This window comes from Pan troglodytes, chromosome 19, assembly GCF_028858775.2.
Source record: "Pan troglodytes isolate AG18354 chromosome 19, NHGRI_mPanTro3-v2.0_pri, whole genome shotgun sequence".
NCBI lineage: Eukaryota > Metazoa > Chordata > Mammalia > Primates > Hominidae > Pan > Pan troglodytes.
Genome location: NC_072417.2, coordinates 88,574,923 through 88,850,488, shown reverse-complemented (window position 1 = coordinate 88,850,488; position 275,566 = coordinate 88,574,923). Strand labels below are relative to the sequence as shown.

At 53.6% G+C, this 275,566-nt stretch overlaps 12 protein-coding genes and 1 long non-coding RNA gene across 63 annotated transcripts in view; 6 read left to right on the top strand and 7 right to left on the bottom strand.

The window, feature by feature from the left end:
• Window positions 1-4,488, top strand: part of WBP2 (WW domain binding protein 2) — a 10,668-nt gene extending 6,180 nt beyond the window's left edge. For 2 of the 4 annotated variants that reach the window (XM_016930555.3, XM_016930554.3), the window contains exons 3-8: window positions 449-584; window positions 1,526-1,618; window positions 2,258-2,392; window positions 2,579-2,701; window positions 3,204-3,280; window positions 3,401-4,444. In XM_016930555.3, coding sequence (XP_016786044.1) covers window positions 449-584; window positions 1,526-1,618; window positions 2,258-2,392; window positions 2,579-2,701; window positions 3,204-3,280; window positions 3,401-3,454 — 618 coding nt within the window. In that variant the 3' untranslated portion in view covers window positions 3,455-4,444. 4 annotated transcript variants of the gene reach the window in all.
• Window positions 4,489-5,162: 674 nt separating this feature from the next.
• Window positions 5,163-22,853, top strand: UNC13D (unc-13 homolog D). 18 transcript variants are annotated; one of them, XM_063799294.1, is made up of 34 exons: window positions 5,163-5,432; window positions 5,817-5,967; window positions 6,669-6,704; window positions 6,922-7,029; window positions 7,115-7,174; window positions 7,265-7,331; window positions 7,575-7,755; window positions 9,179-9,223; window positions 9,350-9,418; window positions 9,604-9,673; window positions 9,851-9,955; window positions 10,070-10,162; window positions 10,238-10,341; window positions 13,293-13,410; window positions 13,515-13,639; window positions 13,782-13,872; window positions 13,955-14,011; window positions 14,102-14,199; window positions 14,305-14,356; window positions 14,433-14,563; window positions 14,681-14,801; window positions 15,145-15,288; window positions 15,492-15,590; window positions 15,677-15,883; window positions 16,065-16,133; window positions 17,161-17,240; window positions 18,742-18,847; window positions 18,921-18,992; window positions 19,429-19,512; window positions 19,608-19,728; window positions 19,940-20,063; window positions 21,113-21,309; window positions 22,009-22,138; window positions 22,633-22,853. In XM_063799294.1, the coding sequence occupies exons 2-33, from the start codon at window positions 5,851-5,853 to the stop codon at window positions 22,128-22,130; spliced, it is 3,273 nt and encodes a 1,090-aa protein (XP_063655364.1). In that variant the 5' UTR covers window positions 5,163-5,432; window positions 5,817-5,850; the 3' UTR covers window positions 22,131-22,138; window positions 22,633-22,853. The 18 variants fall into 18 exon arrangements, with proteins under 18 accessions (XP_063655364.1, XP_063655359.1, XP_063655362.1 ...); XM_063799289.1 differs by having other exon boundaries at window positions 5,183-5,454; window positions 13,518-13,639; window positions 22,009-22,853; XM_063799288.1 differs by having other exon boundaries at window positions 5,184-5,454; window positions 22,009-22,853.
• Window positions 22,854-25,535: 2,682 nt separating this feature from the next.
• UNK (unk zinc finger) lies at window positions 25,536-65,079 on the bottom strand. 5 transcript variants are annotated; one of them, XM_016930896.4, is made up of 16 exons: window positions 64,904-65,079; window positions 40,066-40,275; window positions 37,760-37,936; window positions 37,463-37,593; window positions 36,835-36,970; window positions 36,170-36,287; window positions 34,797-34,881; window positions 33,178-33,281; window positions 32,525-32,725; window positions 31,881-31,946; window positions 31,233-31,407; window positions 30,264-30,365; window positions 29,941-30,129; window positions 27,395-27,576; window positions 26,530-26,787; window positions 25,536-25,790 (listed from the first exon to the last, which is right to left on the bottom strand). In XM_016930896.4, the coding sequence occupies exons 1-16, from the start codon at window positions 65,005-65,007 to the stop codon at window positions 25,635-25,637; spliced, it is 2,394 nt and encodes a 797-aa protein (XP_016786385.1). In that variant the 5' UTR covers window positions 65,008-65,079; the 3' UTR covers window positions 25,536-25,634. The 5 variants fall into 5 exon arrangements, with proteins under 5 accessions (XP_016786385.1, XP_016786386.1, XP_063655375.1 ...); XM_016930897.4 differs by having other exon boundaries at window positions 33,139-33,281; window positions 64,904-65,078; XM_063799305.1 differs by lacking the exon at window positions 64,904-65,079 and adding an exon at window positions 52,485-52,747 and having other exon boundaries at window positions 32,561-32,725; window positions 33,139-33,281.
• Window positions 28,081-28,933, top strand: LOC101058073 (uncharacterized). Its single transcript, XM_003953189.6, has one exon. It carries the CDS (start codon window positions 28,180-28,182, stop codon window positions 28,807-28,809), a length of 630 nt encoding a protein of 209 aa, XP_003953238.1. The 5' UTR covers window positions 28,081-28,179; the 3' UTR covers window positions 28,810-28,933.
• On the bottom strand, window positions 55,689-64,858 carry LOC134808904 (uncharacterized). Its single transcript, XR_010153084.1, has 3 exons — window positions 62,979-64,858; window positions 57,866-58,125; window positions 55,689-56,439 (listed from the first exon to the last, which is right to left on the bottom strand). It is a non-coding gene; the product is annotated as an uncharacterized LOC134808904 (long non-coding RNA).
• A 5,032-nt stretch (window positions 65,080-70,111) lies between the features above and the next one.
• On the top strand, window positions 70,112-72,439 carry H3-3B (H3.3 histone B). Its single transcript, NM_001280448.1, is given in 4 exon segments — window positions 70,112-70,234; window positions 70,707-70,844; window positions 70,928-71,081; window positions 71,168-72,439. Coding segments are annotated over 3 exon segments (411 nt in total). The 5' UTR covers window positions 70,112-70,234; window positions 70,707-70,716; the 3' UTR covers window positions 71,297-72,439.
• A 12,201-nt stretch (window positions 72,440-84,640) lies between these two features.
• Window positions 84,641-91,962, top strand: GALK1 (galactokinase 1). Its single transcript, XM_001138227.6, has 8 exons — window positions 84,641-84,918; window positions 85,807-85,996; window positions 86,454-86,573; window positions 86,744-86,879; window positions 87,007-87,188; window positions 91,302-91,452; window positions 91,530-91,692; window positions 91,775-91,962. Exons 1-8 carry the CDS (start codon window positions 84,664-84,666, stop codon window positions 91,844-91,846), a joined length of 1,269 nt encoding a protein of 422 aa, XP_001138227.5. The 5' UTR covers window positions 84,641-84,663; the 3' UTR covers window positions 91,847-91,962.
• A 121-nt stretch (window positions 91,963-92,083) lies between these two features.
• On the bottom strand, window positions 92,084-128,594 carry ITGB4 (integrin subunit beta 4). Of its 5 annotated transcripts, none has more exons than XM_016930890.4 (41): window positions 128,261-128,594; window positions 125,092-125,180; window positions 122,598-122,680; window positions 122,370-122,471; window positions 122,020-122,224; window positions 121,402-121,498; window positions 120,444-120,615; window positions 119,376-119,639; window positions 118,924-119,013; window positions 118,520-118,642; window positions 117,915-118,076; window positions 117,649-117,725; window positions 116,197-116,399; window positions 113,736-113,839; window positions 113,504-113,602; window positions 113,196-113,325; window positions 112,446-112,568; window positions 112,246-112,352; window positions 110,187-110,220; window positions 109,821-110,012; window positions 109,431-109,534; window positions 109,041-109,099; window positions 108,887-108,910; window positions 107,402-107,550; window positions 107,130-107,309; window positions 106,030-106,178; window positions 100,828-101,032; window positions 99,609-99,766; window positions 99,007-99,187; window positions 98,756-98,893; window positions 97,514-97,696; window positions 97,293-97,424; window positions 95,894-96,103; window positions 95,053-95,292; window positions 94,689-94,847; window positions 94,052-94,201; window positions 93,285-93,473; window positions 93,043-93,198; window positions 92,795-92,959; window positions 92,592-92,702; window positions 92,084-92,486 (listed from the first exon to the last, which is right to left on the bottom strand). In XM_016930890.4, the coding sequence occupies exons 2-41, from the start codon at window positions 125,168-125,170 to the stop codon at window positions 92,347-92,349; spliced, it is 5,628 nt and encodes a 1,875-aa protein (XP_016786379.2). In that variant the 5' UTR covers window positions 125,171-125,180; window positions 128,261-128,594; the 3' UTR covers window positions 92,084-92,346. The 5 variants fall into 5 exon arrangements, with proteins under 5 accessions (XP_016786379.2, XP_016786383.2, XP_016786380.2 ...); XM_016930894.3 differs by having other exon boundaries at window positions 128,310-128,393; XM_016930891.4 differs by lacking the exon at window positions 94,689-94,847 and having other exon boundaries at window positions 128,261-128,593.
• Window positions 128,595-141,890: 13,296 nt separating this feature from the next.
• Window positions 141,891-182,502, bottom strand: SAP30BP (SAP30 binding protein). 14 transcript variants are annotated; one of them, XM_063799285.1, is made up of 15 exons: window positions 182,243-182,407; window positions 181,089-181,198; window positions 180,044-180,136; window positions 177,853-177,900; window positions 158,977-159,078; window positions 158,214-158,355; window positions 156,268-156,310; window positions 150,037-150,125; window positions 147,334-147,425; window positions 146,534-146,594; window positions 146,046-146,097; window positions 145,091-145,149; window positions 144,214-144,294; window positions 143,813-143,897; window positions 143,148-143,565 (listed from the first exon to the last, which is right to left on the bottom strand). In XM_063799285.1, the coding sequence occupies exons 5-15, from the start codon at window positions 159,030-159,032 to the stop codon at window positions 143,384-143,386; spliced, it is 942 nt and encodes a 313-aa protein (XP_063655355.1). In that variant the 5' UTR covers window positions 159,033-159,078; window positions 177,853-177,900; window positions 180,044-180,136; window positions 181,089-181,198; window positions 182,243-182,407; the 3' UTR covers window positions 143,148-143,383. The 14 variants fall into 14 exon arrangements, with proteins under 14 accessions (XP_063655357.1, XP_054526657.1, XP_063655356.1 ...); XM_063799287.1 differs by lacking the exon at window positions 144,214-144,294 and having other exon boundaries at window positions 141,891-143,565; XM_063799284.1 differs by lacking the exon at window positions 180,044-180,136.
• A 3-nt stretch (window positions 182,503-182,505) lies between these two features.
• On the top strand, window positions 182,506-223,062 carry RECQL5 (RecQ like helicase 5). Of its 8 annotated transcripts, none has more exons than XM_063799281.1 (20): window positions 182,506-182,672; window positions 183,143-183,286; window positions 184,547-184,668; window positions 186,717-187,235; window positions 188,014-188,116; window positions 188,656-188,767; window positions 191,262-191,424; window positions 198,467-198,546; window positions 218,034-218,252; window positions 218,454-218,553; window positions 218,693-218,729; window positions 218,870-218,928; window positions 219,015-219,088; window positions 219,430-219,523; window positions 219,865-219,999; window positions 220,236-220,777; window positions 220,949-221,039; window positions 221,269-221,493; window positions 222,019-222,088; window positions 222,189-222,848. In XM_063799281.1, exons 2-20 carry the CDS (start codon window positions 183,157-183,159, stop codon window positions 222,287-222,289), a joined length of 2,976 nt encoding a protein of 991 aa, XP_063655351.1. In that variant the 5' UTR covers window positions 182,506-182,672; window positions 183,143-183,156; the 3' UTR covers window positions 222,290-222,848. The 8 variants fall into 8 exon arrangements, with proteins under 8 accessions (XP_063655351.1, XP_063655350.1, XP_063655353.1 ...); XM_063799280.1 differs by having other exon boundaries at window positions 220,886-221,039; XM_009433296.4 differs by having other exon boundaries at window positions 182,531-183,286; window positions 222,189-222,270; window positions 222,507-223,062.
• Window positions 201,757-203,033, bottom strand: SMIM6 (small integral membrane protein 6). The gene is made up of 2 exons (XM_016930888.3): window positions 202,944-203,033; window positions 201,757-202,359 (listed from the first exon to the last, which is right to left on the bottom strand). The coding sequence occupies exon 2, from the start codon at window positions 202,351-202,353 to the stop codon at window positions 202,165-202,167; it is 189 nt and encodes a 62-aa protein (XP_016786377.1). The 5' UTR covers window positions 202,354-202,359; window positions 202,944-203,033; the 3' UTR covers window positions 201,757-202,164.
• On the bottom strand, window positions 208,283-216,273 carry SMIM5 (small integral membrane protein 5). Of its 3 annotated transcripts, none has more exons than XM_003953188.4 (3): window positions 215,504-216,273; window positions 209,359-209,521; window positions 208,283-208,896 (listed from the first exon to the last, which is right to left on the bottom strand). In XM_003953188.4, exons 2-3 carry the CDS (start codon window positions 209,483-209,485, stop codon window positions 208,790-208,792), a joined length of 234 nt encoding a protein of 77 aa, XP_003953237.1. In that variant the 5' UTR covers window positions 209,486-209,521; window positions 215,504-216,273; the 3' UTR covers window positions 208,283-208,789. The 3 variants fall into 3 exon arrangements, with proteins under 3 accessions (XP_003953237.1, XP_009431574.2, XP_009431577.1); XM_009433299.5 differs by having other exon boundaries at window positions 212,562-216,262; XM_009433302.5 differs by lacking the exon at window positions 215,504-216,273 and adding an exon at window positions 212,871-213,114.
• On the bottom strand, window positions 222,853-265,604 carry MYO15B (myosin XVB). The gene is given in 64 exon segments (XM_054670679.2): window positions 222,853-223,292; window positions 223,471-223,611; window positions 223,722-223,855; window positions 224,039-224,172; window positions 224,461-224,576; window positions 224,783-224,928; window positions 225,060-225,156; window positions 225,252-225,329; window positions 225,429-225,523; window positions 225,634-225,749; window positions 225,841-225,914; window positions 227,619-227,695; window positions 228,129-228,198; window positions 228,291-228,354; window positions 228,523-228,668; window positions 229,062-229,231; window positions 229,341-229,452; window positions 229,678-229,819; window positions 229,899-230,017; window positions 230,245-230,363; window positions 230,503-230,578; window positions 231,536-231,595; window positions 231,799-231,911; window positions 232,417-232,636; window positions 232,760-232,847; window positions 232,936-233,197; window positions 233,275-233,400; window positions 233,565-233,643; window positions 233,828-234,019; window positions 234,112-234,209; window positions 234,374-234,472; window positions 234,670-234,751; window positions 234,863-234,939; window positions 235,029-235,129; window positions 235,352-235,513; window positions 235,936-236,008; window positions 236,242-236,420; window positions 236,504-236,739; window positions 236,820-236,915; window positions 237,694-237,824; window positions 238,052-238,109; window positions 238,749-238,808; window positions 239,449-239,542; window positions 243,733-243,890; window positions 244,133-244,250; window positions 246,453-246,577; window positions 246,688-246,733; window positions 246,820-246,935; window positions 247,171-247,248; window positions 248,203-248,328; window positions 252,875-253,006; window positions 253,219-253,314; window positions 254,821-254,953; window positions 255,034-255,092; window positions 255,205-255,318; window positions 256,948-257,109; window positions 257,250-257,363; window positions 257,490-257,553; window positions 257,711-257,814; window positions 258,079-258,190; window positions 258,545-258,619; window positions 258,775-258,884; window positions 259,102-259,165; window positions 259,548-265,604. Coding segments are annotated over 64 exon segments (9,282 nt in total). The 5' UTR covers window positions 261,734-265,604; the 3' UTR covers window positions 222,853-223,214.
• Between the last annotated feature and the right edge of the window lie 9,962 nt (window positions 265,605-275,566).

Sequence of the window (275,566 nt, the reverse complement as noted above, 5' to 3'; positions counted from 1 at the left end):
TTGCTGTTTATAGCCCCCCTCAATGGGAGCTAGCGACCTACTGCACCATCATTCTCAGTTCTGGAGAGTTCAGGCTGGAGACCCCCCTCTTTCAGGAACCCATCCCTGCCTTGCCTCTGCCTGTCCTTCCCTAGCTTCGTAGGCCCCTTCACTTAGGCAACACCGCCACCACCCCACCACGTCAGTGACAAAGCAGTCTGCCCTGCTCATAGATACTATCTGTGACCAGCACGTTTTTCTCCCGTGTGCGTGAGCTTGGCCTCTCCAGGCTGCGGTGAGCCCTTTCCCTTTCCAAAGCTCTCTCCAGGAGTGTCTGGCACAGAGAGAGCCGTGGGGCTGCTGGACCCTGGCACTGGGAGAGGACTCATCACTCCCAGGAAGCAGGCGGGAAGCATGGCAGCGTGGGCTGTGCTTCTAGTACTGATGGCCTCACCCTCTCTCCCTGCAGGTCATCTTTCTGTCCAAGGGCAAGGATGCCATGCAGTCCTTCATGATGCCATTTTATCTCATGAAAGACTGTGAGATCAAGCAGCCCGTATTTGGTGCAAACTACATCAAGGGAACAGTGAAGGCGGAAGCGGGAGGTAGGTGATGGGAACTCAGGGACACGCATGGGGCCTGCAGGGAGGTGTCCTGGGAACCTCTGACTGCCGCCGTGGGGGCGTCCCCTTCAGACCCTTATCGCCCTAGCCATGACCTCTTCCCAGCTCTGGGCTGCCAGCTGGTGGGGTTTGATTGCCAAGAGGTGGGGAAAATGCTGGCATGAAAGACAGCAGCTCAGATCAGCTTTTCAGAGCGTGAAGTCTGCAGAAGCCTGCAGACTGAGTCAAGATGCTTAGTGCAACTTGGCAAGCGCATACAAATTTTAGACTCAGGAAGGAGCTGCATCAGGTTCTTGAGAGGGGCCTTTTCATGAGAGCCAGGAAGAGGCAGCTGCCTCTGGGAAGCCAGAGTCACCCTGCTTTGGGGCTGGCTTTTTGGCAGGCCCCAGAGACCTCTGCATTGAACTTGCCTTCCCCTTGACACCCAGCCAGGCCCGCCCTTGCTATTGAGACACTCTTGGTCCCCCTTTGGGCAGAAGCCAGGCTAGAGGGGCCGGAGTCTGTCCTTGGGCCCCCTTAGGACGAGAGGTCTGCTCTGAATTTTAAGGTCGGCTGTTGCTGAGTGGGCTTGTTCCTGTGAAGCTGCCGAGTGCTTGACTGGGGGCGGAGAGAAACCTTGATGTGGCCTTGGCACCCGTGTACATATTGGGCCAAGGGTGGGAGGACAGGCTTGTTCCAGGAAGGAGAGGCCATTGTTCCAAAGGGGGAAGCGAGTACAGCAGGGCCAGGCCAGGCTGCAGTGCTGGCTCCTATGCAGGCAGCAGGCTGGAAACCATGGCACCAGGAAGTCCCCATCACAGTGCAGGCCCAGCCCCCGCAGGCCTCCCGGGCGTTGGATGAAGTCCTGGAGAGGAAAACAGCCATCTCTTTGGGCATAAGTTTTCTTTTCCTGTGCTGTTTATTCACTGTCCTTCCCCTCTCAGGTGGCTGGGAAGGCTCTGCTTCCTACAAGTTGACTTTCACGGCAGGGGGCGCCATTGAGTTCGGACAGCGGATGCTCCAGGTGGCATCTCAAGGTATCCAGGCTCCGAAGATTAGGGGCTAAAGACACACTAAACATGTAGGGGTTTGGTATGAGTTTGCTTCCTTTTCGTTTTGCTTTTTCAAGAACTCAAGAGGTAAGTGTCTGGGCACCAGGCTGACCAGGCCTAGGAGTTGGGAAGGAAAGCTGTCATTGGCATCAGCTCTGTCCTGTACCTCAGAGACTGCATTTCCCTGCCTGGGGCAGGTGGATGACGTTTTGACAAAGCTGTTTGGACTCAAGGACACTTTACCATGGCCTCATAAAACAAACACTAAACCAACCATTCGACTGCGGTTCCGCAGCCATTGAAAATGACCGAGGGATGGGCCAGCAGACATCCTCCGCCAGCTCACTCCTACCCCAGCCCTGAGCCTCCCTCCGGGCCTCTGTCCACCCTCCAGCCTTGTCCTTGACCTCCCTTGCCTTCCCCTGGCTCTGACCTCTCCCGTCCTCTCTCATCCCTGACCAAGGTGGCCCCCCGAGTATGGGTGGAGAGTGGAGTGGGATGGACAGAGCATGTCTGCGGGGCACATTCCTGAGACCCAGTAGCTCCCATCTGCAGGCAGCGGGGCTGCCCTCTCCCCGCCCCAAGGCAGGCCACGCTCATTTCTCTTTCCCCTTGTGCTCGTAGCCTCCAGAGGTGAAGTCCCCAGTGGAGCCTATGGCTACTCTTACATGCCCAGCGGGGCCTATGTCTATCCCCCGCCAGTCGCCAATGGAATGTACCCCTGCCCTCCTGGCTACCCCTATCCACCGCCCCCGCCTGGTGAGTGTGTCCTTTGCTGCCCTCCCTCCCCTCATGAGCCCACCTACCCAGGCTCCCCCCAGGCCAGGGAGACTTTATTCCTTGAGCTGCTTCAGGACTAACAAAGGAGCTGGAGAGGCCCCCCCCACCCGGGAGGGGGCCGCAGCCGGGTGCTCACCATGTCCTTGTTACTCTCTCACCGAGCAGAGTTCTATCCAGGACCCCCCATGATGGACGGGGCCATGGGATACGTGCAGCCCCCACCACCGCCCTACCCTGGGCCCATGGAACCTCCGGTCAGCGGCCCCGATGTCCCCTCCACTCCTGCAGGTGAGGGCCCTTGGGTGCTGGCAGCCCTTCGGGACCAGCCCTCTCCTCCCCGATGTCGCACAGAGAGCCTCAGAATGGCCAGAGACTGCTGAGAGCCGCAGATGGTGGATGACCCCTGGACTACCCCAGGGGCCCAGCAGGGCTGTGGCCTGGTGGAGCAGAGCTAGATTCTGGCCCCACCCCCATCCGTTAGCTATCCATGTGCCCTGGGCAGGGAAGGTCACCCTGTGTGCCTCTCGATCCTCTCATCTACACTCAGCTGGTCGGTCACAGTGGCACCTGGGGCATTGGCTCAAGGATTAGATGAGGTGAGACATGCGATGGGCCTGGAAAGGACCGTGCCAGCGCGTGGCATGTGCTCAGGAAACCTCACCTGCTGCTCTCATTGGTGGAACTGGACCCCCAGCACCAGCTGCCCCGAGCCATGGGGGCCCGGGGTCTCTTGGCTGAGCTCAGGGGGAGGAGAACTTGTCACCGACACCAGGTGTGTTTGCTCTCACAGCCGAAGCCAAGGCCGCAGAAGCAGCCGCCAGCGCCTATTACAACCCGGGCAATCCTCACAACGTCTACATGCCCACGGTGAGAGGGCTTGGCAGTGCCGGTGCAGCCCCACAGCCGCAGATGCTGGGAGCCGCAGGGGGATGACCGCACCATGTTTTAAACCTTCTAATGCAAATCTCTCCTTTCTCCCTTCTTTAGAGCCAGCCGCCGCCACCTCCCTACTACCCACCGGAAGATAAGAAGACCCAGTAGGCCCTCCTGCCTCCCTGCCTCCCACCCTCATCTCTCTACCCTACCCCTCCCATCGGGGCTGTGCTGGGGCTTGGGGAGGGGAGGGGGCGCCTTGTTCTCCCTCCAGGTCTGATCATAAACAATTACCAGGAACTAGCATTGTGGGACATTAGGGCCCCCGGCCTCGGGAGAGGTGCCGCCCAGCTTCCCATGCCAGCCCGGAGCCCACAGTGCTGCCCAGCGTACCTCCCTCACCGTCTGGGGCTCTTCTGGGAGCACGGAGCATCCCCTGTTCCTGTTTCACTCTCAGCTTCTCCCCTCGAAGGGACTCTCTGGCCACCTCCTCCACCGCAGTCCAGCTCCCTCAGTCTGGCACCCACTGCTACACTCAGCCTCATGAGCCACTTCAGACCAGCCAGGTGTCTTCCCGGGCCCTGCCAGACCCTGCTCACATTCCCTCTGCTGGTCTGTGCTGGTCTCAGAAGGCCACCGCGCCCGCATTCCACTCAGCCAGGGTCCAGCTGCAGCCCCCGCCACCCTTCCTTCCCTTCCCTGTCCTGGGTCATGTTGTTGCCACCCTGTGTGACTTTTGAAGCTGTAAAATGAGCTTCCAGGGCTTGGGTGGCGTCGGGGCAGGGCCGCCGAGGCTGGGAGGAAGCCCTTCTGCCTTTTGCTGGTGTTTCTGGAATTTGCTTTCCCTCACCTCTCACTTCCTTCTAGAAGGAGCTTCCTGACTGGAACCAGAGAATGCATGTCTGTCCACTTGGTGGCTGCTGGGTGGGGCCGGGAACAAGGGCCCCTGACCCTGTGTGCTGGCCGGGACCTGCCACCAGCCCCCCAGCCTGCTTCTTCCCCTTAAGCTTTGTGCCCCTGGATGCGCTAACATTCACTCTTGTTTGTTCCTGGACTGGCCATGAAGTGAGGAGATGGTTATTTAAAGAGAATTCCCTATTTATTTGACAAAAAATCCAGTTAATATATTAATGTGAAATAAACCCTGTTTGCACCTCAGTTTGTTTGCTGAAAATGTGAAATAGTAAAAATGAAATAACTGGACCCTTTCTGGCTCTGCGTGTGGTGACCCGGGGGTCTCTTCCGGAAGGAGAGCCGTCTGGCCGCTGAGGGCCTTGGAGGCTTCTGGGACGGTTCCCTCCCATGGGAGGATCCCCATTCTCACGGCCCAGCCAGCCTGTCTGGTCCCCAAGACAGCTCTGGCCTCTGGAGCTGGTTCTTAACAGTTGTCGCTCAGCAGCTGTGTCCCTCCCCCACTGAGTCCCCAGGGCCTGGCTGGGACAGAGGTGGATGTGGCCCAGAGTTGGCCTTGAAGGGAGGGGTTGGGGCTGCCACCTTGTCCCCTGCTGGCTCCTCGAGGAATGGCAGCCCTGGCCTAAGTCCTGGTTGCTGGAGGGAGGAGGCCGAGTCAGCCCTGGAGCACGTCAGGACCTGTGACAGGGACACTGAGGTAGCCAAGCCGGCTTGCCACCACCCACGTCACGTGCCCTGCTGTGAACTTGAAGGGACAGGAGGGTGGGAAATGGCCAAAGGCCGTGGCCAGGCCCACACGCCCGCAAGTCCCCCAGCCCAGCACTGGGCACAGGGTGGGCAGGCCACAGAGCTCTAGGAAAGCCCCATGCTGAGGCGCATTTTCCTGTCCCCTGGGAGCCAAGTCTGTCCTCAGGAGAGATCGGGCAGCAGCCCCTCTGCCTCCTCCTCCTGGCCAGCCTGGCCCAGAGCTCTCTGGGACTTGGCTAAGCCTCCTTCAAGGGCGTCTGAAGGGAGCACTGTCCTGACTGCCAAGGTGGGGGCAGGGGCACAGGGCTGTCCCTGCCCAGCACAGCTTGGCCCCGTCATCTCCATGGAATGTCACCTGTGGGGCCAGGCAGGCTGAGCAACTGGCTGTCCTCCAGGGAGACGCCTCTTGGGAGCCCCCACCCTGGGCGCCACCCCACCCCACCCTGCCCCGCCCCACCCCACGTCTGGACGCACTCGAGGAAGTGGGGTGAGAACCCCCCCGGGCCCAGGTCAGCTTCCCTCAGGGTCCAGCCCAGCCTGGGCACAGCACATGGATGGGGCAGGATGCTGCCCGCCTGTTCTGGGCCCCCCCGCCCCCTGCTGAGAGCGTTGTCCCCTTCCCAGGGCCTCTGTAGGAGGGTGGGGCGGGGCCAGGCCTGCCCACGGGGTCCACCTTCTGCTCCAGCCAGAGGAGGGTCCTGTAGGGATCCCAGCTGGGGAAGGTGCAGGGGGCCTGGGAGACTGCCTCTCCGAAGCGGTGAAACCCTCACCCTTCCGTCCCTCCCAGCCACCCTCCCTAAAACTTCCCCTGACAGAGGGTGGCAGCCCCAGGCTCTTTGCATAATCCTGTGGCTTCGCTGTCTTCACCCAGCACCAGCGGACAGGGAAGGGCAGAGAAGGCCACCATGGCGACACTCCTCTCCCATCCGCAGCAGCGCCCTCCCTTCTTGCGCCAGGCCATCAAGATAAGGCGCCGCAGAGTCAGAGATCTACAGGATCCCCCGCCCCAAATGGCCCCGGAGGTAGGAGTGACCTCACTGGGGAGAGAGCTGGCCTTGGGGAGCACTGTGGTCTCGGGTACGGGTGCCCTGCTGTCTGGCCCCACCTCTCGAAGGCTGGGACTGGGGACCAGCGACCCTCCCCTGCCTACTCCACCCTGGGGAGAGCCCCCTGGGCCAGCAGAGCAGGGGCTGCCAGATGGACTCTGGGCCACTGTGGGCCTCAGGCCCTGTGGTCTGAGGCTCTCAGAACCCCTCCCTCCCGGTTGGCCTGACCCCATCCCCTACTCCTCCAGCTTCAGAGGAGCCGACTCCATTAGGTGGGGGTGTCCCTGCTGTGGGGTGAGCTGTTTAGGGAGCAGCAGACCCCCAGGCCGACGTGGCACCCCCCTCACCTCCGCTGCCGAGCCTCACTTCCGCTGCTGGGTGAGGAGCAGCTGCCACTGATAAGCAGAGCTGTTTCCTCTGGGGAAGGGAGGGAGGTGGGGTGCGGGTGTGGAGGGCTCGCGCTGCTGGGCGCCCATGGACCTCAGCCACGGCGGGCCCAGGGACGGACCTCCAGGAGGCCTGCTGGGGGAACAGGTGCGGGGCATCACTGGGGCTGGAGGCCGGGGTGCTGGGGCCCCCATACCCTTGGCCTGGTTCAGGCCTCAGAGGAGCCATTCCTGTCCATCTGAGCCTGCTCTGGGCCTCCCGGGACACTGCCTTTCCACCTTGCTCTGCAGATCCAGCCTCCATCCCACCACTTCTCCCCCGAGCAGGTAAGAGTCAGAGTGCTGGGGTGCAGAGAGGTGGGGAGGGCGGCTGTGTGTCCTCCTGCCGGCCAACGCTGATGGCAGCAAGCAACTTGCGGTGGGGAGGGGACTCCTGGGTCCCAACTCCCTCCGCTGCACAAGCCGCCCTTGTCCTGCCCATGGCGAGAGGTGTTGGTGCCAGGGGTGGCTGGTGGGGTCCCCAAGGTGACCCCGTGTGTCTCAGCGGGCCCTGCTCTACGAGGACGCACTCTACACTGTCTTGCACCGCCTGGGTCAGCCTGAGCCCAACCATGTGACGGAGGCCTCTGAGCTGCTGCGATACCTGCAGGAGGTGAGCCCGGCTCCCACCCCACCCCCCTTCCTGCAGCTGCCCTGTCCGGTGCCCCCAGCCACCCACCCGCCTGCTTCCCCACCAGGCCTTCCACGTGGAGCCCAAGGAGCACCAGCAGACACTGCAGCGGGTCAGGGAGCTTGAGGTAACCTGGGGCCAGGGTCCCCCTGGGCAAGGAGGGGCCTGGGAAGCCCAGCCCCCTCAGGGACTCAGGCCATCCCTCCTGTTCCTCCAGAAGCCAATATTTTGTCTGAAGGCAACAGTGAAACAGGCCAAGGGCATTCTGGGCAAAGATGTCAGTGGTGAGCATGGGGTGGGGTCCCCAAGGGGCTTCTTCCTGGCTCCTTCCTCTCCCATCACAGCCTGGCCCAGGACTCTTGGCGGGAGCACCCACCTCCAAGAAGCCCTGTAGCGCTGGCCCCCCATGCTGCTGGTCCCCTTCCCTCTCCCCCGGAGGAGGCTCAGCCCCGGGCGGGGGTGACGAGGGCCTCTCCCAGGGACCCAGCCGACTCCCTGGCTGCCTCATCTTCCCCACTCCTCCACAGGGTTCAGCGACCCCTACTGCCTGCTGGGCATTGAGCAGGGGGTAGGTGTGCCGGGGGGCAGTCCCGGGTCCCGGCAGCGGCAGAAGGCTGTGGTGAGGCACACCATACCCGAGGAGGAGACCCACCGCACGCAGGTCATCACCCAGACACTCAACCCCGTCTGGGACGAGACCTTCATCCTGTACGTGGCCGTGCTCCGGCCCCCACTCTATCCAGGTCTTTCCTGGGTAGCAGGGTCTGCCCCAGACAATGAGATGAGTAGGTGGTCCTGGCTCAGGGGAGGGGGTTTGGCCCTGGGCAAAGACTAGAGGAGAAGCCCATCTCCAGGCACGTTAGGTGGATAGTAGGTCAGATGGGACAGAACAACATCAATGCCACACGTGCTGATGGGGCAAGGAGGGTCAGGCCCTTGTGGGTGAGTCTGGGGGTGCCTGAAGCTGTACCTGAAAGGAGGCAGGGATGGGTGCAGTGGTTCCCACCTGTAATCCCAGCACTTTGGGAGGCCAGGAGACCGAGACCAGCCTGGCCAACATGGCAAAACCCCATCTCTACTAAAAATACAAAAAAGGCCGGGCGTGGTGGCTCACGCCTATAATCCCAGCACTTTGGGAGGCTGAGGAGGGCAGATCATGAGGTCAGGAGATTGAGACCATCCTGGCTAACACGGTGAAACCCCCTCTCTACTAAAATACAAAAAATTAGCCGGGCGTGGTGGCAGGCGCCTGTAGTCCCAGCTACTCGGAAGGCTGAGGCAGGGGAATCGCTTGAACCTGGGAGGCGGAGGTTGCAGTGAGCCGAGATAGCACCACTGCACTCCAGCCTGGTGACAGAGCGACACTCTGTCTCAAAAAAAAAAAAAAAATTAGTGGGGGCCAGGCGCAGGGACTCATGCCTGTAATCCCAGCACTTTTGGGAGGCCGAGGCAGGTGGATCACCTGAGGTCAGGAGTTTGAGACCAGCCTGGCCAACACAATGAAGGCCCACCTCTCCTAAAAGTACAAAAATTAGCCGGGCGTGGTGGTGCATGCCTGTAATCCCAGCTACTTAGGAGGCTGAGGCAGGAGAATCACTTGAACCCGGGAGGCGGAGGTTGCAGTGAGCCGAGATCACGCCACTGCACTCCAGCCTGGGTGACAGAGTGAGACTCTGTCTCAAAAAAAAAAAAAAAAGGCTGGGCGCGGTGGCTCACGCTTGTAATCCCAGCACTTTGGGAGGCCAAGGCGGGCGGATCACGAGGTCAGAAGCTCAAGACCAGTGTGGCCAACACAGTGAAACCCCGTCTCTACTAAAAATACAAAAATTAGCCAGGTGTGGTGTCGGGCACCTGTAATCCCAGCTACTTGGAAGGCTGAGGCAGGAAAATTGCTTGAACCCAGGAGGCGGAGGTTGCAGTGAGCTAGATCCTGCCACTGCACTCCTCCAGCCTGGGGGACAGAACTAGACTCCATCTCAAAAAAAAAAAAAAAAAAAGGGATGCGGCTGGGAGGAGGGAAGTTTGGCAGGGATAGGCTACAACTCCATGGCTCTGGGCTGTGGTCACTTATGGCTTCGTCTGGGGGCATCCACCCTCCAGGACCCTCAACCACGCCCTTTTCTCCATACAGGGAGTTTGAGGACATCACCAATGCGAGCTTTCATCTGGACATGTGGTGAGTGACCTGGCCTGCCCCTAGGGATGGGAAGGGAAGGGATCTGGGGTGAGAGAGGCGGAACCCCCTCCTGGAAGGGGTCGTAGGCACTCTCTCTGCTTCCTTCTCAAACCTCTGTCCTGCCAGGGACCTGGACACTGTGGAGTCTGTCCGACAGAAGCTTGGGGAGCTCACGGATCTGCATGGGCTTCGCAGGTTCGTGTTGCAGGGCTCACAGGGAAGGGGTTGGGGCTCCTTTTGCCCTCCATCCCCCAACATGCACACTGGATGCTGGGGTGCAGGCTCCTTTGGGGTCCAGGTGGCTGCGGCCGGGGGTGGATTCCAGCCTAATCCCTTCCGACCCTTGCTGCGTCCCCCTTATGGGACCCTGCCTGACGCAGGATCTTTAAAGAGGCCCGGAAGGACAAAGGCCAGGACGACTTTCTGGGGAACGTGGTTCTGAGGCTGCAGGTGAGGAGGATGAGGAAAGGGGCCCAGGAGCGAGGCAGAGGGAGGGGGTTGGGAGGGGTTCTGGGGAGAGGCTCTGTGTCCTCACAAAGCTGAGCCTGGGGTCCACCTCCTGTCGCCTCCGCTGCCCCGACTCTATGAGGTTCTGACGCTCACGGGCTGGGCATCCCCGCCTGTCAGGACCTGCGCTGCCGAGAGGACCAGTGGTACCCCCTGGAACCCCGCACTGAGACCTACCCAGACCGAGGCCAGTGCCACCTCCAGTTCCAACTCATCCATAAGCGGGTAGGTCGGGTACTGGGCCAGTGGCCGTGCCCAGCTCTTGCGGTGGTCTGCTGGGTTGCGGGGCTGGCTGCACCCAGTGTGAGGCCCTGTCTGCTCACAGAGGCCTCATTGCAGAGAGCCACTTCGGCCAGCCGCTCGCAGCCCAGCTACACCGTGCACCTCCACCTCCTGCAGCAGCTTGTGTCCCACGAGGTCACCCAGCACGAGGTATTGCCCTCCTGGGGCTGGGCGCAGCCGGGGCTGCCCTTCAGGTCCTGACACTCCTCCACCTGCTCCCCTCAGGCGGGAAGCACCTCCTGGGACGGGTCGCTGAGTCCCCAGGCTGCCACCGTCCTCTTTCTGCACGCCACACAGAAGGACCTGTCCGACTTCCACCAGTCCATGGCGTGAGTACACAGCCCTGGGCAGAACCCCTGAGCCACCAGCCCCCCATGCCCCCTGCCCTCCTCCAAGCCGGTAGCCCAAAGTGTAATTCTCAGCAGAGTTCCCTTTGGCCCAAAATGTGTGTTTTAAGTTTTGAATCAGTTGCCAATTTAAAAAAGTCTAGAGATTCGGCTGATGTGGTGGCTCACTCCTGTAATCCCAGGACTTTGGGAGGCTGAGGCAGGAGGATCACTTGAGCCCAGGATTTCAAGGCTGCAGTGAGCTATGATCACACCAACACTCCTGCCCGGATCACAGAGTGAGACCTCATTTCCAAAAAATATTAGAAAAAGCTATCTGGAGATTTGACATACCATCCAGATCTCCAGCTTCTCATGAAACACAAGTGCTGGAACTGCAGGGTCATCATTTTGCTGCTTTTTTTTTTTTTTTTGAAACGGAGTTTCACCCTTGTTGCCCAGGCTGGAGTGGAATGGTGCAATCTTGACTCACTGCATGCAACCTCTGCCTTCCAGGTTCAAGTGATTCTCCTGCCTCAGCCTCCCGAGTAGCTGGGATTACAGGCATGCGCCACCACGCCCAGCTAACTTTGTATTTTTAGTAGAGACGGGGTTTCTCCATGTTGGTCAAGCTGGTCTCGAACTCCCGACCTCAGGTGATCTACCTGCCTTGGCCTCTCAAAGTACTGAGATTATAGGCATGAGCCACTGCACCGAGCCATTTTGCTGCTTTTTTTTTTTTGAGACGGAGTCTTGCTCTTTCGCCCAGGCCGGAGTGCAGTGGCACCATCTTGGCTCACTGCAGGCTCCGCCTCCTGGGTTCACGCCATTCTCCTGCCTCAGCCTCCCGAGTAGCTGAGACTACAGGCGCCAGCCACCGCGCCCGGCTAATTTTTTGTATTTTTAGTAGAGAGGGGGTTTCACCGTGTTAGCCAGGATGGTCTCGATCTCCTGACCTCGTGATCCGCCCGCCTTGGCCTCCCAAAGTGCTGGGATTATAGGCGCGTGCCACCACGCCCAGCCTTTGCTGCTTTTTTGAGTGGACAGAGCAGAGCGATGTGTGTGCCTCTGCCCCTCATGGCTGCCATTGGGCCCACTTCAGTTGCTTTCGTCTCCTGAGTCCTGGGCATTTGAATTTGGACCCGGTCCCTAACCCCAGCCCCGCTTCCCAATGCCATAGCCTTCAACTCAGCAAAACTACGCGCCGATAAGGACAAATCTATGTTGAGGGCCACTCACGTCAAGTCCTAGGAATGCCGGGGAGGGCACAGGGGGTCACAGCCATTCCAGTGCATGTGAGTAGGGCAGAGATGGGACACAGCCGGCCGGGCACGGTGGCTCGCGCCTGGAATCCCAGCACTTTGGGAGGCTGAGACAGGCAGATCACTTGAAGTCAGGAGTTTGAGACAAGCCTGGCCAACATGGTGAAATCCCGTCTCTACAAAATATAGAAAAATTAGTCAGGTATGGGGGCGCATGTCTGTAATCCCAGCTACTCAGGAGGGTGAGGCATGAGAATCACTTGAACCCGGGAGGTGGAGGTTGCAGTGAGCTGAGATCGCACCACTGCACTCCAGCCTGGGCGACACAGCGAGGCTCTGTCTCAAAAAAAAAAAAAAAGAGATGGGACACAGCCAAGTGCTGGCCAGGGGAGGAACAGGAGCAGGATGCTGACTCAGGCCTGGGCTGTGACTTGGAGTCTGAGTGGGAGCGGAGGGAGCCCAGGGGAGTGCATTTCTGGGCTGGGGTCAGCTTGTATACTGCTAGGACCTCAGGCAGGTGGGTGATTCGGAGACAAGGGTGGAATGGTGGTGCGGCTGGAGACTGGAGCAGGCACCAGATGGGGAGGGGCCTGGTTTGCCTGCAGGGCCCAAGCACAGTAATGCAGGTGGCTGCAGTGTCCAATAGGGACTTCGGCCTGTCCCCAGGCTGCTCCTCTCCCCCATCCTCTGCCCTCCCACTGGACCTCGTTTGTGTGACATCCCCCCAAACCATCTGAAAGGAAGTTCTCGCTGATGCTTGCCACATGTGCACGAAGGCTCAGGTCCATAGATCCTATTTTTCTTTTCTTTTCTTTTTTTTTTTTTTTTTTGAGCTGGAGTTTCCCTCTTGTCACCCAGGCTGGAGTGCCATGGCACAATCTCAGCTCACTGCAACTTCTGCCTCCCAGGTTCAAGTGATTCTCTTGTCTCAGCCTCCCAAGTAGCTGGGACTACAGGTGCCTGCCATCACACCTGGCTAAATTTTGTATTTTTGGTAGAGATGGGGTTTCACCATGTTGGCCAGGCTGGTCTCAAACTCCTGACCTCAGGTGATCCACCCGCCTCGGCCTCCAAAAGTCCTGGGATTACAGGTGTGAGCCACCGTGCCCAGCTAATCCAATTTTTCAAAAACAGCAAGAAATCCTGAAGTTTTAAAATCACAAAGATCTCAATCTGGGCAATTTGAAAAGCATCTATGGAAACAAAGAAAAAAAATCCTGGCTGGTCACAGTGACTCATGTCTGTAATCCCAGCACTTTGGGAGGCCGAGGCGGGTGGATCACTTGAGGTCAGGTGTTCGAGACCAGCCTGGCCAACATGGTGAAACCCCATCTCTACTAAAAATAAAAAATTTAGCTGGGCATGGTGGTACATGCCTGTAGTCCCAGCTACTTGGGAGGCTGAGGCTGGAGAATCGCTTGAACCCAGGAGGCGCAGGTTGCAGTGAGCCGAGATCACGCCACTGCACTTCAGCCTGGGTGACGGAGTGAGACTACATCTCAAAAAAAACAAAACAAAACAAAAACAATCCTGCATGTCCTGTTGAGCCACTAGTTTTCAGCCTGTACTGGTGGATGGTTCTCCACCAGGGGCCCTGGAGGAGGGAGGTGATTCCCCCCACCTGAGGCCGGGTGAACAGGGGAAGGCAATTTCCTCCTCCCTGTCCAGCTGAGGGCTTCCTGTCCCCTGCAGGCAGTGGCTGGCCTACAGCCGCCTCTACCAGAGCCTGGAGTTCCCCAGCAGCTGCCTCCTGCACCCCATCACCAGCATCGAGTACCAGTGGATCCAGGGTCGGCTCAAGGCAGAACAGGTAGGCATGCAGTGGCAAGGGGCACGGGGCAGGCAGGGCTCAGGGAAGAGGCAGGGGAGCAGCAGCAGCTGTCTAGGCCCCTAAAGCATCTCCTGGCTCTTCAGCAGGAGGAGCTGGCCGCCTCATTCAGCTCCCTGCTGACCTACGGCCTCTCCCTCATCCGGAGGTTCCGCTCTGTCTTCCCCCTCTCTGTCTCGGACTCCCCAGCCCGGCTGCAGTCTCTTCTCAGGTCAGTGGCTGCCTTCCTCTTCCTCGGTGGGGTCAGGGATGAGGGAGCAGCTGGGGTGCCTGCAGGAGTGGGAGAATTGTCGGAGGAGTGAGTGCAGTGTGGGGCAGCAGGCACTTTCGACACAGCTCTTTCCGTCTTGCAGGGTCCTGGTACAGATGTGCAAGATGAAGGCCTTTGGAGAACTGTGCCCCAACACCGCCCCATTGCCCCAGCTGGTGACTGAGGCCCTGCAGGTATGGTACTCGCGCTGGGGATGGGGGAGACCAGCGCCTGGGCCTGGCAGTCCCTCCCTGCTCACTGCCTCTTTGTCGACAGACTGGCACCACTGAATGGTTCCACCTGAAGCAGCAGCACCATCAACCCATGGTGCAGGTGAGGGGCTGGGCAAGGGGGAGGGCAGGGGGGCACGGGGGGTGGTGCCTGCCTCTGGCAGCCCTGCCCAACCCACCTCTGTCTCTGCAGGGCATCCCGGAGGCAGGCAAGGCCTTGCTGGGCCTGGTACAGGATGTCATTGGCGACCTGCACCAGTGCCAGCGCACATGGGACAAGATCTTCCACAAGTGAGCAGATAGCCAGGTCGGGAGGTAGTGGGGCATTGCCTCAGAGCCGGAACCATGGGGACCCTGGTGTATGCCACTGGGTGACACCTGCTGCCTTTCCTCCAGTACCCTCAAGATCCACCTCTTCTCCATGGCTTTCCGGGAGCTGCAGTGGCTAGTGAGTCCCTCCACCGTCTCTAGGGCATGCCCTCCGACAAAGCTGTGGGCCCCGCCCTCACACCTTTCCTTTGCAGGTGGCCAAGCGGGTGCAGGACCACACGACGGCTGTGGGTGATGCAGTGTCCCCAGAGATGGGCGAGAGTCTGTTCCAGCTCTACATCAGCCTCAAGGAGCTCTACCAGCTGCGCATGAGCTCCTCAGAGAGGTGGGCAGCAGGCCAATTGTGGGCGGCTGCAGGGGCACAGGGGAGGGGAGGGTGGACGAGGCCCCAGGGCCCATGGTGGCCCCAGCCTTCCCGACGCTGAGCCCCGGCAATCCCCAGGGATGGAGTTCTGGCCCTGGATAATTTCCACCGCTGGTTCCAGCCGGCCATCCCCTCCTGGCTGCAGAAGACGTACAACGAGGCCCTGGCGCGGGTGCAGCGCGCTGTGCAGATGGATGAGGTGGGGGCGTGGCCAGGGCGGGGGGCGGGGCCCCGGTTTGGGGGTGAGGCTTGGGTTCTGCCTGGACCTCCAAAGCGTAGTAAAAGCCAGTAACCCGCTCTGAACATCCCTTTTGGGTGCACTTGAGTCCAGTTTTGTGCAAAACGCTGCCTCGATATCCTTGGGGCTGTGGCTTCACTTTGCCTGAGATCCTGCAGCCTGGGGGTCTGGGCGGAGCCGTGCTTGTCTCTTGTGAAGCTCCCTGCCCAGCTCTGTGCCTGGTGATGGTAGCTGCTCTATGAATGAAGGAAGGAGGGAAGGGGGTGGATTTGGCAGTATCCTGAGTCCTCCTTTCTTCCCCCAGCTGGTGCCCCTGGGTGAACTGACCAAGCACAGCACATCAGCGGTGGATCTATCCACCTGCTTTGCCCAGATCAGCCACACTGCCCGGCAGCTGGACTGGCCAGACCCAGAGGAGGCCTTCATGATTACCGTCAAGTTTGTGGAGGTGCGGCATCTTCCACGTGTCCTTCCCCCTCTTTCTAGAACAGCCACACTACCACCCACCGTTTCTCCCGTGCTCTCACCCAGGCAGCCTCCCAAGGCCTATATTCTAAATCCCCCAAGTCGCTGAAATTCCCATGCCCTCCCACCTGCCCTTCCTGGATGCCCCACCCATGGATCAGTTCCGTCTGTCCAACCCCACCCTAGGACACCTGTCGCCTGGCCCTGGTGTACTGCAGCCTTATAAAGGCCCGGGCCCGCGAGCTCTCTTCAGGCCAGAAGGACCAAGGCCAGGCAGCCAACATGGTAAGGCCAGAGCTGGGGCTGGGAGTCTAGCTGGGTGTGGGGACCAGCCTGGGCACAGTTCAGGAAGCTCTGCATCTCTGTCTCAGCTGTGTGTGGTGGTGAATGACATGGAGCAGCTGCGGCTGGTGATCGGCAAGTTGCCTGCCCAGCTGGCATGGGAGGCCCTGGAGCAGCGGGTAGGGGCCGTGCTGGAGCAGGGGCAGCTGCAGAACACGCTGCATGCCCAGCTGCAGAGTGCGCTGGCCGGGCTGGGCCATGAGATCCGCACTGGCGTCCGCACCCTGGCCGAGCAGGTACCTTGTCCGACCGCACAGTCACCCCATCCCATCCCGTCTTCAGCCTACCTGGCTCCAGCAGCACCTGGGCCAAGGTCCAACCCTGACCCCTTCGTGCGTCTAAACTCAGGCCCTAAGGAACTCTCCCATCCCCAACTCATGCCCTGACCTCCCTCCTTCTTCCGTTTTGTGTCTCCAGTTGGAGGTGGGCATCGCCAAGCACATCCAGAAACTGGTGGGCGTCAGGGAGTCCGTCCTGCCTGAGGATGTAAGTGGCCCTTCTGCCTGCTGGCCTTCACCACCCTGCCAGCTCTGTAGATCTGGGGTCATTGAAGGCCTTGGTGTCAAAGATAAGTCCCCCAGACCAGGCAAAGCATGTTCTCTCCCTGGGCCTCAGTTTCCTCCTGGGATGCTCATAGGAACGGGTTGGGTCACTCCACCGGCTGTCCCAGCACTGACAGTCAATGAGGGGGCTGCAGTTGGGGAGGGCTTAGACTTTGCAGCCAAACAGGCCAGGGTGCACATCCTTCTCAGCTGCCTCCTAGCTTTGCCGTCCTGTTCACACAAGCCAGCTGACCTGTAAGTGGGGGCATATCATGATGCACACCTTCGACTGGCGGGTAGAAGGATATTCATTCATTCACCAACTATTTATTAGGTCCCCACTTTGTCCTATGCATTGATTTAAGCACTGGGGATAGGTCAGTGAACAATATGACAAAATACCTGCTTTCCTGGAGCTCACTTTCTAGTAGTGGAGGTGAAAAAAGAGCTACATAGTGAGTATCCATAACTATAGTGATAGTTATAGCTATTAACTCTGCACAGGCGTGTATGCGCGTGCACACACATGCAGTGTGCTAGATAATGATAAGTCTACAGAGAAAATTTAAAACAGAGAAGCGGCTGAGAAGTGTCAGAGGGTTGTATTTTTAGATGGTGGCCAGGGAAGGCAGTGACAACTGAGTGAAGACCTACAGGAAGCAAGGGGAGGAGGCATGAGAAGTTCTAGGGGAGGAGCATTCCGGGCAGAGGGAACGGCAAGGGCAGAGACCCTGAAGCAGGACCATGCCTGGAAGGTTCCAGGGCTGTAGAGGAGGCCAGTGTGGCTGGGACAGGCTGAGCAACGGAGAGGGGAAGGCAGAGAGGTGGGCAGGCCGGCCTCTTACAGACACTACAAACTGCTCTCACAGAACGGTTCCCAGCCCTGTTTCCTCCCTCCAGGTCAGGGGAAGGGGATGGGGGTGGGGCCAACATGGGCCGGAACCACACCTGCTCCCCATCTCCCTCCCCAGGCCATTCTGCCCCTGATGAAGTTCCTGGAGGTGGAGCTTTGCTACATGAACACCAACTTGGTGCAGGAGAACTTCAGCAGGTCTGTAGCAGCCCCTGCCCTGGGCGCGCTCGCCACCTCACCTTCTCCTCCCACGGCCCCTCCTTCCTGGGCCCCAGCATCCGTTCTGAGGAGTGGAGGTGAATCCCTTTGGTGACCTCCCTTATGGGGTGCAACAGGCTCTGCTAAGGCTCGCTGCAGGGACGGGGAGCTTGCCACTTCTCAGGCCTCCCCATTTCCTGCTGCCTAGCTCTGAGTGCTTTGAGTTCTTCCTTAGGCTGAGCCAAAATCTACCTGTCCTTTCTCCTTTAGTCCCAGGCCTGTCTTCAGGGCCTCCCTGACTGCTCCTCTGCCCCCATTAGGTTACAGGTGGTCCCTGCCCACGGTGCAGGGAGAACTTCTAGCTAGGGTGTCTTATAGCAGGGACCCAGCATGCCAGGCAACAGGCGGTGGAGTCCAGCACATGGGCTCTGGACCACCTGGGTTCAGACTCCGGCTTCATCACTGCTTAGCAGCCTTGGGCAAGTTCCTGGTGCAGATGAGAGTAGTTCTGGCTTCTGTTGAGGATTAAATGGGTCATGTGAGGTGCTGAGCGTGGTGTCGGTACAAAGGAAGTGGTCAGTGACTATTAGCGGTAGTGACGATGACGATGACAGCACCCCACCTCCCTGTGGAATCTGGGCCCTGAAGAGGCCGCAGCCCTCCTAGAGTTCTGTTCCACCCCCAGAGGTATAAGCCAGGGCCCCTTGGAGCCCGGCTGTTTTTATTTCTTAAACCATGTATATATATTTTTTATTTTTTTGAGACGGAGTCTCGCTCTGTCGCCCAGGCTGGAGTGCAGTGGCACGATCTCAGCTCACTGCAACCTCCGCCTCCGGGTTCAAGTGATTCCCTGCCTCAGCCTGCTGAGTAGCTGGGACTACAGGTGCATGCCATTATGTCTGGCTAATTGTTTTTTTGAGATGGAGTCTTGCTCTGTTGCCAGGCCAGAATGCAGTGGTGCAATCTTGGCTTACTGCAACCTCCGCCTCCTGGGTTCAAGCGATTCTCCTGCCTCAGCCTCCCAAGTAGCTGGGACTACAGGCACGCGCCACAATGCCTGGCTAATTTTTGTATTTTTAGTAGAGACGGGGTTTCACCATGTTGGCCAGGATGGTCTCAATCTCTTGACCTCCTGATCCACCCACCTCGACCTCCCAAAGTGCTGGGATTACAGGCATGAGCCACCGCGCCCGGCCTGGTTCTGTCTTAAATCATGGTTGTCACTGGGGGCCTGACCTCCTCCGTCTCCAGCCTTGTTTGTGGGTTCCGTTAGTCTGCTGGGGAGGATTCTTCACTGAGGTTGAGAGGTGTGTTGGATAGGACTGACCCCACCTGCCCCTTGCTGGTCCTGTACCCACCCTCTCCCCAGCCTCACCTGGGGTGGGAGGAGCTGGGGTGGGGCTGGGTCACTGAGGCCTCCCCTTTCTCAAGAGCATCTTTGCTTCCTCCTCCGCCACCGCCCTGCCGTGCTGTGTCCGCATCCCTCCGGCCCCCGCGCCAGCCTCCTGACCCTGCTCTGGACCCACACGCTCACAGTGCTGGTGGAGGCGGCCGCCTCCCAGCGCAGCTCATCCCTGGCTTCCAACAGGCTGAAGATTGCCCTGCAGGTAACAGAACCGGTCACAGCAATGATAACCCTGGTGGGAGGGTGCCTGGGGTCACCTCTGATATCTCCCCCAGAACCTGGAGATCTGCTTCCACGCTGAGGGCTGTGGCCTGCCACCCGAGGCCCTGCACACTGCCACCTTCCAGGTAGGGGCTTTGGGTGAGCTTCCCCGTAGGAGGTCCGGGGAGCCTGTCTTTTGGCACTCACCTATGTCCAAGGTCGGCTACATAATTTATGGGGCCCAGTACAAAATGAAAAACTGGGCCCCTTATTCAAAAGTTATTACAAATTTTAGAACGGTGACGACAGAACCTGAAACCAAGCCTGGGTCCTCCTAAGCACAGGGGCCCTGTGTGCCCACATGCGGGGTGGGGTCGGGGAAGCATGCCTGTGAAGCCAGCCCTGTCTGTGCCTCTCCTGCTGTCTGTCTGGCCTGAGGGTGACCCCAGCCCGTTGTCCCATGACCCAATACTTTCCATTTCAAACGGACATGTTACCCTTGACGGTGAGCTCCTGGAGGGCAGGCCTGGGCTGTGGTTGGGCGTGCAGTCCAGGTGGATCCTTAGCTGTATGTGTTCCCAGGCTCTGCAGAGGGACCTGGAGCTGCAGGCGGCCTCCAGCCGGGAACTCATCCGGAAGTACTTCTGCAGCCGAATCCAGCAGCAGGTGAGGCCTCTCCCTCGAGCTGTGCCCTCTGCAGGCCCTGCAGCACCTCGCTCCCGCTGTGACCCTGCTAACCCTGCCCCTGCTCCCCACCCCAGGCAGAAACCACCTCTGAGGAGCTGGGGGCTGTGACAGTCAAGGCCTCCTACCGCGCCTCTGAGCAGAAGCTGCGTGTGGAGCTGCTCAGCGCCTCCAGCCTGCTGCCCCTGGACTCCAATGGTGAGTGGAGGCTGCCCTTTGGCCACTCTCCATGGTCCCGTCCTGGCCCTACTGTCTCAGCGACCCTGGGGGCTTTGCTCACCCTGCAGGAGCTCTGGGTGCATTTCCTCCAGTTACCAGGAGGGGTCAGTGCCGCTGAGCAGAGCATAGCTGCTGGGGTGGGGTGCCTGAGAGACCCTCAGCTGACGCACACTCCCCGGCCACTTACCAGGCTCCAGCGACCCCTTTGTCCAGCTGACCTTGGAGCCCAGGCATGAGTTCCCTGAGCTGGCGGCCCGGGAGACCCAGAAGCACAAGAAGGACCTTCACCCATTGTTTGATGAGACCTTTGAATTGTGAGTGGGTCCCGTTCTTCTCCTAGTCCCTCCCCTCATCTCCCCCCACTGGGCTCCCTCAGGCCTGCTCCTCCTGGCTGGGGCCAAGGGGCTCCCCTGAGATGGCCACATTTGGGCCCAAGGGATGGGGCACCTGGGACAAGAGTTTGCAGCTGGATGTGGTGGCTCACACCTGTCATCACAGCACTTTGGGAGGCCGAGGCAGGTGGATCACTTGAGGTCAGGAGTTCAAGACCAGCCTGGCCAACAGTCTCTACTAAAAATACAAAATTAGCCAGGCATGATGGTGGGCACCTGTAATCCCAGCTACTTGGGAGGCTGAGGCAGGAGAATTGCTTAACCCAGGAGGCAGAGGCTGCTGAGATGGTGCCACTGCACTCCAGCCTGGGTGACAGAGTGAGACTCCATCTCAAAAAAAAAAAAAAAAAAAAAAGAAAGAGGGCCAGGCGCGGTGGCTAACGCCTGTAATCCCAACACTTTGGGAGGCCAAGGCGGGCGGATCACGAGGTCAGGAGATCGAGACCATCCTGGCTAACATGGTGAAACCCCGTCTCTACTAAAAACAAAAAATTAGCTGGGTGTGGTGGGACACGCCTGCAATCCCAGCTACTCGGGAGGCTGAGGCAGGAGAACCACTTGAACCCGGGAGGCGGAGGTTGTAGTGAGCCAAGATGGCGCCACTGCACTCCAGCCTGGGTGACAGAGCAAGACTCCATCTCAGAAAAAAAAGTTTGCTTCCCTTGGGGGAAGGGGTGGACTCCCAGGTGTTTAACTTAGGGACTTCCAGGGAAGGGTCCTGTCTCTGAGGTTCTCAGTAACCTGCTCCTAGTTCCTCAGCACAGGTGAACAGGGAACACAGGACCGCTGGTTTAAAGCATCAGCCCACGGTCAGAGCAGGCATTGCACCACATGGCTGAGAGGTGCCAGGCTGAGAGCTGGCTTTGCAGTCCAAACCCTGGCTGGTTCCCAACACCAAGTGGGTGAACCCATGTGCCGAGGCTGGGGTGGCTGTGCTGGGGCTGGCAGCAGAGCCCTGACTCTCCCCGCAGCCTGGTGCCTGCTGAGCCGTGCCGCAAGGCTGGGGCATGCCTCCTGCTCACCGTGCTGGACTACGACACGCTGGGGGCTGACGACCTGGAAGGCGAGGCTTTCCTGCCGCTGCGTGAGGTGCCCGGGCTGAGTGGCTCTGAGGAGCCTGGTGAGGTGCCTCAGACCCGCCTGCCCCTCACGTACCCCGCACCCAACGGTAGGCCTGAGCCCGGGGCAGGGTGGTGCGGGGACGGGAGCCTGTAAAGCTCAGGCAGGGGCCCCAGAGAGGTGATGCCAGGGTCGGAGAACAGCTTCCCTGGAGACGGGAGCCAGTGGGACAGCCACGGCCCATCTCTCGGTCTAATCAAGAGACCAGTGAACTTTAAGCTAAGTGTAACGTGACTCTCCTTGCATGGGGAAGTCACCAAGAAGTTTAACTGGGGAGAAGGGCCTGGATCTCACTCGGCGGGGCCACATCCCTGCAGAGCATTTTTGATACCAGCGACGGTCTGATGCTTGTGCACTTATTATGAGCAAGTGCTAAGCACTTTATGCATTCCAGCCAACGAAGCAGATATTATTAGCACTCTTTTACAGATGAGTAAACCGAGGCATGAAAAGGTTAACTTGCTAGCTTTAGGTTCTCGTATAAAAAGGTAATAGTCAAACCTCAGGCACATCTCAGCCCCTCGCTGCAGTCAGGACAGTGTCCCAGCAGCACTCTGTCTGTTACGCGACCGGATGCGTCTGTCAGACCACCTCCTGGGCTGGGCTGGCACGGATCTGTCACTTCTTTCCTTCCAGGTTGTTGGGGAGATGGAGCAGTGTTGTGTACCCCCCCCACACACTCTTCTCTGCCACCACCAGGCACTGCCCTCTCCCCTGGCATCTGACCCCCAAACCCCTCTCTCCGCAGGGGACCCAATCCTGCAGCTGCTGGAGGGCCGGAAGGGTGACCGAGAGGCCCAGGTCTTTGTGAGGCTGCGGCGGCACCGGACCAAGCAGGCCTCCCAGCATGCCTTGCGGCCGGCACCGTAGCCGTAGAGGTTTGCGGTGGGGACTTGCAAGGGCTTTCCTGTAGGGTCTGGGGCTTCCCCGCCACATCGCGGCCCTCCAGCCTGGCCTAACACTTGGGGAGCCCCAGCATGCAGAGTGCCCAGAGTGCAGACCTCCCCTGCCTCCCATGGTGATGGGGGCTCAGCAGCGACATCTCTACTCCTGCCTCCCTGCCTCCAGCCCTGGCTGCAATGTCTCTACCACATCCCAGCACCAGGGGGAGCAAACCCTGCCCCTGCCCGCCTCTCAGAAAAGCTGCTGTGGTGGGCAGGGGATTGGGCCATCTGTCTCCTGGCCCTGGCCCATCTGCCTCCTGGCCTTCCTGTTCCAGCCACTGGGGTGGGGGCCAGGTTCACTGGGACCAGGGCTACAGGCACAGAGTCTCCTGGGAAAGGGAGAGGGGACCCTGCCAAAGATGAGGCTCCAGCTGCCCTAGGGGGAGGGTGGTGGCCATTACTAGAGGGAGCCTGGGTCCTCTCCCCAGGGGCTGCCAGCATCCAGGCCAGGAAGCCTGGAGCCAAGAACCTTCTGGCTCTGAGGGAGCAAGAGCTGGCAGGCAGCGGGGCTGGCACAGACAGACGGAAGCAGAAAGGACAGTTTGGCCGCTGTGTCTGCTGCGCACGCCCCCTCCCCGGACAGCACCTGCCACCTAGAAACTTTCTTAGCAAAAAAATTAATAAAAACAAATCCATTGTCCTCTTAAAATATGCCTTTGGCCTACAGTGGGGCCCGGAATGCGAGCCAGGCCGGGTAGCTTCCTCCCCAGCCCTCAGGGGACTTTGAGCTACCGCCACCTTGGGGTAGCTACAAAGCAGGGGAGTAGGTGTGGAAATAACTGAGGCAGAGGCAGGGCTAGGGTGATTTTTGGCTGTGGGCTTTGAATAAATTGCTTTACCAGGCATACCAGTTCCTGTGGTGACACCCAGGACAGGGACCCGTTCCTCGGGGGAGCACAGTGAGCAGGGGCCTCCCAGGGGTGCAGGTTGAGGCTGAGGGGCTGCTCTTGAGACAGTAGGGCGTAGAGGAGCTGGGTCCCTCCCCTGCCTGGGGGGGTGTCAGAACCTGAGGCCTGGTCATCACGTCATCCTAGCTGTGTGACCCTGGTTCCATGTCGGAACCTCTGAGTCTGCATAAAATGAGGACAGGAGTCGAGGTTAGCTGAGATGACATCCAAGGCCCGAGACCATGCAAAGAGGATCCCACCAGGGTGTTTTCTCACCCCCACCGCACAGCCTAGTTGAGGAGGTGGGAGGGAGGACATACCTCTTAGGCCTCAGCCCCTCATCCCTCAGGGGCAGGGTGGGGTGAAGAAGGCAGAAGGCAGGACTTCCTCTGGGTCCTACCAGCAAATCATCCCAATGGGAAGGCACTGGGTTTTTTGTTTTCGTGATGGAGTCTCACTCTGTCGCCCAGGCTGGAGTGCAATGGGGCAATCTCAGCTCACTGCAACCTCTGCGTCCCGGGTTCAAAGGATCCTCCTGCCTCAGCCTCCTGAGTAGCTGGAACTACAGGCATGTGCCACCACACCTGGCTAATTTTTGTATTTTTTTTTTTTAGTAGAGACGGGGTTTCACCATTTTGGCCAGGCTGGTCTCGAACTCCTGACCTCAAGTGATCTGCCCGCCTCAGCCTGTTTTTGTTTTTGAGATGGGATCTCACTCTGTCACCCAAGCTGGAGGCAGCTGTGCAATCATGGCTCACTGCAGCCTCGACCTCCTGGGCTCAAGTGATCCTCCCACCTCAGCCTCCCTAGTAGCTGGGACCACAGGCATGCGCCACCATGCCCAGTTGGGAAGACACTGTTCCTCTGAGAAACAGTTACGGGCCCTATTGCCAGTCACCGCTAACCACACAGCCCTAAAGAGTCCTAGGGCCTGGGAGGCCTCTATGTCCAAGGCTAAGGGTCCCTGTGTCATCAACCCCTAGGCCTAGGTGGGAGAGCACTTGAACTGTCTTGGGGCCTGATGGGTCCAGGAAGTTTCCGGCCCTCTCCAGCTGCCTTACCACAGCTCAGGGGTGTGGGCACCAGCCGTTTCCATGGCTGAGGCAAGGCTCCTGGCCCACCTCATAGTTCAGAGGCCCTCTTTTGGGACCCACTCCCCCTCACCCCCATGTAAACAAGCTACCACTGCAAGTTCATATTTTATTTCCAATAGGTTTGGAGCTTTGTTGATTTTTGCATTTTTGTAAAAAAGGAAAAAGTTTTCACTTAATTCATTGAAAGCCCTTTCGTGCTGAGCCCAAGTGGGAGCCTGGGCCAGGACCAGACCCTCTCAGCCCTCTTGTTCCTACCCCAGACACCCGGTGCTGGGGGTGCGGCTGCTCCCCTCCGCCCACTCTGCCCTCCCGCCCCTGCTGCATCTCTCTCTGTACAGAACAATTTTTAAAATGGAAGCTAAGACACAATATACACTGGACAGGCACACACACACGCACACAGGCGTCCGCCCAGAACAGGGCGGGACACCAGCTGCACTCAGAGAGCACCAAGGAATGCATACGGAGCCCCTCCGGGTAGGAGGGCAGGGCCTGGGCCCCCTTGGTCCTCAGTCCGCACTCCTCCCCGCCAATTGCCCTGCTAGCTGCCAGAGAGGGGAGGGGGCAGGGAGAGCTGGGGGCAGCTGGTTGGGGGCGGTGGTCATAGAATGAGTACCAGCCTGGTAGGCGGCCCTGGGGCCAGGGAGGCTCTTGTGGGGAGTCCGGGGAGGGGCGGGTGGGGGAAGGACTGAGGGTGGACCCTCAGGAACCTGAGGGCTGGAACTCCTGGGCCTTGCCCCTCAAGGAGCTTCAAGGGCCCAGGTGTCGGGAGTGGGGCTGGCCCTGCAGCACTGGCCTCCAGCCCTTGCTGTTCTCCCCAAGACTAAATTAACATTTGGTAAACTTAGGAGCTAAGCCAGCTGAGACCCCCAGCACTCCCCCTCGGGCCTCCCTGAGGCCCTCGCAGCTGGGGGCCAGGCCTGCTCTGGGGGACCCACGTCTTCCACACTCCACCCTTGCCCTGGCAAGGAGGTAGGGGGAGCAGGGCCTGCCCTGAGGGCTTCTCCCCTCCCCTTAGTGCCTTCCAGTCCCACCCTTCCCTGCTCAGGCCCCAGGAAGAAGTTAAAAATAGTTAGTTCCTACATTAAAAAAGAGACAGAACCAGATTCTCTGCCAAAAGGCCAGTGGGAGAAGAGGGGATGTCATCTCTGCAGTGGGAAGGGCAGGGAGTGGGTAGGGGAGGACTGCAAAATAGTTTCTTCTTTTAAAAAGTGCTTGGTAAGTCTTTTAAAGTGTGTGTCTATATCTATGTACAGATATACACACAGACACTGTCCACACCACCACGCATACCTGCACACATACGGAAATGTATACATATACATAATCATATACATATACATACATACATACACATATATATATATATATTCATATATATATATATATATATACTTTAAAAAGTCCTAGGTGAGAAGATCTGGGCCAGGCTGGGCCAGGCCTGCAGGGTCACGACTGGAGGGTGTGGGCCCGGCCAGGCTGGCAGATGGGGCACTCACTGCCCTCGGCGCAGAGCTCACACAGCGCAGCGTGTTGGCACGGCAGCACTGCCCGCTTCTGTTCCTGACACTTAAGGCATTTCACCGACTGCATGTGGAACACGGCCTGCAGGGAAAGGGGCATCATGGTCACCATCCATGGGTCTGGCCCCAAGTTGAGCGAGGAGTTCCCTTGATCCTCACTGCAGCCCCTTGGGATGGGAAAACTGAGGTACCGAGCTCAACAGTGTGCTCCCAGACCCCTGTTGGCAGGTGAGAGAGCAGGCTGAGTCCACCTCTGCATGGGGCATGGCCAGGCTGCCACAAGACCCACCCCTCAGAGAGGCTTCGCCCAGTCTCATTTGACCTTGTAATCCCCAGATGGGGAAAATGAGGCCCAGAAAGGGCTGGGACATGCCCAGGGCCACACCTGGGGGCTTGGCTGCCCGAGAACAGAGGAAAGACAGCTCTTCCCACCATGCCACGTTGGCCCCTGGGACCCAGCAGGAGATCTGGGAAGGCAGGGGTAGCCCTGGGGTCCTGGGCCTCACTGGAAGGCCCACTGCTCCATGGAGGGTGTACAGGAGGACGCATTTGGGGCCCAGGCATTTGTGAGAAGCTTGGTCAGGGCCGCCCTCAGGGGTGCTGGGGGTGGCACCGACACCCCTCACCCCCAGCCTTTTCACCTTCCCCAGTGCACTCTCCTCACCCACTCCCAGCAGGCCGGCCTTTTGAGTGCCGGCCCAGTGCTGGGCAGAGGCTCTCAGGAGGGTGGCCATCCCTGGAGCAGCCTGGACCAGGTCAGAGTCCAAGAGCTGGCTGAGGCCACCGTGCATCCCACCCAGTGCTCCCCGACCTGGGCTGACCTTGTCCACTTGTTCCAGGTGGGCCCGCAGTTGTTTCTGGAGGGAGTAGAGGGTGGAGAGTGAGAGCGCCTCCAGGTCGGAGAAGGCGGGCAGGGCCTGGGGCTCAGGCCCTGCGTGTAGCCGCTCCAGCTCCTCCTGGAGCTTCTTCACCTGCACCTCCAGTGCATCCCGCTGCTCCCGGGCCAGCTCGCACTCGGCGCCCGCCGCACTGGCCCGCTCACCAGCCTCCTCCGCCTCTTTCTTCCAGGCATCACAAGCCTGTGGGGCCAGCATACAGTCTCATCACAATGGCCCTGCCCTGCCCCTGTCCCCAGAGAGCATCATCTTTTGGGGGCCACTCTGGCTGCGAGGCCTGGTGGGAAGCTGGGTTGGCTCTCTGGGAGGAGGGCAAGGAGGAGGCTGATGCTGTCTGCACAGAGGTTTCAGAACCTGCAGGAGACTCTCCCCTCTGTGGCCAGGGAAAGGGGCCTGGGCCTAGCACAGCAGGGGGCACAGGGTAGAGCTGGGATTCTGGCCAGCACCCATAGGGTAGCCGGCTGCAGCTGGACAGGGGGCCCATTTCAGAACCCAGAACCTTGGACTTGAAACCCTGGAGAGGCGAGGCTACTGGGAGGAGGCAGGTGGTCCTGGGACAGACTACAAGCAGCTCACAGAGAGAATTTGAAGCCTGCAACAACAGTAACCACCCAGGGTCCTGACTGGCAAAGCAAGTCCTCCCAGGGGGAGAGCGAGCGAACAAAACTGAGTTTCTGCTCTGTTCTTCAAGCCCCCGCTTTCCCCCACCCCACGCCCGCTCTGTGAAGGAAGGTCTTGGGCTGGATGCCACCTGGCACTGGGGAAGGCCGGCAGGCACGGGGCCTGGTACCTGCTTGGCCTGCTTCCAGGACTCCTCCCACTGCTTGATGGTGCTGTTGGCTTCATCCAGCTCTTGCCGAAGTCGGGCCAGCTCGGCAGCCCCTGGCCCTGATAGGAAAGCGGGGGAAGTGCCCGGGGAGAAGCTTCCAGAGGCAAAATGCTCCCAGATGCTGCTGTTCATCCCGTTCAGACCTGCCCCAAGGAGGGGAAGAACATCAGCTCTGGAGGGCTTTGGGCCCAGGCCCTGGCCAGCCCTGCCTCAGGGGTTCCAGGGACTGGCTGTCCACTGGATGGGTGTGCAAGGCTCCAGCTAGTGTCAGGCCAGAGAATTTTGCAGGGACAGGAAGGCTGTGAAGGTGCAGGTGGCATGGGCGGAGTCGGACCTAACCTTGAGTGCCACCTGCTAGTTGGTGCCACTCAACTTCCGAGGCTCAGCACCCTCATGTGGGAAACGGGACTCCCACACTGGCCTCACCGGGTAACTCAGGGGACTCAGGAAGTACTGCATGTGAGAGCAGTCCCAGGCCCCCGATAGTGGCAATTTATGATTGTGGCTTCACTTTTAGGCTAGGGCCTTTTTGCAGCCTGATGTGAGGCCCAGGAAGAGATAAAGAGGAAAAGACAGGCCAGAGCCTCATCGGATGGCAGAGCTGGGGCAGGAAGAGCTCAGGGAGCCTTGGGGCCATCCCCCTTGTTTTACAGACGAGGACCCTGGATAAAATGTTTTACCAAGAATCACACAAATTGTAAGTGGTAGGGCCAGGACACAGACAGGGAGTGTGGTTCCAAAGGCCTATGCTTTCCAGTCAACTATGCCGCGTGCACAGCCTCCCACCCACCGCCAACCCAGCTGCCCTCTGCTCACTCGCTCAACAGATGTTTACTAACATCAGGTCCCCCTGCTCTGGCCCCCAGGGCAGCCCCGGGCTTCCGAGAAGGACCCATATCCACCTCTGGCCTCACTCTGCCCATATGTACTTTCTGGTGACTTCTTCCTTGCTCCCTTTCCCACTAATCCAACCAGGATGTTCCAGAACCAGATTTAAGACGCTTTGCTCTCTGAGACACACAAGTGCACCCACAGAGGAGGGACATGGTCCTGTGCGGAGACCCTGTGGCATACACTGTCTGAGCCATCTGTCCCATCCCAGAGGAAGACCTCAGGGTCACCCCACCCACATGAGACCAGCCCTGCAGCAAGCTCTCCTGTCCCACCCATCTCTCCTCCTCCCTTGGAGAAGCTCTCCTGACTCTGCTGTCCAGGTAGGCCCCTCTATGATTCTCAGGAGGATCCCAATGGCTGGGCACCTCTGCTTCCCACACCGGCCACAGCTGCTGGACAGCAGGGACTGTTGCACTTACACCTGTATCAATACACCTGTGCTCAACAGTCACATGGTACAGGAAGGAGTGTGTGGCCAGTAAGTGGAGCTAAGTCTAGACGCCACCAGAAGCTGGGCATGGTGGTGCACGCCTGTGGTCCCAGCTACTCAGGAGGCTGATGTGGAAGGATTACCTGAGCTCAGGAGTTCCAGGCTGCAGTGAGCTAGGATCATGCCACTGCACTGCACTCCAGCCTGGGTGACAGACTGAGACCCTACTCGAAAAAAAAAAAAGATCCTATCCGAATATGGGGCAAGTCCGAAAAATGCAACACCAAGTACCTAAAGCTGACAGAATCAACGTAACAGAACAGCCTCTTCAAACTGGAAGGCGCTGAGAAATCCATGTGCTGTTCTGGGATCAGGAATGAGATAAGGGAAGCCACCAAACCCAATCAGAACTCTGAAGGGCCCATTCCCTGGGCCTGAGCAAAATGCTGGCACTCTCGGGGAGGGAGCTCCTGGTGTCTGCAGCTGCTGGGGGAGAGTGAGAGTGGTGGTGCCATGTGCTTCCCATCCCGCCCTCAGGAACATCCCCTGACACACACAAGAGGAGATGCACAGCCGGCCCGCAGTGGCACAGGCCTCTGTGCCATTCTTCTAGCCACTAAACCTTGAAGTGCCCTCAGAAACCCCCATTCCATACCATTCTAATTCTGTGGGCAAACAGCCTTCTGGGCCAGCCCTGGGCCTCCCTGGAGCCTCTGCCCGGCAGGAAGGGCACCTGAAGCCAGGGGTTAACCTGTCTGGCTTCTCCCTTGGTCCCCTGTGAACCCGGCTGGTGCGAGCCAGCCTCTCGGAGCCTGGGGTGACTGGGCAGAACAGAACCATGCTGTGAAAGAGACCAGGCCCAGCCCTGGCGACTGAGACCCCTGCTCTCACCTGCACTGGCCTCGTGCCTAGCACTTCAGCCCCATTACTCCATTCAATGCTCACAACATTAGGAGGTGGATGCTGCCGTTATACCCATTTCACAGCAGAGGAAACTAAGGCAGAGAGGCTCAATCACTTGTCCAGGGTCACACAGACAGGAATCTGACTCTGCCTCCTCGCCCAAGGCCTCTGCCCTAACCCCCAGCCTAGCTGATATGCCGTAGATGGGGTGGCCAGAGGCACCTCCTAAAGGCGCAGGTTCCTACCCCAGTTCTCCGGAGTGAACCACTCCCTCTCTTACCCAAAGATCCATGTGATGCTGAGGTTCCCAAAAATGTGTTTTCCGACTGGCTCAGGTGGCCCTGGGGCTGCTGCAGGAAATGCGAGGAGAGGCTGACGGGAGGGGACGGGGATGCTGAGTGGAAGGAGGCAGAGCTGCCCAAGGAGCCGGGGATGTTCACGGGCGCAGAGCTCTGCAGCAAGCTGCCGCCTGCAAGAGAGGCCCGGGGAGGACGGGCTGGGTGAGGGCAGCGGAAGCCAGGCGGGCCACACAGAGCAAGGGGCCTGGGCCAGGCAGGAACCCGAGGAGTCCTCCAGGCTGCCCTGCCCACCCACACCCAGTACCGATGGTGATGCTTCCTGGGTGGGGCACTGTGCTGTTATCGAAAGTCTTCTCCAGGGCGGCCACGCCAAACTCATTCAGGTCCAGGTCATCCAAAGCAGACTCTAGGGACAGAGAAGAGTGGGATGTGACCTCCCGAGGGCCCATCTGACCCTGACCACCTCGTCTACTGCCCACGCTGCATCTTCACGCCCATGCTACGCTGGGTCTGTATTCTCCCAAGCCCCTGTGCCCTTCCTTCAGCTGCTTCCTATGCCAATCCTGACTCCTGACTTCTGACACCGTCTGCCAGTCATGTCCAACCCAAATGCCTCTCCTTTCTGAATCTTCTTTGCTACTTCCAGGAGAAATCACATCCCCATCCAGGGTCCCTGCCTCGGACAAGGGTCTTGTCCCCTGATGTTACAACTCGAGGGTCTCAGCCCCGGGATCAGTGGGGGTGGGCGGGTCTCTGGGCACTCAGTGGCTGGTGTATAGCAGGTGCTTGACAAATGTCCACTGGGTGGGAAGTTTCCCTCTAGAGGGCAGGAGCAGCATGTTGTCATCTGTCTCCTCAGTGCCTGCCACAGGACCTGGCACAAAGCGGGCACCTAGAAATGAGTACTGAAAGAAAGGAGCACCAACTTCTAGCACCAGGAATTCTGAGAACGTCGTGCTGGCCATTCACTACACAAGGACACCAGTGAGATGAGTGGGGACTGAACGACACGTCTTGGGGTGAGACTGTACTCACCAAGGGGAAAAGGCACCTCTTTCTAATTTGCACAAAGGAGCTCAAAGGGTCAGTCCTGGCCCTACACCTTGGGGTCATTTCCCCTTTAGCTCAAAGGACTCAGAGTGCCCATCCCCTGATTTTCCCAAGACAGATGTCTAAGGGGTCTGGTGTGCTGATTTGAGACTCGCTTCAGAGACTGGGGGGTCTCTGACCCCAGACCCAGTCCTGGGCTTTCAAACAGAAATGGCCTAGTTACCTATGACTGACTCTACCGTGTCGCTGGTGGGGTAGAAGGGCAGAGCGTTTGCATTCATGCCGGGGACGCTGCTGGTGCCCACTGGGCTAGGGGGGGTAGCTGCCAGGCTGGAGGTGATACTAGAAGAGATGCTTGAGGTCAGGGGGCTGCCTGCGGGGAGGATGCCCAGCATGTCCTGCAACGAGAGAGGGAAGAGGAGAAGCAATGGTAGGCCTGCATACGGAGGCCAGGACGAGAGGCTGGAGAGGGGCTGGGGGCAAGGGAAATGGCCCGTGCCAGCTCTAGTCCGGGTGCCCCCATGCCCACATGGGCCCCGGCACACCCGACACCTTGTTGAGAGCATGGAGCTGGAGGTGCGGAGGCTGCCAGGCCCATTCGCCCCTACAGTCCTGTAGCAGGGAAGAGAGAAGCGAGTACAGGGCCTGGCAGAGTGCAGAGGTTCCAGGAACACTTTCTCCACCGAGTCTAGGAGGTGAGGGGCTCCAGGGCCTGACCCCCTACCCTCTCTGGATTTGTGGCTGGGACCCCACTTTAGTCCTGCCCTCAGCTTTTGGGAAAAGTGGTGCCTCCCACTCCCCGAAGCCTCCTGGGGTTCTGGGCCACTCCTGTCCACAGCAGAGGGGAGGAAGGGGGCTGAGAGCTCTATACCTGTTTGGGCTGAAGCAGAGGCTGCTCTTGACTCCTGGGCTCTAATGAGTGGGGTTTTAATTTGGCCTGAGGGAGAAAATTCAGGGAGTGGATGAATGTGGTGCTGGGGGGTCCCTGAGTCCATCTGACCCTGAGGCTGCAGGTACCAGGGGGCAGGTGGTGGCAGACATGCAACCCCTCTTCACATGCATGCACATACCCCCTTCTTCCTCCCCACCCCCTACTCCCTTCCCCTGCCCTAAGCAGGGAGCTGCCCTTCTCCTCCCGGTGACACTAGGCCTCATGTAAGCCCAGAAGGTATCTCTCTCCAGGCCCAGTTAGGGACCCCTGTGTCCTGCTTCCCCAGGCCCTGCCTTTCCATGAAGGCAGTTCAGGGCAGCAGAAGGACCACACCCAGGCGGGATCTGGCTCCTCTCCTAACCAGCTCTGCGGCCCAGGGGAGGCTGTGCAGCCTCCCCAGCCTTCCTGTCTTCAGCTGCAAATGGGCTGACACTGCTCCCTCTGTTCAGTCCTGAAGAGGCCGAGGACAGTGGAGTCCTAGCTCCCAGTCATCCTCCCCGTAGCTGGACCAAGACACTCCTCCAAGATTCTCTTGCCCCACGCAGGAGAAGGCTAACCTCACTGCTGCCTCCCTCATCCCTTACCTGGCATTTGAAATTTTTCAGGTACTCGGCTCCCACCTGGTCTTCCCTCTCGAAGCCGGGAGCCTTCTTATAGCTGCCAGGGGCCAGGCCAGACTCCCCAGGGAAGACGATGCCCTCCAGGTTTGGGGGCTTCCTGATGGAGCCCGGTGGGGAGCCGCAGAGGTTAGACGGGCTGCCTAGGCTGCTGTTTCTACAGAGGAGCTGCGGAGAAGGAGGGAAGGGAGTGGGCCCGTGGGCACAGCGCAGGCTGGTGCGTGGCCCGTCCTCCACCCTCCCCAGAGGGAGTCTTCAAGGGGCTCAATTCCACTTTCATCTGCCAACGAGCAGCAGTGACCACTCGGGGAGCCCGAAGCTCACGAAGGAAAGGGGAGTGACCTCAGGCTTTGTCCCTGCCACCAGTCCTACAGGCTCATCAGCACAGGCTCTGGGGACTGCCCTACCCCACCCCCGGGCCTGGGCTTTTGACGAAGAATGCTGAGATGGAAAAGACAGATCCCCCTGGCCTGAGGACAAATACCAGGATGGTCTCCCAAGCCCAGGCTGAAAGGGCCTAGGAGGCAAGTGTTGGCTCTGTCAGGCATGGTGCCCACCCACTCCCCAGGATGGACACGTACGGCACTGAGGTCAGGGGCATGCGGGCTGGAGGGGCTCACAGGCACCGAGTCTCCGGCGGCGGACGGCATGTACAGGACAGGACCCGGCTGGGTGGGGCTGGACACAGCTGAGGAAGGCTGCAGGTCGTCACTCAGGGGTGGCTCTGCAAGAGTCAGGGGCAGGGGTCAGCAGGCCCGAGCCAGCTCTGTCCCTCCAAAAATGCTCCTGGGTCCCTTCCAAAGGAGACCACAAATCCCCCTGCACATAAAGGGAAGGTTCCTACGACATCTCTAGTAACACCATGTCTGTGCATTTACTGTGTGCCAGGCACTGTGCCAGCACTTTGCAGTAATTGTGAATCTTCATGGTGACCAGAAGATACCAGTAATATGGTCTCCATTTTATAAATAACAAAACTGAGGCTCAGAGAGGTAAGGTAAACCCACCAAAGTGACAGAGCTAAAACACAGAAGAGCTGGGACTTGAACGCTGATCTGTACAACTCCAAAGCCTGAATCACTTCCTTATGCCGTCTCAGCCAGGCGGTCCCAATGCCCATGGCTGGGGACCACCTCTGCATCAAGAATATGCTTCTCCCACCCAGGGCCCTCGATTTATTTTCCATTCTTATCTCAGAGATAGGGCCTGAGCCTGGAAAGAGGTTAAGGAGACCCAGGGCAGTATCTTGGGGTGGAAAGAGGTGTTAACAGGTACAAACTGGAGCTCTGTCTCTGAGACTGGTGGCGGCCTACAGTATCATGCTGAGGATCCAGACCCACACTGTCCCACAAGGCAGCCAAAAGCCACATGTGGCTACTGAGCCCCTGAAACAGGCTGGTCTGAATGGAAATATCCCGTAGGCATTAAAATGCATATCAGATCTCATAGACTTAGTACAAAAAAAGGTAAAATGTCGATATTTTTGTATATTGATTATTAAAATAACCTTTTATGTTGGGCTAAATACAAATATGTTATTAAAATTAATTTAACAACATATTTTCCAATGTTTAATTCTTTTTTAATTTTTTTTTTCTTCTTTTTTTAAGACAGAGTCTCGCCCTGTTGCCCAGGCTGGAGTGCGGCGGCATGATCTCGGCTCACTGCAACCTCTGCTTCCTGGGTTCAAGTGATTCTCATGCCTCAGCCTCCCGAGTAGTTGGGATTACAGGCATGTGCCACCATGCCCAGCTTATTTTCATATTTTGCTATTTTTGTTAACATGCTTAAATATTTTAACTTTAAAATGACGTATGGGGGTTGCACTATATTCTGACTGGCTAGCTCTGCTCTAGAGGCCTGAGCAGGATTCAGCAGAGAAGAGCTCCATGTTCCATTAGTGATGTCTGTCATGGGTATGACATGGGGTGGCTGGTGGGATTTGCCAAGTCAGCCATGGGAGGCACAGTGCCTCAACCCTCCCTGGAACCATGAGTGCTCAACCAGGCGGACAATCCCTGCAGTCTCTATCTCACTACTTTGGAAGCTCTAGGCCTTCAAGGCTACTTCCAGAAAGGTGGGGGAATGGAGCTTCCAGTGGGGACAAGGCCTGCTGCTGGCAGGCCAGAACTCCTGTGCAGGGCATACTGCCAGGGGCCATCCCTGGCCTAAGCCTGAGCTAGCCAGGCGAGGGAGGGGTGGGAGAGGGCCCTGCCCCGGGGCAATGGGAACAGCATACGTTCTACGTGGGCAAAGGCGCAGAAGGGTCCTCGGGGACAGCTGCCCGACTGCTGCATGTCGTTGCACTTGGTGGACTTGTAGATCTGGAGGGCAGAGCACAGGCAAGTCAGGCTCAGGCCCTGAGGGAAGGCCGGGCAGGCTCCCCTTCCTCCAGCATGAGTGCGCTGGCTTAGTCATCTCTTGCCCTGTGTTCCCGGCCCCTCCCCTCCCCTCTACTATGTCTCTCCCTACCAGCTTCTTACTCAAACTCCTGAGGCAGCCCACCACCACTCCCCATTGTCACTGACAGCCTCCGTTCTGGGGCCACAGGTCCCACCAGCCCTCCCAAAGGGATCCCCCAGTGACTCTCCACTCACGGGCATGGCCAGGTCTGTGCCTCCAAGCGTGCCTCCTGGGCATTAAGGGAGCCACAATCTCAGGCAACTACCCCTGCCAATGTGAACCCTGTCAGGATACCCTGGGTTGTGACCTATACTAAGTAACCTTCCACTCTGCTGTCTGCAGCTACATAAGGTAGTTTCTGTCCGCGTGTCTACCTCAGGGTGTCCTGGCTTCCATGGAACACCAAGGGCAGGGACTGCAGGTGCCTCTCTGAACCCCAGACAAGACCTAGGCACACAGATATGGCCCAGGCTACCTCTTGGGGCCAGAGGGCAAGGGAACTGTGTTAGGGAGGTTGCTGATAATCTAGGCCCTGATAGGAGACAGGGCAACAGGAAGGAGCTTATTTTTTTTCAATCCTTTTTTTTTTTTTTTTTTTGATGGAGTCTCGCTCTGTCACCCAGGCTGGAGTGCAGTGGTGCGATCTTGGCTCACTGCAACTTCCGCCTCCCGGGTTCAAGCGATCCTCCCACCTCAGCCTCCCGAGTAGCTGGGGTTACAGGCGCTCACCACCAAATCTGGCTAATTTTTGTATATTTAGTAGAGATAGCATGTTGCAGGGTAGTCTCAAACTCCTGACCTCAAGTGATGCACCCACCTCGGCCTCCCAGAGTGCTGGAATTATAGGCATAAGCCACCGTGCCTGGCCCTATTTTTTCAATCCTGATGTCACTGGATTACAAGCACCATGAGTGGTGGAAAGCCCAGAGTGGCCAGGTCGCCACACTCCATCTACACCTGCCCTGTCAGGAGGCCTGGGGGACACAGAACTGGAAGCAGAAGGCTGCTTGGTGAGCGTGGGCTCAGAATAGGAGAAGATGCCAAATTCAGCGTGCAGGGATCCTCTAGGCACTGCCAGGGGAGAGCTGGTGGCCACAAGTCCCTCTTCCAGGATGGCATCAGGATGGGTTCTGCCAACATCTCCACTGATCCTGCCTGCCTCTCTCCTTACTTCCCAAAGCCACCCCCCCACCCTGCTGTGGGGCCCACCTCGGGGTGGAACTGCTGCTCGGTGCGGGTGTGGCAGTACTGGCAGGCGTCTCCGTTCTCACACTTGCCAGGGTCTCCCCACTCATCCCCGTGCTTGACGTTTGGACATGGAGACGACCTGGCCAACAAGAGGGTGGGGTCAGATGGAGAAAGGAGAAGGTGAGATCGGAGCCTAGCAAGTGCCACCTGGACCCAGCCTCATAGGCATGAGCACAGAAATGGAAAAGACCAGCTGCAGAGTCAGGGCCTTGCTGGTGCCACAAGCCAAGCTTTTTCTCTGACCCAGCCTGGCCGAATCACCACAAAGGATACTGTTTGATTCCCCTCAGCCAGGCCCTCCCACTAGCCCAAGTAGGGTCAGGCTGGAGCTACAACCACACTGTCCACGCTGTGGCCTGGTCCTCATTCAACACATTCCCCTCAGGATCAGGAGCGGTGGAGCCTCAGAGACGGTCTGACCAGGGTCCTCATTCATGCAGGAGGTGAAGCTGGGCTCCTACTGTCCAGCTATCCTCACTATGCCCTCCCCTGGGCCCTGGGCTTGCGATCCTGTCATCCCCAGGACCAGCCTCCCCTCCTCCCGGAGAGCCAGTGGGAGCAGCCTCTGCCTGACCCCTTCCCTGCCACTCCTCCCTCCCGTGGCTGGCCTCCTGGGGCCTAAGGACCTGTATTTGTGCTTCCGGGGGCTCCGCCGCCGGTCCTTGCTGTTGTGGTAGTAGGGACAGGCATAGCCTTGGCGGCACAGCCGCGGGGGCTTCTTGCAAGGCTCCGTCTTATAGTTCCCCAGCACATAAGCAGTCTCTGCACAGGGGGCCAGAGGGCAGGGGTCAGGTGAGAGGAGCTGGAGCACCCCAAGACTAGCAGGACTGGAGTGGAGGGAAGGAGAAGCCACTGGGAAGGAGTCCAAGACAGGAGGCCCCTGCCAGATGTGAGTAGGGCCCCTCCTCCCAGGCCATGGCACAGCCCCAGGTGCAGCAAGGACAACAGATGCTGTCCATCAGAGAGACACTCACAGCTCACAGGGTGAAAGGGCACTCTTGCAGGGCGGAAAACATTTGCATGTGCACTTATGTACGTGCCTGTGCACATGTGAAAGCCTGGAGGGATCTTGGGAACATGATGTGTCAGGGAAAACGCCCCTAGAGGCGCCTTTTGAATGGTGGGTGTAGGGTGGGATGCGGGCCAGGTCGGGGCCTCGGCTAGAGCAGGCAGTAGGGGGTGGTGAGCCAAATCCCCAGGGCAGCTATGAGCAGGATTATAGGGAGGGCGCGGCCGAGGCGTGGATGCCTGTACCTTGCCACCGAGGCTCCTCACTGAGGATCTTTTCTATCATGGCATGGCTCGCAGCCCCAGCCGACTGGCCCTCTATGCTCCCCTCTACCGTGGTCTGGCCATTCTGCAAGGCCTCCATGGCCTGAAGCTCCCTGGGAGGAGAGGAAAGAACAGAGAGGGTGGAGAGGGGGCATGAGGGGGCAAGAACCAGAGTGCCAGCCCTCCACTGCAGTCTGAGGTACTCACCATCATTAGCCGCCAGGCCCCTGCCCTGGACCCCAGCCTACTGCCATCAGCCCAGCCCAGCACCCAGCCCACCTGATGTCGTAGACAGGGGAGCGGAGGTCATGGGGCCCGTGGGCAAAAGCGCAGTGCAGGCCGTTTTTGGTGCAGTTGCCTTTCGAGTCTGTCTCGTGGATGCAGATTCCAGTTTTGTAGTAACGAAGGTGGTACCTGCGCTCAGTGTCCCCTGTGGTTCTGTGCAGGAATGGGCACCTGGAACACGGTAGTGGGGGTCACTCAACTTTGCTGCCTGCAGCCTAGGCTTCCCTGCCTACCCCCTGCCCTTACCCCAACTGTTTTTGTTGTTGTTGTTTGTTTGTTTTGTTTTGTTTTTGAGACGGAGTCTTGCTCTGTCGCCAGGCTGGAGTGCAGTGGCACGATCTTGGCTCATTGCAACTCTGACTCCCTGGTTCAAGTGATTCTCCTGCCTCAGCCTCCCGAGTAGCTGGGACTACAGGCACACACCACTATGCCCAGCTAATTTTTGTATTTTTAGTAGAGACGGGGTTTCACCATGTTGGCCAGGATGGTCTCGATCTCCTGACCTCATGATCTGCCCACCGCAACCTCCCAAAGTGCTAGGATTACAAGCATGAGCCACTGCGCCTGGCCTTTCCCCAACCATTGAACAGCTTTCACTATGGCCTGGAAGGTGCACTAGGAAGAAGGCAATGATGAGCCCTGCTGCGAGGTAACAGAACTGCCCTGCTGCTGCCTGCAGCCTAAATGGGGCCCAACAGGGCCTGGCATTCCAGGGCAGGACAGACATCGGAGAACAAATGCTGCCCAGGCTTGGGGGCCGTCAGAGAAGCAAATGATCTACTCAAAACTCAGGTATAGCCTTCATCCCCTGAGTGCTTCGTTAGGCTAGGGGTAGGGTCAGCAATCCTTGGGCCTCCGTGAGAAAGAGGTGCTAGGCTGGGCCAGTAGCTCACACCTACAATCTCAGCACTTTGGGAGGCAAGGCAAGAGGATCATTTGAGGCCCGGAATTTGAGACCAGCCTGGGCAACACAATGAAGACATCCCCTCACCCATCTCTACAAATTAAAAATGTTTTAAATCATGGCCAGGCGTGGTGGCTCACCCCTGTAAATCCCAACACTTGTGGGAGGCCGAGGCGGGTGGATCACCTGAGGTCAGGAGTTTGAGACCAGCTTGGACAACATGGCAAAACCCCGTCTCTACTAAAAATACAAAAAATTAGCAGGGCATGGTGGCCTGCGCCTGTAATCCCAGCTACTTGGGAGGCTGAGGTAGAATTGCTTGAACCCGAGAGGTGGAGGTTGCAGTGAGCCGACATGGAAGTGCCAGTGGAAGCAGGTGCCCATTCCAGCCTCGGCAACAGAGCGGACTCCATCTCAAAAAAAAAGAAATCAACTGAAGCCAGGCATAGTGGCTCATGACTGTAATTCCAGCACTTTGGGAGGCCAAGGAGGGCGGATCACCTGAGGTCAGGAGGTCGAGACTAGCCTGGTCAGCATGGTAAAACCCTGTCTCTACTAAAAATGCAAAATTAGCTGGGTATTGTGGTGCACGCCTGCAGTCCCAGCTACTTGGGAGGCTGAGGCAGGAAAATCACTTGCACCCAGGAGGCGGAGGTTGCAGTGAGCCAAGATCGCACCCCTGCACTCCAGCCTGGGCAACAGAGTAGAGTTTGAGGGTGCAGCGAGGATGCTGCCACTGCACTCCAGCCTGGGGGAAAGAGGGAGACCCTGTCTAAATAAATAAATAAAATTATAAAAATTTTAAAAAAGAAAGAGGGCTGACGAAGGGAAGGCTCTATGAGACAAGCAGGGTCAGTGAATGTTCCGTCGGTGACACTCCCAGGTGTGGCACCTCCCTATGTCTGTCATTAGTGCGACACTCCCAGGTGTGGCACCTCCCTATGTCAGTGCAACACTCCCAGGTGTGGCACCTCCCTGTGTCTGTCAGTGCTGTGCCCTATTTCTCTACAGAGATTTGCAGTAAGATATTTAGGGTCAGCAAACCTGGGCACCGGTGAGGCGCTCTCTCTAAACAGCCAGCTTTGGTGGGAACTGCATGGGATGTGATCCCCAGGAGAGGATGAAAAAAGGCCAGGGAGCCTCCTGGGTTCAGATGTGGGCCCTTAGGCTTAGTGAAAGAAAGGCCTGTCTTAGGTTTCCTAAAAGTGGGAAAGGGAAATGGTACCTCCCCGCAGCCTACCGCCAGGGATGGTGGGGTCTGAGTCCAGGCTCGGGCCATGGGCTGGGCTGCAACCAGTCCTCTGGATGGCTTCCCAGAATCTGCCCAGCCTACCCTGAGGGCATCTGACCCAGAAGGAGACACGGGGCTCCTCTGAGGACAGGCTGGGTCACTCACTCGTCGCCCTCCGGGCAGAGGCCTGTAGCCTCGTCGTACTTGGTGCAGTAGACGTCAGGGCTGTAATTGAAGGTGCCGTCCCGACGGCGGATGGACCGGCGGCGCCGCTGGTTCACGAAGTGCCAGTGGAAGCAGGTGTAGGGCCGATGCTGCGTGCATTTGTGTTGCACAAAGAGTGGGCACTGCTCTGTGCGGAATTCTTTCAGGTACCTGCAGAGAGAGCCCCGCATGGGGCAGGCCGGGAGCAGAGAATGAAGTCTCTTGCTTCCCAGCAAGAAGTTAGCCGCCAAGTCCCCTGAGGGCCCTGCTCTGGGGTGCTAGTTCCACTGGAACACCAGGAGAGACCCAGAGCCGTAAGGCTACACCTCAGCTCTAGGATCCAAACCAACACCCCAGTCCCACACCAGCCTGAAAGGCAGGAACCACAGACCACAGGGGCCTCGGCGGTCAGCTGTCCGCTGTGTTGACCAGCTGTGGCGTTAATCAGCAGCTTGGTTCTCTGAGCCCTTTCCAAGGTTTCCCAAGCCAAACCACTAATCACAGGCAAAGGGCTGCAAATAAGAGCATGAGGCGCCTCTGCCAAACTCTACAGGCCTCTGCTACCCAGGTCCACCTGCCTGTTGTTGCAGGCCTCGCCTGTACCATGAGCTGGGGCTGTGGGCTGAGAGGAGATATCTACAGATAAGCACTTAGGCTTTTCAGCTCTGAAGCTGAAAGCCCAGGTCACAAGGCATCCCTCGGGACTACTGACTCAGTAATTACCGTCCTGTCTGCCCGCCTCCGCCCAGAGACATTTCCTAGCACTGCCTAGATCTGTGCTTGGGGAAAATCTTATACCGAAGTTCTGAAGATACCCGCCCCCCACCCCCGCCCCTGCTGCTCCAGCCTGTTCTGTCCCCAGTCGTGTCACCTCATGTGAGTACCTGCAGCAGCCGGGCTATTTATGTCCTGGGGGCATGAAGCTGTCTCCTTTTGGCCGCCTCCTCCCAACCTTCACTGGTCTCTCTCCTCTGCCCTGCATGTGTAACAGCCAAGACACTCCCAAATCTCTTCTCCCACATTCCACCCAGTGGAAGGCCCCAGACCCACTTACCCCCTTACATCTGGGTTTTTGTTCGCTACATGTGTCCAGGTTGGAGGGTCTCCTAGACTGGGCTCCCCTGCCCCCGGCCCCAGGAAGGACAGGCAGTTAGTATAGTTCTCTTTAGTCTCTCGAGCCTAACAATGCAAGCAACAAATGGCTTGGGATAGGACATCTAACGTCATCGAGAAGGATGGTGCCAGAGGCTTGGAGACTGCAGAAAGAAGCATGAAGGGAACAGAAGTCGATCCAAAAAAGGGATCCTCGACCCAGGCTGGGATGCGGGAAGGAGGAAGGGGGAAGAGGGGAGGAGAGGTACTAGTGGATGAAGAATTTGAAGGTGTTTTTGGAACAGAAACAGTATGAGCTTAGAAACAGAGTGTGTCTGGTTCTAAGAGCTCCCAGTACCTTCGTGGATGTGCGTGGAATAGGAAGGGAACTGGAAAAGAGAAAAGGAGGATGAGGTGAGGTGCAGGAGGCAAATTGCAAATTTCAAGGGTCTCATCTCTGGGCTCTAGGTACATCCTGAAGACCCCAGGCAGAAATCTGGAAGCCTCCCTATGGCCTGATGCTCTCCTGGTCCCTTTGGCATTTGAAGCAAAGGTTCTTCTCCTTTACTGTCTGGTTAGACAAAAAGCTGTGCCCTCCTGCTACACAAAGGTACCACGCCTGGCACTGAGCTGGGATACCCATTCCTCAAACTGGTAGGACCATCCCTCTCCTGGGAGGTACATCCTCTTCCTGACTTTTTGGACCCACAAAGAAACTACCTCAGGAGGTAACAGAAAATGGGAGAGAAGGAACTTTCCTGAAAGAGGGAAGCTGGGCCCCGAGCCAGGAGCACAGAAGAGTGAGGCATGGTTAGAATGGGCAGATTAAGGATGGAACATCCAGTTAAACTGGAATCTCATATAAGCAATGAATAATATTTTAGCCTAATTAAGTCTCAAATATTGCATGGGACATACTTATCCTAAAGAAATTATCTGCTTCTGGTCAGGCACGGTGGCTCATGCCTGTAATCCTAGCACTTTGGGAAGCTGGGGCGGGCGGATCACCTGAGGTCTGGAGTTCGAGACCAGACTGGCCAAACTGCTGAAACTCGGTCTCTACTAAAAATATTTAAAAAACGGCTGGGCACGGTGGCTCATGCCTGTAATCCCAGCACTTTGGGAGGCTAAGGCGGGCGGATCACAAGGTCAACAGATCGAGACCATCTTGGCCAACCTGGTGAAACCATGTCTCCACTAAAAAAATACAAAAATTAGCTGGGCGTGGTGGCGTGTGCCTGTAGTCCCAGCTACTCAGGAGGCTGAGGTAGGAGAAGTACCTGAACCCAGGAGGCGGAGGTTGCAGTGAGCCAAGATCGCGCCATTGCACTCCAGCCAGGGCAATAAGAAGAAAACTCCGTCTCAAAAATAAATAAATAAATACATAAATACATAAATTATCTGTTTCCAACGTAACTGGCATCCTGTTTTGTTTTTAAGAGACAGGGTCTTGTTATGTTGCCCAGGCTGGAGTGCAGTGGCTGTTCACAGGCTCAATCATGGCATACCACAGCCTCAAACTCTCAGCCTCAAGCAATCCTCCTGCCCCAGTCTCCAGAGTAGCTGGGATTGCAGGTATACGCCACTATTCCCAGCTGGCATCCTTCATTTTTATTTGCTAAACCTGGTAGTTCTAAGAGTGACACATGCCTGCCTGGTGTCAGTGCCTCATGAAAGCACAGGGAGGCAGGAGGAGAAACCTAGGATATGTTCAGCCTGCCTCTGGGCACAGTCTGTCCTGGAGAAGGAAAGGTCCCCGAGGACAGGAGCTAGACCTGGTGAGCCTGCTGACTTGGGGCAGACATGTCCACAGTGCCACGTGCAGATGAGACTCCACAGAGGCTCTGGCTGGCAGGGCTCTCACAAATCAGGACAGATAGTGAGCTACAGATTCCATGTTAAGCCTCTTCACTTCCATTCCCACTGCCCTGGGTCAGGGACTTAAGACCTTTTCCTAAACTGACTTCCCTCTTTCTGGCCTTTCTCTGTCCAGATGACACTGCATAGTGCTCAACCCTCTTCCTAGAGCCCGAATTTAACTCTTACTATTATTATTATTTTTTTGAGACGGAGTCTCGCACTGTTGCCTAGGCTAGAGTGCAGTGGCGCAATCTCAGCTCACTGCAATCTCTGCCTCCCAGGTTCAAGCGAGTCTCCTACCTCAGCCTCCCTAGTAGCTGGGATTACAGGCACCCGCCACCACGCCCAGCTAATGTTTTCTATTTTTAGTAAAGACAGGGTTTCACCATGTTGGCCAGGCTGGTCTCGAACTCCTGACCTTGTGATTCGCCCGCCTTGGCCTCCCAAAGTGCTGGGATTACAGGCGTGAGCCACCGCGCCCAGCCCAAAATTTAACTCTTGCTTTTTTTTTTTGAGACAGTCTCCCTCTGTCGCCCAGGCTAGAGTGCAGTGGTGCGATCTTGGCTCACTCACCGCAACCTCTGCCTCCCAGGTTCAAGCAATTCTCCTGCCTCAGCCTCCCGAGTAGCTGAGACTACAGGTGCATGCTACCACGCCTGGCTAATTTTTTTTTTTGTATTTTTAGTAGAGACGGGGTTTCACCATGTTAGCCAGATGGTCTTGATCCCCTGACCTTGCGATCCGCCCACCTTGGCCTCCCAAAGTGCCGGGATTACAGGCATGAGCCCCTGTGCCCGGCCAGCAAACTCTTCTTGTAAAGGACCAGATGGTAAATATTTTAGACTTTAGATTTCTTTTTTTTTTTTTTTTTTTGAGACGGAGTCTCGCTTTTTTGCCCAGGATAGAGTGAAGTGGTGTGATCTCAGCTCACTGCAATCTCTGCCCCTGGGGTTCAAGCGCCTCAGTCTCCCAAAGTGCTAGGATTACAGGCGTGAGCCACCACGCCCAGCGGACTTTAGATTTCTTTTTGAGGGGATAACAATTTGCAAAGTTGGGGGATCCCTTTCATCAAAATGGATTACAAATGTTCATCGTTAATTCTGATTCTACAATACATACATATATATTATATATATATACACACACACACACACACACACACATATAAATTTTTCTTTTTATAAGGCAGGGGCTCGCTCTGTTGCCCAGGCTGGAGTGCAGCGGCTCAAGCAGGGCTCACTGCAGCCTTAACCTCCTGAGCTCAAGTGATCCTCCCACCTCAGCCTCTGGAGTAGCTGGACTATAGGCGCGTGCCCCCATGCCCAGCTAAATTTTTTTGATTTTTAGTACAGATAAGATCTCGCTATGTTACCCAGGCTGGTCATGAACTCCTGAGCTCAAGTAATCCTCCCCTGCTTTGACCTCTCGAAGTGCTGGGATTACAGGTGTGAGCCACCACACCTGGCCTGTAATGAGATTTTTATGTATTTCATCTTTGAAAATGTCTTTTCACATACATAGGTATTGCTAAATGTTGATAACATTCCACAAGCATGTGGGCTTGTTTTTTTTTTTTTTTTCCTTTTTGAGACAGTCTCACTCTGTCACCCAGGCTGGAGTGCAGTGGCGCAATAGCTCACTGCAGCCTCAACCTCCTGGGCTCAGGCAATCCTCCCACCTCAGCCTCCCAGGTAGCTGGGACCACAGCCACCATGCCCAGCTAATTTTTGTATTTTTTGTAGAGATGGGGTTTCACTGTGTTGCCAAGGCTCAAGCATATAATTATTATTATTATTTTTTGAGATGGAGTCTTGCTCTATGCCCAGGCTGGAGTGCAGTGGCGCAATCTCGGCTCACTGCAAGCTCTGCCTCCTGAGTTCACGCCATTCTCCTGCCTCAGCCTCCCGAGTAGCTGGGATTACAGGCGCCTGCCACCATGCCCGGCTAATTTTTTGTATTGTTAGTAGAGACGGGGTTTCACTGTGGTCTCGATCTCCTGACCTCGTGATCCACCTGCCTTAGCCTCCCAAAGTGCTGGGATTACAGGCGTGAGCCACTGCGCCCGGCCAAGCATATAGTTTTTATTTAGGATATCCATCTCTTAGACGACAATTGTAGAATTCTACTAATTTTTTTTTTTTTTTTTTTTTTTGAGACAGAGTCTCGCTCTGTTGACCAGGCTGGAGTGCAGTGGCGCAATCTCGGCTCACTGCAACCTCTGCTTCCCAGGTTCAAGCGATTCTTCCTGCCTCAGCCTCCAGAGTAGCTGGGATTACAGGTGCCTGTGACCACACCTGGCTAATTTTTGTATTTTTTAGTAGAGACAGTGTTTCACCATATTTGCCCACGCTGGTCTTGAACTCCTGACCTCAGGTGATCCGCCTGCCTCAACCTCCCAATGTGCTGGGATTACAGGCATGAGCCACCACGCCTGGCCAGAATTCTATTAATCTTAATACTTCTCTTTTAATCTCTTCCAGTTGAAGATTTGGCGTAAACTCAGTTGCGCAGATTAATGGATTTTTTATTTTTATTTTTTAGATGGAGTCTCACTCTGTCGCCCAGGCAGGAGTGCAGCAGCGTGATCTCAGCTCACTGCAACCTCTGTCTCCCACACTCAAGCGATTCTCCTGCCTCAGCCTCCTGAGTAGCTGGGATTACAGGCATGCACTACCACACCCGGCTAATTTTTGTACTTTTTGGTAGAGATAGGGTTTCCCCATCTTGGCCAGGCTGGTCTTGAACTCCTGACCTCAAGTGATCTACCTACCTTGGCCTCCCAAAGTGCTGGGATTATAGGCATAAGCCACCACGCCCACCCAGTGGATTTCAAATTAGAGAAATGTCCTTTGTGTTCACATTGAGATGCAAAATCCCTGATAGAACTATAGCCTGCATTTGGAACATGTGTGTAGGAATGGAGAGCTTGCCTTTGTTTTCACTTTTGCCAGCACAGGAAGTATACAAGGCAGTTTAACAGGACATAATGATTTAAACATTTGCTGTCATCAACATGACTTCCCTGAAGCATAGGGTTTGCATAAGCACTGTTTTACTTTGGAGTTTTAGGTTGAATTCATTAACAAACATTACCTAGTCTGCAGCAAAAGCTAATTTCCAAAGCCATTCAGCATTCAATAGTGGTTGGGAGCGATTCTCCTCATTCAGAAAATTTTCAATCTCAGCCCTGAGCTCAAAAAGTTGAAAGAAAACTACCACTGCTAAGCCATCAAACTACTGCACAGCAGGGCACATCAGAATATTCAGCTTCTATTTCTGACAAAAACTTATGGAATTGATGATGATTCACAAAACCAAGTAAAATTACTGATGCTAAGAGTTCAATAACACATGATAAATTAAGATATTTTCTGCAAAGTACCTGCTGATGAATAACACAATGAATAAACCACCTTACATTTTCACAAGTTTTGTAAATTTGTCCAATTATTCTTCTGCTGTACACATATTTTTACCACCACCAGCTGTAAAAGATACTAGCAGATTACACTTTAGGTTGTACTGAATTAGTGTTTTCTTAGCTGTGGACTCACCAACAGCCAGGAAAAACCACATGAAATCGGCCTTCCTTTTGATGGTGTCTGGCTCTGTCACCAGGCTGAAATGCAGTGGCGTGATCTAGGCTCACTGCAACCTCCACCTCCCGGGTTCAAGTGATTCTCCTGCCTCAGGCTCCCAAGTAGCTGGGACTACAGGTGCCTGTCACCATGCCCAGCTAAATTTTTTTGTATTTTTTAGTAGAGACGGGGTTTCACCGTGTTAGGAGATCGATGGTCTTGATCTCCTGACCTCATGATGTGCCCGCCTTGGCCTCCCAAAGTGCTGGGATTACAGGTGTGAGCCACCGCGTCCGGCCTGTAATTTTTGTATTTTTAGTAGAGACGAGGTTTCACCATGTTGGCCAGGGTGGTCTTAATCTCCTGACCTCGTGATCCGCCCACCTTGGCCTCTCAAAGTGCTGGGATTACAGGTGTGGGCCATGGTGCCCGGCCTTCTTTTTTAATTGACTACTGACATTGCTCCTAATGTCCTCAACATTTTGAGACACTGTTCCTGCTGAAAAGCTAACACTCTCAAACAAAAATGTGTTTTCTCTGGACACACTTCTCCAGCTGCTGCAATCAAACACAATTTAATTAACTCAACATCAGTAAATGGCTTTCCTTGCCTAGCTAACAAATGAGCCACTCAGAAACCTGCTTCAGTTGTAGCCTGCAACTGAAACTACAAAAATGTGTTTTAATTCTTGTGAAGAAATTCTGCTGTAAGGAAATATTCCTAGCTGCATGCAGTGGCTCATCCCCGTAATCCCAGCAACACAGGAGGCGGAGGTGGGAGGATCAATTGAGCCTAGGAGTTTGAGGGCAACATAGCAAGACCCCATCACTAAAACAGTTTTAAAACATTTTTTTAAAAAACTAAGCCAGGCATGCACCTGTAGTCCCAGCTACTTGGGAGGCTGAAGTGAAAGGATCACTAAACCCAAGAGTTTGAGGTTGCAGTGAGCTACGGTTGCACCACTGCATGCCAGCCTGGGTGACAGAACGAGACCCTGTCTCAAAAAAAAAAAAAAAAGACATCTGTGCTGAAAAAATCCATCAGCATTATCAGACCAAGCACTTATCACAAGATTCCCAGAAAAGCAAGCAATGGTCAGAAAAAAATTTTTAGGTCAGGCGCAGTGGCTCACTCCTGTAATCCCAGCCCTTTGGGAGGCCAAGGCGGGCAAATCACTTAGGGTCAGGAGTTTGACGCCAGCCTGGCCAACATGGAGAATCCCATCTCTACTAAAAATACAAAAAATTACCCAGGCGTGGTGGGTCACACCTATAATCCCAACTACTTGGGTGGCTGAGGCACGAGAATTACTTGAACCAGGGAAGTTGAGGTTGCAATGAGCTGAGCGCACCACTGTACTCCAGCCTGGGCAACAGAGCAAGACTCTGTCTCCAAAAAAAAAACAGGCTGGGGGGAGCCGGGTGCAGTGGCTCACGCCTGTAATCCCAACACTTTGCGAGGCTGAGACGGGTGGATCACAAGGTCAGGAGTTCAAGACCAACCTGGCCAATATGGTGAAACCCCGTCTCTACTAAAAATACAAATTAGCCAGGTGTGGTGGCGGGCGCCTGTAGTCCCAGCTACTCAGGAGGCTGAGGCAGGAGAATCGCTTGAGCCCGGGAGGTGGAGGCTGCAATGAGCAGAGATCATGCCACTTCACTCCAGCCTGGGCGACAGAGTGATCTCAAAAAAAAAAAGGAAAAATAAATTTTAAAGGAATATTTCCTTCTTTATTTAAATAAAGAGACAGGGTCTCACTCTGTCACCAGGCTGGAGTACAGTAGTGTAATCACAGCTCATTGCAATCTTGACTCCTGGGCTCAAGGTGTCCTCCTGCCCCGGTCTCCCAAAGTGCTGGGATTACAAGCATAAGCCACCATGCCCAGTCACAGCTATCTTTATTGTTGGGTGCTTTGCCACCAAATGTGTTAACAAATAATCCACATGCCACTGAGCCTTAAAATACTTGAAGTGCATTTTTCTCTTCCTCTCTTCTTTTGACATAAGAGGTATGCACTGGTGATGAAGAACATATAAAACATGGTATGCTGGCTGGGTGCAGTGGCTCACACCTGTAATCCCAGCACTTTGGGAGGTCGAGGTGGGCGGATCATGAGGTCAGGAGATCGAGACCATCCTGGCTAACATGGTGAAACCCCGTCTCTACTAAAAATACAAAAAATTAGCCGGGCGTGGTGGCTGGCACCTGTAGTCCCAGCTACTCAGGAGGCTGAGGCAGGAGAATGGTATGAACCCGGGAGACGGAGCTTGCAGTGAGCCCAGATCACACCACTGCACTCCAGCCTGGGCAACAGAGCGACACTCCGTCTCAAAAAAACCAAAAAATGTGGTATGCTGATACGTGCAGCAATGAGAAGCAATGAGCATCACATATAGTCAGTCTCCTGTTGTAACTACTTGAGTCTGTAGTTGAAGTGCACAAGCAGCCAAGACAACAGAGAAACGAATGAGTGCAGGTTCAAAGGAAGCGTTATTTAATTTATTTTTTATTTTTTGAGACAGAGTCTCGCTCTGTCACCCAGGCTGGAGTGCAGTGGCGTGATCTCGGCTCACTGCAAGCTCTGCCTCCTGGGTTCATGCCATTCTCCTGTCTCAGCCTCCCGAGTAGCTGGGATTACAGGCGCCCGCCACCATGCCCGGCTAATTTTTTTATTTTTAGTAGAGGCGGGGTTTCACTTTATTAGCCAGGATGGTCTCAATCTCCTGACCTCATGATCCGCCCGCCTCGGCCTCCCAAAGTGCTGGGATTACAGGCATGAGCCACCGCGCCCAGCCCAAAGGAAGCTTTATTTAGGGACTCTTTGAAATTCATATAATCGTCACATCAAGAAATATCTTTTCAACCATTGAAAAAATGTGAAGGGAGGGCACAGTGGCTCATGCCTGTAATCCCAGCACTCTGAGAGGCCAAGGCGGGTGGATCGCTTGAGCTCAGGAGTTGGAGACCAGCCTGGGCAATATGGCAAAACGCTGTCTCTACCAAAAAAATACAAGAATTAGCCGGGTGTGGTGGTGCACACCTATAGTCCCAGCTACTCAGGAGGCTGAGGCAGGAGGATTCTTTGAGCCTGGGAGGTCGAGGCTGCAGTGAGCCAAGATCGTGCCACTGCACTCCAGCCAGGAGGATAGACTGAGACCTGTCTCAAAAGAAAGTGAAAACAATTCTTACCTTGTGGGCCTTAAAAAAGCAGGCAGCAGGCTGGATTTGGCATGCAAGCCGGTTTGCTGACCTCTGCTCTACACTTGGGTTTTTTTGTCTTTTTTTTCCCCTTTTTGTGGAGAAAGGGGGCTCGCTGTATTGCCTGAGCAGGTCTCGAACTCCTGGGCTCTAGTTATCCTCTGGCCTCTGCTCCCTAAGTGCTGGGATTACAGGTGACCTCTGCGCTAAACAGTTGGTATGCCCCATCACATCACACCCTCACATCTCCATACTTTTGATCATGTTGTCCCCTGGGTCTAGATCACCCTGAGGGTTCCCTGGCCCTGCCTGCCCCCGCTTCTATGTTCCTACTGCACTATGTGAATACTGCTGGTCAGCCACCACAGTGGATTCTGACTGTTTTGTACACTGCCACATCGATCATCTTTGTACCCCTGCACAGAGCTGACCCACAGCAGGTGCTTGAGATGTGGGAAGTGAAAAGAAAAGCAAAAAGCACCCCAAGTGGTAGAAGCCTGGTACAAAAGCAGCTCTGCACGAACCCAGCAAAACACAGAGGAGCAACTCCAACCTCCGACTTAGATACATCTCCTGGCAATTAACTCAGTAAGCTCTCTCTTCCACATCACGTCTGCTCAGCTTTGTTCCTCACCTGAACACTAAAATTGAGATCTTCCGCCTCACACAAAGAGTCGGTTGCTGGCATCTGGCTCTTTTGTCATTGGTGCTGGGAATGTGCAGAGACCATTACAGATTAACTTTTTTGATAAAGGGTCTTATTCTGTCACCCAGGCTGGAGTGCAGTGGTGCAATTACAGGTCACTGCAGCCTCCCAGGCTCAAGCAATCCTCCCACCTCAGCCTCCCGAGTAGCTGGGACTACAGGCACCTGCCACCCCACCCAGCTAATTTTTGTATTTTTTTGTAGAGATGAGGTTTCGCCATGTTGCCCAGGCTGCTCTCAAACTCCTGACCTCCAGCAACCCTCTTTTTTTCGTTGTTTTTGAGATGGAGTCTCGCACTGTCGCCCAGGCTGGAGTCCAGTGGCCCGATCTCGGCTCACTGCCAGCTCCGCCTCCTGGGTTTGCACCATTCTCCTGCCTCAGCCTCTGAGTAGCTGGGACTACAGGCGCCCGCCACCACGCCTGGCTAATTTTTTTGTATTTTTAGTAGAGACAGGGTTTCACTGTGTTAGCCAGGATGGTCTCGTTCTCCTGACCTCATGATCCGCCTGCCTCAGCCTCCCAAAGTGCTGGGATTACGGGCGTGAGCCACCGTGCCCAGCAAGCAACCCTCTTTACTCTCTCAAAGTGCTGGAATTACAGGTATGAGCCACCATGCACAGCCACTACAGATTAATTCCTGTTTCTATTTCCTCCAACAACCAATGGGTATCATGATGACTACTGGCAAAAGCTGGGTATCGGCCAGGCATGGTGGCTCATGCCTGTAATCCCAGCACTTTCAGAGGCCAAGGCAGGTGGATCACCTGAGGCCAGGAGTTCGAGATCAGCCTGGTCAACATGGCAAAACCCCATCTCTACTAAAAATACAAAAATTAACCGTGGTTTGGTGTAGTGGCGCATGCCTATAATCCCAGCACTTTGGGAGGCCAAGGTGGGTAGATCACCTGAGGTCAGAAGTTCAAGACCAGCCTGGCCAACAGGGCAAAACCTCGTCTCTATTAAAAATACAAAAATTAGGCCAGGCGTGGTGGCTCATGCCTGTAATCCCAACACTTTGGGAGGCTGAGGTGGGGGGATCACCTGAGGTCAGTTCGAGACCACCCTGGCCAACATGGCGAAACCCCGTCTCTACTAAAAAATACAAAAATTAGCTGGGTGTGGTGGCACACACCTGTAATCCCAGCTACTCAGGAGGCTGAGGCAGGAGAATCGCTTGAACCCAGGAGGCGGAGATTGCAGTGAGCCGAGATCGCGCCATTGCACTCCAGCCTGGGTGACAAGAGCAAGACTCTGTCTTAAAAAAAAAAAAAAAAAGAGCTGTGGTCAATCTTTTTGTGGAGTGCATGTCTGCATGAATGTCCACCCTGTATGTTTTGTTTGTTTATAATCTGATTTGGACAAACCTACAGATTTGAGTACAGAGACATATAGGCAAGACAATGATGGCCTCTAGACAACTAAGACAAGCCAACAGAAAGAGATGGCGCTGCAACACCAGATTTGCTCAGGACTTCATGAATCCCAGAACATGCAGTGAACAGCAAGATGTAAGCCCAACAAAAGGGACAAGAGATTGAGCCGGTGGAATAACTCACTCTGGATGCCCCTCAGCCTTGGGTAATGGGCCATGAGTTTTCAAGATGGAGCGGCCAGTGAGGAAACACCTGTTCCTGCAGCTCCTGCTGCTCTCCTGGCCACTTAGTGTCACTACTCATGACCCTCACACAGCAGCTGGCAAAGACAGGGCAATCTGACAGATCTGCCCATATCCCTAATAAGCTACTAATGCTCATTTTATTACAGCCAGTCTTATAAAAATTGAATTTCATCTTTTTCAACAAGTATAGGCCAGGTGTGGTAGCTCATGCCTGTAATCCCAGCACTTCGGACAGCCAAGGCGGGCGGATCGCCTGAGGTCAGGAGTTCGAGACCAGCCTAGCCAACATGGCGAAACCCCGTCTCTACTAAAAATACAAAAATTACCTGGGTATGGTGGCACATGCCTGTAGTCCCAGCTGCTTGGGAGGCTGAGGCAGACAACTGCTTGAGCCTGGGAGGCAGAGGTTGTAGTGAGCCGAGATTGCGCCACCGCACTCCAGCCTGGGGGACAGAGTGAAACTCCATCTCAAAAACAAAAACAAAAACAAAAAACAAATATATACAAGCTTTAACATGAATATAGGATCTTTTTAAAAAGCAAGACATAGTCCTAATCTTAAACATTCTTTATTGAAATCTAACCACAATATGATAGGATTCTGCAACTAGCACTAAAGGAAAAGAAAAACAAAAAGCCAAAAAACCTGTCATTTTTGAAGATTATTTGTAGTATCCAAAGGCTCAAATGATGCTTGTCTATAATCTCCTGCTTTCCATGTTAACCCTGCTAGCTACTTCTTTCCTTCCCCCACATATAACTCCTAAAAAGAAATGTAGTCACTGAGATCATAATTCACGGCTTATCAAAGGTTCTTTAAGTTTAAGAATAAAGTATGTTTTACCCTCAAAGAGAATATTGTAAGAGCATATGAGCCATAGGTTAAAATTCTAAATTATTTATCCAAGTATGTATATGTTTGTTACAAGCTGCTAAAAATCTTTCCTTATTTTTGCAAATCTGATAGGTAAACTATTATCAGTTCTACATTCCATATTTATAAGGATATACATACACATTCTGATACCAAACATGACCCAGAAACCATACAACTTTGTAACAGTAACCACATTGGTGGGAGTTACTGAAAATGGCTTTTAGTTTAGGCTGGGTGTGGTGTCTCAGGCCCAGCAATTTGGGGAGCAGAGGCAGGACGACTGCTTGAGGCCAGAAGTTCCAGACCAGCCTGGCAACACTGTATGACCCTGACTTCACAAAACAAATTTAAAAATAAAAAATTAGTCGGGTGTGGTGGTAAACACCTGCAGTCCCAGCTACTCAGGAGGCTGAAGTGAGAGGATCATTTGAGCCCAGGAGTTCAAGGCTGCAGTGAGCTATGATTACGTCACTGCACTCTAGCCTGGGTGACACAGTAAGACCGTATCTCAAAAAAAAAAAAAAAAGCTTTAAATATTTGGATGGATCTGACACACTACACAGCTATAGAGATGTGGCTTCCAAATCTTCTAAAGTGATCCTGATTTAGAATATTCTCTCTGGCAGAAAAAGCAAGCTCAGGGAGTATTATTCAGGCAAATAAAATAAGTGTCTAGTGAATTTATAAGTGTGACTGAACCTTTAAGGGAGTCTTTGATCCCACACTGGCCTTTAGTCAGAGTAAATACAATATGATCTTATGGCCACTATGAAGCTCCTAGATGCGATGAAACTCCCTACCGCACCTGGGCACACACGCCCGTGCACACACACACAGCAACCCACAGTTCAAGTGCTATGGGCACTCAAGCAAGTCAGTGTTTTACAGTGGGGGAGCCAATCACTGGCAATTATTTCAGCCCACTTTTCACTGGGGCTCACTGGAACTTTCTGACACCTGTGAGCTGTCCTGGCCCCAAGAACTAACAAGAGCCAGGAAGGGTGTGCAATTAGTCCTGTATGTCCATGGTCCCTTCTTTCTATAACTGTCCCCTTGCCCTGTGGGGCCTAGAGCTGGTGAAACTGAGGAAGATTCATATAAGGGTCACTCACGTCACTGATGTTAGAGAATATTCGAGAGTACTAAAAACCCCCGTTCATCCTCCCCCAAATTATATAATACCTTGACTTTATTCAAAGTTTTTCTGGCCAGGCATGGTGGCTCACACCTGTAATCTCAGCACTTTTGAGAGGTCAAGACGGGCAGATCACTTGAGGTCAGGAGTATGAGACCAGCCTGGCCAACATAGTGAAACCTCGTCTCTACTAAAAATACAAAAATTAGCCAGGTGTGGTGGCGCGTGCCTGTAATCTCAGCTACTCAGGAGGCTGAGGCACTACAATTGCTTGAACCCGGGAGGCGGAGGTTGCAGTGAGCAGAGACCACACCACTGCACTCCAGCCTGGACAACAGAGCGAGAACCTGTCTCGAAAACCAAAAACAACAACAACAATAACAACAACAAAAAACCCACAAAGTTTTTCTGTACATAGCTAACCTGAAAAAGCTAGCCTGGAAAACCTCCAGTTTTATGACCCTTTAGTAATATGTTTAAACTAACATGTTCTTTGTACATTGTTTTCTGTACAACAACCTATTTGGCCCTAAACTGCATGGGTCAGTTTAGAACACACATCCATCATGTAAGATACAAGCAGTATGATGGAGGCGCTACAAAGACTGGAGAATGAAATAAGAATTCAAGTGGACGTGGAAGAGAGAACTGTTCTCTGAAGATGCTGCTGCCCCGTGCGTGCCCTAGGAACTGAAGGATCTATTTTAGTGTGGATGCAACTAAAGAAGGCATTCAATCAGGGCTGTTGAAGCAAGGAGCAATGCAACTGAAAGCAGTGACTAGGGCCCTGTTCAAATAATGGCGGAGAACAGTACCTACGCTGTGCTAAGTGCCAAGCACTGTTTTAAGTGCTTTACATGTATGAACTCATTTATTTCACCCTTATAACAACCCCATGAGACAGGTAATATTCCTATTCTCAGGAAACTGATACACAAAGAGGTAAGTCACTTGCCCAAGATCTCACAGCTAGAAACTGACAGAGCTGGGCCTCAAATCCAGGGGGTGTGACCCTGGAGTCAGTACTCTTAACTACCATGCTGACTATTAACTAAGCTTTTTTTTTTTTTTTTGAGACGGAGTTTCACTCTTGTTGCCCAGGTTGGAGTGCAATGGAGTGATCTCGGCTCACTGCAACCTCCGCCTCCTGGGTCCTAGTGATTCTCCTGCCTCAGCCTCCCTAGTAGCTGGGATTACAGGTGCCCGCCACCACACCCAGCTAGTTTTTTGTATTTTTAGTAGAGACGGGGTTTCACTATGTTGGCCAGGCTGGTCTCGAACTCCTGACCTCAGGCAATCCACCCGCCTCAGCCTCCCAAAATGCTGGGATTACAGGCGTGAGCCACCATGCCTGGCTAACTAAACATTTCTTAACTGAGCTAAAGGAAAAACAAGAGTAGTAGCAAATAAGCCTCAGTGACTCTCTGAAAGCTGTTTAGAATATGTCGGAGAGTTTCGGACAGGCCATAACTACAATACCATAAAATAAGTTGCTGAAATAAAAACAGAAATGTTCACTTTAGCATGCTCTACTGGATATTTAATATACATTTTTGTATTCATTATAAAGCACTCTTACTTCAATAGTAAAACAGAGGTTACTTTGTTTTTAATCAGGAAATACAAGTACCAGTCTCTAATTTATATTATATTTAGATGGTCTGATTCACACAAATCCTGAAGTGACAGGTCACCAGATGCCTGGCACCTCTTAACAGTAAAAGTGACATCAGAAACATGTAGTAATGTTCTTACCAAAATTAATAAATGCTTAGATATAAGAATGACTACTTAAAACTTCTAAGTCACAAAACACCATGCTAAAGGTTTTTATCAACCTCTTCTTTACAGAACATAACTACTTCTCTTATGTGGGGGTAGACCTGTGAATAGGCCAAAATTTCATAGGAAGGTGGGACATGGACCTTCCCCCTCCTTATTAAAAGTCATTTTGTCAGGACTTATGGTGGCTATATGGTGTTTCAAATGCTAACAGGAAACAAATGAGTCAACTTATGCACATGAAAAGCAAACTGTGAATAAAGAATAAGGAAGGGGAGGAAACAGTTCAATAAGTTCAGATACGACTTGATGATACTGTCACAGGCTGTCACAGGCCTCAGTATCTTCTTTATGTCCTAAAGAAATTGAGCCACCAACAGGAAAAAAGGTCACCTCACAGAGAATGCTGTGAGATTTTTAAGTTGCTAGACTCCTTTCCATCTTCTCCTTCTCCTCAGCTCTTGATACTGCTGTCAAATTCTACACACTGGCAAAGAAAAAAGGGGTGAAAGTTGAGGGATTTTATAGAGAAATAATAAAAAGTTTGTTGTGATTACTTGAACTAATATAGTATAGCCACTGATATCATTTTAAATGCCTAAAACACATGGCCTGTCCTTAAAGAAATGCCCATGTAAACCTTAAAACACTCACGATACCTGAAGAATGGACTCTATTACATTTTAGCAAGACAGCAAACTTCTCTTCCACCTCCCACCCACCCCAGGAAGTAGACATGATTCATCTTATGAAGGCATTGGTAAAAGTCTGCTTGTTCCCTGGAATGGCTATCAAGTTGGAGACAAGGTAAAGTATAATTACCAGCACCTAAGAGTCTCAAACTTGTTTTCTGAATACGTATTTCTTATCTCAAAACATCTCCACAGACTTATAACATGGCGGCATTCAACTAGAATAGATACACAGGGCCTAAGCCACTGAGAAAGCTGGGAAAAGGGCACCAAGGAGCTCTGTGCAAACCACAGGCTTTCCCACACTGAACCACTGCTGCTGAGCCTTGGCAATAGGCCATGCGCTTGAAGCCCTCTCTATGGTCAGAGGGACTCATATACACTGATTTTTAAATTAACTTTTTAACAATTTGAGATATAATTCAGAGAGCACTCAAACTCACCACTTGTACATTTCAGTGGTTTTTAGTGTATTCACCCACATTATGTAACCTTCACCATATCTAATTCCAGAACATTTTCATCACTCCCAAAATCACCCTGTACCTATTATCCCATGCACTTTCTCCACAGATACCTCTGCTGCCTATGCAGGTATTTTAAGATGACTGGCTGGGGTGAATCTATAGAGTTATCTATATGGTAAGAAAACAAGAAGCTACATTGTCCAGAGGGATACTAAACCTAAATTCTTGGCATTGTTAGCAATTAGGCTAATGTAATTTTTATATATTGGCTAAGAATGGCAGAGAAACTTACATTCAACATCCATCTTCACATAACAATTAGTGTGACCCAAATTCATCCAAGATGTTAAAAGAAGGGAAGACAATCTACTAGGATTAGCCATAACTGTCCATAGTTGCAATCTCAAAACAGAGAAGATGCATACGGATAGTGGGAAAACCTCCTTTAGTATCAACCATAGCTGGATTAAAAAAAACAAAAACAAAAACAAAAAAACTTAATCATTAAGCAAATATTGCCCAGTGTGGGAAAATAATCACTAGACCAGTCCACTATTTAATGTAATGCAGCTTTAAATGCAACCTTACTGTCATCACTCTCGACCTGGAGTCTCTCCTAATGAGAAAAATTACCTTTAGGTAAAGGTCTGGCAGGAAAGCCTGCAGATGTGTGCTGTGCTGCTCAGGCTGTGGCAGGGCTCTAGTTACCTAAGCGTGCTCATGGCTTCTAAGACACACAGGAAAGAGACCTCACCTTCAGGCATCAGGGTGTTGAAAAGCGGGAGGACGTGTAGGTCCACGAGGGTATCTTGCTTTTGTGCACTTATCTGGGGTGCTATTTGCAGAGAAGGAGCTCCTTTATAGAGTGTGCCCAAGATGGATTTCTCTAAGTTGCTCTCAGAGTTGTCCAGCTGCCCTCACCAATAAGTCACAGTCTTTGTAGGATGATAGAAACCACCAGTCAAAGCAGATGCATATGGGTTGTGGGGAAGCCTTCTTTAGTATCTAACATAGCTGGATTAAAACAAAAAAACTTAACCATTAAGCAAATCTTGACTTTAATAATTTAGATAATAGCAAATATCAACTAGGTGTTAAGTTTAAGAATCTACCCTTAGCAAGGGCACTTAACACTTAACGGGGATTTTGTGGGATTAAATGAAGGCTACAATGAGCTCCTAATTTCTGTCCTCCAAGAAATTAGTTCTACTTGATAAACAAGTAAATAAGATCCAGAAATGTTTATTGGTAATGTAGCTCGTTCTCACTGAGGTTGCCCAGCAACACTTCCAATGACTTCTGTTGTACAACAAGTAGTACTCTACTAATGCATGCATGATTTTATTGTAATTTGCAATAATGACTTAAATACATGTTCATGTCCAGGATTTTCCAAAATATAATCAGATGCAATCAAGTGAAGTTAATGACATTTATGTAATACATAAACTGACAAAACTGCCTGAAAAGAGTTATCTATGGAAGTATTGCTACATTATCTTTGTTTAATTCGATGCCCAGGAAACCAGTCCTAAATTTAAATGATGCCTAGATAGATGAGGCTATAAAGTATTTATTCTCTGTCAACCTATAAGAAATCACCAAGTGGCCAGAAAACTCCTGCAAACCTTCACTAAACTAGAATTTCATTTTCCTTTAACATGAGGGCATTAAGAAGTCTGAGAACCGACTGCAGTCACTGCAGTTGAAGGCATGAAGACATGATGAGTCTTTGAGGTATACTTCCTCTCATGGGGTCAAAACAATGAGGTCAGAAACTTGGAGAGTTTAATATTTATTTATTTATTTTTATTTTATTATTTTTTTCAAGCCAGAGTCTCGCTCTGTTGCCCAGGCTGGAGTGTAGTAGCGTGATCTCGGCTCACTGCAACCTCCGCAACCTCCGCCTCCTGGGTTCAAGCGATTCTCCTGTCTCAGCCTCCCGAGTAGCTGGGATTACAGGCATGCACCACCACGCCCGGCTAATTTTTGTATTTTTAGTAGAGATGGAGTCTTGCCGTGATGGCCAGGCTGGTCCCGAACTCCTGACCTCAAGTGATCCGCTCGCCTCGGCCTCCCAAAGTGTCAAGATTAGTGTCAAGATTACAGGCGTGAGCCACCACGCCCAGCCAATTATTTATTTATTTTTCAGATAGGGTCTTGCTCTGTCACCCAGGCTGGAGTGCAGTAACACAATCTTGGCTCACTGTAGCCTCAATCTCCTGGGCTCAGGGATCCTCCCACCTCGGCCTCCTGAGTATCCAGGACCACAGACGCACACCACCACACCAGGCTCGTTTTTTTAATTTTTAGTAGAGAGGAGGTCTTGCTATGTTGCCCATGCTGGTCTGGAACTCCTGGGCTCAAGTGATCCTCCTGCCTCAGCTTCCCAACGAGTTGGGACTATAGCTAGCATACCCAGCTGGATATTTCAGATGGTAGTTTTTCTGTGACCTTTCAAGAATAAACTTTTTTTCCCCTTGAGATGGAGTCTGGCTCTGTTGTCCAGGCTGGAGGGCAGTGGCGAGATCTCGGCTCACTGCAACCCCCGCCTCCCGGGTTCAAGCAATTCTCCTGCCTCAGTGTGTGCCACCACACCCAGCTAATTTTTGTATTTTCTTTTTTTGTTTTTGTTTGAGACGGAGTCTAGTCCTGTCACCCAGGCTGGAGTGCAATGGCGCGATCTCGGCTCACTGCAACCTCCGCCTCCCAGGTTCAAATGATTCTCCTGCCTCAGCCTCCTCAGTAGCTGGGATTACAGGCGCCCGCCACCATGCCCAGCTATTTTTTGTATTTTTAGTAGAGACGGGGGTTTTACCACGTTGGCCAGGCTGGTCTCGAACTCCTGACCTCATGATCCGCCCACCTCAGCCTCCCAAAGTGCTGGGATTACAGATGTGAGCTACTACGCCCTGCTCAGCTATACACTTTCAATAGTATAACTGTTAATACAGCAAAAAGCCAAAAGGTAGCTAAACTTGTAGATACATTTTGAGACGTGATTGCTACAAAAGTTCTCCTCATTCTTAAACGTTTTTATAAAACTCTTCCAATATACAAGACAGTATGTTATAAATAAAGCTGAATTAAATTCATTATTTGTCAAATTAAAAGACAAACTGTCTAGTAAAAGGAGGTCACAGGCCAGGCGCAGTGGTTCATGCCTGTAATCCCAGCACTTTGGGAGGCCGAGACGGGCAGATCACGAGGTCAGGAGATCGAGACCATCCTGGCTAACACAGTGAAACCCCATCTCTACTAAAAATACAAAGAATTAGCTGGGCATGGTGGCGGGCGCCTGTACTCCCAGCTACTGGGGAGGCTGAGGCAGAAGAATGCCGTGAACCCAGGAGGCGGAGCTTGCAGTGAGCCGAGATCGCGCCACTGCACTCCAGCCAAGGGCAACAGAGCGAGACTCGGTCTCAGAAAAAAAAAAGAGGTCATGTGGTTCTTGTATTGGAAGAATAATAATACATATACATTATCGTTTTACTAAGTGCTAAGCAAATACTTGGAGCTGTACAATAAAGGAACTTCTGACATAACTGTTTTCTAAAAGGACTGGATTCCTAAGTCCAGCACAAGTGCCTGCTACACCAATTTGCTGAAAGGATTATTCCAAAGTTTCCCTTAAAGCAAGATTATTCAAGAGTTTAGAAAAAAAAAAAAATCAACAAAATTATCCTTCAAACTATGTTATGAATAATCCTCTTGGTTTAGGAAAAGGAGGGCTCAAACTCTAAGAACTTTAATTTCAGCACAAGAATGAAGGGCAAGAAAGGGAAACCAATGGCAACATAATTTTTTGCTTTTAGTGTATTCAACTGTGTTTGCCAAGATTACTGTTATGGTGAGTGAGACTCAATTATCACACAAGTGTCTCTGGATTATTGCAAAGACTACAGCATGTTACCTAATTTCAAATAACATCAGGTATAAAACTATACAAAATTAATTAATGTATAAGAAAGTCCAGGTGAGGTGGCTCACACCTTCTCAGGCTCACGCCTTCCCATGCCACTGTACACCAGCCTGGGTGACAGAGCAAGATCCTGTCTCTTGCTCTGTCCAACCAACCTGGGTGACAAAAATAAATTTAAAAAAAAAAATTAAAAATAAAAATAAAAGTGGCTGGGCGCGGTGGCTCACACCTGTAATCCCAGCACTTTGGGAGGCCGAGGCGGGCAGATCACGAGGTCAGGAGTTCAAGACCAGCCTGACCAACATGGTGAAACCCCATCTCTACTAAAAATACAACTAAATAAATAAATAAAAGTTTAAAAAGGTAAAAAATTTGACAGGCAGAAGGGAACAGTGGCTCACGCCTGTAATCCCAGCAGTTTGGGAGGCCAAGGTGGGCGGATCACGAGGTTAGGAGTTCGAGATCAGCCTGGCCAACACAGTGAAACCCTGTCTCTACTAAAAATACAAAAATTAGCCAGCCATGGTGGCGTGTGCCTGCAGTCCCAGCTACTTAGGAAGCTGAAGCAGGAGAATTGCTTAAACCCGGGAGGTGGAGGTTGCAGTAAACTGAGATCACGCCACTGCACTCCAGCTTGGGCAACAGAGTGAGACTTTGTCTCCAAAAAAAAAAAAGAAAAAATTGACAGGCAAAAACACACAAATATTCAAAAGGGGTCTATCTCTGTATTCAAAATGGGATCAATTATTATCAATGATCAATTATTATTCCACTCTGTATGTCCATGTGTACCCACTGTTTACCTCCCAAGCAGCTCAAATTTTCATTTAAAATCAAAATCAAAATGCTCCCGCCCCCTAACTCCCAAGGGCAATAAATGAATTCACCTTATGGGGGTGGAGGGAAGCAGGTATGGTGGTATGTGCCTGTAGTCCCAGCTACTCAGGAGGCTAAGGCAGGACTGCTTGAGCCCAGGAATTCAAGTCCACCTGGTTAACACAGAGAGATCACGTCTCTTTTTTTTTTTTGGACCGAGTCTCACTCTGTCACCCAGGTTGGAGTGCAGTGGCACAATCTCTGCTCACTGCAACCTCTGCCTCCTGGGTTCAAGCAATTCTCCTGCCTCAGCCTCCTGAGTAGCTGGGACTGCAGGTGTGTGCCACCAGGCCTGACTAATTTTTTGTATTTTTAGTAGAGACGGGGTTTCCATGTTGGCCAGGTTGGTCTCGAACTCCTGACCTCAAGTGATCCACCCACCTCAGGCTCCTAAAGTGCTGGGATTACAGGCATGAGCAACCGCACCCTGCCCATGTCTCTTTTAAGAAGAGAAAAAAAAAAAAAAAAAAGCTGGGTGTGGTGGTCTCCCAGCACTTTGGGAGGCCAAGGCCCAACAGTAGATTGCTTGCGCCTGCTTGATCACAGGAGTTCGAGACTAGGCTGGGCAACATGGCAAAATCACGTCTCTACAAAAAATACCAAAAAAATGTATCCAGGTGTGCCTGTAGTCCCAGCTACTCAGGAGACTGAGGTGGGAGGATCACTTGAGCCAGGGAGGTCGAGGCTACAGTGAGCTGAGATGGTGACACTGCACTATAGCCTGGATGACAGAGACCCTATCTTAAAAAAAAGAAAAAGAAAAATCAGAGCCAGCAAGTGTGCTGGTTCCATCATATGTGTCCTCATGCTCCCTGCACCTCAGCCCTAGGAGGACTAGGGGATGAAGTTTTCCAGGTCATCACAGCTTCTGAATGCTAGTAAGTCTAGCAAGAAAGACCACTGATTTCTATCTCTGATTTTTGGAAATACAAATGTAAAAACACACATACATATGAACAGACAAAGAGATAAGAACACCTACAACCTCCCATCAAGCTTGGCTATTTCACCTACTCCTGTTGATTTCCTAAGACACCTCAAGAGCCAGGTCCCATTACTCTATACTTACCCACAAGGAATGGAAAGGCAGGCTTTTTTTGTTTGTTTTTGTTTCTGTTTTTTGAGACGGAGTTGTGCTCTTGTCGCTCAGGCTGGAGTGCAGTGGCACGATCTCGGCTCACTGCCACCTCCGCCTCCCGGGTTCAAGCGATTCTCCTGCCTCAGCCTCCTGAGTAGCTGGGATTACAGGTCCCCGCCAGCACACCCAGCTAATTTTTTGTATTTTTAGTAGAGACGCGGTTTTGCCATATTGGGCAGGCTGGTCTCTTCACTCCTGACCTCATGCGATCCGCCTCGGCCTCCCAAAATGCTGTGATTACAGGCGTGAGAGCTACCACGCCCGGCAGGAAAGACAGGTTTTAAACAAATGAGCATCAAGAGGACAAAGACTCAGATACTGACATTTAATCAGCTGTTCACTTGTTTCACCTGTCAATTCCAAAATAAGAAAGCCTTTCTATTACAGATTCCATAGTATGCTCAATGACAACACAACACAGAAACACAAGTTGCTGAAGCCAAGACTCTCATGACTCAAAATGTGTTTATTTTGCTAAAAACAGTGATCTGAGCAACCAGAGATTATAAAGAAGTTCCAATTACGTGAAGTTTCCAGATTCGAAAATCAAGACTACACCATTCAACTCATCAGTAGTCTCTGAGCTAAGAACATCTCACCAAAATCAATGGAAAGACTGCGAAAGATCTCCAGTAAGAAAGGACCAGGAAAGCAATGTCCATATCAGAAAAGGAGTGGTTAACGTGAGTCAGACTGTAGTCAAGAAGCTTAAATGATTTCAGCCAACAACAGAGAATCCCACAAAGAAACCATACACTTCCTATAACCAATGTTCCCCAACCCCAGAACAGTTTCCCAAGGTCTTCTATAACAAGCGTTCCTCCTGACTGGTTTGAGTTCTCTCTACTCCAACAGATGATTCTGTTCTTCGTTCACTGAACAACTTAAGAGCTGTTCAACCCCCCAGGTTCCAAAACCTCTCGCAGCTGGGGATCCTTTTAAACATGCACATCACTCAGGAGCCCATGGGGATGAGAGGCATTCACAGAGCATCAGGGAAAATGGAAAGCAACATTTTGCTTAACAGGAGAAACCGCCCCTTATTCATCTTTCTCCCACATCACCTAACTCTAGGGAATGCTTAACGTGGCTTGAAGGAAATGAAGACAGTGACCTAAAAGCACACAGATGCAAGACTTCCAGGAAGAGGTTTTCCCATCCTGCTGGACTCCTGTAGTGTCAGTATTTGGGGCTCCCTCTAATGCTACATTTCTGCTGAGCCTGCAGACATACTTGGAACCCATCACCTTCGGGCTCCCAGACTCAGGCTCCGCACAGCCCGCGAGGGAAACGGTCATGGGCACGCACGGACACGTTTCCATCTTTGCATGTTTATCTACGTCGACTGTGAATTCAAGCAAGGGTGGCCCTCGTGGACAACCTACGAGCCTTAGGGACACAAAAGGCTTCCTGTGCAAACTGCACGGAATCTCCTGACAGGACTTCACGTTAATCATCATTCATAGGTGGGTTCTGGGGCTGGACCCCACGGAACTCGTCTTGGTTGTGTCTTGGACTTCTCACTGCCCCAAAGGAGCCTACTACTGTGGTTTTACGGTCTGAGGAACAGTTAGGCCTCGAAGGCCTGGCCTAGGGAGAGTGCACTCTGCATCCCGAGCTCCCGCCTTCCCCACTCGGCGGCCGGGACCGAGTTTCCCGCCCCACAGCCCGACCAGAGGTTGGTGGCAGTTGGAGGCAGTTGGGACCGGCCCCAGCAGGTTGGAACCGGTCTGGGCCGGGCCGGAGGAGGAAGGGGGGGAGGAAGAGGCCGCCTCGCGCTCTCCCTGCGCGCGTGACTCACGCTGGCCGCTGACGTCAGGCGTGCGCGCGCGGCGGGGGGGGGGGGCTCTACGTACGTGTAGTGCTGCGGTTTCTCGGGCTGTGCCTGCAGCACCTGAGCGGTAGCGGCCGGGGGCGCCGAGGAAGCTGCGGAGCCGCCGGGCCCGGGGCCCTTCGACATGGTCTTGTCTTCCTGCCTCTTCGCCGCTCCCCTTTTATTATTCAGTCTGCGCGGTCCGCGCCGAGGACCCAGTGCGCCTGCGCCGCGCCACGAGAACGTGAAGACCCCCCACACGGCAGCAGGGGTTGCTGGGAGTTGTGGTTCTATGTCCGGCTGGAATTTTACCGTCGGCAGAGGGTTGCTGGCAAAGCACAGGACCACAATACCCAGGGATCCTTGCTGCTAGTGTCCCGGATGCTGAGGGCCTGCGACGGCTTCTGGGAATTGCAGTCCGGTCGCATTTCTCCTTCCTACCAGCGCGTTTTCAGTTTCATAGGGAAGCCTTTCCATGAAACTGGAGCGCCTGGAGGAGAAGGGGCCCAGAGCTAGGGAGGCCCTAGCGATTTCTGCGAAAGAGTTCCAAGTATAATTTCACTGCCAACAGTGTCATAACTACTTTGCCTTTATACTTAGTACAGCTAGGTTCGGTTCTAATGCCAGCTCAGAGCAGTGCTCCAAGCAGGGCTTAAGAATCTCTTGTCGGTTCTTAGTTCTGGGCCCTGTGCTGCAGGCACCTGCAATCCGCCAGCAACCCCTTCATCCCTGCGGCGGGTCTAACCTAAGAGGCATTGAGAAAGCTTTGCTAAGGAGGAGGTACACCGCACGCTACAGTTCCCGCGCCTTTGCCGAGGCGCTTCATTTACCTTTGCCAAATTCGACACCTGGAACTCCACGACTTGTGTGCTTTCTCAGCCTGACACCTGGCCTGACCAACTTGTTTCCAGTACATTAAGGGCCAAGAACGAATTTAATCTCCGCCTAGAATAGTCTCTGAGGTACACTGACAAGTTGCCAGTGTTGAGAAGCATCACAGGGTCCAGAGGAAAGGCCTGCGTTTCAGTAGGGCGTGCCCGTATTTATCCACTCTAGTTTTCTTGTCTGGACGTCAGCCTTTTTACTTGGGACATTATCTTTCCCCTCTCTGCTTCCCACCAGTCAAGCAAAGTTCTTCACTTTATAAAATAAGCCAGATGCCCCAGACCTAGGCATTTGTTTCTGTGAGTTTTAGAATGTTCTCCGTAGATATTTTAACCGTTGTCATTTAATTTGGTTTTTCATATTGAATCTATTTCAAATCCACTGGTTTTGATTTATATTTTCTTAGATGGGATTACATTAACAAATGATTATCTCATTAAAGAAACACATTCCAAATAACCTTAGGGGTGAAGGGTGGTGGGGCTAATGGAAAATCGTTAATGTTTGAGTGACACATACTTATTTTATTTAGCTCCAAGTTCCCTCACATCAGAAGCCACATTACAGAGTTGAGAAACTGGTTTTTCCTAAACAGGCTAAATCGTTTAGCCACTAGGGGCGTTTGAAAATGAAAAATTCCAAAAGGACAAATAAAAGTTGTAGTATATTGCTTTAATCCTATGATTAAACGCAAGTTACTTGGTTTATGTTAGCCTCACAATACTCAAGTGTGATCTGACTGAAGAAATAGAGTTCACAGCACTGGATTTTAAATAATAGATGTATATCATGAGCTTCAGAATAAGTGTGTACTGGTGGAGTTGGGAGATGATATCATCCAAACTGCTTAATTTACAAAAGAGGAAACCGAAACCCAGAGAAGCTAAGTAACTTGCACAAAGTTACACAGCAAGTTGGTAACAAGAGGAACTAGGACAGTAGCCTACAAGACTACATCACATTCACTGTTGGGTTTTGTTTGTTTTGTTTTCTTCTGCTTTTTTTCATTGTATAAACATTTTTGATTCTTCCTCATTTCCTGTGTTGCTTTTCCTCCATTGTACCAATCTGGAAAAAGTGAAACATACCTGCATGACTACGAAGTAAGAGAGACAGCCTTTTTTTTTTTTTTTTTTTTTTTTTTTTTTTTTTTTTGAGACAGAGTCTTGCTCTGTTGCCCAGGCTGGAGTGCAGTGGTGTGATTTCGGCTCACTGCAACCTCCGCCTCCCAGGTTCAAGCAATTCTCCTGCCTCAGCCTCCTGAGTAGCTGGGATTACAGGTGTGTGCCACCACGCCCACCTAATTTTTGTAGTTTTAGTAGAGACGGGGTTTCACCATGTTGGTCAGGCTGGTCTCGAACTCCTGACCTCACGATCCACCCTCCTCAGCCTCCCAAGAGCTGGGATTACAGGCGTGAGCCACTGCGCCCAGACTCCTGTTTCCACGAATCATACTTAAATGGATAAATGTATATCCATACCTTTTTTCTCTGGGTGGCTTTAGTTTCTAATAATCAGCAAAGCTGGAAAGAAAATGACTGTCCATCCACACAAAGGCATGGAAATGACAGGATTCTGTATAACCCAGAAAAGTCGTGAAACACAGCAGGGAGCGGTGGCTCAAGCCTGTAATCCCAGCACTTTGGGAGGCCAAGGCGGGCGGATCACAAAGTCAGGAGATCGAGACCATCTTGGCTAACACGGTGAAACCCTGTCTCTACTAAAAATACAAAAAAATTAGCCAGGCATGGTGGCGGGCGCCTGTAGTCCCAGCTACTCAGGAGGCTGAGGCAGGAGAATGGTGTGAACCTGGGAGGCGGAGCTTGCAGTGAGCCGAGATGGCGCCACTGCACTCCAGTCTAGGCGACAGAGCAAGACTCCATCTCAAAAAAAAAAAAAAATCGTGGAACACAAAGGGGGACCAATTTAGAAAGCCTATTCCTCTTCTAGGCCAAAGTCAAAAAAAAAAAAAAAAAAAGATGACAAGTTATTTTTATGTTTGCATCCCAGAGAATTTGACAGCCTCATATGTGTGTCTAAACAGTCCCCTGTTTCTTAACTTGACACAGGTTTGAGAATAAAGCATGAGAATCCACCTAGGTTTCTCTTCTCAGCATGGCATTAATAAAATCATGTAATTTTTCCCTACCTCAAATTTTGAGTCAAAGGCAGAAATCAAAGTTGGTTATCACAGTAAATTTAGGTATATGATGATTAAATACATAATGTGCACGTTAAGAAGGCTGGCTGAGCGCGGTGGCTCACGCCTGTAATCCCAGCAATTTGGGAGGCGAGAGGCAGGCGGACCACGAGGTCCAGAGATCGAGACCATCTTGGCCAACATGGGAAACTCTGTCTCTACTAAAATACAAAAAATTAGCCGGGCATGGTGGCGCATGCCTATAATCCCAGCTACTTGGGAGGCTGAGGCAGGGGAATCGCTTGAACCCAGGAAGCGGAGGTTGCATGGAGCTGAGATCGCGCCACTGCACTCCAGCCTGGCAGCAGAGCAAGAGTCCGTCTCAAAAAAAAAAAAAAAAAAAAAAATTAAGAAGGCTGAAATAATAACAGGAATTTGATACCAGAGATTGAGATGAAGCTGAGCTAGTTTTTCAAAGTGTGCATTTTTTTCTCATTGTTTGATACTTGACCACTGGTGTGACAAGTCAATATTGAGGTATTTGTACTTACGTACTGTAATTCTCTGAAGGTCAGGCATGGTGGCTCATGCCTGTAATCCTAGCACTTTGGGAGGCTGGGGCAGAAGGATTGCTTGAGTCCAGGAGGTCAAAACTGCAGTGAGCCGTGGTCACTGCACCACTGCACTCTAGCATGGGTGACTGGGCAAGACCCCACTTCAAAAAAAAAAAAAAAAAATTACCGGCCAGGGGCGGTGGCCCATGCCTGTAATCCCAGCACTTTGGGAGGCCAAGGCGGCTGGATGACAAGGTCAGGAGATCAAGACCATCTTGGCTAACACGGTGAAACCCCGTCTCTACTAAAAATACAAAAAAATTAGCCGGGCGTGGTGGCAGGCGCCTGTAGTCCCAGCTACTCGGAGGCTGAGTCAGGAGAATGGTGTGAACCCAGGAGGCAGAGCTTGCAGTGAGCTGAGATCGTGCCACTGCACATCAGCCTGGGCGACAGAGTCAGACTCCGTCTCAAAAAAAAAAAAAAAATTATTTTAGTTGAAACCTATGCATACCTGTATCTGCTACTTTTTCTTTTAATAGTTTAGAATATTTGCTGGACCAGCATCAGAACTATAGAGTAGAATGCCCAAGGCTCTATTTCAATTTTCTGGGCTTTGCTTGGCTAATCTTAACCTTAAGCCTGCTATGGTATTTTATATACTTGAGGCAACTGAAGAACTGACTATTACAATCTACCCAAGACATTTACTTAGGCAAAGGTAGGGATTAGCATATTTACACATTTGTCATGTTTCTTCAGAAGTAATACCTGCCAGGATATGCTATTAAACAAAAGGGCACATATCTAGTTTAGTTATCTTTTGTTTATTCTTTATGGACATGCAAATACTATAGTAGGACTATTTACTTTCTGGCTGTAGTCATTTCATTCAGTTGAAGTACATAATTCAAGTAACATGTTGCTTAGTAAGTTACCTCTTGTTTAAGCATATGGAAATCAAAAAATATTTTGTGACACCTTAAAAACATACAAAACAGTTCCTCTAAAATAATTTATTAACATGTTTATTTGTATTTATTATTTACCCCTTCCCACCCCACCAAGAGACCTGCTTTTTTGTTAAAAATGTATGTGCATGATATATGAAATACTTGATAATATAACATGATTTACTGAATTCTAATTCTCACACTACGCACTTAACTATCAAAATATTATGAAAGGTAAATAATCCAGGGAACACATTTTATTTTACATCGGAAAATATTTACAAAAATTTTGTTAAAGTAGCCTCTCTGCGTGCATAGCATTCGCTTGATGCCTGTAAGTTTAGACTCCTGCTCATTCTGATAGAGACCAATGCAATTCATTTGCATTGACTTTCTATTGCAGAGCTTTGGAACCAAGGGAAGGATCCAAACATAGCTCCATTTTATCCAATCAGAAGGGCCGCTTAGTGCTAAACTCTGATTCGTCCATTCCTCTTTGCATCCATCCAATCATTAGGCCACTTTAACAGCCAATCAGCGGCCTAAATATGCACCAATCATGGAACAGTGCCGAAGCACGGCCTTTGTGTCGGGGGATGTCAGCGCGTCGGCGAAAGCGCCCACCAATAGAAAAAGTCGTTGGTGTATGCAAATAAGGGTTCTATGACGCAGAGACGCAGCGTGAAGCGTGCCTATAAAAACGGAGGCGACGCGGGGGCTTGGAGCGCAGAGCGGTTTGGTCGTTCGTTGGGCAGTGCGGGTTTTTCGCTCGTCGACTGCGGCTCTTCCTCGGGCGGCGGAAGCGGCGCGGCAGTCGGAGAAGTGGTCTAAAACTTCGGCGTTGGGTAGGCGTTCGTGGGTTTACCCGCGGCTTCAGGTTCTGCCAACCGTTGGCGCCGCGCGCCGCGGCCGTTGGGAGCCGAGCGGCGGGGGCTGCTCGGGCCGCTGGCGTCGGGTCGGGTATGGGGCCGGGAGGTTTCCCCTCGGGGCTTTGTTCCGGAACTGTGTCCCCGCCTTTTCCCGGCGGTGATTCAGAGGTCCCGACGCCGGGTTCCGGGCAGTCGGGCCTCCGCCCGTCGAGGAAGGGAAGTGACTCCTCCCCGCGCTCCCCCTCCCGGGGGAGGCTGCCGCTCCTCGCAGCCTGAGTCATTAGGGGAGGGGGAGGAGGTTGGCGGCCCTCGGCCATCTGCTGCTGCGAGGTGGGGCGCGGGGAGGCGGGAGGCCCGGCGGTGGGGCCAGGGTCTGTTCCTCCCCCCGCAGCCCCGGGGGGCGGCCCGGGTGAGCGCGGCGGCCTTATCTTCGGGGCGTCTTTCTTAGGTGAAAGAAAATGGCCCGAACTAAGCAGACTGCTCGTAAATCCACCGGTGGGAAAGCCCCCCGCAAACAGCTGGCCACGAAAGCCGCCAGGAAAAGCGCTCCCTCTACCGGCGGGGTGAAGAAGCCTCATCGCTACAGGTAGGTCGGGCGGGGGAACAATGGCCCGGCGGTGGCCGGCTTTGTGCGGCAGCGTCCGCTCACCCCTCCCCTGCTCGCTGTAGGCCCGGGACCGTGGCGCTTCGAGAGATTCGTCGTTATCAGAAGTCGACCGAGCTGCTCATCCGGAAGCTGCCCTTCCAGAGATTGGTGAGGGAGATCGCGCAGGATTTCAAAACCGACCTGAGGTTTCAGAGCGCAGCCATCGGTGCGCTGCAGGTAAGACAAAGGCCTGGAGCTGGGGGAGGGCTGGGCGGTTTCCGCTCCCCGAGTGGGATTAATAGTGCGGCTCTTGTCCTCAACAGGAGGCTAGCGAAGCGTACCTGGTGGGTCTGTTCGAAGATACCAACCTGTGTGCCATCCACGCTAAGAGAGTCACCATCATGCCCAAAGACATCCAGTTGGCTCGCCGGATACGGGGGGAGAGAGCTTAAGTGAAGGCAGTTTTTATGGCGTTTTGTAGTAAATTCTGTAAAATACTTTGGTTTAATTTGTGACTTTTTTTGTAAGAAATTGTTTATAATATGTTGCATTTGTACTTAAGTCATTCCATCTTTCACTCAGGATGAATGCGAAAAGTGACTGTTCACAGACCTCAGTGATGTGAGCACTGTTGCTCAGGAGTGACAAGTTGCTAATATGCAGAAGGGATGGGTGATATTTCTTGCTTCTCATGATGCATGTTTCTGTATGTTAATGACTTGTTGGGTAGCTATTAAGGTACTAGAGTTGATAAATGTGTACAGGGTCCTTTTGCAATAAAACTGGTTATGACTTGATCCAAGTGTTTAACAATTGGGGCTGTTAAGTCTGACCATACATCACTGTGATAGAATGTGGGCTTTTTCAAGGGTGAAGATACAAGTCTTAACCACAGTGTAACTTACAGTTTCCTTTAAAAAAAAAAAAATAAATAAACCTGGCAGCTATAGAATACACTATGTGCATTTATAATAGCTATTTTATATATTGTAGTGTCAACATTTTTAAATTAAATGTTTTACATTCACAAGTGGTGGGGAGTCTTGTCATTAAGGTGTGTGTAATTTAGAGTCCAGTTGGTTTTCTTCTGACTGCACTTGTTCTCATAGTAGTAAAATGCTATGCGCATTTATACCTTGCATAAGTCCTCATTCTACCACATGTTAACCCTCTAGCTGATAATGCAAACACTAACTGGGGGATTTTATTTATAAGGGCTCTAGAAAAAACGAGTTATTCACACCAGCATCATCTTAACTAACATTCTGAACTAGTTAGTGCAGCTTTTCATTGTGTTGTGTGGTTGGTCTCATAACTAGGTTGAGTTTTTCTCCTCTGCTGAGGAAACAGTACCGAAGTTCTTTTTCTTGTGGCATTTGTATTATAAAAACTTGGTGTGGGGGAGGAGCACAAAACTCCAGCCCACTGAACCTCTGCCAATTAAGATGGTGTTGGGTTAGGTTACATCTGGTTACTGTCCTGGGAAAATCATTTTTATAGAGATGGCCTTCCAAGTGGTTTTAAAATTTACTGAAGTTTTTAGGTCAATTATGTATGTTGACTAAATTTACAAATAAACTTGTTTATCCAACTAAGTGTCCAAAACCTAAATTGAATGTACTAAGTTTTCACATGTTCCATTATCCTTGTATTGAACTTATGTTTTGAACTTAGATCATTTCAGGTGTTGCTTGGTGGACAAAGGAACCTTTTATTTATAAAGATACTGTAGAAAGCATGTGAACAGCTCTCTGCTTGATTAAGATGCCATAATACTGCTGTATTTGCAGTGTGGGCTAAGACAAAGTATATTAATAAGCTTTTCCCCCTACTCCCGTTCCGTAGTGTAGAAGCCCACAGATGTAGAACTCAGTCTTAAACTTCAGTATGAAACCAGTTTCCTTGTGCAATGATGGCCACTAAAGCGTAGTACGTGGATGTCAGACAGCATGAGAGCCAGCAGTCATCAAAGCATTCCACGTTTGAAGTTAGCAACTGCTTAAAGTTATGCCCCATTAAAATTGCTTTCTCAAAAGTTTGGGTTAGTTTCGAATGTGAGATTTTGGAGGGAAGGTAAAATAGGTATCTTTCAGGTCGTGATAATGAGCTCCTATGAAAGAATGCAATATAATGACCCGCTTTTCTAGAAAGTTCATAATCAGCTCTGGAACAAGCACACTTAATGATTCCTCACTGTGCTTCAGAATGAGATTAAGATCAGATGTTGGAATGTGCTATGCTCTAGCGTGTCTGGAAACAAGTACAGAAACCTGGCTACGGTGATGAGTTAGCTTCTGTTTACTACCTGTGACAACCCAAGTGAGTGACACTAGTGAACCTTCTCCAGTCTGCAGGCTGGCATAGAAGGCTCTTAGATTATATTGGGCAGCTTGCAATCTGCCGAAGCAGTGACTTGATTTCCACACTTGGCTTGAGCACTCAACCCAGAAGGCGAAGATAGCTTTTGGTTGTAGGCAGCTTCCTGTATGGGATATCCCTCGGTAAGGGTAAAGGAGCAGAGGCAAAGGAGAAAAGCGGAAGTTGCAGCTGATGCACGTATCCTATGCCCTTGATGGATGAGACTAAAATAAAATTTTTGAAGTTAAGATTTTCTCATTTCTCAATGGTTTTCATTCAAATGATAATGTCTTTCAAAAAGTTTGGGGCAATGTCCAAAAAGCACTGACTTCTGATTCATCTGGGGCTGGGACGTGCGCATTCAATAATAAGGACGCTCCCTATTGAGGTGATCTCAGTGACAGTTGGCCCAGGACAGTGCCAGTCTGTGCCTGTTGAAGTGGTGTATTTATTTATTTTGAGACGGAGTCTTGCTCTGTCACCAGGCTGGAGTACAGTGGCGCGATCTTGGCTCACTGCAACCCCGCCTCTCAGGTTCAAGTGATTCTCCTGCCTCAGCCTCCCGAGTTGCTGGGACTACAGGCAAACACCACCATGCCCAGCTAATTTTTGTATTTTTAGTAGAGACGGGGTTTCACCATGTTGGCCAGGATGGTCTCCATCTCGACCTCGTGATCTGCCCACCTCGGCCTCCCAAAGTGCTGGGATTACAGGTGTGAGCCACTGCGCCCAGCTGGTGTATTTACTTTTTAGAGACGGGGTCTCCCTATGTTGCCCAGGTTGGTCTCAAACTCGAGCTCCCAAAGTGCTAGGATTACAGGCGTGAAGTGTATTTAATAGTGCCTGTGTTTACTGTCCTCTGTCCCAATTTGGCAAATTATGCGGTCGTTCTACCTACCCATACCATGGTGATGTGAGGTGGGGACCCAGTGACTTATTTGTATAGAGACATGTCTCAGGAAAATAAAGTCAAATTGCTTAACCACCAATATTCTAATTATACCACCTTCAATCTGAAAACGGGACATAATTTGTCCCTTAAACTTCAATCATCTGATCCACATAGCAGTCAGTTTTGAGATGAAGCAGGGCTGTTTTACCCAGAACCAGGGGTCCACAGTGTAACTGCAGAATAGGGAAAAGGAGGGGTGAAGAGGAAGACGGGAGAAATGAAGGGCAACGGGTGTTCCCTCACTAAGTGGACCCAGCTCCTGACCTGCAACTTCATCATGAACAAGTGGTCTTCCAGCCACCTTCTTGAGGACACAGGCTAAGGGCTTTAGGACAAGTGGAGTGGCTTGGGTTTCAGAATTTCTGGGAGCCAGAGTCCTGTCAGGACCTTGGATACTTTTAGCACCTGGCCCACTGGTCCTGGCCTAGGGACCATCAGCCAAAGGGAAGGAGAAGAGGCCCTGAGCTGACTGCCTGGACTGGAAATTAACAGTTTCCAACTCATCGATTCACTGGATGATTCCCCAACAGTGGTATCTGCTGCTCAGCTCCCCCTGCCTGGCTCCTTGCAAGCACTGTCTGGTGTCAGGTGTCAGGGTGGGGTCTTGCAGCCCTGGGAAAGCAGTCCCTTTCTCCTGAATCACCTTCAGGTAGGTCAGTAGAGGGAGGAACACTGCGGAACACAGTCAGCTGTCTGCAATTCAATCAGCAGGAAACAAGGGCTTGCCCTATGGTTTCTGCAAGATGGCCCCAGCCTGTGTTCAGATTCAGAGACTGAGGCCTATGGCCAGTCTTGCCCACCATAGAGAAGTGCCAGGTGGGTAGTTTTCACCCCTTCTGCAGTTGTCTTACAGGGGGTGCTGTGGTCCACTGGGCACGAGTTCTTTGAGCCCCTATCCTGGACATTCTCTCCTCATCCCTTGGAGCAGGAGCATTTTAATCATCTTGCCAAAGGAATCGCAGTCCACCTCTCTCAGCCCCACCCCAGGCACTGATCAGTCCCATTGAGGCTAAGCTGGCTGCACCTTGCCCGGGCCCTCACAGCCTCTTCCTTCCCTCACCCCTATGGTGCTCCTGCCTGCCCCTGTGGGCATTTCTCAGGGAGATGCCCTGATCACAAGGATGTCACCAGCCTGGACCACTCTATCAAGCTGGGCCTGCTTCTGACCAGCAACTGCTGCATGAAAGCTGGCCTTCCAGCATCCTCCTCCAAGGTAAGGCTAGAAGAAGGGGAGAAGGGGTAGGCCCCTGTTGGGTTGCCAACCCAAATTCTACAGTACCCTCAGAAGACTAAGGATGCCCTCTTCTTGGGCCGGGTGGCTGGCCTTTTCCCTCCCTGATCCCTTTGTCAGCAGGTCTGGGGAATGAGGGAGGCTGCAGGCCGAGGTGGGTGCAGCTGAGACAGCCCTGTGTTTACGCACAGAGGAGTTTGCACAAGGCCTCTATTGCGAGGGGCTGTGGTGTGAGAAGGGGCTGGAGAATATTATCCTCCCCTTGGGGACTCCTACTCCCTGTGGTCCTGCTGACGGCCCAGCAATCCCTGGCTATCAGTGATCCCACCAGACACTGTCTCCCTCCAAGCAGAGTCACAGGATTTCTCTGGGATGCGCCCCAGCATGTTCTGGTGTCTTCACCTGAGCACTATGCCCGGTGGCCAGCAGGGGCCAATCTTGCAGGTCAAGCACACCTGGGAGCAGCGCTTCTTAGCCGTCTCCCGAGCAGAGGTCTCTCCACTCGAGCCCAGCCCACCTCCTACCTCATGACCCCTCCCCCATGGAGAAAGCTAAGAGGCCCTACAGTCACCCCCTACTGGGAAAGCAAGAAGTGGGGGCTTCAGTGAGGCTGTAGCTCCTGGAGGGGCGGTAAGGCCATCCATGATCTGGAAAAGGGTGCGGAGAGAGGGACGTGGTGAGGCAGCCAGGGTCTGGGGCCTTCTTGCTGGCAGCTGCTAGCTCTCATCAGGAAGCTGCAGTTCTGGGGATACACACAGTGGGATGGAGGGTGGGCAGAAAGGGAGAAGTTCATCTCAGACATCACCAGTACCAAGGACAAGAGGGCTCCAGGGAAGGAGAGGGAGATGGGCTGCAGGCTTAGGGCAGGTGGCCTTTGCTGAGGGGTGTGTGAGGGATTGTGCCTGTCCTCATGGAGGTGGAACCTGGGCTCTGTTAAATCCCTATTCACGTACCACCTCCTACGTTGGCCACATTTTTCCCCCATAAGCTCCTCTCTGCCAGGCACTGAGCCAGGGGGCCAAGCAGAGGGGTCAGGAGGGGCTTGGGTCCACAGCCCAGGCATCACGGCCCTCACAGGGCTCTCCCTCCCCAGCTCCGCACCTGCAGCTAGTCTCAATCCATCTGCCCACCACCAGCGGTCTGAGGCCTGGGCAGCTGCAGTGCCAGCAGCTTTCCAGCCAGTGTGAGGCGCAAGATGAGACAGCCTCGGCCCTGAGCTGTCAGCTGCATCTTGTAGGTCTGGACATGCTCCTTGGCCAGCAGCAGGGTGGTTGTCAACCTAGAGGGCAGGAACTTCAGGGACAGAGTAGGGGCAGCAAATAAAGACAAGACTTGCAGCTGGGTTATCTGAGCAGGGGCATCTGAGACCGCAGGGAGATGAGAAGCTCCTGGCGCTCCGAAGGCAGGGAATGAGTGTGTCTGCCCCTGGAATCACACCTGACACATAGCAGAAGTTCCAGGAGTGACTGCTGACCAAACCAAATGGCCCCAGCAGCCCCCAAGCACAGCTGGCTGGATCTGCTCCCAGCATGGGTGGCAAAGAATCAGTCTGGTTCCCAAAAGCTTTGGTTACTGGCCTGGCTTCCAAACCGAGAGTGTTTCACATAGGAACTGAGTCTGAGAGAGCAGCTGCCCCTCCTGTCCATCACCAAGAGGCTGAGCTTTAACTCTTGACACTTTCGTAAGCAGAGGCCAGTAGAGCAGAGGCTGCAGCAGTCCAGGAAACAGTAGTGGCTGAGAAAATGGGCTCAGGGGCCAGGAGAGGTGGCGCATGCCTGTAATCCCAACATTTTGGGAGGCTGAGGCGGGTGGATCACTTGAGGCCAGGAGTTTGAGACCAGGCTGGCCAGCATGGCAAAACCCCATCTCTACTAAAAACACAAAAATTAGCCAGGTGTGGTGGTGCATGCCTGTTATCCCAGCTACTCGGGAGGCTGAGAGAGGAGAATCGCTTGAACCCGGGAGGCGGAGGTTGAAGTGAGCCGAGATCACGCCACTGCACTCCAGCCTGGGCAACAGAGTGAGACTCCATTTCAAAAAAAAAAAAAAAAAAAAGACGCTGGTAGTAAACAAGCCGTGCTGCCCCGCAGGTGCATCTTGGTGAGATATCAGCCCTGAGGTCTGGGCTGACCATGGGCTCAATATTATTATCAATATTCCAGACACTGTTATCATGAATATTATAGAAGGGCAAAGGGAGCCCAGATCAGGAAATAGGTTAACCCTCTAGAAGAAACAATAAAAGGAATCTCCCAGAATGGGTAAGGTAGTGAGCCATCTGCTGGGAGCAAGATGTCAGTCTCTGAAAACACTGGGAGCCACGGACCTAAGTCCATCAGGGAATCAGGCTGTGACTGCAACACAGAAGCCAGGGCTGCGTCAAGTGTATCGTCCCGTGAAACATAAACAAAGGCCAAGTTGAGCAAGGAGGGCCCAAGGATTTGGCTTTTGTGTAGAAGACAGACACGGACTCCCGTGGAGAAGAGGCATTTTGGAGTGCCTGTCCTCAGTGGTAGGTCACGTCTTTCCGCGGCCTAGACAAACATTGTTAGAGCCAGGTGCAGTGGCTTTCCCGTGTAATCTCAGCAACTTGGGAGGCTGAGATGGGAGGATTGCTTCAGCTCAGGAGTTGAAGGCTTCAGTGGGTTGTGATGGTGACACTGCACGCCAGCCTGGGTGACACAGCAAGACCCTGACTGAAAAAAAACAAAAAACAAAAAAACCCACCTCTAAGCCTGTCTAGGTCACCAGACACCTGGCTGGCACGCATGGTATTCCCACCACTGGCTAGTATGTCCCAGTGGTGGATATAACCCAGAATTCTATCTAGACGCCTCAGCCCTACGTGATAATCAGCAAGATACAAGCAAGTTTCTCAGCCAGCATAGCAGAGGACAAAGCTCAGGGTGAAGTGTTTCCATTACCATGCCACCTCCTCGCTAATCCTGAGACATCTGGCCAGGAAATGGGGGGAGGGTCAAAGGTCAAAGGAGACTTCACTCTGAACAAATTTCAGTAACACACTAGATGGGATTCAAAAAAGACAGTAAACACATTTCCCAAATAAAATCAATGTTTCAGAGTCCATCTTGAACAAACGGACATGCTTCGCCTTATGCCAAATTTTTTTTCTTTTTTGAGACGAAGTTTCACTCTGCAGCCCAGGCTGGAGTGCAGTGGTGCCATCTCGGTTCACTGCAACCTCTGCCTCCCAGATTCAAGTGATTGTTCTGCCTCATTCTCCTGAGTAGCTGAGATTACAGGCGCACGCCACCATGCCTGGCCTATTTTTTGTATTTTTAGTAGAGATGGAGTTTCACCATGTTGGTCAGGCTGGTCTCGAACTCCTGACCTCAGGTGATCCACCTGCCTTGGCCTCCCAAAATGCTGGCATTACAAGTGTGAGCCACTGCGCCCAGACTAATTTTGTATTTTTATTTATTTATTTATTTTGAGGTGGAGTCTCCCTGTTGCCCAGGTTGGAGTGCAGCGGCACAGTCTCAGCTCACTGCAACCTCTGCCTCCTGGGTTCAAGCGATTCTCCTGCCTCAGCCTCCCGAGTAGCTGGGATTACAGGCGTGTGCCACCACACCAGGCTAATTTTGTACTTTTAGTAGAGATGGGGTTTCACCATGTTAACCAGGCTGGTCTCAAATTCCTGACCTCAGGTGATCCGCCCATCTCAGCCTCTGAAAGTGCTGGGATTACAGGCATGAGCCACCTCGCCCAGCCTAAATCGAGGTTCTCCAAGAAAAACTAAAACAGGCTGGGTGTGGTAGCTCACGCCTGTAAGCCCAGCACTTTGGGAGGCCGAGGTGGGTGGATCACTTGATGTCAGGAGTTTGAGACCTGCCTGGCCAACAGAGCAAAACCCGTCTCTACTAAAAATACAAAAAAAATTAGCTGGGCGTGGTGGCTCATACCTGTAGTCCTAGCTACTTGGGAGGCTGAGGCAGGAGATTCGCTTAAGCCCAGAAGGTGGAGGTTGCAGTGAGCTGAGATCACGCCATTGCACTCCAGCCTGGGTGACTGAGAGAGACTCTGTCTCGCAAAAAAAAAAAAAAGAAAAAAAAAAGAAAAACTAAAAAAACACAAAGGATGAAGATGGGTCAAATGGTCATGTTGGCCAGCTGAGGTGGCTCACGCCTATAATCCTAGCACTTTGGGAGGCCAAGGCAGACGGATCACCTGAGGTCAGGAGTGTGAGACCAGCCTGGCCAACACGGCGAAACCCTGTCCCTACTAATAATTCAAAAAATTAGCTGGGCATAGTGGCACGTGCCTGTAATCCCAGCTACTTGGGAGGCTGAAGCAGGAGAATTGCTTGAACCCGGTAGGCAGAGGTTGCAGTGAGCTGAGATTGTGCCACTACACTCCAGCCTGGTGACAGAGTGAAACTCCATCTCAAAAAAAAAAAAAAAAAAAAAAAAAAAGTCATGTTGTCAATTAAAATGAATCAATGGAAATAAAGATAAGGGTGTGGACTTCTAACCGGTCAGAATCCCTGCTCTCTCTTCTCCTATTCAGAAAGCTCTACTCAACATTTATCGCAGACAGAGGGGGTCAGATTTGTGACTGTCTGCCTCCCAATCAGACCGTGAGAGCCTGAGGCATTTATCTTTCTGGCCAATTGCATACAGGAGAGTACCATAATGCCTGTTGAATTAATGGACAACTGATAAGAATAGCAAACATTTATTCTGTGCGTACCAAGTGCCAGCTGCTGGGCTGGGCACTTTATGAAGATGATCTCATTCAGTTCCTTTTACAACAGCATGTCTGGGAGCAATCTCTAGCCCCATTTTACACATAAGAAACTGAGGCCCAGAAAGGTCACTTCATTTACCTGAGATCATATAATAGGAAGAGTGGAGATGAGGGCTCAGCACTGTTGGATGTCAGACGTGAGGTGAGTAAAAGGCATGCAGAGAAGGGGCTGCTTCGCTCACCTCTGCCCTGATAGAATGGGCCCTTGTAGGGAGGTATGGTTTGTGAGTTTCATTCCATTTCAACCAGCCCAAGGGCCACTCATGGTATGATTTGTTTGGTGTTGGCTGTGCCAAAAAATGCTTTACTGAAGTGTGCTCAAAAGGAGCAGGTCATCCGATGACATCTGGAATTGCTTGGGCTGGAGTGCAGTGGTGTGATCTCGGCTCACTGCACCTTCAACCTCTGGGCTCAGGTGATCCTCCTGCCTCAGCCTCCCAAGTAGCCGGGACCACAGGCACACACCACCAAGCCTGACTAATTTTTGATTTTTTTTTTTTTTTTTTTGAGACGGAGTCTCAGTCTGTTGTCCAGGCTGGAATGCAGTGGTGTGATCTCGGCTCACCGCAACCTCCGCCCCCTGGGTTCAAGCGATTCTCCTGCCTCAGTCTCCTGAGTAGCTGGGATTACAGGCTTGTACCACCACACCGGGCTAATTTTTCTATTTTTTAGTAAAGATGGGGTTTCACTATGTTGGCAGGGCTGGTCTTAAACTCCTGACCTCAAGTGATCCACCCGTCTTGGCCTCCCAAAGTGCTGGGATTACATGCATGAGCCACCGTGCCTGGCTAATTTTTGATTTTTTTGGAGCGATGAGGTCTCCCTTTGTTGCCCAGGCTGGTCTTGAACTCCTGGGCTCAAGCGATTTGCCCACCTCAGCCTCCCAGTGTTGGGATTACAGGCGTGAGCCACCACACCTGGGCCCCATTGTTTTCTTAACAGCTTTATTGAGATATAATACATATACCATATAATTCACCCATTTAAAACATAAAATTCAACAGTTTAGGATATTCACAGGCATGTGCAACCATCACCACAGTCCATTTTAGAACATTTTCCTTACCACAGAGAAACCTGCCATCCTTTGGCTCTGACCCTGCTATTCCCTCAGGCCTAAGCAACGGCTAATTAACTTTCCATCTGTAGAGATTTGCCGATTCTGGATATACAACAGGTGGTCTTGTGTGACCGGCTTCCTTCACTCACCATAATATTTTCAAAGTTCATTCTTTTTTTTTTTTTGAGACAGAGTTTTGCGCTGTCGCCTGGGCTGGAGTGCAGTGGCACGATCTCCGCTCACTGCAAGCTCCGCCTCCCAGGTTCACGCCATTCTCCTGCCTCAGCCTCCCGAGTAGCTGGGACTACAGGTGCCCACCACCACGCCCAGCTAATTTTTTTCTTGAAGCCTTCATCCATGTTGTTACACATATCAGTACTTCATTTCTTTTTATGGATTAATATTTCTATTGTATAGATACATCACTTGTTTTTTTTTCCCGAGACCAAGTCTCGCTCTGTCACCTAGGCTGGAGTGCAGTGACGAGATCTCAGTTCACTGCAAACTCCACCCCCCGGGTTCAAGTGATTCTTGTGTCTCAGCCTCCCGAGTAGCTGGCATTACACATGTGCGCCACCATGCCTGGCTGATTTTTGTGTTTTTAGTAGAGATGGGGTTTCACCATGTTGGCCAGGCTGGTCTGGTCTTGAACTCCTGCCCTCAAGTGATCCGCCTACCTCGGTCTCCCAAAGTCTGGGATCACAGGCATGAACCACCACATCTGACCTTTGAGCATCTTTTCATGTGCTTATTGGCCATTTGTATTTATATTATTTGGAAAAATGTCTCTTGAAATCTTTTGCTTTTTTTTTTTTCTTTGACACAGGGTCTCTCACCTTCTGAGTAGCTGGGACCACAGGTGTGTGCCACCCAACCTGGCTAATTTTTTTTTTTTTTTGTAGCAGTGAGGTCTTCCCACGTTGCCCAAGTTGGTCTCAAACTCCAAGCCCCTGAGATATACATGATTTGCAAGTACTTTCTTCCATTCTGTGAGTTGTCTTTTCACTTTCTTGACAGTGTTCTTGTCAGGCCTCTGAGCCCAGGCTAAGCCATCATATCCCCTGTGACCTGCACGTATACATCCAGATGGCCTGAAGCAACTGAATATCCACAAAAGAAGTGAAAATAGCCTTAACTGATGACATTCCACCACTGTGATTTGTTCCTGCCCCAACCTAACTGATCAATGTACTTTGTAATCTCCCCCACCCTTAAGAAGGTTCTTTGTAATTCTCCCCACCCTTGAGAATGTACTTTGTGAGATCCACCCCTTGCCCGGAAAACATTGCTCCTAACTCCACCACCTATCCCAAAACCTATAAGAACTAATGATAATCCCACCACCCTTTGCTGACTCTTTTCAGACTCAGCCCGCCTGCACCCAGGTGAAATAAACAGCCTTGTTGCTCACACAAAGCCTGTTTGGTAGTCTCTTCACACGGACACATGTGACAGTTCTTTGTTGCAGAAAAATATTTCACTCTGATGAAGTACAGTTTATTTTTCTGTTGTCACTTGTGCTTTTGATGTCATATCTAAAAAACCATTGCCTGGCCGCATTGGCTCACACCTGTATCCCAGCACTTTGGGAGACTGAGGCAGGCAAATCACCTGAGGTCAGGAGTTCAAGAGCAGCCTGGCCAACATGGTGAAACCCTGCCTTTACAAAAATTATCCAGGCATGGTGGAGGGTGCCTGTAATCCCAGTTACTGGAGAGGCTGAGGCAGGAGAATCGCTTGAACCTGGGAGGCGGAGGTTGCAGTGAGCCAAGATCGCGCCACTGCACTCCAGCCTGGGCAACAGAGCAAGATCTGTCTAAAATAAATAAATACGTAAATAAATAAAAATAAAAAAACATGACTGGGTGTGGTGGCTAACGCCTGTAATCCCAGCACTTTGGGAGGCCAAGGTGGGTGGATCACCTGATGTCAGGAGTTTGAGACCAGCCTGGCTAACCTGGTGAAACCCCAGTCTCTACTAAAAATACAAAAAATTAGCCGGGCATGGTGGCACGTGCCTGTAATCCCAGCTACTCGGGAGGCTGAGGCAGGAGAATCGCTTGAACCCGGGAGGCAGAGGTTGCAGTAAGCTGAGATCGCGCCATTGCACTGCAGCTTGGACAACGAGAGCGAAACTCCGTCTCAAAAACAGAAACCAAACAAACAAAAACATTGCCTAACCAATGTCACAAAACTGTACCCCTATGTTTTCTTCTAAGAGTTTTCAGAATTGCCCTTGGAATGCAGTTCCCCACTCTTTGGGCACACCCCTGAGCAGGCCCCAAGCTACATCCCTGGCCATAACTCCCCACACAACTCCCACCCTAACCCCAAGCAAGCTGCTTACATTTCAGTCTTTCAGTTTCAAGGTTCCATGTAGGGTGGGCAGCTGTGGGCAGGTATCAAGGCAGCAGTTGGGGCCGGCCTGCAGGTTTAGGATGCAGGCTAGCAAGAGAAGAGTGCCTGACTGGGAACAAGGCCACGCCTCTGAGACAAGGGCTTCTGGGCTGAAGAAGCGCCTGCTGGGGCCAACAGCACAACCTACCTGGACAGCTGTGGCAGGTCCTTAAGGGAGGGGCTGGGCCCACTGCTGGCCACCGCCACCCTAGTCCAGTTCTCCATTGCTAGGAGCTGTTGCGTATTACCTAGAAAAGGAGCTTGTAAAATTGGCTCTCTGGTCACCACCAAACTTGTCTTTTTTTTTTTGAGACAGAGTTTTGCTCTTGTTGCCCAGGCTGGAGTGCAATGGTGTGATCTCAGCTCACCGAAACCTCCGCCTCCCAGGTTCAAGTGATTCTCCTGCCTCAGCCTCCCGAGTAGCTGGGATTACAGGCATGAGCCACCATGCCCAGCTAATTTTTTATTTTTTAGTAGAGATGGGGTTTCTCCATGTTGGTCAGGCTGGTCTCCAACTCCCGACCTCAGGTGATCTGCACACCTCGGCCTCCCAAAGTGCTGGGATTACAGGCGTGAGCCACTGCGCCCGGCCCAAACTTGTCTGTCTTTATCGCTACTTACAGTGAGTGTCAGGTCACCCTCTTGGAGACCGGTGATCAGAGGCTGATGACCTCTCACAGCTGCTGGCCCTGGGGACCTAGGAGATCCCTTTGGGAATCCCAGGTCAACCGGGTGCCAGCTCCATTGCTCTGGCTGTGTGGGTGGTGGTGGGTGGTGAGGCACATAGAAAGTCACCAGCACCAGGGAAGGGCAGCTCAGAAATCCTGGTCATGCCAAGTGCCACTCAGGGCTATTCTCACTCTAGTGAGTGCCCATTGGTTCTTCCCGAAGTCCAGAGGGAAGGACACCATCGGGGGCGCTGTATCCCACCCGGCACCATTAGCCCCTGCCACCCACCACCCAGCAGCTGGATTCCCACCGGAGTTGCGGGTGGGGGCGGAACCGGCTGAGGTCTGGGGGCGGGGCGTCCGGGCGCGGGGCGGGGCTGGCGGGAATGTGCGCACCCCCGCGCGGGGCCCCGCCCGAGCATCCCGCGCCGACGGGGCTGTGCCGGAGCAGCTGTGCAGAGCTGCAGGCGCGCGTCATGGCTGCTTTGAGACAGCCCCAGGTCGCGGAGCTGCTGGCCGAGGCCCGGCGAGCCTTCCGGGAGGAGTTCGGGGCCGAGCCCGAGCTGGCCGTGTCAGCGCCGGGCCGCGTCAACCTCATCGGGGAACACACGGACTACAACCAGGGCCTGGTGCTGCCTATGGTGAGGGGCTGCGCGGGGAGCCCCTAGCCCGCCGCCGCCTGTCCCGGCCGCCGAGGAGGGCGGGCCTCGGGGGCGCTGGGGGCGAGTTCTTCCCGCGGGAGATGTGGGGCGGGCAGCTGCGCCTGGAGCACCGGCGCACGGAAGAGTCCCCGGGACGGGCTGTTCCCCACGTTGGAAGGGAGGAAGCGAGGAAGTGGCCGGGAGAGGGTGCGCGGCCGCCTCTTGGCTCAAGCCCGCCCTCTGGGGGCTGGGGCTCCTCGCCTTCAACCTGGGAGCATGTTCCCCTTAAACTGTGAGGCCCTGTGTGCCACGCAGAAGGGGACACTCCGCGCCTCCGGCCACCGTGGGGCCCCAACCGCAGACCTGGGCGAACATAGCCTTCTGGCCCAGCCCGTTCAATTTACAGAGGAGGAAACTGAGGCCTAGAGAGGCCCAGTGAACTGCTGGAGGTCACACAGCAGGTTCTTGGCGGGGCTGCGACTTGGGAGTGAGGACTCCCAGCTTTCAGCGGGGGGCGCTTTCCGCCCCATCTGCAGCTTGGGGAGTGCACAGGTACAGGATGTCCAGAGCCACCCCAAAATGTAAAGGCTTTGGAGCTCCGGTGATCTGTTTTCCCTTTGGGCTAGCTCTCCCCCTTGCCCCACAGCTCAGGGCAGAGTCCAGGTCTGTGCTCCAGCTGCAGCCGCCCCGCCCCTGAAGACCTAAGGGGGCAGGGCTCAAGCCCCCAAGGTCAGCTGGCCCTCAGGATCTTCCCTGCGACGCTGAACCTGGAGGTTCAGAACCTGATGACTGTGGAGGCATCAGAACCTCGGCTGGAGGCGGTGTCATTGGAGAGGCTTACTCCACCAGCTGGCGGAAGCCTCACGTACTGCTTGTCTCTCCTGCCAGGCTCTGGAGCTCATGACGGTGCTGGTGGGCAGCCCCCGCAAGGATGGGCTGGTGTCTCTCCTCACCACCTCTGAGGGTGCCGATGAGCCCCAGCGGCTGCAGTTTCCACTGCCCACAGCCCAGCGCTCGCTGGAGCCTGGGACTCCTCGGTGGGCCAACTATGTCAAGGGAGTGATTCAGTACTACCCAGGTATGGGGCCCAGGCCTGAGCCAAGTCCTCACTGATACTAGGAGTGCCACCTCACAGCCACAGAGCCCATTCATTTGTCTGATACACTGTGGGGAAGGCTTGCAGAGTGGAGCATCCCATTGTACAGATGAGGAAACTGATGCCCCCAGAAGGTCGGGAACTTGCCCTGGGTTTCCCGTGACCTGATTGGAGGAGCCAGGATTTGAACCCCAGCCTTTTTTCCCTCCAGAGCCCTAAACCAGGAGGACAATTAGAAGTGTCCCAGCAACCTCAGAGGGTGGGAAAATGGAGGGCAGTGGGTCCCTTGGCCCAGCAGGTTGGTGGCTTCTGACAATTGAGACACACACCCTAGAAACAGCTGCTAGGCCGTTGCTGCCCTTCCCGCCAGGACACGTGCCCTTCCTGTGCCATCCTCCCAGGCAGCCCCTCTTACCATCACCTGTTCTTTCCCCTGCAGCTGCCCCCCTCCCTGGCTTCAGTGCAGTGGTGGTCAGCTCAGTGCCCCTGGGGGGTGGCCTGTCCAGCTCAGCATCCTTGGAAGTGGCCACGTACACCTTCCTCCAGCAGCTCTGTCCAGGTACCAGCTAGGCCCCAGCCCTGACCCAGCCCTCCTTCCCTGAGGTCTCCAGGTGGTCCCAGCTTCTACTATGCCTTATGGAGGGGGTGGCAGGGAATCTCCCTGGAGTGTCATTGGAGCCACTGCTGCTCCCACCAGCCCTAGCCTCCCCACCTCACCCTGTACTGCAGACTCGGGCACAATAGCTGCCCGCGCCCAGGTGTGTCAGCAGGCCGAGCACAGCTTCGCAGGGATGCCCTGTGGCATCATGGACCAGTTCATCTCACTTATGGGACAGAAAGGCCACGCGCTGCTCATTGACTGCAGGTTGGGCTCGCTCCCCTCGTCCCCTCCCGCCCTGCACTCAGCAGCTCCTGGGTGGAGTGTGCCCACTGCGTGGCGCAGCAAGCACACACTTGGCCTCGTCATCTCCCCCATTGTAACTCCACCCCAGGTCCTTGGAGACCAGCCTGGTGCCACTCTCGGACCCCAAGCTGGCCGTGCTCATCACCAACTCTAATGTCCGCCACTCCCTGGCCTCCAGCGAGTACCCTGTGCGGCGGCGCCAATGTGAAGAAGTGGCCCGGGCGCTGGGCAAGGAAAGCCTCCGGGAGGTACAACTGGAAGAGCTAGAGGGTGAGAACTGCCAGGGTGCTCTGTCCTGGAGGCGGCTGTGCTCCCTGCTGGCGCCTCAGTGTGGCCTTGACCCTGCCTGGGACCCCGATCTCCAGGGCCTTCTGCCATGCTCTCCCCAGTCCCTTCAAACACTGCACACCCAGGGTTCCAATCTCAGCAGGGCTGCTTGAAATCCTAAAATGGTCTTATCTAATCAGAAAAATCATGTTTCCATTGTGGAAAATGTAGAAAAGTACAAAGTAGAAAATAATAAGCTATAAGGCCACTACCCAGAGATAGCCACTGCTGACATTTTCACGTTTCCTTTCAGTATTTTTCCACATGTGTCTTCAAAGCTGAGTATATGTAATATAGCATCACTTCCCCCCCCACCCCCTTTTTTTTAAGAGGCAGGGTCTCACTCTGTTGCCCAAGCTGGAGTGTAGTGGTGTGGTCATAACTTACTGCAAACTTGAACTCTTGAGCTCAAGGGATCCTCCCAGCTCAGCCTTCCAAGTAGCTGAGATTACAGGTGTGCCACCATGCCTGGCTAATTTTTATCTTTGTAAAGACGGTCTTGCAATGTTGCCCAGGCTGATCTTGAACTCTGGCCTCAAGTGGTCCTCCTGCCTTGGCCTCCCAAAGTGTTGGGATTATAGGCATGAGCCACTGCGCCCAGCCCATTTGCCGTGTTTTTTTTTTGGACACAGAGTTTCGGTCTTGTCACCCATGCTGGAGTGCAATGGCGCGATCTCAGCTCACTGTAACCTCTGCCTCCCGGGTTCAAGTGATTCTCCTGCCTCAGCCTCCCGAGTAGCTGGGACTACAGGCGCCCGCCACTACGCCTGGCACATTTTTTATAGTTCTAGTAGAGACTGGGGTTTCACCATGTTGGCCAGGCTGGTCTCAAACGCCTGACCTCAGGTGATCCTCCCGCCTCAGCCTTCCAAAGTGCTGGGATTACAGGCGTGAGCCATAGTGCCGGTCTTTTTTTTTTTTTTTTTTTTAAACTAAACATAATCTCAGAACCCAGAACCCTATCTTATCTTATGCCATGAAAGGCATATCTCGGTGTGACTCTTTTTTTTTTTTTTGGTGAGACGGAGGCTTGCCCTGTTGCCCAGGCTGGAGTGCAGTGGCGCAATCTCGGCTCACTGCATCCTCCACCTCCTGGGTTCAAATGATTCTCCTGCCTTAGCTTCCTGAGTAGCTGGGATTACTGGCACCCACCACCACGCCCAGCCAATTTTTATATTTTTAGTAGAGACGGGGTTTCATGTTGGCCAGGCTGGTCTCGAACTCCTGACCTCGTGATCTGCCCGCCTCAGCCTCCCAACGTGCTGGGATTACATGTGTGAGCCACTGCACCTGGCCTCCGTGTGGCTCTTTAAAGCTCCACAATATTTTAGCATTCAGGTGCTCTGTCATTTACTTAACTATTTTCTGATACACCTCACACTGTGATTAACTTTTTTTATCTTTTTTATTATTTATTTATTTATTTATTTATTTATTTATTTGAGACAGAGTCTTGCTCTGTCACCCAGGCTGGAGTGCAGTGGCACGATCTCGGCTCACTGCAACCTCTGCCTCCCAGGTTCAAGTGATTCTCCCGCCTCAGCCTCCTGAGTAGCTAGGATTAGAGGCATGTGCCACCACACCTGGCTAATTTTTGTATTTTTAGTAGAGATGAGGTTTTACCATGTTGGTCGGGCTGGTCGTGAACTCCTGACCTGGTGATCTGCCCACCTCAGCCTCCCGAAGTACTGGGATGACAGGCATGAACCACTGTGCCTGGCCATCTTTTTTATTTTTTAAAGAGATGGGTTCTGCTAAGTTGCCCAGGCTGGACCTGAACTCTTGGGCTCAAGTAATCTTCTCACCTAGTCTCCTGGGTAGCTGCAACCAAAGGCACCCGGTTTATCTGCATTCTCTTTTTTTTCTTTGAGACTGAGTCTTGCTCTGTAGCCCAGGCTGGAGCACAGTGGCGTGATCTCGGCTCACTGCAACCTCCGTCTTCAAGGTTCAAGCAATTCTCCTGCCTCAGCCTCTGGAGTGGCTGGGACTACAGGCGTGTGCCACCACAGCGAGTTAATTTTTTTTTTTTTTTTTTGTATTTTTAGTGGACACTGGGTTTCACTATATTGGCCAGGTTGGTCTTGGACTCCTGACCTCAAGTGATCCGCCTGCCTTGGCCTCCCAAAGTGCTGGGATTACAGGCACAGGCGTGAGCCACTACACCCGGCCTATCTGCATTCTCTTAATAGTTTCTTAGAAATGGATTCTTAGGAGTAGGATTACAGAGTCAAGAGACACAAGTATTGTAGGCTGGGTGCGGTGGCTCACGTCTGTGCCTGTAATCCCAGCACTTTAGGAGGCCAAGGTGGGCAGATTCATTGAGCTCAGGAATTCGAGACCAGCCTGGGCAACATGGCAAAACCCCATCTCTAAAGAAATACAAAAATTAGCCAGGTGTGGTGGTGTGTGCCTGTAGTCCTAGCTACTTAGGAGGCTGGGGTGGGAGGATCAATTGAGCCCAGGAGGTTGAGACTGCAGTGAGCTGTGATTGCACCACGGCACTCCAGCCTGGGCCTCAGAGTGAGATCCTGTCTCCAAAACAAAAAAGATACAAGTATCCTTAAGGCTCCTGCTACACATGGCCAGGAAGGTAGTCTATTGGACAGTTTTAAGGTCATTATCAATATTAGCTCATTTAATTCCCTCCAAAACTCTGTAAAGCACATTCTGCTACCACAGTTGTCATATTTTTGATGGGGGAAGCTACAGTGAGAGGCAGTGCTGGGATCTGAACCCCATCTGGACAGATTAGCTCCAGGGCCCATGCTCTTGACTGGCTGGCCATGCTGCCCACACTGAGTTGTTCCTTCCTGGCAGTGCAGGTGTGCCTATCTCAGGGACACTAGACAGCTCCGAGGGACCTCCCTGTCCTTTTCCTTTGTGAACTGTGTCACGTTCTCCAGAGCAGTGCTCAGACCTGCCCTGCCTGCTCTGTGCAGATGTCCTTGGCCAAGGTTTTCACACTGGAACAAGTTGGTCCCTCCTCCCCACCCCAGCCTGTCCTTGCCCCTCCTCCAGGTCTCCTTCTGCATAGGAGCAGCTCACCCTGCCTCCTCCAGAGTCCTGCCCTAGAAGCCGCAATCTCTCTCCTTCCATCCCCTGCCTGGCTGCCTGGCTCCTTCCCTCAGTCTCCAAGACATGCTCAGTTTTCTTCCCTCCTAAAACACCGCCCACTGTCTCATTTCCATTCATTTCTTTCTTTCTTTCTTTCTTTCTTTTTTTTTTTTTTTTGAGAGGGAGCCTCACTCTGTCACCCAGGCTGAAGTGCAGTGGCATGATCTCCACTCACTGCAACCTCTGCCTCCCAGGTTCAAGCAATTCTCCTGCCTCAGCCTCCTGAGTAGCTGGGATTACAGGCGCCTGCCACAATGCCCGGCTAACTTTTGTATTTTTAGTAGAGACGGGGTTTCGCCATGTTGGCCAGGCTGGTCTCGAGCTCCTGACCTCAGGCAGTCTGCCTGCCTCAGCTTCCCAAAGTGCTGGGATTACAGGTGTGAGCCACCGCGCCCACCCATTCATTTCTCAGTCCTTTGAATCTACTTGCCCCTCCATCCCGCCATGCCACCTACCCTAACAACCTTCCCCCTTAAACCTGCGGGTTTGGCCGGGCTCAGTACACTGAGTCAGTACTGGTACTGACCCAGGTACCCCTCCAGCCTCAGCTCCAGTCAGATGGGACAGCCTGCTGGTCCCTAGCTGCTCCTGCCCCCTCTTCTGGAGCCCCAGCCCTGGAGGCTCCATGTGGCTCAGCAGAACTTCTCCTCCTGCTCTGTGGTGGCCTCTTGAGGGCAGCACTCACCTTGGAAAGCATGGAGTGTTTCAACCCTCACTGCTCCCTGAAGGACCAAGGTGTCCCATTTTACAGTCGGGGGAGGAGGCACTGTGATAAAGGGGCTCTTCAGACCCACATCTGAGAGAGCCAGGCTGCCCCGCCCCCGCGGCCTTCCACCCTTCACCGTCCAGCCAGGGCCACTGCCATCACCGCCTGCTGGTCCTCACAGGCGTCGGGGCCCCAGGCAGTGAGAAGGCGGCTGCTGACTCCTCTTTCGTCCCCAGCTGCCAGGGACCTGGTGAGCAAAGAGGGCTTCCGGCGGGCCCGGCACGTGGTGGGAGAGATTCGGCGCACGGCCCAGGCAGCGGCCGCCCTGAGACGTGGCGACTACAGAGCCTTTGGCCGCCTCATGGTGGAGAGCCACCGCTCACTCAGGTGAGGCCCTCTGGGTGCCCCGCTCCTGCCGGGCACAGGCCGGCCCCAGGCCCACTCCTTCGATATCCTCTCTGCAGAGACGACTATGAGGTGAGCTGCCCGGAGCTGGACCAGCTGGTGGAGGCTGCGCTTGCTGTGCCTGGGGTTTATGGCAGCCGCATGACGGGCGGTGGCTTCGGTGGCTGCACGGTGACACTGCTGGAGGCCTCCGCTGCTCCCCACGCCATGCGGCACATCCAGGTGGGCGGGCACCAGGGCCTGGGCGGGCAGGAGCGGCAGCTTCCCGGGGCCCTGCCACTCACCCCCAGCCCGCCTCTTACAGGAGCACTACGGCGGGACTGCCACCTTCTACCTCTCTCAAGCAGCCGATGGAGCCAAGGTGCTGTGCTTGTGAGGTGCCCCCAGGACAGCACACGGTGAGGGTGCGGGGCCTGCAGGCCAGTCCCACGGCTCTGTGCCCGGTGCCATCTTCCATATCCGGGTGCTCAATAAACTTGTGCCTCCAATGTGGTACCTGCCTCCTCTAGAGGTGGGTGTATGCTTGGGTGTCAGAGAATGGGGGATGTCAGAACCGCTCCCCTACCCTAGGGGAGCACCTCTCAGGCCCCAGAAGAACGGGTAAGGCAGGGCCTAGCAGTAGCAAAACCATTTATTAAGTGCAGAACAAAGGCTGGGTCCTTGTGCTGCTCCCAGCTCTTTGGTTACAAATAGGTTTGGGCCCACAGAGGAGGGACCTTGCCCCCTTCATGCCTCCCAGGAGACACCTAGCCCCTGCTCTGTGCATGCGGGTGGGCTGGGCCCCCAGGGGTGCAAGGATGGAGTAGCTGAGGAGGCTCCGGGAGAGGAGTCGGGAGGACGCCTAGTGGGACATGGCGGGGGTGGGGCAGAGTGCGGTCAGGTTTGGAAGAACTGTTGGTCCACCTGGGTGCTGAGGGTTCCGCTGGTGGTCAGTGTCCGGCTCACAAACTCCTGGGTCACATGCCGGGTGAGGGAGCCGCCTGCCTCCAGGTGCTGGGCCCCCAGGGTCAGCCCATCTGTGGAGGAGGAGGCATTAGATGACCTGGCTTGGGGTCTGCCCTTCTCCCTCTGCTAGCTCCCTGTCCCGGGAGAGCCGGGATCCCCTAGCCCTCAGTGCTCACCCACTAGGAAGGGCTCGGTGGCGCTGGTGTGGGTGGTGGTGATGCTGCTGTACTCGCTTTGCAGCGGGTGCTGGAAGAGCCCGGCATGGCTGCCCAGCTGCGGGAAGGGTCCTGGGGTGGGCAGATAGGCCAGTCAGAGGGTGGTGCCAGAAGAAGGCACGGCCCGAGGAGGGGTGGGGGTGAAGAAAAGGACAGGTGCCTACCTCCATCCTGGGACTCTATGGTGATGATGCCCTCGCGCTCTGGCCCGAAGCCCTCAGTGGTCCTGGCCTGCACCTTGAACTTGTAGGGCACGTTCTCGCTGAGGCCCGGCACGGTCAGCCGGCTCTCGGGGCTGTCTCCATCCACCCGGAATGTGGTGGCTGGCCCTGAGCAGGGAAGATGCCTTCAGCCTCTGCGGCCCCCTCTCTACCCCTCCCCTGGCCACTCCTGCCCCCGGGGTGGGCAGCACCTCCTCCTTGGGCCATCTCACAGGTCACCAGGTAGCCGACGATATCCCCATTGGGCCTCCGTGGCCGCTCCCAGCTCAGCTGCAGCGAGTCTGGGCTCAGGGCAGTGAACACCAGCGGGCCTGGGGCACTGGGAGTGCTCAAAGTGAAGGCGGAGCCTGGGGGCAGTAGAGGAAGAGCATCAGCGTGTGGGTGGGTGGTGGGCATGATGGGGGCAGCTGTGGGGCTGGGGGAGGCAACTCACCTGGCAGGGGACACAGTGGGCTCTGCGGGTGCACCTGGGATTCGATGGTGATGACACCCTCACGCTCTCGGCCCCAGCCTTCCTGGCTCTGGGCCCGCACGCGGAACACGTAGGAGTGGTTGGGCAGGAGGTCTTCCACCACCACCGAGGTCTGGGCAGGGTTGGGGATGTTGAGCCGATGCAGCTCGCCTGGGGGGGTCAGGTGGGGGCAGACAGTAGTGCAGTGTTACTCCCACCCCTGGCCTGATCCCCCTCGTCCCTAAGCTGCCATTGAGACCTGGTTATCACCCACCCAGGACTAGCTGTGGTTTGGGTACAGGTTGGGTACAGTATGGTATGGCTGGTTGTTCAGATTGTGTACTATACAAGAGTGGAGCCTGTAATCCCACTCATGTTTAGGCAACATCCTGCATCCTGGTCATGCTGCTTTGAATGTGCCTGCCCAGGGAAGTGCCACTTCCTTGTTTCCCCAAAGGCATCTCAGGCCAGCAGAGGCCCTAGGATCCCAGCCCAAAGGGGCCTTGTTAGGCAAAACCTAGCAGAGAATGACCAGCAGAGAGGCCCAGGGAGGTGGGTGAGACCTCAGAAGAGGGGAGGCAAAGAAGTGGGGTGGAGAATGGGGTGGGAGACCCTCTCAGGCTGGATGGGGGCTTTAGCGCTCAAGGGACTTGGGTGGGTTCCTGACACAGCTGAGGTACCCTATGTGTCACACTGGGGCCAGGCCTTGCAGGGCTGCACCCCGCAGCCTGGCAGCCACCATGCCTCACCGCCATTCAGCAGCTGGTACTCCACGCTGTAGCCCTGCAGCGGCCGCTCGCACCGCGGCTCCTGCCAGCTCACTCTGAGAGATGTGGGCCCCAGGGCAGAGAACACCAGGCGGGTGGGCGTGTCGGGCACACCAGCAGTCAGGCGAAAGTCTGGGGACAGGAGGCTGCAGTCAGCCAGAGATGCAGGGGCTAGGGTCTCAGTGGGAGTCACAGTGCTGCCCCCTGACCTCCCTCCCTCAGCTGGCATGTCTACACTGACCGCTGGCTGGACAACTCACTCACCCTGCAATACACTGTCCAGGCTGCCCAGCACCTACCGCATATCCTCCAGCAGGGTGTGGGCCCTGCTTGTGCCAAGAGAGGGTGAGCCCCATGAGTCTGCCAGCCCCACCCCCTCAACTGCTCAGCTGGCCTGGCCCCTCTCCTGCCCCAGCCCCAGCCCCGCCCCCTGGAAGGGCAGAGGCAGAGTTAGGCGTCAGCACTGATGGTAGGGCAGGTGGTTAGCGCCTGTGGGCAGGCGGGTGTCCTGTGGATGGAATGGAGGGGAAGCAGTGGGCACAGCTGGCGGCTGCTATGGTGGCTGGATGACAGATGGAGCAGGACAGCTGTGGAGACAGGATGGCCACCCCTGTACTACCTGGGCCCCAGGAGGGCGCTGCTGGCCTCCCAGCCAGGATTATAGAGTCTCGTGGGCCCCTGGAAGCGGGGAACCCTTTCATCTGAGCCCGACTCCGGGACCCCAGGGCCCAGGACAGCGGAAGCCTGCTCCTCCCGTGTTCCCAGATGGGAGGGAGGCCTAGGGCAGGACAAAACAAGAGTGAGAGGAGCAGGGAGTGTGCATGCATGTGTGTATGTGTGCATGCATGTGTGTGCACGTGTGTGCATGCATGTGTGTATGTTGGAGAATGGGCGGTGGGGACAGCAGACAGAAGCCCGAGGCTCCAGGAGCTGGAAGAGAGGAAGGGTTAGTGGGAGAGGCAGGGTTGGCTGAGGTCACTCACCGTGGGAGGAGACGGAGGTGAGGGTGGAGTAGTCCCTGGGCAGTGTGGTCGAGTGTGAGTGTTCCGAGCGGGTCAGTGAGTTGTAGTCCCGTGTGAGGGTGGAGGATGTGCTTAGCATGCGGTGGGGCACGTGTGGGCTCAGGTGGGTGCCATAGGCAGCAGCACTGGTCGTGGTCATCCTGTGCAGGGAGTTGGTGCTGCCCGGGAAGGCAAAGTCCATCCGGCCATTCACCAGGTGCTCTGCAGGGGGAGAGCAGGGTCCCTTGGTCAGGCCTGCCCCAGACCCGGGCCCCGTGGGGCAGGCTGGGCCCTGCACATTCCTGGTCACCCACCCTCTGGGTGGCTTTTGCTTAAATACAACCAGTTTCCCTCAAACCACTAGGGACAGAGGCCCTCTGTCCCTGCAGGAACCCAAGGGCCACCCAGGCTTCCACAGCCCATATCCTCTGGCCGGCCACTATATCGGTGTGAGCACTGCTGACCCTGGCAGTGGCGGGGGCTTGCTGCCCCTGCAGTCAGCCCTGCCCTGGGGAGATCCCCAAGCCTTCCCTCCTGTCCTTTGAGGCCCCTGAGGGGTCTACTTGGGTGCCAGGGTCCGCTTCCTGGGCACACTTCTGAATTTGCACCCCCTGGCCAGGCAGGCACCATAAGGGCCCAAGCGCCTGCCTCACGCGTCCCCTGGCACTGGGCCCTGCCTCTAAGCAGCTGTGCTCCCAGCCGCCAAGGCCCGGGCCTGGCTGAAACTGGGGCCCCCGAGGCAGCGCAGACGCCCACCCCAGGCCCCCAGGCGCGAGTGAGGCTGGGTGGGCGCGGATCGGGGGGCGGCGGGTGAGCCTGTCACCTCCGGGGGGCCCGGGTGTCGCACTGCGGGGCAGGCTGCCGCCCTTCCCGCCCGCGCCGCCGTCGTCCGGGGGCCCGTGGGGCGCCTCGGCGTCGGAGGAGCGCCCGCTGCTGGCCGACAGGCGCGGGATGAGCTCCGGGGGCAGCCGCCACGTGACGCGCCGCAGGTCCAGCTCCTCCCCCAGCAGGGGCTCGAACTTCCAGCCGCAGCCTTGGGAACAACGAAGGGCCGCGTTGGCACCGCCGGGGGGCGCCGGGCCGAGCAGGGCCAGGCGGGGGAAGGCCGTAGGCTCTGCGAGGGGAGCCCGTCTCCAGCTCCCGGGATCCCGGGGTGTGTGTTGGGGGCGGGGGTAGATGCGCACGGCCGGAGCGGGAAGGCCGCGGCAGGTGAAACCCTTGCGCGGCTGAAGCCTTTCCAGATGAGCGAGTGCAGCCTCGGCACAGCTGGGGAGGAGAGACCCCCCGGACCCGCCAGGAGACCTGGGGGAAGTCTGGGCTCTGTCACCAGCTGTGAGGTCTCCCTTGCTTTACTTAACCTCTCCAAGACTCAGTTTCCCGTTTGTACAATGGAGAGAGGAATCTTGCCCCTGCCTGCCTCCCAGGGACCGTTCCGCAAGCCACCGAGCGCTTCGCAGGTAGTGTTAGAAGCAGCTGAGCTGGGGTTCCAGAGTCACACCAGCTGCGCTCCACCTGAACCCCTCAAAATGGCTCCTTAAGCCCAAGCTGAGCCCCGTGGGGGCCAGTATGTGTTCACCGGGGGCAGCTTGAGGCATCGGCAGGGACAGAAGAAAATACAAATGATATATGTGCCCCAGAGGTTTTTCCACTCATGGTACTGTGTGATTGGTATCCCATTATACAGAGCAGAAAAGTGAGGCATGGAAAGGATGAGTGATTCATCTGATGTCCCACAGGTGGAGCCACAGCTGACACTGAGCACTCAGGAGGCCCAGCTAAGGGCTCCGCAGCACTTTGTGCTGGGAATCAAGGAGGAAGGACAGAGCTGTTGGGGGTGTTCTTGTCTCCTTGGCTCCCCTACCCCTGCCAGGTGGCCGCCTGGTGGCTGCCCAGGGCTCCTGGGCCAGGCCTGCCCCTGGGGGGTGGCCTGAGTGTCCTGTGTGCATGGCACAGCTGGTGAACCTTCAACTTGTGAAGCTGTGTTTCTTCGTGGTCCCGTGGGCATGAACTCATGTGCGCTTGCACAAGGCTGTGTGTGTCTGTCCCCCAGGCACTGGTTCCTGTGCCCCGTGCACAGATGTGCACTCCATTGCATTTGTCCAAGGCTGCCTTAACCTCCATGTCCTCTAGGTGCTGGCCCCTTTGCCCTCTCTGGACCCAGTGGACTCACTCTGTACCCAAGACCCCCACTGTCCTCTTGTGGGTCCCAGGTCTCCACTCACCAGTGTCATCGGAGACGCTGGGCCTCTGGCTGCCCGATGGAGAGCGTAGAACGTCATCGCTGTACATGAGGAAGCTGTCGTAGTCCTCCCCGCTCTGGGCGTCCACGATAGGGATGTCAGGGATGATGGGGACTGCAGGGCAGGGGAGTGAGCCAGGGCCCTGGCTGCTGCCCCCTGCCCCCCTGCCCGGTCTGCCCCTCACCTCCCTGCCCACCACTCACTGGACATGGGCCTCTTGGGCTGGGTGGCCAGGTTGATGATGGCCTCCCGCTCGGGCCCCCAGCCGGCCCCGTTGCGCGCCTTCACCGTGTAGCGGTAGGGCTGGGACTCCCGAAGGTTCTCAATAAGCAGCATCCGGTTCTTAGGGTTGTCAACCAGCACTTTCTTCATGGGCCCAATAGGTCCTGGGGCAGAGAGAGTGCTTCAGAGGGTCACCCAGGTCCCAGCCTGGTCCCAACACCACCCCTGACACAGCAGGACGGCCGTGCATCCCCTGGATGGCACCCAGGGGCTGGGGAAGCAAGGCAAAGCCAGCCACTGCTGAATTGCTACCTGTGGAGCCCTGAGCGTCAGCATGACTGTCGTGGACATGTGTCACCAGTCCTCCAAGGGACTCTGCTGAGTAAGTGGCAGAGCCAGGGCTGGACTCAAGTTGGCCTCGATGTCACCTCTACCCATATATCCATGGTGCCTCCACACAAGGCAAGGGCACGCATAGGGGTTGCCCACCCCGCCTCCCTTCCAGGACTGGAGAAATAACTGTTCTGCTAGGCACCTCTGATCTCGGGCTGCTAGATAAAATACTGTATAAAATCCTTTTTATTTATTTATTTTTAGACGGAGTCTGGCTCTGTCACCCAGTCTGGAGTGCGGTAACACGATCTTGGTTCACTGCAACCTGCGCCTTCTGGGTTCAAGTGATTCTCCTGCCTCAGCCTCCTGACTAGCTGGGACTACAGGCATGAGCCACCATGCCTGGCTAATTTTTAGTAGAAACGGTTTCACCATGTTAGCCAGGCTGGTCTTGAACTCCTGACCTCAAGCAGTCCACCTGCCTTGGCCTCTCAATGTACAAAATAATCTTTTAAAGTGCTATCTGAAATTCAGAACCTCCTGTATTTCTGTTTGCTAAATCTGGTAACTTTCCTCTCACCCTAAGAAAACCATGCACGTGTGAGCTCCCTGGTTACCTGCATGGGGAGGGGTACCCCTGGGCCTGTGACCTCACTCCACACAGGTAACCACCTACCCTGCAACCTTCTGGGTTTGGTCTTAGAATGCAACCCAGCCCAAATCTGGCCAAAACCCTAAAGATGCCTCAGGCTTATCCGCTGACCAGGATGAAGGCCTCGAGTGCCCTGCACAGCAAGTCCAGGGAGTGACCAAGAGCTCCCTCCAGCTTTGTCCCCTCCCCTTCCATGGCTGTTCTCCCTGTGGGCAGGAAGGAAGGATCTGGTTCTTACGGTTGTCATCGTTGACCAGGCCATAGCAGACCTCGTAGGCTGTGATCTCACCGTTGGTCTCAGCCGGCTCAGCCCAGCTCAGCTGGGTCACCGTGGAGGAGACGACATTGAAGGCCAGACGCCCTGGCTCGCTGGGCACTAGGGAGCGGGGGATACAGGAAGAGTGCTGTCAGTGGCAGAGGGAGGGAGGTCTGGGCACGCTGGCATCAGGGCACCCAGGGAACAAATGGACAGACATGGCGAGGCCTCACCTTCCTGGTGGGTGCGGCAGGACACCAGGGAGCTGTAGGGTCCCTCGCCCTGAGCCCCGTAGGCGCACACCTTCATCTCATAGTCGCAATACGGGTACAGGTTGGTGAGCTCCACTGAGGGCACCTTGCTGTCGAGCAGGTGGGCTTCGGACTCAGAGTCACCCTGAATCCAGTACTTTACCTACCCCCAGGGACAGGGGTACTGGTCAGTGGGGAGCAGCAGGCACCCAAGCTGCCTGTCCCTCCTCTGACCTCTGCCCTTACTGTCCTCTTTGCACAGATGACAGACACTGAGGCCCGAGGGAGGGGCTGAGAGATCTGCCATGTGCACACGTCAGGGCTAGGGCAGAGCAGGTGGGGGTATCTCCCATGCGGGGGTGGGAGGGGGCCCCATTCTAGGAAGGAGGGCAAATGTCTGATAAACTCAGGAATGGGTCTTCCCTCTTCCCCAGCACAGACCGGGTTTCCCTCTGACCACCTGTGCTAGGTTCCACTGTCTGCTCTCTCTCAGGGGGCCCTGGCCTCGGACGGCCCACCTCTTCTGTGAGTGCTGGTGCCAGACCGCCCATCCACCTGTCGTGGCCCTCAGCCCCCCGCCTTACCCTGTACCCCATTGGCTTGCCAGAAGGGGGCAGCCAGTTGAAATGGATCTTCCTGGACCCAGCGGCCTTAGCATTGGGGTTCTGCGGGGCGCCCAGGTCGCCGTGAGGGGGTGGCTGTGATGACAACATCTGACTCGTGAAGCTCCGGTCCAGTTCATCTAATGGGTCAGGTCGGGGCCGGGCAACCACTCAGATCCCCCTTCGCCACCAGGGGGCGCCAGAGACCCACTTCAACACCCAGGGTGCTCTACCCAGCGCATTCAACTCAGACCTGCCCACCCGCGTCTCTGGAGACCTGGTGGTGCCCCGTTGCTGCCACATAGAGCATCCTGCCAAGCTTGGCGGAGGACCCAGGAGGGTCTCTGGAGGAACAGAAGGGGGAGGGAGTTGGTCTGCCCCTTTCTCCTTTGGCAGCTCAGGGAACATTCCACATGAGAACATTTGCTCCCCGCCCCATCTCCACACTGTACCCTGAGTATCTCCCTCCTCTCCCATCTTCCTGGCAGGCCTTCTCCCAGTTGGGAGGCTGAGGGCTGATAGGAACTAACTGGCCCACTCCTTCCACAAGCACCTGCGTGTTAGTTGGAACTGAGGCTGAAGCCAAAGGGCCAGGGTCTGATGGGAGAATTCCTATTGTGTGGTGACAACAGCCTCTCTAGCTGTAGGGTTGCCAGATAAAATGCAGGATGCCTAGTTACATTTGAATTTCAGATAAACAACAAGATTATTTTTTGTTGGGGGACAGGATCTCATTCCATGGCCCAGGTGCTGTGCAGTGGTGCGATCACAGCTTGCTGCAGCCCAGACCCCCTGGGCTCAAGTGATCCTCCCACCTCAGTCTCCGGAATAGCTGGGACTGCAGGTGCACACCACTATGCCAAGCTAATTTGTTTATTTTTTGTAGAGATGAGGTCTCACTATGTTGCCCAGGCTGGTCTAGAACTCCTGGGCTCAAGTGATCCTCCCACCTTGGCCTCCCAAAATGCTGGGATTACAGGCGTGAGCCAGTATACCCAGCCCATTTTGCAAAAAAAAAGGATAAGTATGTTCCAAATATTGCATGGGACATACTTATCCTACCAACGTGTATGTTGTTTATCTGAAATTCAGATTTACCTGGGCGTCCTGTGTTTGGATTTGCTAAGTCTGGCAGACCTAGTTGAGAGACCCCCAGTCTTCCCTCTCCTCCTGCTTAAGCCGACCCCCAGGCTCTGCCTACCTGGGTCCCTGATGATGATGGTGGTGGAGTGGGGCTGGCCCAGGTGGGCCCCAAACTTAGGGTTGCTGAGCTGGACGTGGAAACGGCGGACCTGGCGGCCCCGCAGGAGGGAGTCAACCTCTTGCAGCTCCAGGAGCTTCACCTGCAGCTCTTTCCAGGCCTCCCCAGGCTGGAACAGCAGCTCGCCCTCCACGGGGATGTAGTCCTGGGAGTAGAGGGGGTCAGGGTCAGGGTCATGGCTGGGGGCTGAGGCAAGAGTCACGGCCACACGCTCCCTCCCAACCTCATGGACACTGCAGAGACCATCCCTGCTTGCTGGGTGGAGTACTTACACGAGGTTCAGGTTTTTGTGGGGTTTTTTTTTTTTTTTTTTTTTGAGGCGTAATCTCACTCTGTCGCTTAGGCTGGAGTGCAGTGGTGTGATCTCGGCTTACTGCAACCTCCACCTTCCAGGTTCAAATGATTCTCACGCCTCATCTTCCTGAGTAGCTGGGATTACAGGCACCTGCCACCACGCCTAGCTAATTTTTGTATTTTTAGTTGAGATGGGGTTTCACTATGTTGGCCAGGCTGGTCTCGAACTCCTGACTTCAAGTGATCCTCCCACCTTGGCCTCCCAAAGTGCTGGGATTACAGACATGAGCCACCATGCCAAGCCACGTTTCTGTTTGTTTGTTTGTTTTTGAGACAGGGTCTCACTCTGTCACCCAGGCTGGAGTGTAGGGGCACAATCACAGCTCACTGAAGCCTTGACCCCCTGGGCTCAGGCCATCCTTCCCCTCAGCCGCCTGAGTAGCTGGGACTACAGGCGTGCACCACACCTGGCTAATTTTTTTTTTTTTTGTAGAGGCACGGTTACCCTATGTTGCCTAGGCTGGTCTTGAACTCCCGGCCTCAAGCGATCGGCCCACCTTGGCCTCCCAAAGTGCTGGGATTACAGGCGTGAGCCACCCATCTTCCTTTCAGTGCCGTAGAGCATGCCGGAGCTTTCCAGGATAAGAACTGGGAGGAAAAAGAAAATCCTTCACATAGAAGACCACTAGGTGGCACTTCAGGGCAAGATTTCAATTCCAGGCGCAGCAGCCAGGGCCATGGCTGGGGAGGCAACCTCATGCCACCCAACTCAGAAAGTGAGACCCATAGTTGTAAAACAAACAAACAAACAACAAAACAACAACAAAAAACAAACCAGGGAGCTGCCTGCAAGCAACCTACATGGATACTTCAAAAACGTCAGTGTCATTAGCCCGGCATGGTGGCCAGTGCCTGTAATCCCAGCTACTCGGGAGGCTAAGGCAGGAGAATTGCTTGAACCCGGGAGGCAGAGGTTGCAGTGAGGCACTGTACTCCAGCCTGGGTGACAGAGCGAGACGTTGTCTTAGCAAAAGTCAGTGTCACGGAAGACAAAGCCAGGAAACTTTTCTAGATTAAAGGAGTCAAGACACTTGACAAAAGTCAATGCCAAATCCTTGATTAGTTGCTGCATTGGGGGGAAAAACGCTATAAAGGACATTATTGGGACATCCGAACAAGGGGACATTGGAATATGGACCAATTTTATTTTATTTTATATATTTTTTGGGATGGAGTTTTGCTGTTTTGCCCAGACTGGAGTGAAGTGGCGTGATCTTGGCTCACTGCAACCTCCACCCACTGGGTTCAAATGATTCTCCTGCCTCAGCCTCCCTAGTAGCTGGGATTACAGGCATGTGCCACCATGCCTGGCTAATTTTTGTATTTTTAGTAGAGATGGGGTTTCTCCATGTTGGTCAGGCTGGTGTCAAACTCCTGACCTCAGGTGATCCACCTGCCTCGGCCTCCCAAAGTGCTGGGATTACAGGTGTGAGCCACCACGCCTGGCTGGAATATGGACTAATTTTAGGTACTAGTATAATCAATGTGAAGATACAGATGTCCACATCTCTATCTATATTTCTATGTTGCTATCTATACAGAAAGAAAGAGAAAGCAAATATTAGCAATCGGTGAATCTATGTAAAGGGTAAATGGGTGCTAGTTTTATTGTTCCTTCCATTTTTCTGTAAGTTGAAGTTTTTAAAAATAAAAAGGTGAGAAATTAAAATGTTTTAAAAAACAAATATCAAAGCTTTTTTTTTTTTTTTTTTTTTTGAGACAGGGGTTTCACTCTGTCACCCAGGCTGGAGTGCAGTGGCACTATCTCGGCTAACTGCAACCTCCATCTACTGGGCTCTACCTCAGCCTCCCGAGTAGCTGGGACCACAGGTGCACACCACAACACCCAGATAATTTTCTGTATTTTTGGTACAGACAGGGTTTCGCCATGTTGGCCAGGCTGGTCTTGAACTCCTGATCTCAAGCGATCCGCCCGCCCTGGCCACCCAAAGTGCTGGGATTACAGGCATGAGCCACTGCACCCAGCCTCAAAGCATCTTTATACAAGCGTAACAGGATAGCCAGAAGGCAAGGCAAAAGGATCATGTTATCCTAGGAGTTCGAGACCAGCCTGGGCAACATGGCGAAACCCTATCTCTACTAAAAATACAAAATGGCCGGGCGTGGTGGCTGACGCCTGTAATCCCAGCACTTTGGGAGGCTGAGGTGGGCGGATCACGAGGTCAGGAGTTCGAGACCAGCCTGACCACCATGGTGAAACCCCGTCTCTACTAAAAATACAAAATTTAGCTGGGTGTGGTGGTGCGCACCTGTAGTCCCAGTTACTTGGGAGGCTGAGGCAGGAGAATCGCTTGAACCCTGGAGGCGGAGGTTGCAGTAAGCTGAGATCGCGCCAGCCTAGGCAACAGAGTGAGACTCCGTCTCAAAGAAAAAAAAAATACAAAATTAGCCGTGCGGTGGTGGACATCTGTAGTCCCAGCTACTTGGGAGGTTGAGGTTGAAGGACTGCTTGAGCCCAGGAGTTCAAGATTGCAGAGAGCTAGGACTGTGCCACTGTACTCCACCCTGGACTAGAGGGAGACCTTGTCTCTTAAAAAAAAAAAAATTATTCTTTGGAATTTTTATGGGGGGACATTGGAAAAATAATGAGAACAGTTCCTGTCAATAAAAAGAAGTAAATAAAAATAGGATGTGGCCAGGCAGCCCGGGCCTGCTGACTACGCGCTCCCCTATGTTTGCTGAATGGGCCTGTGGGCCCAGGGAGGCGAGACTTTATTACTTTTGAGATAATTTTTTTTTCTTTTTTCAAGACGGAGTCTCACTCTGTCGCTTAAGCTGTAGTGCAGTGGCATGATCTCGGTTCACTGCAGCCTCCACCTCCTGGTTTCCAGCAATTCTCCTGCCTCGGCCTCCCGGGTAGCTGGGATTAGAGGCACGTGTCACCATGCCCAGCTAATTTTTGTATTTTTAGTAGAGACAGGGTTTCACCATGTTGGCCAGGCTGGTCTCGAACTCGTGACCTCAGGCGATCCGCCTGCCTTGGCCTCCCACAGTGCTAGGATTACAGGCATACGCCACCTCGCCTGGCCTTTATTATTATTATTATTATTTTAAAATAGAGACAGGGTCTCACTATGTTGCCCAAGCTGGCCTGCAACTCCTGGGCTCAAGTGATCCTCCCACTGTGCCCTCCCACAGTGTTGGGATTACATGCATGAGCTACTGCACTGAGCCAGGATTTGTTTCTTTGTTTTTTTGTTTGATTTTTTAAAAATTAATTATTAGTATTTTTTTAGACAGGGTCTTACTCTGTTGCCCAGGCTGAAGTACAGTGGCATGAACATGGCTCACTGTAGCCTCAACCTCCTGGCCTCAAGTGATCTTCCTGCCTCAGCCTTCCAAGTAGCTGGGTCCACAAGTATGCACTACCATGCCCAGCTAATGTTTAAATTATATGTATAGACATGGTCTCGCCACGTTGCCTAGGCTGGTCTTGAACTCCTGAGTTCAAGTGATTCTCCCACCTTAGCCTCCCAAAGTGCTGGGATTACAGGTGTGAGCCACCATGCCCCGCCTTTGTTTTTAATTATGGATTTGTTGCCAACATTTAAAAACTAGAAAGGCCAGGTGCACTGGCTTACACCCGTAATCTCTGCACTTTGGGAAGCCGAGGTGGGCGGATCACTTGAGATCAGGAGTTTAAGACCAGCCTGGCCAACATGGCAAAACCCCGTCTCTACTAAAAATACAAAAACTAGGCCAGGCGTGGTGGCTCACTCCTGTAATCCCAGCACTTTGGGAGGCCGAGGTGGGTGGATCACTTGAGGTCAGGAGTTCAAGACCAGCCTGGGCAACATAGCAAGACCCTGTCTCCCCCAAAAATTACGAAGCAAAAAATCCCCACACAAAACAAAAGAAACAAAACTATGAAGCCTGTAAACCCAGTCCAGCCTGTGTGCCACCTGATTTGGCTGTACCCCAGCACTGGGGCTCAGCAGTGAAGGTGATGCTGGTCCAGCCATGGCACTCTCTGCCTTGAAGGGTTGCTCCTGCTGCTTGGCAAATTGTGACAGCCCTTGGGGAGTCTGGCCTGGGGACATGGGGTCTTCGATCCCAGCTCAAGAAGCCCAAAGCCCCCCGGACTGGGGCATATAGGGGGAGTTTATCTCCAAGAGGTTTGCCTACCCTGTGGATCCTGAGTTGTAGGAGGGGACAGGAATGGTCTGGGCAGGTCCCTGGCCCATGAAGGAAGAAAGAGCCCTCTTGGGCTGGGTGCGGTGGCTCACGCCTGTAATCCCAGCACTTTGGGAGGCCGAGGTGGGCAGATCACCTGAGGTCGGGAGTTCCAGACCAGCCTGACCAACATGGAGAAACCCCGTCTCTACTAAAAACACAAAATTAGCCATGCGTGGTGGCACATGCCTGTAATCCCAGCTACTAGGGAGGCTGAGGCAGCAGAATCGCTTGAACCCGGGAGATGGAGGTTGCGGTGAGCTGAGATAGTGCCATTGCACTCCAGCCTGGGCAACAAGAGCAAAACTCTGTCTCAAAAAAAAAAAAAAAAAAAAAAAAAAGAGCGAGCCCTCTTGGCCTGAGTAGCTGGCAGCAATGGAGCCTCACCCAGCGTGTCACTGGCCCCTTGGGCAGGTGAGACTCCCCTGCCACAGGGTGGCAGGAGCAGGTGGACGTGTCCTTGGGAGGCCAGCCAGGGGCACGGCCAGCATCCAGGGACTCAAGCAGCTGCCATGTGCTGCTTTGTCTTGGGAACCCAATGCGGTGCCCATGCAGCCCCCGGGCTGCACCCTCGACCCTGTGGCGGAGCCTCACCCGGTTGCCCTGCGCGGTGCCATCCTGTGTGCGGTAGGAGACCTGGGACTTCCCGCCGTCCAGGACACGCCGGATGACAGGGATGCGGGCCACCTGGTCCCCGCGGCTGACCGAGAACTCAGGCTGCTCAAAGGACACCACGTCTCTGGCTGCAAGGAGCCCGGGCATTTGTCAGAGTGTGCTGGGCCCAGTCCCTTCCCACCTCCTGCTCTCCTGTGGCCCTGCCCAGCCCAGCCCAGAATCCAGGAGTCCGCTTGGTTCCCTCTATGCATTGCCCTCTGGGAAGGGCACAGGAGCAAAACGGAAAATCCTTCCAGAAAAAGGTGAGGGGCCGGGCGCAGTGGCTTGTGCCTGTAATCCCAGCACTTTGGGAGGCTGAGGCAGGTGGATCACCTGAGGTCAGGAGTTTGAGACCAGCCTGGCCAACATGGCGAAACCCCATCTCTACTAAAGATAGAAAAATTAGCTGGGCGTGGTGGCGAGTGCCTGTAATCCCAGCTACTCGGGAGGCTGAGGCAGGAGAATCACTTCAACCTGGGAGGCAGCGGTTACAGTGAGCCAAGATGGCGCCATTGCACTCCAGCCTGGGTGGCAGAGCAAGACTCCGTCCCAAGAAAAAAAAAAGTGGGTCTGGAACAAAGTGTCCAGCAGACATCCTGGAAGGGCCAGGCAGAGGAGGGAGGCCAGGCACGGGCAGGACCAGAGATGGAGCCCTCAGCCCCAGGGCTGGAGGAGAGCAGGAACAGGCCTGAGGCCTGTGGCTTCCGGCACAGGTGGGAGGAGGGGTCAGATGTCCACGGTGTGATGCCTTGGCCAACCCCTTTTCTAGATAGAGAGGACAAAGGGGCTGGCCCTTATGAGGATGCAACAGAAGCTTCCATTTACTGAGCGCTCACCACCAGGCAGGCACTGTGGCGAGGTGAACAGCCACGCATTCCGTAAAAGAGCCCTTACCCATTTTACAGATGGAGAAACCAAGGCTTGCAGAGGTTAAGTGACTAGCCCAGGCCACGTGGCCAGGTCGCAATTCCACTTAAGCAGGAGGAACCAGTGCCCCCGAGCCCCCGTCTGCCTTCCCCACTCTCCCCACCCAGACCCACCTTGCTCCTTGATGATGGTGATGTTTACCAGGCGGCGGCCGAGGGTGGCAGTGCCTGCGGGCACGTCGATGGCCTCCACCAGCAGCTGCTTCTCGTCGTCATCCTCAGGCCGGATAAAGAGGGGCACCCGTACGTCCACCAGCTCCACGCCCTCCTGGAACTCCACCATGCCCCGGGCGTCTGGGTGGGGGTTCGGAGGTGGTCAGAGGTGGGTCGCACGGCCACACGGGCGGGAGGTGCGAGGCAGTGGCACAGCGGACCCACCCTCCTACCCTGGTCTGCAGTGAGGGTGTAGTAGCCAGGGGCCACCTTGAGGTCGTGGAAGGCCCTCTGTTCCACCTGCTTCTCTGTAAGCTTCAGCAGGGCCGGCTTGGCCGAGCGGGGCGCCATCAGCACTGTGTCCACAATGGTGTGGTCTTGCCTGGTTCGAGGGTGGAAGGTTCAGGCAGCGGAGGGGTCAGGCTGGCACCTGCTGCCCTGTCCCTCCTGCCTGTCCTCTCCCCTTCAGGGGCCAGGATGTAAGACAGCAAGAAGTGCAGGGTCTTCAGAGGCAGGCAGTGCTCCAGGCCTATGCCAGCCCCATACCCTTTACCCTGCAGCCTCAGCCCAGCCATGGCGCCTCCCTGTCCTCAGCGTCCTCCTCTGTGAAATGGGCTTCTCTGCCCACCTCATCAAGGGCTGGACAGCAAAGATGCTAAGGGTGTGAGTGCTCAAGCCAGGCTGCCGCGGCCCTAGCCCTGGTTCTAGTTCTCGATAGCTGGGTAACCTTGGGCAAGTCACTTAACCCTTTTGAGCCTCAGCTTCCTCATCTGCAAAATGGGAACAGCAGTGATCTCTACCTCACAGGCTTGACGAGAGGGTTGGATAAGATGACCACACACGGAAAGCCCTTAGGACAATGCTTGGCCCGTAGCAGGATAAGAAATGCTGGTCAGCCATTCTTTTTTTTTTTTTTCCAAGACGGATTCTCACTCAGTCGCCCAGGCTGGAGTGCAGTGGCGCAATCTCGGCTCACTGCAACCTCTGCCTCCCAGGTTCAAGGGATTCTCCTGCCTCAGCCTCCCAAGTAGCTGGGATTACAGGTGCCCACCACCACACCTGGCTAATTTTTGTATTTTTAGTAGAGGTGGGGTTTCACCATGTTGGCCTGGCTAGTCTTAAACTCCTGACCTGAGGTGATCCACCCGCCTCAGCCTCCCAAAGTGCTGGGATTACAGGTGTGAGCCACCACGCACAGCCAACGGTTCTTACTGATGGTCATGTGCTGAGATTCTAGCTCTTCTGTCCCTGCATCAAGACCCCCTCCTCACTCCCTCTCTCTCCCCCTGAAGGGCCAGGACTCGATGTAGGACCTGGGAAAAAAGGTGTGTGACCTGCTGGCCCATCCTCTCGGTAACCTGCCTGTTCCCCAGAGGTGCACCCAAGATCAGGGTCTTGGACACTGGAGCGGATGGAGATGGGTACCTGCTATCGCTGGTACCGGGTTGGGGGCTGGACAGTCACCTATATGAGGGCAGGGACTGGGTTGATTTGCTTTTGCCTGCTCTAGTCCAGGGGCCACTTCATAGCAAGCACTTCACATTAGCATTTGTTGAAGAAATGGTCAAAGGAACGAATGAAGGTCCGAACCCGACGGACACATCTGACCCTCCCTTCCTATGGGATAGAGATGGAGTAGGGACGGACGAGGCAGTGGCTGGGCTGGGGACAGGCGGGCAGGAAGTGGGGGCCCTCTCACCCACGAGTCTTCTACTCACTTTTTCCCGGCATTGGGCTGCTGCCTGTGGGGACAAAGAGGGCGCTGTGAGCTAGATAGCCCTGAAGTGGAGGCCTGATCTGCCTGGGGGCTTCGGCTCCTGGAGTCCCGGTAGGAGCGGCTCCCCCACCCAACCCGGGCACCCCGGGACTCACCGGAACTTGGTCTGCTGGAGCTTGTGTACACCGGAGATCTGCCTGTAGACCTCGTTCAGCTGCCAGGCAAGGGAGGGGTGTGAGGCTGGGCCTAGGCCACCCCGTGGCAAGCCCTCAGGCTGGGGACCCAGGGAGCCAGGCAGCCTCTGTACCCAGAGATCCTCAGGGTTGGCTGGGGCATGCCCCGTGGGGCAGCATCCTGGGCCCAGGCTCTGGCCTTCTGCCCTCTGGAAACAGATCCCAGGATGCCCCCTGCCAGGCACAGGTCCAGAGAGGTCCCTCTCCCCTAGTTAATGAATCTCGGTGCCACGACCGCATTCGCTCTGCCCTGCCCACCTCACCCGCCCTCATACCCACATCTCCGGCCAGGCCTAGTTCCTGGGTCCTTACATTCTCCTCCACCTCCTGGCGCAGCTGGGCGCACTCCCGAGTGTCAGGCTTCAGCAGGTTCTCGGTGCAAAGGCGGGCCAGGCGCAAGGACAGCCCGTAGGGCACTAGGGAAAGGCGGTGGGAGGGGGTGAGATGGAGGTGGTCAGCCTCCTGCATGACAGGCACCACAGAGCATCCCTCCAGCAACCATGCTAGGATCAGGGGACGCCTGGCCAGCAGGCCACGCACACCGAGGCATGAGGTTCATAGCATCATCAGGACAGGGCAAAAGGTGGCTGAGCCCTGTGCCTGCACCCCACACCCAGAGAAGAGGCATGCCGTGATCCCAGATCTGGAACAGAGGGCCCGAAGGGTATTGCCCAGAGCTGTGGCGCCCAGCCCCGCCCTCACCCAGCTCTGTGGGGTTGATGCTGGCGGCATGAGTGGCAAAGCCAGGCCGCTGCATGTTGTTGGTGACCTTCCAGCGGACCACGTCACGGCCCTTGAGGTTCCCGCTGCGCAGCATGGGCGTGTCCAAGTGGTCAGAGGCCATCAGGTTCTCCCGCAGCATGTAGTGGTCTTCCTTAAAGCCCACCATGTGACCTGCAGGATGGGGTCCTCAGCACGGCACCCCTCCCTAGACCCGCACAGCCCAACCTCTTCAGGTGGGACCCCAGAGCCTCCAGCCTCTGCTGTTCCAGGTTCGGCTTCCCTCCACCCCAGCTCAGAGAAAGAGCAGTCAGAGCCCCTGCTGCCCCTGCGATGCCAGGCCCATACCTCGGTTGCAGCACGGGAGAAGTGCCAGGCAGGCCTAGGAGACAAGGTGGGTGAGGGTGAGGCCTGAGACAGCTGCCCTGGCCCAGGTAAGCCCTTCCAGCCACCCTGCCCCATGCCAATGGTCCAGAGGGGTGACAGTGCCTCCCCAGACACCAGAATATCCAGGTGGTGGCAGGGTGTAAGCATGGCACACAAGGGCATAGAGGGGGATGGGGGCAGAGGGTTCCCAAAGTTTGCGCCGTGGAACTCTCATCCTGCCGGGTGCTCTGTAAAGGTTCTGTGGTCAGATTCACTTGGGAGCACTGAATTCATTCCCCATGCCCCTCTTGCAGGTTAGGCACAGGACTTTATCAAAGCCTCTGAGAAGTCCTGCAGAGAAGAAACTTGTTTCTTTTCTTTTTTTTTTTTTGAGACAGGGTCTCGCTCTGTTGCCCAGGCTGGAATGCAGTGGCACGATCTCGGCTCACTGCAACCTCTACCTCCCAGGTTCAAGCAATTCTCCTGCCTCAGCCCCCCTAGTAACTGGGATTATAGGCATCCACCTCCATGCCCAGCTAATTTTGTATTTCTAGTAGAGATGGGGTGTCACCATATTGGCCGGGCTTGTCTCGAACTCCTGACCTCAAGTGATCCACCCACCTTGGCCTCCCAAAGTGCTGGGATTACAAGTGTGAGCCACTGTAACTTAAATTTAAGAAACTTGTTTCTTAAACCTTCTTTTTTTTCTTCTTTTTGAGTCTCACTCTGTCACCCAGGCTGGAGTGCAGTGGCATAACAATAGCTCACTGTAGCCTCAAACTCCCAGACTCGTGATCCTCCTGCCTCAGCTTTCTGAGTAGCTGGGACTACAGGCACGCGCAGCCGTGCCTAGCTCAAACCTATTTGATCACATAACTCCTTGCCTATGTAATGCACATTAATATCCCACAACACTGGGGGTTACTACGGAGTGTGGTCTGCCGCCTACAATCCCCACTCTGAGCCATGCCATCCTCCACACTTTCTCTTGTCTGTTCTCCCCAGTGACCGCCAGCTGCCAGCGGGCAGGGCCCTTTCTTCCCTGTTGTGGCTCCCAGGCCTTTTGCACGTGGCTGACCCCAGAGCAGGTGCTCTCAGGGATCTGGCCACTGATGGCTGATGGAGTGGGGGTCCTGGGCGGGCACTAGAGCTGGGGAAGATGTGGGCTCAGCTTGCCTCAGCCCCTTCTGAGGACTGTGCATTTATCACCTGCCTCTCAGCCCCAATTTCTCCATCTGTCATAGGGCATGGTGACCTTGCCCCACTGACCTCATGGGGTGATGGGGGGCGGGGAAATGGAGTCACGTGGACATGCTGTGGCGACAGCACAAAGAGGAACACTGAGCTAAGCAGAGAACGGATGCTGGCAAGGGCTGAGCTGGGGGCTGGGGCTCCAGGATGACTCGGGCTAAGAGCTCATGGGTGTCATCATCATTACTGTCACTCCGGAAGCTGGATGGGGTTGGTGTGGGTCTTGCCAAGGTGGGCGCGGGGGCGACGGTGCATGCTATGGGTCAGTCCCTTCTGAACTTCACTAATTGAAGCTTCAGCTCCACTTTCTGAGGTCAATTCTATGATCTTCATTTTACAGATGAGGGAACTGAGGCATGGAGAGATTAAGTAATTTGCCCAAGGTCACAGAGCTGGGACCAGAATCCAGACAGCTGGACTCTACAGGCTGAAGCCTCTGGCTAGAAAGCTGCGGGAGTGGGGATGGTGGGTGGGCTGCTGGGGAAACCATGGGGAGGCTGGGGACCCTGAGGAGGACCCTGATGGAGGGTGGAGACCCTGTCAGAGAGGGGACCCTGGTGAGTTGGGGACCCAGGAGGGGGTTGAGGACACTGGGGAGGTGGGGACCGTGGTGGAGGATGGGGGCCCTGTTGGGATGGGGACCCTGGGGAGGTGAGGACCCAGGAAGGGGTTGGGGACCCTGGGGAGATGGGAACCCAGGTGGGGACTGGGGACCCTGGTGGAGGGTGGGGGCCCTGTTGGGGTGGGGACCCTGGGATGTGGGGCCTTGGGAGGCACCCTGGGTGCTCACCTTGCAGCAGGCACAGTACTTCCAGCATAGCAGCAGTAGCAGGGCCAGGAGCGGCAGGAGGAGGAGGAGCAGGGGGATGAGCCACCAGAAGGAGCCCGGAGGGCAGTCTGGAGAGGAGGAGGCAGGGGGAGGTGGTGCCTGTCCTCCCCACCGAGCTCTGGCCACACGCCCCCTCCCTGCGCCCGGCCCCACCAGCTCACCCTTCTTCTTGTGCACCAGGACAGTGCTGTTGGGCCCAGGGGCGCCGTCACCTTCCATGGTGTAGCTGTAGGTGCAGTCGTCATCCTCGTCCCGGAAGGAGCAGCGCACCACCACCTCCTCGGCTGTATCCACAGCCAGTCAGCAGGGCACCCCAGCCACACCCCTCCGCCCCAGAGGACCCAGGGTCTGGTGAGGGGGCCCCTACTCTGGGATCTGCCTCACCCACGGCAGGGCCTCCTGGGGAAAAGTGGAAGTCCTTGCAAAGCCGTGCTCTCACCAGGCACAGGAACGGGTGTGGTGGGGGCTCCCCTGCTCAGAAGCATCAGAGCCTAGAAACCTACCTCCCCCACTTTCCTGACCTGGACATCACCCAGGAACTCAGGGTCCAGAAAACGTATCTGATCTCGAGGAGGGGAGGCTGCGTGTCTCCGCAGCGTGACCATGTACCCCTGCTGTGTGCGTGCCCCTGCCCAAGTCAGGTGCCTCCCACCAAGACTCTTGGTCCCTTCCTGGGCCAGACTGTGTCCCACCGCCTGGGCTCTGTGCCTCCTGCTCAGGCTTTTACCCTTTTCTGGGACTCGGTGTCCTCTATCTGGGTTCTGTGGTCCCTCCCAGCTCTGGAGTTCCTGTCCGGACTGTGTGACCTTAGCCCAGACTGCAAGCCCCCGTCCAGGTGATGACACCCTTGCCCCGTTGGATGCCCGCTGCCTAGGCTCTCAGCAACCCCAACCCTCAGCCCCTGCCCCTACCTCTCTTAAGCTCATCCACCATCTTGACCTTGAAGTTGCATTCCTCACACGTGCGCCCCTTCTTCTCCCCAGTGCCCCACGCCTGGCACTGCACACAGGAGCGTAGGTCCTCGCAGAGGCCCGGGTGGATCTTGGCGGGGAAAGGCGGGGCAGACAGGCACTGTGTTGGGTGGGCCTCTGCCAGACCCCCGCTCCCCAAACCTCTTGCCCTTGGCCAGCTCCTGTGGCATCAGGCTTAGCCCCTCCTGCCCACCCTGCCCTGTGCCTGCCCTGTTCCCACGCCCACACCTCGTAGGTCCTAGCCTCACCGCCGAGTAGTTGATCTCGCAGATGGTGTCCGTGTAGAGCGACTGCTGGTGGCAGTGGCAGCGGCCACACTCACAGTGGCCACGTCCATTACAGATGCCCTGGGGTAGGAGGGGGCACCAGTGAGCCAGCTGTGCACCATCCCTGCCTGCTCCCTCTCCTCTCTCCATAGGGTTCTCTCTGGAGAGGGTGGGTGATGCTGACAGACACTGTCTGTCTTATGCCCAGGCCTACCCCATTGCTGTCGATGCAGGTGGCATTGCTGAGGGGACAGTCACAGCTTGGGCCTGTCCAACCAGGCTCACACACACACTGGCCCATGGAGCAGCGTCCTCGGTCTGCAGAGAGGGACAAGGAAGGGAGATGAGAGCTACATCTGTGCCTGTAGTCCAGGCTGCCCACCTGGCAGGGAGGGCCTGTGGGAGCAGAGCTGTGGGAGCCAGGATGCCGCTAGCCTGGAGTAGAAGTCATCTCTTCCTCACTTTCCTGGAATCTCCTTCCCTCCATCTCTGCCTCCATCCTACCTACCTTCCACTCTGCAGCCTGAGTAATTATCTCAAAACAAATCCAATCATGTGGCTCCTGCTCCCCTGGCTAAGAACCTCTAATGGGTCCCGGCCAATGCAATAAGGTCAGAAAAAGAAATAAGATGTATAAGCATTAGAAGGTAAGAAATAAGTACAGGCAAGGTGGCTCACGCCTGTAATCCCAGCACTTTGGGAGGCTGAGGTGGGCAGATCACAAGGTCAAGAGACTGAGACCATCCTGGCCAACATGGAGAAACCTCGTCTCTACTAAAAATACAAAAATTAGCTGGTCATGGTGGCGCATGCCTGTAGTCCCAGTTACTCAGGAGGCTGAGGCAGGAGAATCACTTGAACCTGGGAGGTAGAGGTTGCAGTGAGCCGAGATCACGCCACTGCACTCCAGCCTGGTGACAGAGCAAGACTCCGTCTCAAAAAAAAAAAAAAAAGAAAAGAAAAAAGAAATAAAACTGTCAGCTGGGCGTGGTGGCTCACACCTGTAATCCCACACTTTGGGAGGCCAAGGCGGGAGGATCACTTGAGCTCAGGAGTTCAAGACCAGCCTGGCCAACATGGTGAAACTCTATTTCCACTAAAAATACAAAAATTAGCTGGGCGTGGTGGCGGGCCCCTGTAATCCCAGCTTCTTGGGAGGCTGAGGCAGGAGAATTGCTTGAACCTGGGAGGCAGAGGTTGTAGTGAGCTGAGATCATGCCACTGCACTGTAGCCTGGGTGACAGAGCAAGACTCCGTCTCAAAAATCAATCAATCAATCAATAAAATTGTCTTTATTTGCAAGTGTGAGGAACATGTCACAAAGTATCCAGAAGAATCTACAGATAAATTATTAGATTTCATAAGTGCGTTTAGCAAGGTGACTGGATACAAGGTTAATATGCAAATAGTTAGAAAATGAAAGTAAAACCTCCAGTGACCCCCTTTTGTCCAAAGGATGAAGTCCTGCTCTGGACTAGAACCAAAGCCCTTTGTACTCTGGCCCTGCCTCCTTCCCCAGAGGCACCTTCCTCCCTTCCTCTCACATACCTCCCTCTGTGCCACTTGTCTGCCTTTCTCCAGTGGTGCCCAGTTCTCTCTTCTGTTTCTCTGAGCACACTCAGGGACAGACAGTCGAAGAGAAGAAATGGTGAACAAAAGCAAGAACAGAAGAAAGAGTAGAAAAGCAGGGGCTTGGAAAGTATACAGTGAGGGCTTCATAAGTATTTGATGAGTAGATTTTCATTCATCCTCCTCCATTCAACTACCAATCCTTCCCTATGTCCCCTTGTCTGAGTTCTGTGATCCTGCCTAGCTCTGATGTTCCTGGCCAGACTGTATGTCTATGGCCTGGACCCATGGGAATACAGAGGAAGCTCCAGGCCTTCCAGGTAGAAATTTAGCATCTTTGGGCCGGGCTCAGTGGCTCACACGTGTAATCCCAGGTGTGATTACAGATGTGTACTTTGGGAGGCTGAGGCGGGCAGATCACCTGAGGTCAGGAGTTCGAGACCAGCCTGGCCAACATGGTGAAACCCCGTCTCTACTAAAAATACAAAATTAGCTGGGCATGGTGGTGCATGCCTATAGTCCCACCTACTAGGGAGGCTGAGGCAGGAGAATCGCCTGAACCCAGGAGGCAGAGGTTGCAGTGAGCCAAGATTGTGCTATTGCACTCCAGCCTGGGCGATAAGAGTGAAACTCTGTCTCAAAAAAAAAAAAAAAAAAAAAAAACCCAGCAGCAACAACAACAACAACAAAAAACCCACAGAAATTTAGCATCTTTGGAGAGAGGAAAGATCATAATGCCATATACCTGCCAGCCATTGGAGGGCTGAGCTGGGTGGCACCCACTCTAATGAGATAAGGGTGTGGAGAAGGGGGGTGGGCATAGAACTGAACTTCCAGAGAGAACCTCAGGGGAGTTGGAATCTTAAAACCAGGGGAAAGTCCTGCCAACAGTGGCCTTGGGCATGGACGTTACAGATGAGGGAAGTCAGGCCCAGGTTGGGGCAGGACTCAGGGGCGGCCCTCAGGGCATCCAGAGTGCGCTGGGCCTGAACTTGGGGATTCTGATTCCAAGTCTGGCTCTCCCAAGCTGGGTCCTGACGGGAAAGTCATGCTTGCTGTCCACTCCCTACCCCGCCGTCAGCATTGGCCGCAGTTGTTGTGCTCACCATTGCAGAGGAACCCGGAAGTGCGGGGACACTGGAAGTTGTCATACTCGCAGAACTGACCCTCGTAGCGGCCTTCGCCGTAGCACACACAGTGCCCGCACTGGCACTCCCCACGGCCGGAGCACGGCTTGTCCTCGCCCTCCCGCAGGCAGGGCTGAATGTCACTCAGAGAGCCGGTGGAGCAGTTGCAGGTCTGGCCACTCCTGAAGGAGGAACTGGTCATTCCCCGAAACAGCCCAGGAGGAAAGCTGGGGCTTTTGCTGTCCCATTTAATTTAATTTAATTTAATTATTTCTTTTTTTTTTTGAGACGGAGTCTCGCCTTGTCGCCCAGGCTGGAGTGCAGTGGCGCGATCTTGGCTCACTGCAAGCTCTGCCTCTTGGGTTCACGCCATTCTCCTGCCTCAGCCTCCTGAGTAGCTGGGACTACAGGCACCCGCCACTACGCCCGGCTAATTTTTTTTATTTTTAGTAGACGGGGTTTCACCATGTTAGCCAGGATGGTCTCGATCTCCTGACCTTGTGATCCGCCCACCTCGGCCTCCCAAAGTGCTGAAATTACAGGCGTAAGCCACCGCGCCTGGCCTATTTTATTTTATTTTTTTTCAAGACAGAGTTTCGCTCTTCTTGCCCAGGCTGGAGTGCAGTGGCGCGATCTCAGCTCACGGCAACCTCCGCCTTCTAGGTACAAGCAATTCTGCCTCAGCCTCCCGAGTAGCTGGGATTACAGGCATGCACCACCACGCCCAGCTAATTTTTTGTATTTTTAGTAGAGATGGGATTTCACCATGTTGGTCAGGCTGGTCTTGAACTCCTGACCTCAGGTGATCCACCCACCTCGGCCTCCCAAAGTGCTGGGATTACAGGTGTGAGCCACCTCACCTGGCCTGCTGTCCCATTTTACAGATGAGGAAACTGAGGCTCTGAGAGGGCCGAGGCAGCTCCCAGTCATGCAGACAGAAGTGGCTGAGCTGAGACCTAAACCCCAGTGCCCTGTCATGTCACCCCTTCCAGTGTCCTTTCCCCACTGCTCTGCCTCAAGTTGTGGCAAGCTCGCCCAGTGTCCTGAAGCTAAAGCCCTTACTGACGTGCATTTACGAGCTCTCTTCTGATCAGGCAATATGACACAGGACTCAGAATACCAAAGGCATGGAGCAAAAAGGAAGCCTCCTGTGCCTGTCCCCCAAGATCCAGACCCCAGCCCCAACAGCCAACCCCGTCTCAATCCTCACACCTCTTTCTAGAGACAGCCCATATATCTCTGTATTTCAAAGTGCTTTGACCTGGGTTTGACCAACAACTGGGTGTGCCCCGCCCTTAGCAGTTTCTTTGATTGCCGCCCCACCCCCAGCCAGGTGTACAAGGTGCACCCAGGGCCAGGCCCTTGCAGGAGCCCAGCTTTCCCATCAGGGGCCACTGGTGTCCTGGGTGCCCAACTCCCTTCCCCACTCACCAGCCCTCACTGCACACACAGTGTCCGCACATGAAGTCTCCATTGAAGCTGCAGCGAGCTGACCGCACCTCTTTTTGCTGGAATGAGAGACACCATGGTGGGGTGCGTTGGGGGAGCAGGACCGGGGCCACTGGACACTTCTGCTCTCCTGTGTGCCTTGGGAAACCCCACAAGGGATATGGGGCACAGGAGTCCTGCTTCATTCCTCAGGGTCCCTGGGTGCTTGGCTCAGCTCTCCCCTCCCGCCCAGCGGGGCTGCGTTGTACCAGCTCGCAGGTGCACACATCACAGATGATGCCCGCGTCCATCTTGAGGCCGTCGGAGAAGGAAGGTTTCAGATGGATGTTGCCCTTCTGGTCCTCCGGCAGCTGGCACACGTGCGTCCCATCCACGTGCTCAAGGGCCCGCAGCTGCACCTGGTATATACCCTGCAGGGGCCCCGTGGTCAGCCAAGGCAGGCCCAGCCCCAAGGACCAGGGGGCCATCGATGCCTGAAGGCCCTCGTCCCCCAAGTTCCTAGGAGATGTCTGGATCCCTGAAACGAGCTCCTGCTCACCTCCCTCAGGGCTGGAAACTCCCTCCTTCCCAGCGCAGTCACAATCATAGCGACAATGACAGTGGCCAGGGCCTCTGGGCTTCGTGACACTAACCCATTTACTGCCCCAGCAAGCCTCCGGGCTGGACGCTTGCATGCCGAGGAAACCAACAAGCAGAGGAGCAACCTAGGCTCATCCGAGCGGCTAGGCCCAGGGATCTGCACCCAGGCCTGCCTGACTCCAGGGGCCACGCTCTTGACCGCTGTTTTAAACGATTCCACTCCGTGCGGGGCGCTGTGCCTGTCCCCCACCCCGCTGCCCCCACAGAGGCGTACCACTTCCCCCCGCCGGATGTGAAAGGACCCAGTCTTCGTCTTCTGGAACATCTTGGAGGTGACCTCTGTCCGAAGGCCTCGGGGGCTGTCTAGGGCCCGGATGTCCAGGTTGGAGCGGATTCGCTAAAGGAGGAAGGAGGTTGATCAGTGCTCTGTGGGGGGCCTCTGTGCTCCACCCCAACCTCCAAGTGTGGCTGGCATCATGCAGGGTATCACAGAGCCTGCAGGAGCCAGGGCCAGGCCCAGGTGGCCCCTCGGGGCCTCAGGGATAGCTAGAGACCCTTCCTCACTGGTCTGTCCCAGACCCATTTCTCCACCGTGATCCAAGACACCTCTTGCCCACCCTGCCCACTTCCTGCCCTGCCCCAGAAGGGCTCAGACTCTGGAGCCTGAGCTGCCCTCACATTGAAGGCCTCCTCCAGCAGCTCCACGATGTTGGACGAGTCCTCCTGCAGCACCCCCAGTGAGGAGACAGGGAAATAGGTGTGAAGCTTCTGCGGGAGAGAAGGCCAGGTCTCAGGCTAAGCATCTCCATGAATCTGAACAGCTCTAGGATCCTTCCCACTTTGAGGATGGGGAAACTGAGGCCTGGAACCTGCTGTGGTGTCGCAGAGCCTGCCCTCTTAGCCCCCACCTGCTTGGGAGTTGGGGTGGAAGATGGGCACATGACCTCCCCTTCCCACTAGGGCCCACATTTGGGGGGGTCTAAAGGCTTTGGGAAGGGAGGAAGGAAAGGGAGGAAAGGAGGGAGGGAGGAAGGGAGGAAGGGAGGGAGGGAGGGAGGGAGAGGTGTCTGAGAAGCTCCATGGACCCCCTACCTTGACCACCTCCCACCCGGGGGACCCGGGCCCCGCACCTCGTAGTAGCTATAGGAGTAGTTGGTGACAGCAAAGATGGGGATGATGTTGTGCTTGGCGAGCAGGCGCACCAGGGTGGGCACCGACGGGTAGTCCTGTGTCCTGTACTGGGTGTAGGTGCCCGTGGTGTCCAGGTGGCACCGTTCATCGTTGCGGCTCATGATGCCAGCCAGCACGTTGGCGCCATCAGCCTCATAGTGGAAGGCTGACTCGGTGGAGAAGACCAGCAGGTGGGTGCTGTCCGGGCGCCAGCCAATGTCCCTCTGGGGAAGGCAAGGCGGGGCGTGCCCACTGAGCAGGCTGCCTGCTGACACGCATCACGGCATCGTGTAGGACGGGGAACGCGGGTCCCAACATGGGGCTGGGCTTAAGCCACTGGATTCACAGCAAGTACCCTCATGAAAGATGCATCTGACGGCACATGACTGAGTGACAACGCTGAGAAACAGGAGCTGGAGATGCGGCCCCCGCAAGGAGCTGGGGCCACAGGCGTGCATCACACCCAGCTAATTTTTGTGTTTTCTGTAGAGACAGGGTCTTGCCATGTTGCCCAGGCTGGTCTCAAATCCTGAATTCAAGCAATCCCCCCGCCTCGGCCTCCCAAAGTGCTGGGATTACAGGTGTGAGCCACCACGCCTTGGCTCGCTCTTTGTTTTCTAACCTAGTAATATGGGTATGTCATTTTCAAAATGAACAAATGGATGTACATATCAAAGGAAATGGCTTATTTGGATGCCCAGAACAGGTGGAGTCTGGGCAGCTGGTGGGTTCAGGGTACTAAAGATTCCAGAACCCTAAAGCCCAGGTCTGCCTTGCTAGCTGATACGAAACCAGGCTGTGACTGCTCAGGCCAGGGGACCGTGGCTCCCGGCACATCTGAACTCAGATTGTAACTGAGACCTACTCACAAAGTCTGAGCTTGTCTCAGGGCGAAGGGGTTGCAGGCTCCCAGGCTTTCCCTCAGGGCCTGTGAGCCTGGCACCAGAGCAGGCCAGGGGGCAGCTCAGGCCCTTGCCCAGAAGTGCTCACCCCTGGCCTAGGCTGGCAGCACCCTTCCCAGTGCCCACCGTGCACACAGCTGTCTGCAGGATGGCATCGAAGCCGCCCTCAGGAGCATCCAGGTTGCCTGAGATCCGCTCTCCCTGCAGTTTATTCCGGAACTCATCCACATCTTCTGTCAGGCTGATGACGTTCTTGAAGGAGAAGGGGGGGTCACTGTTGGGCCAGGGCTCCTTCAGCCTGGGCAGAGGTGGGAGGGAGAGAGAGTGTCATGGGGGGAAGACACCGCAGACCCCAGTGCCCCCGGCTCGTTTCAACTAGAAGGATAATTTTTTTTTTTTTTTTTGAGACCAAGTCTCGCTTTATCACCCAGGCTGGTGTGCAGTATGCACGATCTTGGCTCACTGCAACCTCTGCCTCCTGGGTTCAAGCGATTCTCCTGCCTCAGCCTCCCAAGTAGCTAGGATTACAGGCGCCCACCACCACACCTGGCTAATTTTTTTTTTTTTTTTTTTTGAGACAGAGTCTCATTCTGTCGCCCAGGCTGGAGTGCAGTGGCGCAATCCTGGCTCATTGCAAGCTCCGCCTCCCGGGTTCACGCCATTCTCCTGCCTCAGCCTCCCGAGTAGCTGGGACTACTGGTGCCCACCATCACGCCTGGCTAATCTTTTGTATTTTTAGTAGAGACGGGGTTTCACTATGTTAGCCAGGATGGTCTCGATCTCCTGACCTCGTGATCCACCCGCCTTGGCCTCCCAAAGTGCTAGGATTACAGGCGTGAACCACCGCACCCAGCCAATTTTTGTATTTTTTAGTAGAGATGGGGTTTTGCCATGTTGCCCAGGCTGGTCTTGAACTTCTGACCTCAGGTGATCTGCCCGCCCTGGTCTCCCAAAGTGCTGGGATTACAGGCATGAGCCACTGTGTCCGGCCGTAGAAGGAGAATTTTAAGTTGTGGGTGAAAGAGGAGTGGGGGTCACATGGCCTGGACCCTTGCCCACCTGCGAGACCCACACAGTCACTTACTTCTCAGGCCTCATGTCCGTCTGCGGGACGCTGACTTTGTCCACAAACTTGCCAAATCCAATAGTGTAGTCGCTGGTGAGCTGGCTCAGGACCCGAGCTGGATGTCAATAGGATAGAGAGGGATGGCTGAGCCCTGATGCCTGGCATAAACACGGGCCCCCCTACCAAGGGCTGGCTCAGAAGGGAGGAAGAGGGAGGTTAACGCTTTGCATGCTGGACAAAGGTTCATGCTCACAACATTGTCTGTTCCTATTTACGGATGAGGGAAATGGGACTGGGGGTCTGGAGTTATGCGTACAACAAGGGCAGGGTGGCTGGGAATGCAGCCCAGCTCTGAGGAGCAGAAGCTTCCCCACAGCCTCGTGGCAGGGAGTGCCCTCCTTGTCAGGGCCAGATGGCTCCACTGCCCGCATGCCCTGGGCCTTCTCAGAAGTCCCCAGTGGTGAGTAGGGTCTGACCGAGATTCTTCCCTTGAGAATGGAAGGGAAGGTTTTTGTGGGCTCAAATGTCCGGTGTTTCCTTCTGGGTGGGCGCAGCTGTCCTGAGTCCTGGCCTCCCAAGCAGACGCCCACCCGTCCCCCTCCTGCCCTGCCGTCCTCCACTCTGGCCCTGCCGCACCCAGGTTCTGCCCCATCTTCTTGAGGTTGTCCAGATCATCGGACATGGAGTTGGAGAAGTCCATGAGGATGTACAGGTCCACGGGGCTCTCCAGTGGCTCAAACACCTCCAGCTCAAAGTGCCGCTCCTCACCGGGCCGCAGACGGACCCGCAGGCCCTGGGGGGACATCTGGCTGCGCCGCAGGGTGGTGTCAATCTGGGTCTCCTGCAGCCAGTGGAAGGGAACAGCTGGCTAGAGGGTCACTCCGGAGGCCCGATGGGGGCCCAGCCCGGCCAAGGGGCACTATACACCCCCATAAATAGCCAGGCTGAGCATGGGGAGCCCCCACCCCAGTCCCCACACCAGGCACCTCTGTGATCTGGAAGCTGCTCTCCATGACCACGATGCTCTCCCGCTGGCAGCCCGCGGCCAGCAGCTCCGCCTGAGTGTTGCAGCGCCGGTCCCTGAATAGCTGGCCAGAAGGACAGGGTGTCAGTGGGGGCAGCACCCATTCCCTGGCTGCCCCAACCCCAGATTCATTTCCACCAGCTATTCCCGACCCTTGCCTGTTCCACACCAACCCGGGCCAGGTCCTCACCTCGTCTGTGCAGTAGGCACAGTCCTTATCCACACGGACACACTCCGTGCAGCTCTTCACTGGGGCCTTCTTGCAGCGGTTTGCTGGGGGGACAGATGTGGGCACATGAATGGGGAGGCGCTCAGCAAAGGCAAGCACTTTCCCATCTGCACCTTCACCTGGAGAGATGGGGATTCCCTCCTTATGTTATTTATTTATTTATTTTGAGACGGAGTCTCGCTCTGTTGCCCAGGCTGGAGTGCAGTGGCGTGATCCTGGCTCACTGCAAGCTCCGCCACCCGGATTCACGCCATTCTCCCACCTCAGCCTCTGGAGTAGCTGAGACTACAGGCGCCTGCCACCACGCCCGGCTAATTTTTTGTATTTTTAGTAGAGACAGGGTTTCACCGTGTTAGCCAGGATGGTCTCGATCTCCTGACCTTGTGATCCACCCGCCTTGGCCTCCCAAAGTGCTGGGATTACAGGTGGGAGCCACCGGGCCTGGCCTTATGTATTTATTTTGGTTTGTTGTTGTTGTTGTATTTTTATTTTGTTTTACTTTATTTTTCAGACGAGTCTTGCTCTGTTGCCCAGGCTGGAGTGCAGTGGTGCGATCTCAGCTCACTTCAACCTCCGCCTCCCAGGTTCAAGTGATTCTCCTGCCTCAGCCTCCCGAGTAGCTGGGATAATAGGTGGGCACCACCATGCCTGGCTAATTTTTGTATTTTTAGTAGAGATGGGGTTTCACCATGTTGGCTAGGCTGGTCTCGAACTCCTGACCTCAAATGATCTGCCCGCCTCAGCCTCCCAAAGTGCTGGGATTACAGGCGTGAGCTACTGTGCCCAACCTGCATTTCAATTTTATTTAGTTTTGAGATACGGTCTTGCTGTGTCGCCCAGGCTGGAGTGCAGTGGCATGATCACAGCTCACTGCAGTCTCGACATCCTGGGCTTAGGCAATCCTCCCACCTCAGCCTCCCAAGTAGCCCAGCTAATTTTTTATTTTTTGTAGAGACAGGGGCTCCCTATGTTGCTCAGGATGGTCTCAAATTCCTGGGTTCAGGCGATCCTCCCACCTTGGCCTCCCAAAGTGCTGGGAATTATAGGCGTGAGCCACTGCACCCAGCCGTTCCCTATTTTACAGAAGCCAGGGGTATGTGATCTGCCCCAGGTAGCACAGCTAGAAACAAGCTGTGGTTTCAAACCTGGGACTTCCCACTCAAGCCAGAAGGACAGAAGGTGGTGACTGAGACAGTGGCACTGGCACACTCGGTGCTGGCACACCCTGGCCACCCCCTGGCCTGCTGCCTCCTCAGGTCCAGCAGACAGTCCTCAGCCTTCCCCGTTACCTTTGATGAGCTGCACCTAGCACCCTTTTCAGGTACCTCCTCCATCACAGCTTGTGCCTCATGGCGAGACCACTGCCACATGGCCTGTCTGTCCTCTGAGCCCCCTCTAGGGTGAAGGGAATGGTGTCTTTTTTATCATGGTAGCCCTTGCACCCGGCACACCTGGCACACAGCGGGTCCTCGGTAACGAATGAAGTAAAACTCTAGATTTCCCTTTGGCTCTGCTCAGTTAAAAACCACAGTGAGGACCTACTGTGTGCACCTGGTGTACACAGTAAGAGGTCTCCTGGGCTTCAGGCAATGGTGTGCTGGTCAGTGTTTAACAATGGCTTTGGTGGCCAGTGCGATGGCTCACACCTGTAATCCCAGCACTTTGGGAGGCCGAGGTAGGAAGATTGCTTAAGCTCAGGAGTTTGAGACCAGCCTGGGTAACATAGTGAGACTGTCTCTACAAAAAAATTGTTTTTAATTAGCCAGACATGGTGGTGCATGCCTGTGGTCCTAGCTACACGGGAGGCTGAGGTGGGAGGATTGCTTGAGCCTGGGAAGTTGAGGCTGCAGTGAGCCACGATGGCATCACTGCATTTCACCGGGACGACAGAGTGAGAGCATGTTTCTACATATACATTGAATTAAATAAATAAATAACAACGGCTCTGGTCTCTGGTGCTTGACTTGTAGCGTTTGCCAATTTCTGTGGTGTAAACACTTCTGTCGTGGTCTATTTCAAGCCACCAGCAGGACCCCCTCTAACAGACAAAATTCAAGTGGTAGGAGCTGGCTCCAGTGATTTGTCCACTAGTGACACTCAGAGAGCAAGTGACACGTCAGCAGTGCCTCTCTTCTCCAAATTCCTATAACCCTCTTGACTACACCTCTGGGGCCTCAGTGCATCCTCTGGGTGCCTCAGTCCTGGGTGGGTGTCTCCTCTTTCCTCTAGACACAGCCTCCTTCGCTCCTATTCTCAGGCCCCGTGGTCAGGGCTCAAGATTCTCTAGGCTGAAGAGCTTGGAGCCTCAAGTTTTCCAGCCCTGAAGGTGGGCAGTGGTCAGTTGCTGAATGGCCAAGAGTGTTTAGGTGAGACCCCGTGAGATCCCCGTGCAAGGGCAATGCCTGCCCAAGGGATGACCCTGCCAGGAGGGGGCTGCAGGGCAACGTGGACTCACCCAAGGTCCCAGAGAGGCTGACGCTGATCAAGGCTGCCAGGAGCAGCCTGGCCCATGGGCTGGGGCGTGGCCCTGCCATCCTCTTCCTCCTGCAGAACAGCAACAATTGACACATGAGGCCTCCACAGCCATGGTTGGTGCCGTCAGCTTCCTCTCGCTGCACAGCTGTGGGAACTGAGGCTCTGAGCACCAGCAATGTGACCAAGGGCACCCAGCCGCCAGAGGCAGGGCCCTGGGCCTCGGACTCCTGCCTTTTCCGCTGCCCTGTTCCGTGCCATCCCTGCAGTGGCCTGTGCCCTGCCCCGGGAGGCCCCCTCCAGCCCTCAAGGACTCTGGTTTGCGAGTTTGTCCCAGTGCCAGGCCTCTCAGCACTGGGCTCCCTGAGGGCAGACGTGGGTTTATTCTTCTTTGCCTTTTAGCTCCCAGTGAGCCTGGGTCAGGCTTGGCCATGACAGGGTCATCCAATGAGGGTGCCTCCCTGAGAGGGGGCCACGGCTCTGCCTCCTGCTCCTTCTGTCCTGGCCCACTTACCCTTTGGTGAGGGTGGCGCAGCCGGGAGGAGAGGGGCCCCTCCCAATATCTGGGGCCTGGGGCTGGGCCACAGCTGCACGCAGTGGCTTACTGCACCGGGTTGGGTTCTGCAGTGACTGCCCGGCCCATCAGGGTGGGGTCTGAATCATCTGCCCTCCCCTGTACCTCTGCCTGCCCCAGAGTTAAGTTTTCTGGGCCCCTGAGCTGTTCACCCTTTCACAAGTTAGCCCAGAGTGAGACATGCACACACACTGTGGCTCCCCTCAAGGCGTCCCCAGCGGCTGTGAGTTCAGTATTAAACCATCCTAAGTCCTCAGCGGCCTTCAGGGCAGGCCTGGACATCCCTGAGGCCCTCTAAGAGATGCTCAGCCTGAAGCCTGGACCAGAAAAGAGGCTGGCGGCAGAGCCATCCAGGCCTGCAGGGCCGGGGCAAAGGTGAGCACCGCGCCTCTTTCTCTAGGGCCAGGTCTCCCAGGGGCCCAAGCCTCTGCCCTGCCCACGGGCCCTCCCCATTGAATCCTTTCTCAGCCCTGCTTCTGGGGCAGCGGCCGCCCCAGGGTCTGGGGGCTGGGGTCCCCGAGGTGCTGGAGAAGCCCTTCTCAGGCCAAGGGCAGGAAGGCGTAGCCTGCTTCTAAGGCGTGCAGCCTGGAGGAGGCCACAGCAGCGCCAACACATGCAGGGCAGACCTGTTGTGGCACAGGGACTGGGAGGCAGCCCTGAGCCAGCAGGGAAAGGGTGGGGACAGCAGGGTTCCTAGAGGGAAATGACTTCCTTGCAGCCTCGGGGTGTAGCCGCCACACCCACATGCTACACAATACAGGCTGCAGGCTCAGGCCTCCCAGGCATCATTACACAGGCAGGTACAGGCCCGGAGAGCTGAGCCCAGCTCTTCCTCCCACTGTCCCTGGCCACAGCCCCTCAGGCAGTGCTGATTCCCACACTGTGACTGCCATATGAGCCCAGGGCTTCACGGAGGAGATTGCTCAGCACAGGAGCCCAGCGGGGAGATGATTGCATTCTGCCCGTTTCCCAGATGACAGACCAGGCACAGAAGGCTGGGGAGCTTCCCGATCCCGCGGCCAGCACTGGGAGGGCCAGGACAGGGCCCTGCTCTGCAGGCCCTGCCTTTAACCTCCATGGCAGCCTCCACGCAGAGGCTACAAAATGGCAGTTAGAGGGTTGGCGAGGCACCCGAGTGTTTGGCTTGACTTAACTTGTTTAGAAAGTTTTAAAAGTAGGAGCCAATGTTAGAAACAACGAGATTTCCCATAAAAGTTAGGAATTTGTGTTTATCATTAGATGTATCACGATGGGCTGGGCCCAGCGCTCAGGACACCCACTCTCCAGGCGGCCCGGACCCCACCAGGCTGCCCCGACTTTATGTACCAGCAGGTCCCTGGAGTGTGTGACTGCCACCCTGAATGCCATCACACTGCAGCACAGGCAGTTTTCCCCCCCACAGGGACACACACACACACACACGCACACACAGGCCATGCCCACCCACCCACAGGCTCAGAGCTCCCCTGGCCCCCATCCCAACCCCTGGGGACCCCTCTGGGCACACCTGCTCCTGTCCACTATCCTCTCCCACTGTCACATCTCCTCCCCTCAGGGACCCAGGCCCTTCCCTCGCCCCAGAGAGGCAGCTGGCCAGAAGTCTGGGGACCCCAGGCCCTTGGCTGTTCTGTCTCCCTGAGAAATCAGGGTCGAGTAGACAGACATACCTCCCCTCCTGTCCCTCCCGCTGTCCTTCCCTCAGCCCCCAGGATGGAGACTCCAAGCCTTCACTGCCAGCTCTGTTGGGGACAGCAACAACCATGCCACCTGTGCCTGGTCCTTGTCCTCAGGGTGTGGCAAGGCCATGGGGGCGGAGGAGAAGCCCTGTCCCTGCTCCTGGGAGTCACCAGGAGCCCCAGAGCCCCAGTCCCAGCCAGAGGGCCACCCCAGAGGCTGAGCCGTGGGAAAGAGGGCGGATGCTGCAGGAGGTGGCAGTGTTGGGCACAGCCCTGGGGCTGGTGGGTGAGGCCTGTAGAGCTTCCTGAAGGAAGGCGCCTGGGGCTGACTTTGGGAGGAAGGCAGGCCTGTGCTTGGCCAAGAGAAAAGGAAAATCAGGGACTCCCCAGCCCCAGATGGACTGTGGCACCACATAGAGCAAGCCCTGCCTGGAGCCGGGATGGCGTCTGCCTCTCAGGGTGGCTTTTAAAAGTAGGAGCCAATGTTAGAAACAACGAAATTTCACATAAAAGTCAGGAATGTCGGTTTATCATTAGATGCGCCATGATGTGCTGGGCCCAGCCGCCAGGCTGGTGTCTACTCCACCTTCTTTGCAAACCCTGGAGGGGCCCAGCCCCAGAGGGCTACCAGCCACTGGCCTCTGCCCACTTCTCCCGCAGGCGCACCCAAGGCGCTCCTCTGGCCTGGAGGTCTGATGGGCACCACCCTTCTCTAGCTGCCCTGCCCCTTGGCTGCCAGCTGCCCCCGGCGCACCCCGGGGAGGCTGGGCACCTGTCCCGGGCAGCGTGGACAGAGGGACCGGGGGCCTGTCAGCCTTCAGGGAGGGGAAGGGGAGACAAAAGCCACCGGCCCTGCCCGACCAGCTCCCCTGCGCGGCTGCCCAGCTGGGGCGGGCACTCACCCTCTCCCGGCCAGCCTCGGCTGCTGCTGTGCGCCCGTCCTGGACCTACCTCGGGGCGGACTCGCTCCCTCCGCGCCTGGGCTGCCGCTAGGAGATGGGGCTGCAGCGCGCGGGCGAGCAGGGACTGTCCGAGGGCGGGCGCGGGGGTTGGGGGGGTGGGGACGAGGCGGGCAGCGCTTTATGGGGCGGGCGCGCAGGTAGGAAGGAGGCGCTGGTGAGTCAGACCGGCTGCATTCCTTCGCGCGGCGCGCACCTGTCGGGGCAGGAGCTGGGTGCCGCCGCCGGAGCCGGGTCCGCCCCCCGGAAAGGGCTGCGGCTCCCGCGGCGCCCGCCCAGCGCCCCGATCGGCTAGCGGCGGGGGCCGGGGGAGGAGCCACCGCTCTCCCTCTCCCTCCGGTCCGGCCCTGGGCGCGGGGCCTCCCCACCCCTCCAGGCTCCGGGCTCCAGGCTCGGGTGCGCGGACTGCCCCGGGCTGGAGGAGGCCTCTTAGCCCCCGTCCGCACGGGAACTCTCCCTGCCCCGACTCTGGGCCGCGAGCCAACGCCGGGCTGTGCTGCTGCTGCTGCCCCGACGGTAGTCAGCCGCGTACCCCTCTCCCTGCTCTCCGTGCCAGCGCGAGGCATGGGCCCAGGGAGTGCCCCCGGCCCGGTCGGGAGGCCTGACTCCCCGTCCCAGCTCTGCTCTGCAGTTCACGGGGTCCTCTCAGCCTCCTACCCCCTAACCTCACGTTGTATCCAGAGGGAGAGCCGAGGAAGGGTCGGGTCCTCGGTGCACCCTTCAACAAGCTACTTAAATCTCCTTACAGTGTGAACAGTGATACCCTGGAGAGGCCAGTGCCGACCTGGCATGGATTGGCACTCGATGCCTTGTTACAGTTGTTCTTGACAAGCTGGTTACAGAGCTGGCCCCTCCCTCCCGTCAGTCCTCTGAGAGCAGTCTCTCCATTGCCACTGCTTACCACGGGTGTTCAGGTCAGAGAAGGGCTTCATTTTTCTTTTTGTTTTCTCTCTCTCTCTCTTTTTTTTTAGACGGAGTCTCACTGTCGCCAAGGCTGGAGTGCAGTGGTGCAATCTTGGCTCACTGCAACCTCTGCCTCCCAGGTTCAAGCGCTTCTCCTGCCTGTTTCCCGAGTAGCTGGGATTACAGGTGCCCGCCACCACGCCCGGCTAATTTTTGTATTTTTAGTACATCATGTTGGCCAGGCTGGTCTCGAGCTCCTGACCTCAGGTGATCCACCCGTCTTGGCCTCCCAAAGTGCTGGGATTACAGGCGTGAACCACCATGCCCAGCCAGGGCTCCATTTTTCTCTAGGCTCACTGGCCAGCAATGCCAAACAACACCAGACTGCTGGCAGAGCACTGTCCAAAACATGCGGTTTCAAGCCACCGTGCTTTTGCAACAGGCTGGTCCCTTCCCATGACATTGAGCCCAGTTTATCCTTCTTGTCCTTGAAGACGTTGCACCAACCACGTGCTAGAGAGCCTTCCTTGACCTCTCCACACCCCAAGTTGGTTTATGTGTCCCCATAACCCTTGGGCCATGGCTTTTTCATGGCATTTGCCACATTGGTTTGAAATGATGTTTAGGAATCTCGCCACACTGTTGGACTGTGACTCCAAGGGCAGCTACTCTCTAGCACCTAGCACCATGCCTGGTGCATAGCAGGTGCTCAATAAAAGGGTGGTTGAGCGAATGGGATCATCACGCAGCCTCCCTGAGCCTCCATGCTGTCATCTGTAAACAGATTCCTCCACTGCTACCTCTCAGAGTGATTGTGGGGGTGCTGGTTGCAAATGTGTGAGTCGCCACCTTTCCTGGTCATCTGAGAGCTGTTCCGCACAGAGAAAGTGCTCAGAGAGGCTTGCTCCTGGATTTGGGAACAATGTGGAAGGAGTCCCAGTTTGGTTGAAGCACTCAGATCTGTGTGTGTCAGGCCAGCACAAGTGCCCTGTGGACCTGAGCCACTCCAGCAGGTACCTATCCACCCCAAAAAACAGGAACATGGAGCAGGAGCTCAGAGAACGGCCAAAAACAGCCTGCCTGAGGGGCCTGGGTCTGCCAGCAGCACCCATTAGAGAACTAGGGGGTCATATACACCCCACTGTGGGTGGGGGCTGAGGCTCCTTCCTAGAGAAGACCCAGGTCCAGAGCTGGCGATGCCCCAGACCACTGGGCTCAGCAGCCCCTTCCTCTCTTCATTGCAAACCCTTCTGAAAATGACTAGGGGGCCTGGAGCCCTGTAGCAGCTGAGAGGTGAGATGTCCACCCAGGGAGGTCTCAGTAAGATAAGCCATGAGCTTCCTTGGCTTCTCGGAGTCCTGGGGTTCATTACCTGGAGCCCGCATGTGGACTTGGCAGTGGGGAGTCCCTGAACCATCTCAGATCTTGTGCAAACTTTGAGGAGTATCTGATTTCAGAATGTGGGTTTGCTGGGAGGGGAGCCTTAGCTTACACTGGATTCCCAAATAGGTTACTGGCCCCAGAAGGTTAAATATTGCATGTGATTTTTTTTGTTGTTGTCGTTGAGATGGAGTCTTACTCTATTGCCCAGGCTAGAGTGCAGTGGTGCGATCCTGGCTCACTGAAACCCCTGCCTCCTGGGTTCAAGCGATTCTCCTGCCTCAGCCTCCCGAGTAGCTGGGATCACAGGTGCACACCACCACGCCTAGCTAATTTTGTATTATTAGCAGAGTTGGGGTTTCCCCATGTTGGCCACGCTGGTCTCAAATTCTTGATGTCAGGTGATCCACCCACCTCAGCCTCCCAAAGTGCTGGGATTACAGGCGTGAGCCACTGCTCCCAGCCTGCATGTGAATTTTATAAAACGAAAATAAACCCCACTATCTCTGCAGCCTTAGGGCCAGAGTGAGGTTGGCTCATAGGGGGCTTCCTAGGCTCTGCAAGAGAGGTGAGGCCCCTGGAACAGGACCGAGCCCAAGGACCTTGGATTGTTGCTCCTCCACTCCCCTGCACTCCTCATGTGGCCTCCAGTAGGTCAGACTTGTTCATTCATTAGTTCAATTATTTATTCATTTTATGAGCAGTTAATGAGCTCCTATGCCAAATGCTGGGGATACGAAGATGAATGAGAACTACGGCCTGCTTCCTTCACTCCCAGTTCAAACCAGGGGTCTCCAAAGTAGGCTGCGTATTCTCGAGGTAGGTGCTAGCTGAGACCCTATTTTTTTTTTTTTCTTTTGAGATGGAGTCTCACTCTGTCGTCCAGGCTGGAGTGCAGTGGTGCAATCTCGGCTCACTGCAACACTGCCTCCTGGGTTCAAGCGATTCTCCTGCCTCAGCCTCCTGAGTAGCTGGAATTACAGGCACGCACCACCATGCCCAGCTAATTTTTGTATTTTTAGTAGAGATGGGGTTTCACCATGTTGACCAGGCTGGTCTTGAACTCCTGACTTCAGGTGATCCGTCTGCCTTGTCCTCCCAAAGTGTTGGGATTACAGGCGTGAGTCATTGCGCTCAGCCCTGAGCCCCTATTCTTATACTTGAGAATGTACATTACTTATTGGTAGATTGGCACCTGTTTTATAAAAGAACAAGTTAAAGAATAAATAGACAGGGGATGTGTGGTGGAAAGAGTCCAGTGACCTGTCTGGAGAGCCCGCATCAACCACATGTTCAGACTGGGGGCAGAGGCCTCTCCAGTGCAGAATCCTGGGGTTTGTTTTCTCCTCAGAGCCAAGGGGTTGCTCAATAGGCCCCCTCTTTTTTGAGACAGGGTCTTACTCTGCTGCCCAGGCTGGAGGGCAGTGCCACGATCGAGGCTCCCTGCAGCCTCAACCTCCTGGGCTCCAGTGATCCTCCCACCTCAGCTTCCTGAGTAGCTGAGACTACAGGTGTGTGCCACAAATCCTGGATAAGTTTTTAATTTTTATTTTGTAGAGACAGAGTTTCACCATGTTGCTCAGGTTGGTCTTGAACTCCTGGGCTCAAGCAATCCTCCCGTTTCAGCCTCCCAAAGTGCAAGGATTGCAGGCGTGAGCCACCATGCCCCAAAAAGTTGAAAGAATAGAAAAATCACCCGTATTTTTACCAACTAGACTCAAGAATAATATTTTGCTGTATTTATTTATATATTTGTTAAACATTTGTATATTTTTAAATTTGAAGTTGCACTTATCCTGCCATTTCATCCTCAACACTCCGGCATGTATCTCTCAAGAACAGTCCCCCACATAACCTCAATACCCCCCTTTATTTTTTTGAGACAGAATTTTGCTCTTGTTGCCCAGGCTGGAGTACAATGGTGCAATCTCGGCTCACTGCAGCCTCTGTCTTCTGGGTTCAAGCAATTCTACCTCAGCCTCCCGAGTAGCTGGGACTACAGGTGCATGCCACCACGCCCAGCTAAATTTTTGTATTTTTTGTAGAGACGGGGTTTCGCCGTGTTGGCCAGGCTGGTCTTGAACTCCTGACCTCTGGTGATCTGCCCGCCTTGGCCTCCCAAAATGCTGGGATTACAGGTGTGAGCCACTGAGCCCGGCCCCTTTTCACACCTAAGGAAATAATGTCTCCATTAAATGATGTGTGATTCAGTCCATATTCAAATTTTCTTAGTTGACTCCAAAATGTCTATTATAAAGATTTCCTTTTGAATTTGAGTCCAATCCATGCCACCTATTGCATTTGATTGTTTTGTCTGTCATTCTAAAATAGAATCCTCACCATCCCATCCCCTGCCCTACATTCCTTTTTTTTTTTTTTTTTTTTTTTTTTTGAGACAGATTCTCGCTCTGTCGCCCAAGCTGTAGTGCAGTGGCGCGATCTCAGCTCACTGCAAGCTCCGCCTCCCAGGTTCACGCCATTCTCCTGCCTCAGCCTCCGGAGTAGCTGGGACTACAGGCAACCGCCACCACCCCTGGCTAATTTTTTTTTTTTTTTTTTTTTTTGTATTTTTAGTAGAGATGGGGTTTCACCATGTTAGCCAGGATGGTCTCGATCTCCTGACCTCGTGATCCGCCCGCCTCGTCCTCCCAAAGTGCTGGGATTACAGGCGTGAGCCACCGCGCCCAGCCCACATTCACTTTTTTTTTTAGCCAGTCTCACTCTGTTACCCAGGCTGGAGCGCAGTGGCGAGATCTTGGCTCACTGCAACCTCTGCCTCCTGGGCCCAAGTGATTCTCCTGCCTCAGTCCCCCGAGTAGCTGGGACCACAGGTGTGTGCCACTGCACCCAGCTAATTTTTAGTATTTTCTTTTTGGTAGAGATGGGGGTTTCGCCATATTGGCCAGGTGGGTCTCGAACTCCTGGCCTCAAGTGATCCACCCACCTCGGCCTCCCAAAGTGCTGGGATTAAAAGCATGAGCCACTGTGCCCGGCCCCCATGTTGACCTTTTAAGGAGTTGGGCCAGCTGTCCTGCAGAATGCTCCCCTTTCTTGACTTGTCTTCCTCATGGGAAGCTTCCTTCTGGAATGCCTCCTCATGGTGTCGCTGGGCCTTTCTTTCAGCCCCTTGTAAACTGAGGTATAGGGCTAAAGGTCAGATTAGAGTTAAGTTAAATATTTTTGGCAAGGATGGTCACAGGTGGTGCTGTGTGGTTTGCAGGTGGCAATTGATGCCAGGTGCCTAGTAGTGATGCTTAAGCCAATCACTTGGTTAAGGAAGTGACTGCCATCTCTCCCAATGTAAAAATACCAATTTTCACTTTGTGATTAAGAAGTAATCTACCTGTAGCCGGGTGCGGTGGCTCATGCCCGTAATCCTAGCACTTTGGGAGGCTGAGGTGGGCGGAACATGAGGTCAGGAGATCGAGACCATCCTGGCCAACATGGTGAAACCCCGTCTCTACTAAAAATACAAAAAATTAGCCGGGCGTGGTGGCGGGCGCCTGTAGTCCCAGCTACTCGGGAGGCTGAGGCAGGAGAATGGCGTGAACCTGGGAGGCGGAGCTTGCAGTGAGCCGAGATCGCGCCACTGCACACCAACATGGGCGACAGAGCGAGACACTGTCTCAAAAAAAAAACAAAAAAAAGTAATCTACCTGTAATCCCAGCACTTTGGGAGGCCGAGGTGAGCAGATCACGAGGTCAGGAGATCAAGACCATCCTGGCTAACACAGTGAAACCCCGTCTCTACTAAAAATACAAAAAATAAGCCAGGTGTGGCGGCGGGCACCTGTAGTCCCAGCTACTCCGGAGGCTGAGGCAGGAGAATGGTGTGAACCTGGGAGGCGGGGCTTTCAGTGAGCCGAGATCGCGACACTGCACTCCAGCCTGGGCGACAGAGCGAGACTCCATCTCAAAAAAAAATAAAATAAAATAAAAAAAGAAGTAATGTACCTGTAATCCAAGCACTTTGGGAAGCTGAGGCTAGAGGATCGCTTGAGGACAGCAGTGCAAAGCTAGTCTGGGCAGCACAGGGAGGCCTCGGCTCTGCAAAAAATAAAAATAAAATTGGCTGGGTGTGGTGCCGTGCACCTGTGAGGTAAGGCAAAAGGATCCCTTGAGCCCAGGAGTTTGAGGCTGCAGTGAGCTATCAAGCCACGGCACTCTAGCCTGGGAGACAGAGTGATATCTTGTCTCTCTAAAAGAAAAAAAAATTAAATTAAACAATAAGCCGGGCACAGTGGCTCACGTCTGTAATCCCAGCACTTTGGGAGGCCAAGACAGGTGGATCACTTGAAGCCAGGAGTTCAAGACCATCCTGGTCAACATGAGGAAATCTCGTCTCTACTAAAAAAAAAAAAAGTCTCGGCGTTGTGGCTCATGACTATAATCCCAGCACTTTGGGAGGCCAAGACGGGTGGATCATGAGGTCAGGAGTTTGAGACCAGCCTGGCCAATATAGTGAAACCCCGTCTCTACTAAAAATACAAAAATTAGCCAGGCATGGCGGCATGTGCCTGTAGTCCCAGCTACTCGGGAGGCTGAGGCAGAAGAACTGCTTGAACCCGGCAGGTGGAGGTCGTGGTGAGCAGAGATCACACCACTACACTACAGCCCGGGCAACAGAGAAAGGCTCCATCTCAGAAAAAAAAAAAAAAAAAAAGACCTGGGTGTGGTGGCGCGTACCTGTAATCCCAGTTACTTGGGAAGCTGAGGCATGAGAATTGCTTGAACCCAGGAGGCAGAGGTTGCAGTGAGCCAAGATCGCACCACTGCACTCCATCCTGGGCGACAGAGCAAGACTCTGTCTCAAAAAAAAATTAATTAAACAATAAAAAGAAAAAAAGGAGGTTATCTAGGGGAGGAGGATGATGCTTTGTCTCCCTGTCCGTTTCCCAACAAGCTTTCACTGAATCGTTTTAGCACTCATTGGTGACCCTGGCTTGAATCAATTAGACTGTCCCCAACCTAGATGGTTTGATTTAGAATTTTTTAACTTTAAGATGGGGTTTATTGGGATGTAACATTATCATAAGTTGAGCATTTGGACTTACAATGATTTGACTTACGATTTTTTTTTACTTTACTATGGATTTATCAGGGTATTAAATGCATCTTCCACTTACATTTTTGACTTACAATGGGTTTATCTGGACATAACCCTATTATAAGTCTAAGGGCACCTGTATCATTTTTGGGGCTGAAAAATTGCAATTTTCTGTTTCTACCTTCCTTTCTACATTTTAATTTTTTAAATATTTATTTATTTATTTATTTATTTATTTATTTATTTATTTGAGATGGAGTCTTGTTCTGTCGCCCAGGCTGGAGTGCAGTGGCACGATCTCAGCTCATTGCAAGCTCTGCCTCCCGGGTTCATGCCATTCTCCTGCTTCAGCCTCCCGAGTAACTGGGACTACAGGCACGTGCCACCACGCCTGGCTAATTTTTTGTATTTTAGTAGAGACGGGGTTTCATCGTACTAACCAGGACGGTCTCGATCTCCTGACCTCGTGATCTGCCCACCTTGGCCTCCCAAAATGCTGGGATTACAGGCGTGAGCCACTGTGCCCAGCCCTATTTTTTTTAATTTTAAATTTTTTATTTTTTATTTTTATTTTTTTTTGAGACAGAGTCTCGCTCTGTTGCCCAGGCTGGAGTGCAGTGGCGTGATCTCAGCTCATTGCAAACTCCACCTCTTGGGTTCAAGTGATTCTCCTGCCTCAGCCCCCCGAGTACCTGGGAGTACAGGTGCATGCCACCACACCTGGCTAAATTTTTTTTTTTTTTTTTTAGTAGAGTCGGTGTTTCGACATTTGGCCAGGCTGGTCTTGAGCTCCTGACCTCAGGTGATCTTCCCACCTCAGCCTCCCAAAGTGCTGGGATTACAGGTGTGAGCCATTGTGCCCAGCTCCTTTCTACATTTAATAAGTGTCTTTCTGATTAAAAAAAAAAAAAGAGCTTCCTTTAATCAACTAGGAATGAACTATGTTCCCCTAAAAATGCAGGGTAAATGCTTTTTTAAATAAAGTTTTGAGTTATAGAAACTTTAAAAAATTACTATTACACAGCAACCCAAAATATTTTTTTTTAAAAAAGATGGGCCGGGTATGGTGGCTCATGCCTATAATCCCAGCACTTTGGGGGGCCGAGACAGGTGGATCACGAGATCAGGAGATGGAGATCATCCTGGCTAACACGGTGAAACCCCGTCTCTACAAAAAATACAAAAAAAATTAGCTAGGAGTGGTGGCAGGTGCCTGAAGTCCCAGTTACTCGGGAGGCTGAGGCAGGAGAATGGCGTGAACCCAGAAGGCTGAGCTTGCAGTGAGCGGAGATCGCGCCACTGCACTCCAGCCTAGGCGACAGAGCGAGACTCCATCTTAAAATAAATAAATAAATAAAATAAAATATAAAAAGATCCTGAAAACACGCTAAAGTTCACCATCTTTACCATTTTTTAAGTGTACAGTTCAATATATTTATTGTTGTGTAACAGATCACCAGAACTTTTCATTTGGCAAAACTAAAATCCTGTACCCATTAAGCAACTCTCCATTTCACCCTTCTGCATCCCCAGTTCCTAGCAACCACCATTCTACTTCCTGTCTGTTATGAATTTGTCTACACTGGATGTCTCATATAAATGGAATTATTCAGTATTTCTTATTGTGACTGGCTTATTGCACTTAGCATAACGTCCTTGAGGTTCATTCATGTGTTGAATGTGACAGGATTTCCTTCCTTTTTAAGGCTGAATATTTGAGTGTATGTATATTGTATGTATATATCATTATTTGTTTATTCACTCATCTGTCAATGGACATTTGGGCACTTCCACCTCTTGGCTACTGTGAATGATGCTGCTATGAACATGAGTGTGTAACTATCTCTTTGAGACCCTGCCTTCAATTATTTTGGATATATATCCAGAAGTGGGACCACTGGGTCATATGATAGTTCTATTTTTAACTTTTGAAGGACTGGCTGGGCATGGTGGCTCATGCCTATAATCCCAGCACTTTGGGAGGCTGAGGGAGGTGGATCACCTGAGGTCAGGAGTTCGAGACCACTCTGGCCAACATAGTGAAACCCTGTCTCTACCAAAAAGACAACAGTTAGTTGGGTATGGTGCCACGTGCCGTAGTCCCAGCTACTTGGGAGGCTGAAGCAGGAGAATTGCTTGAACCCAGGAGACAGAGGTTGCAGTGAGCCAAGATCGCACCACTGCATTCCAGCCTGGGTGACAGAGTGAGACTGTCTCAAAAAACCAACCAACCAACCAAAAATTAGCCGAGCATGGTGGCTCATGCCTATAGTCCCGGATACTTTGGGGGCTGAGGCAGGAGGATTGCTTGAGCCTAGGAGTAGGTTGCAGTGAACCAAGATGGCACCCCTGCACTCCAGCCTGGGCAACAGAGTGAGACTGTCTTAAAAAAAAAAAGAAACTTTTGAAGAACTGCCATACTGTTTCCACAGCAGTTGCACTTCAAAATCCCATCAATGGTGCACAATGGTTAATTCTTCTCACCTAATTATCAGAGTAAGGAGTAGATATATTCAAGTCTAATGGTGGCAAATACATTTTTTTTTCAAATTATCACTGTGAATGAAAGAATTTTTATTTGCTCAATAGTTTACAATTCATTGTAGGCCAGGTGCAGTGGCTCACGCCTGTAATCCCAGCACTTTGGAAAACCAAGGAGGGTGGATCACCTGAGGTCAGGAGTTTTGAGGCCAGCCTGGCCAACATGGTGACACCCCGTCTCTACTAAAAATACAAAAATTAGCTGGGCGTGGTGGTGGGCATCTGTAATCCCAGCTACTCGGGAGGCTGAGGCAGGAGAACCGCTTGAACTCAGGAGGCAGAAGTTGCAGTGAACCGAGACCGTGCCACTGCACTCCAGCCTGGGCAACAGAGTGAGACGCTGTCTCAAAAACAAAAAACAAAAAACACACAATTCATTGTAATCATTCTTCCTTCATGTTCAAATGTAACCAAATTTGGCCAGTAGGAGACCCCTTCACCCTAGCTTTTTTGACATTTTGATCTGACTTCCGTGTCTTCCCTGCTTTCTAGAACTGCCCCAGTCCTACTTAGATTTCAGGATCTGCTGTTTCTCCAAGGGGCCCCGGCTTGGTTCCTTTCAGTGGGGAATGGCATTAGAGACCACGATGTGAATACTGTGTGCTGGATGCTACCAGGGTGTCTGTCATTGCTTCCAGGTTTTTTTTTTTTTTTTTTTTAACTCACCATATACAAAGCAGGAGGTCCTAGCTCCTTGCAATGGACAGATAGGAAATGTATCTTTTTCTTAAATCCTGAGTTCATATTGATATCTTCATTCAAATCATTCAAATTTAATATTAGAGATTTTTCTTAATTTATTTGGTTTTATTTTTGTAGCTCCTTCTTCTATTATTATTTTTTAGAGATGGAGTCTTGCTGTGGTTCAGGCTGGAATGCAGTGGCGAAATCTTGGCTCACAGCAGCCTCCAACTCCTGGGCTCAAGGGATCTTCCCATCTCAGCTACCTGAGCAGCTGGAACTACAGGTGCATGCCCCCACGCCTGGCAATTATTATTATTATTATTATTTAAGATAAGAGTCTCGCCCTGTTGCCCAGGGTGGAGTGCAGTGGCACGATCTTGGCTCACTGTAACCTCTGCCTCCCAGGTTCAAGTGATTCTCTTGCCTCAACCTCCCAACTAGCTGGGACTACAGGTGCCCACCATCATTATCGGCTGATTTTTGTATTTTTAGTAGAGATGGGGTTTCACCACGTTGGCCAGGCTGGTCTCGAACTCCTGGCCTCAAGTGATCTGCCTGCCTCCTCCCAAAGTGTTGGGATTACAGACATGAGCCACCACGCCCAGCCAATTATTTTTTATTTGTATAGTATTTTCTCCCTTCTTATACAAGATAATTTATTACATGTACTGTTTGATACCTTTTTTCATTTAATCTCTCCTAAAGATCACTCCAAATAATCTATCCATGAAGATCTTTTTTTCAATTTTTTTTTTTTTTGAGACAGAGTCTCACTGTATTGCCCAGGCTGGAGTGCAGTGGCGCAATCTCGGCTCACTGCAATCTCTGCTGCCTGGCTTCAAGCAATTCTCCTGCCTCAGCCTCCTGAGTAGCTGGGATTATAAGCACCTGCCATCACACCAGGCTAATTTTTGTATTTTTAGTAGACATGGGGTTTCACCATGTTGGCCAGGCTGGTCTTGAATTCCTGTCCTTGTGATCTGCCCGCCTTGGCCTCCCAAAGTCCTGGGATTAAAAGGCATGAGCCACCGCGCCCGGCTCCCTTTTTTTTTTTTTTTGAGACGGAGTTTTTGCTCTTGTTGCCCAGGCTGAAGAGCATTGGCGCAATCTCAGCTCACTGCAACCTCTGCCTCCCGGGTTCAAGCTATTCTCCTGCCTCAGTCTCCCAACTAGCTGGGACTACAGGTATGCGCCACCACGACCAGCTAGTTTTTTTTTTTTTTTTTTTTTTTTTTTAGTAGAGACGGGGGTTCACTATGTTGGTCAGGCTGGTCTCGAACTCCTGGCCTCATGTGATCCAGTCCCTTGGCCTCCCAAAGTGCTGGGATTACAGACGTGAACCACTGCGCCCGGCCCCTTGTTCTTTTTTGTGTGGCTTAATAGCCTTCCAACCCCCTCCACCCCTGAGAGGGAGTTTTGCTCTTGTCGCTCAGGCTGGAGTGCAATGGCGCAATCTAGGCTCACTGCAACCTTCGCCTCCTGGGTTCAAGCGATTCTCCTGCCTCAGCCTCCCAAGTAGCTAGGATTACAGGCACCTGCCACCACGCCCGGCTTTTTTTTTTTTTTTTTTTTGAGACGGAGCCTTACTCTATCGCCCAGGCTGGAGTGCAGTGGGGCGATCTCGGTTCACTGCAAGCTCCGCCTCCTGGGTTCACGCCATTCTCCTGCCTCAGCCTCCTGAGTAGCCGGGACTACAGGCGCCCACCACCACACCCAGCTATTTTTTTTTGTATTTTTAGTAGAGACGGGGTTTCACCGTGTTAGCCAGGATGGTCTCAATCTCCTGACCTTGTGATCTGCCCGTCTTGGCCTCCCAAAGTGCTGGGATTACAGGCGTGAGCCACTGCACCAGGCTCAATAGCCCTTAAAAAAATCCCTTATTATAGAGATTTCCAAATAGATACAAAATTAAAGAGAATATTGAACACTCCTGTACCTATCACTGAACCTCAATAATTGTCAATGCATCACCAATCGACAGCAGCCCTTTGGAAATCGAGCCCCAGGCGGCTTGAGTGATGCTGTGAGCACAGGGCTTGGGGGCTGGAAACTTTCATTTCAGTGACCATAGGAGCAGAGACCACCCCTTTGGAAGATGAGCAAACTCACCTCTCCTTTCATCCCTCCATTCCGCCAATCACCTGTGTACTTATCTCATGCCAGGCACTGGAGCAGAGTGTTATTTATGCCTGCTTTGTTTCTGCTTACAAGAACTAGGAGACATGAGCTGTCTCATCCCGCTTGTGGGCAGAGGTTACAAGGCAGTTCAGTGTGATCCTAAAAGCAAGGGGGTGCTGTGAGTGTTGAGAAAGGAGCACCCACCTGTCCAGCAGAGTCAGGAGGGGATTATACAAACCTGAGACACATCCTGGGGTACTACCTGTGCAAGGTGGGAAGCTAAATGAATCCCGATGCCCACCCAAGATCAGAGCCCTCGGGAGAGGTAGCAGGTGTGTGGGTGGGGGACAGTAGGAGCCGTGGACAGAGTTCAGTTTGGACACTGTTCTCTGGTGAGCAGACACACACTGGTTAGAAACAACTTTGGCCCCTAGTGCCTGGGCCATCCACCCACAACAGAACTGTTCACACACCTCTGGGCCATCCTTGATGTGACTAAGGTGGGCAAGCACCATTTTATAGAAGAGTGAATGAAAGTCTAGAAGGATTAAAAACCTTGACCCAACTCACGAGGCTGGTAAGTGGGGCAGCAGGTTTGGCGTGGGGTTGCCCAACTTCTAAGCCTATGTTCATTCTCCAGGCCCCCTACCTCTGCGGCCCCACAGGAGACAGTCATTACTGCTTTAACTGGACAGATGAATGGCAGGGCCAGGGCTGCCCAGAGGAAAGCGGGGAGGGGAAAGACCTGCCAAACCCCACCCCGCCGACAGAGCACGAGACGGGGGACAGGCCAGGAGTTTGCTTCTCTCCTTGGTCTACAACAAAAAAAAATTGGATTTAGCCAACAAAAAACACTGGCAGGAACTTTACAGTTTATAAAGCTTTTGCATAAGTCACCTCTGGTTCCTCCCAACCATCTTACGACGCTTTATTACTGTGATTTCAGAGAAGAAACAGACTTACAGAGGTTAAGGGCTTGAGACCACTCAACTGGTTTTAAGCGGAATCCAGACCAGAGGTGCCGGCTCCACGTCTACTGCCCTTTCCACGGTGCCATGCTGCCTCCCACAAAACATAAACAGTGCCCTTGGCTAATGAGGGGCCGCCGCCGGAGGTCACAGGAAGCCTTTTCACAGTCCCTCTGGGGCATGAGTGGGGAGCAGCTCTTCTCCCCAGAGCTTTAAAGCCCCATCCAGGAAGGGGTGAGAACTGACCTCCTGAAGTGCCCGAGTGTGTGTGTACGGGGAGAGTGGACTCAATTTTTATTTTTGAAACCTCATGCACAGAGTTCCTTATATTCCCCAGGTCCCACAAGAGTACCAGGTGCAATTTCAGAACCACCTTTCTAAACCTCTGCCCACCCACTGAAAGCAACACGGCCCTTCACAGCCTGGCTTCCTTCTTTTGACACACAGCCCTTCCGCTCCAGTGGAGAATCGCCAAAGATCATGAAGGGTAAATAGTCTCCTCTGAACCCCTGGTCTGGGAAACCCGTTTCAACCCCGGGGGGAGCCCAGTGGCCACTGGTGCTGCCCAGGGGCTGCTGTGGGGCAGAGATAACACACAGAGGAAGGGTGGGGTGGCAGGAGCCCTCCCAGGAGCAGGGCTTGCCCGTAAACAATGAGCTGCCGCCTGGCCAAGGCAGGAGGTGATTCATCTCCCCCGCTGCTCAGCTCCTGCTGGCTGCGCTCACCGGGCACCAAAGGACTGGGGCAGCCCTGGCCAGGCGCTGACGCCTCCCCACTCTCTGCACAGGTCAGTATCTCCCCCCAGCCCTTCTGGAAACTGGCTTGACTTCAAAAGCCTTCCTGGGTGTGTCCAAAAAGTGATCTGGTCTGGGGAGTGCTCAAGTGCACTCAAGGGAGCACAGCTCCACCATCACCCGAGAACTGGCTGGGTTTTGGGATCAAGGCGGCAGATGGGGCATATGTGGGGCTCGGGGACTCCCGCCTGTCCATGCCCAGAGGCATACACGGATAACAACGGTGACTTCTTGGGTCACCCCTCTGAACAGCGTCCCAGGCCTCCATCACCCTGTTGTCAACCCTGAGGCAATAATCCCAACCAAGACTATTGAGTCTTGGGGGACATGTGAGCTGAAGCATTTGCCTGCAAACAGAATGCAGGAGAGGCCAGTGCATCTGAGATGCCAAGAGGTAAGAATACGGCACTTTTAATAGGCGGCAGACCCCAGGTGGTGCGTGGACAGACCCTGTCCACAGCGCCTGGCTCCCGTGCTGCCTGTCCTTCCATCTGGAATGCCAAACAGAAGCTCCTCTCAGGTGGCATCTGGGGAGCAGGTCCCAGTCCTGAAATATACAAAGTGGCGCCTCCCACTGGGCAGTGGTCACTGGGCTGCACGGTCCTTTCAAGTCCTAGGGTGGCCCCTGAGGTCACTGCTTGGCCTTCTTCACAATGGTGCCCACAGCAGAGATGACGGTGGTCTTGGAGCCGCTGGCGCTGGTGGTGACCGTGACAACAGCTGGCAGGGTGGCTGTGGTGGTGAGGATGGTGGGCTGGGCTATCGTTGTCACTGGGATAGCCGAGTCCCACTTGCTCTTTCTCTTCTGAGCATCTGGAGATAAAGCAGAAGTCAGGATCACGATCCACCAATGAGCGGTGCCCTCTTTCCCTTCCCCCTGCAGGCCAGCGGGAGCCTAGGGAGCAGACCCCGAAGCGGCCCACCCCAGACTCCAAAGGTGCTTCTCAAAGTAGCAAGGCTGAGCCCAGGCCCAGATCCACGTGCTGTCTGTCGCCCAAACAAGCCAGGGAGACCCTGGCTCCATGTGTGTGGCAGGAGGCAGGGCAGCTCTGCAATCTACCTGCAACAGCTGTGCTGGCAGTGGTAGTGGTGGTGGACGTGGCGTTGGTCGTGGTGCCTTTCTTGGTGCCCGTCACAAACTCAATCTGGAGAGGGAGAGGGAAGAGAATAAGACCAGGCAAAGCTGGGTGTCCACAGCTTTTTGCCATCCGTCAGCTCCTGGGGGACAGGAGCTTGGCACTACACAAAAGAGGCATTGGAAATGAACTCTGCTCTGCCCATCTGGGGGAGGGCGAGGTGTCTAAGAAGAACCCAAAGGGGCTTTTCACTCTTAAAAGAACTTTCCAAACAGTACTGTATCCCTCCCGGCATCACCAGGTCTCTGCACATGCCCGGCACCCCCCACCCACCGCCCCACCTCACATGCCCAGAACCGTTTGGCCAGGCCCCTCCTCCTCACACCCAGGAGGAGGCGGTGCCCGCCCGCACAGGGGAAGGACAGCTCCGGTCCCCAGGCGCTGCAGACACGTCCCTGCAACAAGCCTGGGGTTTGGAAGGGAGAGGGAAAGAGAGAGAAGGGAGATTCAATCAAGGGTTAAGAATGAGAAACCCCAACTATCCCCTTGCACCAGCTCCCACGTTCCTGGCCCAGCAGCCAGCACCTCCAGAGGGCCACCAGCATGCCCAGGCCCCACAGCCCCTCTGCTTGGGGTGAGGGAAGCGGTCTGGAGGCCGCAGCTGCTTGAGGATGGTCAGGCCGAGCCAGAAGTGGGAGGAGCTGGTGTCCTGATGCCCGGCTCTGAGACTGGTCACAAAGGGAACAAGGCCCAGAGATAACAGTTTGGTCTCCCAGCCAAACTGATGCTCCCTGAAGAACCCAGACCACACTGCCAGGGAACAAGTGGTGCTCAGGGCCCTAACGTGGGACCTAATAGGTAGCATCCAGGCGAGCCACTGAGGGCAGCTCTGGAGGCCAAGACACTCACCAAGCAGCGCAAGCTGGGCCTGGCACTCTCTTAGGGAACTATTTCCCTCCCTTCAGGCTACAAAGGGCCCCCATGACCCAAAACGGACAAAGCCCCCCAAGGCTCTGCAATTGGCGGGGAGGAAAGGGGGGCACAATGTAGCAAACAAGCCTCCGAGGGCAAAAGCAGCAGACGAGCGCCGTGAACCCAGCAGGTCTGCTCAGCGCACAGGCCCTGCTGAGAGGCTCAGAGCGTCGCCGGGTGATGACACGGGGCCAGGGTTGGGGGCAGGCTGGACACCTTCTGGGCTCAGCCAGCAGGACCCATGCACTCCACATGTGCCTTTTTCATCTAGGAGGTCTGCCATCACTTACTTTTGTTCGCTCCTTTTTGGCCTTTTCCAATTTGTCCATCTCAATTTTCTGGGCCTTGGCTATGAAGACAAGAGAAGCTGTTACAAAGGTGGCCCCCGAGCAGCTCTGGGCTGAGGGAGCCTACTCTGATCCCTGCGTTCTTTTCAGTGGGCTAAAGGCCTTCATGGGCTCAGTGTTCTTTGTGCTTGGCAAAATGAAGCCAGCCCTTGGTCGGCATAGGGCAGGGGCCTTCAGCTCCAGACTGGCGGGCTGCATGCCCTGTGTGTGTCTGGAAGGGTCAGCTACTCCTGAGCTCCTGTGGACTGCCACACACGGGAATACAGGCCCAATGGGGACTACCCTCCTACTGATGGAGAGAAGCTGGAATCAGAGATTATATAAAATGTTGGCAATGAATTCAAATTAAAAGATGACAAAATTCATGAAGGCCAAACAAAGCACCTCTACAGGCCAAGATCTGGGCCATGGGCTGCAGGCTTAAGACCTATGGTCTAGGGGTTTGGGCCCTTTGACATTGCTCCCAGTGCTCCCAAACTGGTATCTTAAGAAAAAGCCATCCTCTCACTGGCCTCAGAACATTCTGCCTACACCTGCCTGGCCCCTCTGCCTCTTCAAACCTCAGCTTGAACACAGTTTTGTCAGTGAGGCCTTCCCATCCCTTTGGCCAGATTAGATGACCCTGCTTGCCAAAGCTCCCCTGTACCCAGCAACTCCGTCATCACCAACACTCATCGATGCTGGCGTTACTGGCGTGACGTTCCATCTTCTTGGCTGTGGCATAAGCCTCTTAAGGCAGGGGTGGGTCTGTCTCATTCAGGCCTGTACCCAGCCCCCTTGAACATGGCCTGACATAGAGGAGACCCTGAAATATGTGTCACCTGGATAACCAACTGACTGGATAAAGGGACAGTCGGGTGGGCGGACGAGGTATATGGGAGGAGGGACGAAAGGCTACCTAATGCCTCATAGTAGGAGTCCTCAGACCAGCCATGGGGATCAAACATATCCTGCAAAGGAAAAGGCGAATGACTCAGATGACAAATGACTCAGAAACCCAAGTTCCTTGCCCGAGTCTTCCCATAGAGCTTCTTGGTCTGGGGTCCCCTTACCCGGGGCTCGGCTGTCATCTTTGGTCTTTAGCCAAGGGGCGGCTGGCAAGTGCTGAAGAACATGAGAGCATGAAGCCCCCATCCAGCGAACCCCAGGAGCAGCAGGTCCACACATGTCCCCACCAGTCAGGGGCCAGGCACCAGGCCGGCCACCGGAATCTCTTTATTGGACTATTTCAGAACAATAGGGACTCAAACAAAAGAGACGGGGACTGTGCTTTCAACGAGCCGTGCCACCACATGGACCTTTCTGTGGCTGCAGGTCAAATCCCATGGAACAAGCAAAGGACCCTGGGTGCCCCCATCACCCTCCAGCCCCGTGTGCCAGACGCACCTTTGGGTAGTTGGTGCCAAGCTCGTCAATGGCACAGAACTGGATCAGCTTCTCGTAGATGCTGAAAGAACAGCGCCGGCGCTGAGCAGGCACAAGTCCACGTCCCTGCATGGGACCTGAACCATCCAGCTCCTGGGGCTGACACAAAACCTTCACAACTTTTAAATCCAGCTCAGCTGCTCTAAGCAAGCTTCCTGATGGCCCTCCACCCTCCCAGGGAGATGGACCTGTTAGCTAGGGGCCGGGAGGAGCACAGGGTCAAGGTGATGGCTGAGTTTTGTCTCATTGACCTTCAGTCTGCATAGCTGGATTGGGCTTACCACACTCAGACCCACACAAGGGCCATGCTCTTTTCCCTGTATGTCACTAGCTTGAACATTCAATGGAGTAAGACCAGACATCGCTCTGGTCCTAAGACCTCTCACCTATATGCAAAAATCAGCTTTTTAGAGTTGGAAGATGAAGCTACAGTAATTGTCTAGTCCAATTCCTTCCATGAGGACAGGGGCCTTGAGAGGTCATGTGCTTTAGGCTCAGAGCAGGCGCGAGAACTCAGCCAGGTCTCCCTCATCCCCGTCTAGGTCTCGGTATGAATTGCTTTGTGTTTTGTCTGGATCTTAAATGGCAAGCCTCTGGCTGGGTTAGCACAGTCTGCCATGTCCAGCAGGCACTCAGTGTAATGACAAGTCTGGGTGATGGTTTGGGCTCTGGGCTTTTCCTCACCACCTCCTTGGGGACGTCTTAGTCCTTAGTCCAACATTAATAACTCAATAAACTCTGCAGGTTCAAAGGAAACTTACCTAGGGTTCCGAAATTCTTTCTTCCTTTGGATAATGTAGTTCATATCCATTCCCTCCTTTATCTTTCGTTCATAAAGCTTCTGGATCTTGTCCTATGAAGAGGAGCAGAGGGGGTGGGGGGGGGTGTATGACAGAAGCCCACCCCTCCACCGTCCCAGCCCCTGGTCACCAGCTACATGTGCAGCATGAACATGAGGCTCCAGTCAGGCGAAGCCCAACTTAACCTCATGTTAAAATTTAACCTATTCTCAGCCAGGCACGGTGGCTCACGCCTGTAATCCCAGAACTTTGGGAGGCTGAGGCGGGTGGATCACGAGGTCCAAAGATTGAGACCATCCTGGCCCACATGTTGAAACCCCATCTCTACTAAAAATACAAACAAAATTAGCTGGGTGTGGTGGGGCAAGCCTGTAGTCCCAGCTACTTGGGAGGCTGAGGCAGAAGAATAGCTTGAACCTGGGAGGTGGAGGTTGCAGTGAGCTGAGATCATGCCACTGCACTCCAGCCTGGTGACGCAGTGAGACTGTCTCGACAAAACAAAGCAAAAAAATTAATCTATTCTCTTTCTCCACCCTGCCTTTGCCCAGAACTGCACGCAAGTAAGATAAACCGAGACCAGGCTGCTTTCACTGCTGAGGTTTCCTGACGCTCTCTGGATGACAGTATAGTGAGCAGTGAAAAGATCACACAGCAGAGGAGCCATGGAGAAAATAATGAACAAAGCCCCAACTGGTTAATCAGTTCCAGAATCATCCGAAGTAGGGTTTAGGGGTTGGTGTTGATACGCAGGGACTAAATCCTGGTTTTCAATTTTAACATGAGATCAAGTCCTCAGCAGAACTGTGAGCCACAGGAGACTTCGGAAGGGCTATGTCCTTTCAACGGGAAGCAGGAATAGAGTTTTTTGGATTCGGTCTTGCAAACTTTTTAGAATGTGTCTTTTATGGGGAGGCTCACAGGTGGCTGGTCCGCGCTGGTTTATCGAGGGCATCAAGGGTTAACTGCTTATCTCTCACCCAAACTCCCCCACAGGTCACTGCCCTGGCTTTCGATGGGAGAGTGGAGAACCACCTCGGGGCATCCAGGCTTACCTACTGTGGCCAGTGCCACAGGCGTCCTCAGGAAGGGGGTCCTGCCCAGCCCATGGACATGATGCCCAAAGTAGACGGCATCAGCATGACCCAGTGCCAATGAAGAGGGCCAAGACACCAGAGTGTCATGGCAGAGCCACCTCTAGAAAGAGCAGTCTTAGCAAGGAAGGCGGGCACTGGCCCAGGGCAAGATCTACCTGCAGCCTCCCCCTGCAGTGGGGGTTAAATATAGATTCTCCAGAAGGGAAACATCTGAGGCACTGTGCCGGCAAAAGCAGGTGGGCAGGCCTGGAGGGCCCACGTGACAACATTTAGGACACGTCAGGAGGGGTGATCCACTCCCCTTGTTAGAGGCCAAATCTTTCTACCAAGACTGGCCAGAGCAGAGCTGAACTGCAGAGAGAGGTCTGTGACTTCAGCCGAGACTGAAGAACCTCTGTCCTCCAAGCTGTCTCCTCCAGGGTCATGGAGGGAGCCATATACAGAAGGCTTGGCAACTTGAGGAGAACCCATGTCATACAGATGACTTGGCTGTGTCTCCTGGGCCATAAGATCAGTTCTACTACCCAAGATGAACTAAAATGTTTGCTCAAATGTCATGGTTTCCACCATCAGGAGGGTCTAAAGAGGAGGCACAATTGGCACTGTATGCTGTGCGCCGTTTGTCTCTGCCTGGCGGGTTGCTGGAGTCGTCCTTACAGGCTGGAGCTTGTTGTCTGGTTGTCTGGCACGGAGGGTGACGTGATTCTGGAGGGCGGTGGTGGGGAGATGACCCAGCAATGGGAGGAGACTTCCGGGAAGGGAAGGGAATCTGTGCTGCACCCCCAGTCCTGCTCTGGCCCTCCCCTAGCTTGCTGCATTCCTTAGCCTCAGGTCCCATTAGTCATCCATCCGTTAGGGCGGTGTCACGGGCTTGCTGTGTAGCCAGAGGCACCCAGTGGGAGCTCCAGGATCGAAGGTGAAGCAGGTGGTCCAGGAGCCATGATTGTGCAGCCTTAGGTGCCTGTTCTATTGTTCATCACAAGGGAACCCACAGAGGGACAAGGAGAGCCACGGGCTTAACCCTAGCTGTCCCCCCAGGGAGTGTAACTGCACAAAAGCCTCGACTCCTTGGGATTTCAAAACCTCCAGTCAGGGCTGCACATTCTGTCAAGGAAGAAGCTACTGAATCAGCATTTTAGAAATAGATTAGGATAGAAAATGTATACATATAATGCCTGTGATTTTTTCATTTCTGTAATTTATTTTACATTCTGAGGGTTCCTCAGTTTCTTAGCAAAGCTCTTTCTGAGAAGCTCCCACTGGCCCAGTAGGGCTGCACAGAAAAGGTTACGTTCTTTTCTCTGTCTCTGCTTAGGACCTCACTGAGGGCAAGCCAGGGCCGCCCTGCTGGAGCAGCACCACGGGACATGGCGGTGGGTGTAGGAGCCAACTCCTGAGATGAGGCTAACAGGAGGTAAAGTGGACTGTGGGATCCTTCCCACCTGTCAGTTTCTTTTATAGAAGCCTCAGTCCCTTTCCCTGCCATGGTCTCTTAAGATTAAGACCAAACCAAACACGTAACCCAGGCTATCTAATCTATCCGACCTCAGTAGCCGAGTCTCATGCTTACTTGCAAGTGATTTGAACATCTGCCAGGGGGTTCTGGCGGGATCTTGATTTCATCAGGCGACATGTTCCGAACTCTTTCAGAAAAGGAGGCTGTTGAGAGAAGAAGGAAAAATTCTGTAGGTGGGGATTAGAACAAGGGACAGACATGGACAAAAAAACATAAGCACATAAAATGTTATCAGGTAGGGATAAACACTATGAAAACAGTACAACTGAGTGTTCGGATGTGGCCTCTCTGAGGTGTCATCTGAGCTGAGACTGAATGACCGGAAGGGGTGGGCCATGTGCCAGCTTGGGAGAAGAAAAGTTCAGGCAGAGGGAATAAATGTATACAGCAGTTAACTTTTCCGTTTTTTTTTTTTTTTTAAAGAGACGGGGTCAGCTGGGTGCGGTGGCTCACGCCTATACTCCCAACATTTTGGGAAGCCAAGGTAGGCAGATCATTTGAGGTCAGGAGTTCTAGACCAGCTTGGCCAACATGGCGAAACCCCGTCTCTACTAAAAATACAAAAGCAACTGGCATGGTGACGCATGCCTGTAAACCCAGCTACTGAGGAACTAGAATTGCTTGAACCCGAAGGTGGTGGCTGCAGTGAGCCAAGATCGCGCCACTATACTCCAGCCTGGGTGACAAAGTAAGACTCCTGTCTCAAAAAGGAAAATAAAATACATAAAATGAAATAAAAAAATAAAATAAAGAGATGGGGGTTTTACTCTGTAACCCAGGCTAGAGCGTAGTGGTACAATCATAGCTCACTGCAACCTCGAACTCCTGTCTCAGCCTCCTGAGTAGCTAGGACTACAGGTGCATGCCACCATGCCTGACTAATCTTAAAAGTTTTTGTAAAGATGGGGTCTCGTTATGTTGCCCAGGCTGGTCTTGAACTGTTGGATCAAGCCATCCTCCAGCCTCGGCCTCCTAAAGTGCTGGGATTATGGGTATGAGCCACTGTGCCTGGCCCACAATGGTTAACTTTTAAGGAAAGAGTCAGCAGTGTGCTGGTAAATGTTTAATGACCAGCTGGGCGTGGGGATGGGGAAGGGGGGAGGCGCCATATCTGTGGCATTTGCCATTTCTTGTGGTGTAAATTCTCCTGCCATGGCCAATTTCAAGCGACCAAGGTGAAGTCACTGAACTCAAGGCTGGGAAGAGATGTACACAATAGGCTCACAACATGAGCCAGCTCCAGCCACCACTGCATATGTCTCTAAAATACTTGCAAGACTTTGGAAACTCAGAGGTGCTTGGGGCCACCCGTCTCGTCTAAGGCTGACCTGCCTAGGCTACAGGAGAAACAGAATTCAGGGTTCCCTAAGTTTTGGGTCCCAAAGTAAACAAAATGGCCTTGTGTATAAATGATACTTTTTACCATTATCAGCTGAGGATCTTTTAAAAATAAACCAATCAACTCTCTCTTAGCCCACCTCATTCCTGAGAACAAAAGGCCTGATTCTGATGGGAAGAACCACAACCCCCAGGGGACAATTTCCTTAGAGATCTGCCACTGTCCGGCAGGCCTTGCTCTCTCCAGCCTCTTCCCCGCAGCCTTGGGCCACCCCGGCACTGCAGTCCTGCTTTGGATGGCTGGGACAATGCGCTATTTGTTAAGATTCTGTCTGCGCTCTTCAAAACACTCTCTCATGAAAAGGATCATACAACGAGCAAAGAGCAGGCAGGGCAGGGTGGGGCAGGATGAAGAGAAAGAATGAACAAAACACCAGTAACACTCAGCAAGCACTTACTGAGCACCTACTGTGTGCAGGCCCCGGCTAACCCACTGCTGAGCTGCCTGGCTGGCTTCGCACAGCCAGCCCCTTCTCCTCTCCCCATGCTGGGTTAATGTTTGCTTAGTAGACAAGGTGCTTTGATCTCTGCCTGGAGTTTCAGTTACTGTAAAGAACACAGTGCCAAGGAGGGCTGGGGACAAGGCTCCCAGACTCTGCCAGTCCAGCTGCTGCAGGATAAGCCTATGCCCACTGCAAATACACTGAGACAGGAGTCGAGCCTGGGGCCATCCTAAAAACATGACTTCATGTGCTGATTTTCACTGTTGTCAGTGGATTCTCACTGGAAGCGCCCCAAGAACAGAGCACTAATCTGCCATTTTAGGTGACGGCAAGAGGACAGAGACTGGGTGATACATTGATCAGAGGTCCTGCTGTGGACCCCAGATGCCAGTGCAGCCCAAGAGCAGGAGACGAGGTGCTTCTCTTTGCCCAGCACCTTCCTTTGGTCTCCTGACTCCTCAAGCAAAGGTGAAACCCAGATATGGCTGGAATTCAAGTCTCCTCTAACTTCCTCCTTCTTCCTAGCCCTGGAATAGGTGAAAGTGCCAAGGCTGAGGTTGCAGAAGCTGGTGGAGAGTGGAATCAGCTGGGGGGAGCTGGTCCTATCTCACAAGCAGCAACAACAAAAGCAAGGAGGGCCTTGGCAAGTGCTAGGCACATAAACAAGCAGGGTTAACTTCTTCCCTGGGCTGGAGAGAACCTATCTGTGCTTGTGACAGAGAGACAAAGAGTGCCCTTTGGCATTTGCCAGGAAAGCCTTTTGGAAAAACAGGGTGTGACCCTGTTGCCACAGCAACCCAGCCACACTATGAGGCTCACATGGTGTACAGTGTAAGAGGAGGGGCCAGGCGCGGTGGCTCACACCTGTAATCCCAGCACTTTGGGAGGCCGAGGCGGGCGGATCACAAGGTCAGGAGATCGAGATCATCCTGGCTAAAACAGTGAAACCCCATCCCTACTAAAAATACAAAAATTTAGCCAAGCGTGGTGGTGGGCGCCTGTAGTCCCAGCTACTCGGGAGGCTGAGGCAGGAGAATGGTGTGAACCCAGGAGGCGGAGCTTACAGTGAGCCGAGATCGCACCACTGCACTCCAGCCCCTCCAGCCTGGGTGACAAAGCCAGACCCCGTCTCCAAAAAAAAAAAAAAGAGGAGGGGAGCCCCTCCTTAGCCCGGGGCTTGAAACAAGATAATTCCTAGGAAGTAACTGGCAAATAAAGGAACACATTTGGGAAAACTAGATACAAGTGTACAACACAGAGTTTGGAAGCAATCTTTCAGTGGTCCTCTCCTTTCTGAGTCCTGGAATGAATCTAATGTGGAAGACTTGAACCCCACATTTCTGTTTCTTTTTTCTTTTTTTTTTTTTTTTTTAATTGAGATGGAGTCTCGCTATCTCGCCCAGACTGGAGTGCAATGGTGTTATCTCGGCTCACTGCAACCTCCGCCTGCCGGGTTCAAGCAGTTCTCTTGCCTCAGCCTCCTGGGTAGCTTGGACTATAGGCACGTACCACCATGCCTGGCTAATTTTTTTTTTTTTTTTTTTTTGTATTTTTAGTAGAAATGGGGTTTCACCACGCTGGCCAGGCTGCTTTTGAACTCCCAACCTCGTGATCTGCCCGCCTCAGCCTCCCAAAGTGCTGGGATGACAGGCATGAGCCACTGCGACCAGCTGAGCCCCACATTTCTTGTAAGCAGACAGAGCCTCAAGCCAGTAAAGCGATGTGTCCACAGTCTCTTGGAAGCAGCGCTGGGTCTGTGGCTGCTGCCTGGGTCTGATGGGTGTGTTCTCAGAGGCAGCCGCACTTAGGACTTGAGAAGCCAGCTGTCAGCGTGACTTGCCCTGGTGCGTGCCCAAGTCAGAAAACACCCAGAGTACCCACAGCTGCCAGGGAGGGATCTGTGCAGGAACAGCTAGTTGGACGGGCTTATGGGATGGCAGGGAGTGAGCGAGCTGGGGGGCCCCAGGGGACGGTGGAGTATCTCCAGCTCCTGAGTGACAGAGAGAACGCACATGCACTGCCACACCAGCACCACTGCTCCAGGCTCAGCCGTGGGCATCTGCGAGGCCCTGGAGGGCACAGACAGGGTGTGCATGCTCGGCTCTGTCAAGGGGCTGCAGTGCTGCAGATGCCTGTGGTTTGGCTTCTCTGCTCTCCTGCTTGTTCTCTAAAAGCTGGGGCTGTCTACATGCATGGACACACTTCCCATACCTGGTAAGCAACCTGAGTCCTGACACCAGAGTGGACAAAAGCTTAGGTAGAGGGGCTGACAGGCACTGCATCATGAATGGAAGCCACTGTCCTTCAACTAATTACGTCTTCAGTAAGAGGAACTAAACTAGCTACTCGTCAATGAGGAATGGTGAGTAATCAAAACGATGCCACTTAAAGATCCATTTGTATCCTCATGGGTGAATGAGTAAACAAACTGTGGTGTATCCCTACAGTGAAATATTACTTGGCTACAAAAAGAAACTCTGGACATGCCCAACTACATGGATGAGTCTCGCAAGCACCGTGCTGAGTGAAAGAAGCCAGACAAAAACACTAGTTCCCTTTCTATCCCTGGTTCTCAACTAGGGGTGATTCTGCCCCAAGGGGACATTTGGCAATGTCTGGAGACATTGATCACTGTCACATCTGGGGAAGGGAGAGTGCCTCTGGCACGTAGTGGGTAGAGACCAAGGACACTGCTAAACACCGTGCAAAGCACAGGACAGCCCCACAACAAAGACTCATCCAGCCCTAAGTGTCAGTAGGGCCAGGGTGGGGAGATCCTGATTTATAGGAAATTCTAAAAAAAGGCAAAGCTATAGTGAGGAGAGTGTAGATCACAGCTTGCCTGAGGCTGAGGGAGGGAATCACCTGTAACACGGTCGGGGCACAAGGGAACATTTCGGAGTGATGGGTGCGTTCTGTATCACAATTGTGGTGGGGCTAACACAACTATACACATTTGTCAAAATTCATAAAATGGCACACGTAAAATTGGCAAGTCTTACTCTATGTAAATTATACCTCAATAAAGCTATTTCCAAAAAGTGGCACAGGGAGAAAAAGTGACAAGTTGGCTCTGGAAGCGACTGGGGGCTGAGATGGCTGATGCCCACACACATTCCACTGCCTGCCCAGCACTACTAGCAAGAGCAAGGGCATCTCTGCATTGGCACGTGACAGGCTGCTCTCTGATCCCCAGCCGTGTAGTTTCTCACAGTAAACAGCAGGGTCGGCTCGGGTGATGGCGGGGATAAGAGGCCAAGGCTCCCGTCCACGCCCGACCCGTGGATCGCCCCCTTAGGGCAGGCCATCGGCTTCCCAGCAGATGCGCACTCTGCTTCCTCTGCCCTCAAAGCCAAATGTTGCACCCCTAAGGCGTCACTTTCTAAAGAACAAACTCTAGGTTTTAGGAAAATCCTGGTTTTTATAGGATTTGAAAGACTGAAACTCCATCAGAGAGGCCAGGGATTAAGGCCCTCCTGCTGAGGGTCTGGGCTGCTCAGCGTTACCGTGTTCCCACCCAATCCTTCTTCAAAAGACAAATAGAATGAACGATTCCTAGCTCCTTTAGTTCTGGAAAAGGAGAACAGGCTCTGTAGCAGAACTCCCAGCAGAAAGGCCCTACTGGGAGGAAGCCTGGGTGGGAAGGACTGACTACTGGGGCAGCGCTTTCAGGCGGTCCCTGGGCTCAGAACCCCCAGGGCTGGAGTCAGTGAGCCACCGAGGCAAGACCGCAGGAGGCAGGAGCCTGTTTGTGAAGATCAGCAGGACGGACAGGAGAGCCGGTAATGGCTGCCACAGAGAGGGAGGGCCAACCCCACCAAGAGCTCTGACTCAGATGCCGGGAACTGCCCCCCGGTCGGGCTTTGGGAGCCACGTGAAAGGAGCTGGGGGGCTTTCTAAAAGGATTAAAAGGCTGGGGCTAGCACAGGACTTGGATGATGTGTGCTGTTTTCCAGAAACATAGTGTCCCTGCTCCTCCCAAATCACAAAGAGCCCCAGACTCCAGGGCTGTGAGGCATGTTCCTGCCTGGGGACAGAGCAAAGTGCCAGCAGAGGCCACATGCTGACTCCCTGAGCAGCATGCATATGCCAGCGGAGAGGGGGAGGAGGGGTCGCAAAGACAGAGGACAAGCCCAGGGCACTAGGGGAAGCAGAGACCAAGACACACTCCCAGCTGAGGGGCCCTGAATTCCCTCTTGACAGCACTGGCAACCGACCAAAGCCCATTAAAACACACCACAAATATGATTTCCAAAGAAGAACTGTTCCCTGGATGTCTCACCCGGGCATCCTAGGAAATGCCAAAGCCCTGAGAGGGAGCCAAAGGGACAACAGTGCTCACAGCAGACAGAAGCCCTGTGGGGCGGCAGGCCTGGCATGGCTGGAAGCCAGGCTGCTAGGAGCAAGGCTGAGAAACGCGCCCCCAGGATCCCCCAATACTCACCCACGAGTTCCTGGGGGTCTCGCTTTTCTGCTTCTGTATTATCCTGCAAAAGAGAAACAAATACGAGGAGGTAAGACTGGGGCTCCTGAACCAGCTACTCTCCACTGAGACCACTCAGGATTTTTAAGGAAGGAGAAAAAGTAAAAGCACTGCCAGGAACACTAAGGGTAAGCTGATGCTTCAGGGGCCTCTGGCACCCCCGAGCCTCCGAACCCTCTTCTTCCCGCATCACAGCAGCCGGATGCTCCCGAGCCCCACGCCGGTCTCTGCTCCATGCCTTTTCAGTGACCAAACCCACCATCACTGAGGAGAACACAAGCCAGCAAGCCTGCTGCAGCCAACTGGGCAACGTATACCCTGCCTGTTGCTCTCCCCTGGGTCTGAGGAAGCTTGCCTGAATGGAGTGCAGAGCTCAAGGGCCCGGCCAGCCCAGACATCACCACCTCTACCGCTGGTACCAAGGAAGCAAGAGGTGACTGCTTTGTAACAGCAGACTCCCGAGATGAAAATGCAGACTAGCTGCTCCCAAGATACTCTTCTTATTTTTAGTTCAAAGAAGGGAGGCTTCATCATGAGGATAAAGGGGCAGCTCATGGAACCTCAGAGCAAGCATGCAGCGAACCTTTAATAAGCGGCAGAATGGGGATCCCAGAGAGGCCCCAGGCTCAAGGAAGCCTCTCTCTGGCTCTCAGCTCCCTTTACACTGGCTTTATACTCCCTCCAAAGAAAAGCTTCCTCCAATCCCTAATGCAAACAGTGTCCCATGACAGCTACATCCACATGTCCTGCAGAAACCTGAGAGCAAAGGCTTCTTAGACGTTTTCTGGATTTCACTGTTCTGTAGTAAATGTTTCATCTAAACCAAAATCAACGCTGAGAAAGCCACGGTCCAAGCCCTCCGTCACAAGTCTTCCCTTGCCTCCATTGTCTCAAGTGTAAAATGGCAAGAACACACCTGTTTCCCCCATTTCTGGGTTGTTGACACCCAGCCCCTCAAAGCCAGTTAGATCAACAATCTCAAGGGCCACACGTGCTAATCATCAAAACAGCAGAGGCAGAGTTCACAGAAAGTTGTTGGACGCCATGTCTTTTCCTGCTGATGAGTGAGGGAGGAGATGAGACAGGAAGACCCTGCAACAAGACCTTTTCGAGGACAGGTGCAGAGCTCCGCAGGCTCCACTTACACAGACATGGCACACCACGCCACGGCTCCAAAAGGAAGGTGCCAGGAAGGCCACCCAGTTCCCCACACTGAACCTAGACTCAGTCTTAGCCCCCTTTCCAGAAAGTCCCTCCTGATGCTGGGACAGGCCAAATTCCCCATTCCTCAGAACACTGCAGCTATTCATTCAACCTGGCAGGGCACCACGTCCAGGCCAGGCTGCTTAGCAACCCATCTCTTCGAGCCACTGCCCCCTGCCAATCAGGTGGGCAAAGAGGAGCTGGGAGCAGGCAGGGAGGCGCGCCTGGAGGACTGCCACACCAACTTCAGGTTGCAGTCATAAATCAGCGGCTCTATAGAAACTGCCGCAGTCATAAATCAGCAGCCCTATAGAGACTGCCAGTCTCTCAGGGGACCAACAATCCCTTTGTAGCAGTGACTCTCAGAAAACCAGTGTTCAAGAGTGTTAGTAACAATACATGGGACTGTAAAATGCCCTCACATTTTCCCTCTAGAGAACAGCTTTCTGGGTGCTGATTGTAGGAAAACATCAGCTCCTCCCTCACCCGCCAGCTGGCTGATCATACAGGGACTGACCATTCGTTAACTCTCCCTCCAGCCCCCACTCACCCTTCCCCAAGGCTCCGCACCATACCACACCCACCCCTTCTCATGGACTCAACTGCAGAGGCCCAATCCCCACACGAGGAGTCTACCATGTCTACCCCAAAGCCACAGGAAGTTAGTCACCAAACATGCAATGGCTCTTCAAAGGGAAACACACTTGCCACTTCAGGGGCTCCTTAGGTAAAGTAAGAGGCCAGGAGCCTCCCCGTGGCTTCTTGTGGCTTTTGTGACCCTGGAGATGGAAAGGAGTGTGGGGTGTGTGTGCTGCCAGGCTCAGCTGAGGTTGCTGAGTCACGTCTCTGGAAGAAAAGAGATGATGGGGCAAAATCACAGGAAGTATTTTATCCCTTTATTTTATTTTTTTCCTTTAGGTTGGCTCTTCAGTTCCCCCTAAATTATTCCTTCTACGCCTAAGAAATAAATAAACTGGGTAGTTGGGTTCCAATTTGCCAACTAGTCTGGTCTTTGCTTTTCTACCCTCTTAGTACAAAAAAAGGGCATGGCATGCCCAGAGTACACCCTCAACTCGCAACAAGAGGACTCTCATTCAGTCCTGAACCTGAGGCCCACAAACAAGGCCCACCCAACTTCCCAGCAGCAGAATCCAGCTCCATGGGCCTTCCCACCCTCAGTGCCTCTGAACAAAGTACTGACCAATGGACAACAGACCCAACTCCAAGTTCAAGAAGATTCTCCTGCCTTACGAGGACCCATTAAACCAAATGCATGAAGTAGCCTGGCCAGCTCAGAAGCCATATAAGCGTGCACGCTCAGGAGGAGGCCAGCGCTGCTGCACTAGGGTCTCCTAAGAAGACTGTGGAGTCTGTGTTGGTTCAGATTCCCATTGGTGTCACAGGCACCCTTGGGACCTACAAGGCTCTGGAGAATCAAGCTGGGAATCTGCCTCCTGCTGGCTATACCTTATCATGTTTAGAATGCGATTCTTCTGCCCTCTGAGTCCAACAAGCTGGGCCATGAGCTTGCTGAGCCCTGGGTGCCTCTGTCACTGTGCCGAGCTTCTCCTGAAGAAGAAAGACAACAACCTAAGTTCTCTGGATCCTAAAGTGCTCGCTTGGTCAGGCGCAGTGGCTCACGCCTGTAATCCTAGCACTTTGAGAAGCTGAGGTGGGCCTGACTGCTTGAGTCCAGGAGTTTGAGACCAGCCTGTAGTCCTAGCTACTTGGGAGGCTGAGGAGAGATCACCTGAGTCTGGGAGGTCAAAGCTGCAGTGAGCTATGATCATGCCACTGCACTCCAGCCTGGGTGACACAGGGAGACCCTGAAATACCCCAGAGCTGCTTTTTAGTACCATTTACACACAACCATCCACTGAATCAAGTTTCATCCAATAAAAGTGACCTCTATTCAAACAGTAATGATATGCCTCTATAACGACCTCCACCACAGGGAGGACAGGCCTAAAGAGATGCCCTCTTACCAGTCATGTCTCAGATAGGAGGTATTTAGTATGAAAAATGGACCAAGCACCCATGACAGTTATCATGGAAGCCAGCCATGTGTCAGAAAAAACATGTGATGAACGATTTATTTTATAATTTAAAAAAAAGTATTTTATTTTAGATTTGGTGGTATATGTGCAGGTCTGTTACATGGATATATTGTGTAATGATAAGTAAGGTTTGGGCTCCCAGTGTACCCATCACCCAGAAAGTGAACACTGTACCCGGTAGGTAATTTTTCATTCCTCACCTCCCTCCCATTGAAATCTTTTAATTGATAGAAGTCACCTCTCACCCACTGAAATATTTTAAATGACAGAATTAAGGAGACGGAAGAAAGGCTCGATTATTAAACTGCCAGTCGTTCAAGGCACTGGTGTTATACCACCTGCTCTGGGGGAGATTCTCACTATGCCCTTAAAGAGGCAGGAAGCGGAAAGAAGGGCTGTGAGGATACAAGCAAAAAGCAACAAGAAAGCACTGTTCATCTCTTCCCCGCCAGCAGCGTTTTGAAATGCACAGGAAACACCTGTCTTGACTCGTATGAATCCACCCACTGGCCTTCAGGTAGAAATTCTCAGTTGGTTAAAGTAATGAGCTCATCCTGGATGTCTAGTCACCAGGCATCTGTCTACATTAGCCAGAGGGCATGGAACCCACAGCCCAGAGACATGAGCAACAACACACAGCCAGAACAGGCTGAGGGCTTTTCACCCAGTTCCTAAGGAAGGTGAAAACAAAGCGCCTCACCTAGGAAAGGAAGGCTGCTCCTGGGAGAAAAGACTAGGCCCACCTCTTCAGCCCCCTCATTCAATTCCAATCAAGACACAAGGAAAAACAGGCTGGGCGCATTGGGAGGCTGAGGTGCGCAGATCACTTGAGGCCAGGAGTTTGGGACCAGCCTGGACAACATGGTAAAACCTCCTCTCCACTAAAAATACAAAAATTAGCTGGGCATGGTGGTGCATGCCTGTAATCCCAGCTACTTGAGAGGTGGAGGTTGCAGTGAGCCGAGATTGCGCCACTGCACTCCAGCCTGAGAGAGCAAGATTGTCTCCAAAAAAAAAAAAAAAAAAAAAGATACAAGGAAAAACGAAAAGACAAAAACAAAAGCCAAGTTAGAAAACAGAAAGGAGGAAAGAGGAAGTATGGTTTAAACGCTGAGCTGGTGGAGGACACCAATCTGAGCCGAGGTCTCCTCCTCTGCCTGCACCCCTCATCCACCCAGACCCCACCGGAGACTAAAGGCCCAACAACCAGAGCAGGAGGCGGCTGCGGCACACTGGGGGCTGTCCCTGGAGAAGAATAGTGATCTCAACCTGCCAATTTGGTTTCTTAACCAACTGTGACTGAGACTTGGAAGATGCAACTGTAGGTCAGTGGCAGGGGCCCGGTTCTCAAGAATTACAGAACCTGGAATATGGTTCCCCCTGCAGAGAATACAAAAGTCCAGCCATTGATGAAGCTGACTGGAGCACAGGAAGGAAGTAACAACAATATAGACCCACGAAACTGGACAAGCTGCCATTTGAGCTGGGAGGATTTACTCAGCAAAGAAGTACCAAGTCCTGAGTAAGAGAATGGAGGTTTATTTACAGCCAACAATGCTTCCTCAATCCTTCCTGGAACCGGCCCCACAAAGCTCCAGTGTCAAACTTGAGTTCCACAAAGGCAGCCACCAGCATCTAGATCCCACCAAATCTAAACGTCATGTTTTCTTTCCAGCTTCGGGAGCAGCGGGCACAGAGAAAGCACTCTGAACAGGGGCACAGGGCAGCCAGCCCCGAGGCCACGGGCAAGAATGCTACAGACTGGGGGTTTCCTGTTGGGCAATGTAATCTTGCATCTTACAAGTACGTGGCAGCTAGGGAGGCAGATTAGTAAAATGACTCCTTTCAAACCTTTATTCTCTCAGACCTGGGACAGCCCATGGCCTGATGAGATCTCACTTCACGAGCACAATAGCTCCTTAAAAACAGATCCTCACTGTGACCCACGAGCCTTGAGGATTCCCTGCTGCCCATTTCAGCCTCTTCCTCCCCTTTCTGCACCCAGGATCTCTGCAATGCCTGCTCCCTGAAATCGCCTTCTCCCCACTCCTGCCTAGAAAGCCCCGTGTAGGCCTCAGCCCAGCCCAGGGAAGCCTTCCTCTACCCTCATGCTCACCTGGCCGATGAAGACAAACTACTCTACTCTGTGTACTCACAAAAATCACCACGTCTAATAGTCAGCCCGGTCCACAGAAGGTGCTCAAGCACTGACCTCTCTCTGTCACACACACACACACCAAACACTGTCAGTTTGTCTTCTGTCAAGTTTAGGTTCCACACCTACCTTCAGCTGTTATGTTTTAACTTCAGACTCCCAGCCTGGTCAACTCCACAGTGAGTTTCATGTGTAGATTCACTAGAAATGTCAGACGGACAGGCAGCAGAAGAGCAGCTAACAAAAGGGCTAGGCTTGCAATAAAAGTCTGCCAAGGGGCAGGAGAAGGTGGGGAGGGGACACCAACGCTGAATTACAAAAAAATTTCAAACCCAATTCTTTGTGCATCTTTCTGCATCATCTTTTTTTTTTTTTTTTTTTTTTTTCCTGAGACGGGGTCTCACTCTGTCACACAGGCTGGAGTACACTGGCGCAATCATAGCTCATTGCAGCCTTGACCTCCTGGGCTCAAGCAATTCTCTTGCCTCAGCCTCCCAAGTAGCTGGGATTACAGGCATGCACCACCATGACTGGCTAATTTTTTAATTTTTTGTAGAGATGGAGTCTCACTATGTTGCCCAGGCTGCTCTTGAACTCGTAGGCTCAAGCAATCCTCCTGCCACAGCCTCCCAAAATGCTGGGATTACAGGTGTGAGCCACCACATCTGGCCCTGCATCCTCTTTCTGAACACTGGGCCTAATGCTCCTAAATCCTAAGACAAAAAGAATTACTGTATAGTTAATTCATTTATTTTTTCCACAGATAATTTATTGAGCATGATTTATACACCAAGCAATGGGCCAAGCATTGAGGATAAAATATGAAAACTCAATCTAGGGGAATAAGTTTAGGTATTATGCTAAGCTCTTCAATTAAGAATCTCATTTTTCACAACAGTCCCACGAAACTGTGCTCTTAACCATCAGGCAATACAGCTGCTTCAGAACAACTGCTATGCCATCCTCCAGAAACCCTCTTGTGGGGGCATCAAAGTAATAGTCAAAACAAGGTTTTCTGAGATCAATGTGAGTCACTTCAGGTTGCCAAGAAAGCAACAATGCTGGATTACCTTTATAAAATACCTCCAAGTTCTAGAATAAAATGATGTTGGTTTGACAGAGACATGGTTGGGGGCTAGGAGTGAGAGCTGTCAACAGCTCAGCGAAGCCTCCAAACCCAATGCTGCATGGGAACATCCCACCCCAGAGGCCAGATGCCAGCCACCCCCACCGGAGAGCCCTGGAGAAAGCCCATTGCTAGCACATTTCCTTTAGTTGTATCCTGTCGGCCAGGACTGAGCCACTGCTGTGGGCACACTGCCTGCCTGGGAATGGAAACACTCAATTTATCAGAAAAATGGGCGGAAGTTGGTGGGGCCCTCTGGGACACACTGGGGTTGCCTTTGCTTAGACCACTTGCTGACGGGAAGGCTCTGCTCCCAACCACAGAAGGTTTCTTTTTTTCTTTCTTTTTTTTTTTTTTTTTTTTCCTGAGATGGAGTCCCGCTCTGTTGCCCAGGCTGGAGTGCAGTGGCGCAATCTCGGCTCACTGCAAGCTCCGCCTCCAGGGTTCACGCCATTCTCCTTCCTCAACCTCCAGAGTAGCTGGGACTACAGGCGCCCGCCACCACGCCTGGCTAATTTTTGTATTTTTAGTAGAGACGGGGTTTCACCTTGTTAGCCAGGATGGTCTCGATCTCCTGATCTCGTGATCTGCCTGCCTCAGCCTCCCAAAGTGCTGAGATTACAGGCGTGAGCCACTGCGCCCGGCCCCAACCACAGAAGGTTTCTATAGGAATGGGTGAAACAGGAGTTTGCCAAGACTTATTAAGCCGGCTATAGAACTGGCCTTGTAGACTGAAGACAAGGTAGGGAGGAGGAAGGGAAACAGTTTCTCTATTTGAAAAATCTGGCTACATTTACAAAGCCCACGTGGCTCAGCACGGCTCCTGATGTTGTTACATGGAACATGTTACAACCAACTAGACTTCAATGTAAATGCAGGGAGCTATTTCCAAGGGGGACTTTTGTTATCCGATTATTCCAAGTACAATCTACATTTGATTCAAGACACTTCAAGATTTTTGGTTTCTTGAAAGTTACAGAAGATGGTCAGAGAGGGCCATTCCCTTTTTGTCTTATCCCCAGAGTGTCAGGAACGGGTGTATCTAGGTCCAGAGTTTGCCTCACACCAAGGATCTGAGTCAAGCTCTTGGTGGTGAGGCCAGGACAGGCTTTTTCCCTTCAAGGCTTCCCACAAGAACAGTATCTCTGTGCTTTAGGTTGATATATTTGGGGGGTTGGGGGGAGCCTGGAGACAGACAAGGACAAAAGAGACAGCTTTGTGAGGTTGAGAATGCAAGTCTGGAAGGCACACAACTCTACATGGCTACCAAATTACAAAAGCATTCCATCTGAGAGGCTGGCCGACAAGCTGAGGAGTTAGTTACATCAACATCTCAGGCAAATATACTCACAGTCCCTGAAAGTCAGGGTGGCAGAAATGCAAACTGGTCATCATCGACACCGGTAGGAAGGGGACTGAGTTACTTAGAGGGCCAAAAAGAAGGCAAGCATCTTTAAAGCACAGCCCAGAAAATATTTACCTAACTCCAAAGTTAGGAATAGAAATGAGCAAAATCCTATCGAACCCAGAAATCACACAGCAGCATTTCAGGAGACATGGATGAAAATACAGAACAAAGGTCGGAAGTGCTGGATCCCTAAGGACAGGCAGTCCTCTGCATCATATAATTTCAAAAAAATGAGTCCCAGATGGGGAAGGAGGGGCCCAGCCACACCTCAGTTAGCAATCCATGGCATCTGGCCCGAAGGGAAGGAGGTATGTTGGGGCTTGCACGGCTGATGGGAGGGTGTACCAGACACGCGGTGGCTCCCTGTGGGCTGTGGAACCACAGGAGTGAGGTGGGGCTTCTGGGAGTCTCGGCTTCAGGTTACTTGGATCAACTGCCATCAAGAAGGCCCCTCTGGCAGTGCAATGGAGCCAAGGAGGGGTCAGAGGGAGAATAATGGTCATTGTTCCCCTTTGCATGAGATCACAACTTCCAACAACTACCAGCGCTTCTACCAGCAGTGTTCAGCTTATGATGTAGTGAGGCCTTCCTTGGAAGGTGGCAGGACAAAGCCAAAGCAGGCTTGGATTTCCTTCCCTTGTGACACTTGAAGAGTGACTTTCATGGCCTGCCTGCCTTTCTGACTCCTGCTCAGATCCGGTTACCACCCAGCAGGCCCCTAGAACCCCTAGAACCCTAGACCTCAGGCTGGGGTAGGTTCTCCCCAGCACAGCCACTCCACGAGCTTCTGGAAATTCCATGTCTCCCAGCTGTGCAAGGCAACCCTAGTGTTGTTGAGGAAAAGCCTAAAGAAGACCATCCATCGTGTTGAGCGCAGGGAAGTGCCAAATGCTACGTAGGCTTGGGCATTCTCAATAGTTCAAGGCCCACATTACAACTTCCAAGAGAAGGGTGGTGGATGGCTCACAAACCAGCAATGGTCAAGGGCCATTTCCTTCTCTGGTCCTGGGTGAGTCATACTGTAATTCTGTTCCCTTCTAATCAGCACTCAAAAGATTACAGGGTATGGGAGATAGAACACAGGGGCAGGTGGACTAATAAAACATGATGGAAGGATGAAGCATATACTCTCCCACTCACATAGCACCCCACATGACACCCTAAACATAGAACCCACTACAAGCTAACCTACACTATTCAAGTCTCACAATAACCCTATGAGGTAGACATTATTATTTCCATTTTGCACACGAGTAAACTGACGTAAAACATAATGAAGCAGCTCACCCAATAAATGGCAATGTTGAAATTCAAGGCCAAATCTGTTTGGCTCAAAAGCCCAGTTATCCAGTTATTCCCAACTTCCCACCTTCTCCCTCTAGACTAAGAGGCTGCAAAGGGTAGCGGTTTCTAGGAAGCTGTTGGTTCAACCACTGGGTAAGCCAACAGTGAAGACCAAGAAGGAAAAGCACCCCTCCAGGAATGATTCTCTAGCAGGTCAGAGTGAAGCAGGTATTAAAACCCTGGACTTAAGGGAAGACAGCCAGAATTATTATCTTTCAGCTATGACGATCAGGGGAAACAGCTCTAGAGTCCATGGGGCCCCAGTGAGTCACATCTGAGTTAACTTGTTTGAAAGGGTTGGTCCTGCAGGCTTAATCACACAAACCGTGGGTGCTACCTCCCTGTCCTTAGCCTAGAGATTTCCTGGGGACTCACAGAAAAAATGCTACCAAATCCTGAACTCTACCCAGCTCTTCTCCCTTCCTGGGGGAACAACCATGTGGACTTCCAATAAGAACACGAGCTTAAAGAACGAGTTATTCCTTCTGACCCAAGTAAAGCACATGGCCCATTTCCTGTTCACCAGAGAACTTCATTAGAGGGAAACTGCAGACATAGCATTCAATTATAAAAAGCCATTCAGATTTTGCTAGTGTAACGTGCTTATTTCTGGATTTAACTTATATAGCTGAAGAAAATATGAGAATGAGGGAAATGATGTGAAAATCCGTGGGGCTAATGACTGGTGTCACTACTAGAACAAAAGTTGGTAGATCTCAATGGGTTTTTAAAAAAATCTCCATTTGGAATATTTTAAAAATTATTATTATTATTTATTTTTTTTTTTTACCAAGCACCATGGTTCATGCTTGTAATCCCAGCACTTTGGGAGGCTGAGGCAGGCAGATCATTTGAGGTCAGGAGTCCGAGACCAGCTTGGCCAACATGGTGAAATCCCAGCTCTACTAAAAAAAATACAAAAATTGGCCAGGCGTGGTGGTGTGCACCTGTAGTCCCAGCTATTGGGGAGGCTGAGGCAGAAGAATTGCTTGAACCCCAGGAGGGAGGTTGCAGTGAGCTGAGATCGCACCACTGCACTCCAGCCTGGGTGACAGAGTGAGACTCTGTCTCAAAAAAAAAAAAAAAAAATTTTCTTACAGCAGCTTTATTGAGATATAACTCATATACCATACAATTCTTTTTTTTTTTTTGAGACGAAGTCTCACTGTGTCACCAGGCTAGAGTGCAGTGGCGTGATCTCGGCTCACCGCAACCTCCGACTCCCTGGTTCAAGTGATTCTCCTGCCTCAGCCTCCTGAGTAGCTGGGATTACAGGCACGTGCCACCATGTCCGGCTAATTTTTGTATTTTTAGTAGAGATGGGGGTTTCACTATGTTGGCCAGGATGGTCTTGATCTCCTGACCTCGTGATTCGCCCGCCTTGGCCTCCCAAAGTGCTGGGATTACAGGCATGAGCCACTGCGCCCAGCCTCATATGCCATACAATTCTTCAGTGTTTGTATTTAACTGTTCATTTGTGTCATATTGCTATTATAATTATACAGTACAGCAACATTGAAAATGTTTATATATAGATAGAGACAAAGCTGGATGCAAAACATATGTTATTATAGGCAAACATAAAAGAAGAATAAAAATGGCTGTATGAGGCCGGGTGCAGTGGCTTGCACCCGTAATCCCAGCTCACGCTTGTAATCCCAGCACTTTGGGAGGCCGAGGCAGGTGTATCACCAGAGGTCAGGAGTTCAAGACCAGCCTGACCAACATGGAGAAGCCCATAGAGATGGGCTCTACTGAAAAATACAAAATTAGCCAGGTGTGGTGGTGCACACCTGTAATCCCAGCTACTCGAGAGGCTGAGGCAGGAGAATCGCTTGAACCAAGGAGGTGGAGACCGCAGTGAGCTGAGATCATGCCACTGCACTTCAGCCTGGGCAACAAGAGTGAAACTCCGTCTCAAAAAAAAAAAAAAAAATGGTCGTATGGTTAGCATCATGGGATTAGGTGATTTTTTTTCCTTTTGCAAAATACTCAATCTTGCTACAATAATTTGCCAAAAATAAACACAAAATAAAAACATTTCATATTTTTATAAAAAAATAACTCTGTCCATTAAAAAAAAAAAGTCCAAGCTTAAGCTCTGAGAGCTCAAGTTTGCTCTTTCATTCTGCAGAGTAATTCTCAGTTGTCAGGGCTCGCCAGCAGCGCATCAACAAAGGCACACAAACAACCTGTTTGCAATGCTGCAAAAGGACTCGGGGCTCCTATCTCATACCACATCACATACCCTCCTAAATATCCTTCAATATCAGGAGGAATGCAACCCTTTGCTGCTTGTTTATGAAAAGCAACAGCATCTTCCTTTCAGATCCCAGAGTCTTGGAAGGGCAGCAAATATACCAGGAGCCCAGATGGGAAACACTTGTGCTCTGCAGCAATCCTGCAGAAGCTGCCCGTGTTCTGGGTCTGTGTTCAATAAAAAGAATATAAGATTTCAACCTGCAGTGCTGCCCGCATGCAATTGCTGGCAGGCTCCTCAAAGTTCTTCCTATAATCAGCAGTCAACAACAAATTCCTGGGAGATTAGCCCCTTAGGCAGTTTTCAGATATTTGATTCTGGTACTTCAAAAGATCAGGAGTAATGCAAGGACAGTGGGAAGGAGTTGAGAGGAGAGTGGGTGAGGGAATTACCGAGTCAGCTCTGCCCAATACAAATCCTCGTCTAGACTGTGAGTCAGTAACTCCCGTCAACTGGGAGACCTGGTCTTCTTCAGGATGGGTATGAATAGCCACTAAGGCAGAGAACCACTCACCTGGCTGGGCCTCCAGAGGAGGCTAAGTGAGGACTTGTCAAGGTCCCCACTCTGGAACTCTTAAGACAATCTACTGCCACAGTTCCCAGACTACTACCTGGGGTAACCCAGCAAACTCACAAAGGTGCCACAGGATATTTAACAAAACTGTTACAGGAAACACAGCCTTACTCCACATGTCACATACCACACACACACATATTATTTTTTTAAGCAGCTACTGAATTGTGAGGACAGTAATACTTAGTGTCTGAAGCTAATGACATAAGAAACAGAACCATTCGTTAGGCATTTTTTCTTCTTTTTTTCAGACAGGGTCTTGGTTTGCTGCCCAGGCTGGAGTGCAGTGGTACAGATCTCGGCTCACAGCAACCTCTGCCTCCCAGGATCAAATGATCCTCCCATCTCAGCCTCCCAAGTAGCTGAGACTACAGGCACACACTACCATGCCTGGCTAACTTTTGTAGTTTCTGTAGAGACAGGTTTCACCATGTTGCCCAGGCTGGTCTCAAACTCCTGTGCTCAAGCAATTCTCCTGCCTCGGGCATCCCCAAGTGCTGGGATTACAGGCGTGAGCTACCACACTCAGCCATTAGGCATTTCTTTTTGTTCCAGAGGTCTGTGAAAAACTATGGAGACATGAAGGGCAGTGAGCCGAGAAATCGTGGCGCCTTCTAACCTACAGGATAAGGGCGTATAATCAGACTTAATTACACTGAAAAGGCCAAGCACTGCTAACAAGTGCATTGTATACTGCGAAAAGCACCTTCATGTACATTCTCTCACGCAGCAGTCACAACCACCTTGCAAAGGGGGTCTCACGGCCCTGACTGCCCAAATGGAGCCAAGTGAAGCTTAAGTTACAGGCCTGTGGTTCCACAGCCAGAGGGAAGCCAGGCCAGGGCACAACCCAGGTCTTCGGACCACAAGTCCACCAGACCAGCTCTAAATTGTTTGTGAGCTCCACATTTTAGTACTACTTTAGGGATCTAAGAATTTTAAAAATGTCTTCTCTTAACTGGGGTTATACACGCCTTTTTAAAAAATGCCAGAACAATTCCCCCCAACCCCCACCTGATGCCACCTCCTTGACCCAGAAGACAGAATTTTGTTTTCACAGATGTACACTCCTGGGCTGGGAGGATTCTTTTCCTAGATCAGAGCGTGAGATCTAGATCTTTTCCTAGATCAGCACCTCAGGGAGGCCGGCGATCCCAGTCCCTCCCAGTTAGCTGGCAATAGGCTGCTCCATCTTTCTTGCTCCAGGCTCTCAACCCCCATGTTTGTTTTCAAAGGAAGGGTGTGTCAGGGACAGTGAGTGAATGGAAACAGCTTCATCCACAGGAACTGTAGGAGTGGAGAAAAAAATAAACAAGGGAAACCGTCCAGAGCAAACGAGGTAAAAATGGACAAAGGAGAGTGGCGAAAGGGATGCTCGGGTGCCAAAGGTAAACGGGGAGGAAGCACTTCAGCCACCAGGCACTCCTTTCCCGGAGTGAGGTGCTGGCCCCAGGACTGTCACGTCTGCTCTTTTTCCGGAACAGCAGTGCCACCTCCTGTTAATTTGCTGCTTACCGAAGAGACAAGATCAGAAACTTGAAGTTAGAGACAAAAAAATAATGGAACACAGGAAACAAAGCTTGTTTCCTATGCAACGCCCAGCCTCCTTCTCCAATCTCCTGTTCGCTAGTTTGGGGCAAACTCAGCACCCGCAGAGCCCAATCCCTGCTGCCCCAACCTAAAGGACAGGACCAAGGCTCTCTGCCCAGGTGGGCCAGAGTTAGTTCTTACTCACGCTCCCAAACATGGGACTCTGTGCTCACAGGTAACCCCAAACATCAGAGCAATAAAAACCAGGGCAATTCCAGTCTGTGCATATTTTAAAGTCATCAGATAATAAAGTTAGAGAATACTCAACTTTGCTTATGTATAATGCCCAAGTCCTTTCCTAGGGGGTTCCCAGGGAACTCCTTGGAGTTTAATCCAACCTCTACCAACAGATTTTATGATGTTGATGACAAGTCGTTTCTTACAACTTGCCTGAAGGCCGGGCATGGTGGCTCACACCTGTAATCCCAGCACTTTGGGAGGCCCAGGCAGGCAGATCACGAGGTCAGGAGATCGAGACCATCCTGGCTAATATGGTGAAATCCCGTCTCTACTAAAAATACAAAAAATTAGCCAGGTGTGGTGGCGGGCGCCTGTAGTCCCAGGTACTACTCGGGAGGCTGAGGCAGGAGAATGGCGTGAACCCGGGAGGTGGAGCTTGCAGTGAGCCGAGATCGAGCCACTGCACTCCAGCCTGGGCGACAGAGCGAGACTCCGTCTCAAAAAAAAAAAAAAAACTTGCCTGAAAAACCTCTAGAAACAGGGAGCTCACTACCTTATGAAACAGCTCAACCCACTTGTGGCCGGAGATCACAAAAGGTCCTTCGTTATGTGAAGGTAAACTTCTGTGGAATTCTGCGCGCGGCTTCAGGTCTGCCTCAGGCTGCCTTAGCCTTTCCCTCAGCAGACCTTCAAACACCAGAGCGCAACCCCGGCTCTTCCCGAGTCTTCTGTCTTCCAGCTCTACCTTTCCCTCAGGTGATGTGCTTTTGAGTCCCCTCACCTTTATGACTGCTCTTCTGAGAGCACTCCAGTTTAAAACATGGAATCTGCTCTTCCAAAACAGGCCGACAACATGGTATGACCAGCCTGGGAAGTGTGCACAGGTGGAACTGGAAGTGATGGTCAGTTCAGCCAATGCTACTGAACACACACACACCAGACATACTGAGTCAAGTACAGCCGGCCCTCTGGATCTGTGGTTCTGAATCCATGGCCAGAACTCACCTCCAATTGTGTATATGTGTATGTGTGTGTGTGTGTGTGTGTGTGTGTGTGTTTTAAATTGTGTCTGTGTTGAACGTGTCAGACTTTTTTGCTTGTCATTATTCCCTAAACAACACAGTCTAACAACTAGTTACACAGCCATTTACATTGTATCAAGTATCATAAGATGATTTAAAGTATCCAGAAGGATTCCCAAGGCTAAATGCAAATGCTACACCATTTTATATCAGAACCTTGAGCATCTGAGGAGGGGGTCCTGGGATCCCCACAGATAGTGAGGGACAACTGCATTTTATTTTTACTTAGTTGAACCTTAAAATAAATGAGGCAGATTTTATTATGATGATTATTTTCGCGATGAGAAAAACTGAGGTTAAAGGACTTCCCCAAGAAAACCCCAGTCTCATTCCAGAGCTTGAACTCCTCGCCACCATGCCAGGGCTGAATCATCTTACTCTGAATACTAACCCACCCTCAACATGGCTCAAGACCCCATAAGGCTAACAACTTAAAGGACATTTTGAGAGCAATAAAAACAGTTCTCAAACAACTACTGAATCACTGACCCATGATTTCTGTTTTAGAATAATAGTAGTTTTTCTAAGGGGTCTGCAAAGTCAAAACTGTTTTAAGTCATTATTTGTCTTTTTCATCGTGTTGACCTTTGCACAAGCAATGGTGGGTAAACTGCTAGCCTTTAGAACAAATTGAGGCGGCAGCACCAAACTGTAGCCGTTTGATTTAAAAAAAAAAAAAAAAAAAAAGGGCTGGGTGCAATCCCATGGGATTCCCATGCCTGTAATCCCACCACTATGGGAGGCTGAGGTGGGTGGATCACTTGAGGTCAGGAATTTGAGACCTGCCTCACGAACATGGTGAAACCCCAACTCTACCAAAAAAATAAAAAATAAAATACAAAAATTAGTCAGGCATGGTGGTGCACATCTGTAATCCCAGCTACTCGGGAGGCTGAGGCAGGAGAATCGCTTGAACTCGGAGGTGAAGGCTGCAGTGAGCTGAGATTGCGCCACTGCACTCCAGCCTGGGTGACAGAGCGAGACTTCGTTTCCAAAAAAAAAAAAAAAAAGCCAGTTTCACTTAAGAATGGTCAGCCATAGGCCGGGCGTGGTGGCTCACATCTGTAATCCCAGCACTTTGGGAGGCTGAGGCAGGCAGATCACAAGGTCAGGAGTCCGAGACCAGCCTGGCCAATATGGTGAAACCCTGTCTCTACTAAAAATACAAAAACTAGCCGGCCATGGTGGCGCGTGCCTGTATCCCAGCTACTCAGGAAGCTGAGGCAGGAGAATTACTTGAACCTGGAAGGCAGAGGTTGCAGTGAGCCGAGATTGTGCCACTGCACTCCAGCTTGGGCAACAGAGTGAGTGTCTCAAAAAAAAAAAAAAAAAAAGTTTTCTGCCAGGACAGTAAAAATGATTAGTTTTATGACATCTTGACATTTGAATATACATCTCTTTAATATTCTGGGCAATGACATGAGAGGCATGCATAAATACTTCTGCTGCATAACAAAGTCAGATAAATGTCTCAGGGAAAAGCACACATAGCAATGCCCCCTTATCCCTGGGGTATACGTTCCAAGATTCCCAGTAGATGCCTTGAACCTCTGATAGTACTGAGACCTATACATACTATGTTTTTTTCCTATACATACATACCTATGATAAAGTTTAATTTATAAACTAGTAAGAGATTAACAACAATTAGAATGGTATACTGTAATAAAAGCTATGCGAATGTGAACTCTCTCTCAAAATAGCTTACTGCATGTAATATATTCAGACTGCAGCTGACCTCAGGTTACTGAAGCCACGGAAAAGGATGGACTACCGTTTGTGATTATTTGAGTCACCAGTTGAACTGACAGTTTTCTTCAGGAAACACCATTTTTATTTCAAAGAATGACAAACTAGTTATCTGGACTTGGGTATTTGGCAGACATTTTCTCAAGACCAAAGCCTGTTACTTCAAGGAAAGCTCTGATAGCACATATTGAAAATGATAAATTCATGCTTTCAAACAAAAATTATTAGAAACACATTATCTTAAAAAATGTATTGCTCCTTATTGTGGGCTTGCTAAAAGGTTTCTAACATTTAATGATTTTCTGATGAGATTAGTGATGTCACTAATAAATACTACTTTTTTGGTATGACAGAACAAAATGTGTCAACATTTAGATCTGCGTAACTCAGTACATCAGCAATTTTCAAATCACCAGAGCCTGATGATATCAAATCATGTATGGGTAAAAGATCCATTCAAAGGGCAAGAGAGACCAGTGGATTTTAGGGAAGCAGAATGCAGAGTTCACTGGTAAGGCTTTGCATTCCATGATGTAACTAACCTTTCAAGGAAACTATCACCTGTTGAGTTTTGATGAAGTATCAAAGAAGAATACCTATAATTACCTGAATGCAAAAGCAGTTATATGTACCCAGCCATATTCTATTAAGCCAGACATTAAAGAGATTTGTAAAGTGGCGACACAGTGCCACTCTTTGCATTAACATTTTTTTGGAAATACTTATTTTTTCTAAAAATGTTATTTATGTTAATATGTAATAGGTTTGTTTGTTTGAGACAAGGTTTCAGTCTGTCACCCAGGCTGGAGTGCAGTGACAAGATCACAGCTCACTGCAACCTCTACCTCCCAGGCTCAAGTGATTCTCCCACCTCAGCCTCTCGAGTAGCTGGGACTAGAGGCATGCACCGCCACACCTGGCTAATTTTTGTATTTTTTTTATAGAAATGGGGTTTTATCACGTTGCCCAGGTTGGTCTCAAACTCCTGGGCTCAACCAATCTGCCCACCTCGGCCTCCCAAAGTGCTGGGATTACAGGCACAAGTCACTGTGGCCGGCCCAGGTTTGTTATTTTAAAATAAGTAATTTAAAATTTTCTCAGTTTTAACTTATAAAATAGTAAACATCAATAGATAAAACCAAAATGAACAAAAACTCTGAGATCCTCAATTTTTAATTGTGTAAAGAAACCTAAATGTTTTGAGAACTACTGAAAAAAATTAAAAGATCTTAAAAAACCAAAGTAGAGGCCGGGCAAGGTGGCTCACGCCTGTAATCCCAGCACTTTGGGAGGCTGAAGTGGGCAGATAACGAGGTCAGGAGATCAAGACCATCCTGGCCAACATGGTGAAACCCCGTCTCTACTAAAAATACAAAAATTAGCTGGGCGACATGGCATGTGCCTGTAATCCCAGCTACTCGGGAGGCTGAGGCAGGAGAATGTCTTGAATGCGGGAGGCAGAGGTTTCAGTGAGCTGAGATTGCGCCATTGCACTCCAGCTTGGGCAACAAGAGCGAAACTCCTACTCAAAAACAAAACAAAACAAAAAAACAACAAAAAACCAAAGTAGAAAGGAGAATGCCATCTAGTGGAGATGACAATTATGACAGTAATCTAATTGTTAAACAACACTTCTAACAAAGATCCACACTTGTAACATATTCTATTGTTAGAAACTTCCTATGTTCATGTGCACTGGGCCTGGTGGCTCACACCTCTAATCCCAGCCCTTTGGGAAGCCAATGTGGGCAGATTACTTGAGCCCAGGAGTTCAAGACCAGCCGGGGCAATATGGCAAAACCTTTTCTCTACAAAAAAATAAAAAAAAATTGCTAGGTGTGATGCACACACCTGTAGTCCCAGCTGTTTGGGAGGCTGAGGTGGGAGGATTAATTGAGCCAGGGAAATTGTGGCTGCAGTAAGTTATGATGGCACCACTGCACTCCAGGTGACAGAGGAGACTCCACCTCAAAAAAAAAAAAAAACAACAAAAAACAAACAAAAAAACTTCATATGCTTAAAGCAGAATGTCCAAAATTAAGGGTTTTGAATATAAAAAATATTGTTACACATCAATTTAAAAAAATGTGGGCTGGGCACAGTGGCTTATGCCTGTAATCCCAGCACTTTGGGAGGCAGAGGCAGGCCTATCACTTGAGGCCATGAGTTCAAGACCAGCCTGGCCAACATGGTGAAACCCTGTCTCTATTAAAAATACAAAAAATTAGCTGGGCATGGTGGCTCACACCTGTAATCCCAGCTACTCGGGAAACTGAGACAGGACAATCACTTGAACCCAGGAGGCGGAGGTTGCAGTGAGCCGAGATCACAGCACTGCACTCCAGCCTGAGCGACAGAGCAAGACTCTGTCTCAAAAAAATAAATAAAATAAATAAATAAAAATAAAATGTAAATGTGCCAGAAAGTTCTGGATTTGAGGTACATGTTGCTATGTGGAAGAGAGTCTGAGGCCAGCTCAAGCAGAAGGATGACAGGGCCAGGACTAAGATAAGAGTATCACAGAAGACTCATGCTGGGGATCATTTGTAGTCCTTGGAGATGCCACGAGGACTCCTAAAGGCCTGGCAGCCACTGGGGATTGCAGAACATTGAAGCTGGCAAGCTTTATCTAAACTCTTCTCCATCACCCTCCAAAAGAACTAAATGAAGTGACTTTGAGGGTTGGATTTTGTGTTCTGATTTCTGAGGGCTCCTCAAGAGGAACAGAAATTATTCCATGAAAACTTTTCATTCCACAGTAAAACTTGAAATGCACATGAGTGAATGAGGAACAGCGAAGCACATCAGTCAAGGAGCAGGCAGGAATGACGAGGCTGTCAGCCGTGATGTGGGGCTGAGAAGGGGAGCCTGAGCACAAAAGGCATTTCCACAATCTTCCCAGCTTCACCTTTTTTGGGTCCCTCCCACCCCGTTCTTTAGTGACTGCTACCAGACAGTAGTAAAGTCTGTTTTGTTTTTCATGTGGCCCTTACCCTGACTCACAAAGCCCTGTCATCTCCCCAAGGATTTGTTGCCTGGATTACAGTATTTTAGAAGGGGTGACCGTTAAGTGTTATGTACCCTCCTCTCCAGTCAACTTCCCCAGGAGGCCTTCCAGCCCTAAGAAAAGGCTGCAACTGTACCCAGAAAGACTCTAGGACCCAGATCCTCCCTTCCCTCCACAACTGAAACCCAAACACTTAACGGCTCCCTGGGCTTGTTTTACATGCAGGCTCCAAGTCCTATATACCCTAAATACTAGGCAGAGAAGATTATCACTACTGAGTGTTTTTGTTCGGCAAGCCCGAGCAGAGCTGTGACTGACTTTGAACTATGGGGCCATGGGTCTGCCCATACCATCTTGCCAGTTCTCAGGCAGCGCGAGTTCTTAGGCCTGGGTTCCAGGTTTTTCACTCAGCATAGAAAGCAGGTTGCATTTACAGTTTTCAGGGGTTCTTTTTTTTCCCTCCTGCATGCTGGTGCCAAAACTTTCTTTCCTGGTAAAACACACTCTTATCTTTCTCACTCACAACCTCTCAAGATTTTAGTGGCTACATACAGTTCTATCCAATCACAGAATCAGCTCAAATATGGAACAGCTCACACTATATTTTCAAGAATATTACTGTTTTAGATTATAATTGGGCATAAATTTCCTAAATTTTACTAGGTCATCTTGAAAGTTACAGCTGGTTTCCAAGCAGTTTTTTTTTTTTTTTGAGACAGATTCTCATTCTGTTGCCCAGGTTAGAGTGCACTGGCAGATCGTGGCTCACTGCAACCTCTGCCTCCCAGGTTCAAGTAATTCCCCTGCCTCAGCTTCCCCAGTAGCTGGGATCACAGGTGTGCACCACCCACCAGTCTCACCAGTTAATTTTTGTATTTTTAGTAGAGACGGGGTTTCACCATACTGGCCAGGCTGGTCTTGAACTCCTGACCTCAAGTGATCCTCCCGCCTCGGCCTCCCAAAGTGCTGGGATTACAGGCGTGAGCTACTGCGCCTGGCCTCAAATCAGTTTTTAACTGCAAAACGGGTCCTTATTCCCCGGGTCTATAGTGATATAATTAAGTCTTTTTCTTTGGGGGTACAGGGGGGAAGTTTTTCCTCATAAAAAATGACTCTTCAGCAAGTACACATTTCTAATGGCCAATGCACAGCACAGCAGCTTAACCAACACAAGGGTGTCTTAACCTTCACAACAGATCATTATGGAATGTGATAGGAATTGCTACAAATTACTCTTGGCTGCTACTAGGATGAAACTATGAGAATAGTTATGTTGTTCCGAAAAAGACCATTCTGTACAGCTTGCCCAAAAGTGGATGGACACAGCCCCAGGAAAATAAGAATTAGACCCACCATCCCTGAGAGCTGGGGAGAGGCCTCATTTTGGTCTGACCTTCTTATAGACTCTTGTTCACTTCTAGATGACTAAAGAGAACCCAAAGCACGCGAGGCGGCCCTTACACCTTCCTGGGTCTAGAAACAGACTAATCCACCTGCAGGGCAGTGACACTTACAGCCCCATCTGGGATGCAGAATGCAAGTGGGTTGTTGGCCTCAGCCAGGCCTCTCGCCTTTCTAGTCAGGAGATATGGCACAATCTGAAAGGCTGGAAATCCAGTGTGTCTCAGGATTTGTTCATTCCTGAGTCGTCTCCAGGTTCTTTCTTTATAAAGCTTATTTTATCCCAGAAAATGTCCACACAGTTGCACAGTTTGTCAGTGGGACAGATCTTGACCAAACATACGAACTGAGCCACAATGTTCAAACACCTTGTTTGCATCCAGCCACCCACCACAGCCAACACCAAATACCTTTGGGTCATCAGCCTCAGGTTTTTCAGTCTCTGAATCGTCATCTTCCTACAAGACAAAGAATTTAGAGGATTAAGCTTAAAGGAGCGGGCCTGAGGAGTCTCACATGCATAACTAGGGGCCGGAGCAAACAGCCCATTTACCCAGCTGGGGTCATCCCACCAAGAATCCCTCCCCTACCATATAACTCAGAACCAGAGAAAAATAAGGGGAAAAAGAGATATTCTGGAGGGGAAAAAAACAAAAAACAAAAAAGCATCAGCAGCTCAAAGTCAAGTTACTTTAGTGGTGAGACAGTCCACATCAATGAAGATGCCCGAGTTAAAAGTCACATACATAAAAATGGAGAAGGCTTGCAATATGTTTTAGGAAAGAGTAAGATCAGGCCACACAATAAAACAGGCATCGTGTTTCCACTGAAGTATCAGTTATTTCAAATCAGGATTATGAGCCTTCTTTCCTTTTCATATACACATGTATATCAGACTCGGACCTACTCTAACAGTGTTCAACACCAAGTGCCAAGGCTTACACACAGCTGTATCGCAGCACCTCAACCAGCATTTGCACGAACATCAACACAGGAAGGTAGGCATCAAACAACCTGAGCAAGTGACCTGGGAAAGGCAGGACTAAAGGGCAATGCCCAACCTTTCAGGAGTCCCAGTTGAGTGGGCTCTGCCTCCACCTAAGTGCTCACAGAACTGCCAGTGATCCATTCTACCCAGTCCTGTTCCTTATCCAGATGAGGTCAGCCTGACACAAAGGATCACACACGGTAAGGCATTCTCCAAAGCGAGCCCGCCATTCCACTGAACGCTAACGCTGATGCTATGAAGGTCAAAGATCAGGAGCAGATGCTGGACCAGCTACCTTATTAGCTGGCTAAATCCACATCACCTCCACTACCCAGAACACTCCCAATGCACAGAAGCCTTTAACTAAATACCCAGGAAAAAATGGTTTCATTTGAAACTACTATTTTCAACAAAGCTACATTTCAGCCCAAACATTACACAGCACTCCATATATTAATATAAATACCACTCGAGAGACTTGAACTAGACTCATGATTTGGAGACTTAACTGTCCTGTAAGGTACCAGTGAGTCCAAGGCTTTAAATGCAATCTCCATAATCTCCTTAAAATGAAATCAGTCATGCCAAATAAACAGAGATGGAGCTCAGACAAATACAATCACATTTCAGAATCTCTACAATAAGATCTGATGAGAGGATTTTACTCAAATATGAAATGAAGCTTAAACATGATGAAAATTCTAAGCAAAGCAAATATGAAACAACACTTCAAAAACACATTATGCAAACGTACTAAAGAAAAGAGTTATGAATATTAAGCCAGAATGTGCGTACTTCAGAAAAGTCAGAAAACAACTTGCAAAACTTTTCTGAATAATTTCAGTCAACTCTGAATTATCAGTATTAATGGATGGGGCTAAAGGCATGAAAGTATCTCCCAAAATGCATCATGTACAAAACGCATTTCTGTTTGTTGTGGAAATAATTTTTTTTTTTTTTAAGATGGAGTCTGGCTCTGTTGCCCAGGCTGGAGTGCAGTGGCGTGATCTCGGCTCACTGCAACCTCCGCCTCCCGGGTTCAAGCAATTCTCCTGCCTCAGCCTCCCGAGTAGGTGGAACTACAGGTGCGTACCACCATGCCCTGCTAATTATTGTATTTTTAGTAGAGATGGGGTTTCACCATGTTGGCCAAGATGGTCTTGATCTCCTGACCTTGTGATCCGCCCACCTCAGCCTCCCAAAGTGCTGCGATTACAGGCATGAGCCACCGTGCTTGGCTGGAAAGAATTTTAATGCTAACATTTACATACCAACATGTAACAAAAATTTCAAACAAATAATATATTTTAAGTGATTTAATTAAAACTTGCTAAGCAGTCAGATTTGACATCTAGACTCAACTCTGCCTGTCTTATGCTAAGCACCAACCTCAATTTCCTTGCGTTTTCTGCAAACTTAAATTCTGGCTCATGTTGCTCAGGTGATTATGTGTCTAAAGACTTTCTTGTTAATAATAGCACAGGTTCTCCTTTCTCCAGCACCTACTGAACTTCAGGCAAGATTTGTGATCAAGAACTAAGGGCACCATTATAAAAAGTGCCAAATAAAATTTCAAGAAAGAAGTTAAGAAGGCCAGGGATGGTGGCTCATACCTGTAATCCCAGCACTTTGGGAGGGTGAGGCAGGGGAATTGCTTCAGGCCAGAAGTTTGAAACCAGACTGGGAAACATAGTGAAACGCCGTCTCTACAAAAAAATTTTTAAAAAATTTTAAAAATCGGCCAGGAGCAGTGGCTCACGCCTGTAATCCCAGCACTTTGGAAGGATGAGGCGGGTGGATCACCTGAGGTCAGGAGTTAGAGACCAGACTGGCCAACATGGTGAAGCCGTCTCTGTGAAAAATACAAAAATTAGCCAGGCGTGATGGCAGGTGTCTGTAATCCCAGCTACTCAGAAGGCTGAGGGCAGGAGAATTGCTTGAACCTGGGAGGTGGAGGTTGCAGTGAGCAGAGATCGCACCACTGCACTCCAGCATGGGCGACAGAGCAAGATTCCGACAAAAAAAAATAATAATAGGTTAGCTAGGCATGGTGGCGCCCACCTGTAGTCCCAGCTACTGGGTAGGCTGAGGTGGGAGGATCACTTGCGCCCAGGAGTTCAAGACTGTAGTGAACTATCTATGATCACACCACTGCACTCCAATCTGGACAGCAGAGTGAGACCCTATCTCAAAAAAAAAAAAAAAGAAAGAAAAAGCAGGTGAAAACGAATTTTCCTTTCTTATCTTGTTAATAAACTGAGAAGACTTAAATGAGCCCCAACCAAGATTAAAAATAATGCAGAGTTGACTGTAGATATAAATGATACACCAGTTAGGATGAATGCCTGCTATAAATGGAGTAAATAATTTAAACAGGGAAAAATCAACATAAAACACCCATTGATATCTGGGTTAAATAAAATAATCCACTATCTTTTCCCCCAAATTTCAATTCAAAGATTAATAAAAAATGATCCATGTGAAAATACATTTTCAAACAGATCTGATATCCAATCCAGTTTCTTCCACTAATACTAAAACAAAACGGGAGAGCAAGGGATGGAGCTAACCATGAAATGGAACACTGTTGGCACAGTTCCAAAATCTGACAAATGAAATTGTGCTTTCAGTAGCTCTGGATCTGGGAGATTTACCTACCGACTGTCTACTGTTCTCATCTTCTTCTTCTTCATAACCATCTTCATCACCCCCTAGACGAGAAAAGTCATCCTCCCCATAGGCATCAGATACCAATCCGCCTTTCTCCTCTGAAAGGTTAAAAAACAAACAAACAAACAAACAAACAAAAAGCAAGAAAAAAAAACAAGAGTTACAATGTAAGAAAAAATGTCCAGAGATTTGAGTGGCCAAGACTATCTCTGAAGATACAAAGGGAACCTAAATCTCATGTTAAGTTACAATAGGCCCAGATTCGGCTCTCTGAGAAGGCCAGCATTTACTGAATAAAATCATTAAAAGGTCAGGGAACAAAACCGAGTACTAAATTCTGTTTCTAATGCTATAAACACTAGATAAACACTAAAGTGTTCATAGGAAACCATCAGAGAACTTTCTGACTGGAAGAGACCACACAAAATCACAAAACATGGAAGTACCTAACCTAATCCAATCCCCTTCACTTTCCAGATGAGGAAGCTAAGGTCCTGATATGTTGTTAGGTAACTTGTTCTTTATTCTCCCAAAGAAATCTGTTTCCATTATCTAACATTGTGCTTCTCAACCTGAGGAGGAGAACATCACCGTTAGGCTTTAAAAACTCACAAAATAAGAAAAATCACCTGGGATCCTTAAAAAGTTCACAAATGCCCACATCCTACCCCAGTTCTACCGAATTAGGTTCTCTCACTTTGGGCATCAGATACGTTTGTTTTTAAAAGCTCCAAGATGTGTTTAGGGCACATTCCTAACTAAAAGTTATAAAGTTAACGAACACAATCTTTACCATCTTCCACGTATGTTTTACTTATCGCTCTCCCTCATCAAACAACGAGCCCAGGGGAAACAGGCAGTGGCTGAGCAGCCGCTCCCTCTTCGTCCATCCCTCTGTCTATCACTATAACCGGCACGGAGTCTTTCAGTAAGTTTAGGCAAATTAATCGAAATAACGGGAAGGAGATTCTTCATTCTTAGTCCACAGTCTCTAATGCTCTATCTCACCCCGGACCCTGGACCATTCTCCGGGGTCCGGTGCTTGGAGCACAATGACCATCTTGTTCCCTCCCGCCCAGCGAGGGTACAGCATTCCGGGCAGACACCCGATTCCCCCTTCCAGCTTCGCACTTGGGCCTTACCAGCCGCGCTGCCCACCGCCTCGATTCCAGCCTCGCCATCAGACTCGGGCTCTGAATCTTCCGCGTAAACTGCGAGGGACGACAGAACATTCTTCTTCCCCGCCATCTTATTCCCACAGCTCGGGCGTGGCTCACTCCTATGACTCAAGACGCCGACTTCCGGGCGGAAAGGCAGGTTCTTTCGGATCCCAGGAGACCCCGCGCCACACTGGAAACCAATCAAAACGGCAGTTTCCTGAGCCTGGCTCCGCCCTCATGCCAGCGTTCTACGTCATCACTGCGCGACGGATATAAGATTGCGTGGGTTCTGCCTAAAGCTCAATTACCAGCGCTTTGGCTTCTCTGAGTTGGGGTTGTGTATAGGGGTCTTCGAACAGTGCTGGAACCAGCCAGCAGCCTTTAATTCTTGGGCGGACCACGGCCGGTTCTGATATCTTAGGGTGAAGAGAGGGAGGTGTCGGCCAGCCAAGAGAGAAAATTGCGGATCTTGGGCTCAGGAAGACGGGAGAAGGGGTTCGGGGTCCCGGGGTGGAAGCACGGTCGTCGTGGTTGCGCTTATAGAAGTAGGAGCAGGTGGTGGATCTTAGGAAAACGGTTCCCCGTTCTCCAAGCTGTTCTGAAGACATTTATGTTTCTTCTCTTGATCTGATTTCTAGCTCTGCTATACCGTGGCCTGGAATAGTTCAATGTTTTTATTTTCATTGAGCGTAAAAGTGGAGATGTTAATTACTCAGGAATGTATTGCTTGAGGCAGTTCACCTTCAGCTTTATTACTTAAAAATAATACATTATTTAAGTGTAATATAGCAAATTGTTACAGAAAAATAATCTGTATTTTTAATGCAAAACAGAGGGTTCTCGTGGCAACCTTTTACTACCTTTGCCTTAACCTTTGGCCACTGTTCTTGGCTAAGATGAGCAGCCACCATACCACCTTTCCTTTTGACCCTGAGCGGCGAGTCCGGAGTACGCTGAAGAAGGTCTTTGGGTTTGACTCTTTTAAGACGCCTTTACAGGAGAGTGCGACCATGGCTGTAGTAAAAGGTAACATTACCAAGCTACCTTCCTTTAAATTTATGCTGGCTATACCATAACGCTGCGGCAGAACACCCTCCTCCTCACCCTTCGTACTGCCTCACCTTTGGTCCATAACTGGATTTGGAAATCTTTAGAGTTGTCAAAGCTTGTAGTTTCGTTTATTTGTTTTAATTAGAGATGGGGTCTTGGCATGTTGCTCAGGCTGGTCTCCAAATCCTGGGCTCAGGCAATCATCCCACCTCGGCCTCCCAAGGTGCTGGGATTACAAGCATGAGCCACCACGCCCGGCCCAAAGCTTGTAGTTTTAGTGGCAGAACCACCCGGCTGGTCTATATTTCATAGCTAGATTTACACATGGTCTTTGAAAACACTTCAGATTCTCATTATTGTTCGTTTGTACACACAAACGAACAGCAACAGTGAGGGTGGCAGGAGTAACTTAACTCGGTCACTGGCCTCCTAGGTAATTCCCTTGTTGAAGGTTGAGTGGCCTTGGTCCCAGATAGAGAAGGAAAGAGTAATAATGTTATAAACCTGAGATACGGTGACAAATGGAAGTTGCCAAGAGGCGAGCAGCAATGTAATATTAATGATACATGTCTAAACAAAAGCCCTCTAAGTAATGTCCTCTCATGTCTACACAGATGTACCCACTCATCTAGCAGTACTCTGCTTTCATGGCTATTTAGTTCAATCATCCATATCACAGCAGACTCAGACTTCTTTTTTTTTTTTTTTTTTTTTTTTTTGAGACAGAGTCTTGCTCTGTCGCCCACACTGGAGTGCAGTGGCGCGATCTCGGCTCACTGCAACCTCCGCCTCCTGGGTTCAAGCAATTCTCCTGCTTCAGCCTCCCGAGTAGCTGGGATTACAGGCACGTGCCACCATGCCTGGGTAATTTTTGTATTCTTAGTAGAGACAGAGTTTCACCATGTTGGCCAGGCTGGTCTCAAACTCTTGCCCTCGTGATCTGCCTGCCTCAGCCTCCCAAAGTGCTGTGATTACAGGCGTGAGCCACTGCGCTTGACCCAGACTTTTTAAATCTTGTTTTTAACCATTACTAGAAATGGTTTGGGCATGTATCCAAGTTTCCCAGGATCCTTGCCTTTTTCATAGAAAGGACAGGAGGGGAATTAGGATTACATCGAGACCCTCCCATGTGCCAGACACTCTGCTAGGTGCTTTTCCTACATTCTCATTTAATTTTCAACAACTTCAATGAAAAGGCAGGAAGCACTGAGATATTGTTGTCTTGTATTTTTGCAGGTAACAAGGACGTCTTTGTGTGCATGCCCACAGGGGCAGGAAAATCCCTATGCTATCAGCTCCCTGCTCTGTTGGCCAAAGGCATCACCATTGTAGTCTCTCCTCTCATTGCTTTGATTCAGGTGAGGCTTAGGGCAATGAAGATGGTAGCCCAAAAAGATTCGGGGAAGGTTTTTTGAGGCTGGAAATTTCACTTCTCTATTGGTCTTTTGCCTCTTATTTTCTTTTCTTTTTCTTTTTTCTTTTTTTTTTTTTGAGACAGAGTCTTACTCTGTCGCCTAGGCTGAAGTGCGGTGGTGCGATCTTGGCTCACTGCAGCCTCCGCCTCCCGGCTTCAAGCAATTCTTGTGCCTCAGCCCCCCATATAGCTGGGATTACAGGTGTACGCCACCATACCCGGCTAATTTTTGTATTTTTAGTAGAGATGAGGTTTCACCATGTTGGCCAGGCTGGTCTCAAACTCCTGACCTCAAATGATCCGCCCGCCTTGGCCTCCCAAAGTGCTGGGATTACAGGCGTGAGCCACCACACCCGCCCCTACCTCTTATTTTCTATGATTTGCCTATCTCATTCGCTATATTGGGTTTCTGTATTTCCCCAATGTAGTGTTCTCCACTGGTGCATATCACTCTGGGAGGTTATGAATGACTCCTCTGAGGTCCCTCACCCTCCTTTGTTATTTTTTTGTTCAGAGGAGTATGAAACTGTATTTGTACACACATATACACTCAGTCTCATGTATACACACACGTGCACTCGTGATGTTGAGACAGAAGTTGCAGATGGATAGATAGCTAAGTTGATATGGGGAATCCCTGGTGTCCTGCTTATTTTGGTAAGGGCACAGTATGTGAAACAGAAAAAAAGATGAGAAACTGGCTGGGACCTTATTAACATCTGCTCTACAGGTGTTCTGACTATTTAAGGCCTGCAGATGGGCTGATAGAATCAGAATTGAGGAAGTGTGGCTGTGTGGGTAGGAGCCATCCACCATGAAGGAAGGTAGAGAGACAGGGAACTACAGTAATAACTTGGTGAATGTTCACCAGGTCCCAGGCTTTGTGCTAAGTGCTTTACATACATTAATTTCTTTCTTTTTTTTTTTTTTTTTTTTTTTGAGATGGAGTTTCGCTCTTGTTGCCCGGGCTTGAGTGCGATGGCGTGTTCTCGGCTCACCGCAACCTCCGCCTCCCGGGTTCAAGCAATTCTCCTGCCTCAGTCCCCCGAGTAGCTGGGATTACAGGCATGCGCCACCATGCCTGGCTAATTTTGTATTTTTAGTAGAGACAGGGTTTCACCATATTGGTCAGTCTGATCTCGAACTCCTGACCTCAGGTGATCGGCCCGCCTCAGCCTCTCAAAGCGCTGGAATTACAGGTGTGAGCCACCGCGCCCGGCTTACATACGTTAATTTCACCTCTCAGATGTAAATTTTAAGTTATACAACAATGCTATTAGATAGAATTGTATAAATCGTTCAGAGGGTAAGAAACAGCCAGCGAGCATGTGGCGATTAAGTGAGCCAGGATGAAATCTAAATCTGAAGTCTGTCTGACTTCAGAGCCTGTGCTCTAAACCACTTCACCTTCCATAGAGATTGAGCATCCCTAAAGCAAAAATCTGAAATCTGAAATGCTCCAAAATCCAAAAAATTTTAGTGCTGACGTGATTCCACAAGTGGAAAGTTCCACACCTTTCTGACCTCATGTGATGGGTTGCGGTCAAAACTCAGCCAAAACTGTTTTTTCATGCACAAAATTATTATTTTTTTAATATATATTTTTTATTATACTTTAAGTTCTAGGTACATGTGCACAACGTCATGTCAAAATTATTAAAAATATATAAAATTACATCTAGGCTATATGTATAAGGTATACGTGAAAGAAAAAATGAATTTCATGTTCAGACTTGGGTCTCATCTTTAAGAGATCTCATTATGTATATGCAATCTGCAAATATTCCTAAATCCAGGAATATCTGAAATCTAGAACACTTTTGGTCCCAAGCATTTGATAAAGGATATTCAACCTCTACTACTTCTATGCAAAGAGAAGATATATTGGAGGGTGGGAGGAGGACAGTTTATGACTGGGAAATCCTCCAGGGACTTGCAGTGATGTTTACCTGAGTCCTGAGGGCCAGTTACAGCCTCTTTCTCTTCTCTTAGGACCAAGTGGACCACTTGCTAACCCTAAAGGTACGAGTAAGTTCCCTGAACTCGAAGCTGTCTGCACGGGAAAGGAAGGAGCTGCTTGCTGACCTGGAGCGAGAAAAGCCCCAGACCAAGATTCTGTACATCACCCCAGAGATGGCAGCTTCATCCTCCTTCCAGCCCACCCTGAACTCCCTGGTGTCCCGCCACCTGCTGTCTTACTTGGTGGTGGATGAAGCTCATTGTGTTTCCCAATGGGGGCATGACTTTCGTCCTGACTACTTGCGTCTGGGTGCCCTGCGCTCCCGCCTGGGACATGCCCCTTGTGTGGCTCTGACCGCCACAGCCACCCCACAGGTCCAAGAGGACGTGTTTGCTGCCCTGCACCTGAAGAAACCAGTTGCCATCTTCAAGACTCCCTGCTTCCGGGCCAACCTCTTCTATGATGTGCAATTCAAGGAACTGATTTCTGATCCCTATGGGAACCTGAAGGACTTCTGCCTTAAGGCTCTTGGACAGGAGGCTGATAAAGGGGTGAGGCACTGAGGTGGAGGCCAAGCAGCTGTTAGAGCAGTGGGGTGCGATGTGATGGAGATGGAGATTGGTCTTCTAAGACCTTTGGTTTTTCTAGCTTTCTCAGCCAGGCTTCCTAAAACTTGTGCACAAAAAGAGTTGTCTCTTTGGCTTCCTGGCATTGTCCTCCTTACCAGGGTTTCCTTGTTCTGGATCCTGTGGAAGGCAAGCAGCCAGCCAGTCTGTGTGATGCCTCTGCAGGCCCATGCAAAGCTCATGAAGAGGAGGCAGAGAAGTTAAACAGGTTGAGTTTTGAGCAGCTTTTGGCCTGTTTTTTTTTTTTGAGATGGAGTTTTGCTCTTGTTGCCCAGGCTGGAGTGCAATGGCTCAATCTCGGCTCACCACAACCTCCGCCTCCTGGGTTCAAGCGATTCTCCTGCCTCAGCCTCCCAAGTAGCTGAGATTACAGGCATGCTGCGCCACCACTCCCGGTTAATTTTGTATTTTTAGCAGAGACGGGGTTTCTCCGTGTTGCCCAGGCTGGTCTCTAACTCCTGGCCTCAAGTGATTCCCCCCACCTTGGCCTCCCAAAGTGCTGGGATTGCAGGCATGAACCATTGCATCCAGCCTGTTCCTGTTTTTTATAAAGTGACAGAGCCTCACTGGGTGTCCTGCCTCAGAAGAGACTGAAGCCAACGAGAGAAGGAACACAGAGCTTCTTTTAGAGCAGGGTGCATTACACTGGGCCTATTGTTCTGTTCTTGCTATGCTTATTTTCTTCCTGCATCTCCCCATTCAGTTATCTGGCTGCGGCATTGTGTACTGCAGGACTAGAGAGGCTTGTGAACAGTTAGCCATAGAGCTCAGCTGCAGGGGTGTGAACGCCAAGGCTTACCATGCAGGTAAGGGGCACCCAGGCCACTTGAGTCTCTTCACCCTCAGAGGCTTCTTAGCCGGTCTCTTGTTCTTTACAGATCCTGGTTATCAGGTGACCCACCATCTTATTGCAGATACTCAGGCAGAGCTAAAGTGATTCACTTAAATCCCCTAAAAGGAGTCTAGACATGAATGAGGTCTAAAATGAGAATTGTGACTCCTGAGTTCTTCCCACTGTATGCCTACCCAGCAGCAGGTGATACGTTTTTACAAGCCAAGGTAATGGTGTTGTAGGAAGAGCACAGGCTTTGGAGGCCAACGGGCTTGGGCTTGAATCATGGCCCTAACCTTTGCCAAATGCTCTGTGCCACACATGGGCTAGGGTCTTTGTGCCTGTCAGCTGAGGCTCAGTAAAGTTAAGCGCCTGATGTTAAGGTCAGACAGCTGGGAAGTGAAAGATTCAGGGTTTGTGAAGTGCCTAGCACACAGTGTCAAACCCAAAATAGACCCCGGGTAAACCCAAGGGAAATGTGAGTTCCCTTCTCCATTTTCCCCTCCTTTACAGGGCTGAAGGCCTCTGAAAGAACGCTGGTGCAGAACGACTGGATGGAGGAGAAGGTCCCTGTAATTGTTGCAACCATTAGTTTTGGGATGGGAGTGGATAAAGCCAATGTCAGGTGAGCTTTGGTTCTTGCCCTGCCTTCCTGGTCTGGGCCTGGCTCAGGGTGGATTGCCTAGTGCTATGCCCAAAGGACCAGGTGCATGTGCTCCTTCGAGGGCTAGAGGGGAAGGAAGCTCCAGGAGAGAGTCCTTAGAATACAGCCTGAATGCTGACAGCTCCTGTGCGGCCTGCTCCCAGGTGACTGCACGGCATGGTTCTGGCACCCCCCAGGATAGGGCAGCATGCAGTCCGTCAGGCTTGTCCTTTAACATAGTCCCGTTCACTCACATCTCAGTAGGTGGATCCTATGAGGAGGTGGGAATAAAGGAACTATAGTCATGCACCTCATGTTGATGTTTCGGTCAATGACAGACTGCATAGACTGAGATCCTGTAAGATTGTAATGGAGTTGAAAAATTCTTATCGCCTAGTGATTTGCATTACAGTTGCCTACAATATTCAGTGCAGTTAACACTCCATACATGTTTACAGCCTAGCTGTGCAGGCTGCAGTACCATCTAGATTTATGTAAAGACTATCCACCGTAATGTTTGCACAATGATGAAATCGCCTAACAAGTCATTTCTCAGAACGTATCCCTGGCCGGGCACAGTGGTCCACACCTGTAATCCCAGCACTTTGGGAAGCCAAGGCAGGTGGATCGCTTGAGTTCACGAGTTTGAGACCAGCTTGGGCAACGTGGCCAAACCTCCATCTCTACAAAAAATACATAAAAATTAGCCAGGTGTGGTGGTGCGTGCCTGTAGTCCCAGCTACTTGGGGGGCTGAGGTGGGAGGATTGCTTGAGCCCGGGAGGCGGAGGTTGCAGTGAGCTGAGATCATGCCACTGCACTTCAGGCTGGGCAACAGACCAGGACCCTGTCTTAAAAAACAAACAAAAACACCAAAAACCAAAACACAATATGTATTCCCATCATTAAGTAATGTGTGACTGTATTCTAAGCTACTCCCTGTGGAAGGTCAAAGGCAAGGCTCTTAGAACCATCATTCCTTTTTATTGCTTACTAATAGTCTAGAAGAGTCGGGGTGCATCCCAGCCTCCTAGCCCCACACTGGCAACTAATAGGAAGTCTTTTATATCTGGCCATGACCTTCAAGAGGCATTTTGGGCTACAGCCTGAAGCCCTTTGGTCTGATTAACGACAAATAATAATACCTTGTATGATTTACGGAGCATGTTTGCATACATGGTCTTCGTGAACCTCACAGTGACCCTGAGTTAGGGACGAAATTTTATAGTGCACTACATTTGAAAGAACACCGACTTTAGAATCAGAGTTCGAACCCTGGGTATGCTGCCAGGTGTAGTGGTTCACACCTATAATTCCAGCACTTTGGGAGGACCAGATGGGAGGATTGCTTGAGCCCAGGAGTTCGAGACCAGCCTGGGCAACATAGCAAGACTCCATCTCTATAAAATTAAAAATTAGCCAGGTATAGTGGCATGTGCCTGTAGTCCTGGATACTTGGGAAGCCGAGGTGGAAGGATTGCTTGAGGCCGGGGATTGAGGCTGCAATGAGCTGTGATTGTGCCACTGTACTCTAGCGTGTGCAACAGAGCAAGACCCTGTCTTGAAAAATAAAAAACAAGGCTGGGCACAGTGGCGTATGCCTGTAATCCTAGCACTTTGGGAGGCTGAGGCAGGCGGATCATGAGGTCAACAGATTGAGACCATCCTGGCCAACATGGTGAAACCCCGTCTCTACTAAAAATACAAAAATTAGCTGGGCATGGTGGCGCCCACCTGTAGTCCCAGCTACTCAGGAGGCTGAGGCAGGAGAATCGCTTGAACCCGGGAGGTGGAGGTTGCAGTGAGCTGAGATCGCTCCACTGCACTCCAGCCTGGTGACAGAGCAAGACTCCATGTAAAAATAAAATAAAATAAAAAACAAGCAAAATAAATAAAATGAATCCTGGGTCTGTGGTATCTTTTTAAGAGCCGGTTTTGAAGGCAGACACCCCTAGGCCCAAATTCTAGCTCTGCTGACCCTTTACTGTGTAACCTTGTACAAATTTACCTTTCTGAATCTCATATTCTGGAGAATGGGCTACCTCACATGATGGTGACTAACAATTAAATGAGACATATAAAAACTGGCTCATAGGAGGTATTTAATAAATATTATTCCTTTCCCTCTCCAAAGAAGTTATAAATAACTTATTCAAATTTGCATAGCTCATAAGTGGCAGAGCCTCATTTTGTTTCTTTAGGTCCAGTATTTTTTCCACTGGGCCCTGGCTGAGTTTTTTGGCCCCTCATATGTGCTGGATTTGCCCCCCCTTAACTCCTGCTGTGGCCTCTAAGCTGGGCTGCTTCTAGAAGGGAGACGTGCTGATGGGCTACAGGTGTCTTAACTATTCTAACTCTGAGACTATCCCTCTCCCTCCCTATCTGCTGGCCTCCCTGCTCTCCTAGTCATGATTACTCCTCCAAAGGACACTCAGCTTCTCCACCATCTCATGCTGCTTGTCCCTTTGGATCCTACAGGTTTGTCGCCCATTGGAATATTGCCAAGTCTATGGCTGGGTACTACCAGGAGTCTGGCCGGGCTGGCAGGGATGGGAAGCCTTCCTGGTGCCGTCTCTATTACTCCAGGAATGACCGGGACCAAGTCAGCTTCCTGATCAGGAAGGAAGTAGCAAAACTCCAGGTAAGGCTTGGGCAGTAGAAGGTCTTTCAGTCTGACCCACCACTCTCCAGTTTTGTGAAGCTGATTTCTGAACTCTGATGATGCTTGTGTAAGCTAGAGGAGGCTGCTCCCAACCTGTAAGTATAGCAAAGGGAAATGGCGTATTGGTTAGGTAGGCAGCTTACAACAAGCTAGGTTAGACTTTTTCTTTCTAAATATTTAAATATTTAAATTATCTTAATACTAGCTTTTTTTTTTTCTTTCTTTTTTTTGAGACAGAGTCTCACTCCGTCGCTCAGGCTGGAGTGCAATGGCATGATCTCGGCTCACTGCAACCTCCGCCTCCCGGGTTCAAGCGATTCTTCTGCCTCAGCCTCCTGAGTAACTGGGATTGCAGGTGCATGCCACCGTGCCCAGCTAATGCTTGTATTTTTAGTAGAAACAAGGTTTCACCATGTTGGCCAGGATGGTCTCAATCTCATGACCTCGTGATCCTCCTGCGTCGGCCTCCCAAAGTGTTGGGGTTACAAGCATGAGCCACTGTGCCCACCTTTTTTTTTTTTTTTTTTTTTTTAAAGAGACAAGGTCTCTCACTGTCACCCAGGCTAAAGTGCAGTAGCATAGTCATGGTTCACAGCAGCCTCTATCTAACTCCTGGCCATAAATAATCTTCCCACCTTGAGTAGCTGGGACCACAGGTGTGTGCCACCACGCCCAGCTAATTTTTTTTTCAGTTTTTGGCAGAGATGGGGTTTCACTATGGTGCCCAGACTGGTCTCATGACTCCTGGGCTCAAGTAATCCTCCTGCCTCAAACTCCCAAACTACTGAGATTACAGGTGTGAGCTACTGCTCCTGGCCTTAATATTATCTTTTGTGTACATGTTATTTTATGTGGTCAAGATCAGTACTGCCTTGTTTCTTTTGTTAAAGAGATGGGGTCTCACTATGTTGCTCAGGCTCAAGTGCAGTGGTGATTCACAGGCGTAATCATAGCACAGTATACCCTCGAACTCCTGGGCTCGAGTGATCCTCCTGCCTCTGCCTCTCAAGTCGCTGGGACCAGAGGCATGTGCCACTGCACCTGGCTTAATCTTCCCTTGTTTTTTGTTTGTTTGTTTTATAGAGACGAGGTCTTGTTATGTTACCCAGGCTGGTCTCAAACTCCTGAGCTCAAGTGAGCCTCCCACCTTAGGCTCCCAGAGTGCTGGGATTACAGGCGTGAGCCACCATGTCCAGCCTATAAGTACTTATTTCTAATCTCTGCCAAAATGACAATAAAGGGGCCAGGCGCGATGGCTTACGCCTGTAATCCCAGCACTTTGGGAGGCCGAGGCGGGTGGATCACGAGGTCAGGAGATCAAGACCATCCTGACTAACATGGTGAAACCCCGTCTCTACTAAAAATACAAAAAATTAGCCGGGCGTGGTGGCGGGCGCCTGTAGTCCCAGCTACTTGGGAGGTTGGGGCAGGAGAAGGGCGTGAACCCAGGAGGTGGAGCTTGCAGTGAGCCGAGATCACGCCTCTGGACTCCAGCCTGGGGGACAGAGCGAGACTCTGTCTCAAAAAAAAAAAAAAAAAAAAAAGACAATAGAAGGATAAATATACATAAATTCGCAAGGATAATGAAAGTAGGAGAGAAGACAACAGCAGGTAGAAATGACAACACATTGTGCCTAGAAACACAAAAACCCTACTAGAAATCTACTCAAATTCATAAGAAAACCTGGCAAACTGGTTGAATATAAGAGAAATAGTTTAAAGATCAGTAGCTTTTCTCTAGTCAGATGAGAGCCGAGGAAAAAAAAAATCAGTAGCTTTTCTCCACATTACCATAAGTACCTAGAAATAGAAACAAAAAAAAAACTTAATTTGCAACAATAAAACTTATAAAATACTTAGGAATAAGTGTTACAAGCTGTTAACACGAGTTTTTTTCAAAAAGCTCCCCAGTAGGCTGGGTGCGGTGGCTCACGCCTGTAATCCCAGCACTTTGGGAGGCTGAGGCGGGCAGATCACCTGAGGTCGGGAGTTTGAGACCAGCCTGACCAACATGGAGAAACCCCGTCTCTACTAAAAAAATGCAAAATTAGCCAGGTGTGGTGGCGCATGCCTGTAATCCCAGCTACTCGGAAGAGGCTGAAGCAGGAGAATGACTTGAACCCACGAGGTGGAGGTTGTGGTGAGCCGAGATCGCACCATTGCATTCCAGCCTGGGCAACAAGAGTGAAACTCGGTCTCAAAATAAACCAAAAAAAGCTCCCCAGTTGCTTTGAATATATGGCCAGGGTTGACAACCACTGATTTAGATGAAGAAAACTAAAATCTCATCAAGAGAAAACAAACTCTGGGGCCAGGAGCAGTGGCTCTTGCCTGTAATCCCAGCACTTTGGGAGGCCAAGGCAGGCAGATCACCTGAGGTTAGGAGTTCAGGACCATCCGGCCCAACATAGTGAAGCCCGTCTCTAACAAAAAAAATACAAAAATTAGCCAAGCATGGTGGCGCACACCTGTAGTCCCAGCTACTGGGGAGGCTGAGGTGGGAGAATCACTTGAACCTAGGAGGTTGAGGTTGCGGTAAGCTGAGATCATGCCTCCGCACTCCAGCCTGGGCGACAAAGTGAGACCCTGTCTCAAAATAAAAATAAAATTTAAAAAGGCCAGGTGCGGTGGCTCACGCCTGTAATCCCAGCACTTTGGGAGGACGAGGTGGGCGGATCACGAGGTCAGGAGATCAAGACCATCCTGGCTAACATGGTGAAACCTCATCTCTACTAAAAATACAAAAATATTAGCTGGGCGTCATGGCGGGCGCCTGTAGTCCCAGCTACTCGGGAGGCTGAGGCAGGAGAATGGCATGAACCCGGAAGGCGGAGCTTGCAGTGAGCCCAGATTGCACCACTGCACTCCAGCCTGGGTGATAGAGCGAGACTCTGTCTCAAAAAAAAAAAAAAAAAAAAATGCCGGGCGCAGGGGCTCATGCTTGTAATCCCAGCACTTTGGGAGGCCAAGGTGAGCGGATCACTTGAGGCCAGTAGTTCGAGACCAGCCGGCCAACATGGTGAAACCCCGTCTCTACTAAAAATACAAAAATTAGCCGCGCGTGGTGCCGGGCTCCTGTAATCCCAGTTACTCGGGAGGCTGAAGTAGGAAAATCGCTTGAACAAAGGATATGAAAAGCAAATAATATGAAAAGAAAGTTCCCAGAAAAATTTATCAAATGACATGTTTAAAAATGTTAGGCTGGGTGAGGTGGCTCATGCTTGTAATCCCAACACTTCGGGAGAATGACATGGGAGGATCTCTTGAGGCCAGGAGTTTGAGTAGTTTGGGCAATGTAACAAGACTTTATCTCTACAAAATATTTAAAAATTAGCTGGGTGTGGTGGTATGCACCTGTAGTTCCAGCTACGCAAGAGGCTGAGGTGGGAGGATCACTTGAGTCCAGGAGGTCAAGGCTGCAGTGAGCTGAGATCATACCATTGCACTCCAACCTGGGTAACAGAGTGAGACCCTGTTTCAAAAACTAATAATAATAAAAAAAATTAGCTGAGCATGGTGATGTGCGCCTGTAGTTCTAGCTACTCAGGATGCTGAGCTGGGAGGATTGCTTGAGCCTAGGAATTCAAGGCTGCAGTGAGTTATGATCATGCCACTGCACTCCAGACTGGGTGACAGAGCAAGACTCTGTCTCCAAAAAAATAAATAAATAAACAAATAAAAATTCAATGCTGTATGTGGAAACTTGAAGGAAAAAAAAAGACATCTTCAGATAACAAAGGTTTCCAAAACTTTCCCCTGGTATGTCATGTCTCAGAAGCTATTAAAGGATGTTCTCCATTGTAGAGAGGCAGTAAACCTAGAAAGCAAAGATGGAAACTTACCCAGGAGTAAGTCTTGGCACAGGACAATATTGGAGAGTAGTCCGGAAAGACAGCTGTGTCCCAGGCCTAGGGAAAACTGGTCCAGATTGCACTAGGGGGCAGAAGACTCCAGGAAGGAAGGTTCTAAACATCAAAGTGGAAGCTGGCATCTCTGGCTCCTATCGAAATGAATTGTTCATTATGTTAGGACAGTTAGGGGTGAATTAATAACATACTGAAATCTAAGTAAATGGAGAAAAACAAAGCTATTTCAGGGGAAACACAGTTACACAAGAAAGGAAATGTGATCACGGGAAATATAAAAATGCAATCACTTCGGTTTAGCTGTGAACTCTGTTGACATAGTCATAATAAGGAAAATATGGATTTAATAAGAAATTGTGTTGTAAACATATTGGGAAGTTGGGGGTACAGAATCTGTGTGTATTTGTGTGTATTGGTGGGGATGAGTTACCTGCCCAAAGCAGAAACTCAATAGATGATGTCTCAGATATCAGTGTCTGGTTTTTGTTTTTTGGGGTTTTTTTGTTTTGTTTTGTTTTGTTTTGTTTTTCAGACAGTCTTTGTCATCCAGGCTGGAGTGCAGTGGCGCAATCTCAGCTCACTGCATTCTCCACCTCCCAGGTTCAAGCAATTTTCATGCCTCAGCCCCCCAAGTAACTGGGATTACAGGCGCCCACCACCACGCCTGGCTAATTTTTGTATTTTTAGTAGAGACAGGTTTCACCACATTGGCAAGGCTGGTCTCGAACTCCTGACCTCAAGTGATCCACCTACCTCAGCCTCCCAAAGTTCTGGGATTACAGGCATGAGCCACCATGCCCGGGCTCTTTTTTTCCTTTTCTGTATTAAATAATTCACAGTATTTTAAAAGGATATGTTGGCAAATAGACATGTACACAAAAAAGGCCGCTGATGAATAATCACATCATTCACAAATGCTCAGTATTCTGCTAGTTGATTCAGCCACAAGTCCATAGACAGGCTTATAACAGAGTGAAGCCAGGAACGGTCTCTGAGCAGAGCTGCACCAGAGCTTCGGTCACTAAGAGGGAAATTACCTCCAGGAATGGGCAAGGACGGAAGTTGGCTGCCATCTTTAGAGTTCCACTGCCCTGACCAGGTGTCCACATTTGAAATGTATAGTGCCCATTCCTTACCTAATAGTGGTTCCTGGCCCAAGGTGAGCCTGTACTTTGAATTGGATAAGGGTGCAGAGGTCTTCCTGGTGGGAAGGCCTGGAGCTGTTGTTGCTCAGCTGTGGGGACCACCTGCTATTGCCCTACTCCCCTCTAGTGGGAGCCGAAGGGAAGGCTGGCTGATGAGTGTCTGCGGATTGAGGATGTGGCAGGGACTGGTGCCCCCACCTCCCTCCGCCCCACCACCAAAGATGGGGCTCTGCCTGCTGTGTGCCTGTCACCAGCAACCGGCAGTCATGCCTTGGGTTTCCCAGGTGGAGAGGTGGCAGGCAACATTTTAAAAAGAAAACAGGAAACTATATTGTGTGGGGGAGGCAGGAGTGGAGATGAGAAAACAGTTTGGATTTTGTGAGAGGGGCTTTGGGGGAGTTTGGTAGTTGTTGGTAACTTAAGTGCTTTTTCTTCCTTTTAAGTTAGTTGCAGGCTTTGGTTTGGAAAGCCCCAGGGAAGTGGGGTGGGGGACAGAAACCTGAGGCTCTTGCCCCTTTATCTGCCTTCACAGTACCATCTCCTTCCCCCAGCTTTACCCTGCGCTCAGGAGCCAGGCCTCAGCGCTTCCTGCTATCCACTTCCCATAAGCCACTCCTCTGATATTAGTCCATAGCCAAAGGAGCTGTGGGTCCAGGCCTGGTGACCAGCCCAGCTCAGCCCACTCATTCAGGGTGCTCCCTACCTGCAGGCAGGAGGCAACACCCTGTCTGCTACCATTAGCACCTTCCAGAGCCCACCTCCCCTGCCCAGCCGTACCCTGCTCTGCCCCATCTGGGATGCTGTGCTCAGGCATGAGCTGGCAGGGCCGCACACAGCCTCCCTGGTAAGTAGAGACTCAGGAAACCTTTGGGGTCCTCCTGTTTTCTGGTTGTGTGATCCAAGCGGTGCACACTGGCCCCTTGGGTGCCAACTGAAGGGCTTGGGAATCTTGCTCTCCTGGTGTAGCTGGCAGCTGCCCACCCCCACCCCACATGGGTTTCTGAGTCGGCAGGTCAAGCATTATTTTATTTTATTTTATTATTTTATTTGAGATGGAGTCTTGCTCTGTTGCCCAGGCTGGAGTGCAGTGCCACGATCTCAGCTCACTGCAGCCTCTGCCTCCCGGGTTCAAGTGATTCTCCTGCCTCAGCCTCCTGAGTACCTGGGATCACAGACATGCACCACCATGCCTGGCTAATTTTTGTATTTTTAGTAGAGATGGAGTTTCACCATGTTGGCAAGGCCGGTCTCGAACTCTTGACCCCAGGTGATCCGCCCACCTCAGTCTCCCAAAGTGCTGGGATTACAGGTTTTAAATTGTATTTTAAATTCATGTTTTAAGCTTATCAAGAAGAGTCACTTAACCTTTTAATATATCTCCCTCCAATATACACAGAAGTATATGTGTTCATATTTGTTAAGTTCACAACATTTGTGCGTGTATTTACTATTATTAAAATAGGTGCTATTATATAGCGCTTCCTAAACGCCAGTCTGTGGGCCCTTTGCATGAGAACCTCCTGAGAAGCTTTTCGGAAACTCTCAAAAGCTCATCCCAGAAAATTCAGTTCAGTAGTCTGGGGGTTATGATACATAGTCAGGTTTGGGGACACTTTTGTAAATGGCTTTATTACTGTCATTTAATATTTTTCTCCCTTGTTACTTTTTTTTGTTTTTGAGACGGAGTGCAGTGGCATGATCTCAGCTCGCTGAAACCTCCACCTCCTGGGTTCAAGTGATTCTTCTGCCTCAGTCTCCCAAGTAGCTGGGACTACAGGCATGCGCTGCCACACCTGGCTAATTTTTTTGTATTTTTAGTAGAGACAGGGTTTCACCATGTAGGTCAGGCTGGTCTCGAACTCCTGACCTCAAATGATCCTCTTGCCTCAGCCTCCCAAAGTGCTGGGATTACAGCCGTGAGCCACCGCACTCGGCCTCCTCATTACTTTTTGTGGCTCTAAGGTAGTCCAATTCTATAAGACTTGCTAAGTGGTCATTTTTTGTCCCCAGGTAAAGAGAGGAAACAAAGCATCTGATAAAGCCACTATCATGGCCTTTGATGCCCTGGTGACCTTCTGTGAAGAACTGGGGTAAGTGACTTATTTTATATGTGGAGCAAAGTGTCAGTGAGATCATTTACTTCCCCGGCACGCCCTAGTTAAGCAGCTGACATAAGACAGCCCGTAGGCTACCAAGGGACACCTGCCTGCAAAGGCCATTGTGTTGGGCAGCGTGGAAGTCAGGACCTTGCTCTTCTCTATTGGAGGCCCCGGGATCTCTCGCAGTGTGGGGATTTGCTCAGTATTCTGAGTGGTGTCCTTCCCTCCACTCCACCCTCTTCTGGGATGGCTGGCCCCACAAGCCACTCAGTTCCAAGGGATGTGACCAGCTCTGAGCCGTCGGCTTTGTGGTCATCATGTGCCACCGAGCTGGGACTTCTGGCATCACTTGAGTAGTCCTCACCCTTATCCAGGACCCGCACAGAAACCTGTGGCCCCGCTTACCTCGGGGAGTCATGTGCTTTGAACTCACGCATCTGTTTTACCTGCATCTGCAGGCGATGGGGCAGGGGCCACGGAAAGAGTCTGAGGGCTGCTTGGTGTAGTCAGGTTGTGTCCAGGCATGCGGAGCTGTGAGTGCCTGCATGAGAGACACCCAGAAGGAGTTTTTACATTTTGGTCTAAAAAGCTCTTGGATTCATCTCATCTCATGGAATGATCCTGTCGGATGACGCTGACGTGATTGCTTCAGACTTAGAGGTGAATAAATTGAGGTCCAGAGAGGTCACAGTCACGAAGCTCATGGTAGACTGAGGCCACTAAACACCCGTCTCCTGATTTTCAGTGGCGTGCTCATTTGCGTACACCTGGGCCATCTTGGTTTTTGCAAGAAAAAAGCGAGGAAATCAGAGAGACTCTTTGGGCTGTGTGTTTTTATTTCCACCTCCTCCTGTTGACCAGTGAGTCGGTGGCTTCTGGACTGAAGCTATTTTCTTCTCCAAACTGCCGTCTCTAATTTGGCCTCTGTGGCAAGACCACGCCCAGCAAAAGTGGTCGGCTGCAGTGCCAGGACCACCCTTGCCTGCAGCCTTTGCGACCAGAGCCCTTTTCAAGCACAATTAATATGGGAGTTGCTAAATTTGGCCTTCTTAGGCTTCTTGAGCAGAGCTCTTATTTCTGGTGAGGAATGAAAGGGCCAAGTGTTCCTGTTCATTGTGAGTCCTCTTTGCTGAAAAAAGCTCTGGGGCTGTCTGAGGCTCTGGAATGCTCTCTGGAGGGTTAACTCTGCCTGTCCCCAGGGTCTGCTCAGCCTGCCAGGCAAGGGAACAGGTCCTCCCAAGGGCCTCTGCCTTCATTTCTCCTGTCACCTTCCGGGGAGCTGGGACTTCTTAGTGCATCAGTGGCCTGGTTGCCAGGGGCTGGGGTCCAGGCATCTGTGGACTCAAGGAGTACAGGTGACGGTGTTGCGCTGCCTCTTGAGCAGCCTTGTGCCTGTCTCCTTTGCTACATGTGATGATTCTGAAATCCAGGCAGCAGGCTGGAATAAACGCTGCTGGTATGTCTGTATTGGCTACTGTTCTTTGAATAAGTGAATGTTTCTTTATTGCATAACTGGCGTGTAGCACAAAGAAAAAGCCCCTTCTCCACCAGATATTTGCTTCCTAAGAATAGTTCTCATTGGAGGCTGAGGTCGAAGCAGCCTCCCACCAGCGATCCCTTGGGGTGGGCACCTGGCAGTGAGGGACAGAGCTAGTGGGGTGGGCTCAGCAGAAGTGGGTGCATTTCTGCAAAGGAAGCTGTAGGTTTCTTGTCAGTTTGTTGTGGGGTCTGAGGCACATGGGAGTGGGACCAGCAGAAAAGATACTCAGGTCAGTTAACTAATGAGGCGGGGCTGTGGCAGCCAGCGGTTTTCCTCTCTTCTCTATCTGTAGCTACTTTCTCTGGGCTGCAGCCTTGAAAAAGCAGGGTTTGATTATTCATAACAATGAGTGTCTTTTAGTGTCACAGGGAACAGTTATTAGGTTTGAAGCAACCTCCAGCTTGAGGCCTCGGCATCTTGAGATGGAAGAGCAGCCTTGTGTTTAGACCTGGATTGAATTGGGCCCTGTTGTTTCCTGGGATCTTGGGGCTGGGGGTGCCCAACAGCCTGGCATCTTCTTGTTTCTCTGTGTGTTTACTCATTCATTCATTTATTCAGCTGATAAATATTGACTGATGCCAGCTCTGTGCCAGGCACACTGGACATGGGGGATACACTAGTGGGCAGAAACAGCCCCGTCCCAGAGCCGGCCATGGTGGCTCATACCTGTTATACCAGCACTTTGGGAGGCTGAAGTGGGAGGATCGCTTGAGCCTGGGAGTTCAAGACCAGCCTGGGCAACATGGCAAGACCCTGTCTCTACTAAAAATACAAAAAAAAAAACCAAAAACCACAATTAGCCAGGCATGGTGGCACACGCCTGTAGTCCCAGCTGCTCAGGAGGCTGAGATGGGAGGATCATGTGAACTCAGAAGTCGAATCTGCAGTGAGCCGAGATGGTGCCACTGCACTGCAGCCTGGGTGATGGGAGTGAGACCCCATCTAAAAAAAAAAAAAAAAAAAGGCCGGGCGCCGTGGCTCGTGCGTGTAATCCTAGCACTTTGGAGGCTGAGGCGGGTGGATCACAAGGTGAGGAGATGGAGACCATCCTGGCTAACACGGTGAAACCCCATCTCTACTAAAAATACAAAAAAATTAGCCGGTCACGGTGGTGGGAGCCTGTAGTCCCAGCTACTCAGGAGGCTGAGGCAGGAGAATGGCGTGACCCGGGAGGTGGAGTTTGCAGTGAGCTCAGATAGCGTCACCGCACTCTAGCCTGGGTGACAGAGCAAGACTGCGTCTCAAAAACAAAGAAACAACAACAACAAAGACATATAAGTCCTGTAAATGGTGTTTCGAGAGTATAAAACAAGTGGCCTTACCCTAATCCTCGAGGGTTAGGGAAGATTTACCTGAGGGAGTCAGGTTCAAACAGAGATACAAAGGATGAGGAAGGACTAACTAGGCCATAGAGTAAAGTGTGGTGTGAGGGAGAGCATCCCAGTCAATGAGAATAGCATGTGCAAATGCCCTGTGGTGGGAGAGAACACAGCATATTCAAGAATTGAAAGACACGCTGAGAACCCAGGGGCAGGGCGGGATGGGGTGGGCGAGATGGCTGGAGACAGGCAGGCTACAGCGTGCAGGCCCCGGTGCGGCTTTGTTCGGGAAGCTTGCTCTGGTGGCTCTATCTGGATTAAAAATGAGCTCTCACAAGTTAGCAGATTTGAAAAGGAATTTTTATTTCATTTGGTTGTGTCTTTCTCTGTCAAGGATTTGTGAAATTGCTGGCTGGGCCTGTGAGCCTGTTAGAGAACCTTGTTAGCCATAGCTCCTTCCACCTGAGGCAGTGGAGCCGTCCCCTCCATGTGCTTTTAGGGTTCTGGTCGGGGAACCCTAAAAACAATAGGGTCAAGGAGCCAGAATTGGTCTCAGACCAGCCTCCCCATCTTACTAGTCTGACCAACCCTAAGCCAGATACAGTATTTTACTAGACTTTTTCCTGGTGGGAAAGGAAGACACCAGGGCTTGGCCCCTGAGCCAGAGGGAACTGCAAAGGGGCCCACCACTGGAATGGGGGCAGGTCAGCTCGCCTCCCCTGCTGCCATCTCAGTCCCCAGGAAGTCAGGTCACTCCTCTTCACCCGCTTCACACTGAGTGTTTTCTGTGGAAGTGAGTAAACCAAACACGATGGCAAATAAGATGAGAAGCAGGACAGCGGTGATGAATAAGATAATCACTGCCAGGCCCCCCTGGTCCCAGGGGTTCTGCCAGAACGCATCATTCCAGATTGTCTCTTTGAATACCAGTTGGTCCATGAGAATCTGGAAAAGAGGGACAGAGGACCTGAGTGCAGGCAGCCCTCCCGGGCCCTGTCCCAGGTGCTATGCTCTGCCCGCCGACTCCAGCCTCTGTAGCAGCCTCTGTGAGCAGCCGGCCCGCCCGGCAGCCAGGGGACATGAAAGGGCTAGAGTCTTTGTGCTGGATGCCTGCAGCCAGCAGCAAATGGCATTTCCCCCGCTCTAGATACAGGAGCCAGGACTGGCGCAAGAAGTGGGATCCTGGATTCTTCCTGGGGGATGCCCCTGGATTCTCCAGTCCTTCTTTCCTGAGTAGCAAGTGTGAGCAAGGACTCTCTCTCATCCCTGAGACCTACTTGGCTAGAATCTAAAAAGCATCATGATAGAGTCTCCCTGTTTTTCCTGCCCCAACTGCCAAACATTTGGGAGGCATTTGAGAGAGCGTATAGGAGCCGAGGAGGGGCCAACTCCAGCTGAGGCCTCGGTAGCCTCCTTGGAGCAGCTGAGAATAGAACTTAGGAGTCCTCTAGAAGCGGAGCTCCTTATCACAGACTGCAAGCCCATAGCCAGGTGAGGGCAGCCCAGGTGGAGAAGGAGGGAGCCATTACCTGATTCTGCTGGTAGCTGTTCTGGGTCCTACAAGGGCAATTCAGGGTGGTCCTTCAGGCTCACACTTTGTGGAGGGCTGAGCTGAAGAGGCCGCCAGGTGACCAGAGCTGCACCCTGACTCAAAGAAGCAACTGTTGAGAGGAAAAGGCATGAGCGTGGCCAAGCGGCCCTGACCAGACCTTAGTTGCTGTCACCAAACAAACAAAGGTGGGCTAGGGCTGGTTGCCTGGCAACCACGGCTCCCTTTCTGCCTTTCACGTTCCCCCTTCAGCTCCTTTCTGCCCTTGTGTGATGTCATTTTGGGGGTGCTCAGGGCACGTGTTCATGAGTCCCTCCTGAGAGAAGTCAGACTTGGGGTGGACGGGGAAGAGACTGGACCGAGGGCCTTTGCCCCAGGCCATCAGGCCGCCTCACCTGTGGCTGGGCTGGGCTGTCCTCTGTCTGGGTGATGTGTGGACTGCGGACCTGCCCCGAGCTCAGGAAGCCCTGGGGCTGGGACTGGCGTAGGGCTCACTTCCTGTGTTGTGGGGTGAATGATTAACTGCAGCCCTGGCCGGCGCCTGGTGCCTCCTGGAACTGTTTCTGGGGGAAGTGTTGCTCCCCCCTGAGGCTTCCCATTGGTGCCTTTGTCTGCTCCTTGGGCACGGCCTCAGCAACATTGTGTGGTTGGTTTCTGCCCACTGGCACAATAGGGAAGCTGGGAAGAGGGGATCAAGCCTGTGCCCTGGTGCTTGAAACCTAGTGGCCACCATATACTCCTTTAAAAGCTAGGATGTGAGGGCCCGCTGTGGCCAGGAACCATGCCAGGCACTGTGTGTCCAGTTGTGAGATCAGAGAGGCGGGCCCTGCCCTCCAAGGGCTTCCCTTCTAGCCCTCGGGTGCTTATCCCAGCTGGTAAAGATCTAGGAGCTTTGAGAAATGCCCAGGCCCCACCTGGTACCACTTATATCAGTCTCTGGGGTTGCCAGGATGTCGTATTGTTTACACATCCCCAGGTGATTCTCCCCAGGTGTGGCCAGGGTTGGATGACAGATGGAGGCAGATTTAGAACAGTCGTTCTTAACTATCATGGGCGTCACTGACCCGGGTTACCTGATGTTTTCTGTTTCCTTGTGTGAAACTTACTGACTAAGGCCCTTGGCATGCTGAACGCTCACAGCAGTGGGCCAGTCTCTAGCTCACCCTTTGCGTGCAGCTCCGTCAGTTAAGTCAGATGCTTATCAAGAGTCAAGTGTTGGTTCCCAAACCTGTTCATGGCAGTTGTACTTGTAATTACATAATTGAATTTAACATCCTGGGAACCAATGAAGCAACAATAATAGCTGAAACCCCAATTTTACATGTGGGGAACGGGCACAGAGAGGTTAAATAACTTAGCCAAGGTCATCAGCTAGTAAGTAACTGAGTTGGAGTTTGAATCCAGCAGCACACAGTCTGAGCGCTGAAGCACCTGTGCTGCACCTCAGAGCGAGTGGAGAAAGAAATTCTTTCTAGAAATACCTATTGACTACTTTGGGATGACTTTGGAATCACTCAGATAATGTTCCTGTTGAAAAAGATGCAGACATGATAACTAAACATCAGGGACATTTGGTAAAAACCCAGAAGGTTTTCATACCCAGCTTCCTTTGCCTTTAAGTTCCAATGACTTTAAGTTTTTGTTCTGCTTTAAAGAAACCAAAACTAGAAAATAACAATCCAGGAGCTGTGGTTGGCAAGCCCACACTCAGAGAAAAGGCCAGGAAGGCCGGCCAAGGAATAGGTGTATGTTTCCATTTAATGTGAGATATGTAAAAAAGTAATAGATGTGTAGAGAACTTAGGTGTTCTTTAACAAAAGTTGCTTTGACCAGCTCTTTCAATTAACTGCCGGCCCCAATTGGATAATTTTTTTTTTTTTTTTTTTTTTTTTTTTTTTTGAGGCAGAGTCTCACTCTGTAGCCCAGGCTGGAGTGCAGTGGTGTGATCTTGGCTCACTGCAACCTCTGTCTCCCGGGTTCAAGCGATTCTCCTGCCTCAGCCTCCTGAGTAGCTGGGATCACAGGCGTGTGCCACCATGCCCGGTTGGGAGGAAACTTTTATATACTCTGCCAAGTTTTTCTAATGAGATTCTTGTATCCGTGGCTTTATTGTCATTTTTTATTTTTATTTTTTTTTTTTGAGACAGGGTCTTGCTCTGTCACTCAGGCTGGAGTGCAGTGGCACTGTCATGCCCCAGGCAGTCCTCCTGCCTCAACCTCCACAGGAGTAGCTGGGACCACAGGTGTATGCTACCATACCTGGCTAATTTTTTTTTATATTTGTAGGGACAGGGTCTCCCCATGTTGCCCAGGCTGGTCTCAAACTCCCGAGCTCAAGGATCCTTGGCCTTCCAAAGTGCTGGGATTACATGCATGTGATATACTATGCTGGTCTGTTGTTGTTTTTTGTTTGTTTGCTTGAGACGGAATCTCACTCTGTCGCTCAGGCTGGAGTGCGGTGGCGTGATCTCAGCTCACTGCAACCTCTGCCTCCTGGGTTCAAGCAATTCTCCTGCTTCAGCCTCCCGAGTAGCTGGGACTACAGGCGTGTGCCACCACACCCGGCTAATTTTTTTGTATTTTTAGTAGAGACAGGTTTCATCATGTTGGTCAGGCTGGTCTTGAACTCCTGACTTCAAATGATCTGCCTGCCTCAGCCTCCCAAAGTGCTGGGATTACAGGCAGGAGTCACCACGCCCATCCCTATTGTAGCTTTTAATCAGGCATGATGTACAGACAGTGTGGCACGCAGGTCTTCAGAGTAGAGTGCAGCCCTTTTGAGGAGCCGAGAGCAGCCTGCCCTGTGGCGGAAGCAGAGGGCACAGCTTGGGGTGGGCATGAAGAGGCTGACGAGATGATTGTGGGGACCACTTAGGATGCTGCTGCAGTGACCACAGGTAAGCATTGATGGTGGCATGGTCCAGGATGGCACAGTGGCGGGAACAGAGAGGTGGTGACCAAGTCAGACGTCCTCTAAACCTGAAACCAGCCTGATGGCTGCCCCTTCCATGGCCCCCACCTGTCTTCAGGCCGCCCAGGTCTGCAGCATCTTTCTGTTTATTCTTTCCCACAGTGGGGCAACTGCTGCCACCTTTCCATGCCCATCTTCCCCAGGGAAGACCGGCACAAGAAGCTGCCTCTTAAAGGAGCGGGCCAGGCTGCTGTCGGAGAGCAGGTCTGGTTTGTTAATCTCAGTGGGTTTGAAGCCTGTGAAGGAGTTGGCCCGACAGCCGGGCCTGGTGTGTGCCAGTTGGCCAAGGAGCAGGGAGGAGTGAGTCCTGTGAGGGCAGGGACCGAATCCTGTGCGGACTCAGCAGTTGTTCACCGCCTGCCCTAGAGTGGCCATTCGGCCTGTCTGTGCCCAGGGCTGTCTGTGGTTCCCACCTCTCCGCAGCTGGGCTGGGGAAGCAGAATATTTTCTAACAAAGGGCCTCAGCCTCAGCCGCCCTGGAGCAGGGCTATTCTTATGCTGATGAAAACTGGCTTATGGAAAAGTCACCCAGGAATTGGGCTGCTTCCCTGTTGGCCATCTCCCAAACAGAAGGCTTCCAGGGACCCTCCAGCCATTGGTGCTGGGAATGAAAAATGCGGGGTTTCCTGTCCGTCCACTCCCCTGTGTTTTTCTTCCGGGAGGGGTGCCTCATTGGGCACCACCCCACCTCTTACCTGTTGGGTCCCACCCACTCCTGTGAAGGTTATTTTGAGACAGAGTTTGGGGTGTGGGTGTTTTGGGTGTAGGGTTGGTCGATGGAGGATAATGGATTAGAGCCTTATCTGTACTGCAGCCAGGAGGCCAAGTTCTGGGTCTCAGAGCCCTGGGTGTGGTAAGCAGAGGCTCTGGAGCCAGATAGGCTGGACTCAAGCAGGCCCTGCTCCTTTTCAGCTGGTTGAACGTAGACAAGTTACCTAACATCGCTGAGGCCCAGCTTCCTCATCTCTAAAATGGGGGTAATAGTGGTATCTTCAACATGGAGGTACTGTGATGAGTAATTGAGTTTATCTGCACCAAAATGCTGAAGACAATGCTGAGTGTGTGTAATTCCTCAGTAAATTTTAGCCATCTTCATCATCATCTTCATCCTCCTCCTCATCATCATCGTCATCATTCTGAATCCTATTCTTTGGAGGGGGCTGAGAATGGACAAATTTTTGAATTTCTTTTCTTTTGTATGAAAACACTTACTCTCTGGGTCTTTAACCTAAACCTGTCAGACAAGTCCGTGGATACTAGAAAGTGAAACCAGAGGGTGAGAGCTTCCCCTCCCTGCCTGCTATTGCCAGTGTGGCCTGGACTGCCAGCTGGAAATGGCGGGGGTGTGGCAGAGGCTGGGATCCCCTCTCCATGACATGTTTCCCAGGTAGACAGGGCTCTGCTCCCAGGTAGCCAGAGCACGGGCCACGCAGGCCAAGATGATGGAAGCATGTGAAAAACACAGACTTCTCGAGGCTCTGGGGAAGCCCCGGGGAGGCACCTCGGGATGCTCTGTCTGGACCCATTGGCATTTCTGGAGCCGTGTGCCTCCCCTCCCCTCACTCCTGGGTTCGTAGCTCTACCTGGAAAGTTCTCTGGAAGAAAAACTCAGCTGAAAGGAGGGGGTAAGGAAGGAAAGGTGCTGCTTCTCAGCAAGACCAGTCTTTAAAATGGGTCCCTGTTGCCCTGGTTGGTCCCATGTTTAGAGGGGCAAATAATAACGGGTCATGGTGATGGGGCTCTAAGGATATGCCCAGCACCGAGCTGAGTGCTAGACATAGGTCATCTTAGTTTATCCTCACAGCAAACCCCAGGGAGCAGTACCAGGATTGGCTCCATTTCACCAAGGGGGAGTTCGGCTTAGGGAAGTTGAGTCACGCAGCTGACAGGGTGAGGGTGTGAGCCCAGACAGCACACAAATGGGGGAGGGCCACAGGGTCAGGAGGCAGGTTACAGGCGACATTAGGGCCTTCCTCTGGCAGTTTGTGAAGACCCACTGGTCTGAGTCTGCTAGTGTGGGATGTGCAGGCCAAAGGTGCAGGCAGTTGACAGAGTAAAGTGCCGTTCCTGAGCTTAGCTCCTGCCTTTGGGCAAACACAGTCTCTGCCACTCTGCAGAGTAGTGCCTCAGCCTGGCAGAGCTCATTAGCAGGTAATGCATGACAGGAATTTCATGGCACCGTCCACTGGTCCCGTGGTGTTACCGCCTGTGTGGCATGCTTCTCTGCGTGATTTTCCAGCTTTCGTGGGCACAGGGAGAGCAGAGGCCTGGGAAGGACGGGCACCAGCCATACCCCTTCCCAATGTACAGAGCCTAGCCCAACCTCAGGGAGTCCGGCACCGCAGAAACACATAACACAAAAGCTTTTACTTGGAAACTGGCAAATACTGGACTAGAATACTGACATGCTCACGCTCTGGCGGGAGCTCGGATGCAGAAGCTATTGCACAAAGCCCCTCTGATTGCCTTGCTCCTCTTTGGCATGTATCAGCAGAGCCCCAAGGGCCAATTGCCCACAGGTGGGGACTGTTCTCCATCAAGGTATGGGGACCCCTACTTCCTTGTTTTGTTAAAAAGTGCAGGTAGGCGAAGAAGCCCAGGCAGTTGACCCAATCTTTGAAACAGCTGACTCCCCAGCACCCAGTGTCCACTGGCAGATGAGAGGTTTGCACCTATACCAGCCCTTGTTTCCTTGGTAGGGCTCAAGTTGTCAGTGTCCAGGTACCTGGGCTGGGCCAGAGCTGGGGCCAGGGGAGCCTGGTCTTGAGGGGTAAGGGCTGCAGGACCAGGCTGATGGCCTGTGTCATGGCATTGGCCATCTCCTCTCCAGCTTCTCCTCAGCCATCGCCCGTCCGTCATGGTGGTGTCGGCTGCACCTGGACCTTCCTGCCTCTCCGCTCAGGGCAGCAGCTGTGAGTGCAGCAGCAGCTGCAGGCTATCAGCAGCAACAGCAGAACAGTGGCTGGAGGGCCGGGAGAGAGCACGGGACTCAGGTTGGGGGAGAGAAAGGATGCCCACCCTCCTCCCAGAGAAACCCACTGCCTGCCAGGGTCTTTCCCCCACAGGTCTGGTGGAGGTCAGAAAGATCCGAGAGGCTGGTGAGAGGTGCGGACGGTCCCCATGCCAGCCGCCAGGGCCAACCTCCTCCATGTTGTGTCTTCTCTTTCACTGCCCAAGCCTGGCTCCCGTCATCCCCGCGTTTGGGATCCCGGGGTACTGCTGGGCCCAGTCCCCAGCACCGCCCATCACCCAAGCAGCATATCAGAGGATGAGGGAAGTCCCTTGGCTTCCCCCAAGGGACAACTGGTTTTCCTCCTTGATCCGGCAGACACCCGCCACCTCTGCCAGCCCTCTGGCTGGCACCATGGTGTGGTCTCTCCCAGATGCCAGGGAGAGCCATGGGGTGCTGAGTGCCCCAACTAACCTGTGAAAAGGATGATGACTGAGAAGGCCACGATCTCCACGGGCTCAGCCTGGGGCAGTCTCTGCAGCTTGAGCAGCAGCCTCTCGCCCACGGCGCGCATCTCCTGCACGAAGTCGGTGGCAGCCATGCCGCGCCGGCTTCCTGTTGGGGCTTCTGCCGGGCTCTGCTGGGGCAGAGAGAACACCTGGAGCCTCCACGGCTGGCCCCACACTCGCCGCAGCACCGAGATTCCACCCTCGCACCCATCCGCAGCCCGCAGAACAAGTTTGTCAGGTCTCACACATTGCACCCCTGGTGACTTCCACCTAGTGGTGGCCCTCAGTCCCCACCCAGCTGACACAGCTCAGGGTGAAGGAAGCCGGTGAGGACAGTGAGACCAAGGGCTTGCTTCGGGGGCTGCCGGCCAAGGCGGCGGCTGGTGGTGGTTTCTGGCTTTGCTGTTCCATTCCCTTGTCTTGAGGTACCACTACTGGGTTTTGCCTGGGTGCTTGGGACTGGCACAGCTCCCTCGGGGTGGGGAGACTGGGATAGGATGCCAAGCTGGTACTCTTGCCTTCCATCAATGTGGGGACAGAAGGAGCAGGTTCTGCCGAGAGCAGGTTCATGGGGCTTCTGGCCAGGGTCAGTCAGAGGTGAAAACTGCCCCCCTGTCCCCCAGGCCGCCCAACCTCTCCCACCAGCCCAGTTTCTACACTCATTGCCTGTTCTGCCAGAGGGGGAGGCCGTACCGTGTCCCTCCAGGTTTTGCCAGGGTTTCTGTCCTGTCTGCTGGGAGGGGGTCAGGAGGCCCAGGTTGCTCAAGCCAGCCCCTCCCCTGCTGGCGTCATCTGTTTCTCTAGCCTGACCAGGAAAGTCCTCTCCACTCCCACCCCTGCCCTAGGAGAGCTTCTTCCTGTCTCAGGGTGCCCAAGAGGCCCAAGGTGCCACTCCAGGCTGAGGCTGTCGGGCTGTTGTATCTTTGAGCCGCTTTCCCCTTCTGCCTCTCCTGTGGGCATGAGGGAGCTGGTGCCTCTTTAGAGAGGAGCCAGAGACAACCTTGTCCCAACCCAGCCTGATCCAGTTCACCAAGGCAGTTGCTCTAATCCAGGGGTGGTGGTGGGGACAGGTGGCCAGGGGCTGGTGCCAGACCTTTGGCTGTAATTATCGTTGCCTTGTCCCAGGTCTCAGCCGGTTCTCGCTGAGATGGCTACGTCAGTGAGGCCAGTCACTCCCGGTGGCACTGCCTTGGCAGAGCTGGTTTAGAACCACCGTGAAGGTCATCGAATGGAGCCCTCCACCCTGCAATTGGCCTGCGGCCATCCTTGAGGCCATGTGGTCTTTGCATGAGCACCCAGGATGGTGAGGAACCTCCGCCTGCTGAGGCAGCCCACCCACTGCAGAAGGTCGGACTCCCGGCTGGCCCCCAGTTAGTCCCACTTGTGGTCACTTAGACCTCGCCCCCTCTTCCGCCTCGTAGCCCTTCAGGAGCAAGATGGCAGCCGGCATGTACCTTCTGGATTTCTTTCTCTGCCAGGGGCCTGCTCTAGTGTTTTCAGCTGCTCCTCCTTGAATGCCACCTCCACTTCTTCCTTTTGTGACATGAACAGGTTGCTTCATGTCTCTGATATGGAATGAGATGCCCGTGTTTTGAGGCTATTGGGAGGACTGACCATCTAGCAGCACATTGTAGACGGCCATAGGGGGGTGCCCGGCACACGAGAATGCCCCCCTGGGACGGGTCTCACTGGCTTTGGGGGCTGTCACCCCCATGCACCGTCACTAGCACCCCCAACACCTTTTGGGTGTCTGTCCTAGGGTGTCTGCGGTGTGTGCCCTGAAGGAAGGTAGGCAAGCTGGAGGTGGGGAGCTATGTTTTTGTTGTTGGTTTTGGTTTTCTTTGAGATGGAGTTTCTCTCTTGTTGCCCAAGCTAGAGTGCAATGGCATGATCTCAGCTCACTGCAACCTCTGCCTCCCAGATTCAAGTGATTCTCCTGCCTCAGCCTCCCGAGTAGCTGGGATCACGAGCGTGCGCCACCATGCCCGGCTAATTTTTGTATTTTTAGTAGAAACAGGATTTCACCATGTTAGCCAGACTGGTCTCGAACTCCTGACATCAGGTGATCCACCCTCCTTGGCCTCCCAAAGTGTTGGGATTACAGGTGTGAGCCACTGCGCCCGGCCTGGGGAGATGTTTTTTTAAGTGATGATGAGGGTAGCAGGCAGAAGATGGCTCCGTGGAAAATTAGATGAGTTCTTGTCAAAAGCCGTGGGTTCCCTGAGTTAGATCCACCCAGCTTCTCATACCTCACCTGGAGTGAGTGCGTTTCTGTGGAGGTGAGGATCTCAGTTTTCAAATGTACTGAGAGGCATAGGGTCCTAGAATGCTATAGATCATCCGCTCCCGCCTCCTTCCTTCTATACGTGGGGAAGCTGAGACCCGAGAGAGCAAGCAACTTCTCTGAGGTTACACAGCAGGACAGGGCCCCAGCCAGCACCCCCACTGGTGCCCCACGCTGTCTCTCCATGGAGGCCTGTCTCCAGCTTAGACCAGCAAGATAGCCAGGAGCAGCCCCCCTGAGGGTACTGCCCGTGCAGTGGGCTCAGTACAGGAGCCAGGGCCTGAGAGTCCCCTGGAAGCCAGCTGGCTGTGCTCGGCCAGCCCCAGCCCACATTTGTGGATCTGAAGCTGCTTTTATCAGCATATCACCACCAGGCCGGGGCCACACCAGGTTCTTTGAGACTACCTGGAGTCCTTGTCACCACAGGTACAGGTCTTGTGAGTCTAGCCAGCCTGAGTGTAGGACTGAACCCTCTGGTCAGACTGAATGGGACATTCTCTCTGGCCAGGTGGAGCAGGCTTGCACAAGGACAGTGGTCCCCTCTTGGTTCCGGGACCTCCGTGCCATCCTCACGCCCCAGCTTTCCAGGTTCCCTCATTCTTAGAGGGACGACAATGCCGACAGTGTCCCTTACGGGACAGTTTGCGCGTGGTTCAGGAGCTGGGCTGCCTTTCTCCCCTCCCTCTCTGTCTACACTTGGTCTGGCGTTTTCAGCCTGACTGGCACTGTGCCCACACGGCCTAATGTAGCCCAGCAGAGACACTCCTTCAAAGAGGAAGCGGGCAGGGAGAGCTTTTTCGCTTGTGTGCCACACCCAGAGACCCAGGGAGAGATTGCAGGGGGGCACTTTTCCTTGTGAGCAAGAGACCTGGGGTTGTGCTCACCAGAACAGGGAGGAAGAAGGTTGGACTGAGGCTAAATTTACTGGTGCAGGAAAAGTGGGGTTTGTTGCTGAGAAGCTCTGGCCAGCCTCCTCCAGGGGCTGCAAAGTGGGAGAACTGCAGACTCATGCCGGGTGGACCCCGGCCTCCAGCGGGGAAAAGTGTCAGTTCCCAGCAGCAGCAGGCTGCAGCTGTGGACAGTGTCATAGCTTTGCGCCCAGGGCTTCCCTAGGGGGCTGACTGGAAGCTGAATTTGCCAGCCAGGCATGGCCAGCCTCACCCAGCCCCAGGGTCTGACCCAGGGGTACTCACGGTATCCTGTCACACAGTGAGCAGAAGTAGGACCGTTGGACGTGGCTGTTCTGCCCCCAGAGAGCTGGAGAGGAACCCCGGGACCCCCTTTGTTTTGCAGTTGATATCTTGTCATTTGGAGCGTAAGCCCGCGACTGAACCTTCATGGCGCAGGTGGGGGAGCTGAGGGGTCCTCTTCTCTAAAGAGGAGGAGGCGCATTCCAGCCGGTCCCCAGGCGGTCTTCCCAGCGGGCTATTTAAAGCCAGGCCAAGGAGTGCCTGACACTTGGTGCCCAATATAACCAGCAGCCGTCAGGTGACTGTGTGGCATGTGCCCCAGCCGCTGCTCCTAAGGGAACCTTAGTGTTCCCAGCTGTGGCGAGGGGAACATGGGAGCTCTGAGGCTGGCCACCTCTCCTCCCCTTTCCCTTCCTAGGTTTGGCAGGAGGAAGGCAGGGAAGCCCAGGAGGGCTACTGGTGATCCCATATTTTTCCCGTCTTTCTATCTCAGGTTCACCCAACTCCTTCCAAAACCACACTTCCCACCTGCGAACCAGGGCAACCAGTCCCTCCCAACCCCACGCTTGGTAGTGCCCACCTGCGAACCAGGGCAACCAGAGTCCCTCCCAACCCGACGCTCAGTAGTGCCTTGGTTGGAGGTTTCTCAGGGTCCTCAGGGGTTCCTGAGTGGCTGCCAGAGCAAGTGGTGGCTCCCTCTGGCCTTAAGAGGGAGTGTAGCCCAGCTGCCACCAGGCCCTCCTGCTGCCCAGGCTGCCCAGCCAGCCCTGCTTGGAGCCTTCAGAGGGTGCGCCCTGGCTGCAGTAGCGGTCAGCACAGGGGAAACACTCAGGGCAGAGAAGGCTGGCAGAGCCGGAGGGATGGGAAGCATTCCTTTATGTGGCATCTCCTGGCACACGGAGCCTTGCAACAGGCAGGCATCCCGCAGGCCAGACAGCTGCCACTTGGTCCCGAAGCTTCCCTGTTTCCTCCTCACAGAGCTGATACTCCAACCCCAGGCGCCTCACGAGGAAGGGCTGGCAGCAGGCGGCGTGTTTGAGACTGATAAGCGAGGTGTGCTGGCAGCGTGGGGCCCCAGAGGGCTGCTTGCTCTGCCCTGTTGTTTCATCATGGTGGGTTTTAGTCACCCTTGCCCTGTTGGGCATTATCTCGTTTGAGGTCCACCTAGAAGGAGGCATAACTGACACTTGTGGGAGATCTGCAGGGTCCTGTGCCTGAGCAGCCGGGAGGGATGCCCCTATTTGTGGCACTGAGCCTTTGGGTGACTCCCCTTTTTGCCCTGGCTCCAACTGGAAGTAGAAAGTGGTGCTTGAACCCCTGGCAGGCCCTGCTCCTGTAGCCACCCAGGGCAGGAAACAGGGTTAGAAACAGTAGGCGCTCTTTCTGCAGCTACAGAAGCTGGCTGTTCATTCGCCCTCCGTCCTGGTTCAGGGACTGTGTTGGAGAGACCCTGTCCACTCGTGTCCTGTGGATGCAGGACAGGGATCCCCACCTGCCTGCCTGGGGCGTCTTGTGAGTGACAGCCACTGGGGTCTCCAGGCTCACCGCTGTGCCCCGACCCCCACCTGGCCTGACTCTTCCCTACTGTGCGCCTCCCAACACCGCAGGAGCTTGTCTCCCCAGACACCAGCCCCAGCCGAAGCCCCCAGCCTCTGCCGAGCTGAGAACACTTGGGCTAGTCCTTGGTTTCCACATTTCCCTGGGTCATTGTTTTTCTTTCTCACTAGATGCCAGCTTGTTTGCTTTGAGGAAAACATATGGGGGGTGGTGGCTTTAACGCTGGCTTGAGGACGGGGAGGCAGGAGGAGTAGGCAGCCTCGGCTCACGGGCCCTGCCCAGGAGGGCTGCTCTCAATGTTCCCCAAAGAACCAAACAGCCGGGTCCTGCTTCCTTAGGGGTGGTGTCATGTCAGCCTGTGCATCACGGTGGCACAGCAGAGGTCCCGGTTGCCAGCGTGGTCCCTCCCAGCCTCGCTTCTGTGACCTTCTGCCCACCTGAGCCTGAGTTGAAAGTCAGTCCTCCAGGTTCCTGGTTTGGTGTTCAAGGCTCATCACCAGAGGGAGATCTAGGAGTTTATGGGGTTCTAGATGGGCCCAGGGAGGAGGACCCAGGCTGAGCCATGAGCTGAGAACACCAGCAGTGAGTGGGCCAAGCCCCTGAAAGGACACAGATGGGCAGAGTCCTGCTGCATCCTGGGGGCGCCGCATGCTGGCTGGGCAGACCCTGCGCTGACCTCGACAGGGCTCTGCCCTAATCCTGGGAAAAAGGGAGGCTCAGCAGGCCGGCAGCCATTCTTTCCCAAGCTGGACAGCCAAATCCCTCTTTTAAGCCCCCTGAATAAAAGAGCTGAAATGAACTTGCAGAATAAGCAGGCCCTCGGGGCCCCTCTGCTGCACAGCAGGCGGAGCAGGAGGCGCTCTGAGCAGAGCCCCCAGCCCTCCCCTAGTGCAGGGTCCCAGCAGCAGGGAGAGTGCAGGTGTGTGCAGGAGGCTGGCTGACTTCCCTGCAGGGAAGCGACCCAGCATGTCCCCCAAGACCTCTCCGTGTTTATGGTAGACTGGCCCTTCACCCTGGGGGCAGGGGACCCTTGCTGCTCCCTCCCTGTCCCCCCTTCTTCTGTGGCCATTGCCACTCACCTGGGAGCTCAGGTGTTGGGGGCTGAGCAGCAGTGCCCCAGCGCGGAGCCTCCACGTGCTGTCCTCGTACTTCCTTCGTGGGCGCCGCTGCTCCCCTGGGCGCCTCAGCCCAGCTCCTCTGCTGACAGCCCGCTGCTGTCTCTGCCTGGCTTTTTTGTTGTTGGTCGTCCTGGAGATCCAAGTGTCAAATTACCGTCGCGAGGGGGAGCCCGAGGAAGCCCTGCTTGGGAACTTGTCCTCCAACTTCATGTCCCGGTGCCTCACCTCTGCCCTGAGAGGGCTGCTCAGGGACAAGAGAAGCTCCCTCTCTCCTCCTCCTTCCTCCTCCTCCCCCTCTCCCCCACTCCCACGCCGTGGGCTGGGCCTGGGTTGGGAGCTGAAGAAAGAAGTCGGCTCTCTGCCTCCCTGGCCAGGAGGACCCTGGGGAGGCTCCACCTGAGCCTGTGGAGGGGAGTCCTGCAGCGCTCTCAGGTCTGGGGCACCCACCCTGCCCTCAGGAAGGCCACCCCTTCTGTCCCTCTGGCCACTCCCTGGCTGGTCCCTCCCTCTGGCCTCTCTCAGGAACAACAGTAAACAGTGGGGAGCTGGTGGCCCTCCCAAGCTGAGCAGGAGGCTTTGCAACCAGTCCCTGGGGAGGCCCTTGTGCCGCTCAGCATCTGAAGGCGTCTTGGGGGAGAACTTGGAATCCTGAGTGACCCGGGAGTGGCCTGCGCGCCCGGCAAGGCGCCTCATGTTCCTTGTGAGGTGAGGGCCTTCTGCTGGGGCTGTGACCGCACTCCTGGCCCAGCTGTCAGGGCAGGGCTCCAGAGTCCAGGGGCCGGGCCCTGTGACATTTGCCTGGTTGTGCCTCCCAGCAGGCCAGGCTGTGTGGAGAGAAACCGACCCCAGCCCCGCTGTCAATGGAGCTCTTTGAGTCCGAGCACAAAACCCCAGTGAGTCAGGGCCTGAGGAGGGCAGGGGGAGGAAGCCAGCCATGTGGTCACACCACTCGGATGCCAGAGCCTCCCAGAGGCTGGACAGGCGGCCGCTGTGCGGGCGCACGGACTCCTGGGGATGAACCATTTGTTGCATTTACTCATTGGAGCAGAGTGGGGGCAGGAGCGCCCTCTGGTGACCTGTCCCAGCCCAGGTCAGGCTTCAGAGCTGCGTTCACTCAGCTAAAAGAAAGTCAGCCAGGCCTTGCTTCCTTACCGGGGTGTTGCAATCAGCCTTGCATCCTTGAGCCTGCGCCTTGGGGTCGCAGCCCCTCAAAGGGCTTCTTGCAGCCGCAGCAGTGCTCACACTGGGAGGAGTTCTAGTTAGAGCAGTTAACGCCAGCTATTCTTGTCCCTGGGATGTGGCACCCCAGACAGCCCTGCCTGTGTTCCAGCATCTCCTCTTGGGCTTCCCTACCCTGTGCCACGTTCCTGGTGGCAGGAATGGCTGTTTATAAGGAGCCTGAGAGAGCTATGGCCCCTCTTGCGGCCTCTGCAGCTGCCCCAAGGGTCGACAGCCACCCCCATGCAGAGGGAACAGAGATGCGACAGAGCCTCGTGGGCCAGCCAGAGGCTGCTCCCTGCTCCCAGCATGGGCAGAGGCCGCTCACCCCAGGAGGGCTGCAGCAGGGTTGGGACAGAGGAAGACGAGAGGAGGACTCCAGGCGAGGCTGCGTCTCCCTGGCTAAAGGCCCCACCTGTGACACCCTCACGGGTTGATGATGGGACATATTACTACACAGCCATGCCTGCCTTAGCAATGCAAATACGTTTTGAGAAATTTAACTTGTCATTGTGCGGTCACAGAGTATACTTAGGGAAATCAAACAGCAATTCCAGGGAAGAGAAGGAAAAAAAAATCAAGCGGCACAGCCTCCTACACACCCAGGCCATGCGCTACAGCTTGTTGCTCCTAGACCACAAACCTGTACATCACGTTACTGTCCTGAGTACCGTATGCAGTTGTAACACAGTGGTATTCACCTATCTAAGCACACATAAGCATAGAAAAAGTACAGTAGAAATACAGTGTTAGAATCGTAGGGGACCACCGTTGGCTGTGCAGTCATTCCATGGGGCATGAATGTACTGTAATGCACTTCAGACATCACCTCAGCCATCTTCGCTCAGTCTGTGAGGGCTGTGCCTTTCTGCACCATCTTACTGATGGGAGGGAATGCATGGGCTTTAGGAGGTGAAGTGTGTCACCCAAAAGACAGCCTTCATGGCAGAGCCAGCATCTACATCCCATTGCCAGAGGACAGAGGGGAGGAGCAGAGGAGTAACTGGACAGAGTGGGGTTCACATCCTGCTTCCCGGGAGACCCCTATGTGTTACGTGACCTTGGGAAAGTTTGTTCACCTCATCGTCCTCATCTGTGTAGTGGGGAGAGCCAAACGATGCCTGGTGCAGCTTGGATGAGATGAGGGGTATGGGGCTCCCGGCATGGTGCCGGACACGGCAGTGCTCGCTCAGCTAGCGATTCGGGCTCGGGTGAACAGATGCTGGCTGACTGGGCTCTCCGCCCCTCACCTCTGCGGTGCTGCCTGCTCCAGGTGCCGCCATGCTGCCATTGCCAAGTACTTCGGGGATGCGCTGCCTGCCTGCGCCAAAGGCTGCGACCACTGCCAGAACCCCACGGCTGTGCGGAGGCAGCTGGAGGCCTTGGAGCGCAGCAGCAGCTGGAGCAAGACCTGCATCGGGCCCTCCCAGGGGAATGGCTTTGACCCCGAGCTGTACGAGGGAGGCCGCAAGGGCTACGGGGGCTTCAGCAGGTAAGGGGCCAAGAAGCCAGGGACTCCAACCCACTGGAATTGTCTGGCATTCCCTTGGCGCCAAGGCCAGACCAGAGGTGGCACGATGCTGCAATCCCCCCTTGAGCTGATAGGACATCAGGGACATTGCCGTTCTAGCAGCAGCACACATGGGGAGGGCAGAGCCCAGGCCAGGGCCACTCACGCCTGGCCTGTCCCTAGGTATGACGAAGGTTCTGGAGGCAGCGGATATGAAGGCAGAGATGAGGCCCACAAGCGGGAGTGGAACCTCTTCTATCAGAAGCAGATGCAGCTGCGCAAGGTGAGGGGAGGCACTCAGTGGCCTGTGTAGGGCCCCTGGTGGCCCCCTGCTCGCACCTCTCAGCCCCTTCTCTGGTGCTGGATGGGACCGTCCTGCGGCAGGGCAGGACGCCTCATGGGCCCTTCGTGTTGTCCTCCAGGGCAAAGACCCCAAGATAGAAGAATTTGTACCCCCAGGTCAGTACAGAAATGTTCCTGGAGGCTTGTGGGCTCTTCCCGGGGCATGGAGGGAGGATTCTCATCTGGGGTGTGGGGGACCTCAGAGCGCAGAAGGTGGAGTGAAGGGACCAAGGACCACCCCCCCCCCCCCCCCACAGATGAGAACTGTCCCCTGAAAGAGGCTTCTAGCAGGAGGATCCCTAGGCTGACTGTGAAGGTAAGAGACGGGCAGCTCCTCAGCCACTCCCCGGGGCCCTCCCCCAGCCGCGAGGCCATGTGACCAGTCTCACTGTCCTGTGCCAGGCACGGGAGCACTGCCTGCGGCTTCTGGAGGAGGCGCTGAGCAGCAACCGCCAGTCAACACGTACCACTGATGAGTGAGTTCCACGATCGCTGGGCTGAGGAGCACTCCAAGCTCTCATTCCCTTGGAGACTGCAGGACCCTGTCAACCCTGGCCTGTTTGGGCCACCTCTCCCCAGATTGTACCTCTCCTACTCCAGGGGACTGCCCCTACAACCCCACCAGGGCCAGGCATGGCTACAACTTAGGTGCTACCAGCAGCTGCTGAGGGACAGTAAGCCACAGGGTGCTCAGAGAGTCCTAATCAGAATCCCTGTGCCCAAGGCCTACCCCACCAGGCCTGGAGTCCCGCGGGAGCTCAGCAGGGAGAAGCCCAGGCCCACCTGATACCTTGTGCCTGTTACCTTGCGCCCACAGAGCTGACCTCCGGGCCAAGGCCATGGAGCTGGAACATGAGACATTCCGGAACGCCAAGGTGGCCAACCTCTACAAGGCCAGCGTGCTGAAGAAGGTGGGCCTGGTGCAGGCGGACCCAGGGTCATTGCAGGGGCCCCTCCATACTCTGAGGCAGAAGCTGTCTGCCAGCTCTCTGGGCTCAGGCAGCCCAGAACTCACCCTCCCCAGCCCACCCCAGAGACAGTTTATGGGGGTAGAGCTCCATTCTCCACTGGCTGGACATGTTTCTAGCCAACCCTGTGAGGATGGGAGGCCTAAAACTTGCCCAGTGGTCAGTTGCCTGTGGCCACTGGCCACAGAAACCCACTTCTAGTGCCTAGTAGAAAAGGAGGGCTAGGTGGGGCATGTCAGGAGGAGCTGGCGGGTGCCACAGCCTCCCTGCCTATCCCTGCCCAGGTGGCCGATATCCACAGAGCCTCCAAGGACGGGCAGCCCTATGACATGGGAGGCAGTGCCAAGAGCTGCAATGCCCAAGCTGAGCCTCCGGAGCCCAATGAGTATGACATTCCACCAGCCTCCCATGTGTACTCGGTGAGCTGTGGCCCAGTGGCCTCCAGACCTGTGACCAGGAAAGGCTTCACTTCCCCTCTGCCCTCAGGGGTGCACCTCTTGCCAAGCAAGGCCTGGCTCCCCACCAGGGTCCTGCCTGCCTCTTCCCTCCCACACTCCTGAGAGCCCCGTCCCAATGTGAGTGACTGCTCCAGCCAGCGGTGCCCTCAAGGGGGCCTAGTGGGCTGAACCTCCTCTCCTCCTGCTCACATTTACAGCTCAAACCCAAGCGGGTGGGAGCTGGTTTCCCCAAAGGCTCCTGCCCATTCCAGACGGCCACGGAACTGATGGAGACGACTCGGATCGGGGAGCAAGCCCCCCAGCCCGAGCAGGGAGGCGAGCACGAGCCCCCGAGCCGGCCCTGTGGCCTCCTGGATGAGGACGGGAGTGAGCCCCTCCCTGGGCCCAGAGGGGAGGTCCCTGGAGGCAGCGCTCACTATGGGGGGCCCTCCCCTGAGAAGAAGGCAAAAAGTTCCTCTGGGGGCAGCTCCCTTGCCAAGGGCCGGGCTAGCAAGAAACAGCAGCTCCTAGCCACAGCGGCCCACAAGGATTCTCAGAGCATCGCCCGCTTCTTCTGCCGAAGGGTGGAAAGCCTAGCTCTGCTGGCATCAGCCCCAGAGGCAGAAGGTGCCTGCCCCTCCTGTGAGGGGGTTCAGGGACCCCCGATGGCCCCAGAGAAGTACACAGAGGAGGAAGATGGAGCCGGGGGACATTCGCCTGCCCCTCCCCAGACTGAGGAGTGCCTCAGGGAGAGGCCAAGGTAAGGGTACAGGTAGTCATAGTATCTTCTGGAACCCACACGGCAGCATCCCCTTTGCTCACTGGGCGTCTGAAGCTCAGAGCTCACCCCTGAGATGGGCTCTCCTAGGCCTCCTGGGATGAGGGAGCCACCAGGACCCAGTGCTGTGATGCCTGCTCTTCCCTCCACCAGCACCTGCCCGCCCAGAGACCAGGGCACCCCTGAAGTCCAGCCCACCCCTGCAAAGGACACATGGAAGGGCAAGCGGCCTCGATCCCAGCAGGTGCCGGCAGGGATGAGTCTGTTGGGGAGGAGAGAAGGGCTGTGGGCGAGGCCAGGAGCTGTTGTGCCCTGCTCAAGGGGTCAGGGAAAATCAGCTTGCTTTCCACACCTGGCAGCAGATGGGCTGGGCTGGAGGGAGGCAGCTGGTGTGGGGACCCAGTCTTCTGGAGGAGGGGAGCAGGCCAGTGGAAGGGAGCTCAGGAGTGACCCTCTGCTGTGGCCCTTCTCAGGAGAACCCAGAGAGCCAGCCTCAGAAGAGGCCACGCCCCTCAGCCAAGCCCTCCGTCGTAGCTGAGGTCAAGGGCAGCATCTCGGCCAGCGAACAGGGCACCTTGAATCCCACGGCTCAAGACCCCTTCCAGCTCTCCGCTCCTGGCGTCTCCTTGAAGGAGGCTGCAAATGTTGTGGTCAAGTGCCTCACCCCTTTCTACAAGGAGGGCAAGTTTGCTTCCAAGGTAGGGGGAGTGGGTGGGCTCTGCCTTCTCCCAGGCCTGGGGTATGTGGGTGTAGTGGGGGTGGGAGACAGGGAGTTTGAGCCCCAGAACACAGTGGGCCTAGGGCCAGCCCCACGCCCGTCCTCCCTGGGGCCTGCCTTGCCGTTGGGTCATGGCCGTGGGTTGCTCTGGGGGTCAGGGCAGGGTCCTGCTCTCTTTTTTTTTTTTTTTGATCTCTGTCGCTCAGGCTGGAGTGCAGAGGCGCGATTTCAGCTCACTGCAACCTCCGCCTCCTGGGTTCACGCCATTCTCCTGCCTCAGCCTCCCGAGTAGCTGGGACTACAGGCACCCGCCACCACGCCCGGCTAATTTTTGGTATTTTTAGTAGAGTCAGGGTTTCACCGTGTTAGCCAGGATGGTCTCGATCTCCTGACCTCATGATCCGCCCGCCTCGGCCTCCCAAAGTGCTGGGATTACAGGCGTGAGCCACCGCGCCCGGCCACCAAGGGTCCTGCTCTCTGCTTCTCTTCTCCCTCTCCCTTCCAGGAGTTGTTTAAAGGCTTTGCCCGCCACCTCTCACACTTGCTGACTCAGAAGACCTCTCCTGGAAGGAGCGGTGAGCGCTGGCATTGCCAGGGCCAGGAGGCACTTGGGAGGGTGGTCTACAGGGAGGAGGCTAACGCTCACCTCCTCATGCCCCTACCCTGAATCTGTAGTGAAAGAAGAGGCCCAGAACCTCATCAGGCACTTCTTCCATGGCCGGGCCCGGTGCGAGAGCGAAGCTGACTGGCATGGCCTGTGTGGCCCCCAGAGATGACCAACTGCTGGCTGGGCAGGGCCCGCGTCCTCCCCCAGATTCTAGCATGGGTCATCCTGGGCCTCACCTGCTGATGCCAGGGCCATCGTCTTTTCTCAGTCCTTCTCCTTTCCAACCATACTTGGCTTTGGGGATGACCCCAGACACCCCCTGAATCCAGGTCAGAGGTCAGCCCACCTTTCTTTCTGCTTGCAAAGCCTATAGACCCTTCTCAGAGCGGCCCTCATGGCTGGGTTTTCTGGGACACATGTCGAGGACAGAAGGTGGAGGGTGGTGGAGCTGCTGCTGGAAGAAGGGGAAGGAAGAGTGGCCCCCCCCCCCGAGTTCTAAGTCAGGACGAGGCCCACCTGTCCAAGGTATCGGAACCTACTCAGGGGACCCTCAGATCCTCCACCCACTCCCCTATCCACCACGATGCCAGCTTCCAGCCTTGCCCAGGTCAGAGCTGTGGCAGAGGAGAGGCAGCCAGGCCCTGTTCCTGCTCAGGAAGGCCAGGCCTGACAGATGTTTGGGAGAGGAATAAAGTTGTGTTGTGGTGGGGCATGCACACGTGCACACAGCCCTTTTCTCCAGGGAGTTTTATTTCCTCAGCAGCTGTTTCTCCCATGCCTGGGCTTGTGCTAATGTGGGGCCTGGGCGGAGCCTGGGGTCGGGTGGGCATCTCCCTCAGACTGGGCAACCTCAGGTGCCCCAGCCGAGTTCCTGCAGCCCCCTTTGGCCCCAGGCCGTCCTGGAGAGGGTCTGGCTGTTTTCTTTGCCTGCTGGTGACGTGATAGCAGCCCCTGCCTCATGGCCTGCATGTGGGCCGGCTGGGCCGTGCTGAGGCAGGTTCTAGAACAGTGATCTGATAGCATCCAAGGCAGACCATCTGGGTGAGACTTGGGCCGGGGGAGGCCTCCTCCTCTCTCCCCGGCCTGCACTCCTCTCAGTTGATGCTGGGCCACTCAGTGCAAGAGGCACTGCTGTCTATCAGGAAGACAGTGGTGTATAGCAGCTCCTGGGCCTGCCCAGAGAAAGGCCTGTTACAAGAGGGCTCCCCAGCCAGCCCCTCGCCTCTGCCCCGGCCCACAGCACTCCGGAGCAGTGGGCATCGGCCTGGGCCTGGGCTCCCACTGCACGCTATGCTGGGGCAAGGCCCTCACATCCACCTTCGCAAGGTGGCCAGAGGCCTGGCCACTCACCTGTGGCAGCTCAAACCAGATGGTCTGGGGGTTGTCAGCTGAGCCATAGTTGACTTCCAGGCCAGGGGGCCCCTTCTCCTCCAGAGGGCTTAGCAGGTGGAGCCGCTGCAGGCTCTTCAGGGCAATGCGGCAGTACAGGCTCTGGGGGCAGCAGAGAGCAGGGCTGGTCTCCTCTCTGGGGAGGGGTCATTGTGGGTGATGGAACAGCCCGAGGGTCCCTAGGCCAGTGCTGAGGCAAGAGCTGTGCCCACCTGGGAGCTGGGGTCCATGAGGATGAGATGCTGGCGGTTGAGCCCCAGGAGAGTGGGTCCGGACAGGGCCTGCATGCTCACTCGCAGCACCCCATAGACGGTGTAGCCGAAGAGGGGCAGCTGGCTCATGGCCTCTGCGGGTGGAGAGGGTGCAGGCAGGAAATCTGACTGCTGGGGCCCTGGAACCTGCTCTGCTTGGTCCCCCAGGTCAGCTGAGAGGGACAGGGCAGGCGCAGACCCCTCCTCGCCCCTCTACCTGCATTCCTTCCCTCTTGGCCTCCAGCCCCCACCCAGCGGTCCCCTAGTCCCAGACCCACCAATGAAGCTGATCTGTGCTTCCTGGGGGCTGTGTCCTTCCAGCCGTCTCAGCTCCTGACCCATCAGGTTCTTGATGGAGGCCGTGTTCACCTGCCGTTGCAGCTGCTTTGGCACGTAAGCTAGCAGGTCCTGCCTAGGATGTGTGACCAGGGTCAGTTTGGCCCCTGACCACCTGGTACAGGGCTGGGCATACAGCACGTGCCAAATAACCAGTGCCTATTGTGGGCAAGACTAGACATCCATACACATGAATGAGGTGAGGGTCCCGCACCAGAGGAGCTCGGGGTGGGGTGGAGAGGACAGATGTCCACAGGCCCCGCTGCTCCTGGCCAGTCCAGTTAGGGCCAGGAAGGGTACCAGTCAAATGGCCTTGACCTTAGAGAAGGGGAGGGGCTTAGGGGCGGGAGGTGCCTCCACTCACTCTGAGGGGGGATTCCTGTTGGCCTTGCTGAGGTGCTGCAGGGCGGCCAGCCTGGCGAGCTGCGCGTCTGCCTTGGCGCTGACTGGCAGCTTCCCCTGAAGGTAGTCCCACAGCACCTGTGCGGGGAGCACGGTGAGGAGGGCAGCGGTGGTCCAAAGCCCCCCATCAGTTGGTGGCTCTAGAGGCTCAAGCCTCCTTTTGCCACTGTCACCCCCCAGCCACCACAGACCCACACCCTTGTGGGGAGAGGGGCTTGGAGGTTGCCCAGGCAGGAAGCCGCACCCTCAAACTGCAGCAGCAGCTCGGAGGCAGGCAGGCTGACCTGGCTGTAGTGGGTGCTGATGTAGGTGGAGTTATCGAAGTGCAGTGGGGTCTCCCAGTGGAGCCGCCGGCTGTGCAGGCTCACGTCCTGGTCCACTACCACGCTGTTGAGGTATTCGGCAGGCTGCAGGGGCCGCACCAGCTGGCCTGCATGGGGAGCCTAGGTCCACTGCTGCTCAGTCCACACACACCCTGCCCTGCCACCCCAGCAGAAACCAAACCACCTCGCCCCTGGGCAGGGGAGTGGCCCCACCGTGAGGCTCCGTCCCCAAGCTTACTCTTCTCTTTGATGAGGAAGAGGGCGAATTCCTGCACTTCCTGAGGCTCCGTGATACCCATTTGCCGGCACAGCTCCTCCTGCACTTCTGCTGCTACCTGGGCATGTGGACAGACTGTGATGAGGGGGAGGGAGGCTGGGGGACCCAGAACTGATGCCCAAGGCCTCCTCCCTTGGTGGCCCCCAAGCTCACTGTGAAAGTCTGGATATTCGTCCTATAATCCACACCCCCCGGCAGGTGAATAAGAAGCAGGCGAATGGCTTGTCCTTTCTGCCAAGGCAGGTTGCAGGATCAGTCGGCCAGTGGTCTCCTGTAGGAGACACTCCCCACCCAGGGTGTCCCACAATGCCCATCCGCCACCCCCAGTACCAGGAAAGCCTTCATTTCACCCGGTGGGGGCATCCGCCGGCGCCCCCCATATTTGACTGTGCGCTGGAGGTGCTCCTGGCTGCTCCGGGCCAGCTCTGCAGAGAAGCCAGCCGGGGGTTATGAGATGGCCAGGTCTCCCCAAGCCCACCAAGTTCCCAGTCCTAGCAACCCCTGCCTCTCCTCCATCTCCCCTTCCCACGGGCACCTTGGCTGGGGCCTGAATCCTGCAGGAACTTGGTCAGGTAGGGCATCAGCCTGGTCGACGGGGGGAAGAAGCCTGTGAGAAGGCTGAGGAAGCTCCAGCCTCGAGTGCAGTGTTCCCTGCAGGGCAGAGCGCTCGGGCTTCAGGCTGGCCAGGCCACAGTGCCCAGCTGCCCCCAGAAGCCACCCCACCCCACCGGTCCCCACTCACGGCCGGGGGTGTCCCGTGACCTGCTTGATAACCTGGCAGTAAATCTCATCCCTCAGCTTCTCCTGCTGGCACAGCTGTGGGGACAGGAAGGGCAGGTGGGGTGAGGGATGGCAGCGGTGAGCCTGGGGTCTGAAGCCCTGGAGAAACCCTGCTAGGCCATGGGCTGGGGCTGGCTCAAGATGTCTCTCTCAGCTTAAGACATCACTGCACTGGCTACTCAGTTACTTTCTTCGCTGCTCCCGTCTCCCTCTGTCACACAGGCTGGAATGCAATGGCATGATCTCAGCTCACTGCAATCTGTTTCCCAGGTTCAAGCAATTCTCCTGCCTCAGCCTCCCAAGTATTAATAGGCGCGTGCCACCAGCGTGCCCAGCTGATTTTTGTATTTTTAGTAGAGATGGGGTTTCACTACGTTGGCCAGGTTTAATCTCGAACTCCTGACCTCAGGTGATCCACCCGCCTTGGCCTCCCAAAGTGCTGGGATTACAGATGTGGGCCTCCGTGCCCGGCCTTTTCATTTATTTTTTATTTTTTTGAGACAGTCTTGCCCTGTCGCCCAGGCTGGAGTGCAGTGGTGCCATCTTGGCTCACTGCAACCTCCACCCTCCTGGGTTCAAGCGATTCTCCTGCCTCAACCTTCCGAGTACTACAGGTGTGCTCCACCATGCCCAGCTAATTTTTGTGTTTTTAGTAGAGACGGGGTTTCACCATGTTGGCCGGGCTGGTCTGCAACTCCTACCTCAGGTGATCCACCTGCCTCGGCCTCCCAAAGTGCTGGGATTACAGGCGTGAGGCACCGCGCCTGGCCCCTGCTTATCTGATCTCTTAGTCATCTCTGCTGGCTCCACCTTAACTCCTTGACCTCTGAGCGGTGCTGTGCCCTTGAACCTCTCTCTGTCTGCCCTTCTCCCTGTGTCCTCAGCTGGTCCCATTTGATGACTCCTGGTGCCTGCCTCCAGCCTTCTCCCTTGAACCCCAGACTCCTCCACTGGGAAGTCTGGGATTTCAGACCTCACGTGTCCAAAACAGATTTCCTCCACCAGCCAAGACCTGCTCCTTGAAGACAGTAGTTGTCCTCCTTCCCGTAGCCCACATGCAATTGGTCAGCACACTCTGCTGGCTCAATCTTCTGCTTCTCCCTTGCTGCCAGCACCATCCCTCACCTGGGACCACTGCAATAACTTCCTTTTGCTTTTAAACTTAGACACCCAGAATCTCAAACAACAGCCGAGTGACCCTGTGAAATGTAAGCCGAGTCTCTCTCCAGAATCCTCTGGTGGTTTCCCATCTCTCCAAAAATCAGAGGCCAATGATGGCTACAAGGCCTGTGGTGGCCTGGACCCACCATCCGCTCCCCATCCTCATCCTCCGTTCTCCCTGCAGCTCACTAGGCTCAGCCACACTGGTCCCGGTGCGTGATGGTGCCGAGGCTTCCCCCCACATCTGAACTGTTGCCTGCCCTTCTCTGTCACCCCGTGCTCACTCCTTCCCTCCCTGTAGGAAGGCTTCTGCCACAAAGCCTTCTCCACTGCAGCAGCCCCTTCCCTGCATTCTTAACTCTCCAGTGACCTCTCACTCCCAGACACATAAGTTATCTCATGGTAAGCACTGCAGAGACTTAGCCTGTTGGCTTCACAGCCACACCCCCCTGCACGCAATGGGTGCTCAGTAAATACTTTGGAATGATTTGAAGGACAGTGACCAAGAGAAGGGGATCTCCTTCAGGCCAAGACAGGAGGACAGGCACAGGCGCTGGGGGTCACACAGCCCAGGCTTACCTTCAGCAGTTCATAGAGCAGATCCATCTCATCCTTGCCCCGGGGCTTGGACTGGTCACCCATAAACCGCATCAGGGCTGCAGGCAGGATAAGAAACAGGGCACATAGCTGGGGCTGTGCTGGGGCTGGCCCCGGCTCATGCTGTTGCTGTGCAGGGCCTTCACCTGCCATCTGATGCCTCACTCTCAAAATGCATAGATGCCAGCCAGGGCAGCTGGTTGCAGCTCGACTCATGGGGAAACTGAGGCTCCTGGGTATCCAAGGCCCCACACAGCACATAGCTTCCTCTGGACCCATGGACTGCCTTCCAACCCCAGACTCCACACAACCCACAACCCTTGAGTGGGAGTAGAAGCGGGTGAGGGCCCTGGGGTCCAGGAACCACCAGTGAGCTTCCCAGAGTTGGCAGACTGGGACAGAGCCAGGCAGAGCTCAAGGAGATAAGGGGACCAGACACCCAGGTTCATGGCACTGCAGACATGGGGACCCAGGATGCCTGTGGCCACTCACCCAGGAAGCTGGCTACAGCCAGTTTGCTCACATCATCACTGAGGCTGAGGAGCGACTCCTGGATGGGAGCCTGTGGTCAAACGGAGGAGGCCATGGGTCTGGGGGGCCGTGGGGGTCAGAGGGCAGATCTACGGGCCAGACCCCTCCCTGCCTCTCTCCCACCTTGGTGTACTGCACCAGGCTGTCCGTGTCCTTTCCTGTGGCACCTCCATCAGTCTGGCCCAGCCTGTGGGGGGTAGAGGGAGACAGCCCAGCTTGTTTGGCCCTCCTGCCCTCATCCCAGCCAGCCAGGCAGGGAGAGTGCTAAGAGCACAGCCCAGTGGCTCTGAGCAGGGTGCTCTCTCTCAGGAAGACTGAGGACAGACAGGCACAGGGGTTGGCCCAGTGCACTCACAAGGCTTGGGACCTCCAGAAGTAACGCAGGGCGAATTCCTGCATGGTGTAGCTGTGGGAGTCGGGCAGAAAGGCATAGGCCACAGAGGACAGGCTGGTGGCCTCCGAGTCGTCACTGTGTGCCTGGCTCCAAGGGTGGGCAGGGCGCTGGGAGCACAAGATACCTGGTGCCACCTGAGTGTCCAGTGCCCTGTCCCAGGGGTCCTGCCCCAGCCCCATCCCTCCCAGCCAGACACCAAAGGAGCAAGACCAGAAGCCAGGAAAGTGAAGAGCTGTTTATTAAGCATCTGCCGGGGCAGCCTTGAACTAAGTACCACGTGGGACACAAGAGCAGCACCCAGCCCAGCCCCTGCCTGCAAGGAGTGCACAGTCTTGCTGGAGAGACAAGGCGAGCCATCAGGAGGGGGCAGAGGGGCAGCCACAGGAGACGGACAGCAGGGTGGTCCCACCGCATGGCAGCCTCGGGAGTGGTCAAACCCCTTTCCTTCCTCAGTCTCAGGCAGGCCTTGCCTCTGCTTGTCCCTCTCCCATCTTCCTCACCTCTGAGGCCCTGTCCCACCGAGCCAGCCCTGGTTCCCCGTTGGACAGCTGACCCTTGTGCCAGCCACTCCTCTGCTCCTTGGAGAAGGAAAAGTCAGGAGCGGCAGCCGGCTGCACTATGTCGGCAGGAAAGAGTCCGGAACGGCCCCCGGCAGAGCCAAACTGCCAGCCTGGAAGGCACCCAGGGATGTGGCTCACCCACTGGACCCTCTGCCCCCGGGCAGCCTCTGCCAAGTGGATGCCCTCCCTGTGTGAGCCCCTGCCGGCCTCTGGCGATACCTGGCTCCAAGGTGGCCACCGGCAGCACCTTGATGAGGTCCCCACGGTGGAAGCTGAGGAGGCTGCAGTTGTCAGTGATGTAGCTGCGCAGGGCGATGACATAGCCGGAGTCCTGTGGGCAAGCAGGCGAGGGCCTGGAGCAGCGAGTCTGCCTGTGCCTCCCTGTCCTGCCTGCCCACCTGCTCCCCCTGCTGGCCTCCCCCTCCACCTAGCACCCCAGACTTCCAGGGATTTGGCCCAAACTCCCAGCCCCTGCCCCCACAGGGAAGACGGACAGGGAGATGCAGCATCTGTGAGGGCTGTCTGCCCAGCCTCTCAACCCGTGCCCCACACTTACCTTCTTAAGCTCATTCAGGAATAGCTCAACCAGCGCCTCGATGGCCCTTGCCCGGGCTGTGTGCAGCACCAGCTGCTCGCTCTTCAGTGACAGCTCCAGGGTGGAGCTGCCCCGGCACTCCACACCCAGCACCTCCGCGAAGCTGCGCAGGGATCGGGCATGAACTGGGGTCACCTTGCCACCTGCCCCCACCTCCAGCCCAGGGTCGTGGGCCAGCGCACCTGTATGAGCAGAGAATCTTCAGCTGGTCGGGGCGGAGGCCGGGGCCTTGGGTCACCTTGAGCAGTCGCAGCCCACGGTGGGACACGGCTAACAGCTGCACGTCGCTGCCACTCTCGCCCTACAGGAAGGTGGTGGGTCTCGGGCAGTCTCCTGGGTCCTGCTACTGCCCAAGATGCCCTGGAGCTGCCCAGGGCCAGTGGCTGGAGCTGCCCAGGGCCAGTGGCTGGGCTTTGTCCTTCCCCTGGTGTCTGCTCCCCAGCTCTCCTGCTTGTGGTCTGTGCCCATGCACCCCAGGATCCAGGCTGGGGGCCTGGCATCCCTACTCCCTACCCCAGCGCCACTGACCGAGACAGGAAAGAAGCGGGAGAAGTAATTGGCCCAGTTGTCCCGAGCGGCCACCACGATGCGCTTCTTGACGCTGTCTTCAGTGGTGGTGAGAGAATCCAGGTCCACCTCCAAGCCTCCTGTGGGCAGGAAGGACCCAGGCTGCCCTCTGCTCACACAGAGGGGGCTCTAGAGTTTGCTCCCATGCTGCTCCCTCCTTCAGGGCAGGCGCAGCCCCCAGCACTCAAGCTCCCAACTCCATGGTCCCTGGACCCATACCCAGCAGGTCTTTCATTTTCCGCCGCTCATTCTGGGAAATCCGGATACAGGACTCAGAGAAGGTGTCCCGTAGGATCTGGGGGCAGAGCGAGGTGGTCACCACCAGGTCCTGAGACAGAGCCCACCCCCAGAGCAGCCATCCACATGCATGAAGGAAAACCTGAGGAGGCCGATGGAGGGCGCCCTGGCCCCCATGGCCTGTGTGCTCAGCAGAGGGCCTAGGTGGGGCAGGGAGGGATGGAGGGCTTGGGCCACCTCCATTCACACGTCTCACCTGTCCCCTCCCCTGCAACTGCCAGCCCTCCCTTTTCACTCACTGCCCAGAGACCCCGTGGTAACTGCCCTTGGATCAGCCCAGATACAAGATTGTTCGGGGCAGGGGGCGGGTGCTACTGCAGAATTAGGGGGAACAGAGGCTCACTCCTGGGAGCGTTCAGAGGTGGCAAAGTGACAACCATTTATTAAGTACCTACTGTGTGCTAGAGCCTGTGTTGTGCACTGTACACACTTTGCTTTTAAACTTTATCTATAAAACTAGATGAATAATGGTCCCTACTTCTTGTTGTTGTTGAGACACAGTCTCGCTCTGTCACCCAGGCGGGAGTGCAGTGGCACAATCTCGGCTCACTACAACCTCTGCCTCCCGGGTACAAGCAATTCTCCTGCCTCAGCCTCCCAAGTAGCTGGGGTTACAGATGCGTGCCATCACGCCTGATTTTTGTATTTTTAATAGAGATGGAGTTTCACCATGTTGGCCAGACTGGTCTCGAACTCCTGACCTCATGATCCACCTGCCTTGGCCTCCCAAAGTGCTGGGATTACAGGCATGAGCCACCGCACCTGGCCATGGTCCCTACTTCTTAGGAATGTTGTGAAGGTTCATTGAAGGCAGGTCTGGGCACACAGAAGTTCCCCCTAGTGCTGGCTGCCAACATGCCCTACGTGGTGTTAACCTGGCCCAGCCATTAGACAAAGGGCACGAGGGATGCTGTCTCTGCAGATGTCTCAGGCTGGCAGGTGGGCCAGCTCTCACCTGCTCACAGAGGAGCCGCAGGTAGTAGGGATGGCTGAAGTTCTCCCGTGGGTAGAACACCTGGAGGAGGGCACAGAAAGGCAAAGATCGGTGGGTCTGGTGCCTCTTCCCAGCAAGCCTCTGCCCTCCCAGGCCTGGAAAATCAGCCTTGAGATGGTGGGCTGTGGGGAGGGGATGCTGGGGTCCCAGGCTGGGATGCACAAAGCCTGCCGCCTCCCTGCCAGCCCAAAGAGGCCAGGCCAAGGCCCCACCCTCATGCCCACCTCCTTGCGTAGGAACAACTTCCAGGGCGTGCCGGTGTAGGAGAAGCACACGCTGCCAGAGGGCGCAAGTAGCTGGGTGGAGACCCCCTGGTCCTCCACGGGCTGTGACAAGCCTGGCAGAGAGGAGGGGGTGAGGAGCCTCAGTGAGGGGCTGCAGAGCCAGAGTGATAGGGGCACGGGAGGGAAGACCTTCGTCCCCAAGAGCCTTCCAAGGGCCCGGCTCTCCCAACCTCCAGCTGCCTTACTCCTTCCATGGCACCATCTCCTGCCTCCATTTTGGGCCCTAAACTTTCCCTGGCATCCCTGAGGCTCGTGGGTCTTCTATGACCATGTCAGCCAGGGCCACTAACTTCCTCACAGAGCTGTCGGGTATGTGTCAGGGACAACACCCTGTGTGTGACAGCCTCTCGATGACAGCCCCAAAGATGCCCAGGCCCTGCCCTGGGTGGGAACGCGGAAGCTGGGACTCCCCAGCTACGTATGGCTCCAAAGTCCAGAAGCCCGAACAGCTGGCCTCAGCCACGCAGAAATGCCTTCAGCCCTGGGCACCGAGAGTCTGTGTGAACCCTGCCTCTGCCCCAGTGAAGCCCACGGCGCAGGAGAAATGCGGTTCCTTACAACGACGCTCTGCTGAAAGGGTCCCTGGGTCCTCGGGCAGAGGCAGTGGTGGCGCTGGTGGAGGTGGGGGTGTCTGGGCAATAGGCAGCTTCTGGCCAAACAGGTCCAGAAGGGGCCCCTGCTTTTCCTTGATGGAGCTAGAGGGCCCAAGCTGTAGCGGGGCCTTGGGTCGAGGAGCCACAGCTGGCGGGGGGCCCTTTCCTGGGCTGGGGGACAGCATCTGGGGGGATACGGAGAAAGTACACGGGCTGAGTCACAGCACAAGGCCAAGTTCGCCCCAGAGAGCCTTGGGCTCCCCAGTGCAGCAGCACACACTCTGGGGGAGACAGGCTGGGGTGCTCACCGGCGGGGACGAGTGGGCACCGTTGATACCCAGCTTGGCCAGAGCCTCGTCCTTGGGGTCGATTTTCTTCAGGAAAGCTTTGGGAGGCCTCGTGGGAGAAGCAAGAGGTCACTAAGTTCATAGGGTGATTCCCCGAGGAGCAGGACAGCCCTGGCCACCTCCCCGTGGGGGCCCACCTGGATGGCTGCACGGGCACAGGCACGGGGCCCGGGCGGCTCTGGTACATGCGGATGATGTTGCCAATTTCCCTGCTGGGTTGTGGCTGCTTGGGCTTGGAGTCTGAGCTGCGCACCACAGTCCCCCTGCCTTGGGCTGGCCCTTGGCCATGGCCCTTGGCCGCTGTCTCCTTGGCTGGCTCAGCCTCGGCCTCTTTTGGAGCTTTGGCCCCACCTTGCTTCAATGGCTTCTTCACGATGGGGGGAGGAGGAGGGGACGGCACTGACCAGGAAACAGGAAAGACTGTTAACCGCGTGCAGAGCCACCGGAGCCCCAGGCCCTGCCCAGCTCCCCACAACCTGCTCTTGTTTCCACTTCTTGCTCCTCCTGCTCCTCCTCCTCCTCCTCCGCCTCCTGCGCCTCCCCCTGGGGGATGTAGACCTTGGCCGGGGGCTTCATCGTCCTCACTGTGATCTGTGGCTGCCCTGCAAGTGTCCAGATGGCCTTCAAAGTTACCCATACTGGCCCAGCTGGGCTCCTGGATGGGCCGCACCAACTCCGGGGAGCAGAGCACACCCCACCCTCCCTGGCCCAGGCCAGGGGCACTGGCCATGTTTCTGCACGGTCCTGCCACCCCAAGTGCCCTCACCCATCCTCTGGAAATAGTTCCGTTTCTGCTGGAAGCTCTTGGGCCGATAGGGCCTGTCTTCAGCCTCCTCGGAGGTCTCCTGGCAGAAGCAGAAATGAGTGGCAGCTCAGCCAGCCTGGGTGCCACACTCGCCACGCCCCTCGGGTCCCCAGTCCTGGGCCAGCAGCCTCTTCCCTGCGTCTGCCTACTCACCCTGCCCATGTCCCCTGCCCCTGCAGTCCCCACCCTCACATCCCTTCCTGAGAACATGGTCACCTCCTCACCCTCAGGCAGCCACCCTCTGATCCCAGGTCACGCTGTGGCTTCTCCGGGGGTGTGGGGGGCTTCCTGGGCTTGGAGGTGATGGCTGAGGGTGAGGCCTGGGACGCAGCCTCGGAGGCCCGAGCCTGCCGCTGCTGCTGCTGCGTCTGCTGCTCCAGGGACAGGGACATGGCCTGGGCTGTCATCTGCTGGGCCTGAAGCAGGAGGAGCAGCCAGTTCAGACCGTCATCCCCGAGCCACAGACCTCTCCTCCACCAGGTGGCCCCAGGGCCCTGCCAGCGCTCACCAGGATTAGCGCCTGCTGCTGGATAAAGTTCTGCTGCTGGACGGCCAGCTGCCCTGCATCCAGGCTGGGAAGCGGTGGCTGCGGCGGCACCACCATGGCTGTGAGGGCGGCAGGCGGCCAGAGTGGTGGGCACCATGGCCAGCCTTGAAGCTCGCTGCCCACTGTGCACTCGGGACTCCTAGCAGGACCCTCCCTCCTCCAGTCCCAGAGCTGGTGGCTGCTCTCCTGAGAAGGGACTCTGGTGCCCCCAGCCCAGACTTACCTGGCATGGCAGGGACTGTGCCCATTGCTGGCATCATGGGCATGGGTGCAGGGACCATGCCTGGCTGGTATGCAGGCATCTGAATCATTCCTGGGTACACTGAGGGAACACGCCCTCCCTGTCAGTCCCTGCCTGGGCCCACATGCCACCTCCCTCCAGCCCCAGGCACAGAGAAGAGCATCGGGCACCGGGGTGCTGGCCAGGGCATCAATCGCCACTGCCAGAGGGGTCCCAGGCCATGCCTGCCATGCTGCCGGGCCCGGAGGCCCTGGGTGAGGAATCAGCCCCTCACTCACCCATGGGGTAGCCCTGCTGTGTGGGCCCAATGGCGCCCCCTCCCTTCATGCGGCTGCTCAGAGCCCAGCTTTGTTCCAGATCCTGAAGGGACAATGGTCACAGGTCAGAGTGAGAGCCCTGAGAAAAATGGAAGGGGCAGCAGAGGCCCCGGGGGGTTGGGGCAGGGGCATTCGGGGGCTGTGCCCGACTCACGCTGAGGCCGGAGGATATCACTGGCTGGAAGATCTGGTCCAGGAAGCCGTCCAGGCTCCCTGACCTCTGGACCTCCCCTGTGGGGCAGGGAGAGGGTTGGAGCCACGGCCCGGGGCGTGGGGCTTCCCATGCTCTGCCAACCTCCATGTGCCCACTCCAGCCTTACCTGTGTGGTCCCTGCTGGGCAGCGTTGGGGCTGGACCTGGAGGGGGTCCTGGGGGCAGTGAGGGGGGCTGAATGCCAGGGGCAAGGGGAATGGCCTCGGCTCTGCAGGAAACGGGATCCAGCTAAGGGGGTGGCCAAGGCTGAGGGTCACCCAGGCTGGGGCAAGAGGTAGAAGCTGCTGCGGGGGTCACCCCATGGTTGGGAGGAGGCTGGGTGGGAGGGCTGGGCCTGTGGCAGCTCCTATAAACCCCTGAGTGTGGCAGGGTGGCTGTGGGGTTCCCCGGCAGGAGCAGGCCAGGGAGAGGGGTGCTGGGTGGCACCTACGAGCCAAAAGGAGTGATGGGGTAGCTGCGGGGACAAGCTGGGTCCCCCAGGTCCTCAGTCTGGCTGATCAGGTCCAGCACAAAGTCGCAGCCAGCCAAGTCCTGCCATGCGTCCCTGGAGTGCAGTGACACAGACCAGCCCCGGGGAGGCGCCTCCAGGCCTCTGGGTGGGAGGGGACCAGTCAGTGAGGCAGGCGGCCATCCAGAAGGGGCAAGGACCACAGGGTGGGCCAAGGGGGCAGGGGGCTGAGGAAGGGAGGGTGGCCCTGGATCCGCCTGGTCCGGGACCCAGGTTTGCTCAGCAGCGGGGGCTGCTCCCCTCCTCACCTCACGGCCCTCCACTTCCACAAGGGCTCCAGCATGGGCATTTCTTTTCTGACCTGCTGAGTTAGAATCTGGGCCGTGGGAGCTCCCAAGCCCCTCATTCCTAATCTGCCCCCGGCTCCCCATCGCCATCTGCAGTCTGGCCCCTGCCCACCCCGGGGCACCTCCCCTCCCGGCCCCTGAGACTGGGCTTGGAGAAGGAGGAGGGTATAGGACAAGGGTCACTTTGGCCACACTGTCCCCCATCCCCGGTCCCCATACCTGCTCTGCAGGATCCACCCAGCCAGCTGCTCCCCGGTGGTCCAAGACTCCACCTCGGCCGAGTAGCACTCCTCTGCAGGGGCGTGGGGGGCGGGGGCAAGAGTGAGGGACAGCAGAGTCCACCCTGACAGGAAGGGGCTGCTGTCCCCATGAGAGTTTCAAAAGCAGGACAGAGGGGAGGGAGATCAGGGTCACTGAGGACAGGGCAGCAGGAAGACTGGGGCAGGAAGGGGTTCCAGGGAGGGCAAAGGGGTAGGGCTGGCCCCACTTCAGGCCTGGGAGGCCTCAGCCAGAGGCAGTCCTCACCGCTGAAGGTGAACACATCCAGCACCATGCGGCCCCGCCGCCATCCGGCCAGCCACTCCAGCTGGGTCGGGGGGTGGGCCCGAGTGGCCCCCGAGGCCAGCTGCGACTGCTCCAAGGCCCCCAGCAGCTTGTGCTGGCACAGCGCTGCCATGCCCCTGGGGGCCTGGTCAGACACGAACCTGCAGGGTGGGCACAGGCTGCAGTGGAGGCAGGGTGATCCAGCGACCACACCTGCCAGGTCCCCACCTCCCAGGCCCCTTACTTGAGCAGCGGCTTCTGTAGGACAGGCAGTGGGGGAAAGGCGCTGAGCAAAACAGCCATGAGGGCCCAGCCACGCTGGCTCTGCTGTTCATCTGGGTTCTGCCATAGCTGGGCCACCAGCTGGCTAAAGAGCTCATTCCGCAGCCCTGGCCGGCACTGCCCCCGCCGCACCAGGTATGTGCCCATGGTCTGCCTCTGCCAGGACTCCAGGGATCCGTCCCCCAGGAGCCGCAGCATCTGCCGACACAGCCGGGTAAGGACAGGACGTGCGGGGCTCCCAGGCGCCTATCCTGTCCCTTCTCCAATGTGTCACTCACCACTTTGTTGATGTCCAGGGCACGCTGAGGGTTGTCTCCATCCAGCTGGGTTAGGGGCTTCGCCAGTGGCTGCCCTGGCCTGGGCAGGGACGGTTCCTGCAAGGAAGGAGAGGGCTCAGTCCATGCTCGCCAGCTATCAGACAGCCCAGGGGAGCCCCACCGGAGCAGGCACCTCGGGAGAGGCAGAGGGGCTGGACAGAAATGCATCTTAATGCTTTTTTTTTTTTTGAGGCAGAGTCTTGTCTGTCGCCCAGGCTGGAGTGCAGTGGCACAATCTCAGCTCACTGCAGCCTCCACCTCCCAGGTTCAAGTGATTCTCCTGTCTCGGCCTCCTGAGTAGCTGGGACTACAGGCGCATGTCTGGCTAATTTTTGTATTTTTAGTAGAGACGGGGTTTCACCATGTTGGCCAGGCCGGTCTCAAACTCCTGACCTCAGGTGATCCACCCACCTCGGCCTCCCAAAAGTGCTGGGATTACAAGCATGAGCCACCATGTCCAACCTGTATGTGCAGTTTTGAACCTGCATTTGTATTTACTGCTGAAGTCTGGACAATTTCCCTTGTCAATAAACATTCTTTAAGGTCATGACTTCAAAAGCAGGGCACACCGCAGGTACAACAAAGGTGTGGCATCGTGGATCTAAATAACGTCTCCCATTCAATAACACCAACTGTTATCTCCAGTAACACTCTATGGTGAGACAATTACATTCAATGGTTATTTTCAGAGCAATTCAGTGCTATTCACAGCCCCAAAGGCTGGGGAGGGAGGAGGGCAAGAGCTGACAGCGGGGAAAAAAACGCAGCATCTGTCAGGCAGGTGCTAACTCAGAGCGGTGAGGCCAGTGGGAAGAGCTTAGGCCTGGGCGCCCACCTGAAAGCCGATGGCGACGAAGCTGGAGAAAGGGAACAGGTCAATGTCTGCTGGGAGAGTCAGGCTGGGCCGGGCAGGAACCTCAGGCGGCAGGCACTCAGTGATGCTCCCAGCCAGGGCGTCCCGATGGCCTGGGAACAAGCACCGGGAGGCAGCCCAGGAGCATCCAGGTGTGGTACCTGGCCCTGGGACCACCTCCACCCCTCACCACGAGCCATCAGCCCCTGTCCACAGGGACCCAAGTGATGAGCTCAGGGGAGTCTGGAGCATCAGAGGGAGGAACCACAAGGGACAGACACACCCCACAGTAAAGGGACTGGAGAGGGAGTCCTAACAAGAGGACACCAACAAGACTCACTTTCCGCCGTCTTCAGCATGATGGCCAGCTCAGCCGGGATCTCCAAGCGCCCCAGCTCCTGGCAGAGGGGACTCATTTACCCAGGATCCACAGGAGGGGCCTAGGGACCAGTGTCCCTCCCCACACCCTCAACCCCAAGATTATAAACATCCCTTCCAAAGACCACGGATTTTTTTTTTTTTTTTTTTGAGGCAGGGTCTCACTCTGTCACCCAGGCTAGAGTGCAGTGGTACCATCATGGCTCACTGCAGCCTTGACTTCCGAGGCTCTAGCTCAAGCGATCCTCCCACCTCAAACCTCCTGAGTAGCTGAGACTATAGGCATGTGCTGCTGTGTCCAGCTAATTTTTATTGTTTTTGTAGAGATGGGGTCTTGTCATGTTGCCCAGGCTGGTCTCAAATTCCTGGGCTCAAGCAATCCTCACACCTCGACCTCAAAGTGCTGGGATTACAGGTGTGTGCCACCACATCCAGCCAAAGACCAAGGATTCTGACCCTGGACACTCGAACAAACAGAGCCCCAAAGACCCTCTGAGGGAAACCAAGAGCCAAGGGCACCCCGGCCCTCTTCTCAGGAGGTGCAATGCATGGCCCTGAGGGACAAGACCCATAGTAGCACCCTGGCAGCCCTCTAAGCTGTCCCAGTCTCAGCAGCTTCATAGCCCCATGTAAAACCCCCCACTTCCCAGGCCACCTACCATGCTTGGCACTCTCTCCAAGGCCCTTTCGCTGCTATGCCAGCCCTGCCAATGCCCAAGCTGTTGGAAGAGATGTGGGAAGAGCTGATGCCTCCCATGTGAGTCACCTGGGGGCACCTCCCCAGCTCTGAAGTTCAGCTGTCCCCTCCTGCCCCTGGGAGGTTCTCAGCAAAGGAGTGAGAACAGATCAGGAGGGGCCAGCCACCCCTGGCCCTCCAGGGCCCTCACCAGCCTTAGCACTGTGGGCGTCTGTGCCCATCTGCCAGGGCACCGGGAAGAAGGCAGGAAGAAGGGAAGAAATGGTTCCAGGGGACAAAGTCCAGCCAGGGAGGGGCCAGAGAGGGGGTAGCACGTGGGCATTGACCTTTGAGTCGCTTTATAGACCTTAGATTTGAGTCATCATGCAAAAGAGGGGAGCGGAAGGGGCCCAGGGGAGGCCTGGAGGGGATGGGAACCCCAGGCAAGAGGGAAGAGCCAGGCCCTGGGGAGAGTGGGCAGGGATGGAGGAAGACAGCACCTCCCAAGGGCCCCGGCCTACCCCGGCCGGAGGGAAAAGGGATGAGTTCAAGGAGCACTGTGTCTGAAGCCACAGCCCTTGCGAGACTGGGCTGAGAGGGTCAACGCTGCTGGGATTTGGCCAGCTCGGCCAGCTCAGGCAGCCTGGCTTCTACCCTGAACCGCCCCACCCAAGCCCCTGCACCTGCAGTCTCTGCCGCCTCTGGAGCAGGGGCTGGGCCACCAGCAGGATGGTGTTCAGCTGTCCCAGAGCTGCCCGCCACCGGAGGTACCGCTTCCTGGAGGCCGGGAAAGGGCGGGGGCGAAATGAAGAGTCCAAACTTATGCTTCCTGCCTGGTACTAGAATCCCTTAAGCCTGACATTCATGTAAAAACTGACTTTGGACCAGAGAAGCCCTGGATGCTTCACAGAAACAACAGGAAAAGAATAGGATACTTCAAAAGAAAAGCAAGGGTCGGGTGCGGTGGCTGATGCCTGTAATCCCAGCACTTTGGGAGGCCAAGGCAGGTGGATCACTTGAGGTCAGGAGTTCAAGACCAGCCTGGCCAACATGGTGAAACCCCGTCTCTACTAAAAATACAAAAATTACAGCACACCTGTAATCCCAGCTCCTCAGTAGGCTGAGGCACCAGAATCACTTGAACCTGGGAGGTGGAGATTCAAGTGAGCCGAGATCGCGCCATTGCACTCCAGCCTGGGTGACAGACCAAGACTCTGTCAGGAAGGGAGGAAGGGAGGAAGGAAGGGAGAAAGAAAGAGAAGAAAGAGAGAGAGAGGGAGGGAAGGAGGGAGGAAGGAAGGAAGGGAAGGAAGGAAAGAGAGAGAGAGAGGAGGAGGGAGGAGGGAGGAGGGAGAGAGGGAGGAAGGGAGGAAGGAGAACGAGTAAATTGAGAGACTGTTTAGCCTGAGGGATTAAGATCTGACTCTCTGACTCTGGGCCTAGAATACCTGGGTTCAGATCAGTTCCCTATATGCACACTGACCAAAAAAAAAAAAAAAAAAAAATCATTTCCCTTAGCTTGGTACGGTAGCTCATGCCTGTAATCCCAGCACTCTAAGAGGCTGAGGAAGGAGAATTGCTTGAGACCAGGAGTTCAAGACCAGCCTGGGCAACATAGCAAGACCTCATCTCTACAAAAAAGATTTTTTAAATTAGCCAGGCATGACGGCGTGTCCTTGTAGTTCTAGCTACTTGTGAGGCTGAGGTAGGAGCTATGACTGGGTCACTGCTCTTTAGCCTGGGTGACAAAGTCAGACCCTATCTTGCAAAAAAAAAAAGAGCAGCAGAACTTATTAAAAAGTAACACCATTGGTCGGATGCAATGGCTCATACCCGTATGACACCTGTAATCCCTGTACCTTGGGAGGCTGAAGTGGGAGGATCACTAGAGACCAGGAGCTTGAGACCAGCCTGGCCAACACGGTGAAACCCCGTCTCTACTAAAAATACAAAAAAGGCCAGGCGTGGTGGCTCACGCCTATAATCCCAGCACTTTGGGAGACCGAGGCGGGCAGATCACGAGGTCAGGAGTTCAAGACCAGCCTGGCCAACATAGTTAAACTCTGTCTCTACTAAAAATACAAAAATTAGCTGAGCATGGTGGCAGGTGCCTGTAGTCCCAGCTACTTCATAGGCTGAGGCAGGAGAATCACTTGAACCCAGGAGGCGGAGGTTGTATTGAGCTGAGACCAAGCCATTGCACTCCAGCCTGGGCAACAGAGCGAGACTCCATCTCAAAAGAAAAACAACAACAACAACAACAAAATTAGCCGGGCTTGGTGGCCTATGCCTGCAATCCCAGCTACTCCAGAGGCTGAGGCACGAAATCACTTGAACCCAGTAGCTGGAGGTTGCAGTGAGCTGAGATCATGCTGCTGCTGGAGTGCAATGGCGCGATCTCGGCTCACTTGAATCTCCGCCTCCCAGGTTCAAGTGATTCTCGTGCCTCAGCCTCCTGAGGAGCTGGGATTACAGGTGTGACCCAGCTGCACTCCAACTTGGATGATATAGCAAGACTCTGTCTCAAAAAAAATTTTTTAATAAAAAATAATAATTATAAAAAATAAAGGCCGGGTGCAGTGGCTCATGCCTGTAATCCCAGCACTTTGGGAGGCTGATCACCTGAGGTGGATCACCTGAGGTCAGGAGTTCGAGACCAGCCTGGCCAACACAGTAAAACCCCATCTCCACTAAAAACACAAAAATTAACTGGGCATGGTGGCAGGTGCCTGTAATCCCAGCTACTCGGGAGGCTGAGGCAGGAGAATGGCTTGAATCCAGGGGGCAGAGGTTGCAGTGAGCTGAGATGGCGCCACTGCACTCCAGCCTGGGTGACAGAGCGAGATTCTGTCTCAAAAATTAATTAATTAATTAAAAAATAAAAACGGGCAGAGGAGAAACAGACATTTCTCCAAAGGAGTGGCACTAATGTCTGAGATGCTCAACGTCATTAGTCCTAGAGAAATGCACATCAAAGCCATAATGAGATGCCACTTCACACCCACTAGCAGGGCTATGCTTTTAAAAATGGAAAAGAGTAAGTACTGGCAAGGATGTAGAGAAACTGGAACCCTTGTACATTGCTGGTAGAAACATAAAATGATGCAGCCACTATGGAAAGCAATTTGGCAGCTCCTCAGAAAGTTAAACATAGAATTACCATATGATAGAATTACCAGCACTTTCACTCCTAGGCCTATACCCCAAAGATTTGTAAACAGACTAGAACAGGCTGGGTGCAGTGGCTCACGCCTGTAATCCCAGCACTTTGAGAGGCTGAGGCGGGTGGATCGACTCAGAAGACAGGAGTTCAAGACCAGCCTGGCCAACATGGTGAAACCCCGTCTCTACTGAAAATATGAAAAATTAGCCGGGCGTGGTGGCGGGTGGTGGGTGCCTGTAATCCCAGTTACTCAGGAGACTGAGGCAGGAGAATTGCTTGAACCTGGGAGGCAGAGGTTGCCGTGAGCCGAGATCGAGCCACTGCATTCCAGCCTGGGCAACAGAGCAAGACTCCATCTCAAATAATAATAATAATAATAATAATAATAATAATAATAAATTATTAACCCTCAAGCCTGGAACTGAATGAATTTCTGACACATGCTACAACATGGATGAACTTTGAAACATTATGTTAAGTGAAAGAAGCCAGTCGTAAAAGGAAATATTGTATGAGTCAACTTACAGGAAATATCTAGAATGGGCAACTTCATAGAGACTCAAGTAGACTGAAAGTTACCAGGGGCTGGGGGTCTTGGGGGGAATAGTTACTGCTTAATGGGTCCAGAGTTTCTGTTTGCGGGATGAAAACATGTTGGAAATAGATAGTGGAGATGCCTGGCTCCCCCGATGTTCTGCACTGTCTTCACTTTATTCTCAGCCCTCGAGTTACTCTCTGGGAAGATCACTGGCTGCTTTACCATCTGAATCTGACTCCCCAACCAGCCTGGGAGGCCCCGTCTCTGGCATCCCCAGCTCTGTCGCCAGCATCTGGCCCAGGGGTAGATGAGGCAGACGGTCAGCCAACAGCTGTTGGAGGAATGCGTGAAGACAGGCTGTGAGGGCGAAAAAGAGATGATTAGGTGAGAAGTGGGAGGGTGGTGTTATAGGAAAGAGAAGTCTAAAGTCACTGCAGGGTAAAAGTCTGGCCTAAATTGGGCTGGGGAGGTAGTCAGGTCCTTAACAACATGATTCATGCTTTGAAAAGATGACTGTAGCTAGGCACGGTGGCTTACACCTGTAATCCCAGCATTTTGGGAGGCTGAGGCGGGCGGATCACCTGAGGTCGGGAGTTCGAGACCAGCCTGACCAACATGGAGAAACCCCGTCTCTACTAAAAATACAAAATTAGCCAGGCATGGTGGCACATGCCTGTAATCCCAGCTACTCAGGAGGCTGAGGCGGGAGAATCGCTTGAACCTGTTAGGTGGAGGTTGCAGTGCCCGAGATCGTACCATTACACTCCAGCCTGGGCAACAAGAGTGAAACTCCATCTCAAAAAAAAATTAGCTGAGTGTGGTGGCACAAGCCTGTAATCCCAGCTACTCGGGAGGCTGAGGCAGGCGAATCACTTGAACCCAGGGGGCAGAGGTTGCAGTGAGCTGAGATCGCGCCACTGCACTCCAGCCTGGGCAACAAGAGCAAAACTCCATCTCAAAAATAAAACAAAGATTGTTCCCACAGTGTGGAAAACAGACCAGAAAAGAGAATGATAAAGGAGTCAGGACCACAGGTTCAGGTGGCCTCAGTAGGTAATGAGTTTCTTGTGGCCGGGGTATTCAAGCAGAGGCTGCACAGGTATGGGGGGGAATGCCGTCAAGGAGAGTCACATGCCGATGAGATGGCACTGGGTCAGGATGACTTGCCTTGAGGCCCTATGTTTCCCCAACCCTGCCCCACCACCTGGAGGACGAACCCACGGCCTCACCCCACCCACTTCAGCCCTGGCTCCAACGCCTGCAGACCTGGCCTGGAACCCACGCATGCGAGCCTGCATCCGGGGCAGGACGCGCTGGCGGGAGATGCAGGTGTGGAAGCTGCGGTGCAGGTCGACCAGGGCCTGGGAGCGCTGCTGGTCCCGGAGCTCCTCCAGCCGCTGCCAGCCCTGCTCCTGCAGCAGGACCTGTGGGTAGAGGGGTGGGCTGTAGGCAGGAGCCAGGAGCCAGCCCCTCCTGCTCTCCTCCTCTGGTCTCAGCCTTCTCCCTTCCAGCCAAACCATTTGTTCTTCTGGCCCTGCCGTCCAGCCCTTCTGTCTCCCACCACGTGAATGGATCCCCAAATCCTGGGTTTGTCCCTTTGGGCCCAGAATGCATCTCTCCTTTCCCATTCATGCTGCCCTCTGCACACAGGGATACACACACCCACCTTGGTGGCTCCAAGGTGATAGAGAGGTGATTCGGCCCCCAACACCTGGCTCAGGACGGCACCACACTTCTCCCGGTCAGAGAGGTCTTCCTGCCCTTCTGACCCCAGGGCCCGGAAACTGCTCCAAGGATGGAGCTGAGATCAGAATAGCCAGAACCTCCTTTTACACTTTTTTTTTTTTTTTAAGACGGAGTCTCGCTCTTTCGCCCAGGCGGGAGTGCAGTGGCGCGATCTCGGCTCACTGCAAGCTCCGCCTCCCGGGTTCAGGCCATTCTCCTGCCTCAGCCTCCCTAGTAGCTGGGACTACAGGTGCCCGCCACCGCACCCGGCTAATTTTTTGTATTTTTAGTAGAGACGGGGTTTCACCATGTTAGCCAGGACAGTCTCGATCTCCTGACCTCGTGATCCGCCCGTCTTGGCCTCCCAAAGTGCTGGGATTACAGGTGTGAGCCACCGCACCCGGCCTTTTTGGTTTTTTTTTTTGAGACAGAGTTTCACTCTCATTGCCCAGGCTGGAGTGCAATGGTGCGATATCAGCTCACCACAACCTCCACCTCCCAGGTTCAAGTGATCCTCTTGCCTCAGCCTCCTGAGTAGCTGGGATTACTGGCATGCAACACCACGCCCAGCTGATTTTGTATTTTTAATAGAGACGGGGTTTCTCCATATTGGTCAGGCTGGTCTCGATCTCCTGACCTCAGGTCATCTGCCTGCCTCGGCCTCCCAAAGTGCTGGGATTACAGGCGTGAGCCACTGCGCCCAGCCCTTTCACACTTGCTGTGCGACACCCTGAGCCCCTCGGTATTTATTCCATTTCTAGATCATTAAAAAATTTGGAAGGTGCCTGCTCTATGCCAGGCGCTCAGCTGGGGGCTGAGACACTGCAGTGAACTTGGACAGGGAGGGTCTCTGCGCTGGAGCTCAGGGGGAGAACAGGTGAACATGGTGTGCGCAGGAGGCATGAGGGCTGGTTCTGGGCCACGGGAGCAACAGGAATGTGGTTCCCAAGGCCTTCGTCTCCTCGCCACCCAACACAGTGGGTCTCAAGACAAGTTTGTGGGAGGGAGGGAGGGAGGGGTGTGGAAGGGAGGGGCATGGAAGGGAGGGAGGGGCGTGGGAGGGAGGGACGTGGAAGGGAGGGAGGGGCGTGGCAGGAAGGGGTGGGTGGGGGAGTGTTGAAGGACATTTCACAGGTCCAGATCATGGTACCAGTTTGGCGCAATGGACACTCAGTAGTTAGTCTGTACCAAGCAAGCACCGTGCAGGTTCTGGGGATGTGGGTGACAGTCTGTGGTCACAGGATGCCACAGTGCATCAGGGAATGGCACAGATCAGCAGACCTGGTCTGTGCTGGGTGGAGAGTTGTACCTGGAGGTTCCTCTCACCCAGCTTCCGGGCTCAGGGGTTCTTGTTGGAGGTGACAATTGCTGTAGCTGGTAGGTTTCCAGATGGCAGAGACAGAACGTGCCCCGCCCTGGAGCTTCTCAGGATCTGACTCAAGGCTGGGCACACCCATCCCTACTGCCTGCCTTTTGCTCAGTCCCCCAACCAGGCCATCCCCATTGCCAAGGCCATCACAGGCTAAGGAGGTCCACAGAGCCCTGGGGTGAGGCTGGTGCTCCTAGCAGCTGCCCCCTCCCTTCTGAGGCAGCCACCAGCCCAGCTCAGCTGGAAATCAACGAGAAGTGACTCCACCTGCTCCTTCTGTCCCTGTGCTTGGGGTAAACTCCAGCCCTTCAGAGGATTCCCAAGATGCCATCCAGTCAATAGCCAAAGGCCAGATAGGCAAACAACAAAACGGACAATGCCAGCAGCTTTTCTTGGAGGTTTCTGAACTCTGGGAACAGAGCTGCCTCTGGGGTTCCTGGCAGCTCCATGTGCCACCCCGCCCCTCCCCGCCCCTCCCCGCCCCTCCTGCCCTTCTGAGAGGCTCTTTTCTCACTCTGTCCCCCCTCCCATCTCACTGCTTCAGCCTGCACTCCCTGGACAGCTGCTGTGGGCACTAGACCGTGAGCCCCGCCCAGGGCAGGTACTGCTCCCACCTCATCTCTGGTGCCCAGGCATCAGCACAGGAGAGGTTTGCAGAGAGGAGAAGAAATGACGAATGTGTGGAGGGATGGTGAATGGTAGAAGAGAGCGAGATGGAGAGAGAAAGAGAGAGAGAGAGAGAGGATGAGAGGACGAGGAGAGAGAGGGAGGGTTGGGTGCTAGGCCCCGTCCTGGGCAGAGTGAGTCCATCTCCAATCAGAAGGACCCCCGGGGCTGCCAGTCACTCCCGGTGGCCTCCTTGTCAGTCCTGCCCCGAGGTGCTGGGCCCCACCTGGCCAGGAAGGCCTCAAAGGGCACACGCACAGGGAAGTTGGCACTGCGGGTGCCCACGGCCTCCAGTATGGCTGCCTGGTGCAGTTGCTCTGTCACATGTCCCACGTCAAAGAGGCCTGGAAGCTGTGGCCACAAGACAGAGCCAAAGACAGCTGGAGTCAAGGGGCCTGGAGCTGTGGGGAGGGAGGTGCAGGGAGGGGGAGGGCCCTGAGGCCAGTTGCTGGGGAGCTCACCTTTCCAGGGTTAGGGGTGAGGCACTGGATGAAATAGACATGGCTCCTGATGAGGGAAAGAGGGGTCACTTGGGCACAGACCAGTGCCCCATACAACTCCCTGGGGTCTGGTGTGGCGGGCGCTGTTCTTACCTGCCCAGCCGGGCTATGAGGTCCTCCAGGGCCTGCTGGAAGCGAGAGGCCAGCGTGGGTCTGCCTCGCCCTCCCCTGGACTGGGGCTCTGCCTCCTGGAACAGGCTGCCCACCAGCTGTGGGGGTGAAGGGCTGAGTCAGCTGGCCGCTGGGGCGTGCCCATCCACCCTGCAGCCCGGGAGAGCCAGAATGGACCAGCCCTCGGCATCCAGACCCTGGCAAGCTCAGCCCATGGCCCAAGGTGCCAGGGGCTTGAGGGCCAACCCTTGGGCAAGAGCGCCCAGGGGGAAAAGGACAGAATTGGGGGACAGAGTATGGAGCGGGTGGGGGCCTGGAAGGGCAGATGGGCACCTGCAGCTGGCTCTGGCCAAGCATCTCCACCACAGCAGGGTCCAGCTGATCCCGGTTTCTGTTTAAAAACTTGTGAACCTGCAAGAGACCATGCAGGTGGGGAGGGAAGTGGAGAAAGGGAGGAGAACAGGAACCAAGGAGGGGAGGCTGGATATGGAGGAGAAGAATCTACCCTCTCCCCAGGTGACCTGAAAGGCTGCCTTGGTGTTTCCAGTCCTTTACCTAGCCTTGGGTCTGCCACTGGACTTTCCATTCCACCCCATGGACAGGTCCAGTCCCCAGCAAGACCACACTCTCCCCACTGGGGCTTTAACCTATGCTAGTCAATAGGTTGACTAGACAAGAATGTTGTCTGTCTCTCCATATTAAATCTATTTTGATTTACATTTTCCTAGCTTTCTTGAACTCCTTGTATTTCTTTTTTGGGGGGCAACTCCTGGGTAGTTTGTAGTTTTTCTTCTCCAAGCAAAGTGTGCCATCTCCTCCAGGGAGAACTGATTCTCCCTACTGCCCTTCCCTTTATTCCAGCCCCCACTCCCCCACCCCCAGTTCCTCTCCTCCTGGGGTAGGCACGCGTGCAGCTTCTTTGTAGGCATAGAACTCGGAAGGGGGAAGGGAAGTCCATTCAGTGAGCACCTACTATGTGCCAGGCACCTGCCAGGCCATCTCCACGTTACTACATCTCACCCTCACAGCAACGCCAGAGCTTAGGTCTCCATACCCATTTTACAGGTGAGGAAACGGAGGCTCAGAAGGCGAAGTAAACTGCCAAGGTCATCAGGTCCCATGCTTGTGCTCTGCCCACTTGTCTGGAGGGTCCCAAGGCTTCCACTCCCTGACCCCATAATTGTCACCTAGAACTCAGTAAACCGTGCTCAGAACTGGGCAGGTCCCATGGCTCAGGTAGGGACAGGTGTCCAAGCCTTGCAAGGGGCCTCCCCACACCCACTCCTCTCTGCTGTCGGGTGACTCAGCTTGGGAGGGGACACTGCCCTCGCTGATTCACCCTGGTCTGTCCCTGAGGCCAGGTACCTGGTAGGTGACAGTCCCTGCATAATGTCGCACGGTGAACACGGGCAGGGGCAGCCGGGGCTTGGCATAGCTGGGGTGGTCACCATGGTGATAGTGGCTCTTCTGGAGGAAGGTGTGGTCCGTGGCCTAGGAGAGGAGCCATGAGCTCCCTTCACGCCTCTGCACAGGCTGTCCTTCTGGATGGCGCCCTCTCCCGGTGAGCACAAGTACTGCCTACACTGACTATAAGGGTAGGTTTGGCTTTGTTCCCCAAAACAAGCGCTTTGGGAGGCCGAGGTGGTCGGATCGTTTGAGGATAGGAGTTCGAGATCAGCCTGGGCAACCTAGTGAGATCCCATCTCTACAAAAAATTTAAAAATTGGGCTGGGCGCGGTGGCTCACGCATGTAATCTCAGCACTTTGGGAGGCCGAGACAGGCAGATCACAAGGTCAGGAGTTCGAGACCAGCCTGGCCAACATAGTGAAATCCCATCTCTACTAAAAATACAAAAAATTAGCCGGGCGTGGTGGCAGGTGCCTGTAATCTCAGCTACTCAGGAGGCTGAGGCAGGAGAATCACTTGAACCCAGGAGGCGGAGGTTGCAGTGAGCCACGATGGCACCATTGCACTACAGCCTGGGTGACAGTGCGAGACTCCATATCAAAAAAAAAAAAAAAATTAAAAATTAGCTGGGTGGGGCTAGGCGCGGTGGCTCATGCCTGTAACCCCAGTGCTTTGAGAGGCCAAGGCAGGTGGATCACCTGAGGTCAGGAGTTCAAGACCAGCCTGGCCAACATAGTGAAACCCTGTCTCTACTAAAAATACAAAAAAATTAGCTGGGCATGGTGACTCATGCCTGTAATCCCAGCTACTCAGGAGGCTGAGGCAGGAGAATCATTTGAACCTGGGAGGTGGAGGTTGCAGTGAGCCGAGACCGCACCATTGCACTCCAGCCTGGGCAACAAGAACCAAACTCCGTCTCAAAAAAAAAAAAAAAGAAAAAGAAAAAAGTAGCATTAGCTGGGTGGAAGGACCGACTGAGACTGGGAGCTTGAGGCTGCAGTAAGCTATGATGGTGTCACTGCACTCCAGCCTGCATGAGAGAGTGAGACCCCATTTCTAAAATAAATAAGTACTTAAACAAAAAAAAAAGAAATGGGGATGGGGTGCTTTAGTACAGATTTAGCAATCATTCCTGGGAGAATAGTCCCACAATCACATGTGCTTTTAAACAAGTCTTTCAAAAATCACTTTTAGGCCAGACGCGGTGGCTCACGCCTGTAATCCCAGCACTTTGGGAGGCCGAAGCAGGTGGATCACGAGGTCAGGAGATCGAGACCATCCTGGCTAACATGGTGAAACCCCGTCTCTACTAAAAAAATACAAAAAATTAGCCGGGCGTGGTGGCGGGCACCTGCGGTCCCAGCTACTCGGGAGGCTGAGGCAGGAGAATGGCGTGAACCCGAGAGGCGGAGTTTGCAGCAGTGAGCTGAGATCGCGCCACTGCACTCCGCCTGGGCGACAGAGCAAGGCTCTGTCTCAAAAAAAAAAAAAAAAAAAAGGAAATAGAGATGAGGGGCTTTAGTACAGATTTAGCAACCATTCCTGGGAGAATAGTCCCAGAATCACATGTGCTTGTATTTATTTATTTCATTATTATTATTATTATTATTATTTTGAGACGAGTCTTGCCCTGTCGCCCAGGCTGGAGTGCAGTGGCACGATCTCGGCTCACTGCAACCTCCACCTCCCAGGTTCATGCCACTCTCCTGCCTCAGCCTCCCAAGTAGCTGGGACTACAGGTGCCCACCACCACGCTCGGCTTATTTTTTGTATTTTTAGTAGAGACAGGGTTTACACTGTGGTCTCGATCTCCTGACCTCGTGATCCGCCCGCCTCAGCCTCCCGAAGTTCTGGGATTACAGAGATGAGCCACCACGCCCGGCCTACATGTGCTTTTAAACAAGTCTTTCAAAGATCACTTTCAGGCCGGGCGTGGTGGCTTGTGCCTGTAATCCCAGCACTTTGGGAGGCTGAGACAGGTGGCTCACAAGATCAGGAGATCAACCATCCTGGCTAACATGGTGAAACCCCGTCTCTACTAAAAATACAAAAAAAAGAAAAAAAAAATTAGCCAAGCATGGTGGCGGGTGCCTGTAGTCCCAGCTACTCAGGAGGCTGAGGCAGTAGAATGGCGTGAACCCGCGAGGCGGAGCTTGCAGTGGGCCAAGATCACGCCACTGCACTCCAACCTGGGCAACAGCGAGACTCCGTCTCAAAAAAAAAAAAAAATCACTTTCAAAAAGTAACTCAGTTGGGAATGATAGTAGGAGTCAGTTAAAACACACATACACAAACACACACAGTAACTCAAGGACAGGTGCAGTAGCTCACACCTGTAATCCCAGCACTTTGAGAGGCAACGGTGGGAGGATTGCTTGAGCCCAGGAGGTTGAGACCAGCCTGGGCAACATAGGGAGAACCCTTCTCTATTTTTTAAAATATAAAAATAAAACTAAAAAGTAATTTGGTTGGACGTTATTTTACTGAGCTAATGAACATAAAATAGCAAGTGCATGGGGGAACTTGCCTAATATTATGTAAATGAGAACTTGGGTTTGGGGTAACAATTCCAGGCTCAGCACCCACCTCGAACTCAGAAAATGGCACATGTCACCTAACATAGACCTAAGTGATATTGCTGAGCCCTGGAAATCCATGCTGGGGGATTCCAAAAGTGATCTTGGGACCTCAAAGACACTCGTGACAAGTTTTAACAAAACATTATGAAATGTGAACTGGGAGAAACAATCGTTTAGAAATTAACACACTCTCTTAATTATCTAGTACAAGACTTTACATATGTATAAGTATTAATAAATGAACATTATATATCATATATTAATGTGACTTATTACATATCAATATATAGTACATGAAGACACGTATTGCATTAATATGACAGTGATCAATGAACTATTACAATAACATCTGACGATTTTACCATTATTTTTCACCTTTCATTTTCTTTTTTCTTTTCTTTTTTTTTTTTTTTTTTTTTGAGATGGAGTCTCGCTCTGTCGCCCAGGCTCACACCATTCTCCTGCCTCAGCCTCCCCAGTAGCTGGGACTACAGGCGCCCACTATCACGCCCGGCTAATTTTTTGTATTTTTAGTAGAGACCGGGTTTCACCATGTTAGCCAGGATGGTCTCGATCTCCTGACCTCGAGATCTGCCCACCTTGGCCTCCCAAAGTGCTGGGATTAAGGCGTGAGCCACCGCACCTGGCCCATTTTCTTTCCTTTCTTTTTTTTTGTTTTGAGACGGAGTCTTGCTCTGTCCCCAGGCTGGAGTGTAGTGGCGCGATCTCGGCTCACTGCAACCTCCGCCTCCCGGGTTCAAGCGATTCTCCTGCCTCAGCCTCCCATGCCTGGCTCACCTTTCATTTTCAACCACTAATTGGGAAAATGGGGGAGGGTCGCCCCATATTCAGGATCACGTTATATTGAGCTTCCACAGAAACTCCTGCTCCACATTCCAGCCTCAGCTCCTAGAGGCTCATGACGCCCCCCAACTCTCCCTGCCCCACACGCCCACCCACGGAGCCGCACAGGGGTGATTTTGTATTTGGCTCTGCGTTTTTGGTTTTTTTTTTAATAATTAATTAATTTGTTTGAAACAAGTTCTCACTCTGTCACCCAGGCTGGAGTGCAGTGGCATGATCATGGCTCACTGCATCCTTGACGTCCTGGGCTCAAGCAATCCATCCACCTTAGCCTCCCAAGTAGCTCTAACTACAGGCTCACACCACCACACCAGGCTAATTGTTGTATTTTCTGTAGAGACGGGGTTTTTTCATGTTGGTCTCGAGCTCCTGGGCTCAAGGGATCCACCCACCTTGGCCTCCCAAAGTTCTGGGATTACAGGCGTGAGCCACTGAGCTTGGCCAAGGCCTGTTTTTTTAAATGAACATTTCTCTCCTGCTGCACTGCGGGCTGTAAGAGGGGAGAGACTGGGTCTAATTTTGTTCACCTTTTATCCTTAGCACAGTTCCTGGCACAGTTATTCATTCATTCATTATTTCCTTAACACATGCTACAGATAGAGCTCAAACCCTTCACACGGGAACCCGCCCTTGTGGAGCCCAGTCTGGCGCGGTAAGGAGTCAGTGAATGAATGGACGCTGTGACTGCATGTGGACGCGCGCTGAAACGGGAAACAGGGACGAGGCTGCTATTTAAGTCCGACCAGGCAGGAGGCAGTCAGAAAGCATTTGTGGAATGGGGGACATGGTACCCTGGGGTTTGTCCCCAACCAGTCAGAGGCCTCAGTGGCCACCTGGCCACAATTGTGAGGGACCTGCAGAAGCCCTTCATGAGCCCCGTGCAGTCCCCGCCACCTTGCCCATCGGGCACTACTGTCCCCCTTCTGTGGCAGGTACGTGAGGAACCTCAGAGGCCAGATGTCATGCTCAAGATCACCCCGAGACAAGATGTGAACCCAGCTCTGCGGGAGCCCAGGGTTCTTCCCCTTCGCTGCTGCTGTCCCAGGCTGTGCTGAGGAACTGTGAGCAGGGTCTCTGGATCCCATAACCTTGTCCCCTCTGGGAGGCTCTGCCAGCTACAGCCTGGACACCCAGGGCCTCCACTCCTTCCCGACACTGGGTGGGGGGTCACCATCCTGGCCCTTACCTGAGACAGCCATGTCTGGGCGTCCAGGATACTCAGGAGGCTGTGGGGCTGATCTACCAGGAGGTCTAGGCAGGACTCCCTCAGAGGCTGAGGGCCAGGCACCCAGGACAGCAACTCCCGCTGACACTCCTCCTGGGAACAGCCAGCATTTGGCCATTTTGCAGGAGCAGGGATAACCCTCCCATCTTATAGAATAGTACATTGAGGCTCAGAAGACTGAGACACCTCATGGAAAGGGGCCTTCCAGGCAGAGCTCTCAGTTCCCAACTTTCCTTCACCAAGGATGGCCTCTGCCTGGGCAATGCCTGAGCAGCCCCTGCCACGTCCACGCCCAATCCTCTTACCTCCTCCTGGGCCAGCAGCATCTGGCTGGAGAAGAGCTGTAGGCGCTCGCTGGCGAGGTTGTTGCACAGTTGCTCCAGGCCATTCACCCGCAGGGCCTGGGGGCATGTGGCAGTGAGGTGGGCACATGGGGCTGTGCCCTCCCCTCACCCCAGAGGCTTCCTTCATTCTGGCCAGGGCGCAGGGATGAGTAATATCCAGGGCTGATGCTGTGTAGCCAACAGGGTCAAGTCTAAAAGATCCGGCACAGCACACGGGCTACCTCAGCCCTGCCCAGCCACAGGTCCCTCTAGCTGCCCACACCCCTGCCCTCTGCTGCAGCACTCCTGTGAGCCTTTGGGCCTCTTGTCACGGCCATCCTGTGGCTTGGAAGGCGACTTTCCCTACTAAATAGCAGGTTGGCTATCAGAGTCCCGCATCCTCATGCACAGGGCTCCAGGCTGCCGCCTCCAGGAAGCCTTCCAGCCTTCCTCCTATAGGAAGTGCTCCCTCAGCACTCTCTTAGGAAGCTTCATGCAGCTTTGTGCCCCTTGAAACACACACACAGGAGCTTGGATGCACACACAGGCCACCATCACCACCAGCCTCAGGGAGGGCACGGTCACAAGGACACACTGGAGTGTGGGACAGAACAGGGGGCCGTGAATAGTGCCCGTCCAGGGACTGAGGGCAGGGGCCACCTCCTCTCCCTCCAGCCCCCTCCTGGCTGTCCTGAGGCGGCAGGATCCTCTGTAAAGGGGTGCAGAGCCTCTGCCAACTCAGAGAGACTGGGGGACTCTCCCTCTTCCCTTTCCTCCTGACGTGGGGGAAGTGGGGCTACAGGCGGGCCCACCCTGGGGCCTCTGTCTTCCACTGCCTTTGAGACTCCTGTGTCTCTACAAGGCCACGGAGGACAGGCCATGCCAAAGGCAGGACCGGCCAGAGTGGGACAGAACAGCTGCCGTGGGACAGAACAGCTGCCCTGGAGCACACAGCTCTCTCATGGACTATCTCCGTTAAGCCTCTGAAACTCACAAGGTAGGTCCTGCTGGGAATTCTGTTTTACAGACGGGAACGCTGGACCTCAGAAAGGTTCATCAACTTGCCCAAGGCCACACAGCTAGTGAGTGGCAGGACCACTCAGAGCCTCTGCTCTGTCTGCTGCACTAAGCAACTCCTCCCAGCAGGAGGACGGCACGGGCCAGGGCTGGGGCTTGTGGTGGGCTCCAGCCATCCCAGAGAAGCCAGGAGCACTCCCGGCCCAGGCTGCCCAGCCCAGGACCAGAAAAGGGAGCAGAGACCATGCTTGGATGAACGTGGGTGTGGGGTGAGGGGCATCGTCCTCTGGAGGTGAGTGGAAGCGAGAACTCCAAGGCGCGCAGCCAGCCCTAGCCCTTGAGAGATTCTAAATCCCCAGAGGCAGCCCCACTCCTTTACCTCTCCATCCCTGCACCCCACCCCAGCAGGCTCAGCCCAGCAGATGCAGAAGGAGCCCTGAAGGCGCCCTGCCAGACAGGCAAGCACCTCGCGAGTGCCCCCAGGGAGAGCTGGAGCTGTAGGGGTCCCAGAAATCCATCAGAATTATATGGGCGCCCCCTTTCCTGGGCCCCACCCCAAGGAGTGACCTCAAAGCCGTAGGCATCCACGACAGTGACGATGCCAATGCTGCCTCCCTCCCCTGGTGGTGCCAGCCGTGCATTGGTCCTCCTCAGAAGCCGGTGGAAGAGGCGGGAATACAGTGCCTTGGCCAGGGCGTCCCTGTAGGCATGGCGGATGGGTGAGCCACATAGAGCCGTGCCTCGGGCCCTGCTCTGACTCTCACCCATCTCTAGGGCCACCTGGCATCAACGGCGCTTTCCACAGGCAGGGATCGCGAGACCTGGCCATAGGGCGTCTCCTGGAGGGCAGAGGAGGCACAGCTGGTGTGTCAGGCCTGCAGCCCTCATGGTGCTTACTCAGCCTGTGGGTCAGCCAGGCCAGGCCCCTCTCCCCAGGACCCTCGGACTCACCATGACCCTCCTGGTGACAGCCCCCTCCAGGCACTCTGGTGGTACCCGCAGCAGTCGGGCTGCTGTGTGGATCTCAGCCCAGCTAGACACAGCAGCCACCTCCTGGGACTCTCGCTACACAGAGAGGGAGGGACAGGGAGATCTCTGCTTCAGGAATGGACACACTCCCCAGGCAGGGCAGGCTGGGCTTTGCCTGGCAAGTGGCCCTGTCACCAAAGGGGAGATATGTCACATGAGGAGATCTGGGCCATTAGGAGCGAGGCTATGGTTTTCAGGGCCCTGAGTTCGAGTCCTACTTTCCCTCTTTGCTGGCGGACAGTTCTGGCCAGGCTCCTTCCTTCCTGCGCCCCATGGCCTCACTGCTAAAGGGGAAGCAGTAACCCTTCCTAGGGGGTTGTCTTGCAAACTAAATTAGAAAACAAATGCAAAGTGATTCACACAATGCTGGGTACATAACAGCTGCTCGTTTGATTTTTTTTTTCTTTTTTTTTTTTTGAGACAGGGTCTCACTCTGTTAACCAGGCCTGAATGCAGTGGCACGATCAAGGCTCACTGCAGCCTCCACCTCCCAGGATCAGGTAATTCTTCCACCTCAGCCTCCCCAGTAGCTGGGATTACAGGCGCATGCCACCATGCCCAGCTAATCTTTTTTTTTTTTTTTTTCTTCTGAGACTGAGTCTCGCTCTTGTTGCTCAGGCTGGAGTGCAATGGCATAATCTTGGCTCACTGCAACCTCCACCTCCCAGGTTCAAGCAATTCTCCTGTCTCAGCCTCCTAAGTAGCTGGGATTATAGGCATGTGCCACCACACCCGGCTAATTTTGTATTTTTAGTAGAGACGGGGTTTCCCCATATTGGTCAGGCTGGTCTCGAACTCCTGACCTCAGGTGATCCACCCATCTAGGCCTCCCAGTGTGCTGGGATTACAGGCATGAGCCACCACGCCCAGTCTGTTTTGTTTTTTTTTTTTGAGACGGAGTCTCGCTCTGTCACCTAGGCTGGAGTACAGTGGCGCAATCTCAGGTCACTGCCACCTCCACCTCCCGGGTTCAAGCAATTCTCCTGCCTCAGCTTCTCTAAGTAGCTGGGATGTGCCACCACACCCAGGCACGTGTCACCACACCCAGCTAATTTTTGTATTTTTAGTAGAGACAGGGTTTCAGCATGTTGGCCAGGCTGGTCTCAAACTCCTGACTTCAAGTGATCTGCTCGCCTTGGCCTAATCTGTTCATATTTTTTGTAGAGACAAGATTTTGCCATGTTGCCCAGGCTGCTCTAGAATTCCTGGGCTCAAGTGATCCACCCACCTCGGCCTCCCAAAGTGCTAGGATTACAGGTGTGAGCCACCACCGCCAACCCTTTTTTTTTTTTTTTTTTTTTTTTTTTTAATAGAGACGGGGTTTCTCTATGTTGCCTAGGCTGGTCTCAAACTCCTGGCTTCACACGATCCTCCTGCCTCGGCCTCCCAAAGTGCTGGGATCACAGGTGTGACCCACCATGCTTGACCATAGCTGCTCATCTAATGCCAGATGTTCTTAGGGGTGGCAGCTTAGAGGCACAGACATTGGGAGAGTGGAGAAGCTCTATTTCTCAGCTTTCTCATCTACACAGTGGGGATCTACCCACTTTTCAGGGCAGCCCAGCACTCTGTAGTCTCCTACACACCAGCATTTGGCGTCATTACCACTGCCCTGATTCTACAGACCCAGCACCCCAGATGGCCCCTGCCCACGGGGAAGCCCACCTCTGAGGAGGAGAAGCAGATGTTGCCCAGCTGCAGGATGGCGGCCAGCACAGCCCAGACGGCATTCAACTCCTCTGGGCACAAGCTGAGCCCCTGCAGTGCCTTCAGCAGCCCCTCAAAGTCCTGGGCATCCTCCTTGCCTTGCAGCCTGCAGGCCTGGCCCTGCAGAGCACAGCAGGGGTGAGGGAGCGGGTCCTGCCACCCCATAGCCTCCCTCTACTCCAGCTACTTCTCAGACCTCTGGGCCGAGATCCTCCTCTGGGCAGGCCTTCTCCCCGCCGCACCACAAGGGCTCCCCCTACCTGGTTGAGGTAGTAGTAAGTCTCCGGTCCCTGCAGGGAGAGCCGCTCCCGCTCTATGGAGTCCAGCCCTGCCAGCAGCTCGTAAAAAACATGGAAGCTCCGCTCAGCCTGGGCCTTGGGGACAGGACTGGCTTAGGGGCTCAGTGCCCTAGGGGCTTAGAGGCCACACCCCAACAGTGACACCCTCTGCCCTTCCTACTCTGGGAACTGGGGAGGGGTGGATAGAAGGGCTGCCTTTACCTGAAACACCACCCTGGAGGTCTCAAGTAGATAATGAGACACAGAGGCTCCCACGATGACCCCTCTGTGGGCACAGAAGATGGGTGTGAGTGCCCAGGATGCAGAACACCCAGGGGCCCCGTACAGAAGAAGCCCTACCAGGGTCTGGACCCCAGGGAAGCAGCCCAAGGACCCAGGAAGGGTAAGTGATTGTAGGTGCCCCCTGCAACCCTGCCACTCACTGCTGTAGGTAGAGGCAGAAGACCTGGCCGAAGCGGCTGGCATTGGCATTGAGGATGGTCTTGGCATGGCCAAAGCTGCTGAGTATAGGCAGCACATCCTCCACCTGTACAGGGAGGGGTGTTCAAGCATCCCTGGGCAGCAGTAGCCCCCACCAGCAGGCATCCCAGCTAGGGGCAGGTCCAGGGAGGCGTCAGTCCCATCAGAAAGGGCAGTGCCTGCAGCTGACCCCAGGAGACGCCAGAGGCCTGGAGACCACCCCTCTCCTGGCTGAAAGGAGAAAGATAGTCCCTTGGACATGGTCAGCTGTCCCCTGGAGGAAGACAAACGGCAAGCTCAACCCATGAGGTACCTCCAGCCTGGCCCTCACCTGACACTCTCGGTTCCCCGTCTGATCCTGCTCCAGACTGCTTAGGAACTGCATGATCTTTTTGGCGGCTTCCGTCTTCCCTGAGCCACTGTGCCCACTGCAGTGGGAGGAGCTAAGGATGTGTTGGTTGGTAGGGTCTCCAGGGAGGGGCACGTAGGACAACCCCAGTGAACCCAGGAAGTGGGATGTGCCACCCAGAAGTGACAGCTAGCCTGGAGAGACCCCCATAAATGAGGAAAGCTAGTCCCAGGGCATGGAGAGACCCGACAGAAAAGAAAAAGTCCCCAAGATGCCACATTCCAGGGGCTCATGCGATGATTTCAGCCGGGAGCTCGGCCCTGAGGAGTCCAGAACTGTAGCCCAGCAGTGGAGCATACCAGTGGCTTCCAGTGAAGACCTCAGGCCCCGCCCCATCAACCCTCAGTGTGGCCCATGGGTTCAGCCACTCAGGAAGGCCACCACTCACCGCAGGAGGATGCACGGGTCCTGCCCAGTATTCTGAGCCAGGTCATAGGCTGATGCCACGATGGCAAAGATGTGTCTGAGGGAGATGAGAAGGTTGCCAGACATGGGGACCTGGGACCCTCCGAGGTGTAGCAGAGGTGCTCACAGGCCCCGGGACCTCAGTCAAGGGGACATGCAGAGACTGGGCTGCCTGGGAGGTGAGCAGAGGGTCAGTGGGGCAGAGTCACATACGGAGTGGTGCTGAGGGCCTTCCTGGGGTGGTAGCTTGCCTGGACCTCAGGTGAAAAAAGAGGCAAGGACCGGTGGGGGTTCAGAACAAGCAAGACGGGCCCCCCAAAGGTCTGGGGAGGAAAACAAGCTCTCATCAGAGTGTGGAGGGAGCAGGGGGAATGCAAACAGAGCCCAGCCCCTCAGTCCCACTCTGCAGGGCTCCAGAGAGGGTTCACCGCCTAGCCCGGGGAGGAAGAGGAAGGAGAATGTCCAGGGGTGCCAGGGAGCCCTCTGTCCCCAGAGAAAAGGGGATCCCCGCCCACTGTCCGTCCCCGTGGCTCCCCATACATAGATGCGGCCCAGGTGAAATCTCTTCTTGAGGCACAGCAGCACAGAGCTGTCACACACCAGCCTGTAGGGACAACGGGGTGGAGGCATGACAAGTTGTGGCTGCAGGAGGTTGTGGGTTAGTTCTGCCACCCACTGCAGGGACCCTGGCAAGTCATTCAACTTCCCAGAGCCTGATCCATAAAATGAGGGCTGAGCTGTCAAGTAATGGGGAGGCTACAAGGAGGGCTGGCGCTGACCCAGAAGGAAGCTTTGTACTAATTAGAAAGGCGGTCCTGGGGACGTAGCACCTGTTGCCCCTTACCTGCCCCTTCCTGCCAGGAGGGTTCAAGCCCATCCTTCTAAGGATTCAATAAGGGTCTACACGCAATTCATAAAGATGAGGGCAGGGTGGATATGAGGAGCTGTGAGCCGGGGATGGCAGCTTTGGCACCGCGCCCGCTCACCGCAACCGCGCCAGGTCCTCCATGTCTTCCAGGCCGTCTCCGAGGCTCCTGCCCTTAGCACCGGGGAAGGGTGGCGCCTCCAGGCCCGGCCCGAGGCTCAGCTCCAGGTCCCTCTCCAGCACCGCCTCGTCCTCATCCTCGGGTTCCCACAGCTCCCTCAGGGACCCACGGAGGCCCGGGTCTCCCTCCTGCTGCAGGCGGGTCTCCAAGGCGAGTCGGGGTAGCAGCACGGCGGCGCCAAGCCTAGGACCCTCGTGGGGGCCTGAGCCCTGCGCCCAGTGCACCGGGGGCTCGTCGTTGAGGGTCTCCAACTCCGCCTCACGGCTGGAGCCGCTCTCGTCGAGCGAAGGCCCGTCGGGTGCAGTAGGGGCAAGGAGGGAGCCGCGACGAAGCCCGGACACCCCTTCCCCACTCGTCCTGCACCCCTCACTGTGCCCCCCCGCCCCTGCACGAGGCCAACCTCGGCCTTCCCCCGTGGGGGCATCTGCGGACGCTTCTTCAGAGCTGCGGCTGCTCGACGCCCGCCCTGCCCTGTGGATCCTGGGGAACACGACCGCGAACTTGGGATCTGGAGTCTTGTCCTCCTGATCAAAAGGGTCGCCGGGGACTGGGCTTGTCCGGACCTGCGGGGAGCGGCCGCCAGGGGGAGCCCTCGGCATACCCCCCAGCCCTGCTAAGCCAGCCAGGCGCAACGCCAGACGGTGCCGCAGCCCGGGCTCACGGCCCCACCCCTCATACCCTCTCTGGTGGACCCGGCCCTCGTCACCTCTCTCGTGACCCCGCCCCTCGTCCGCTTTCCCGCAGCCCCGCCCCTCGTACCCTCGCTCGTGGCCCCGCCCTTCGTCCGCTTTCCCGCGGCCCCGCCCCTCGTCCCCTCGCTCGTGGCCCCGCCCTTCATCCGCTTTCCCGCGGCCCCGCCCCTCGCTTCCTCTCCCATGACCCCGCCCCTCGTCTGCCTTCCGGCGGCCCCACCCCTCGCTCGCCGGTGGCCAGGTCCTCTGCCCCTCGCCCTCTGGTGGCCGCCGCCGCAGCCGCAGCCGCCGCCGCAGCCAGCGCAGGAGGCCCAGGGCTCGCGCTACACTCAGGAGCCGCTCCTTGAGGCCAGCGCGGCGGGGGCCCACGGCCTAGGAAGCGGCGCCTGGCGGGGGCCTCGCGAGGAGCCTGCGGACCACCAGGAGGGCCGCCAGCGGGGCTGGGTCCTCCGGCCCCGCTCCTGCTGCGGCTCCCGCTTCGCCCTCGCCTGCCGCCGATGGCACCCGCCCCACCGCCTTTCCGACCTGGTGGCGCGGAGCCCGGGCCGTCGAGGCCTGCATTGTTTCTGGCTCGGCGCCCCGCTGCGCCCGGTTGTCGCTCGCGTCCTTGGCCGGCCCAGTGTCCCGAGGAGCCCGCGAGCTGTCCTCGAAGGTCCTGGAGGCCATAGCTGCCCGAGAGCCCCGTCCAGGTCCGGTCCCCAGCGGACTCGAGTCGGAGTTCCCGCCGGAATGCTCGCTGGCTCCCAGGGGCCCCGTCCCCGACGACCCTTCCCGGCCCCGGGTATCTGCGTGGGGCCAGACGCTGACCAGGCCGTCGCTGCTTGGCTCCGGCGCTGACTCCGGCCCGGTTTTTGTCCCTTCCGAGCCCATGTCCGTAGGCTCCGGCGTGGGCCGCAGCTCCCGGGCTCTGCCGCGCTGGCTGCCGCTCTCCTGGGCCTCGCGGGTTTCGCTGTCCGGACAGGAGCTGCCTCCGTCCCCACCCGACGTGTCCCCATTGAGGCTCCTGGGCGTCCGGCGGCCCCGCCGAGCCGAGGGCCCCTTATCTTTCCGCTTCCTCCTACGGCGGCCGCCCAGCTCTTCTCCTCCGGAGAGGCTTCCCTCCTCCAGGCGCCCCCCGCGGCCGCCCCTGGGCCCGCGTCCCTGACGCTGCGCGTTGCTTTGCCTCTCCTGGGCTTTCGGGGACAGCCCAGCCCCTGGACGTCTGCAGCCGCCGTTCCCCTCTGCAGTGGGCTTCCTGCGGCCACCAGGGGTTCCCTGGCCCCCGGCGGTGGCAGGCTCGGCCGCCGGTCTCGCCTTGTCCGCCTGCCCGCGGTCGGAACGGCGTTCCCGGCTGGGCGCGCCATCCGCGCTGGCCGACCCCGACTCCTGCTCCCCTGAGGCCGGCCTCCCGGGCCTCTCCAGGCGCTGGGGCGCTTTGCGCTGGTTCCTGCCCATGGCTGGCCCAGAGGAGACGGGCTTCCCGACGCCCAGGTCCTCTCCCCTCCCCGGGGATTTGGCCTCCCGCGGTGACCTTCTGTGCAGTGCACCACCCGGCTGTGCTCTCGTAGGGGCTACAGGCTCCTACTCCCCGAGGTGCCCGCCTTACAGGACCATCAATAATGCAGAAGGCGGCGGGTCCTGACCCCCTCGGCCATCAATGGAGTAGAGGCGCCCAGGAAACAGGAGACGCTACAGCTGCGGACAGGGCAACCGTGCCGCCGGGAGGCGCTGCCAGCCAGGCCAGCCTCGCACCGCGCCAGACTGAGGGGGTCCATGCTCCACTCCCACCTCAGTGCTTGCCCAGCAAGGAAGGGCCCAGAGAACCTGTCTGGACTTCTTCCTTCTGAGGGTTCCAAGGGACTGGGGCCAGGCCCACCCTGGCACACGGCAGCACTCCATGAGTCGCTAGGGTTTTTGTTCTTTTCAATTGTGGAATAAATACAATTTACCGAAAAGTGCATAAAACATAAATGTACATCTTGAACTGGTGTAAAACATGCCTGTCTACCTCCTTGGAGTTGTGGAACAGAACCACACCCCATACATTCCTGATTGCCCCAATGTGTGTGTTTTTAAAATATCTATTTTTAAAACAGGTAATACATTCACATAATTCAAACATCCAAACATTACAAGATAAAAGTCTCCCATTCCTGACCCTCAGCCTATGTACTCAGTGTCCCCTGAGGTTACCCATTTCTGTATTTCCTTGCAAAATTTTCCAGGTTGGCCGGGCGCGGTGGCTCACGCCTGTAATCCCAGCACTCTGGGAGGCCAAGGAGGGCGGATCACGAGGTCAGGAGATGGAGACCATCCTGGCTAACATGGTGAAACCCCCGTCTCTACTAAAAAATACAAAAAATTAGCCGATCGTGGTGGGGGGTGCCTGTAGTCCCAGCTACTCGGGAGGCTGAGGCAAGAGAATGGCATGAACCCAGGAGGCAGGAGAGAATAGCATGAACCCAGGAGGCAGAGCTTGCAGTGAGCTGAGATCACACCACTGCACTCCAGCCTGGGTGACAGAGCATTTTGTTAGTCTCAAAAACAAAGAAACAACAACAAAAACTTTCCATGCAGAGAAAAGCAAATATTATATTTTTCCCCTTTAGCACAAGTGGCAGCTTATGTAGCTCAGGGGTCTCCACTTTGCCTTTTTCACTTAACAATGTAATCTGGTGATTTCATAATAATACCATAAAAAGCCAGCCTGCCTTCCTCCCTTCTCTCCTCCCTCTCTTCCTTGCAAATAAATGCACCATGGTTGAACCAATTCCTTATTGATGGGTTTCTACATCCAAAGTGGATCCTGGCCAAGTGAGGTGGCTCATGCCTGTAATCCCAGCATTTTGGGAGGCCGAGGTGGGTGGATCACCTGATGTCAGGAATTTGAGATCTGCCTGGCCAACATGGTGAAACCCCATCTCTACTAAAAATACAAAAATTACCTAGGTGTGGTGGCACATGCCTGTAACCCCAGCTACTCAGGAGGCTGAGGCAAGAGAATCGCTTGAACCCAGGAGGCGGAGATTGCAGTGAGCTGAGATTGTTCCGCCCTACTCCAGCCTAGGTGACAGAGCAAGACTCACTCTCTTAAAAAAAAAAAAAAAAAAGGTGGATCCTTCCTTCATCTCATCTTTTGCTTAAGTTACAGCCAATACTGGAATACAATTTCACCAGCATCTGCATAGAATCAACTATAAGTAGAATCGCTGCACCATAGGGCACTTGCATTTGTAATTTTGAGATTTCCAAATTTTTCTCCACAAAGGTTGTGCCGATTTATATTCCCACCAATAATGGGAGACCACCATTATTTTCCAACACTCTGAAACATGACAAAATTTCAGTGCCACTTTGAAGAAATAAGATCTAGTGTTCAATAGATCAGTGGGATGACTATAGATAACATTAATTGATTGTACATTTCCAAATAGCTAGAAGAGAATTGTTGGGAGAAAAGCTGAGTGTTGGGAGAGAAGCTGAGGCAGGGCTTGCATGTCTGCTAGACTTGCTGGCTCCTTGCTTCTAGCACTCCCATTATCTCAAGCAGCCGTATGTTTCTCGTTCACTTGATACACTATTTCCTTTCAACCTCCACATCCTCACCGCCTCTTTGAGCACCAATAAATAGCCTGGGCTCCCAGTGCCCAGGGGCCTTCACAGCCTCCACACTCGCGATGGTCCCCTGGTCCCACTTTCTCTCTCAAACTGTCTTTTTCTCATTCCTTTGACTCTGCCGGACTTCATCACCCCCACGACCTGGTGTTGGGTCTGATTACCACAACAGAGAATGATTCAAATGTTCCTAGTATTAGAAAAAGAAAAGGTGACAGATACCCCAATTACCCTGATTTGATTATATCAAATTATCACATGTACCCCCAAAATAAGTACATCTAATATGTATCAAAAAAATTTTTTTTTAAATAAAATAAAAAAAAAACTCGGTGCCTCTTTAAGTTCATTTATCTGTGAAAATAAGCAGCTCTCCTGCTCTTAGAGCCACTTTACTTCCTTTTCTGAGACCACTCTCTTCTCATCCTTCCCCATCTCTCTATTGGGTGTGAGAAGGTCTGTTTCTTTTTTGAGACGGAGTCTCGCTCTGTTGCCCAGGCTGGAGTGCAGTGGCACGATCTCGGCTCACTGCAACCTCTGCCTCCTGGATTCAAGGGATCCTCCCACCTCAGCCTGTAGCTGGGATTACAGGCGTGCACCACCATGCCCTACTAGTTTTGTATGTTTAGTAGAGATGGGGTTTCACCATGTTGCCCAGGCTGGTCTTGAACGCCTGGCCTCAAGTGATCGGCCGGCCTTGGCCTCCCAAAGTGGTGGGATTACAGGTGTGAGCCACCTCACCCGGTCAGGAGTTTCTTGATGATTAGACTGTTAAACCCAGGCAGGATTTGTGAGGCTACTTGAGGGCCCTGGGGCAAGGCAGCTGTGCCGGGGCAGGCTCAGAGGACCCACGATGGAGTCAGATGGGTCGTCCAGGTGGGGCCTGTGACGTGCCCCACAGGGACTCCCATGCCCCCACTGACCGGTTTGCTGTGGCCTTTCCTCACCAGGAGCAGCACCCAGCACAGAGCAGGGGAGGTGACATTCCAGACTGCAGCACTTTCCTTCGGAATGCCCTTGTCAGCCCACGCCTGCCTTGTGCCCATCTCTCTGCACACCTCCTAGAACCAGCCTTAGACATGGTTGCAGCTGTTGCCAGCACCCACGTTGCCCGAGAGGGCTGTTCACAGCCCAGAGGCCTGGTTTGAGCAACAAGTTGACAGTGATTTGGCCTTTGCAGCCTGCATTCTCAAGGAGGCAGCCTTCTGGAGAGGGAGGCAGCTGTTCGAAGGACTACGAGCTCACAGGTAACCGCAGCCTGTAGATGTCTGCAAGCTGTACTCCGCTATCGCCAGTTGTGCTGGGGCAAAGGATGATTATAGTCTGAGAACGCGTTTCTCCTGCAAGAAGCAGAACGTGGGTGAGGTATTCACCCAGTGGATTAGTACACAGCATTGAGAACTGTCTACAGCTGTCAGCAACAACGTGGATAATCTTGCAAGCATAATGGTGAGTGAAGGAAGCCAGGCATGAAAGAGCATCCACTGCATTCTATTTATATAAAGTACAAAAACAGGCAAAGTGATCTACAGAGTGGTCCCTCCAGGGTCAGTAGTGACTCAAAGGAGACACAAGGGAGGCTCTGAGATATGGGTGATGCTGTTTGTTCAGTTTGTGGGGATTTACTGAGTCGTTCTCCTATGACTTGTGCACTGTTGGTTTGTATCTTTTTTTTTTTTTTGAGACAGAGTCTTGCTCTGTTGCCTAGGCTGGAGTGCAGTGGTGCGATCTCGGCTCACTGCAACCTCCACCTCCTGGGTTCAAGTGATTCTCCTACCTCAGCCTCCTGAGCAGCTGGGACTACAGGTGCACACCACCACTCCCGGCTAATTTTTGCATTTTTAGTAGAGACGGAGTTTCACCATATAGGCCAGGCTGGTCTCAAACTCCTGACCTCGTGATCCACCCACCTCGGCCTCCCAAAGTGCTGGGACTACAGGCATGAGCTACCGCACCCAGCCTGGTTTTTATCTTATAGAACAGTGGGCTGGGCATGGTGGCTCACAAATGTAATCTCAGCACTTTGAGAGGCTGAGGATTGCTTGATCCCGGAGTTCCAGACCATCCAGAGCAACACAGCAAGACCCCATCTCTACAAAAAATTTTCAAAAATTAGCTGGAGGCCAGGCACAGTGGCTCATGTCTGTAATCCCAGCTCTTGGGAGACCGAGGTGGGCGGATCACTTGGGGTTGGGAGTTCGAGACCAGCCTGGCCAACATGGTGAAACCCCATCTCTACTAAAAATACAAAAATTAGCTGGGTGTGGTGGCACATGCCTGTAATCTCAGCTAGTCAGGAGGCTGAGGCAGGAGAATCGCTTAAACCGGGGAGGCAGAGGTTGCAGTGAGCAGAGATTGCGCCACTGCACTCCAGCCTGAGTGACAGAATGAGACTCCGTCTCAAAAAAAAAATATTAGCTGAGCATGGTGGCACATGCCTGTAGTCCCAACTACTTGGGAGGCTGAGGTGGGAGGCTGAGGTGGGAGTATCGCTTGAGTCTGGGAGATGGAGGCTGCAGAGAGCAGTGATTGTGCTACTGCACTCCAGCCTGGGCAACACAGCAAGACCCTGTCTCAAAAACCAAAACCACAAAAAAAATTAAAACAGCATAGAGAAAGAGCTCAGTTTTTTTTTTTTTTTTAGACGGAGTCTCATTCTGTCACTCAGCTACTCCCGAGTAACTGGGACTACAAGCGCATGCCACCGTGCCCAGCTAATTTTTTGTATTTTTAGTAGAGACGGGGTTTCACCACGTTAGCCAGGATGGTCTTGCCCTCCTGACCTCAAGATCCGCCCATCTCAGCCTCCCAAAGTGCTGGGATTACAGGTGTGAGCCCCAATACCCGGCCAGAGAGCTCAGTTTTGCCCTGGACAAACAATAACGATAATAGTAGCAGATAGCTAGCACCTCAGGGCTTCTTATGCTCAAGGCATGCCGTAAGCACTTTTTTTTTTTTTTTTCTGAGACGGAATCTCGTTCTGTCGCACAGGCCGGAGTCAAGTGGCGCGATCTCAGCTCACTGCAAGCTCCGCCTTTTGGGTTCACGCCATTCTCCTGCCTCAGCCTCCTGAGTAGCAGGGACTACAGGCACCCGCCAATACACCCTGCTAATTTTTTGTATTTTTAGTAGAGATGGGGTTTCACCGTGTTAGCCAGGATCTAAGCACTTTTCTGTGAATTTATTTAATCCTGAGAGCACTGTAAGAGGAAGGTGCTATCAGGATGTTCATTCTAGGGATGATACCACGGAGGCACACACCTAGGGACTGTCAGAGCTGGGATGCCAGCTCAAGCAGTCTGGCTCCAAAGGCCCAGATGGAGAATGGGTGTGGGAGAAGTATCAAAAAAAATTACAACACATTTAGTTAAAAGATCTTCAATGGCAGGCTAGGCGCGGTGGCTCACACCTGTAATCTCAACACTTTGGGAGGCTGAGGCAGGGGGATCACCTGAGGTCGGGAGTTCAAGACCAGCCTGATAAGATGGTGAAACCCCGTCTACTAAAAATACAAAAATGAGCCGGTTGTGGTGGTGTGCGCCTGTACTCCCCGCTACTCAGGAGACTGAGGCTGAAGAATCACTTGAACCCGGGAGGAGGTTGCAGTGAACTGATATCACACCCGTGCACTGCAGCCTGGGCGACAGAGCGAGACTCCGTCTAAAAAAAAAAAAAAAACTTAACTGGCTTTTACTTGTGATTCTAGAATCAGGCAACACCTCATTCTATAAAATAGGATTATATAAAATTGAATGTTCTTATGAGCTGAGCAGAGGAGCCTACCTTTATAGACAGAAAAGGAGTGAGGGAAACAGACACAGAACAGAAAGCATATGGGTGTTTTTGTTTTGTTGAGACAGAGTCACGCTGTGTCGCCAGACTGCAGTGCAGTGGCAAGATCTTGGCTCACTGCAATCTCTGCCTCCCAGGTTCAAGCCATTCTCTTGCCTCAGCCCCCGGAGTAGCTGGGATTACAGGCACACACCACCACAGCCAGCTAATTTTTGTATTTTTGTAGAGACAGGGTTTCACCATGTTGACCAGGCTGGTCTCGGTCTCCTGACCTCATAATCCGCCCTCCTCCGCCTCCCAAAGTGCTGGGATTACAAGTGTGAACCACTGCACCCAGCCCAGATGGGTGGTTTTCCTTGTAAATGTTAACACAGGGAACTTCTGTGCCCACAATTCGTGGGTTCTTGGTCTCACTGACTTGAATGAAGCCACAGACCCTCACGGTGAGTGTTATCAGTTCTTAAAGACAGCATGTCCGGAGTTTCTTCCTTCTGGTGGGTTCGTGGTCTCGCTGGCTCAGGAGTGAAGCTGCAGACCTTCACGGTGTTACAGCTCTTAAGGCGGCACGTCTTGAGTTGTTCATTCTTCCTGGTGGGTTCGTGGTCTCATTGGCTTCAGCAGTGAAGCTGCAGATCTTCGCAATGGGTGTTACAACTCACAAAGGCAGTGCAGACCCAAAGACTGAACAGCAGCAAGATTTACTGCAAAGAGCAAAAACAACACAGCTCCCACAGAGCCTAAGAGATTGCCACCGTTGGCTCCGGCAGCCTGCTTTTATTCTTATCTGGCCCCGCCCACATCCTGCTGATTGGTCCATTTTACAGAGAGTTGATTGGTCCGTTTTGACAGGGTGCTGATTGGTGCGTTTACAATCCCTGAGCTAGACACTGAAAGTTCTCTACCTCCCCACTAGATTAGCTAGATACAGAGTGTCCACACAAACGTTCTCCAAGTCCCCACCAGAGTAGCTAGATACAGAGTGTCGATTGGTGCATTCACAAACCCTGAGCTAGACACAGGGTGCTGATTGGTGTTTTTACAAACCTTGAGCTAGATACAGAGTGCCAATTGGTGTATTTACAATCCCTTAGCTAGACATAAAGGTTCTCCAAGTCCCCAACAGAGTAGCTAGATATAGAGTGTCGATTGGTGTATTCACAAACCCTTAGCTAGACACAGGGTGCTGATTGGTGTATTTACGAACCTTGAGCTAGATACAGAGTGCCAATTGGTGTACTTACAATCCCTTAGCTAGACATAAATGTTCTCCAAGTCCCCACCAGACTCAAGAGCCCAGTTGGCTTCACCCAGTGGATCCAGTACCGGGGCCGCAGGTGGAGCTGCCTGCCAGTCCCATGCCGTGCACCCACACTCCTCAGCCCTTGGGTGGCCGTGGAGCACGGGGTGGCCCTTGTCGGGGAGGCTCCCGCTGCGCAGGAACCCATGGTGGGGAGGGGAGGCTCAGGCATGGCGGGCTGCAGGTCCCGAGCCCTGCCCCTCAGGGAGGCAGCTAAGGCCCGGCGAGAAGTCCAGCACAGCAGCTGCTGGCCCAGGTGCTAAGCCCCTCACTGCCCGGGGCCGGCTGGGCCGGCTGCCTGCTCCGAATGCGGGGCCCGCCGAGCCCACGCGCAGCCCCGGTTCCCGGTTCCCGCCCGCACCTCTCCTTTCCCACCTCCCCTCAAGCTGAAGGAGCCGGCTCCGGTCTGGGCCAACCCAGGAAGGGGCTCCCACAGTGCAGCGGCGGGCTGAAGGGCTCCTCAAGTACCACCAAAGTGGGAGCCCAGGCAGAAGAGGCGCCGAGAGCGAGCGAGGACTGCCAGCAGGCTGTCACCTCTCACTTCCTTATCACGCTGGCTAGAACTGGCCAGTTTGGGGATTTGGCTGTTATCTCTCTCTCCTGATTTCGTGGCAGGTCAGATAAACAACTTAGTTTCAGCTTGGTGGTGTGGAACTTGAGCAAGAGTGACTCCATTTTGGTTTGGTTTACTGGGTCTAGTGCAGGAACTCAGTCCAAACCAATGGCTGAAAGTTTTATTTAAAAGGAGCGGGACTGGCCACGGTGGCTCACGCCTGTAATCCCGGCACTTTGGGAGTCCGAGGCAGGCAGATAACCGTAAGTCATGAGTTCAAGACCAGCCTGGCCAACATGGTGAAACCACGCCTCTACTACAAATACAAAAATTAGCCAGGCGTGGTGGTGGGCGCCTGTAGTCCCAGCTACTCTGGAGGCTGAGGCAGGAGAATTGCTTGAACCCAGGAGGTGGAGGTTGCAGTGAGCCGAGATTGTGCCACCGCACTCCAGCCTAGAAGACAGAGTGAGACCCTTGTCTCAAAAAAAAAAAAAAAAAAGTAGCTAACGTCACTCCAAACAGAGCTCAAGTTCCTCGGTGGCCGCACTATCATGCATTCTGCAAGCTCTTGGGAACAGCTCTTCAGCTCTGTGCCCCTGTCCAATCTCCTGTCCCTTTGGGTGCCTTCCTCTTCTTCTTCTTCCTTTTTTTTTTTTTTTTTTTTTGTTTTTTGAGTCTTGCTCTGTTGTTGCCCAAGCTGGAGTGCAGTGGCACAATCTTCTCCTGCCTCAGCCTCCCAAGTAGCTGGGACTACAGGTGCGCACCACCATGCCTGGCTAATTATTGTTTTGTTTTGTTTTTGAGATGGAGTCTCACTCTGTCAACCTAGGCTGGAGTGCAATGGCGTGATCTTGGGTCACTGCAACTTCCACCTCCCGGTTCAAGCAGTTCTCCTACCTCAGCCTCCCAAGTAGCTGGGATTATAGGTGGGCGCCACCACGTCTGGCTAATCTTTGTATTTGTAGTAGAGTCAAGGTTTTGCCATGATGACCAGGCTGGTCTTGAACTCCTGACCTCAAGTGATCCACCTGCTTCGGCCTTCCAAAGTGCTGGGATTACAGGACAGGTGTGAGCCACTGTGCCTGGCCTGGGTGCCTCTTCTTTCTGCTGACCCAGGCTGGGGCTTGTATCTCGCTCAGCTCAGTGGGTGTGGCAGGCTTACCCTCTGAGCTTCAGTTTCCTAACCAAGTACCATTTTATTTAAACCTCCTCTAACCCTAGGAATGAAATAGGATCCCATTTTACAGATGATAAAATGGCTCAGAGAGGTTAAGTAGTTTAAGGAGCCAGGTGTGTGCCTGTAATCCTAGCGCTTTAGGAGGCCAAGGCGGGAGGATAGTGAGAGGCCAGAAGTTTAAGGCTGCAGTGACCCATGATTGTGCCACTGTACTCCAGCCTGGGTAACACAGCGAGACCTTGTTTCTTTTTTTTTTTTTTATTGATCATTCTTGGGTGCTTCTCGCAGAGGGGGATTTGGCAGGGTCATAGGACCCTGTTTCTTAAAATAAAAATAAAAACAAAATTAAGAAGTAGTTTAAGGCTGGACGCGGTGGCTCACGCCTGTAATCCCACCACTTTGGGAGGCTGAGGTGGGTGGATCATGGGGTCAGGAGATTGAGACCATCCTGGCTAACACCGTAAAACCCCATCTCTACTAAAAAATACAAAAAAAAAAAAATTAGCCGGGCTTGGTGGCGGGCACCTGTAGTCCCAGCTGCTTGGGAGGCTGAGGCAGGAGAATGGCGTGAATCTGGGAGATGGAGCTTGCAGTGAGCTGAGATTGCGCCACTGCACTCCAGTCTGGGTGACAGAGCGAGACTCTGTCTCCAAAAAAAAAAAAAAAAAAGTAATTTAAGCGCCAGGCGCGGTGGCTCACGACTGTAATCCTAGCACTTTGGGAGGCTGAGGCGGGTGGATCACAAGGTCAGGAGTTCGAGACCAGCCTGGCCAACATGGTAAAACCCCATCTCTACTAAAAATACAAAAATTAGCTAGGCATGGTGGCATGCGCCTGTAGTCCCAGCTACTCAGAAGGCTGAGGCAGGAGAATCGCTTGAACCCGGGAGACGTAGGTGGCAGGGAGCCAAAATCACTGCCACTGCACTCCAGCCTGGGCGACAGAGCGAGACTCTGTCTAAAAAAAAAAAAAACCCAGTAGCTTAAGGACACATAACCACTAAATATGGACTTGAGGACCAAGCCCAGGCCCTCTGGCCTTTAATACCCACTTTTCTGCTGAACCCACACTGTGGAGCTCCGCAGCGCTTCTGCTGGAATCAGCTTTGGAACCAGACAGCCTTGGTCCCCCATCCCAGCTGCTGTGCTCCACCCTCCTGGCTCTATGACCTTGAACAACCTTCAGGGAACAGCTTGGCTAATCTTGACACGCGGGGAGACAGGCCACACCCCCGAGCCTGGCTCTCCCCTCTGCTTCCCACTTTCCCATTGACTTCCTTTGCCTGCTTCGCTCACCAGTGTATAGTGAGCTCCTCCCTGGGGCTGTGTGCCGCGCCCTCTCTGGACTTCCTTCCACACGCCCTCCCTCTGGAGCCATCTCCTTCTCTCCTGGCCTCACCCACCATCCACAGTAACTTTCACCTCCTAGGGTTGGGTGTTTACTAGGAGTCAGGTGCTGTGTGATTTTACAGGCTCTCATTTAATCCTTTACAACCCTCTGAGGTAAGTCCTATTATTATCCTTCACTTTACAGATAAGTAAACCAAGGTATGGGAGTGAGGTCATGCACCCAAGGTCACACAGCCAGTCACGTGAAAGCCAGTGTACAGGGTTGGATCTGCCTGGCCTCAAAGGCTAAATGAACACCAGGTCTCCACCACTTTGAATGCCCAAGACCCTCACATCTCAATCTGCAGACTGGCAGGGTGCGGCAGCTCATGCCTATGATCCCAGCACTTTGGGAGACTGAGGCAGGAGTATCCTTTGAGACCAGGAGTTTGAGACCAGCCTGGGGCAATATAGGGAGTCCCTGTCTCTACAAAAAATTTAAAAATAAAAAATTAGGACAGGCGCAGTGGCTCACGCCTGTAATCCCAGCACTTTGGGAGGCCGAGGCAGGCGGATCACAAGGTCAGGAGTTTGAGACCAGCTTGGCCAACATGGTGAAACCCTGTCTCTACTAAAAATACAAAAATGAGCTGGGCATGGTGGCTAACGCCTGTAATCCCAGCTACTCGGGAGGCTGAGGCAGGAGAATTGCTTGAACCTAGGAGGCGGTGATTGCAGTGTGCCGAGATCATGCCACTGCACTCTGGCCTGGGCGACAGAGTGAGGCTGTCTTGAAAAAAAATAATAATTAGCTGGGCATGATGGCGCCCACCTGTGGTCCCAGCTACAAGTTTGCTCCAACCCAAGAGTTCAGGCTACAGTGAGCTATGATCACACCACTGCACTCCAGCCTGGGCAACAGAGCAAGACTCTGTCTCTAAAATAAATCAATTTCCATGGCCAGGCTCAGTGGCTTATGACTGTAATCCTAGCACTTTGGATGACTGAGGCTGGAGGATTGCTTGAGCCTCGGAGGTCAAGGTTGCAGTGAGCCATGATCTCATGCCACTGTACTCCAGTCTAGGTGACAGAGTGACACCCTGTCTCTAAAAAACAAATAAAATAAATCTCCTGACCACAAATCCAGTTGCCTACCTCCCTGGCCCTTGGAGGCAACAGGTAGCCCTCACGCTCACTCATCTCCTCCCATCTGGCAGCCATCCTTGTCAACCCAACCCCTCAATGCCTCTATTTCCCTACCACCGTCACCTTGCCCCTGGATGGCTGTGGGGATCTCAGCTTCCTCCAGTTCATTTTTTTTTTTTTTTTTTTTGAGACGGAGTCTTGCTCTGTCCCCAGGCTGGAGTGGAGTGGCATGATCTTGGCTCACTGCAGCCTCCGCCTCCCGGATTCAAGAGATTCTCCTGCCTCAGCCTCCCGAGTGGCTGGAATTACAGGCACACGCCACCACACCTAGCTAATTTTTGTATTTTTAGTAGAGATGGGGTTTCACCATGTTGACCAGGCTAGTCTTGATCTCCTGACCTTGTGATCCGCCTGTCTCAGCCTCCCAAAGTGCTGGGATTACAGGCATGAGCCACCGCTCCCGGCCCCTCCAGTTCACTTTCTAGAGAGAAGGATGCCACGTCCTTCCATCTTGCACACCCATCATACAAATTGTTCATCTCACACTCCCAGTGAGAATATTTTTCTTTTTTCTTTTTTTGAGACGGAGTCTCACTCTGTCGCCCAGGCTGGAGTGGAGTGGCATGATCTCGGCTCACTGCAAGCTCTGCCTCCTGGGTTCACCCCACTGTCCTGCCTCAGCCTCCTGAGTAGCTGGGACTACAGGTGCCCGCCACTATGCCTGGCTAATTTTTTGTATTTTTAGTAGAGATGGGGTTTCACCGTGTTAGCCAGGATGGTCTTGATCTCCTGACCTTGTGATCCGCCCGCCTCGGCCTCCGAAAGTGCTGGGATTACAGGCGTGAGCCACCGTGCCCGGCCGAGAATGTTTCCTTAAACTGAAATATGCAAACTGACATTAGCTAATACTTCAAAGCACAGCATACTTACAGCAAAGCTCAAAGCTCAGCACTAATCAGCAAGGAAATAAGTCCATGTTCAGAGTCTTCCTGATATTTTCAGGGCTGTGTGTTTTCGACTTCTTGTTCAATTTCATCAGCAAGACCTGTGCTGTGCCACAGAAGTGCAGGTTCTGCCGTTTTTTTCTGATTCACTGGTACTTGCATTATCACCATTATCTTTTTTTTTGAGATGGAGTCCCGTTCTGTTGCCCAGTCTGGAGTGCAGTGGTGCGATCTTGGCTCACTGCAACCTCTGCCTCCCAGGTTTGTGATTCTCCCACCTCAGCCTCCTGAGTAGCTGGGGTTACAGGTGCCTGCCACCACGCCCGGCTAATTTTTGTATTTTTAGAAGAAACAGGGTTTGACCATGTTGGCCAGGCTAGTCTCGAACTCCTGACCTCCAGTGATCTGTCTGCCTTGGCCTCCCAAAGTGCTGGGACTACAGGCATGCGCCACCACGCCCGGCTAATTTTTGCATTTTTAGTAGAGACAGGGTTTCACCATGTTGACCAGGCTGGTTTTGAACTCCTGACTTCAAGTAATCTGCCCCACCTCAGCCTCCCAAAGTGTTGGGATTACAGGCGTGAGCCACTGCGCCCAGCCACCTCTTGTTCTTTATGGCAGTATGGGAAGGGACTGATACAGGTGTCTCACCAGGTGTCCCCCACCCCTGTGGCTGGTCTCTGCCAGGCATCGTCCCTTCCCTGCTTCTTCTAGCATGGTGTTCCTCTCCCTTTGGGGAACTGCTCCCCTACATTCCTCATAGTTCTCGAGTTGCTCATCTCAGAAGTCTTTCTGCACCCTCCCCTGGGGAAACAAGGGACGGTCAAGTGGCCATCTCGAGGTGGACATGGCCAGAGGGAACGCCTGTACCCAGCTCCTCTGGATGGGCCTTTCCTCGCTCACGCAGAGCAGGCGCCTGTCACACCTGGCCCTCACTGGGCCTCCCTAGTCTGGCCTCACTTTCAGCCCTGCCTGCCAGCCACCTTCAGCTCTCCACTGCCTCCCACGGCAAGCGAGTTCCTGGAGTGGCGCTGAGCCCTCTTGTCCTCTGTCTGGAACAATCTGCCTGCTTACCACACTCTCTGGCAATTCCTGGTTCTCTCTCAGGTCACCCCCCAGGTGCATTTCTCACCAGTGTCAACTGTGGCAGGAACCACAGTTGTCTCAGACACCAGAGAACCCCACGCACTGGCCATACAGTAGGTGCTCAACGAAGACAAGTCAATAAAGATCCAGCCCATGTCCAATCTAAATAACCCAGCCCCTCCCCTGGGGAAGGCCTTTCTCCTTGGGTACCACCCCCCCTTCAGCAGCACTCCACAGTCCTCCCTGGTGTCTGGAGGAAGCCATCAGGTCTGAGATATTGTGGGTGTCCTTCTTCTGACAGTAGGGAAAGGCCAGCCAGGGGCGGCCAGGACCCAGGGAAAAAGTCAGGC

Excerpts from the sequence above, each read along its gene's own strand:
- GALK1 (XM_001138227.6), top strand. The coding sequence starts at position 84,664 with ATGTGCGCACCCCCGCGCGGGGCCCCGCCCGAGCATCCCGCGCCGACG. Across the intron at positions 84,919-85,806 it reads AGGGCCTGGTGCTGCCTATG|GCTCTGGAGCTCATGACGGT; the intron begins GTGAGGGGCTGC and ends CTCTCCTGCCAG. Across the intron at positions 91,453-91,529 it reads GAGAGCCACCGCTCACTCAG|AGACGACTATGAGGTGAGCT; the intron begins GTGAGGCCCTCT and ends TCCTCTCTGCAG.
- UNC13D (XM_063799288.1), top strand. The coding sequence starts at position 5,294 with ATGTCACCTGTGGGGCCAGGCAGGCTGAGCAACTGGCTGTCCTCCAGG. Across the intron at positions 9,224-9,349 it reads AGCTTTCATCTGGACATGTG|GGACCTGGACACTGTGGAGT; the intron begins GTGAGTGACCTG and ends CTGTCCTGCCAG. Across the intron at positions 13,640-13,781 it reads CGGCTGCAGTCTCTTCTCAG|GGTCCTGGTACAGATGTGCA; the intron begins GTCAGTGGCTGC and ends TCCGTCTTGCAG.
- ITGB4 (XM_016930890.4), bottom strand. The coding sequence starts at position 125,170 with ATGGCAGGGCCACGCCCCAGCCCATGGGCCAGGCTGCTCCTGGCAGCC. Across the intron at positions 112,569-113,195 it reads GGTGGATGAGCTTAAGAGAG|CCGAGGAGGTGGTGGTGCGC; the intron begins GTAGGGGCAGGG and ends CTGTGGATACAG. Across the intron at positions 93,199-93,284 it reads CCCACTGTGTCCCCTGCCAG|GCTCCGCCTTCACTTTGAGC; the intron begins GTGAGTTGCCTC and ends TACTGCCCCCAG.
- LOC101058073 (XM_003953189.6), top strand. The coding sequence starts at position 28,180 with ATGCTTTCCAGTCAACTATGCCGCGTGCACAGCCTCCCACCCACCGCC.
- SMIM6 (XM_016930888.3), bottom strand. The coding sequence starts at position 202,353 with ATGGACCAACTGGTATTCAAAGAGACAATCTGGAATGATGCGTTCTGG.
- UNK (XM_063799304.1), bottom strand. The coding sequence starts at position 52,675 with ATGTTAAAGCTTGTATATATTTGTTTTTTGTTTTTGTTTTTGTTTTTG. Across the intron at positions 37,937-40,065 it reads CTCTGCCCGGAGGGCGACGA|GTGCCCATTCCTGCACAGAA; the intron begins GTGAGTGACCCA and ends ACCGTGTTCCAG. Across the intron at positions 36,288-36,834 it reads CCCCGGAAGCACAAATACAG|GTCGTCTCCATGTCCAAACG; the intron begins GTCCTTAGGCCC and ends CTTGTTGGCCAG.
- RECQL5 (XM_009433296.4), top strand. The coding sequence starts at position 183,157 with ATGAGCAGCCACCATACCACCTTTCCTTTTGACCCTGAGCGGCGAGTC. Across the intron at positions 183,287-184,546 it reads GACCATGGCTGTAGTAAAAG|GTAACAAGGACGTCTTTGTG; the intron begins GTAACATTACCA and ends GTATTTTTGCAG. Across the intron at positions 221,494-222,018 it reads AGGGCAAGTTTGCTTCCAAG|GAGTTGTTTAAAGGCTTTGC; the intron begins GTAGGGGGAGTG and ends TCTCCCTTCCAG.
- SMIM5 (XM_009433299.5), bottom strand. The coding sequence starts at position 212,765 with ATGACACTGTCCACAGCTGCAGCCTGCTGCTGCTGGGAACTGACACTT. Across the intron at positions 209,522-212,561 it reads CCTTCTTCCTCCCTGTTCTG|AGCCCGGCAGAAGCCCCAAC; the intron begins GTGAGCACAACC and ends CTGCCCCAGCAG. Across the intron at positions 208,897-209,358 it reads AGTCATCATCCTTTTCACAG|CCACTGTTCTGCTGTTGCTG; the intron begins GTTAGTTGGGGC and ends CCGGCCCTCCAG.
- SAP30BP (XM_054670681.2), bottom strand. The coding sequence starts at position 182,348 with ATGGCGGGGAAGAAGAATGTTCTGTCGTCCCTCGCAGTTTACGCGGAA. Across the intron at positions 156,311-158,976 it reads CGCATTCTAAACATGATAAG|GATAATACAGAAGCAGAAAA; the intron begins GTATAGCCAGCA and ends TCTCTTTTGCAG. Across the intron at positions 143,898-144,213 it reads CGGGCACCGCCTCCTCCTGG|ATTGAGTTTGTGACGGGCAC; the intron begins GTGTGAGGAGGA and ends CTCCCTCTCCAG.